The sequence below is a fragment of the Canis lupus genome, chromosome 20 (assembly GCF_011100685.1).
Source record: "Canis lupus familiaris isolate Mischka breed German Shepherd chromosome 20, alternate assembly UU_Cfam_GSD_1.0, whole genome shotgun sequence".
Taxonomy (NCBI): domain Eukaryota; kingdom Metazoa; phylum Chordata; class Mammalia; order Carnivora; family Canidae; genus Canis; species Canis lupus.
Window position 1 is genome coordinate 14,172,692 of NC_049241.1, and position 288,358 is coordinate 14,461,049.

Below are 288,358 nucleotides of genomic sequence, written 5' to 3' on the forward strand. Positions count from 1 at the left end.
CCAGAGAAGCTTGCCTTAAGAAAAGATAAGGAATTCTGGTGACTATAGGACTACATGCTTTGTGATTTTCTTCCTTCCAAATGTGCCTGCTATTCATGAGTCCTCTTGTCTCATGCCAGTTTGTGCATACTGTTGTCAATGCTGCCAGGCTGATTTCCCTGTATCTATGCACAAATGACTGTTCAGGATAGTTAATGGGAGTTCCATGTGTTCACTGATTGGAGAAGCACTGAGGGAGGAATTAAAGGGATTATCCTAAATGCATCCATTAAGAGGATTTGAACAGAGTCAAAAGTCTTATGTGATTCAAACAGGAGCCAACATTTTTATTTATTCCCGAAGTTGACTAGCAATGCATTATGAAACATTTCATTGATAATCTACTAACTAATCTAGGTAGGTATTGTCAACTTCTTGGGTTACTATTATGTCTTACAGTAGCTTCTTCCAGTAGTCCAGCCCTTATTAGGCTTCCTAAATTAGTTGGATTTCTGAATGTGAAGGAGTTTTGAAGCTCATGAAGCCCAGCTCTTGGCTAGGTATGAATTCAATCTATCATAGCTCCCTAAGTGAACATCCAATCCATTCTAGAAACTTGATATGACCATCTCTATTTGAGGTCTTATTACGGGGTAAATGCCTCTAGTCTGAGATTTGTGTTGATTACATTTGTTCTCTTGTCTTTTCTCTTAGCTCTTCTCAGTCAACAGCTACACCTTGGGATCCTTACTTAAGCATTTCCATTGCCGTGTTCCACATCACCAAACTCTGAGCTCACTCCAGTTCCAACCCTAGCACAAGCATCTCACACCTCTTGGAATGACTTCTGGATGCTATCCATTCCTGCCTTGGTTCCTTGGTACCCTGCTCAAACTACTTTCTACCCTCCAAATCCACTTATGTGAAGGAATTAATAGAGCTGATTATATTGTGTCTGCTCTGTCTCATCTTAGGAGGACCAGCGATGTCATACCCCACAAATCAGCTGGTGAATCTCACCATGGTGGGGACACCCAATTACTTCTTCAAACCCCTGATTATTAAATATCCTTCCTAACACTGAGCTAACAGCTGCACCTCTGTGTTGCCATGATAGTATAGTGATTAAGGGTGCAGATGTTGCACTGACCAGATAACCTCCACCACTTCCTTGACTGGGCCTTTACCAAATTGCTCAATATATCCCAATGTCACTTTTCTAGTCTTCAAAATAGAAATAAAAGCAGTAAGCACTTTGAAGGGATGTTGTGCACATAAATGAGGATTTTAGTAAAGCACTTATCACAGTGACTGGCACACATAAGTTCTTAACTTATTATTGTTGTAGTTGTTATTCTGCTTGTTCATCCTAATTTTTATCACTGGAATTAAATGTAATGAGTTAAAATCCTCTAAATAACATTCCCTCATTTGTTGAAAGATCTCTTTCATATACTCTCAAAGGATTTTTTACAGAATAAAGATATTTACTATTTTAACCATTTATTTTGTTAAATAGATTTGAATCCACCCCTATAGTGTAGAGGGCATATGAATTAGACTCAGAGAAGGTGGGTTAACTGTAATCTCTCTTATAAAATTCAGAAATTTAGGAAAATCACATGACTTCTTGCTTCATAAAGGCAGTCTGATATTGACTTGTGATTTGGGGGGAAGTTACATCATAATGTTTGTCACATCAAAGTTCCAGGTCTTTTCTATATATGCGATACATTTTTGTAGTTGGTGTTTATTTCAAGGGACTGGAAAGGTGAAATGAGAGTGTCAGATAGGAGAGGTAATCTTAGCCTGGGGTCCCATAAAAAGAGTAGGAGTGAGAAACCAAGAGAGTAGGTGGCAAAATAGTCAGGAAGACAATGTACTCTCCTCTTGTCCTCTGTAGAATACCAAGCACAGTGATGGATTGATAGATCCCGCAGGTCTGTTAGCTTCTGAGAGGCTTTGTAATCAACTGTTTCTCAAGATCATGAAGAAAGGTGGAGATGTGTTGGTCTATTCATGTTAATTCCACTTTCAAGGGCTTGCTCCATGGGACAATCATTTTCCTGTACTTCCAAGTTGCACATGCAGGGTCACTGTGCAGATCCTTAGATGTCTCACTTAGAGGTGTAGAAGGCAGGTATTAGGTAAGATGTAATCAGTCATGCCCTTCCAAAGCTGGTCACCAGAGCAGTAGCTGGGGCCTGAAAAAATGGTCAAGACCCTGGAGACCACTGAGGTCAAGAGGCCCTAGAATGTATCACTATGTAAAATCGGTGTGTGACATTTAGGCAATTTTAACCTAATGTTTTAAACCTACAGCAGACTCTGTATATGTGTCCCTTATGTGTCCTCTTGTTAATTGGTCCCTTCTCCCAACTGCATGATGTTCTGTTGCTTCTCTGTCATTTACCATGGTCACTATGGCTAACATTTTCATTGTCATGCATAATTCCTTTGATCAGTGTTCCATCTGGGATATCAAGATATTGGGGGAAAAAAGAAAGGTTGAATGAGAAAAGTCCCCGTCAGTCATTTCACCCCCTTGTTTTACATCAGGTTTTCCTGCATTAGTGGAAATCTCCTCCTTTGAAATTGGTCCTAAACAGCATCACCAAAAATCATTACTCTTCCCTGTTAATGGCCTGCATACACAGTACCAGCTTTAACAGAAAGAAATGTCCATTAAGCTACCGGAGTATAAATATCTCCAAATTGATTTATCTATTGTCCCAATCATCTACCGTTGGATTTTAGTCCCATGGATTAACTAAAGTTTAAGTTGCTTAAAGTAGTTCCATGTAAATATGGCAGCAAACTGAGTAGACAGTAATTTCTCCTTCATATGCTACAGATCCTTTGTGTTTGATTTAATCCCTTACTTGAAGCTTCAGCAGAAACAGACTAAGGTGCATACAAGGCTAAGTGCATTGAAAGACATTTAAATATAAAAATCACCCATGACATTTTATATTTATACATATTTCCATTTAAGTTATGTTGATATGTTTAAATAAATGTTTTCATTTGCTAATGCTCTAATTTGTCATTTTAAATAAAAAAATATAAAAGCCTGAAATATCATTGGAGAGTACATTTACTGAGATTATATAGTCAGGCAACCCTACAATAGAATCAATGATAATACAAATAATGTTATTTGCTGCATATCATAAACATATTGACTAATTTGACTTGATTGTTTATGTTACTTTTTTTTTTCTCCTCATGGCTTAACTCAGCTTGAATTAAAATACTGAGAGAAGCATCTTCTGCAGAAAACATTGTTTAAAAGCTAAAGGCAAAAATATGATACCACAAAATAGAATTCCATCTTTAAAAGTTGATGAAAAGTCAGATTCCTTTCCAGGGAGGAGGAAGTGTTAAGGTGAGAAAGGCAATGAAATCAAGTAATAAGAAGGCATTTTTTTTACATTCCCCTTGCACATGATAAATGTAAGGCGGCATGGAGTCCTTCTAGATTAATTTCCATAATGTGTCATCATATTATGCAACTCCAGAAAAGTGAGACCATCTCAACCTGATTGACTCTGAATGATACCTATCCATCCAGAAAAATGCATTGACAAATCTTTTGGACATCACAGTCCATGTAGAGATTACTGCTTGCCATTTTAGTTTAAATCTGTAAATATTTGTTGTTTTTGTTTTCAATTGTCAAAGCACTTTCATGTGCATTATTTCCTTTGATCTTCACAATTATCTGGTGATGTAGACAAGGAAAATATAATCTTTATTTTACAGATGGAGAATCTGAGGTTAGAAGAGGTTGTTGTATTCAGTGGGTTGTTGACTATTTAAATGAGAGTATTTGGGGTATTGTGAATACAGATAATTTCAGAAAAGATTTATAAGGGTATTCTGAGATTTAAGACTGTGAGATTATGTAATTTTGTATTTGTAGAATATGCTAGACAATAGAAGTAAAATACTTAACATTTTCGGTGTGTAATAGCTGTCAACACAGAGGGAACCATATAAATGGGACTGTATATACACTAGTCATTTAAAAATAGCATTGGTTAATAGAACATAACCAAGAAAATCCGGCATTAAATAAAAAATATTTCTGGCACTTAAGACAGATTTTAAGGTATGTTGAAGGAGGAAAAAAAATAATGTATAAACATGGCCTCTCCCCTCAACTCTTAGACTTAATGGAGAACTATGAATGTTTGACAGCTAGCTCTCAGGTAGAGGGGAAAGGGAAAGCCCTGACTTGAGCATTTGTTAATCTCCATGATGGAAATGTTCCCACCATTGCTGATTCTAAGCTATCAGTAGTTTAATAAGTGGTTTATAAAATTCCTGAAAATTATATAATTGGTTCTCACAGCTGGTGCAAGCTGGCTACAGCACCACTGAGTATAGTTGTATAACTCAACTATTCAGCATCTCCACTCACTAATCTCATAATTGCCTCAAATCTTGTATGCCCAGAGCCGTACTCAGGATCTCGCCCTGCCTTCCAGCCCCCACACATACATACCTCTTCCTCCTGTGGTCTCTCCTGTCTCAGTTAGTGACAACTCCATACTTCCCATTTTGGGGGCCACAATTCTTGGTGTCATCTCTCTTTTTCTCTCATGGTTTTTCAAGTCTTCCAGAAAATCTAGTGAGTACTACCTTCAAAATACATCTAGGTTCCAGTAGCTTTTCACAACCTCCACTACTCACCCCCAGATCCAAGTCATATGATCTCATCTGGTTTATTGGATAAGGCTCCTGTATTTGTGAGAATGAATCCCTCTAGATACTGTAGAAAACATTCCCAACTCTCACTGACCTAGCATAGTAAAAGTTATTTTCTCATTCACCTCATTGTTTGATTCAGGCTTAAGAATATCCTTGGGTAGCTCCCCACTAAGTAATGACTTGAGGAGTTACAGTGCTGCTATCACATATCTACTATTTGAGAATTCTTACCTTCCATCCCTATAGATAGAAGAGAGACAGAGCATATAAAAGCCTATGAAATAAATAAATAAATAAATAAATAAATAAATAAATCCTACGACCTTATAGGACCTAGACATGGAAATAACATGTATTTCTTCCACTCACATTCCATCAACCAGAATTAGGCATATGGCTTTGCCTGGTACAAAGAGACTGAAAAATGTGGTCTTCCATTGTGCACCTTGGAGGAAACAAAGCTGTTTTGGCCAACATGTAGCATTACCTGTGTCATACTTCCAAAATGGTGTCTCTGCTCTCATTCTTAACCCCTGTAGTCTATTCTCACCATAGCAGCACTTATACTATCTGTTTCACAACCAGTTGAACTATAAGTCATATTATGTACACCTCTGCTTAAAACCACCCCACAGCTCCATTACTTGTGAAATGTGAAAACCTAAGGTCCTCACAATAGTTTATAAGGCACTCCAAGTCCTGGCTCCTGTTTCCTCTATGATCTCATGGCCTACTTCTCTCTTGCACACTCATTCATTTCTAACCACAGTAGATTCCTTGTTTTTACACTGACATGCCAGGCATATTACTGCCTCTGGGCCTTTGCACTTATTCTTTTCTCTTTGCTTAGACACTCTTTACCCCAGTATCTACCTGGCTAATTCACTCCTCTTCTTAAAATATTCCTTACATGTCATCTTCCTTGGCCACTTTATCTAAAATGTCAATAATCTTGCTCATTTCTTTTCATTCCTACCATATTCCTTATTTCTTTCTCAGCTTTACTTTGCTCCATAGCACTTAACACCTTCTAACACATACATTATTTATTTATTCATTTATTATGGTTTCTCTAGCCCTAGTAGAATTTAAGGGAGTTCAGTGTAATTTGTTACCTATATATCCCAACACAAAGAATAATGTCTAGCAGATAGTAGGTATTCAATTAATATTTGGTTAATGAATAAATAAATGATCAATGAAATTAAAATCTGTTTTAAATACTTAAAGATGGATTATATAATTCAAATCTTTAATAACAATATAATAGCAGGTGTTATGCAAATTAGTCTCATTGGGTTCTATTATTTAATCTGTACAAAATCACAACAAGATAAATACTGTTTTTCCCATTTTATAGTTGAGGACTAAGGTATTGAAAAGATAAGTCATTTGCCTTGTCTTATGGAATGCCTAGTAAGTGGCAACATGAGGATTGGAATCCAACGTGACCCCAAGGAAACTAGATTTCAAGGGTGAAACATTTCTAGTCTGTGTTAAGGGGGAAAAGATTTACTGTCAAGTGACTGAGTTCTGCCACAGACTAGCTGTGAGACTCTGCCCAGACCTGAGCTTCTTTGGATGTTAGTGTTTTCATCTGTAGAAATCATTGTAAAAGTGTCTTCTGGCTTGATGAATCCATAACTTGTGTGGGGCCACATAAGCAATAATTAGAAGAACCATCACTGAAAGCCTATCTTTTGAGTTCTCTCAGAGAAGGGTTTTTTTCTACTCATGATGTCTGCAGCAGAAACATCTCAGATAGGCAGGGCCACTGAAACTCCCTATTTGTATAAATATAAACTAAATCATGGCATAAGAGAAGTTCAAACAGTGGATGCCATAAATGGCTTAGATCTCAAGGGTACTTCCTTGCTGTGACTAGCAAATTAACAAATGTTGGAGCAGGAGGGACTCTGAATCACTTTATCATGATTTAAATGCTCACATGTATAAGTTCATTTAATATTTAGAACTACTATGGATCTTATACTTTCATCAACTCCACTTTATAACTAAGGAAACTAAGGCACAACAAAAACATTAAGAATTTTACCTACAGTTATCAGGTGAAGCAAACATTGAATCCAGGTCAGTCTGAATATCCAACTGGATGCCAACCTCTTAGCCATTCCCCCTACTAATACTCAATACAAATATATAGCTGTGCATTTGTGAGAAAATGGAAACAAAACAGTGAAGGACAACTACATTGCTGAATATGACCAGACCCATTTAAAAATGGATACATGTCCAAAGACATAACAACTTAGTGGAAAACAAAACAACAAAAACTAGTTTTATGATGTTTTTCAAACAGAGCCCATGATAATTGTTTACTTATTTGGGGGAGGGGGTGGATCCTGCAATAACTACATCTTCCTGAAACTTATAACCTGATTTCAGAAAACTAAGGAAAAAGGAAATGTGGATACTAGAGCCCAGACAAAAAATGGTATTGCAGTTGGAACTCTTTTGACTCAAATTGAGTTCCACTTGTGTTTTCCTGGTATTCTATTTCTGGAAAATCTAAATGATAAACCAGACTTTGAATATTATGTGTAATTGAGATCCAAAGGTGGAAAAAATGTCATTAAGCCTGATATCCTCAATAACTATTCTTAGCACTAACTATTAGCAGAGCTTCCTAATTATTAAATGGGTGAGTAGTGGATGGATGGATGGATGGATGGATGGATGGATGGATGGATGGACAAATGGATCAAAAAGATCATATATGGGTAGATGGAAGCACATATATAATGAACATTGGATAGTGGTCAGGAAACGTGTTCTAACCTAAAACTTTGGTTAACTTGCCTACGTTATTGGATAAAAACTCTCCACATTTCTAGTCTTCAGTTTCCTCTACTGTGAAATACCTGTGATTCCATGAGATTCAAAACATGACTATATATGACTCAGTTCCCCACAAGGTGGCTTTTAAACATGCTCCTAGCTGGGAAAAGTAATAATAATTTTCCCATATTCTGTCTCTATCTCTTCCACTTTAGTAAGACCAATCAAAGCAAATAAGTCCAAGCCTATAAGATAACATTGACTACAATTGTTAACCATGAGGCCTAACAGTTAATTGCAGGAATTCCCTGCTGTCAAGCTTTTTATTTGCTTCCTGCTGATGAAATACTTGGTCATTTGCTTGGAAGTTCTAGATTCACTTTTAAGGAGTAGGAAGAGAGTAAAACAAGAAGAGGGCACACGTGGCTGTAAGAGCTGTGAGTTTTGGATAATCCTCCTCCTTGTCATTGTCAGTGGGAGACAGTTCAGTGTGGTTGTGAAGTGTATGAGTCCCATTCTGAATTTTTAAAAAATTAAACCCTGCCTCAGGCACTTGCTATGGTTCCTTGGGTGTCTGTATAGAATGAAGATAATAATAAACATACCTCCCAGGATTGTGGTGAGGAGTAGGTGAAACAGTCCATACAAAGGACTTAGTGTAGTGCTTGACTCATAGTCAGTATCTGGTAAAAGTAAGCTGTCAGCATTGCTGTCATCAGTTATCATTATGTTAGGATGGGCATATATTGGTTTCCTAGCACTGCCATAACAGATTACTACAGAGTGGCTTAAAACAACAGAAGTTTATAATCTCACCAAATTTATTGTAGAGGCCAGAAGTCTGAAATCAAGGTGTCAGCAGGGCCATGCTTCCTCAAAAGGCTCTAGGGGAGGATCCTTTCTTGTCTCTTCCATCTGCTGGAAGGTTGGTGGTTGGTAGAAATCCTTGGCTTCTTTGGCTTATAGCTGAATTATTCCAATATCTACCTCCATCCTCACATGGTGTCCTCCTCCCTGTGTGTATCTGTGTCCCCCGCATGGCTTTCTTTTTAATAACAGCAGTTACTGGATTTAGGACCCATTCTAATCCAGTATGACTTTGTCTTAACTAATTACACCTGAAAAGATCTATTTCAAAATAAGGAAAAGAGTCACATTCTGACAATTTGACATCAAATTTGGGAGAACACTATTCAATCCAGTAGGGGCAATTCATATTCTTGTCCTAACCTCTTCTTTTCCTCGCCCCAACCAAGTCTCTGTTCATGTCTTATGTCTCTGCTAGGATGTTCTATCATCTAGGAAACTTCAAGTCCTACTAAAAGTTGAGGCAGAAAGCATGGCATCAGTCTCTAAACTTGAAGTTTTCTTCACCTTTAGAAAGAAGAGTTGGAACTATAACCGGAGATCCCCTCCAACTAGCCAAGTATAAAATGATATTTTCTTCAAATATTTGTAAGTGTTCAGAGGGACACTAATTTGAGTAGTGTTGATCACATGTGAAAGGAGCAAGATTGCAAATACGAAGTAAGCATTTTCAATATGTTGATAAATGTGTGAAACTCCTATGGCAGGTGCGAGAGAAAGTGCCAATTAAAAATTAGCTGCCATACACATTTATAGATGGTGTTGTTGACTCCAGCATTTTGCTGTTGCCTATTAAAGTAGGAGTTGACAGGTAAATTTCCTCTGCTGAATTCTTCTTTAGGTCAGGAAACAATCTTGTACAGCTTTTGGAACCCATCCAAACTCTTTAATGAGTCCTTCCTTGGCTGTAGATGCTGTAATTCAACCCTTTTGCTTTGTTAAAAAAAACAAAAAAACTGTTGCTCAAAGTATAAATATGACTTTAGATGGTGTTCAAGAATCATAGAAATATAGGCTTTTTACTAAAAGAGATGGTAAAGGTCACCTGGTCACTCTAATCACATTTAAAGCTTGTGTCCCTGCTATATCCCTGTCACTGTGTCACCCGTCCTGCTACAAGAAGCTCATTTCTCTAGGAATGGCTCTGCCTTTCATAAATTTCTTTCTGTTAATTGTTAGAATAAATAAAAAATGTGTGATTTGGTCATGTAGACATTAGAATAATTTTTAGGCATTCAAGCACCATCTTAATCCTGAAGTCCTTCATGATCCACATCTAAGATAGTTGGCACATTACTTCTTGCTAAGATGTGTTGTGATTTCAGCTGAGAGAGGGATTTTACCTGCAGTCTAGCCTCATTGTTTGCCTTCATAAGATTCTCATCAGCCTTTTAATACAATACATACCTTCTAGCAAAGGGTGACCTCAGATCTTCCAAGTGAGAAGCAACTTCTCACCAAAAGGCTACAATCATTTAGAACAGTGATTCTCAAACTTGAAAGTGTATATTAATTACCTCATATCTTGTTAAATTGCAAATTCTGACTCCAGAATTGGCCTGAGTTGAGCATTTCTAACAAGCACTTATGCAGCAATAATATGTAGTAATAAGAATTCATAGACTGCATTAGTTTCCAATCTGAATAAAACCAAAATTCTATGTTTGTATCAGGTTTCTGTAGCTATTTTAACAGATTACAACACATTTGGTGGCTTCAGAGTTCAGAAATTTATACTCTTACAGTTCTGGAGGCCAGAAGTCTAAAATTGGTTTCAGTGGAATAAAATCTGAGTGTCAGCAGGGCAATGCTCCCTCCAGAGGCTCTGGAAAAGGATTTGATCTTGCTTCTTCTGTTTTCTTGTGGCTGCCAGCATTCCTTGGCTTATGGGCACATGGTATACCTTCACAGTGCCACTTGCCTCCATTGCTTCTCTAAAATCTCCCTCTGCCTCACTCTTAGGATATTTAAGATTGCATTTAGGACCTACATAGACTATCCAGGATAATCTTTCCATCTTAAGATCCTTAACTTAATCACATCTCCAAAGATTGTTTTGTATCTGAGGTAATATTTAGAAGTTGCAGGAATTAGGACCTGATATTTGGGTGACCATTATTTAGCCTATCTCAAATTTCCTCTTGCAAAATGCAAACCCCCTGGGTGGGTCTTAGGTAATAGTGGTAAAACCTTCAGATATAGGTAGGTTTAAGTGATACCTAGAATCCTGCTTCACTGCAGGAAATGGAGGACGTTTTCCCTTCTTATAATTTTTTTGTGTGTATTCAATGCTTTAATGCACCTTTCTTGCAAGTTTTCATTTTTCTTTAAAGGGTGTACTTAGAAACCAACATCTCAAAATGTGGTTTGTTTCATTTTAATCCACATTAAGGGATTAAAAAGGCAACACCAATAAAGTTAAGTCTGACATGAAGCCTAGGGGTTGCACGTTCCACACATATTTTAAGTTCTCAGGAGCCAGCCCCATATCTGAGTATTGTTGAGAAGAAAATTTCAAGGAGGAAAAGACCTATTTTTCCTTGAACTCTAGAGACAGAACTCTTCAGATATTAATTCAATGGAATAATAATTCTTAGTAGCACACTTAGTTTAGTAGCACACTTAAATTTACATTGTTATATGATACTCATGTATTCACTTATCTAATCATTCAAGTATCATTAAATCAGTCATGTTTATACTAGATACTGTGATACGGCAGTAGAAACTGGAGATATGTCAAGATTCAGTGTCTGCCCTCAGAACACACATGTAATATATAATGAAACTGAAGAAAGACAAAAGAAGAACAAAGCCATGTAAAGATGATGGGATTTTAAAATTTTTACTTTAAAATGTTACATTAATATCGCACTACAATTGCTGCCAACTTCGGTAAGTTTGGAAAACCATACTGAACTCTTCAAAAAAAAAATAAAAAGAGGGATACAAAAAGAAAAGGGATACATCAATTCAAAACAAACATTCAAAAGTCCTACCACATGGCACTAATATCAAAATTCTACCTAGTTTCTGTAGTTCAAATCTGCAATTTTCAAAAGGCATAGATTTTGGATTGACCAGTTATTTGGAATAGTAGAAAGTATAGTCTAGTAAAATACATCCTTGGAAAGCAGGAATGAAAAAAACATATAAGTAAAATGTATCCTTGGAAAGCATATATCCCTTCTATCTTGTAAAGCAGAAATGAAAGAATTTCAAACGATTTCTGAATTTATGCTCACATAAGTGTGTATGTGTGTGTTTTTATTAAACTCCTATGACATCCTCCCTGCCCTCTAGTTTGATGCAGATAATTATTTGAGGTCTGGTAAACTTCAGTTCATCTTGAAAACATGGAGAGTGAAATCTAATCACCATTTAACAGCAATTAGCAATCCATCCTTTCAGGGATTCACAGCCCAAATCCACTCAATGGATAATTGCAACAATTAACTCCTTGTACCTTTCTGTGTTTTGGACAAGACAGTCTTGCTTTCATTAGCATAAAACCTAGGCTTGATGGAGACCTCCTAGTGCTGAAAGCTGAAGCAGAGATTTAAAAATATAATAAGCAACTATTTCGAATAGCTAGCATCCATAAGATATGACGTGACTAACTGATGATATTACTTATGTTGTATAAGTAATCTGTGGGAAGTATGGTGGCTCAGAACTCAGTGTTACCACTGAAAGAACCATCCAGGGATAGATACGCTAACATGCATGCATGTAATACAAGGGCAATTACATGATGAGAAACCAAAAATATGAAAAATCTCTCTGACAACCTATATTGTTTATTCTCCTTTTTAGCAGAATAAAGCAATGTTAAAGGTCTCAGCAAGTAGCCAAAGACAGAAAAACAGTTTTAAAATTATCAGTTGAATTATCTCTGATATAAATTCATACATTCAAAAGATATAAAATGTAATGATGATGATTGATAGAAGGATGATCGGTAGATGAGAGTTGATAGATAATAAATGAATGATAGATGACATATATATATGATAGAGATAGATAATGGATAGATAGCTAGATGATAGATGGATAAATAGATAGTTGATAGAGATGATAGAGATTAATAGATATGATAGATGATAGATGGATGATAGATGATTGATATATAGACAGAATTGATATAGATAGATAATAGGTGATGATAGAATAATGATGGTAGAAATAGATAAATGATGGATGGATGATAGATGATTGATAGATAGTTGTCTGGGTACTGGGCACTGTGCTAAGCACTTTGTGTGTGCTATTCTCATTTTATACTTAAAATATTTTGAAGCAGGTTATTTGCATTTTACTGATTAAAAAGAACAACAAAGCTTAGCAAGTTAATTGCCCAAGAAAGGTTAGGAAGTGGGGTTTGGGGATTTAAATATGGGCAGTGTGACTCAGGAAACCAAGTTCTTACTTGTTCATTCAACTAATATTTATTGAGCACCTAGTATATGTCAGTTACTGTGCAGACTGTGAAGATAAAAAGCTAGTGAAGATAAAAAGCTAGTCTGTAAATATGGAAGAAATTACAAATCATGATAGTATTAGGAAGGGAAAAGGCAATTACTGAGATTCAGAATGGAGATGGGGGGCTGTGCTGTTGAAGTGGACAGAGAAAGCCAGTCTGAGGAAATGGCACTACAGCTAAAACCTAAAAAAAAAAAAAAAAAAAAAAAAGAGAGAAAGGATTAGCCACAAAGGAGAACATTCCTGGCAGTTAAAACAGTTAATACAGAAATTATAGATCTAAGGAAGCCAGAAGAAGGAGAAACAAGAAGAAGAAAGAGAAACAAGGAGGAGAAACAAGAAGGAGAAGAAAAAGAAGGCAGCACAATATCAATACAAGCCTGAGAACACCTGTTTTTGTAGTTTGCAGCTAAGAATGGTTTTTAATGCCCAGAAAAAAAAAAATCAAAAGAAGAATAACAATTTACAGCACATGAAAATGATATGAAATTCAAACTTTAGTGTTAATTAAGTTTTATAGACGCACTGCCACACCCTTGGCTGTTTTTGACCTACAATGGCAGAATTGAGTAGTTGTGACAGAGACCTAATGTGGCCACATGGCTGGAAATATTTAGTAGAAAATGTTATCTGACCCCTGGTTTAGGTATTCGGAAGGGCCATGAGAGTATCACAGAGGGTCATGTAACTCAGATTTAAAAATTAGGGAGGTCTTCCTGAAGCTAAATTTGGTTCTGGCTCTTCAATGATAAAAAGTGAGCCAGATAGAAAAGCATTCCAGGGAAAAGAGTAAATTAGTTTTCTTGTTTGTGATACCAAGATAGTGGCACTTAAAAAGGAAACAGTTTCCTAACCCAGGGGGATAAAGATAAGCAGAGATAAATATAGGGGCATTCAGTATGTAGCAGTGTTCCAACACCCACCCATTTCACCCAGTAGGCATACACAAAATGTTTGTGACATCACATTGCCAGGCTCAGATTATTAGTCAATAAATGAGACGAGGAATGTGGGCTATAAATTCAGATTTCAGTCCTGGAGGTTGGGAAATCTGAGAAGGCTCCATGGGGAAGAGGAGAGATTGGTTGAGAATTTGAAAAATCTAAACAGTTAGGAGAGTCTCTCAGATCATCAGAGCTACCTGAACAAAGACTTATCCTCCAAGTAACCAGGTTATTCTAATTGCCTGGAGGCTTTCTCCTCAAGCACACAATCTAATTGAAGAGGATTTCGAAGGATTTAAGACACTCTTAATGTTCTCCAGTTTGCACTGAAATTATGCTTCTCTGTGTTGTGAAGTTGGGGTGGAGGCAGGCTTCAAGTAAATTAAACCCAGTCTTGGCATTTTCTCATTAAATACTGGAATAGCTCAATCCCACAGGTCCACATAAGGACCACAGTAGACAGAGCACGTGATTCGGAGTCTTAGAACCATCAAGAAGGTGCCCACAGTACTGACTTTTAATTAATAACCATTCTGCATCTAGACATTTGTCTCGTGCCTCTTGGGGGAAGTTGGAAGTATTTCACTAGATGAACTCCAAAGTTCCTTCCAGCCTAATACTGCAGGCACATTTTAGTGGGGTGGGGAGAGCATGAGGCTTGCAGTCAGATAGAAGTTAGTTTTCATTCAGACATCATCTTTGTGACCCTAGGGAGTCACTGACTGGTGGATAAGAGGCCTGGGCAAGTTACCTTGCCTCTTCTGGTTGCCTCATTTCTAAAATTGGAATGATAATAGTACTAACCTCAAAGGGCCACTGTGAGTATTTAGAGAAAATTCCACAAAGTACTTTATCTACTCTAGATGATCAGTATTAGCTCCTTGCCCTTTCCCAGTGATTGGTAAGGGAGCAGATCCACAAAGAATATGAGAGAAATTTCCATAAGGCCCAATCAGTAATCATTGCATGGAGGGTGGAAAAGGGAGCAGTTGTGGGCATGTTTCAAAGCAAGACAAGAGACACAGGACTTCAAAATATCTTCTAGTTCTTTAAATGTCCTCTGCTTTTTTACCTGAGGGACACGGTTGGCAGTCTTCTAGTTCCTTAGCAATCAGAAATTGGTTTGACCAGAAAGGGCTTCCATCCATGAGCATTGATGAGACACTTAATATTTTGTTCTTTTTTTTTTTTTTTTTTAATTGAGCACATGATGACTCACAATGGTGTAAATTTAAATATAGAGATCCCAGACAAGTTCAGGGGCTTGGGTGTCTAGATCAGAAAACTTAAGATCTTTTCTCTGCCCTCAAGAATTTCAGGGTCTGGGTTCACAGAAGCTAGGCCTCCAACATATGGGGGAAACCAGGATTTGGGGCAAACAGCCCAGAGAATGTTAAAGTCTCTGTTGACAAATGAGCATAGTCTCCAAAGAGAAGAGGCTCAGTGGACATTGTGCCCAGGCAAAACCTAAATGATTATCAGAGGAATAATGGCCTGTCTCATTCATGAGTCCTGCTGCTATAGTTAGTAGCTGCCACCAAGGGACGGACTGAGAACTCTTTCAAAGTCAGTAAAATAAAGAAATAGAAAAGATGAGCAAAATTAAAAGCTTTTCTTGGAAAAGACTAATGGAGGTAAACAAAGAAACAGGATGCAACCCAGAAGAGGCAAATCTATAAAGGCAGAAAGTAGATTTGTGGATATCTGGAGCTGAGAACAGGGAATAACTGACACCTGCCCCAAAAGGTGGGATTTTGTGGAGGTAATGGAAATGTTTTAACACTGGACTGTGATGATAGTTGCACAACTCTGTAAATTTACTAAAAAATTATTGAATTTACACTTAAAATGAGTATAAACAAGTGAATTTTATGCAATATAAATTATATCAAGAAAGCAATTTAGAAATTCACAATTCCAAAGAAAAAACCACAGATACAAGAGATATTTATAAAAATACAAAGGGCTATCAGCAACTGTATACTGTTGATTTTGTAAATATAACAAAAATGGATAAATCCCTAGAAAATTAGAATAAGAAGAAACAGATGTCTTGAATTGTCCAATAGCTATTTTCATGTGGTAGTCAACGATTAAGCTCTGAAACAATCTTAGGTCTAGATGTTTTTACAAGTAGTCCTATCAAACTTTCAAGGAACAACTGATTCCTCACTATGTTAAGTTGTTTAAGAAAATTTTAAAAAGAAAAAGCTACCCAGCTTGTTTTTTTTTAACTCCAAATATAGATAAAGACAGGGGCAGGGAAAAATAATAGAAATTATAAGCATATTTCATTTGTGAGCAGAGGGATAAAAATACATTAGCTAACTGAATTCAGAAATGTATGAAAATATATCCTAATCGAGAGCAGTATTGTTAAATATTGTTAAATAGTAGGAAACTCATAGGATTATGGCCACTGATTCCGAAATGTTTTTCAAAATAATTCACCCATCTTCAGGATGAATCTAGAACCCATCTGGAATGCATCCCAGGAAACTCTGACCCGGGATCCCAGATAATGGGGCACATGTGAGCAATTTCCTTCCCAGGATATTTGGATTAGTGATGAATCAAAGGCAACCTGGGTATGCATTTCTAGAATAGTGGTGGGTAGATAAGGTGGGCACACATCCAGGAGGGTTATGCTTCCTCTGAAGCAATAGAACACAGATCTTTAAAAAGTAGTTTAAAAAGAGGAGGAATGGGACCCTGAGTGGCTCAGCAGTTGAGAGTCTGCCTTCAGTTCAGGGTGTGATCCTGGAGTCCCAGGATCAAGTCCCATATCAGTCTTCTTGCGTGGAGCCTACTTCTCCTGTCTCTGCCTCTCTCTGTGTCTCTCATGAATAAATAAATAAAATCTTAAAAAAAAAAAAAAAACAGGTAGAAACAGGATAGGACATGTAACACTGCCATGTACATGAATTAAAAATGCACATAGAGGGGATCCCTGGGTGGCTCAGCGGTTTAGCGCCTGCCTTCAGCCCAGGGCGTGATCCTGGAGTCCCGGGATCGAGTCCCACATCGGGCTCCCTGCATGGAGCCTGTTTCTCCCTCTGCCTGTGCCTCTGCTTCTCTCTCTCTGTGTCTCTCATGAATAAATAAATAAAATATTTTAAAAAATAAATAAAAATTAAAATGCACATAGAACAACATACATTCTGCAATAATATAGCAAATAGAATACACATTTAACACATTAAAATGTTGAGGGAGAGAGACATGGGAATAGGTAGACTTAGTGAATCTATAAATCAAGCAAGTGGCCCAGACAATCAACGATCATTTAGCTTGAGCTAAAGAATGTAATTAACTCAACCCCTGCACTTGATCTTACAGAAATGGGACCTCTTTCTGAAGTTCTTTCTGGGGCTGAGGTAATTCTTTCATAAGCTCTACTTGGTTTGTTTAATATTTGGCAACTCATTTTACACATGAACTGTGTTGTTCATTGTTCAAAATAGTGGTTACCAGACTTTTGATTTCACTGACCAGAAGCACTTTTTAAAAATATGGTACCAACAGAGTTATCTAATGCTTAATTTGTTAAGAAAAATCTCAAAATAAAGCCCTATTAGTTCCCCATATGAGTGAAACCATATAATGATTGTCCTTCTCCAATTGACTCCTATCTCTGGGTAACGAACAAGTGGAAGAGGTAGGGGAGGTGGGCTGGGGGATGGGATGACTGGGTGACGGGCACTGATGAGGGCACTTGACAGGATGAGCACTGGGTGTTATATTATATGTTGGCAAATTGAACTTAAATAAAAAATATATTTAAAAATCCTATTAGTAAAACTGCAGGTACTATATATCTTATCTATACTATACAGACTTATATGCATACATAAACGATAACATACACCACCCATTTTTCTTTTAGCTGGGAAAAATATCCTCATAAACTAGTGTTCTTTAACTTTGTTTTTATTTTATATTGTTTTTAGACATTTTTTTCCTCACACACTGCTATGAAATTTTAATACCACGAAAATACTGTGTATGTATTGTAGCCCTTTGGAGGGTCATAAACCATTGTAATATTTAAGAATTTTTTCGACCACCAAGAACCAATTTTCCCCTCTTTGGAATGATAACATCCCCACTGAGAATGTATGCCATACACCAATGCCAGCCTGAGAACGAGTACTTGAGACCACTCTCTAAAACAGTAAGATTCAAAGTTTTTCTCTCTTTTTATCTGAAACCCTCCTTCAGCAATTTGTTTCTTTGTGTTCAGCATTTTCTATTCTCATCCCATCTCTCTTGTAAGTAGCAAACATTTCTGAGACACAACACATTAAGAATATAAAACAATATTTTTAAAATTAAAATGTGTAGAACACCTGCTGAGAGCAATATGCTTTGCAAGCAGTAGGAAGGATTAAAAGTTGACTCAGCAGCAAGCTCGTCCCTCAGAGGAGTTCTGAACTGGTGGGGTAGAGAAATGGGTATAAGAATGTGAATGTAGGTGTGAAGGGGAGGGGGTCTGTGTAGGGTGGAGGTAGCAAGCCCCAGGTTCAGAATGAAAACCTGGAACACTATTACCATCAAATGATTAGGTTTATTCGGTCTTGTTTCTGGCAAGTAGAAAGGAGAAAGTAAGGGGCTAATAAACTTGGGTAGGAGAAATGTTCTTCCATCTGTCCATCCATCCATCCGTCCATCCATCCACTCATCCATTCAACAAGCACGTGATGTGCCAAGTACTGTGTTAGGGGCTGATGCAGAGACCTAGTATCCACCCTCAAACCAATCCTTCTCCCAGGGATGATGGTCAGACTGGGGAAGAGCTAACATCTTAACATTAGTGAAAGCTCCTCTAGTTTGTCAGTCACTGCCGCACTGGCCCCTGCAAGTCTACTCCTGAAACAAGTGTTTGCTTTCTCAGCCTGTGGGCTGTCAGCAACACAGTAATGAGACAGGCACATTGTATAGCAACCCATTCTCCCCTGCGACTGTCTGACAGTGCTTAGAACCATTTGTCACAGAGCTAAACAATGAGCTCGAAGCCTGAGCAAGGTGGCAATTAAGAAAATTCAAGCATATCTTCATTTACCCCAGTGGAGTTCTTCATTCTTGACAGTTTGTGAAATTACAGTGTTAAGTAAAGACATCACCAGAATGTTCTTAGCTTATTTGAAAACTCGTTAACTAGAAAATAATGAGGTAAATTTATACACCTAAATGATGTTTACAATTCTGTGCGATGTCTGAGGGGTGGTTTTTTTCTTTTTCCTTCCTTTCTGTCTTTCTGTCATTCTGTCTTTTTTTTTTTTTTTTATGTCCTCTGAATTTCAGGAGTTTTTGTTGTGTTTGGGGTCTATTTTTTATTTTAAATAACATATTATGTTTGCTACTATGTAAGATGAGATTTACCTTCTGCAGAGTCTGAAATAGAGTTTTGGCAAGTGTAAACTTTCCTTGCTGAGGAAGCTGCCCTTAATTATTCCCACAGATGCAACTGATCCATGCTGTGGGTAATCCCCAAAACCTTTCTAATTTGCTTTGGGAAACAAACTAACTAAAAATATCAAAAACCATGGTCTTTCTGCTCAAATGTTGGATGTTATTCTTTTTGTAGCTCATTATAGCTGAAATATGTTTTGTTCACTGGGGTGCATTGAAAAAAAGTTGGTGCTGGAATGGGGACTAACCAGCTCTGTTATTCACTTGCTTAGTGACTACATCAGTCAGTATAGGCTATATAATCCTACAGTAACAGATGACCTCATGTGGCAGCTTACAATAACGTAGGTTTCTTTCTCATCTCCATTGCTCCAAGTTGACTATGGCTCTGCCTTGATACATCCCTGATCTGGAACCCAGGCTGAAGGAACAGTCCCTATCAAAGACATTATTTTTTTGCATAGAAAGAAGTAAAGAACATAACAGAATCACACAATAGCTCTTAAAATCCCTGCTTGAAAGTAGCCTAAAGTTCTCACATTTCTTTGGCCAATGCAGATAAGGTGGCCAAATCTGATGGCAAGGGGGTGAAAAAAATAAAATCGTTCCACAAAAAGGAGCAGCAAATATCTCGAAGAGTAACTATCCACAAAATAACAGTGGGCAAGACTTTGACCATTAGTTTCCTTCTCTGTAAAATGCAAGGGAAGAACTAGGCATCTCTGAAAATTCTGTGCTGCTTGTAAAAAGAGTATAATATTTGAGAAGGTGGGAAGGAGCATGTTGAGGAGTCCAGGCTGAGATTAAATAACGTCTCTGGAAAAAATGTATGGAAATGAAGAAACTTCCTTGACAATACAATACAATGTCTGTATCTGTGGAGGTGAAGGAGTTGCAATAGTTGCTTGATTTTGGAAGGTTTCACATAGTAGTTACATAAGCCATCCATATGGCATAACTGGAGACACACTCAGCTAACATCTCCTCTGAGAAAACTGCCATGGGGCCAGAGATCCCCACAATTGAAGACACACTTTTCTGTTTCACCAGAAAATTCCTCTGATGTCAGATAGGGCACTGGCTAATGCTTGATGCCACCTCAGCAAAGAAAAGATCCATTGTTACTCAATGTGAGAGGAGAATAGACAGGTCTCCGACTTTATAGGGAGATTCACCCTGAGTCTCAGCATTCTGGGACCCAGATGCCTGCATCGTCGGAGATTGGAAAGCCAATAGGAACAACTTGGCTTGTGGGCAAAGAAGAAAAGGTATCCACATTACAGATTAAGCTTCATTTACTTTTTGATTATTCCTAATATCACTTATTTGGACAAGTATTTCACCCCAATTTGACTTTTATTGTTTTATTTGTATAAAGCAAAAATAGTTTTCTAGCACTGTGACATGGAAGCATGTTTAACAGAAGGAAGGTAGCAAGGGAAAAGCCATCTTCAAGATCTTGCTGACCTAATGGTGGCTTTGGTAGAAGTTTGCTGTATTCTTTTGGTTACACTGCAAAGTAGTCACTGTCAGCTTTGCACAGTGTAAGGCAATTTGTAGGTAGGATCACTTGAGGCATAAACGTGCAATATTTGGGCATGTGATGCAGGCATGCTTCACCTATCTGTTCAACCATCTCATTCCTTCATATATGCGTTTTGCCACTTGGAAGCTGGCTCAGTAAATATTTTGAATAGTAAAGGTCAAAGCACTTCCAAAAGACCAAGGGCTGGAGACTCAGAAAAAGAGCCAGCTTAAATTTTCTCATTGAGCATCCTGTTAGCCAGCTGTGTCTAGTGGGGCCCTTCTCCTGATGCATTGAGCTGTCTGACCCCACAGCAGTGTCTTATATAGCCAGCAGCCAGGTGGCTGTGATATATGCCCCTGCACTGGAGAGCAGATAGAGCTAGAAGAAAAACGAAGGGATTTACCAAGGCTTTTGTGCAGAATAGAGACCTCAACCAAAGGAATCAAGAGAGAAGCCATTTTTCTTGGACCTATTATCACGGCTCCTTTTTTGGGTGCTCTCATGACCTGCCTTGTGAGCTCTGTCTCAGGGCAGTTGATGACTCTGAGGCAGGGCCTAGGCCTAGATTTCTTAGCCTTGACACTGTTCATGTTGGGAGTGGGTAATTCTGCATCCTGGGGGCTCTCCTATACATTGTAGAATTATAGAATATGGCATCATCTCTGGTTTCTACCCTCTGGATACCAATAGCACCCATGTCCCAAATTGGAACAACTAGAAATGCCCCACTGTCATTGCCATATGCCCCACTGCGAACAGAGTCACCTCCAGTTGATAACCAGTGATCTGGAGTATGTGAGTTTTGAGCCACCTGAGCCAGTTGATTGTTGACCACAGCAAACCGGCATGTGCCTTGCTGTGATGGGTTTCTGTGTACTTCATGTTAAAAGCGTTAAAGAATGATCAAGAGTCTGGCTCTCCCAGGTTAGTAATTACATCTGTTGTTATTAATTTTCTAAAGCAACCCAGGCAAATGAGTCATTATTATCTCAATCCCTCCGCCATGGCTGATTGATTTTGCTCCCCTATTGTTTCTAATTTCATGTAATGTCTGATTACAATAGAAAACTATTCAATATAATTCTCATGTAAGAGTCATTACAAATAGGCTTATTCGTCAGCTCTAAGTAGGAATGGACAAAGGGTTTTATATCACTTCATTGAAATAAATGTCTTACTAGAAGTAAAATGCTTGAACACTTCACAAATTGATAATGTAGTATAAAAAGCCAAAATAAGTCAATACAAGGACCTAATCATTTTTAAATATGGTAAGCATTCATATTTATGATTTGCTTTCACTTATGTTGTGCAAATTAGAGCCATCAATTCAATGAAAAGCACCCTTCAGTGATATCTACCACTTTTCTCTCTGGAATTCTTGGATGTGTCTCTTAGATTTGTAGGGTATTTGCTCCTATTTGAAAATGTATCAGAAGCTCTCTACTGATCTTGGGAACAAATCTGGACAGATATAAAATAGTGCAAAAGGAATGGGCTTTTAGCCTCACCAGTCCCTGGCAATAAATTAGGCTTGTGGGTGGCATTTCCATTTACTCAGCTCCATGGGGCCCTACCACTTATTATGTTACCAGGAAAGCACCTGGCCAAAGCAAGAGTCTGAGCAGATGTTGGAATGGTACACTGTGATGCTGCCTGTTTGTCCTGTTTTAGAACCATAAAATGACTATGAAAAGACAGTCAGAGAAGGGCATTTATGGCACTCAAAGGAGTTTGGAGGGGGGTGGGTAGAAGGGTATAGGACGTTGAGGAACCAGTCAGCTGCAGAAAGCTAATAGATGGTGTCCAGACTTCAGGGAGGGATATCTGGAGCTCTCTTCAAGATTAGAGCTAATTTTTCCCAAGGACTGTGCCGCCTTTGGTTTGAAGAGCTGAGCCAACAGTTAAACTCCATGTTAAAAGAGCCATGATAAGGTGTTTTTCTCCCTCAGTGTGTGGCCATAGACTGTGCCTGGCATAGTTCCATGGTAGTGAAGAACACAGCTTCTAAAGCCAGACTGCTTGGATTTAAATCCTGCCTCTGCCCATTATTGGCTTATCCACTTGGGCAAGTTATTTAATCTCTCTGGACCTCAGTTTCTTCCTCTGGGGAAAAAGAGGATAAAGCAGTGATGTTGCCCTCACAGGTTTTTTTATAAGGATTAAATGAGTCAAAAAATGTGCCCAGTGCTCACAATAAGACTGGGCACCTAATAGTTGCTATATGCTATTGACAGACATATCTTTAACACTTGCTAATCTCTCTTTAAAAAAGAAAATGCAGACTTTGACTAAAATCCTTCTATATAGAGTTTCCACATTTAGTCAACTAAAATAGAGGATGCCCTGTTAAATTTTAATTCCAGAGAAACAAATTTTTTTTTCTTTTACTCTAAGTATGTCCCATGTAATATTTGGGGCATTTGGGCATACTTTCTTTCACTAAAGACAAAAAAAACTGCTACTGCCATTGTTGTTAGACATCACTTCTTAAAAGAGATGTCCTATTCATTTCACTGATATTTTAGATAGTGTAAAATGAAATACTCTTCAATCATGTCACATGATACTGTTTTCTGGTCCTCTTTTATAAACCGTCTGCCTCTGCCACTCACAAAAAGCAGGCATCTCTTCAAATATTCCTAAATACATAACTACTCCCTACCTTTTAGAAAATCTCATGGTAAAGCTCACTTCTTCCTGATTTTTTTTTTCATTAATTCCATCTAGCTCTCTCTTTGCAATTTTTATTCTATTGATTATATCAATTATCAAATAGTTAAATATTTTCTTGGAATGTTTTCCTGGTGTCTTCCACGGACTCAAATGAGCTTCATTATTACTTGAAGCAATAACTATGTCTGTTTTATATTTTCCAGTAAGAAAACATATTAATCAACTTTGCACAGAGCAAATGTTCAAAAATGGCTAAATAATGACACAAATTATCTGTCCAGTGGCAGTTTATTTGCTCATGTTTGAGTTACGTTGACTCAAATGGCTTTGAATAAGGTGGCATAATACAGATTATCAGTTGAATTATACAACCCATTAAGAAAGAATGATTTAGATGTATTTTTTCACAAGTGTGGATCATATAAACTCATCTTTCTCAGAGTCAGATTTGCTTTGGGAAACTGAGAAGACATCTGTAATTCATAGCTGAACTCTTGGGCATATTATGCTAGCTAATGCCCCAAGGTTTATGGTAAAATGACAATGTTATTTCCCTATAGATGTTGGCAGTAAAATACAGCAAGTGGATCTCTTGAAACTGCTTCAGTCCATTTTCTCCTTTTAGATAAGAGATCAGTTAGCATGAGAGTATTTTTTCAATGCTTCTGAATGGCATTGAAAGATTCTGATGTGACCTAGTACGTGTTTTCTGAGAACTTATTTGCAGACAATAGTATTCAATACCAATATTTTATTTTGCAAGATCCTGCAGTCACGACATTAATTGTTTAACATTGTATCACAGTCTCAACAAATGTCAAATCTAAAACATCCTGCCTTACCTCCTTACCCCTGCTTTTAACACTTTAGAAAACTGACATTTCCAAAGGTGACATAACTGTCCAGGGTCACACAAGTAGGGAGTATTTGTTTTTCTTCCTCCATTACAAAAACAAGGTGAAGAGAAAAGAAATATATACTAGATTCTTTGAACTCTTTGGAAGAAAACTACATAGAAATGGAGGAAGTGTTATTAATAACATTTTCTGCAATGATGTGTGGGCTTTAGATTCACAGTAGCTTGAGTGCAGTGTCGTGGGTGGTTCCAACTGCCTTTGAACTAGGTGTTGACAGAAAAATAACACAGCGCAGCAGGACTATTCAAGGAGGAGTCTCATAAGGACATGTCGGATATGCTAGATCCCTTGGCACCCTTTCAGTGGTAAGTGACATAATGTATCTCAAATGTGCTTAAGTACAAATGTAAAATAATGTGTTTACCTAAGTAAGAAAATCAAGAGTTAGATTCAGGCACACCTATATCCAGAAACTAAACCACTGTGGTCCAGACTCTCTGCCTCTATATCTAGATTATGTTTTACTCCCAGATAGGTTCTCTCCATGCACTGACATGATGGTTGCCAAAATCTCCAATCATTTCTCATAATTGCAGAGAGAGTATATTTCCTGGCAGTCCATCAGAGATGGACTCATTGGCCTAACAAGATGCAGTTGTGCATGCCTTGACCAATCACTAGTGAGAGAAATGGAGTAATGTGATTGGCCAGGCCTGGGGCACATGCCCAGCCTTTGAGCTGGAGATAAAGGAAATCTCTACCAGGTATTCATATATTGAGGAGAAAAGATTGGGACTTTCCCTAAAAGAAAGGAAGTTAGACCACAGATGTTTTGCCTATATACTTATTTACACATACACCTCTATGGCCACTGCACCTGTTCCTGAGTGTAGGCTAGTCTAATCCCTGGAGTCAGAGTAGAATCTAAAGGTATTTACAGTAGTGCTTAGAGTCACTTTCCCATCTCTTTCAAGATTGCCTAGCTCCTTAAGGATTTCGTTTCCTGCTTTAGTCAAATAGTGGGGAAAATCTGTTCTGTAGCTCCACTTGTCACTATATTTATGACCTACACTTTGTTTCACATTAGCACAGCCACAAGGTACCCTTTGTCTCATAAAGTTTCCATTTCTCTAAAAGCAAGTCAAATTGTAGTGTTAGTGGAGCTGACCATTCATCCTCAGAGATTCACAAGGTATGAGGCCTGAGATCTCAATGAGGTTACTAACCTATGGGATTTTGTGGGGTTTAAGAGAGTTTTGGAGGCTCCTTCATTCATTTATCAAGTATCTACTGAGTAGCACTATACACTAGACATGTTTTTAGGCAGAGTTCAGAGTGGTAAATAAGGCAGTCAATAGCTCAGTTTTTTTTATGGAGCTTGTATTCTGTGGTAGGAAAAGAAAATGATGAAGTAAAACCAATAGGAAAATAAGATTGAGACAATAGGATTCGTCACTGAGAGGGCAACTCTTAACAAGTCAGGGAAAGACTATGCAGATACTCATCTTGAGCTGACACTTAAATGACAAGAAGGAGCCATAACAACCAGAGATTTTGGATGGAATATTCCTTTCTTTAGTCTCTGAGGTGGGAAGAAGTTTGCTATCAAACTGAGATGAGAAGAAATGCATATTCTCAGGTCTCATCAAGACCAACTAAATCAGAAACTTTGGGATGGGACCCAGCATTCTGTAATAATCCCTCCAAGTGATTCTGATGCACATTCCATTGAGAATTGCTAATATTAAGGCAAGAGTGATAGGAGGAAGACCCTTTAAGAAAATGGAAAGATTAAAAGAAACCAGATGACACAACCATGTGTTGGCTCTGCACTTTGTTGTCCTATTTCCTTAGTAAAGTCACTTTTCTTACTGAGCCTTAGTTGTCTCATCGGTAAAATGAGATTATTGGTAATATACCTCAAAAAATTGACATTAGAATTAAGCATTGACTTTGTGAATAATTACCATATAATAGAAATTGTTGACATGAACATCGTCCATGCTGGAAGATGGGAGAGGTTGACCGTTAATGGGCAGAAACATGGATCCACATACCATTTTGTGGAACTCCACCAAACAACTCCCCTTCAGTGCTATCTTTGAATCCTACTAGCTGAAATACAGCATAGTGATAGCTATAGTTCTAGCAAAACCACCTATTTACCTTGAGGGGTGATGTGATTTATTTCTCTATTTATAAAATGTTCTTCCACACACACAAAAAAAGTATCCCTTTTTAGGACCCCATGCTAAAGATTATATAGACTACAAAGATGAGTAAAATCTACTTGCTGCTCTTGAAGAGTTTACATTCTGACCAAAGGTAAAATGTATACAAAATATTAGAAAGTACATTCTATAGAAGTTCAGAAAGGATAATGATTTCCAGACCTCTCCATCTCCTTAAAAATGGCTTATAACTTCTATACCAACTTTCTGGAACTCCCAGTTGTGTTGCACATGAGAAGTTCCATTTGAGAAAAAGAATCTGAAATACCACAAGGCTCAAAAAAGAATAAACAATGTGGAAACTGTCCAGAAGCCTAAAGATTATAGCAAATCTATTTGTGAATTTTAAAGGAGAAAAGTGGATTCTGTGTACGTACCACTGACGGGTATTAATTATAATCTTGGGCAATTTTTCTGAACTATTGTATCAAAAGAAAACTAAAGTAGGTCTGAAACTTGGCTGTGCAGAAGAAGACTATGCCTGAGAAATTTATCGTGGATTCATCCAAGCCTGGCAGTAAGCACTCAAGAATGTGCTAGGGATATTTTCTACTAATTAATTGCACCTGGTGAGTAGGTGGCTCACAGCCAAAATCTTAAGGGTAGTTGGAAGGCAAGAAGCATATAAAGACCTTTGAGAATAATATAGTACAGATTTTTTGCTTATGGACACTCCAACACTGCATGAAGGAAATACCAGCAATTGGTTTCCATGGGGAATTTTGGGACATGTAAGCCAAAAGATGCTAATTACCTCCTGCTTTGAGTAGTCACTTCTAAACAGACAATGTCTGTTTAGAATGTCCTTGGCAGTTAGGAAAAGTGTCTGAATCTGTTGCTGTCTTTTCGTGAAGCATATACATTGCAACAAGCATTGAGATGGTTCTGGAGCTGTTGTAAAGGGAAGGAGTAATCACCTTAGGAACCAACCACTATGCCAGACCAAACTCATTTTCCTTTTTGAAAAGTTTCTAGAAGAGACGAAAAATAAATGTAAGAGAAATAGTGTATTGAAGTTCCAGAAAGGCATCAACAGGTTCTTTCATGATAACATTATAGACCAATACAGCAAAGTGGGAACTGAAGGACAGTAACCATTGAGAGGGTTCATAAAGTGGTCAAAAAGCAATACCTAAGGGTGAAGAGGAATTGATTTTCAATGCTTTTTAAGCCCATGTCTGTGACTTGGTCCAGGGTGATCAGTGTCAGAGGAGAGGATGGAGAGAGTCTCTAGGGAAATGCCAACTCTGTGCCAGGTAAGCACAGAAGAGTTCTGTTTGTATTAGGGGATGGTGCAGCATCTTGCAGAGAGAGATGGGCAAGAGAGGGACCAAACAGGATGTTTTATAATGAGGCACTTAAAGCTCATAACTGAATGAGCCCCCAAATCTGAAGCCAAGGCCACAGAATTAAAGACACCAGTTATCAGAAAGAAAGAAAGCTTTGAGCAAAGAAGAGGTCACACAATATCCCCTGAAACATTCCTAAGCATTTTAAGGGGACTCTCACATGTGGCAGGTCTTTTCAGGGATATCTTAAAGGTACTTTAATTGGGGCAGAAAAATCCTAGAGAGAGCAACCCATACAGCGGGAGTAGAGTGGCAAGTCATCCCAGTTGCCTGTCACTGAAAGACTCCAAGGATGTGTGTACTTTCACTTTTAAGACCAGGACAAGTTGGTTACTCTAATAGTGAGGGCATACAAAACCATGTCGCATGAGGACATATTGAAAACACAACCATAATGGTAGCACTCGCCATTTGGCAAACTCTCTTTCAAGCACTTGAATGCATAGCTTCATTTCATCTTCATGGCCATCTTCATGAGGCCAAAACTGAGGCTTATGAGAGCTGAATAATTGTCCAGGGACACTTCTAATAAGTGTCAGAATCCCAAATTGAACTTGAGCCACTGGATTTCAGAGCCTGCAGCCTTAAACCCTTCAGAAGATATAAAGGACCTCAATCAATAGTTACATCATTGTTTGAGGAGCTGTCATGGGAGAAAGATGGCACTTATTTCACCAAACTGTGGTGTTCAGTGAGTATACGAAGTCATGGAGAGACAGGGTTCCAAATTTTTCAACTTTTCAGGGTGGAATAGGCTGCTCCAAAAAGCCAATGCCCAGAGCTTGGTAGGAATGCTTGGCAAATATGCAAACATTGCGTAATTGACCAATCTTTAAAATTACTCCTAACAAGGAGATGCTATTTTTTTAATTTACTTTTCTGGCAAGGTCAAAATTAAGAAAAGACTCCCCCTACACTCACAAAATTGACTTTAAAAGCACAATAGAAAAGCAACTTAATTTATTTTACGGCAAAACTTGTGATTCATCATAAATCCCCATGCTTTTTTAATAAATGCTGATGTACCATATGCCCCCTTCAGTTTAAGTTTGAGTGTAAATCATAAAATGTCCATAATCCAAAACGCTTTATGTGTTTTTATGATCACAGAAGGCTGCCTTGCCTTCCATTCATGATTAATTTTTTTTGATGGCTCCCTCTAGATCTCAGAAAATAATTAAAACTAATGAACAATCCGCAATGGCAGTAAAGCAATGAGCATATTGTTTCCTGTCTGGGCTCAAAGCTTGATCAAAGGGAAGACTTACTGAGACACAACAGCTTCTGTGTCTTTCTTCACTTCCGGACCACCCACTGAGATGGAATGACAGCTTCAGGGAAAATCATGAATTAGAATTTTTTTTTTTTTTTTAGCACTTCATAGAATAGTTAGAGTTTGCAAAAATACAATAAGTCACTGTAACTGCTGATTCTCCAACAGAGAAGGATTCTGAGATATGCACTCTTCGTTTTCTCTTACCGCTTTCCTGTATCGGTGGACCCATGTTTTCATTAAACTAGATCTGCTACTCACAAATATCATATCTCGACAGTAGCAAGCAAGCAAGAAAGGAAAGGGAAAGAAAAGGAAAGAGAAAGAAATGAAAAGAAAAAGAAGCATTCACAAATTACCATTTTATCTTATTTTTCTAAGTTCAATGATACATTTTTGACAGATAATATATAGAGAGTATTTTATTCAGGGGTTTACCCAGTCAAAGAAGAAAAGGAAAGCTTCAGGTTAAATCAATCCTTTTGAGGATGGGAAGTTGAATTGTGAGATGCTTTTTCAGAAGGAAAGAGGGGAATGGAAATTTTGGGGGAGGATTGATTACTCCCGTCCAGTTGCTGTCATATATTCTGTGGCTCCATCTATGGGAAAGTGCTTGACTTTCTTGGATGACTTGACACTTAACTCAATTTAATTTGACCAGTCAAGCAATTAACAAATCATAGTCAATCAAAATAGAAGCTTTGTCTTCTTTTGCTTTTCTTCTGCAAATGACTTTTTTTTAAATAAGTCCCATGCATTAAAGATAGAGCCAAAGTGAATTAGCTTTTATCATCAACCTCAAAGGGGATTTAGATGATAATAAAAATATAGTCAATTCTTAATTGCTCTGAAGCTGATTACATTTGGGGCCTTCTGGAGAGTTTCTTCCTTCTTTCATTTCCTGTCTTTCTGTTTATTGGCTCCAAATGGGGAGGAAGAAACCACAGATGGTACAGAAGCACTTGTTAAAGGACTTTATATGAAAGAGTTGTCGGGAGTTGGTTAGATTTCCATCATCCAGGCTTTCTCCATTGTTTTATTGGCACAGAATGTTGAAAGTTGGCAATATTGTTCCAGAACTAAATGAGGAAGCTTCTGTGGACTTGCCACCATCATTGGCCCAGAGCAAAATCTCCCAAATGCCCTCAGGTGACCCCACCTTCTTCTGTCTTTGTCATGCAGTCATTAAACCTCAAGAATGGAAAAGCTTAGCTGTTCCCTTCTGAGCCCCTTGGGTCAAACCTTACTCTCTGAAAAGGATGTCATACCTACAGAATTTCAGATGGGTTTTTAAATCTATATTTATTGTAGAATAAAAGAGATTAGGGGTTGAAAGGGCAGCAGGCATCTGAGTTGGTAGAAGAAAAATTCTAGCAAATAGGGGACAGAGTTAAGCCACCTCAACTGCTAAAGTCATATTTTATATACTACACACTCATTTAGCATGTATCTGAGATCATCTGCCCATACATAAGCAAGAGCAGAGTTCTTAACCAGGGTCACTTGACAAAGGTCTAGTTCAGGGCTCAGCAATCTACATCCCACAAATCAAATCAAGCCCACGACCTGTTATCGTATGGCCTATGAGCTGAGAATGTTTTTCACATTTTGAAATGGGTGAAAAAAATTAAGATTTCATGACACATGGAAATGGTATGAATCCAAATTTTGGTGTCCACTAAAACTGTTTTTTTGTAACATAGCCATGCACACTTATTTACGTGTTGCTTGTGGATTCTTTCACACTACGGCGGCAGCGTTAGCTATTGGTGAAAGCCCATGGTAACTAAAACATTGTCCTTTTGGAAAAAAATTTGCCAAGCTTCAGTCTGGGTCAGTGTTTTAAAACTATTTCCTAAGGATCCTCAAAAGAGCTCACCTCAGACTGGAGAATGGGAAGGAAATGCTCCAGAAAGAGGCCATATAGAAGATGTCTCATTCTGCCACAGTTGTTCTGCTTTTACCTCTTACACTTCAGATATCATGATTGAGCAGAGGTTTCTTTGGAAGAAAGCTAGAACTGGGAACTGGAAACCTCTCCCTTTGCCACTCATCTCAGCTCTTAGTGTCTTCACTTCTTTTTTCGATCTGTTATGTTCTCATCCTGTCTCTCCCTAATTTCTTCAACTTCTGTATGCTTCCTTATTCCTTTTTAAACATGCTTTCTTAGATTCCTTCTTATATGTGCGTATGGTTTACCATGGCATCCTTATAACTTCTGCTCCACAATTAGTTTGAAAATTCCTTCTGTTTCTCTCCCAGAGGGAAAAATTTAGTGGTTAAGAGCATGAGTTTTAGAGCCAGACTGTCCAGTTTTGAATCCTGGTCCTTCTACTTACCTTACCAGCTGTCAAGTTACTTTGCCTTACTGGGCTTCAGTTTCCTCATGATTAAAATGGGGCTAATAATTGTATTTATCTCATAAGGCTGTGGTGAGAAATGAGTAATATGTGTAAGGTAGTTAGAACTATGCCTGGAGTCTAGTAAGCATGAAATAGGTGTTTACTATTACCAGCATCTGATTGGCCCAATCAGATGTGAATGGGTCTCTCATCACCTTAAAAGATTTTTTAATACCGATCTTTTTGTCAGCTACCAACCCTAGAGATTTAATCAACAAAGGTTGGGTGATAGAGTTTGATAGATTGCATTAAAGGCCCCAATTTTTTACCCCTCCTTATATCTAATCCCTGTAATGTTGCAGTACATTTACTTCTCCTGCCTTGACTTGTCTGCCAATCAGATGTGAATGGGTCTCTCATCACCTTAAAAGATTTTTTAATACCGATCTTTTTGTCAGCTACCAACCCTAGAGATTTAATCAACAAAGGTTGGGTGATAGAGTTTGATAGATTGCATTAAAGGCCCCAATTTTTTACCCCTCCTTATATCTAATCCCTGTAATGTTGCAGTACATTTACTTCTCCTGCCTTGACTCTAGGCTTTGTGTGTAATTTGCTTTGGCCAGTGGAAAGTTGGCAGACATAATACAAGCAGAGGCTTGAAAAGCACTTGCACCATTGGGTTCATGCTCTCTGCCATTGTCCTGAGAAGGGCATGCCCAAATTGATCCACTAATTATAAGAGGAGAATGAAAAATTTGTGAAGCAGAGCCATCCCTGGCCCAACCAGCCCAGATGAGCCAGCCCCTAGTCAACCTGCAGCCTAATGAGAAATAAGACACGATTTTATGCCTTCAGGTTTTCTCTGCTATCATGTTTTAGGTGATTTGTTACAGAGCATAAACCATACTAGGAAGAAAAATATCTGGTTAAATCCAGTAACTTACTAATTTATGAAATAAATAATCACACTCAAGCATATGCATAAAATATTTTTGACTGAATTCATCAAGATTTTTTTCTTTCGAACTATGTAATTCACAGTTCCTTACCAGAGTTCCTAATTCAGAATTCCAAATGTTTTCTTTCCTTCCATTGACTCACCTGACTAAATTTCTTAAGCCATTTTTCTCAAATACTCCACAGGTTATCTCTAAAAGGTTGAAACAAGTCATTTTGCCTTGCCAGTGCAAATCCTCTTTGGGATCCTCTTAAAACTCATCTGCTGTCAAAGGGCACTGTAGGTGGTTTGCATAGCCATGAAGGGTGAAATTGATTTCCAGATGTCCAACTCAGTGGGGTTTCCTGTGGGGTTTGAGGAGAAACAAAGTAGAGTTAATGGGAGTGGATGACCAGGCAGACTTCTACATATTTCTAAAATAGAGATATTTTCTTTCAAGGGAAAAATAGAATAAGACCAATATAGACAAACATGTATTAACAAAGGTTGACCTCAAACCTAATTTTTATTTTAGAAATCCATCTAGTGAAGCTGAGACTAGAGATACAGGGCCAAAATGGTGAATATAAATTGAAAGCCAAGATTTTTATTTAGCCTTTGGTATCAGATGTCTAAATAGTATCTGATATCTATCAGATTGTCTAAATAGGCCAGGCAGTCTGGGATCAGGATACAATTTATAATCAAAAGAAGAGAATTGAAGAAATGCCTCCCAGTAAATGATACTGAACATTGTCCCTTCTCATGCCTTGCCTTCTAGGGTGGCCGTTTAGGTTTTATTTCCCCATATGTGTGAAGCAGCAGTATTGAGCAATGAATGGTTCACTGCACTAATTTTAGAGCCTGACTGCCTAGGTTCAAATACTGATTCTACTACGTTTTAGCCATGTAAACTTGGACAAGTCACTTAACCTTGCTGTCCTCTTGTAAGGCTGTTATGAGGATTAAATTACTTTTAAATACCCCAAAGAGTGCTGGACACATACTAAGACTATAAATGTCTCTAGTTAATGTTCTTGTTGTTACAGCTATTACTACTATTTTGGTGAAAAATCCTATGTGTGTTCTGCAGAACCACTTCTTCTTTTACTTTAAAAGACAGTCTACAAATATTGACTCTCTTCTCCATCATCCTGCCTGGCCGATAGAATCATCACCTGGTACAGTGATAGACTGAGGTTTGAGCATGTGACTCAATCTAACCAATGAGCTATATAAAACCTTTACATTTGACAGAAGTGTGAGAGACATGCATGCTTTCTTTCACTAGACATAAATTAATAAAAAAGTGGGCTGAGAATAAAGCCCATTACAAAAAGTAAAACCAAGACCAGATCAAGGGCAGGTCCTAGCACATTCAAACTCCTAGATTGATCCCTCCTGATTTTTTTTTTATGTGAGGCTATAAATTTCCTTTTTTGCTTAAATGAGGTCAAGTGGGTTTAAGAGAAAGAGATCTGATATCCCTTATAATCATTTTTATAGAAAGTTTTATGGAAACTTTGACTCGTTTTTTGAAGTTTTTTATGGAGATCAGGCCATTTCAGCTTAAACTTGAATGAGCAAACATTAATTAATTGGGAAAAATAGCAATCTCATTCAGATTGAACTGCCAAAAATTGTAATTTTAGGGGATTTTTACTTTTATGTGAGGGGAATGGGAGCACAGAAGGTTACAGTGGAAATGACCACCTTGTGCTTTTGTCCTGAGTCATAGATTAAACCACTGTCAAATCTAAGAATTCATGGAATATAAAAATGGCAAATAGAAGAAAGCAGCTTTGATCTTGCCCTATCATGAGATTTACTCTCACAGTTTACAACTGGATGAAATACATAATGGAAGTATTGACAAAATATCTCAGTTTAAATGCATGGTCAGATTAATAGACTCAGTTATCTGCTTCATCAAGAACTATGAGTCAAGATTTGACATCATCACTTCTCATATGTATCCAAAAGAATGAAAAAGAGCTTCTAAGCAGATGAGATTTTAAAATGGGTAAATTTTGCCTTCAATGAACTCTTCCCTGCTTCCCCTTCCTTTGCATGGGTTATTTGTCTTTTTCCTTCCTATTGTCCCTTTTGTGAAATGATTGTCTTTATGCATAGGAGGACTCTCCACTATCTTTTCTGGTAATGGTCCCATCTTTGTGGCCCTGAAGGCATGCACATAGTTCAGGCCAAACCAGTCATAACCCTATCCCTCTACAGTACAGCGATTAGGCTAGGCTGTGGGCACATGAAACAAGTGGCCCTATTACAATCCTTCAACAACTTTTTTTTTTTCAATTTGAAGCTAAAGAGGAAGATTCTTTGCTTGTGTGTTAACAGCTGTTGGGGTATGAGTGCAAAGGTACCTACAGCCATGGAGAAAACAGGTCAACAATCAGCAATAGTAGAGTGATGCTATAATAGAGACATTAAAATGTACAGAATAAATCTTGGCAATATTCAAGACCTTAGTCCCTGGTGGTTCCTGAAACCAATTCTGCCTCTGCCCATCCTATGAATTTGTTTTATAGTAAATAAATATGTCCTCACTTCTTGGGAAATAAACTCTGGTATCAGCTCTGACATGTAAGGAGCTTGGGAGACATATTCCCATCATTACAAGAAAAAGCTGGGGAAACTGATAATCAGTTATTTTCTTGAAAATCCTGAGGGCCACAGACTTTGGGATACCCACATTTCCATGAGGGTTACTTCCAAGAACACCACTAGATGCTCACGATGCAGATGTAGATCACCAAAAGATCTACTCATGGCTCTGGCAGGGGTAGGGGAAAAGTAGTCATTATAAAATTCACCCAGAGCCTTCCCCACAACAAAGATCTACTCTCACAGAAAAAAAGACTTTGCTAGAGGTTTATCTGAGTAAGGGAAAGGGCATTCTTCTAGTTATGGTCCCTCAAGTCTTCTTGTCTTACTTGGGGGTGGAGGGAAATATACTCAGCAGGGGTCAGACTTTCAAGGAAATAGATTGAAAATGCTATAGGCAGGGAAAGGAAAAAGAGGTGTGTGGGAGGGGGTGGGGAGTTATACTACTGTAGAAACACTGGTGAAGGTCAAAACCTCAAGATTCAGGCCCACTAAAACACCAAGATTTTTTTTTTTTTTTTAAGATTCATTTATTCATTCATGAGAGATGCAGAGAGAGAGAGGTAGAGCCACAGGCAGAGGGAGAAGCAGGCTCCCCACAGGAGCCCAATGCAGGACTCAGTCCCGGGTCCCAGGATCATGACCTGAGCCAAAGGCAACCACCCAACCACTGAGCCACCTAAGTGTCCCAAACACCAAGATTTAATCAGATTATAATCCTTCCTTTTCTCTACCCCTAGCATTATACCTTCAAGGCCTCCATATAACCACAAAGGGTTATGGCAGAAAGAACTACAAGATACAGACTATGTAAGGAAGTATACTTGAGAAAACCCAAAATCTAGAGGGGAGACAAAAACAAGAATACTAGAGGAATTTGAAGCTTCTGCCACCCATAGCTACAACAAACATTCAACATAGTCCCAGCCAAATTACCATAAATCCTTATTGATAAAGTCCTCTTTATCTCAATTCCATTATGTGATAAAACAAATGCTTGCTTTCAACAAAAAAATTACAAGGCACACCAAAGGCAACAAAAAAGATAGTCTGAAGAGACAAAGCAGTTGTTAGAAATAGGCTCAGATATGACAGAGATGTAGGAATTGGTAGAGGGGATATTTAAAGTAACTATGATTGGGCAGCTTGGGTGGCTCAGTGGCTTAGCACCATCTTTGGCACAGGGTATGATCCTGGAGACCCAGGATGGAGTCCCACGTTGGGTTCCCTGCATGGGGCCTGCTTCTCCCTCTGCCTGTGTCTCTGCCTCTGTGAGTGTGTGTGTCTCTGTGTGTGTCTCTCATGAATAAATAAATAAAATCTTTAAAAATAATAATAATAAAGTAACTATGATTAATATAATATGACCTTTCATGGAAATTATAGAAAATGTGCAAGAAGTGGGTAGCATAGATTGAAACTCTAAGAGATCAATAGAAAATGCTAGAAATAAAAAACAATCAGAAATGAAGAATGTCTTCAGTGGGTTCATTAGTAGATGACCCATTTGAGGTTATAATTCATGAATTTTAAGCTAAGTCAACAGAAACCAAATTGAAAGGAATAGAGAAAAAATAACAGAAAAACAAAAAGAATAGAACGTCCAAGAACTTTGGGCAATTTCAGAAAGCATAAAAAACATGTAATTGGGATATCACAAGAAGAATAAGAGAGGGAGTAGAAGAAATATTTGAATATAATGGCTGAGAAATGTTCAAAATTAACAACAAACACCAGACCACGTATCTCAGAAGTTAAGAAAACACCAAAGAGGAAAATGCCAAAAAACCACACCTAGGTATATCATATTTGAACTGCAGAAAACAGAAAAGAGAAAATCTTGAAAGAAGCCAGGGGAACAAAACATCTTACTTGTAAAAGAATAAAGGTAAGAATTAAAACATACTCCTTGTTAGGAATCATTTAGGAATGTGAAGTGGAATATTAACTGTAAAAGAGGCCCTTTGACCAACAACTGACAGTTTTATACCCAACAAAATTAATCCTTCAAAAATAAAGACGATAGAGACTTTCTTAGACAAACAAAAATTGAGGGTATTTATCACCAGCAGACCTGCCCTGAAAGAAATATTTTTTTTAAATTCAGATAAAAAGAAACTAAGTGTCAAAAACTTGGATCTCTATAAAGAAAGGAAGAACTTATGGAATACTAAAACTAAAGCAAAATCTTGTATTTTTCTTACTCTTATCTAAAAGATTACTGTTTAAAGAAAGAATGGTACCATTGTTTTAGTGAGTATAGCCTTTGGTTCAATGAAATGAATGACAACAATGTCACTCAGGACAAGAGGGTTTGTTTGGGAATACCATGTGATAAGATATCTGAACTGCAAAAAAAAAAAAAAAAGTATTATTTGAAAGTGAACTTAGATTAATTTAAATATATAAATATAATTTATATATTTTAATGGATACAGAGCTTCAGTTTGGGAACATGCAAAAGTTCTGGAGATAGTTGGTGATGGTGGTTACTCTGCATTGTGGATATACTTAATATCCCACTGAACTTTACACCTAAAATAATTAAAATGGTAAATTTTGTTATGTATGATTTATGAAAATTAAAAAGTATAAAATGTAGATTTTAAACTCTAGGCCATCACTAAAAATGCTTTTTTAAAAATATAATTGACCTTCTAAATGATTAATAAAATGGAATCATAAAATGCTCAGTTAAAACTAGGGAAGGTAGAAAAACAGGAGAGAAAGTATCAAAGAACAAATACAATGAATAAACAATAGTTACATACAGAGTAGAAATTATATCAATGATCATTTTAAATGTGAATGGTCTAAATACACCAATTAAAAGACAGAGACTGTTAGAGTGGATTAAAATAAACAAACAAAAAAACCAGATCCAACTGTATGTTGTCTACAAGAAATCCATTTATGCTATAAAGACTTAAATAGGTTAAAGGTAAAGGAATATACCATGCTAATAGTAATTTTTTAAAAGCTTAAATTGCTATATTAATTTTGAGCAAAGCAGATTTTGGAACAAGAAAGATTATCAGGAACAAAGAGGGGTGTTATATAAGATGAAGGATTCAGTTCTCCAAGCAAACATAACAATTCTCACTGTGTATGTATGTAACCAGAGTGTCAAAATACATGAAGCAAAAACAGATAGAACTGAAAGGAGAAATAGACAATTCCATTATCATAGTGGAGACTTCAACATTCTTCTGTCAGAAATTGATAGGTCAAGCAGGCTGAAAATCAGTAAGGATATAGATGACCTGAATAGCACTATCAGTCAACTTGATCTAATTGACATATATAGAATGCTCCATTCAACAACAGCAGTATTCACATTCTATCCAGACTTACATGGAACTTTCATTAAGAAAAACCACACTCTGGACTGTAATATACACCTGAACAAATTTACACAAATTATATAAAGTATGTTCTCAGACCACAGTGGAAATAAACTACAGGGGATCCCTGGGTGGCTCAGTGGTTTAGCACCTTCCTTCGGCCCAGGGCATGATCCTGGGGTCCCCGGATCGAGTCTTGCATCGGGCTCCCTGCATGGAGCCTGCTTCTCCCTCTGCCTGTGTCTCTGCCTCTCTCTCTCTCTCTGAAAACAAAAGAAAAAAGAAAAAAAAGAAATAAACTACAAATCCAATAATAGAAGCTTAACTGGGGAATTCCAAAGGGTCTTAAAATTAAACAACACACTTCAAAAATAACATGCACCTCAAAGAAAAAGTATCAAGAAAAATGTAAAAATATTTTGAACTAGATGAAAATGAAAATACAACCTGCCAAATTATAGATGCAGCATAGCAGAAGTTTAAGAGAAAGCTACAGCATAAAATACATATATTAGAAAAAAGAAAGATCTATAATGAATAATCAATCTATAATCAATAATAAATCCATATATGTAATCAATATATATATTATAACAGAAGAAAGCTCATAATCAATAATCAATAATAAGCTTCCACCTTAGGGAATTGAGAAAGAAGAATAATTATTCCTAAACAAGCAGAAGAAAAGAAATAATAAAAATTAGAGGAAAAATCTATACATTGAAAATAATAGAGAAAATTAACAAAAGCCAAAGCTGGTTCTTTGAAAAGATAGTATCTTAAGATCAGATTATTTTATGTTACTTGCAATCAAAAGCTCTCATTAACCTATATCACAGTTATCTCTAGCTTATAAATGTTTATCAGTTTTTCCCTTTCCACCCGCTGCTCTCTGCCCTTTGCAGAGGACGTTTTTCTAATAAACAGATTTACACTAAGGCATTCATGAAATAATATGTTAATCATCCTAGGACTACCGTCCATTGTTGTATTAGCAGCACCTGGTATGATGAAGGTGCTCAATAAATACTGGTTTCGAGGATAGGTAAATTACAGACATTTTAAACAGGAACTACCAGAAGTGATACGATCATCTTTAAGGCTAGGAATTTGGAAACTGCAGAGTCTATATTGGGGAAGCTGCATGTGACAAATGTCCTTCAACACAGATTACATATATTGGGTCACCTCCTGAGACCAGCTCTCCAAAATTAGATTTGCAGGCTCATCTTTGTGATTAATATTTGCTCTTTCATTCTAGTTCCAGGCTGGAGATGACATTTAATATCATCTGTGGTAAGCAAATGGATAATACACTTGCCAACTAAGTCTGTTCAAGCCAGGATCGTATGTATGAGAACAAGAAGGACATAGTTAGCCTTTACTCATCTAGTACACCACTGCAAACAGGAAAAAAAAAAAAAAAAGTCTACTGGCCAGGGAGAGTGCTGCTGCTATTTTAAGTAGAGATGGTCAGCTTTAATTAGTGTTAGAGGCCCATCGAAATTATGAAATTTAGCTCAGAAAGCCCCAGTGGTCTATTCCTTTATTCTGTCTAATGGTGTGACCTTATTACTGGTCTTAGATGCTTTTTTGTCATTGTTTGTTTAATTGGATATATAAATGGTAAATCTGTTCTATTATAGAAATGGTTCACAATAAGTTCTCTTTATAGGTAGATCAACTTAGAAAATTGGCTATCAAACCCAGGGCCCATCTGTGTTCTTTAAATGGTAATCATAGAGTATCTGGTGGTATTAATTAATGAAGATGGCATTAACATAGGAGAGCAACAAATATTTCCCTTAAAATGGTATCCTTCCTGAGCTTTTGTTCTCCCTGTTACCAAATAATTTCAGAGTCTTTGAAAAGTTCTTTGTCTTTAACTATTAACAGTAGAGGGTGAAATATAAGAAATAATTCCCTACTATATGAACTGCTAATTGCTACAATTAAAGTTTACAAAGGTTTTAAAAATGTGAAATGCTATATTGTCAAAATTGCATTTATAATCAAAAATCCACACTGCTGTTTTATCATGCCTTTGGTAAAATATTTAAAATTGCAAGAAATCTCATTTTTATTTTTATTTTTTTAGTTATTCATGAGAGACACACAGAGAGGCAGAGACATAGGTAGAGGGAGAAGCAGGCTCCCTGTGAGGAGCCTGATGTGGGGATTTGATCCCAGGACTCTGGGATCATGACCTGAGCCAAAGGCAGTGCTCAAACATTGAGCCACCCAGGTGCCCTGAAATCTCATTTTTAGTTTAGAAAATAGATAGCTGACATTTATTAATTAACTCCTATGTGCAAAGTACTCAGAGTACTCTTAATTTTCATGACAGTGCTATAAGGTAAGTACTATTGCCTCAATTTAACATATGTGTTCATCTATTTTAAGCATTAAGTTCCTTGTCTAAGGTAGCAAGCCGAGATCAAATCTAGGTGTACTAAAAGTCATTCCATTTCAAATACAGTGCTTCTACAGAACTTCAGTTTCAGTGAACGTATGTTTATTAAGCCGTTACTATGTGCTAGGCCCCAATTTCAATACTGTGGTTACAGCAATTAATAGCACAGAGACCTTGCACCAGTGCTTATATTCTTTTTTTCCTAATGTTTTATCTAAATTCCATTAATTAACATATACTATATCATTAATTTCAGAGGTAGAATTCAGTGATTCATCAGTTGCACACAACACCGATTCTCATTACTTCAAGTGCCCTTCCTAATGCCCTTCCTAATGCCCTACTTCAAGTGCCCTTCCTAATGCCCTTCCTAATGCCCCTGTTACCCGACTCCCCTTCCTCCCTCCCCTCCAGCAACCCTCGGTTTGTTTTCTTATGGTTTGCCTCCCTCCCTCCCTGTTTCCATCTTATTTTATTTTCCTTCCTTTCCCCTATGTTCATTTGTTGTTTCTTAAATTCCACATATGAATGAAATCATATGATATTTGTCTTTCTCTGACTGATTTATTTTGCCTGGCGTAATAGCCTCTAGTTTCATCCACATTGTTGCAATGGCAAGATTTCCTTCTTTTTGATGGCTGAGTAATAATCCTGTGTGTGTGTGTCTGTGTGTGCATAATGTTATTTAGCCATCAAAAAGAATGTTCTGGGGCACCTGGGTGGCTCAATCAGTTAAGTACATGCCTCTGGCTCAGGCTCAGGTCATGATCCCAGGGTCCTGGGATCAAGCGCCATGTTAGGCTCTCTGCTAAACAGGGAGCCTGCTTCACCCTCTCCTACCCACCCCCCGCCCCACTCATGCTCTCCCTCTCTCTCAAATAAATAAATGAAATCTTAAAAAAAAAAGAATATTCTATTGTTTATATATATAAAAGAATATTCCATTGTGTATGTACATATATATATATATGTATATATATCACTATGTATATATATCACATCTTCTGTATCCATTCATCTGTCGATGGACATCTGGGCTCTTTCCATATTTTGGCTACTGTGGACATTCTTACAGTGTTGGTGAGAATGCAAACTGGCACAGCCACTCTGGAAAACAGTATGGAGTTTCCTCAAAATGTTAAAAATAGAGCTATCCTACCACCCAGCAATCACACTACTAGGTATTTATCCAAAGGATAGAAACAGTTATTAGAAGGGGTACATAGCAGCAATGCCCACAGTAGCCCAGTGCTTATATTCTAATGGAGATTTTTTTAATTACCCGATGAGCAATTCAGGAGACCAGAGGAGCAAGAAGCTCTGAGAGTTAAGTACATAAAGGAGAGACTATTTACATTGCATTGTTCTTCTCTCTTCCCCAGAGAACTGTTCTTTTTTCATGTGGCACAAAATTTAGGGAAGTTACATATAAGAAAAGGCAAAGGAGTTAAAAAGTCCATTTCCATTTAGTAACCAGAAATGAGGAGTATAAGCAGCTAAATGGTTTCCCTTAGCTGGTCTCATCCCACTGCCAGTGTGAATTTGAACTCTTTCATTAATGTCGTATCTGTTAATAGATAAGTCTTGGTTTTTGTGGTATAGAAAAATTTGTAGTGTGAAATTTTGAGAAATAGTTTGGAGATTCTCTGTCTCTGCAAAACGGATATGTTCCATCACTAAATTGGAATAATTGCTGGGTTTTTGCAATTTCCAGAAAATATAACTTAATGGATAAAATTTTCTCAATTTTAAGCTTTTCTTTGCCAAAATTTTTCTGCTTTTCTGCACCTGCTACTGCTCATCTGCTGGTGAGTGGTAGCTGATAACAAATCAAATGAATAAGTAGCAAGCAAAAGTTAATGCAAACAGCCAATCACTCTTAATTCAACAGCATGTTTTTTATGGATGTGTGTTTGTGGTTATGATTTTATATTGTGACATACAATAGAGCCATATTTTCTGCCTGAAATTGTTCCTAGAATTAAATGTATCAATATTTCGTAGTGTTCTATGAAGCATATAATAACTTTCAAGCGTTCTGTCATTATGAACTTTTTTAAAAAGATCATGAAAGTATTGTTTTTGTGGATCGTAAGACAGATATGAAAATCACACCCTCTGGCATATATACCCTAATAACTCCCAACCTCAGCTTAGTCAAACTGCCAGGAGAAGGAGGGGCAGAGTTGGGCCTCTCATCTTACATTCCTAGCACTATCTATATGGTGAAATCATGACAGAGTACTGAGCCCTCCCAAAAGAGGAGAAATGGTTCCAGTAGGGTGCTCATTGGGCCATATTTTCCTAGTGAGCAGGTTCCTAGCTTGGACTATTAAATAAATGCTATAGACTTTAAGCTAAAAACAGACTTAATACTGAAGGCTGAGAAGTCCAAGATCAAGGTGCCAGCTGATTCAGTCCCTGGCGAGGCCCTGCTTCCTGGCTTGTAGACAGCTGTCTCTTCTTGTTATGCCCTCAAGTTGCAGACAGATAGAAAGTTCACTACTCTCTTCTTATAAAGACATAAATTCAATCATGATGACCTTACTTTTGTGACCTCATCTAACCCTAATTATCTCCCAAAGGACCCATCCCTAAATGCCATCATGTTGGGGTTAGGGCTTCAACAAATGAATCTGAGGCCATATGCATTTTAAACCATAGCAGCACAATACCTGTACCTTGTCAGGAATGCAATGATGCCCCACTTTACTCTTCAATTTCTGTCCCCATTCTGTAAGGGCACTCTTCCCACCCCCTTTTTAACTTCTTCCTTATGATAAAGATCAGAAGCTTAAATCCAAGGGTTAGGACAGATGCTCATGTTCCAATTTAGTTGTACCAAAAAGGTCACCCATTGGAATTTAGTGTTGCCACATGACTGCTAAGCTCTTACCTTATTCCCCATTCTATGAATTATTCTTCCTCAGATACACGCTTCTTGCATTGACAGCCTAAAAAGAAAGAGGTAGCAAGGCAAGACACAGCTCCCATTCACTTTCTTCCCTACCAGAGTATATTACATAATTATGCACCAAGCTGTGACCTCTGACCTCAATACAGCTGTTTCTGTGTTCTATCTAGTAAACATACATACTAATTATTCAGTTCAGTAGGCTCCTTGGTCCCCTATATTATTTGAACTTTCTAGGTCATTTAGTATGATGGGCCACTCCCTCTGTTAAACATTTGCTCCTTTTTAAATTTCCAACACAACCTTATCCCTAGCATCTTCCTAGTTTTATGACAACTAGCATTTGTTTCCTGATTCCTCTTTATATTCCCTTTTAAGGCATTGCCCATAACTCCTATCTCTGCTCACACCTTGTACTCATCCTCTGTGCTCTTATCCAGCCCCATGCATTCATCTGTTACCTGTACACTAGTGATTCCCAACCACTTAAACAGCCCAGGTCCTTCCTTGGAGCTACAGGGCACTTTTCCCATTTACCCACTAGTTGTCCCTAACTAGATGTCCCACAGATACTCTAAAGTGAACTCTCCCCAAATGGAACCTTTCGATAATTTACTTAACTTCCCCTAGATTCCTTCTCCTACACTCTCAATTATGATGATGATGATTTTAATGAAGATAAAGGAAGAGAAGAAGAAAGCAAATTAATATAAATACTGTCCTCTAGTGAAGTTCTAAGTGCTTTTTGTATGTTAAATCAGTGAGTCCTTGCATCAGTTCTAAAGCGTAAATGATATTACTACATTCATTTTGAAGATAAAGAAATGGAGACAGAGAGAAACTTGTCCAAATTTACTTAGTCAGTACTGGCAGTGTCAGGATTCAAACCCAGGGAGAGTGGCTCTCAATACTACCTTGAATACTATTTCTCCCTATCTCAAGATACAATACTACCACCCATCTAGTCACCTGAGGATGAACATGATACCTCTCTCTTCCTTAAAATACCATCAGCCACCCCCAGGCATCTTAATTACATGCTTAGCAGAGAGGGTAGTGGAGAAAAGGAGAGAAAAGCCTTTCCATTGTGCTGGAGTTCTACATTGGTAAATCTATGAACGAGCATTAAAAATCGCTCATAATTTTTTAAAAAGCTCGTATCCTGGTCTGGGATTTCATGTCCTATTTCTGAATATTGTTCAAACATTTATTCTACACAGCATGACTGATATAGGAAATGACATTAAAATAATGCTTCGGTTAACAGAGTAGAATACAGAATGTGTGCTTAGGTAAAATGAGTTGAATTATTCTCCTTCCAAGGAGCATTTTTCCTTAGCACAGAACACAGAAAAAAGGATGGGGTCCTTTGGCAGGATCTTCAAATTCCATCACAGGTAGGCTCAGTACAGTAGGATTATAACATAAATAATTTTTAAAAAGGGTAACATGAATAATATTGCCTTATTAATAATGTTTTTTGGTCCATGGATAATGGATTTTAGGAGGAGCTTATTTTGAACTAAAATGTCCTCTTCATGAAGAGTGTTCAGTATACACCATAGTTTTCAAGCCTGAATATTGAGAGCATGTTATAGATGTTGATTCTGCTAAGTAAATGTTATAGATAGGGAGGCAGGATTTTAATAGAGACTATTTCATAAAGTTTTCCCCCAATATTTGAGGAACATAAACTAACATAACTGTTCTCTCTTATAACTTGAGCTGGTTCCATCCAAGAAATATTTGTTAAACAAAGATGCTCTATCAGGTACCAAGGTACCAGGTACAAACACAGCAGTAGTGGGACAGACATGAACTTTGCCCTCAAAACGCTGGAAGACAGAGTTAAAAGGGATAAAAAGGGAAGCAGAAAAATCAAATAATTGTAAGTCATGAAAGGATATATGAGGGAAACAAAAAGCAAGCCTTATATATAACATAATTCACAGGATCTCTCTAAGAGCAATCAAGGAAGGCTTCTCTGAGGAGACAATAGACAAACTGGATCCTGAAGGTTGAAGAGATATGTTAACATTCATCCCCCCACATCCATCCACCGTACCTCCTGCCCTGGGAGGGGGATGAAATACTTCTCTTCTCTTTGCTCTATTCCCTTCCATGTTTATCTTCCTGATTCCATTTGTTGTACATAATACATTTCCTAGCAATAGATAAAGTAATTCCAAAACCTTAAGCCAAGCTCTGTTCACCAAAGTGCTCTTGCCACTGCTCTCAAAGTGCTAGGTCCCAATTAAAAAAAAAAATGGATAAAAATCTCAATAGACATTTCTCCAAAGAAGATATAAAAATGGCCACCGGGCACATGAAAGGATATTTTGCCTCATTAACTATCAGGGAAGGGCAAATCAAAAGCACAATGAAATACCACTTCACACCCACTAGTATGGCTTTAATCAAAAAGACATGTATTTTTTCTCCATGACATTCCTTTACCTTTAAAGACAACTCTTTCTGTCTTTGTTCAGGAGGAAATCACTGTACAAAACTGGGTCTCTTAATGGCAGTGTTGGCAAAATCCTAGCTCTAACATTTAAACACAGTCTCTTTCCACATCTGGAAAAAATAAATAGCCCTTTCACTGACTTTACCCTAAAGTGATTTTTATCTTTCTCCCTCTCTCTCTTTCTCTCCCCCTCTCCCACCCTCTCACATACACAAACACATACACACAAGTGCTACAGGTAATCATTTCATGTACTTTAGAACACAAATCCAGCGTGAGTAGTGCCCATGATAGAATGAGCTATGGAAAAGTTTAAGTGATCTCTTCATTTACATAGCATTCTTAAACAACTGTATCAGTCAGAACTCTGTTATTTCAAGTGACAGAAAACCAACTCAAACCAGGTGTGTGAAGAAATAGAAAAAGTGAAACATATTAGCCTATCTATCTGGGGCATCCAAGGGTGGCTTTCACTCCTGGCTTCAGGGACTCAGAGTATGAGTACTCTCCAACACACTCTCCATGTGGTATGTGGCCCTGTTTTTCTCTGGACACTCACTATGGGCTCTCCTGCCTTAGGCAGGCTCTTAATACTTGATGAGAAAGGTGAGTTCGGGTAACCCTGGCCTGCATGTTCACAAATTATGGCCAAAAACCAAGAACAAGGTGTCTCTCTGACTAATTTAGTGAAGTCTGGACATAGAATCTGATTGGTCTGGCTTTTGGTCACATGCTTGTTCCTGAGCCAGTCACCATTTCAAAAGGAGAAGTACACCAACTAGCCTAGCCTGGTCCATGTGTCCACTACAGTCACAGTTTAGGGGTTGAAGTGAGGAACTATGGATGACAGCCCCACGAAACCCACATGTGCTGGTGGAGGAGTTTCACAAAGGAAAAGAGATTCTGTAAGTAGAAGAGAAATCTAAATACCTGCTGAACAGACAAAACCCAATCCCAGTGCAGTGCCCATCAGGTGCAGAATGTTCTACCCCTGAGTTCTGGAGCAGAACCAGGGATACCCACCCTCTGAGAGGGCTGACCAACCTGGACTCCAGTGCCATCTACCTGGGACCACCACCCTGAAGGTGCCCCCATTGCTCTTTTTCAGTCTCTACTACATTTTATCATGTATTCTCTCTTTCCCTTCTGGAATCATTTCTCATCACAGGAGAATGGCAGACGCTTGATGAACTGCAATGCAAATGGGAAGCATCAGCCATGCTGCCATTTAAGAACAACTAAATTAGATATCACAATACACTCCATCAAACATTTTAAGTGGTGCAATGAAATGAGAGGTTTATGGTTCCAAAAGCACTGATGATACATCTATACTTGTTTCAAATTGTTGTTTTATGCAAAGAGTTTGTAATACCAGCTGCCATGTTGTATGAACTGCTCCCTTTTTATCTTTGACCCAAGTAGCTCGATCAAAGTTTCATTCTAATATGAACAATGACTTGCTGCCTGCCAAGTTAGTTGGGTAAGCTTTGAAAAGTACAGGTTTCTTTGGGTCCAAAAAATGCTTTGTCAGTCTAGTTGAAGAGACAAGGTCTTTAAATTATCCCTAAGGTCTAGATGCATAGGAAAATGTCAACTGTTTCTTCAAGTCAGACTTAAATATCTAAATCTTACTAGTTAAGTGCAGAGGTATTTTTGGTTTTTAAAAATGAGCTCAGTTGGGGAAGCCCTGGTGGCTCAGTGGTTTAAGCACCACCTCCATCCTGGAGACCTGGGATCGAGTCCTACATCAGGCTCCCTGCATGGAGCCTGCTTCTCCCTCTGCCTGTGTCTCTGCCTCTCTCTCTCTCTCTCTCTCTCTCTCTCTCTCTCTCTCTCTCTCCCCCTCTCTGTGGCTCTCATGAATAAATAAATAAAGTCTTAAAAAAATGAGCTCAGTGTCTTGATTAACTATAAGCTGTAGTACAGTGAGCCTGGCTGGTATCAGGAGTCAAGGAAAACAACCGTGCTAAGATGTATGTGATAGTAGGAGCCACATAGCAAATGTTTATTGAGGGCCTGGTGTTTCCATTGTGCTCACAAAGAGGCATTTTACAAGTAAATTTGGTAAAGGAAGGGCCATTCTGAATTGTCTATCTACAGGCCTGAGTGCTGTTGGAAGAAATGAGGAAACAGGAAAACCAGTCTCCATCATGGAGAACTTTTTACTGCTATTAGTAGCCAAAAGACTGAGACATAAGAATAGTTTGAAGAAGCTACAAATGCAAGGCCTCAGGGGCTGTGCCAGAAGATACTGGCCATACTGAACCACTTTCAGCCAATCCCTACTCATTATCACCTCCAGGACTTTGCATGTATTGTTCCCTCTGCTTGAAATGCTTACCTTCTCTTACTTCTTACCGCCTCCAGCCCCCGTGTCCTTCCAAGGCCCTTCATCTTGGTATCTACTCATCATTTAGGTATTGCTTATATTTTTCCCCACTTTATATGTCTTCCTTAATTTTCCTCAACTCTCCTCTCCTAGCATCCCATTGCTAACATTTGTGACACTACATCTTATAACACAATTTTATAACACTACATTCTGTTGAATTTGCCTTTTGTATTCAGCAAGTGAGCCTTAGTTTCCATAACATACAAACACAAAAATTTTAATGATTATAAGAGTACAAGTTTTCTTTCTGTATTAAACAACAGTCCATTGAACCTTAACAGTGCAGGAGTAGCTTAAGGCTAGTTATTAAACTAGTCAGCTCAAAAGTGACACACATTACATCTTTTGCATTGTATTGGCAAGAACTTGTTCTGTGGCTCAATTTGGACACAGAGAGGGGTGTGAAATATCCCTGACTAGACAACTGCTTACTGGCAACAGTGCTACTCCATAGAAGAGGGACATATATCTTTCGTTAACTGACCATCTCGGCCACCCCTATGTTCTTTGTCTTCCCCCTGAAAGTAGGGGCTATGTCTCTATCTCTATCTCCTAGACATGTTCATGAAATTAATGATTAGGCAATTATCTATCTACCTATATCCATATATGTATATATAGATATATTTATCAATATAGATCAGTAAATTTAATATTTGTAGATCAGAGACAACACTGAGAATATGTCATATAAATGTATAAATTTTCTCCAGAAAAAATGCAAATTCATGAAATTTTATCTGTAATTTCATATCTTACATGTCATAATATCACCTGTCCTCATTCAGATTGAAGCAAGACCCAGATGACAATCAAGCTTACTCATTAAAATCTCTATGGGGAAAAAAAAAATAAAATAAAATAAAATAAAATCTCTATGGGGACCTTGGGCTCCATGTTAAGAATTATGGTGTAGGATACATAGTATATCTGAACAAATTCTTTGCACCTTTGGTTGGTTGGTTGGACACTTACTTGCTTGGTTCGATCATAGGTTTTTAACCCTGGGAAATCCCACACAATTAAGCATTCCCTCCTCTATGTTCCCACAGCATTTCCTACATTCCGCTATCAGTACCTGATATATTTAGAAGGTGATCTCCCACTTAAGTTGATTAACTCATGTTCAGCACCTCAAAGTACCTATATAGTACACTGCACCGAATATATCTTGAAAGGAATGAACTGGATCAGTTGAGTGTCATCACTCTACAACATATGTTTTAAGGTAAATAAGCTGAACATCTGCCCTAAAGGGAAAACCTAGCGTAGCCCAGGAGTGACTGAAGGGACAGTTACATACCAGAGTGACTAATGCCCAGCTACAGGGGGAAGGCGGGCTCCATCTGGAAAACAGATGGAATGTTCCCTTTTAGTTCTAAACATAAATTAAATTTCACTATCTGCCAAAATGGAAAGTTAACAATGATTTTGAGCATTTTTTTCCTCCTTAAAGAAGAAAAAAAAAAAAAAGCCATTTGTTTATGAACTAAAACTTTGTGACAAATTTTGCTCCATATTGTGATTATAACACCTAATTTCCTAATTAAACATGCTAATTGTGAGTTACCTCACATGACTACAAAGCACAGAAGTATAATTATCTAATAAAAAAGCTTTTATGAAACTTTTGTGGGAAAGAGGGCTGGCTGAGGAGACAGCTGCTTAGTAAGAACAGGAGCAGTGCCACCTAGGGGCCCGCTATGTCTGAACTGCCAGTGGGTAACAATTACAATTTGGCTCCGAAAAATCCTTTCTGTAACTAGGGGCATGGTAGCAAAGCCACTGCATGGTGGAAAAGGAAGAACTTCTTGTGGACAAACAGGATTCTGCTCACTTCCAGGGTGAGACTGGAGCAGGTGAAAATCTTCTATGTGGTGTTCATTCTCATGGGATTGTTTCCAATACCACCCCCTAGTCCACATTCACAACTCCTCCTATCATGACCCGTCTCAGGAGGGTCTTAATGACTCCACTTTCCTGGGCTTTTATGAAGCAGAATCACAAGCGGAAGCACATGAGAGGCGAGTGACAAGTGGTGGAGTGGATCTCCAGAATAAACAACTGAGAGAAAAGGTGTAAGTAAGAATAGTGGATGTAGAGCCATTCAGCTCAGATTTAAGAGGGTTTGCTGACTTGGTGTAGGAATGAGTTGGACAATGCAGGAAGGAACTTGGGAGGAGCTTTGCTGATCTGTGTGAATGGGATTCCTTTAAAGTTTTTCAGAAGGCACAAGTAAGGATTGTGATTTAAAAAAAAAAAAAAACCCTTCAATGGCAGTTCTATGCTTTTTAGATAGTATGCATGTGTGTGTGTCTGTGTGTGTCTGTGTGTCTGTATAAATTCCAGCTGTTCTTTTCATAAATCATCATTATTACCACAATTAATACAACCACAATTATTTCCATGTCCTGGATGACCTCAGATTCAAGCATCGCTTTCTGTTGTCTTAGCTCTTTTGGTTTGTCTTTTTTTTCCCCTCAACTCACCACCATCAAATCAATCAAGTGGGCCTTTGTCTTTCTACTCAGTAATCTAAAGTTCAAGGCAAGTAAACACTTAAAGCATACAAAAGAAATTGATAGAAAGATTGAACTATGTCATATCAACGGACTGAGCTAAAGCCACTCTAATGTCCCATAATTATGTTCCTGTTACTCCCTGCAAGATGCTGTGTAATCCTCTCATCAAACAATGCATTAAAAATATTATCTATGAGCAAAACTATTGGGTTTGATTGGTTTTCCCATTGATGTTATATATATATAAATAAATGAAGCTGTAACTCTTTAGCCATAAATTAAGTTGTACCATGTTGAAGTGACAGTAGATTTCATGGCGAGGTATGGAAAAGACACTTTGATGGTTCCTTGTCAAGATTTGGCTCCTGGTTCTTCTCTCCTTGAGGCAAGAGACCAGTTAGGCTTGATGTTTCCCAAAGTAGACTGGAGTGATAGCATGGTCTCATTTACTTACTGTGAGAATTGATAGAGAAGAGTATTTATTTTTCCAGAGTGGAATACAGCAAAAATTTCCCAAACTCTCACATAACCAGCAGCAATGAAGGTAACACAAGAGAACAAATAAAATCAACAGCTACGTAGGGCATTTTTTGGTGGCAAAACCTGACCAGAAACAATTTCTTCAGAGAGAATAGATAGGCCTATGTCCGGAAAAATCCATTTCATAGATCAGAAAGAAAGGTTTTGAAGTGAAGGCTATACAATATAGAAGTATACAATATATTCGTGATAGCATAGTACCTAGCTCACAGTAGACAATCCATGAAGATTTGTTGAATGAAATTTTCTTTTACGTAAACAGAAGTCCCTATTGGTGGTAGTTGGGTTAGATTTTTTCCAAGCTCTGTGCTTATTTTGATGAATTCCATTTATAATTCCCAAGTTTCATGGAAGAGGGGGAAGTGTTTCCTTAGATGCCATGATGTGGAAAGCATTCCTGGGTTTTGATTTTTACATTCATTTTCAAAAGATTTTTATTTCAGGATAATTTTAGTCTTAGAAAAAAAGTTGAAAAAGTAGTATGGAGAGTTTCCACATACCCTTTACTTAAAATAAGGCTTCCCCTTATTTTAACCTCTTTAAAAAAAAATAGAAAAATGATGAAAGCTAGGAAATTATCCTTCTCTACTGTTAGCTAAACTGCAGAACTTATTCACATTTCATCAGTTTTCCACAAACAATTTTTTTCTGTTTCAACCTCCGGTCTACAATCCCAAATCACTTAGTTGTCATGTTCCCTTAGTCTTCTCTGATCTATGACAATTTATGTCTTTCTTTGCATTGACACTTTTGAAGAGTACCAGTCAGCTGTTTTGTAGAAAATCCCTTTATTTGTGTTTGTCTAATGTTTTGTCATTATTAAATTGGGGATAGGCATTATTGGAAAAGATACCATAGAAGTGATATGCCTTTCTCTGTGTCAAATCAGGGGGTCTGATATTATATCCACATGATGCCATATGATATTGATAGGTATTACAGGTGATGTTAACTTCAGTCACTTGTCTAAGATTATCTTCCCAAATTCTCTACTGTAAAGTTACTTTTTTCCCTTTGTACTTAATAAATATTTGGGGGAAATTCTTTAAGACCACGCAAATACTCTCTTTCTGCTTAAACTTTTGCCCACCAATTTTGACATCCCTCAGTGGATCTTGCCAGAGGCAATTATTATTGTCATGTTCGAAAGATGATTTTCTTTTTTTTTTTTTTTTTAATTTTTTTTTTTTTATTTATGATAGTCACACAGAGAGAGGGAGAGAGAGGCAGAGACACAGGCAGAGGGAGAAGCAGGCTCCACGCAGGGAGCTCGACGTGGGATTCGATCCTGAGTCTCCAGGATCGTGCCCTGGGCCAAAGGCAGGCGCCAAACCACTGCGCCACCCAGGGATCCCGAAAGATGATTTTCTATTTAATTTCATTTGCATTTATTAATTGAAACTTTTCTGGAAAGAAGAGTTGTCATTTTCCCTTCATTTATGTATATGAGTATGAGCTCATGGATATTTATTTTATTCTTTGGGTTGTCATCCAATAGTGTCATTTATATATCCCCATTCTTCTTATTCTGCTTTGGTTTTTGAGCACTTCTTCACTCTCTGGCACTCCAAGATGCTCCAGGATCATCATGTATTTTCCTTGCCCCTGCCTTGAAGTCAACAAAATCACCAAAGAGCCCTTGGTTGGCATTATCAGAGGCTGATGTTCAGAATGATGCTACTGAAGTGTCACAAATTCTTTGTTTTTAACATTGTCCTTGCCGGATCAGAATTTAAGGAAGTCTCTAACCCTAATGTTTATTACCATCACATTAGGTGATGTGATGGTAATAAAAGGTGGTGTCTTGGAGATACTTAGGTCATGAGAGGGGAGCCCCTATGGATGGGATTAGTGCTCTTATAAAAGGGAGGATCCTAGAGAGTTCCCTCATTTCTTCTGCCATGTAAAGAAAGACACAGCTAGAAAGCAGCAGCTATGAACTAGGAAGTGAGACCTCACCAGACACCACATCTGCTAGCATCTTGATCTTGAGCTTCCCAGACTTGAGAGCTACAAGAACTAAATGTTTATTGTTTAAACCCCCCAGGCTATAATATGTTGGCTAGCAGCCCAAACCAACCGAGATAGTCTCCCATTCCAGCCACTCCCATCCACCCAAAAGACAAAAACACCAACTCTCAGCCCTAAACACACACAAAAAATTGACACATAGTCCTGTTTTTCTTTAAGAGTGGTAATTTTTTTAAATTCGTAATCATTATCACATAAGCAATAACCAGGAAGATTAGTTGCCAGCCTTAATCCTGGGACAGAGCCCTGGAAAATAGTCACTAACAACCCTTTGCTGCTAGGTCTTGAGAAGATACTGGGAATGTGGCAGGTGTAAGGGTAGCCATGGGAATGGCCACAGCAGCTTGAAGCCCAGGGTCAAGAACTCAGGACAAAAACAATATCTAACCAGCAGGACTGTTTCTGTATTTTAAGCACTGGTAGAGCCATTGTGATAATGCGCTTTATAATAAAAAATATATATCTGGTCTTTGTCCCCATTTCTGACTAAGTTCATGAAACCATTTGAATTTCCAAAGTGATGAAAACAGTGAGGATGTACTGAGGTGGCTTTGGGAAAGAACCTAAAAATGGAGGTTAGTTTCCAGTGCAATCAACATTGTTGTTGGAGGGCTGGAACTTTCATTGCCACCCTCAACCTCCAGGGAGGAGACAGGGCTGGAGTTTGAATCAGTTACCAATAGCCAAGGATTTAATCAATTATGACTATGTTATGAAGCCTCCATAAAAACCCAAAGAACATAGTTCCATGAGCTTCTAGGTTGAGGAACATGTGGAGCTTTGGGAAGAGGGCATGCTCAAGGAGGGCATGGAAGCTCCGTGCCCTTTCCCCTTACCTCATCCTGTGCATCTTCCATTTGGCTGTTCAGAATAATATCCTTTTATAAAAACAAGCAAACTAGTAAGTAAAATGTTTCTCTGAGTTCTGTGAGCCACTCTAGCAAATTAATCAAACATAAGGAGGGAGTCATAGGAACCTGCAGTCTATAGCCAGTCAATCAGAAGACCAGGTAACAACCTGGACTTGAGATTGGTGTATCAGGTGTATTTGTGTATGTGTCTGTATCTGTGTCGGTTTGTTGTGAGGGAGGGTGGACTTGCTTGTAGGACTGAGCCCTTAACCTGTCAAATCTGACTTTCTTTCTAGGCAGATAGTGTCAGAATTAAGTTGAATAGTAGGACACCCAACTGGTGTCAGAGAATCAACTGGATGTACAGGAAAACCCTCTCTCCCACTGGAATAGGATAACCAAATTATCAGCCATACATGTACATAGCAGCTGAATATCATCCTTCTTTTTTAGTACCTTGTAGAGCCAGTTCTCTAACAACTGGATGCTAATCCAGTTGATCAGTGATACTATGTATGAATCACTGTAACCTTTTAGCTGAGAGCCAGGACTCTGAAGTCAGCTTGACCTGCATTTGAATCCCATTTCTGCTGCACACCATCTGGTAATCCTAGTCAAGTTATTTGACCTCTCTGAGCCTCTGTTCACTCAGTAGTAAAGGATAATGAGAGCACCTACCTCATAGCATTGTGTGCATGATAGAATCCATATGAAATATTCATCATGGTGCCTGGCACAGAGCATGTTCAGCAAATGTTAACACTGTTACTGCCACTGCTATTATTATAGGTAATAATGATAGTAATAATGATAACATGATGTTATCCATCGTTTGGTCTATCATCAAGTTTTTGTTTTTTTCTATCCTCCACAGAATAAGCAAACATTTAGAGAATTGTGTATATTCCCAGCAAAAGTGGATAGACTCAGCTTTTGTCAAAGTAATGCTGCAGCGATGAGATGGAGAATTCTACTTCCAGTTATTAATTACCCCACATATTCCACAGAACTGATAAAGTTTTCACGGAATGGTAAGCTAATGACATTTTGCTTTACTTTGTCTTTATGAAGCCAGAAACAGTAATTGCACAGGAGAAATTCGATTTCTGTTGGCATGATTAGGTAGCTTATTAATTAGTTCTAATGCTATAAATACCTTGGGCACCATTTTAATGTTTGCGCCACCTGTAATTTTATGCATAGAATACTAGAGGCAAAATAATCTTAATGATAATTTAGTTCCATAGACTTGCTTTGCACAAAAGAAAATTGAAACTCAGAAAAGTAAAGTGACTTTCCCAAGGTCACACAGCTAGACAGTATGTCTAACTCAGGATCTCAGTGCCTTCTGTCAGACACAAAATACCATTCTGCAGATAATTAATTATATTTGGGTCATAAAAGTGAAAATTTTGTCCTAATGACTAATCTCTAGCTAGTTTTTGTTGTATCCCATGATTTTAAGCTGGAAGCATCTTAAGAGGTAAGCAGAGAAAGATTCATAACAGTGGTAACACTATTCTTTCAGTTCCCCTCCCCCAAGTTAACTCATTGTATCATCAACAAAGTCCTGTGGTCACTGGACTTAAGTTTCTGGATCTAGATTTGGAATGATGAACTCTTCTTATGACAATCAAGGAGGACTTTAGAGAAAACATGGTATGTTAGCTCAGGCTGCTATAACAGAATGTCATAGACTATGGGGCTTCAGCAGTAAGCGTTTATCTTGCATAGCTCTGGAGGCTGGAAATCCAAAATCAAGGTGCCAGAATGCTCGGTTCTGGGTGAAGGCCTTCTTCCTGGTTTACAAATGCCTATCTTCTTCCCATTGTATTCTTATATGGTAGAAAGCAGAAGGAGAGGAAGCGAGCAAGCTCTTTTCTCTTCTTATTAAGGATACTGATCCCAATCATGAGGGCTTCACCCTCATGACCTAATGACCTCCCCAAAGGCCCAACCTCCTAATAGTATTGTATTGGGAGTTAAAATTTTTTAAAAGATGTATTTATTTATTTTAGAGAAAGAGAGATCCTGAGGGAGGGAGAGCCCAAGGAAAGAGCAAATCTCAAGCTGACTCCTTGATAAACATGGAGCCAGACACTGGGCTCGATCCCATAACCCTTGATCCCACAACCCTGAGATCATGACCTTAACAGAAACCAAGAGTCAGACGCTTAACCAACTGAGCCACCCATGTGCCCTAGGAGTTAGAATTTTAACACATGTATTTAGGGGAGACACAAACATTCAGTCCATAACATGTGGCAGCTAAGCTGGGACTTGAAGGATAAGTTGAATATTACCCATTGGACTAGAGAAAAAGAGGAAGACATTCTAGGTAAAGGAAATAGCATGAACAAAGACAAGTGACATATCAGGGTATTAATTAACAAGCTTCCTCTTGTGCCTTGTTTTTTAATATATTAAATACTGCATGGGAGGGAAAGAATGATAAAGGTATTCTTATTGGTTGTGGAATTTCAAGGGCTTATCAAACAGTTAATGAGCAAAGATTGTGTACATTTTGTGGTTACAACTTTAACTAATAGGCAGAAGGGGAATTTGGATTTATCTTCTAGTGTCCATAAAACAGTATTGTAGTACTGTAATTATTAACATAATCATTAAAAAACAGCTTAGTTAAATTTAAGAAAACTTAGACATAGGAAGACAGTGTCTTCATTGAAGTAACTCAAGTCCCGATAAAGCAAGCTTTCTAAATTGACTTTGATGCTTTGAAATAAAATTCTTAGAGCACCAATTACAGGGGTGTCTGGAAAGCAATTATTATCAGCCATCACTGGTTTCCACGAATTCTAATTTAATTACATCTTCTCTGTTTAAAATATAGTGCTATACTGTAAGTTACAGCGATGGAAAACGAGCTGAGGTTACTGACAAAAAAAAATTTATACTGAAGGTAATTAGTCTTGATCATAACTGCTTCCAAAAGAGACATAGTATTATGAACTCATTAATTTCAAGTGGTCACTGCTGCAAAGGAATTTTAATTTTCAGAATTGGGAGAATCATAATCCCTGAGTGAAATGGATCTAGAATTTAAGGGACAGAGATTGAGCATCTCTTTGCCCTCCTGGTCTGCTCATTGCCTTCCAGGGATCTTTTTAGTCAGGATCCCTTATTTCAAGCAAAATTAAATTGACAGAGTTGTTTCATTGATTGTGAATATTTAACAATTGCATTTGGCAAAAATTGTGAATTCACTTTTCACATTTATAATGCTGGGGAACAAAAGTGGATATGTACTTCCCTGGCAGAGAACCAAGCCATATTGACTTTTTTCAGAAAAGGCTTTACCCATCATTCTCCAGCTCATTGCCTATCTGTGGCACTAAAATTTCTCCTGTTTCTATATCCACCATCTCCCTGGATGGTTATAAAGAATCCTTGCATTTTCTGTGTGGAAAGAGTCCTTTTGATCACAAGCCCTCTAATCTGTTTTATAGCTGGGGATATTGAGAGGTATGGTCATTAAATGGACTTCTCAAGGTTACCAACATGCCATGCAGAGCAAAGACCAGCTTCCAGTTTACCTGCCTTGCAGTTCCACTGAGGCAGAAAATATTCTGTGGGAATGAAATCTGCATTTTTTTCCTTCACCTGTAAAGTGGAATTAATCTCCACCTGTTCCCCACCATTTTTAAAAAACTTTGGTTAGTCAAAGTTTCTGAGTCCCCATAAAAGTGTTTCATATCTTTGACGTAAATATTCCTTTAAGAAAAAAAATTTAAGCGCACACATATGGACCCAATCGATGCCAGACCTCCCAGGTCAGAATGTATCACACTGAAGTTTTAAAATATTGCTCTTCATCAGTGGTTCTCAGGTAGAATAAATGGGTGTTTTGTGCTTTGTTGCTTCTTATACTGAAAGGCACAGACATAACAGAATGATTAAAAACAAGAAAGTAAAATCAATGTAATAAAGATGTCTTAGCAGAGGAAAGACTGTACAGGACACTGAGGTTAATGAAACTTGCAAAGACAGAGGACATGGCAAATTCTGAGCTTCCTGGTAGCCACTGCAAAAAGGGAAATGCAGTGTGCTACGGTGCTCTCATAACCTGACAGCAGTACAAAGGAGTACTGGCTTTTTCTTAAGCATGAAGTTCTATGAGAATGTAATGAGGTAACATTAAATTCACTTACAACTTTTAAAAGATGGAGAAAGATTGTTTGCATGGTTATTCTAGCACTTGTCAAGTGTGTAGGCTAAAGCAGTAGGACTCTGGCCCCTACATAACTCTTGGTCTCATCTCATTGTACATCATAGGGAAAAAAAGCAGTAGAGGCAGAAAAGGACAATTTTGGAGGAGTAACACAGCATACCTGGATTTGCCTGCATCCGGTAGATAAAGATTTCCATGTAAAGCAGTTGCCCAGCACAAGGAGTTTGGCAGCTGCCACACCAGCCTCAAAGCTAATGATTCCTATAGGGACTCAGTTAGGGCATCTTTGCATTGGATGCACTGCAATTCACCAATGTCACAACGCTGAGAACACAATCTTAAAGAGACCCAACCAATCATATGCTTTGGAGAATTCTAGGAGAATTTGAGTTTTAGGTCACTGCAGGAGTTTACTGCAGCACCCCTTAAATTACCAATTTCAAATGTGTCAGCATAAAAATTGAGCTGCTGCTCCCTTTGGCTAAAAATTGTATGAGTTGAGTGGTGTTCTGTCAAAATATTTCTTAGAACATTTCTTGAGGCTATAAAACAAAACAAAACAAAATCACTTATCTCCAGGTCAGTAACTCTCCAGAGAGCCATAAAAATATTTTTTTTTGTTTATGTAAAGGGTAAAAAATTGTTAAAAAAAAAAAACACACAAAACCTGGCCTACAGATTTTATCTGACTCCTTTTGAGTGGTGTAATGGAACTCTAAAATATAGAAAGATTGCTCTCCTAAGGAAAAGGCTATCAAAAGCAATGCAAATAATCTAATTTAGAAATATTTTGTTGAATGAGAGGATTAAGACTTATTTCACTCTTTAATAGTGAGTAGCTATATGTTTTCCAATCTTGTTTGTAAACCCTGAATCTATCACACCACAGATGTTATTGGACATATCAGGCATAACATCTCCCAGGAGGAGACAGCCTCAGAGGCAGCAGGCAGTTCTTTTTGAGCTGCCAAGTGCTCTGGAAAAAAGAAATGTTGCCTCTTTACCAAGGAGATTTCACTATGGCCATGACTCATATTGCTAATTGCTCAAGTGCCCAATTAGTAGGTCATACTTGAAATCACCCAATTCAAAGGGGAATTCCTAAGAGATTATTTCTCTTTTGCAAATTTGACGCTCAAATTAAAGAAGAGAAATTACAAGTCTCCGTGCCTCTCCTTTCTTTACTGATCTTTAGAAGGACTTTACTCCTCTGTTTTTCCATCTCAGCTGGAGAAGAGTAATGTCAGTCTTAACTTGAAGAACTAAAGATTTCTTCACTGGAAATTGATATATGAAATCTAGGACTAAATTCTGCTACTTCACTCAGAGTTGGACTGAACAAAGGATTGGATGGTTAAATTCTGACAGCTCTCAGAACCTTTGGGAGTCAAGTAGAAAGAAAGTGGTGTCCATATACCAAGGAAGAATGGAGCTTAAGACCTAGACTCCCCCTCCCACCCTTACCTCATAAATCACCTGCTACCCCACATGTTGTCCCAGACATGAGCTTTGTGCTCTTAGACAGCTCCCATCACTTCTCTATTAGAGATCCTTCTGTCATTCTCTGACTCTTATAAAACAGTGTAAAGTTATGTAAGGGGTGTAAAATGTATTCCCAAGTCACACAGGAAAGTGCAGATTCTCAAGGAGATAACATTATCTTCTTTATCAAGAGAGTCCTGACACCATTCTCATGTGTTGATTTCTGGACACTAAAAAAATGTATCCCACCAACCCACTGTTACTTGAAAACATTAAACTTATGGTAGGATAGAAGGAAAATGAAATGCATAGAGGTCAGAAGAATGGAAAGAGAAGTTAAGGCACACAGAAAATAAGAAAAAAATAGCATAAATGCTATGACCTCTTTGTACCTTCAAACTCAAGTTTCCTACACTATTTGTTGGACACCAGTTTCTTTATTACAGGACTTTCTGGAGTTGTTAACATATATAACATATCTCTTAAAGATAGGTAGTAGGCCTAGCATGCCACCAAACATTTTTACAGTTTCTGCAGGTCATTTCCTTGCTACTTTTCCTATCAGAAATCTGAGATCTGTAGCTCTTCAGATAGTTAATAAAGTATCTCAGAGGACTAACCTTGAGACATTACATCCTTGATGTTCTCTGCTCTGAAGGACTGTGGATAAGTGAAACCTGTAACTAAGGGAGAAAAAAAGAGCAGCCAGTCACAGCTCCATTGACTAAATCAATGTTCATATCCATCACCCAAATGAAACTTCAATCTGATTTGAGAACTTTGTGATTTCTTCCTTTTTTTTTTTTTTGAGATTTATTTGAGAGAGAGAGAGAGAGAGAACACAGCATGGGGAGAGGCAGAGTGGGAGGCAGAGAGAGAATCCTCAAGCAGTCTCCCTGCTGAGTGCAAAGCCCCATGCAGGGCTCTATTCCAGGACCCTGAGATCATGACCTGAGCCAAAATCAAAATTGAGTCACCCAGGCACCCCCAGATTTATGATTTCATATTTAAAACAAATAATCTGTATTATAATCAGTCAATGATATTTGGTTCTGAGCCAATCATCATTGGTTCCTTAATCATAAAAGGCTATTTCAAATGATTTCCAAATCAGTAGGCATTTGAAATCTTTCCTCCATCCACTCTGCATTGATAGAGCACAATGCTTAAACTCAATAATTATGAAAAGTAAATGTCATAAGTTTATTATATGCACACAGATGTGATTTCAAGGATATCTGCTCCATGGGCCTCCCATGCTTTTATTCTTGACATAAGTAACTTCCCCAAAGCTCTGTTCTCAAGAGCAATTATGGGACTCTAAGGCTCTTGTGCCAGTGAAGATGACAGGAGGTCAAAGTGGTCAGACCACGTGGAAAAGGGGAGTTTAAGAGTTCATCATACTTTCTAAGTGAGATTGAGTGATGGTCATCAATACAGTGTTATTGAGAAAAACTGTATCAGGCAGACCAAATGGAACAATCCTTTAAACAAGAAGAAATTGTTTGCAGGTACAAAGAAGCATGAAATAGAATTCTGCTAATGAGTATCCATTACAAGCTAAATACATAATCAAATTATTTAGGTCCTACTGATGACAGTGAGAAATCAATTATTCACCATAAATCTGGGGATGCATATTGACCAACTTAGTATGTGTCTAACTTGGTCTATAATAAATGGATGTTTCAGTTTCAAGAGTGTGTTATCATTAGCACATAGATAATAAAAAATCAAAAACAACTGAAAAGTTTTGAAGTAATAAAAAAATCAATGTTGAAAAGCTTTCCTTCAATATTCTTTAAGTAAAAGAAACATATGAAGGTGAAAATTAGATTTCTTCTTTTTAAGAAATCGTACTGGAACAACTGGGCATCCTGTTCAAAACAATAAATCTGAACCAATACTTTTTAAAATTTCAATACAAAATGGATCATTGATCCAAATGTAAAACCTAAAGCTACAAAATTTCTAGAAGAAAACTTAGAAGAAAATGTTTGTGACCTTGGGTAAGATAAAGATTTCTTAGGAAAAAAAAAAAAAAAAGCATGCTTCATTAAAGAAAAAGGGTGATTTATTACATGTCATTAAAATAAAATCTCTTTTAAAAACACTGCTAAAGAAAATGAAAAGAAAAGCCATACACTGGGAAAAGATATTTGCCAAATGCCTATCTGATAAAAGGCTACAATCAATAATATATAAAGAATTCTCAAATTCTATAATAGGAAAACAATGACCCAAGTTTTTAAGTGGGCAGAAGATTTGAACAAACACTTCACCACAGAAGACATATGATGGCAAAAAAAAAAATGCATGAAAAGATGTTCAACATTATTTGTCATTAGGAAAATACAATTTAAAAATCACAATTAAAAAAATAAAAATAAAAAATAAAAATAAAAATCACAATTAGCTTCTATATAGCCACTAAAATAACTTGGTTTTTTAAAAGTAATTTACAATATTATATGCTTGAAAGGTTGCAGACTGGTAGGCAGAAACATGCTGAGACCTCTCTCCCACCCCACCAAAAGATGGCCATTCTAATGTCCGCTACCTGTGAATATTTTATGTCCCAAAGCAAGGGGGAGCTAAAGATGCAAATGGAAATCGATTTACTAATCAACTGACTTTAACATTATTTTGAACTATCCAAGTATTCATTTTAGCCACAAGGATCCTTGAAATGTGGAAAGGGGAGGCAGAAGAGAGCATCAGAGTGATTCTATAGAAGAAAACTGTGTGACCAGCCACTGCTGGCTTTGAGATAGGAGAGGGTCAAAGGCTAAGGAATGTGGGCAGCCAATCAAAGTTGGTTAAGTCGAGGAAACAGATTCTCCCCTACAGCCTCCATAAAGGAACACAGCCTGTCAACACCTTGGTTTTAGCTCAGTGAGATCCATTTTAATATCTGACCTCCGGAGCTATCAGATAATAAATCTGTGTCATTTAAAGCCACCAAGTTTGTGGTACTTTGTTGTAACAGCCATAGAAAACTAATAAAGGAACTCTCTGGAACTCTCCTAAATTTCTGATAACTATAAGATAGTCCAGCTACTTTGGAAAACTAAATTTGCTAGTATCTAATAAAATTTAAAATGCATCTAACATAAATCTCATTCCAAGATGCTTAAACCTATATCTACTCTGGAGTTTATTGTGATTTTTTTCATCATTTATCACCAGTTAATAGATAAACAAGTTGTGGTGTAGCTATACAATGGGACACTACTCAAAAATAAGAAGGAGTGAAGCACTAGAACATGCAAAACCATGGAAGACTCTTGAATGTAATGAAGTAAAAGAAACCAGACTCAAAAGGCTGTATACTGTGTCATTTGTATGACTGTCTAGAAAAGGCAAAACTACAGAGACCAAAAACAGATCAGTGGTTTCCAGGAGCTAGATGAGGTGAGAAAACTGATTATAAGGAGGCACCAGGATACTTTTGGGGGTGATAGAACTGTATCTTGATTGCAGTGGTAGCTATGTGATTGTATGTGTTTGTCAAAATTCATAGAATTGTACACCAAAAAGGGGTAAACTTTAATATATATAAATTTATCTCAATAAGCTTGAATATATGTATATAATCTCCATGTATGACAAGCTACATTTGAAGATGTGCAATCTGAGAAATCCCCTCTACTGATGGCTCCTTCCTGCTATCTCACAAGGTTACTTTTTTAGAAGAAGCAATTTTAGAACTGGAAGGCATTTTAATCTTTATTTATTTATTTTTAATTTATTTATTCATAGAGACACAGCTAGAGAGAGAGGCAGAGACACAGGCAGAGGAAGAAGCAGGCACCATGCAGGGAGCCCGATGTGGGACTTGATCCCGGGTCTCCAGGATCACGCCCTTGGCTGCAGGCGGCGCTAAACCACTGCACCACCGGGGCTGTGGAAGGTATTTTAAAGATCATTTAGTCCATTGAATTTTAAAATAATTCTTAGGCTTCAGAATTCTTTCCCCACATGTAATAATAATAAGTAGACTTTGTGTGCCAGCTACGATGGCAAGCACTTTGTATTACGTCTAACACCTAAGACATCCCTATAAGGTGAATATTGTTAAAATAATACATATATTCTTAAAATAATACATAAAATAATACATGTTAAAACAATACATAAATAATACATAATACAAATAATAATGGGATCCCTGGGTGGCGCAGCGGTTTGGCGCCTGCCTTTGGCCTAGGGCGCGATCCTGGAGACCTAGGATCGATTCCCATGTCGGGCTCCTGGTGCATGGAGCCTGCTTGTCTCTGCCTCTCTTTCTCTCTCTGTGACTATCATAAATAAATAAAAATTAAAAAAATAAATAAATAAATAAATAAATAAATAAATAAATATACTGTTAAAATACATAAAATAATGTTAAAATAATGTATAATAACATATTAATAAATATAAGTAATAATAAAAATGTACTACTAATAATAATATTTACTATACAGATGTGGAAATGAGGCTTATATAACTTCACACAGCTGGCCAGTGGTGGAATGGACATTCAAATTTTGCCAATCTGATTCCAAGCCCTTCCTTTAACCATTGCATTGTATAGTTTCTTTTCATTGAAGTCCCTACATTAAATCTCTTAAAAAAACTAATACATGTAGAGTTCCTCTGGTTGCTGAATTCGTGTGCTTGTGTGTATATAGTGGGAATGAGATTCTGGATCCTTTTGGGAGCTTCACAGTAATATGGTTCAGTGATATGATTATATAAGGAGGAATTTGAAGCCCAGGGAGGTCAAGTAACTTGCTTTCAGTCACACAGCTGGCTATGTCTGAGACAAGTCTCCTGACTACTAGTCAAGTGGTGAAGCCCATCTTTAATACAAATATCTTTCCTCTTAACTTATTCAAGGCAAAGTCTGCTAGAAAATTTAACCCATTAAGTGTGATTCCCCCTCTTTGTACCATATTTTTCCATTTTAAAAATAAATATTATTATATTCAAAGGAGAAATAATGATCCCAAAGAGATGAGTTGTAGAAGGGTAAATAAAGACCCAGTTCTTTCCAAAATCTGGGATTGTGCCATCCCACATTCTTTGACTCTCTTTCTGAATAGTGTTTGGTACATGTTTTATAAGCCCAATAACCTAAATTGATAGTATAGGAAAGAAAGAAATTTAATTTGTATTCCATACATAATACTTGCATTCCTGGGATGCCTGGGTGGCTCAGTGATTGAGCATCTGCCTTTGTCTCAGAGCATGATCCCAGAGTCCGGGATCGAGTCCCATATCGGGCTCCCTGCATGGGGCCTGCTTCTCCCTCTGCCTATGTCTCTGCCTCTCTCTCTCTCTCTCCATCTCTCATGAATGAATAAGTAAAATTTTAAAAAAATACTTGTATTCCTCATTCTGATCTCAAATGCACATTCTCTTTTTGTTTCCTTGAAGTCTGTGCTGTCTTGGAGCCCCCTGAGTATGCCATTTCCACTGAGAACTGCACAACAGCTAGAAACAGAGACCTAGCTGATCTTTCTCCAACTAAATCCCAGAAAAATAGTACAACAATTGATAAAGCAGTACAGATCAAATAAAGCTCAATGTACTAAGGTGCTAAAAACTGAAGTATGTGAATTTCACTATACATATTCTGACTTTAGATGAGACCAAATGGATTCCTACATTACCTCATTACAGAGAATAAGAATAAGGATTGGTGGCTTTATGTAGCTTTCAATAGAAGATAGGCAAAATATGGTCTTAGCTCAATAATGATTCTGATACCGTTCGTCCCATTCACCTCCAATAGATACTTTGCAATCTAATTCAGAATATCTAGTTGGCTTGCCTTTTATTAAGCAGTGACTGTATAATGGCCATGTACTTGATTCGTTCATTTACTAAATAATTTATTGAATCCCTACCATTTGCCAAGACTGTGCTCAGCTGTTTTAGATCCTAACATTCCTGGGTGGCATCATTGTGTTCTTTTATCTTTTTATTTTGATTCATTAGTCTGATTTTAAAGATGCTAAGGAGATTAATTACACAAGCTCACATGTCTATTAAGTAGTAGAATCAGAGCTGTCTGTTTCTACATTTTAGGCTTCTTTCCATAGATTACATTATCTTCAGAGGAGGAAGTAATGGCAGCATAGCACAAACTAATGTAACCAAGAATATCACCTTGGTCACCCAAACCTGAACCTGTATAATCCTCAGAGACTAGTCTGTGTATTTTGGCTAGGCTAAGACATTACAGATACAATGTCATCCACAGAACACTAGAATCAGAAATTGAGAAGCCATCCCGTCTAACTTTCTAATTTTACATTTTCATTCATTTTTTCAACACATGTTGAGTGAGAACCTCTTGTATGTTGCACAATGCTGAGGGTATCCAAGTTCCCATGCTCTTAAGGAGATGACAGTAGTGGCAGTGAATGACAAGAATATAGGTCATTGGAGTCCTGGCAATGTGAGGACTAGGTTGTAGGGGGCTTAACGGAAAACAATGAATAAGCACCCCATCTAGATTGGGGGCATCTAGGAACAGGTGATAACTTTGTATCCTGAGTAAGATACAAAAGAAATGGAGGACAGCAACTCAAAAAGATCGTAATTTTGACTTCAAGGAAAAGAGGCTTGAATTAAATAACTAGAAACTATACTGTTCAAGTTTAAGCTCTCCCTCTTTCCAGTTCCATGGAGGAGGAATGAGGATGGTGGCATTACATCTGTACAGCCAGGGTTCAGGCCGTACTGTTAGAATCAGTTTACCTAGTCCCAAGGACAGAGTGAGAAGGGTAAACATATATAAGCAACATTTGGTGGGTGCTGCTGTGGAATGTTTAGTGCAGTCTCTCATTGCCACAGAAATTCAAGACAATAAACAGACAAATGTCATTGACTGTGGTGACTATTATTTTGGGCTATCCAAAATATTTATCCTTCATCAAACTTCTTGTGACAACAGAACCTACTTTCTTGACATGAGGATGTAGCTTGTAAGACTCACATCCCTGTCATTCTCCCAGTTTTCTGAGTGTTCCTCCTAGCTGGTGAGCTAGTTTATCCCCTTTTTGTTGTTTGATTTGTTTTAGCCCAATTTGAGATGGGGAATTGGTCATTGCAAAAGCATACTTCCAAACAGAAAAACAAAATCACAAAGGAGCAAATCCAAATGTCAAAACATGCATACACAGTTCTTTACCATCTTAGAGGTGCCTGGAGGGCTCAGTTGGTTGGGCTTCTGACTCTTGATTTTGGTTCAGATCATGATCTCAGGGTGATGGGATCAAGCCCCACATGGGCTCTACGCTCAGTGCAGAGTCTGCTTGAGAATCTCTTTCTCCCTCTCCCTCTGCCCCTCCCTGCCTCCCATTCCCTAAAGAAAAAAAAAATGTGATTATCTCACAGGAACTCAGGAGATTGAAGGAAGTTTTACTTCTAACATTTTCTATTACTCAAAATATAAAAGTATGTTGCCATATTCTTTTGAAAGAAAGAATATAAAAGAAGGATTAGACCAGTAGCCTTGGGAACCATCATGTCATAGAAGAAGATGGGACTAGTCAGGCTTGAGTTAAGCCTTCCTTGAATGAAGGATAGCGACAGATTGATGAACAACAGATGGAAGGAGCATGTGAAATTTTTATATATCCCAAAAACTAGAAGCTAACCTAATGCTAATGTCATTTTTGATTTATGAAATTGAGTAACATGATTCCATCCTTGGGATTTCCAGAATGCTATCAGTATTTACTGGGCCAGCAGAGAAGTTTTCATTTTCCCCACTTTTTAGGTGGAACTATTTGAAATTGTGACTACCAAACCATATTGACTTATTTTTTTAAAGTAAATTTATATGATTTGTCATAACACACTCCCTCTGGTACAGAAATACATACTTTATATGATCTATATGAAATGGTGTCTTCAGCAATCCATAACTACTGATCAAGGAGTATCTCCATCTGAGTGGATATTTGTCCTCCCAAGTCTGGATGATGTAAAAAGCTGTGACTGCACAATTTGAACTACATACGTTTGATAGCATGATTTCAAAACTGTTGGTAGAAATTCAGTTGAAAACCCTGCCCATCACCCCCTGTCCCATGTGCATTTCTATCCCAGCCCTCTTCCTTCACATTTGCCAGAAGAAGCTTTTAGCGTTATCGTGTTGTTTTTACTTCACAGAACTACAAAGCATGGAGGCAAAGCATGAAAATCAGACCGTGGAAGTTCTCTGAACCTAAAGTGTGCTCTGTCAAAGAAATGAGAGCAAAGCTACATGAAGTAATAACTTGTACTTTTTTAGGTGGCCCAAGTTATGAATTGCAAAGCAGCAGAGGTAATTAAGAATAATGTATAAAAAGGTAGAATCAACATAACTCATATAAAAAGGTTAATAAGGTTTATCACCTAGACCAATCTTGAGGCAGGTTTGAAATTGTGTGTGTTTGGAAGGCACCAAAGCAGGTGATTAGATACAATATTTAGCTTGATGTGCAGGGAAAGCAACTGGGATAAAGCAAATCAGTTTCCTGGACTCTAATGCAGGGAACGTGGAGGGTTTTATTAAATATAATGTTAAATTTAGATTTATGGCTCCTGTTGATCCACTAGAATAAACTGACATTGTCCTATCATTATTTTTTAATTTCTTGCATTAGACGGTTTATTAAACAAACAAAAAATAGACTGGAAGAAGAAATCAGCACCAGCTTCAGAATAATTTTTGCCTTTCTCATAATTATTTCAATCTATACCCATTTATTCCCTGCATTGGTGTCACAGACAGAGTGCACTGCCAGGGCAAACATTATGTTACAGTGTAGATGAGACACAGAGGGAAAGACATTTTCTAATATTGACCTTTTTATATAAATGAACCAAGTTATTAACATTTTAAAAAACCTTTCCATGACCGATGATGCTAGAAGCAATAGAATTTGTTCAGAGAAAGTGCCTCTGGGTTGTCTGTTTCTCAGGAGGTGGTTTCCAGGAATAGTAAGATGCATCGAGGCATGATGGACAAGCAGAGAGGATAGATGTGGGGGTTCTCTGAGAGAGGATGTCATTCCCAATTACCCATCCCCAATTACTCAGCTACTTCTGAGTCCTGAGTCCTGAGTGTGACCGGTAGACTGTCCATTTTTCTGCTACTTTGCTGGGGAAACCCAGCACAGAGCACAGCTGAAGCCAGTGTAAGGCAGAACCATGGAGAGAGATGAAGAAGAGGGTATTACCAAAGGAAACACAAAAATAAAAAACTACAACAGCTAGAAAGAACCTAAAATGTGAGTAGGTCATGAATGTGGAGCTGTCTGAAGAAACTGGGGGAAAAGAAGTGATAAAGCCCAATCTGGAATAAGCCAGATGCTGAGGATCCATGAATGATGAGTGTCTTTCCCAGAGTTATCTACCAGGACCCCCTCCATAGCTCAGAGTCGTCAGGAGTCCCAGACGTTTCCTTCCCACTTCATATGGAGGCATGTCCACCTGTCCCCTCTGGCTGATTCCTAAACCCTCAATTCCCAGATGTGAATATAAAATGAGGAAGGACCCCAGTGGTGCTGCTCTGATGGTCTTTTTCAGATTTCCTGTACAGCCTGGTTGTGCGCACTTGCCTGCCCCACTCCGCCATGACTGAACAGTGAAGGCTTCATGCTCAGCTCCCTGGCCTGGAGTATCACAGATTCCTTCTGGTTAGCCAATTTCTAGGCTTTGCCATCTCAAGGCTACCTTATTCTTCTGCCACTTAGACACTATTGAGGAAATAACTCCACCCTCCCCTCCTTTGGGGGATTAGAAGAGAGACTCTTTTTCCCCTGGACAGGTGGAATATGAGGAGTCAAGACAGATGGGTAGAGACTGGGGTTCTAACTTGACCATTTGTTAATTTTGTTAGCACTAAGTAGAAAAGAAGTTTCTAATCTCTTGCTTTGGCCCCAGCTCCGGGGACCTTCATATGCCCCAGTGAGTCCCAAGCCCTAAATCCCATGTCCACAGTGGCAGTGTCTGCTTCCCATAGTGTATGTGTAATACATAGTGATAGGTTGACTGCTAAAGATACCCAGGATAGTTTTTGACAGTATAAATATGTCCATGATGACTTTGGGTAACAGAATTGTCACAGTATCACATTACATCAAACTCATAAATTTATGGATTGTATTACCATGAAGCTAAGATAGAAGTGGTGGGTTTATTTAAAGAACAGTGGTACAGGAGGTACAGAGATCTAGAAAAATGATGATGGATCACTTATACAAGTGATTGTGGGGTTAAGAAATCTCAAAGTAGAGGATTAATAAGCAGAGAGAAAACATGTAGCAGCTGGTCTGAATAGTTTTATCAGGAACCTTGTGCCCATCCAGGTCCTCCTTTTCATATGAATTATGTTGATCCTATCTTTTTATACATTATTCTTAATTATCATTTCTGCTTTGCAATTCATAACTTGAGCCACCTGGGAAAGAACAAGTTATTATTTCATGTAGCTTTGCTCTCACATCACAGAAACATCTAGGGTAATTTTTTTTTCCCTAGGGTAATTTTTGACACAGAATTTGGGCTCCATGGTCCAACCTAGTTGATACATACAAATTAACTATCACATAGGGACTCAGACATATCTTTAAGAGCCCTGATCAGCTTACCATAGTATATGAATCTTAGACACTGTTCTCAGCTTTTATATGTATTGACTTAATATTCACAACTTTGGGGGTAGAATTCACTTTGCAAATGAAGAAGCTGAAACAGAGAAGATATGGGACTTGATTAAAATCACATAACTGGGGATGCCTGGGTGGCTCAGCTGGTTACGTGCCTGCCTTTGGCCCAGGTCATGATCCTGGAATATGGAGATCCAGCCCTGCATCACATCAGGCTCCCTGCTCAGCAAGGAGTCTGCTTCTCCTTCTCCCTCAGGCCTCCCCACCCCTGCTCATTCTCTCTCCCTCTCTTTCTCTCTCTCTCGTTTTCTCTCTTTCTGTCAAACAAATAAATCTTTTTTTAAAAAAGTCACATAACTGGTAAGTGATGGAGCATGGATTGGGACCCAGGCAGTCTAGCTTCATCCAATTAAGTTTGCATTAAAGGGTCATACTTCTAGTAAAACTCCATCTTTATTGTGTCATGGGCCTTTAAATTACATTCAACCTTTGATATCTCTGCCTGAATAATTTTTACAGGCTGATTCATTATATTAAAACAGTCAATGCTAAGGGTGGGGTAGTTTCTGTAGTAATTTCTTCTTTCTCCTCCTCCTACTGCAGTGACTAGCTTCCACATCTGTTTAGACTTTATCCACATACCTCAAATAGTAGCCTCTATCTCTGTTTGACATTGAATAAACACTTACCTGGTCCTGGCTCAAGCCAAATCCTAGTCCAGCTTCTGGGGGTCCAGTGAAGGTCTGCACTCCTTTTCAGTGCTAGCAACTTCTTCCTGACCCCACATGTGATGCTGTTGTTTTTCTCTGATAGGATGCTAGAAATTGGCTCAGAGGAGCTAAGAGAAAACTCTGTTTCAGTTCCAACCTGAAGAGCTTGGCAAGATACTTTAATTATCTAATATCTTGGGAGACATAACAAGGGTGTTAAAGCACATGTAGTCATCCAGGCCTTCTCTTATCTCAAAACCTGAATATACCAATAAGTCTAGCACACCATGAGAAGAAGCCAGACAGATGTGCTCAGGCTACAAGTCAAGCAGCTTTATGTTGCTTCTTCCTCTCAGGCTGTCAGCTAAACAAAGAAAATCTCCATCTTCTTAAACTGCAATTTCACAAAACAAAGGCGTTTTCAATGTCTGTTTGCCTTTTCCTGAACGCTTCACAATGCCATCTAGAAAGATGGAGATTTTAATAGCTGAGTATTTGTGTATTTTCTGTTATGATTAAAGTTTAATAGTAATCCTTTTTTATCTCAGTAGGGCTTCTGTTTTCTAAGCACTTCCATGCATGTGACCTGATTCAGGCTCACAGTGACCCTGCTGGCTAGATGGGACAGGAAGATGCTTCATTTTATGGATAAACTCAGACTAGGAGGAGCTAAGGCCCCCCAGATACATACATAGTGAGTTGACCTATTCTGTTCACCTTAGTTTTTAGACATTCCTGAGTGAAATTAGCAGAGTACAGATCAGGAAGAAATATAAAATGCATTGTATGTATGTTCTACCTTCTTCTGAACAGTAATAGCAGAAACTATTTTAAAAAGGTAAAAACTATTGTAGTCCCTTTGAATATGTCCATAATCTAACTGATTTTCAAGCTGCGTGAGTTCTAACAGTTCCTTGAATAAAGTCAGTTTTCTGAAAATGACCTAATAAGTTATAGGTAAAAATTTAAGTACCATGTGTATTTTCAGCCCACTATAACCTATTATAATACACTAAGGGAATCTTACATTAATTTTTACTGCACTTATTTTACATACTGCTGTTCTGACAGTAGAAACTGAGCTATTGGATAAAAGTGCTCCAACCTGACCTGATTTATTGGTCGATCTTTAAGTCATAGCCACAAATGAATATAAAATGCACCTTTTGCCTGAGAAAGTGCGAATATATATTTTAAATGAGGTGCTTATAAATGGTATTTTGAATCTTTTTTTATTTATACTAAAAGTTGTCTATTTTTTTAATTAAAAGTTTTCTAAGTCAAATTTAACCAGAGCTTCTAGAGTATATATGTACTCCACACATGGAGATGCCTACGTATATATATGTTGTATGCAGTTTAAAGCACGCGCTATGGTGTCAGACCACTTTATATATCACTAATAAGCTATGTGACCTTAGACAAATGACTTAATTTCCCTAAGAATTGTCTTCATTTTCCAGAGATAGGAACTTAACGATCTGACTTGTCCCATGGGCTTGTGTAATAGATTACATGATATAACAATTGGAAAATGATACAGCTATAACAATAGCCCTACCCATAGTTAACACTCCGGACATATTATCTATTGTTATGATTCACAGGACAGTCTCATTACCCAAAGTGGCTTAGATGACAACACACAAGAGAATATAAAAAGAGAACCAGGGGAAAAAAAATCAGAAGGCCAATGTATTACTGTCCATCTACTGCTATAACAAATTACCACAAATCTAGTAGTACAAAATAATATGAATTTATTATCTTGCAGGGCTGGAGGTCAGAAATCTGAAGTCAGTTCCACTAAAACCGAGGTGTAAGCAGGCCTGTGTTCCTTCTGTAGGCTCTAATAGAAAATCTGTTCCTTGTGTCTTCCAACTTCTAGACTGATCTCTTCTTTCATCTTCAAAGCCAACAATGGCTGGTCAGATCTTACACTGACATTCCTCTTCTGTTGTCAAATATCCCTCTGCCTCCCTCTTATAAGGACTCTTGTGATTACATTGGTTTCTTCCAGATAATCCAAGATAATCTTAAGATTCTTACTCCCATTTACAAAGTCCCTTTTGCCATGTAAGGCAACATGTTTATAGGTTTGGATGGGGACATCTTGGTGGATGGGGACATCTTGGTGGAGGGCACATTATTTAGCCTACTAAAACTTATGCCAAATATATGCCATTATAACCGTATGTTAAAGTTCATGGACTCCATTTACTGCAGAGTTCCAACTCAGAGACTTCTTTCTCTTACCCGTTGGTGCTATTCCAATAAACTTGGTTCTCTAATTCTTAGTAGCCCAGTGCCAATTAGAAATAGTCAGTCATTGTGTGCCTGGGACCTCACTTTGGCTCACATTCTGTTGGCCAGAACATGGTTACATGCCTGCCCATTCCTCAGCTCAAAGAATCTGGGAAATAGTTGCTGATGCCCACAAGAAAAAAGAGAGGTTCATAAATCCATAGCAGTGTCTGTCATTCTGAGGCTCTTGTAATGACACAAGTTAGAAATGAGGGCAGAGGAGAATCCAAGAGGGAAAAAAAAAAAATCACTGAAAAGGAATAGAAAGAGAGCTAAGATAAGCTTCCACTTCATAGTTTGCCAAAGACCCATAGGGAAGAGAGTAAGGAAGACTCAAGCATCTAAAATCAATGATATAGTCCGACATGCCTTCAGAGCCTTGGCTCCTGAGCCAAAGTGTCTCCTGGAAGAATTTAGAATTACTGCACCATGTCCCAGGCCAGGTTACAGAGTGCATTGAATACAAATAAAACTATCTCCTTGGTGCACTGAAAACAATCTAACATCTAGGATACCAAATCTATGCCTTCAAAAAGTAAAAGGAATACCTAGCAGTACTTTCTAAGTGGAGGAAAATAGCTTTCCTTTTTGCTTTTTGTAGTTAATTTCTAAATATCGAAAGCAGTAAGATAGGAGAGAACTGAAAAGTGGCCTCAAAGAAGAGAGTCCAGCAGGCTCAGGGAGACTGACTCAGTCAAGATGAATTTTCCAACACCTCCTCCCTTAGGGTACAAAACTTCCCTGTCACTCCTAGAGGCAATACTCTTCCTCCCATTTAGATAGGATTTGGAATATAAGGTTACCTTTTCTCTGGGTTAAGGAATAGAAAAATGAAACCTGAATGCCAAGTCATCACCAAGTTACTGAGTGTCCTGGTAAAAGAAAACAATTGGTGAGGAGAGAAATAAACCTGGCTCTTCCAAAGAAAATAAAACATCAGGCTACGATTATGGATTTTCAAGACTCATGTCATCTTTTCAGCAAGTCTGAAAAATTTGGGTCAGAATTTGAGAGACCATGATATTCTATAGTTTTAAAATAACCATACAAATGTATATGAGCCCACAAGGCCAGTGCTAGGAGAAACTGAGGTACCAGATTGATATGATAGAGTAGGCTTGATGAAATTTATGCACCTGGAAATATCTAACACCCTTTGCTTCCCTGTTCTGAAATTTTTTATTCAACTTTCATGGAGTTTTGAGACTGGAAAAGTCTAGACCTGTCTCAGCTCAAGAATAAATCAGTACTAAATGGCATAGCTGGTCATACAAATAAAACCTCTTCCAGTCCTGGCACTGCAGCTTCTAGTGTGAAGTGACCTGAGGAGATGCATTTGCATTACAATGCCCTATGGCCAAAGTGAAGTTCACTAGATGAGATGAGTATCTGTGAAACTCTAGATAAGCCACTCTCTGGAATCAAAAAGTTGCCTTTTTACAAACTGGAGGTTGGTGAAGTACAAGTGAAATTAGATAATGAAGAAATGAGATATGAAGTTATTTCCAATGAGCTAAAATATTACATAAATGCAGACTGTTAATATTTTCAGTGAACTTGTTCATATCCTGCAGAGGTGTGTTTGCTACAGATGAGGAACAACATGCACATTGGAATCAGATCTGGGTTCACATCTATCATTTAGTAAACATGAAATCCTGGGAAAATCAGTAAGCCTTGATTTTTTTCATCTTTTATTGGAAATAATAGGAATTGCCTAGAATTTTAGAAGATTAAGCAAACAGGATGTGGCACACTGCCCAGTTTAGAGCAGCACCTCTAGTCAGTGTTAGTTTCACTCCTCCCACAGCACAAGAGCTGATAGATGCCATCTAGAAAGGTGGATGACCTTGATGTAGGATTTTGTGTGTGACTGCCAAAAATCTGAACCAACACTTGAATAGAAGTCACTGTGTGATCTGTTTCTTTGGCTAGCCCAAATAGAAATCTCAATATTCCTCCAAGCAAATCAAAGGTAAGGTCACGGGCAGCCCAGGTGGCTCACGGGTTTAGCGCTGATTTCGTCCCAGGGCGTAATCCTAGAGACCCAGGATTGAGTCCCACACTGGGCTCCCTGCATGGAGCCTGCTTCTCCCTCTGCCTCTGTCTCTGCCTCTCTGTCTCTCTCATCTCTGTGTGTCTCTCATGAATAAATAAAGTCTTAAAAAAAAAAAAAAGGTAAGGTCACCTCTCTGGAACTGCCAACTTTGATCAGAGACAGTGAATCTTATCAAATGGAATGTCCACCCACCTATCAGATAAGCCCTTCTAGCTAAACTTCACAAACCTCTTGAGTCTAAGAAATGAAATTAGAAACATCAAGGGAAGGGATTCTTGTGAGTTTTATATACAATAAATCATTTAGAATCATATACCGCATTATCGGGATCTCACTTTCATGGAAGATGACTTACTGACCCAGAGACTTAGCATCAAAGAAAGATAGGCTTTGTTTTTGAGAATGGACACTTTAAAAAAAAACAAAAGCATTTTCAAAAGTTTGTGCCAACTATGTTCCAAGTATGCTGACTACTTCATTTATCTCATGTAATCGTTAAGTGACAGCTTTCTGAGGGGGTGAGAAGATTACCACAGTTATTAGTTCACATAACAAGGTGATCCAGTCCTAATCTCCTTTGCATGACACCTAACTCTCGCCACACAGACGAGATTAATCCATAGATAGCTGGAAGAGTATCCCCCAGAGTGTGGGATTGTACCCCTCCCCTGGTTGTTTGAAGATAATTTTAAGTTATAGATGACATTAAGTAACATTAATTAACCTAGTGGAAAAAATTACTTCTCTACCTTTTTTATAACCCAAAGAGAACATCTCAGCTTGGTGCTCACATGTCTTTAACTCCTCTAACACTTTTTAATCTCCTGGAGAGCAAATCTCAGGCCCTGATGGGATTTCTGTAGCCAATACCACATAGCTAGAACTTAATAACTGTCTTTCAGTATATGTTTTTAATTGCTTACTAGTTACTGCTGTACTTCCATTTTTGGAAACAGAATACAGGTTTCCTTTTAAAATGTATTTCCACTTATTATAACTTTATTTCCATTAAAAATAGCTTTAAGGCATACACCTAAGACTAATACAGTGTTATGTCAGTTATATCTCAATCAATCAATCAATTAGAAGAAGGGGAAATAAGAGAGGAAATAAGGAATATTTTCTTATCAGGAAAATAAGAAGTAGACAGAATGTTACTCAGCAAATCTACATGTGAGCCTCCCTCCTCATGAAGGCAGGGTGAAAAATAGGGTTCAGAGAACAACCACATGGAGAAGTAAGGGGGATGGGCTGTCTCACGTAGTTGCCAGGTTTCAGGTTAGATGCAACCTTTCTCAACCTGGATCCTGGACAAATCAAGCTGTGATGAACAGAGATATCTGCTGTATAAGTATAAATGGTGAAAAATGATCTAAGTTCTTCGGAGTGGTACACAGTGACGAGTAGATACACAAATGTGGCACCAGAATGATCAAGATTGTAAGACATTCTCCATTGAAATACAATACAGGAGCCCTTAAAGGAGCACCATAAAAGGGAAAATGCTGCCCACAAGTAGGGGCCACCATCCCAGCCTTGACCAGGGGGGTAATTTTGCTGGCCTGGGGACAGCTGGCAATGTCTGGACACATCTCGGATGTCACATTTTGAGGGGCAGTTGTGGGCATAATGTTACTGGCATCTAATGCATTGATAGAGACCAGGGGAAGTTGTAAAACAATAAGTCCACAACAAGGAGTTGACCCCATCCTGTCAATGGTGCCAGGGTGGAGAAACTCAGCTTTATCCTGACTGTAAGTGCTGGAGGTAATTTGGCAAGTGCTGCCTCTTGTCTTATCTGAAGGCCAAGTCCCTATTTGATAAAGTTCACATGTCACATTATAGTTGGCAATTCTCAGGTGTCTTGACCTTTGGATGAACTTTTCTGCTTGTTCTAGACAAATTATTTAATTATAAAGTATCTTCTATTTTAACTTTTAATTCAGAGAGTATACCAGCAGTGAGCTACATTCTTGCCCCTGGTCCTGTTATAACTAGGTACCCAGACTTTTTACTACCTGTTTTTTAATTGTTTCAGTTTTAAAAATGAACCTCATGTGGGTGATTCTGATCAAAGGAGTATGATAGTTTTTATGTCAGCTCTTTGGTCCATTTCATCACAGATCGTCCAATAGTTTTTATCCTTTAGCCCTTTATACTTTTTTATTTATAAATCTATACTTTTAAAAATATTTCTATAATGACATGTATTTTACCAGATGCAATTAAACAAGTGTGATAACAGCATTTTGAGCTTCCATTCCTATTATTAAAGAATATATATGGGGCTTGGTCTGAAATTATACCAACCTGTGTCCATACCTAAAAATTGGGTTTTCAGACTAATTATGAGTTTGTTTTCTTGTCTTTCTTCTAAGTAAAAACTTTAGAAAGTAAACATGAGTTCACTGAAGATTTTTATCACTGGGGAGATGGAAAGGCAAAAGTTTTGCTGTAGTGAGATTGACCTGTGTTAGGTAAAAAACACTAGTATCACTCACTAAAATGGAGAAAAATCATGTAGGCTATAAATTTGTTTTTATAAAGGAATGAAAGAATATGTAATTGTTTGGGACTTATCCTAGAATTACTACTTAAAGGCATGGTATCTTGGAAGAATAAAAATATTTACTAATAATTAGCCCCTCTCCACAGACTCAGAAGCTATTACCTATGTTGGGTGGTACCTCATTGATTGAATATTTGTCAATTCTGTCCTTCACCAGCATAAAACAAATGCAAAATTAAACTGCAAATCCAACAAATCTTGCCCATGAAATGAAGGATATCAGAAACTCTCCAGGAGAGAAGGAGCACAAAGCCATTGACACGTGAGGATCCAGTAGAGAAACAATTAAAAATGACAAGAATGTTTATAAAATAAATGCTTTAGAAGAAGAAAATTTAAATATTAAAGATAAAGACAGGCTCTTGGGAAAACTAATGAAGCCTTCAAACACTCTTGCAGAAGTGACCCTTTTGATTATCATACTGTGAAACTCAAACATGCAAGAAAGGACAATGTACCACTCTACTGTCCAAATTAGGAAAAAAAGAAGTATTCTTGACCCTTAATAATCAATGCTTGATTTAAGCTGTGCTCATTCTGACATCCTATACAAATTTGCTCAAAACTTAAATATTTTTAACTTTGGAATAAAATTGTGCAATTTTATTTTTCATTTTTCAAGATAATATTCCAATCAAACATTTCACTGCATACAATGAATTTTTGGTTCCCATTTTAATTGCATTCATTTTAAATGATCCTTTTTTAGGACCAGTTATCCTTGGACAGCTATCACTTCTTGTTAAAGAATCTCATAAAATAGTAGAATTGAAAAGAACAATTTTCAGAAGCCATCAAGTTCACCACCTTTTCCCAAATAAAGAAATGAAGACTGACGAGATTGTCACCTGTCTTAAGGTTCCAAATTACACAAAACATTTTAATGGAATCTAAAATTATGATAAGCCAGTAAAATAATTTCCAGAAAAGAAAGGTAACCCTTTTGAAGACCTTTTGATGGTACTTCTGAATTTGAAATCATTTGTTCATAGAAGAACAATAAATATCATGCCTAGGTAGCTCAGTGATTAAGTATCTGCCTTTGGCTCAGGTCGTGATCCCGGGGTTCTGGGATTGAGCCCAGAATTGGGCTCCCCACTCAGTGGGAAGTCTGTGTACTCCTCTCCCTCTGCCCCTCTGCTCATGCTGTCTCTCTCTCTCTCTCTCAAATAAATAAATAAAAATTTTTTTGAAAAAAACAGCAATAAATAGAACTCTTTTTGCCCAGATATATGTATCAATTTCCTTCATGTTTTTGGTAAACGGTGAGAGAATGGGAATTAGGAACCCCATGTCTACCACTTCTGCATTAGTCATTCCCTGCTCCTCCTAAAAATCTGTTCAGTGTTTATTTTTGTGTTCTCCTTCACTTAGTATAATCTGTGATAGATCATTGTGCAATTAATTCAAATCACCAACATATCATTATGATAATCTTTGTAAACTACCTTGAAATGAATATGGTCCTGATTTGACAGGTTTTCACTGTCTAGTATAGGAAACCATATGATCTGCTTTCCTCATGCTCTGAGGATGAGTTTATCATGTTCTTGCTGTGTTTTTCTCTTACTTCCACCCTTCTCAGCCTCCTACATCCCCATTAACCAGAGTCTTCTCAAACTCATGACTCAAGAGCCAGAAATGGCTTACAAACATGTTTGTCCCCACACCTACGAGATTTTTTAAAATTTGTATTAGTGGCTGGGTTCAAATATTGGATTGTTTACATAAACTCAAATTTCTAGCTGTCATAAAAAAAAAAAAAAAAGCCAAATAGAACTTGCAGAATCTCTTTGCCATCTGCGCCAGTCAGCTAAAACTTGGTAACATTTGGCCTCTTTTTACACACACCCACCTTACACTGTGCCTCAATTCTATCAGGTTCTATTGTCCCTATGAAGACAAAATATCAGTTACAATTTTATATCTGTGTTAGTCTTTTTCTTACAGTGGAGTTAAGGTGAAGTATTTCATGTATCCATGTCCCTAGAAAAATGGGAAAATGAAAAAGACAGAGAAGGCTGTGTGTTTCACAGAAAATGGGAGGGAGCTTTTTCATATTCTCTTGTTTTCCCCAAGACTCATACAGGGACTTGAGTTGGCAATCCTGGATTTAGCCCATTGTTCCCCATTATTTAGTGTTTGTAATAGTTAAGGTTCTCAAAAAAAACCCAAAATCATTAGAACATATATTTCTAGAAAGGGATTTATTGGGGCACCTAGGTTGCTCAGGGGGTTGAGCATCAGACACTTGATTTCAACTCAGGTGATGATCTCAGGATTGTGAGACCAAGTTGCATGTCAGATTCCATGCTGGGCATGGAGCCTGCTTAAGATTCTCTTTCTCTCTCTCTCCCTCTCCCTCTGCCTCTACTCATGTTTCTCTCTCTCTCTCTCTCTCAAAAAAGAAAAAAAAAAAGAAGGGAAGGACTTAATATAAGGTATTGGCTCATGCAATTATGGAAGCTGAGAAGTCCCATGATCTGCCATCTGTAAACTGGAGACCCAGAAAGGCTGATGGTGTATTTCCAAGGCCTGAGAGATGTGGAGCCAGTTGTATACATTCCAGTCCAGGCTCTAAGTCCCAAGAACAAGGCAGCATTAAGGGCAGGAGATCAATGTTACAGCTCAAGCTGTCTGGCAGAGTTAATTCAACCTTCTTTCACCTTTTTGTTCTATTCAGGCCCTGGACAGATTGGATGATGCCCTCCCATACTGGGGAGGGCCATCTGGTTTACTCAGTACATGGATTCAAATGCTAATCTCATATGTAAACATCCTCACGGACACACCCCAAGTTTTGTTTTAACAGCTATCTGGGCATCCTGTGACACAGTCACATTGACAAAATAAACCTTCTCAATGTTCTTGTGGGGATGAAAAGTATGAATCAATACATTAATTAATGCAGATGGAAAGTATATATATGCTTCATAGACCAAGACAGGCTATTGTGAAGATATTTCATCAATGTTTGGAAGTGCATGCCACAAATCTTAAAACCAACAAATTTTCCTACTGGAGTAGTGGCCATATATATATGATTATCAGATTTTTTTTATTCCTAGTTCTTTGCCTTTTCCAGAGAAGTTTGAGTTCTGCCAGAAATTTACATGAAAAGAGAACGAGACAGCACAAGTATTTTTCTTTTTTTTTTTTTCTTTTTTTTCTTTTTTTTTTTAGTGCTCAAGGCTTTACTGGGGATTAGCAGGGCTGGGCAGGGACCACCCCGGGGGAGCAACACGGCACACCAGGTCACACCGGGCTTCAGGGCAGTGCTCCAGAGCTCAGGGGCAGGCTCTGCAGGCCTGAAGTCCAGGCCAGTTCCTGCAAGTGGCACAACCACCGAGGGAAGAATGATCTGGTTGGCTTTAGCGCAGGAGGGGTAACACTGGGGGAGGAGGAAAATTGCTGAAGTGGAGAGCTGACATCAAAGGCCATTGATGAAAATAGGGTTGGGAAGGAGAAAAAGGAGTCAATAGGTATTTCATGGGGACAAAAAAAAAAATGTAACAAAGGGGAAAAAGCAGGACACCTGTTCTGGTACATGGAGCAAGCACAGCTCCAGCTCCTTGCTGGCATCTCCTCCTATGCCCCCCCCCCCACTTGTTGCCCCACATGGCAATCTTTAGAAACAGAGGGCCTGGGACTAAGCGGCTAGACTTCATGTAGGCAGATATGTTCTTCAAGCCCTCAAAGCGAGCCATGAACTCCTTCAGGTTTGGGAACACGTCCAGGGAAGTGGGCTCAAATATGCGGTGCGGGTCAAGGATGTCGTAAACCAGGAAATCCACGTAGGTGAGCTTCTCCCCTGCAAACCAAGGCCTCTTCCCCAGAGACTGTGAGTAGAGCTTCATCTTGTCAGGGATTGCCTTCACGTACTCAGGCTTCAGTTTCTCAAAATCAGGGCTGTAGCAGATCCTGGCAAAGTATATGCGGGTGTCCATAACCTCATTCTCCAAAATGTCCACACGAATCTTCTCCTCTTCCATCTCCCCACAGAGGTTGTGTTTGCGAGCAATGTAGCGAAGGATGGCATTGCTCTGGGTGATCTTGTGAGCCCCATCAATTAAGTAGGGCAGATTGGGGAAGTCCAGACCCAGCTTGAATTTTTCATTCAGCCACTGGCTTCTGTCATAGTCGGAAGCGTCCCCCATCGTGTACTTCTTCTCCTCGTAGTGCGAGTCCGTGTACTCCAGGAGCAGGCGGACGGCGTGCGCCAGCCTGCGAAGATCATGACCATGGTGCCGGATTTTTGCGCTGAGTGGAGGGCAAGTATTTTTCTTGTATCTACTACCTTAGACTCATCCTGGATTTATTTATTCATTTTTTACTTCCTACCTTCCTCCTTCTATATGCTCATCATAAGGAGGTCTCATTCTATCTCAAACTGATTTAAGCTTAAATGGAAACATTTGCCTACTTGTCTTGATAAGAACAGACTAATGCCTTTTTTCCTCTTCCCAAGTAAAGAAATCTCTAGAATGTGTGAAACTGTTATAGCTGGTCCCAATTCCCAACAGAAAGACTGGTCGTTTACTTAACATTCTGCCTTGGGGGCTACATTGAGGAGCTCAAAGGTCAAGTCCCTAATCAACAAAACTCTAGCGAAATATTTTAAAATATAGCCGGTAACCAACCAGATAATGGCCATACAAGAGAGTTAAAAGCTCTTTGGCATGTTTATATCTGATCTTCCTCTATTAACCTCAAGGAAAGGTAATGAAACTTACACTCAAGAGAGATGATATTATCTACTTCAGGATAAATCTATTTAATGAATAAGTAATAAGAAAATTTTTAAAGAATATGAAATTCCTGGGGACTCTTTGGAAAAAAATTAAAATCACAATTTGGGAGTGTGTTTACCATATAATTATGTAAATGATAATTAGCCCACAATTTCTGAGCCTGAAAGTTTCTTCATTACTAAATAATGCACTAGAAAGAAAACAAACCACTACCACAAAATCTGCAATAGCCGACATCAATTAAATATGAATTTCTAGAACCTTATTTTAGCTATACTAAAATGCCTTTGTAACAATATCAAACAATAACAAAGACACTTGGAAGAAAGATTGGAATAGAAAGAAATGAAGCAGCTTTGATTAAAAAAAAATACCTTTAACTTGAATGATGTGTGGATTTCTGAAAGAGAGGGGACATAAGTGTGGTAAGGGAGATTAATTTGTGTTTGTTTGCCTGTTTACACTGGGGTAAGACAAAGATTAAATGAGAGAGCTTATTAATGCTTTGTTCAGCACTTTGAAGACCCACCTCCACCGCCAACCATTACTTACCAAGGAAATTTAAAATTCCTTATTGTATACTAGACCCCTCACCATCTGGCCTTTGCTTCTAAGTTTTAAACAGAGTTCCTACTACTCCCTCAGAAAATAGTTAAGCCTAGGGTATGGATTTAATTTCTAATTCTACCATTAACTGTCTTGTGGCTTTGAATAAGGTTATTCAATTTCTCTTAGCATCCATCCCTATCTGTAAAAGGGGTCATTCATCATTAAATGAGGATTAAATGAGATAATCTATGTCATGGACTTAGCCCCATGGTGGGCATGAAGTAGGCATACCAGAAATGTGAGCTGTTACAAGGATAAATTCAACTTCTCTCTCCTCCCTGGCAGTGGACCACCTTCGGGCTTCTTCCCATCCCATCTCCTCAAGGCCATGTCCACCCTTGAGGTCCCTCTCCATAAAGCTTCCTGGTTCCCCACCTTTACTGAATGTCACATTTACCTTTCCAGGTTCTTGTTCTTATCCCTGAAAGGCACATACTCAGCAATAGACCATAAGCTCCATGGGGACAGGAAGCATGTCCAACCATGTTTGTTATACTTCAGTGTCCAGTGGATATTGAGCACTGTATACGTACTAGGTGATGAGGAAGGCAGAGAGAAGAAAATGTAAAACGAGAGGAGAAGAATGGGAGCCAGAGGAAGAAAAGGCAAATGGAAGGTGAAAACACAAATACCCCCATAAGAAGAAGCCCCCCAGAGAAGGCCCAGGAAGGAAGGACTGAGTGGGAGAAAATGGAAAGCAGAACAGGGATATGTGGCTCTGTTTTCCCATCTGCAGTTGCTGCTGCCAGCCACTAAATGGCTCCTATAGCTCTTCAGTGGGATCTCTGCTAGAATAAAGCAGCTCTGTGTAAACAATATCCCTGTGTGGTCATCAAAGAACACGTAATAAGCTCTCTGTGTGAGGAATATATAATAGACTCTCTGATGAGGTTGCCACTTGGTCCGTCCCCTTGCTATTTCTGTATACTGCTCTGATGAAATCTCAGAATGTGTTAAAACTAGGACCACTGAAATTACAGCATTAAAGGGGGTCGGGGAGAGGATAAGTCTTTCTGAGGCACAAGGATTCTAAACTGATGACCCTCTCCACCATCACCCCTGGCCTGCACAGCCCCAGAGTCGGTGGAAATAATTCTCGCTGTAATAGTTGCCCACAGTTCTCATTCTTCCCATACCCAGGCTCTCTAGCTGCTGCTGCCTGTTTTCTCTAAAAGGTAGATTTTGGAGGGTTTCTATCCATTTTCTTCCAACTTGTTAAAATTTAATAATCCCTCTCTAAGGATGTGTCTGCCTGAGTTCTTCATGACTTGATGTCTAAACCAGTAGCTGGAGAGGTTCTGATAAGGTAGGTTAAAGCTGGGCATTGCTGGGGACAAGAGAGTGTCACATCTGGATTCTTCTCCTTAGAACCCTGCCCGTCTGAAGTTCAGAGTTGACCTTACAGATTACAGAGACAGCTGTTCATGACATGTGGCTTCAGGAATGGAGGAAGGGCCCTTACTCTTAAATTTTCCCATATCAACATCTGTTATTTGAAGAATCATGGACAAAGATAAGACTCAGTATACCTTGAGATAATTGATACAGTTCTGTCTTCCATGTGCCTGGCCTTACTCTACACATTTTATAGACATTTTGTGCTTTATGTTAATCCCAATACCAATTGTATTGATTCACATATTCATGTACACAATAGACATTTACTAAGCATCTACAATGTTTGAAAAAATGGAGTAAAGCAATTAATTAAACACTCTCTGCTCTTCTAAAGCTTATCAAAATAAACTAAATATATAACATGTCAGGTGATTGCCAGTGTTCTGATGAAAATAAGCAAAGTATAGTCAGTGAATAAAGAATGTGACTGAGAAAGGGGAGGACTATTATTTACATAAAGGAGTCAGGGAAGGCCTCTCTGCTAAGATCACTCTTGAGCAAAGATTGAAAGGAAAGGAGAAGGAATTGCTCTGGCAAGAGTGGTATAAGCAGAGGGGCCATAAGTGCAAAAGCCCTGAGGCAAGAGTGTGCTGGCTATTTCTCAGAAGTGACATGAAGTTAGATAGGGCAATAAAGTGAAAAAGAAAAAGAAGGCAAAGTGGTACAGTGAGGTCAGGGAGGAGGAGATTAGCCTGGTCATGCATAATTAGGTTTAGAATTTCAGTGTTCCTCACTGAGATGGGGAGCTTTGAGCAGGGAAATGCCATGGTGTGAGTTGTTTCCCGGGGATCATTCCTACTGTTGTATGACAAACCACAGGAAGGAGGCAAGAGTAAGCAAGAGATAATGGCATGGACTTTGGTGTTAAAAGTGGTAAGAAGTCATGGAATTCTCAGTATAGTTGCCAATGGATTGAATGTGGAGTATACGTCAGAGAAAGAAAAAAGACACACATACTTCTAGGGACTTCGTCCTGAGCAACTGGACAAATGGAGCTGCTGTCTTCTGACATGGGAAAAGCTAAGAAAGAAGTAGATTAACATATCTATGAGGTATTACTGCCCCCTTTTACAGATAGGGAAACTGAGACATGGAATTTATTTAAGTTGCCCAAGGTCACATAACTAGAAAAAAAAAATTAGTGAATTTGACTCTAACACTATTTGATTCTATCAACCTAGCTGATTTTGTAAGGCAAATGTCAATTATAAAATATATATTGCATGACAATCTGTATTATATAGTAAATTATATTAGGATTCTCCCTAGGATTTTCTCTAGAAAGTCTAGAGCTAACTAAGGCAAAAATGTAGAAAATAAAAGGAAAACTAAGAAGAGAATAGTCTACCCTGTTGGCTTATCTACTGGAAAGGATACTGGGGCAGGTAACTCCTAGAACCAAGGAACGAGCTGTGGGAACCAGAGTCAGAAATGAGGCTCCAAGTCAGTAAAATTCCCAATCTCTCTCTCTCAACCTGAAATTCTGTTTCTGTCTTTTTCTCTTGAGCACTGGACCTAATGTCTCCAACATTTAGGCAGACAGACCACTTTCACAGGATGGCAAACATGATTAGCAGCCACAATTATTAATACCAGACAAAACAGTTTCGCTCCCCCTACAGTTAAACCATTCCAAGGTATAAATTATTATTCAAAATAACCCCCCCTTCATCATAAAAAGACGGTACCTCCCTACCCATAGTCACGTGACTTGCCAAGTCTCTTATGAGATAAGTGTACATCTACTTCGTTGACTTTCGTTCTGGCTGTGTGACATGCTTTGGTCAATGGAAGGAAAGTGAACACAGTGTGCCATATTTGAATGTAAAGTTTAAGAGGAATCACAGTTTTCCATCGGCCTTTGCTTTTCTCCTCTTTCACAAGGCTAGGTATGCTCCTTATGCTCCATTGCCTGGATCCCAGAATAAAAAGGTACATAGAGGCACAAACTCAACATAAAGCTCCTAACATGTAACATGAATGAAAAGTAAATGTTTGCTGTTTTGAGCCACCACTGAGATACTGGGAATGTTTGTTGTTGCAGCAAAGCTGCCTTTAGGCCACAGAAAGACTATATTTGGCTATCTTTGTATCATGTGCCCTCCTTGGACCAGTTGCCATGTCCAGAAACATTACTAAAAGTAGTGCAGGTTAGAGTGTGCTAAAATCTCCCAAATCTTTGTGATTTAGCATATCAAACTTTATTTCTTTTTTTTTTTAATTTATTTATGATAGGCACACAGTGAGAGAGAGAGAGGCAGAGACACAGGCAGAGGGAGAAGCAGGCTCCATGCACCGGGAGCCCGATGTGGGATTCGATCCCAGGTCTCCAGTATCGCGCCCTGGGCCAAAGGCAGGTGCCAAACTGCTGCGCCACCCAGGGATCCCTCAAACTTTATTTCTAATCATACAAATGCCAGTATGTTACCAACAAGGTCTCTCCTCCATCAGATAACTTAAGGGTCTAGGCTCCTTTCTTCTGACACATGATCTAAATATGTGGCCTCCAAGGTCCCAAGATGTGCAAAGGAAGCTACAAGTTTATAAAGAACGTTTTCATACTTGCAAATGTTTTTATGCTTGGGCCATACTTTCTCACCATGTAAAATGGCCCCACCTAACAGCAGAGCAGGCTGGAAAATAATGAAACTTTCCTGTGTGCCTAAGAAGAAAATGAAGTTGAATTTGGTTACTCCCATGGTGCAGTCTCTGCTTTAAGAACTATGTTTGACCTAGCCTAAGCTATATGCCCACCTCTGTGATCTTAGTTACAAAAGGAGACTAGGAACAATAAATTATCCTGAGCAATAGTAACTGTTATTCACACTGTGTGTTAGGCTGCAGTGAGTCATTAAGTGCATCGGCTGAGAAACCAAGAACCTTGAGCACTGGCCCTAAATCTGTAACTTATCGGGGATCTACCCCCCTTATGTAGTAAATGTCAAAACTAACTTTAAAAGTAATTATTTTGAAAAAAAAAAGTTATTATTTTGGGGACCATGCACTTTTTAAAAAGTCTTGTAGAAGCTATGGACCCAAAAAATGCATATACAGAAGTAAGTTTTGGGGGTTCAACATCCTTCAAAGCTCATGTATTTCAGGTCATAATCTTAGAAAATGATATATCGAGCCCCTTCCAACTTTGACATTTTATGATTCACCTGGATGGATCTGAGGAGAAAAAAGGGGTAGGGGGGAGGGGAGGCATTTGGCAGTGGAGAGGAGACATAATCTATGGCCTATGTGCTCTGCAAATCTGCCCCACAGGCTGTCATCCTCTGCTTTTCATCAGCAATAAAATTTACCTAGAGACATTTTTATCATGTCCCGCTGGAACAGATCAAAAATATATATATCAAGTGGATTTATTTTCACACATTTTCAATGAGTTGACAATCTCTTATTCTTAACTGAAATATGGCTTGAGCGATATCATCTCATTTGCAATACAACCTACTTTGTACGTGTGAATGATAAATGGTTGATCTACAGGTTGGTAAATAAGGAACAGCCATCAGCTGTGCCATGTTCTCAATAGTTAACGTGAACTGGCTTTACACGATGCATCGTATATCTTAAAGCAGAGAAAAGAGCACCATTGGAATGCAGAGATTAAAGTCCACCTTGATTAGACCACCAACTTCTCTAGGTATCTTGCCACTTACCTTGTTTGTTCCTGGCTTATCTATCAAGAAAATGAGTCTCGATGCCTTTCACTAGAACATTATTCTCAAGGGACACCGGGGTGGTTCATTGGTTGAGTGCCTGCCTTTGGCTCAGGGCATGATCCTGGCATCCCAGGATCGAGTCCCACATTGGGCTCCCTGCATGGAGCCTGCTTCTCCCTCTACCTGTGTCTCTGCCTCTCTCTCTCTCTCTCTCTGTGTCTCTCATGAATAAATAAATAAAATATTTATAAATAATTTTAAAAAATTACTCTTGGGAAAAAAGACAACTGGTTGTACCTCCAGGTTGCAGTGGGTAAAGAGGAGAGAGGCTAGCCTCACCCTATTCTGTAGCCATAGCTTAGATCCTTGCCTTATACTTACCACTTTGTAAATGTCCCAGGGAGATCTCATGAAAGAGAATGGATGAAGCAGTTTCAAGATATTGTTACTCCTGGAATTAAAAAAGAAAAAGTTTAAAGGGCATATCTTTATTGTTTGTGAGTGGCTTGTAATAATAGAAAACTCAGAAACAGTCCAGTAGTCCTTTTCTTTCATGGTAAGTGTCCTCAATGCAACATCTAGCCTTCTCAGCTCCTTCCTAGATTTCCAGGGTCAGGATGTCCCCACTGTGGCATTATTAGATGATTCTAATTGTTTAAAAGTCCTAGAACTATTAGCTTCCTCCTATCTGGTTTATGTGTTGCAGCTAGGGACTCCTGCATACACATACGCACCAACCTGCCCACTGCCATTTTCTTATAGTCTTTTCTGGACCTAAGGTTACTTAAAAATGAGGTAGAAACTATACAGAAGGATCTTGAAAAACATTACTAACACATAGTATTCCCATGCAGTAGAAACCTTGCCAAGTTCAAATCTAAACCCAGCTAGGGAGGAAAAAACTTTCACAAATACTTTTAAGCTGTAATTTTATATTTGCATACACTTCCCCCAGTCACTATAGCAATCCACATAGCAAAAGGACCCTGAAGGTAAAGTCTGGTAGAGGCTCTATCTTGTGCTTTGGTTTTCCTAGATGTGTAATAACAGATTGATTCTGCTTGCTGTGATTTTTACAATCCAAATTTTGCTGATCATTGGATAAGCTGAAGATAGAAGAGAGATAATGTAGAAAATACAGAGATATTTTAAAACATTTAGTTGAAGCAACAGGAAGGAGTGGGGAGGGAGTCACAAAAAGCATTATGTGAACCTACATCAATTCTGAAAATCCGTTTAAGGTCCTTTTGCCTTGAGAAACAGCACAGGTGCTTGGCAGACAATAGAGAAAAGGCAAAGAATGGGAAAAAAAATTTAAGACTTTATTTATTCATGAGAGACACAGGTAGAGGGAGAAGCAGGCCCCATGCAGGGAGCTCAATGTGGGGACTCCATCCTGAGACTCCAGGATCACACCCAGGGCTGAAGGCAGACACTTAACCTCTGAGCCATCCAGGCGTCTCAACAAGTGGAAAATTTTAGGCTAGTCTGAGTTCACTTCTAACATCGGCCATCATGATTAAAAGCATAATAATATTCTACAGTATCACATGGCAATAATCTGCAAATACCAACCCAATTTCTTTCCCCAGGAGAGAGAAGGTCGAGTTTTTTTTCCCCCCTACATTGTGGCCATCTCTCACTTTTCCTATAAGCCCTTTCTTCTGGGATCTACACAGTCTCAATTCTTCCCAGCAACTAGCTACTTGTGGATTCAAAAATGATCAAAACCCAACTTCTGCTTTCGAGAGTTTTGTCTCCAAATTGTTGGGGTTTCCAGACACTTTCCCCCCACCCTCCTGTAAGCCTTTTCTACATACTCTGATTTATCACTATTCATATGAAAATAAGGCATTCAAGATCAAAACCATTAATTAGTGTTTGTCCAAACGGACCAGTGTAGAAGGCCAGTTTTTGTGGGACAGAAATCTCACAGTGTTTTATGAAACACTGTGCTTTTACTGAAAATAACCTAAGAACCTGCCCACTCACAATAAGCATATGGATAAGTCAAATTCCATGGCCCCCATATCCATGCATTAGTGACTCCTTTGAACTTATGAAAACACTATATATGCATTCCCATCAAATTTTATCTTAATAGTCTAGACTATTTTTAGTTTATTAGTATCAAAATCCATTTTATTTTTTTTTAAGATTTTATTTATTTATTCATAAGAGACAGAGAGAGAAGCAGAGACACAGGCAGAGGGAGAAACAGGCTCCCTGTGGGAGCCTGATGCTGGACTCAATCCCAGGATCCCGGGATCACACCCTAAGCCAAAAATAGACGCTCAACCGCTGAGCCATCCAGGTGCCCCCAAAATCCATTTTTTTTTTTTTAGATGCTAGATCCAAGTCTCTTGCTAAGCAGAGAGTAATCCTTTGGTGTGCCAAAGGTGAACGAATGCACTGTAAGAAGTTATGTGCTATCACCCCCACATCCCTCACCACTGAATGCTTTAGGAAGAGGAATGAGAACAGTTGAGGTTCAATAAGGAAAAGACTACCCGCAGCTATCTCTGCCTTTGTATGAAAAAAAAAGTGGCACTCTGTATGAAGAATGTGAATGTTCCTATTCTGACTGTTTTAAAGATATAAATCTAAATTTATCTGTATAACCCTGAATGGTTTGCTTAATATCTGGCACATTTGGCTCAAAGGCTAACTCCCCCATCCTGCATGCTGGTGTCACATCATCTGGAAGGAAATGGCATTTCCATGAGCTCTTTGAAGGAATTTTTAGTGCTCCAGAAGGAGCTGTATTTTTCAGGGGCTCCCAAATTCACCCCTGAGGAACCATAAAGGATTAAGCTTGCCTCATTCATGGGAAATAGATTTTTTTAAATCCTGATTTATTTCAAATTTGTGTAATAAAGCTTTCTGATCGGCCCCACGTGGATAAGAGAAACAAAGAGGATGGAAATCATGACACAGAAAATATTTTCCTGAAATTGTTTCCTTCTCCCATCAAGAGACATTTCAACAATATGCAAATTGGGTGGTGCCATTCTACGATAATTATGTTTTCTTAATGTTTCCACAACAGCTCTGCTTTTGCCAGACTTCACTATTTTAGCAACATAATGGTCACTTTGGAAGGGATGAACATCCATTATACCTAGAAAAGGAAGACCTTGGAAAATCAAATTCAGATAATACAGAGAATATACTTTCTATTGCTAATTTGTTGTGTAGTTATCTTAGCAAGGGAGAAAAATAGAGTGCTCTCTGCAGAAAAAAAAAATGGATAAAGTGAAATGGATTAATTAGAAACATCCTGAAATGCAAATCCCTCAAATTCTAATTATATACTTAAAATCCTTCACAGGACCATTGAATACACAGGTTGGGTGGGTCCCAATGTAATTGTGACTCACCAAAACGTGTGCCACAAGATGCAAGTCTGAGCACTAAGAAACACATTTGTCAAGTACATTTACAGAATGTACCCGATTAAACAAAGTTAACCAAGTTTTATTCCTGTAGGAACTCTCTTAAAAAAAAACAAAAAAAAAACAGATTTTATTTATTTATTCATGAGAGACCCAGAGACGCAGAGACATAGGCAGAGGGAGAAGCAGGCTCCCCTTGAAGAGCCTGATGCTGGACTCGATCCCAGGACCCCAGGATCATGACCTGAGCAAAAGGCAGACACTCAAGTCACTGAGCCACCCAGGCCCCCAGGAACTCTCTTAAATGTGAGAGTATTCCAGAGTTGTCTTCCAAAGCCAAATGAAATATGCAATGTTCCCAAACTCTTTCACAGAGACTCAGGATTGGTATGGCCAAGAAATGCTCTTTGAGGAACATTAGCTACACCAGTCCCCAATGTTATCATAATAAAACTGCAGTCTAGGAAATGAGAGTTTCTTCTGAGGTCACCAGGATGACTTGAGGCTAAACTAGAAATGCAATTTCAGCCTCCCGGATCCTCAGAACAGCTCTCTGCCCCGCCCTGCACATTCACTCTCTCCTCATTTGGTAGAAGCTCATCTGATATTGACACATTTATAAATTCCACTTTTTAGAAGCTTCCAGAATTTTTCCATAGGCAACAAAAAATCTATAATATCCTTGTTTATGTTTTCCATATCCTAAGTGAATTTTATAGTTTAAAAAAATGCATATCTACTCCTAGGTAACAGTTTAAATAGATGCAATCCTTTACAACAAGGGTCTCAGGCCTCATTGCTTCCAGAACCAGGAAAGTAATACAAATGGAATAACTCAGCTTTAGCCAACTGCTGCTTTGGGGAATTCTGAGCCCTTTGTTACTACTTCTGATTATTTTAAAGGGAAAAGTAAGGATTAAAGTCTTTACATGAAGCATAACTTTAAATTTTAGTGAGTAGTTCAAATTCAAAAATAAAATAAATTGCTGGCCAAGAAAATATATCTGCAGGCAGGATTTGGCCTATAGGCTGCCAGTTTTTAGTCTCTGCTTTACCATTTATAAGTAGTTCATTTTCTCTCATGGTTTTCCAGGGGCACAGTGGTAGGAAAGAGATTCTGGATATCCACAGGACAAAGTCAGGCATTCACCAGGCCACAGTATAGGCCAGCTTCCATTTTCCATCACGGTGATGCAAAAGAGGAGAGCAAGTCAGAAAGTCAGAGATAAGATAAAGGGAGGGAGAAAGATCAGTGAAGATTCTGGGTGCCTCCCTCTCCACTTCTCTTTTTAATTTTTTAATTTATTTTTAATAGATTTTATTCTTTAAAGCAATTTTAGGTTCACAGCAAAATCCTTTACAACAAGAATTCCCATAGCTCCCCTGTCTTCACACAGCCTCACCCACTATCGGTGTTCCGAAACAGAGTGGCACACCTGTTGCAATCAGTGAATCTATGCTCATTAATCCGTAATTTACAATATGGTTCACTCTTAGTGATATACATTCAATGATTTAGAGAAATGTATAATAACATGTATCCAACCTTGTAATACCATGGAGAGTTTTTTCATTGCTCTAAAAAATCCTCTGTGTTCAGGGCCCTTGGGTGACTCAGTTGGTTAAGCATCCAATTCCTGGTTTCAGGTCAAGTTATGATCTCGAGGTCCTGGGGATCAAGTCCTGCATCCGACTCTGTGCTCAGCATGGAGTCTGCTTGTCCCTCTCCCTCTGCTCCTCCCCCTGTTCACACTCTTTCTCTCACTCTGTCTCTGCCTCTCTCTCAAATTAACAAATAAATAAAAATCTTAAAAAAAAATAATCCTCTCTGCCTACCTATCCATCCCTCCGTCCCTGCTAACTCCTGGCAACTACTGATCTTTTTACCATCTCCATAGTCTTGCCTTTTCCAGAATATCATACGATTGGAATCATACAGTATATTGCCTTTTCAGACTAGCTTCTTTTGCTTAGTAATGGGTATTTAAGGTTCCTTCATGTCTTCTCATGGCTTGGTTATTTCTTTTTAGCCATGAATAACATTCCAGCGTGTGGAAGTACCAGAATTTATTTATCCATTCACCTACTAGGGATATCTTGGTTCCTTCTAAATTATGGCGATTATAAATAAAGCTACAATGAACATCTGGCACAGGTTTTTGTATAGACATAAGCTTTCAACCCCCTCAGGTAAATAACAAGGAGTAAGATTGCTGGATCCTGAGTATGTCTGGCTTTGTAAAAAACTCCAAATCATCCTCCAAAGGGGCTATCCCATTTTGTATTCCCATGAGAAATGAGAGTTCCTGTTGCTCCATATCGCTTATCTCAAAATTTTAATGCCTGATATAACTTGCTTGTAATTAGGTGACTGATGGAAATGCACTAAGTGACTTGGAACATGAAGTTTCTTTTTCAGGGGACTGAGCCTCAGATTACCTGAAAGAAGGAGAGCTCTTCTTCTATTTCTTGTATATTTGGCTAATTTTCAGAGTTGGACATGGCCTGGTGAAGCAGCTTCTCATGAGGGTCTGGCCAGAGACACAGGTCCTCTTGAGTTCACTCCCTGCATTTTCATTGAGAGAAATTCCCTTCCCCACTACTATTCCTAGAAGAAGTTGAACAGGATCATTGTTAAAGATTTACTTCTCTTTCAAAATAGTCCAACCTCACAGCCCAGGTGGTTCAGCTGTTTAGCGCCACCTTCAGCCCAGGGCGTGATCCTGGAGACCCAGGATTGAGTCCCACGTTGGGCTCCCTGCATGGAGCCTGCTTCTCCCTCTGCCCGTGTCTCTGCCTGCCTTTCTCTCTCTCTCTCTCTCTTGAATAAATAAATAAAATCTTAAAAAAAAAAAAATGGCCCAACCTCTAGTCTGAGAGCTAAGTTGAGATCTGGATAAGGTTTCGTTTCCTGAAACCTGGATGGTAATCCACTTTACTTCTGTGACTCTTGCTCATGCAGCGGAGATCAGTAACCGACAGAGGACAACTTTACTGCCCTCCATTATATGTTTGAAATTACCACCTAGGTGAATTCTTGGTCAGGGATCATGCTCAGATAATTACAAAATTTCCCCATCACCTTCCATTCCTCAATCTCAAATCAAGGAATTAAAGTCCCCATTCCAGTGCAAAAATCAAGACTCTAAATTCTTACCTGATAGTAGTTTCTCAGCCCCCAGCCTCAAACTGCTTTGAGACTTTCAGTTTTGCTGAATCTCATGAAGAGGGAAGGGAGCCCTATTGACTGCTTCTTGGTTTACCTGTCCTCATTAGTTGATTTATCCCTCTAGGCCCACCCAGGAGCAGCAGGTGTCAGGCAGGTGAAAAAACACACAGTCTCATGTGGCCAGTGCTGCCATAATTTGGCATCAGGACCCTGTGCACTTGGAAGTTGTTCAAAACTGTCTATTTCTCTTGAAGGCTTTTCTTTTTTTCTAGTGGGGTGCTTTTATCTGTTTCTCAGAAATTCCCCTCTAGTAATTTCCAATTGCCCTGTGGAGATATTTCTCTTCACCCAGTCTCATAGGATTTCCTCCCTCATGCTCTGGAGTCAGAACATATGAGTTGGAGCCATTAATTTTGAGTAAATTACTCAAACCTCCATGCTTCAGTTTTTCCACCCTCAAAGCAGGATGGTACTAGATTTTTTTTTAAGATTTTATTTATTTATTCATGAGAGACAGAGAGAGAGAGAGAGGAAGGGAGAGAGGAAGAGGCAGAAGGAGAGGCAGAGGGAGAAGCCGACTCCCCTTGAAGCAGGGAGCCCAATTCGCAACTCTATCCCAGAACCCGGGGATCATGACCTGAGGTGAAGGCAGACACTTAACTGACTGAGCCACCCAGGCTCCCAGGATGATAATAGAATTGACCTCACGAGGCTCTGAGAAGAATTTAATAGAATTATCAATGTATAATTGATATACATTGTGAAGAGCTCAGTATACAGTAAGACTTAGTTATAAATGTTATTATTAGTATAGTACCAGTAGTTTGAAGACAGTTTCTAAAATATAATTACCAAAGACACAAATTCAACATCAAAGAAGGTAGTAAAGAGGGGCTATTTCTAGAGAAATAAGATGTTCGGGTTTTTAAGTTTTATTTATTTATTTATTTATTTATTTATTTATTTATTTATTTGAGAGAGAAAGCAAGAACACATGCATGAGCAGATGGAGAGGGTGAGGGAGAGAATCTGAAGCAGACTCTGAAGCAGGGCTGGATCTCACAACCCTGAGACCACTAACCAAGCCAAAATCAAGAGTAGGACACTAAACTGCCTGAGCCACCTAGGCGTCCCAAGAAATATGTTCTAAAGTTATACATGATGTCAAGCTGAAGTAGAAAAACCCTGGGTTCACTTTCAGGAGCCCTGGGTTCTAGTTCTGGATCTGCTATGCACTGCTGTGTTCTTGAAAATGTAACAGAACCTCTCTGTTCTGCACTTCAGCTTCTTTGCTAAATTTAGATTAAGAAACATGGTCTTAAATTTATCTCTCAATTTTGCTAGTTTGATATTGGCCAAATTGTATAATCCTCAGTCTCTTCATCTTTAAAATGAATTTATCAGCCCAGCCCACCAGAATTTTGGTAAAGATTAACTGAGATACTATGTAAGTGAACCCACCATAAACTCTGATTCATTCATTCACCCAGCAAACATTTACTAACCAACACAGTCCCAGAAGGCATGAAACTGTCAACTATTGCTAACATCACCATGAAGGAATTCGATACATTTCAGTGTTTCTTCTAGTCCTAAAATTCTTGGAATCAAATGTAAAAGAAAGGAAGGCAGGCAAGAAGGAGAAAAGGAAAGAAAATAAAGGAAAAGAAAGAAAAAAGAAATTCCCCCATTGTCCATGGCTGCTTTGCACCTGCTAGCATAGAGAAACAGTGCAGGCAACTCTGTCCAATAGAACTTACTGTGGTGGTGAAAACATTGTCTTCACTAACCATCATGGCAGCCACTAGCCACATATGACTGTTGAACACTTCAAATGCAGCCAGTGCTACTGAGGGACTGAATGTTTCATTGTACTTTATTTTAAATAACTTATATTTAAGTAGCCACTCTTGGCTAGTGGCTACCATATTGGTGGTGCAAGAAGAAAAGAGAAATGCAGGCCATAGAGTCTAATTTGGAAAATATATTTGCCACTTGGCAGGAGAATATCTTTGACTGCAGATACTTAGTTTTATAGTTTTTTTAATAATTCACTGGAACTTGGATAAACATGATGTGTCTGGATGAGACTCCAGCTTGCATAGCAAAGACTTGCCACTGCCTTGCCCTGAAAACGGAGTGGGTAAATCCTCAAGCTCTCTGTTGTTATGGAGTATAATTATGTGTGCTTCATGAACTATGATGCATAATTCTGTAAATTCTGTAAATCAGACATTGTTGAATGGTGTTGGGGGCAGGCAGGCTTCCCCATTCACACAAGGAGCAGAAGGTTGGCATGTCTTTATGAAAACATATACTCTGAAATACCTGGTGTGATGAAAGGAATGATAGACTCCAAGTTCATTCTCATGCCAGGCCTGGGTTTTTCCCACTTCCACAAAATGGATAAATTTCCCATCTATTAAAATGAGATAGTCATATAGGAGAGACAGTGTATATAAACAAAAACCTCTTGTATTTATTCTCCACTATTCACATGAAAACTTCTGTGACCCTAAGTGTCAGTTTTTCCCCATACTAACCAATTCTCTGACACCAGCTAGGTGTCCTACAATTCAGTTCTAATACTATCTACCTAAAGCTAGGAAGACCCAAGATGTCAAGACTCAGTCCTACAAGGCTGCCACCACTTCAGATGTTACTCACTAAGTCACAGGTTGTCACCTGTACCTCTAACCAACCAGCTACAAATTGAAGTCCCTACAACCCCCTCCTTGGGCTAGATAATTTACTAGAATGGCTCACAGAACTCAGGTGAACACTTATTTGTCCTGGCTTATTATAAAGGGCATAATAAAGGCCAGAGATGAACCTCCAGATAAAGAGATACATACATCTTAAAAAGTCTGAGTGCAAGAGCACCCCTGAAGGAGGGGTGTACCACCTTGCCAACATATGGATGTGTTTACTAATCCAGAAGGTCTCCAAATTCCATATTTTGGGGACTTATGAGGCTTCAACACATGGGCATAATCAATTTAAAAACTCAGTTTCCAGACCTTCTCCCTTCTTCAGAGAATGGAGATGGGGACTGAAGATTCCAAGCTTCTGTTTATGGGCTGATCTTTCTGGTGACCAGCCCACATCTAGGAGCCCACCAGGAATCAGCTGATTAGAAGAAAAGATACTCTGATCACTCAGGAAATTGCAAGGGTTTTAGGAGCTGTGCACAAGAACTGAGGACAGAGACCAATATATGTTTCTTGCTAATTCATTGTGTAACAGAGTACTTGAGATCTGCTTGGATATGAAACCTGCTCCAATCAGTTATTGGCTGTGTGACTTTGAGAAAATTCCTTTAAAAAGTACTTCTGTGTGCTTCAATCTGTTCTCTAAAGTAAGGACAATAGTGCCTAGTTCTCAGGGTTATTGCAAGAATTTAAATAGTTAATACACATAAAGCATTCAGATCAGTGCCTGGTTCAAAATGAGTCAAGGAATGTTGACTAATTCATTGTGATTAGGAAATTTTCAAGGCCAAAAGTAATAATAAAAGAAAATATACACAGCTAAATATGGAGGTATAGATCATATGTACTCCATCAGTTTAGAATGATAGAAAAACAGCATGGGCAGAACCATAGGATTAGGGTTTCTGTTCCATTCTGGAAATTGATCTCAGAGCTGTGTACTTTGTACAGCTTCACATGTTCTCCAGCACATCCTAAAAGGAGAACCTACCAACATGTGGATAGATGGTAAACAGGGTCTACAGCAGGACAATCTGACTCAATCTCCCCACATTCCAGAATGAACAAAGAAAAAACAAAATGAATATGATAAAACCAAAAAAGATACATTCTGTTGAATACAAGCATACTTCAGAACATGATCAATTCTATGACACAGAAGAAAACACTTGGCATCTTTGAAAGGATGCAAGAAGAGTTTCCATGATATGAGAAGTCTTGTGAAAAATATAGACTGACATAAAAAAAATATAGACTGACATAAAAAAAGGACATATGCAAAGTTAGCAAGCTGGCAGTAGAAAGGAGACTGGGCCTGTAATGGAAGCACATGGTGAAACTGACATTGTATAGATCAATCTAAGAACCTTTCCAGTACATAGGAGGATACAAAAATGATGAGAGGCCATCTGTAGGCTGGACATGGAGGACAAGGGGAGAACATTTCAACTAGTTATTCCTGGAGAGAGAAGCAGGACAAGTAGAAGTAAGCAATAAAGACTTAAGTGGAAAAAACAAATGCTCCTGAAAAGGAACCAGGGATGGGAGATGTTACTAAGTCTGTAGTTGGAGAGGCTTTACCATGTTGCAGACAAAATCAATAGAAAAACCCTCCCTGTGAGGAGCCTCCCTCTGCCTGTGTCTCTGCCTCTCTTTGTGTATATCTCATGAATAAATAAATAAAATCTAAAAAAAAAAAAAAGAAAGAAAGAAAATCACCAACACAGGAAGTCTATTAGACTTCTACAGCACTTGATTCCAAAAGACTGTAGAGAAATATCTACTGAGTTTTTTGGATGTATGTATTGCTAATAACGGGAAACTTGATGTTACTATATTATGATATTATTCATTCTGCAGACGAATTAAGAATTGGATTAGATGATTTCCAATTCCCATACAGCTCTAATATTTTTAAGCCTTTGAGTCCCTTCATCCATTTCTCCCACCCATCCCCATTCCACTCCTCTGGCAACCAATGATCTGTTCTCTGTATCTATGAGCTTGACTGGGTTTTTTGTTTTTCTTTTTGTTTTAGATTCCACATATAAAAAAGATCATATGGCATTTGTCTTTCTCTGTCTGACTTACTTTCCTTAGAGTAATGCCCTTAAGATCCATCCATGTGGTCACAAATGGAAAGATTTCATTCTTCTCTATGGCTGAATAACATTCCATTGTGTATGTACACTACATTTTAATTATCTACCCATCAGTGGATTGTTAGGTTGTTTCTATTTCTTAGTTAATATAAACAATGCTGCTATGAACATGGTAGTACACATATCATTTTGAGTTGGTGGTGGTTGGGGATAAATATCCAGAAGTAGAATTGGTAGATCAAAATATAGTTCTATTTTTAATTTTTTGAGGAAATTCCATACTGTTTTCCACAATGGCTGCACCAACTTATATTCCCACCAAAAGTGGACTGGGATTGTCTTTTCTCCACATCCTCACACTTGTTATTTCTTGCCTTTTTGATAATTGCCATTCTAACAGGTGTGAGGTGATATCTCATTATAGTTTCAGTTTGCCTTTCTCTGGTGAGTACTGATGTGCAATGTCTTTTCATACCTGTTGGCCACCTGTATGTCTGCTTTGAGAAAATGCCTGTTTTGTTCTTTCAGTTTTTTTTTTAAGTTGGATTGCTTTTTTATTATTATTATTGAGTTGTATAAGTTTTATATATATTTTGAATAATAACCCTTTATAAGATATGTGATTTGCAAATATTTTCTCCCATCCAGTAGGTTGCCTTTTATTTTTTGATGGTTTCTTTCACTGTGCAACTTTTTATTTGAGGAAGCCCCACTTGTTTATGTTTGTTTTGTTGCTGTTACTCTTGGTGTCAGATTCAAAAACATCATCGTTAAGATGAATGTCAGGAGTTCCTATGTTTGCTCCTAGGACTTTTATTGTTTCAGGTCTTGTATTCAAGTCTTTAATCTATTTTGAGTTCATTTTTGTGTATGATGCAAAATACTAGTTTAATTTCATTCTTTTGCATGTGGCTGTCCAATTTGTTGAAGAAACTGTCCTTTCCCTGTTGTACATCCTTGGCTCCTTTGACATAAATTAATGGCCATAAATGCATGATTTTGTTTCTGGACGGCCTATTCCATTGATCTATGTGTCAATGATATAGACAAAAATACAGTATTTTATGCCAATACCATAATGTTTTGATTACTATAGTTTTGTAAAGGAGTTTGAAATCAGGGAGTGTGATGCCTCCAACTTGGTTCTTTTCTCTCAAAATTGCTTTCGTTATTCAACACTGTGTGTGTGTGTGTGTGTGTGTGTGTAGTTTCATAAAAATTTTAGAATTCTGTTTCTATGAAAAAGCCATTGGAATTTTGATGAGGATTGAATGTATACATTGCTTTGGGTAGAATGGAAACTTTAACAATATTAATTCTTCCAACCCATGAGCAAGGAATATCTTTCCATTTATTTCTGTTTTATTCAGTTTCTTTCTTAATGTCATAGTTTTTATATAAAGTTCTTTCACCTCTTGATTAAATTTTTTTTCTAAATATTTTATTCTTTTTCATGTAGTTGCAGTGGGGTTGTTTTCTTAATTTCTCTTTCGATAGTTCATTATTAGTGTATGGAAATAAAACAGATTTTTGAGTTTTGATTTTGTATCCTGCAAAATTACTGAATTCATTTATTAATTCTAACAGTTTTTTGATGAAGTCTTTAGGGTTTTCTGTATATTATATCATGTCATCAAATAGTGACTTCTTCTTCCTTTCTATTTTGGTTGCCTTTATTTCCTTTTTCTTGCCTAATTACTCCAGCTAGGACTTCAATAAAAAATTAAATAAAAGTAGCCAAAGTGGACAACCTTGTCTTGTTCCTGCTTTTAGAGGAAAAGCTTTCAATTTTTCATCTTTGAACAGTTAGACCACCTGCTGTGCATGGGGCAGAGGTTCTCCGAGTGTGCTTCCTGGAGTAACACTGGGGAACTTTCTTAAGCTTCCCCTCAGACCTGCAGAATCAGACATTCTTGAGAGGTGGGGCTTGGCAGTCAGTGGTTTAGTGAACCCTCAAGATGATATTGATGGACTGCTGAAGTTTGAGAATGAGTAGCCTAGGGAATGCTATGGAGAATCAGGAATGATATCTTGTTTATGCTTTTAGGAGTAGCTGCTGTTTATGTTTTGTCAAGGAGAAATTCCTATAAGTTCTTTGAAGATTAAATTCCTGTTAAGTTTGATTATCATTTTGTGTTTATCATATTTGTTCCCTGCATTGCTCCAAATAGAATTTAAGATGACTTGCAAAAGGCAGTCAGTCATCTTCGGCGGGTAAGGTTTTAGTTCTATTTCTGTTATACCAAGTATATTTTTGCTGGAGAGATATGATTTGGAGAAGAGACAGTGGAGGGCCCTACCCCCCCTCTCATCTGTTCCTCCTACCCTTCTTTTTAACACTCCTGTGCCCCAACCTCCCCAAATCCTGCCAGGTCAGCCTTGCTTGTATTAATTAAGAGCAAACAAACACCATGTTAGAGAAACTTGGGTAAAGTACAAAGCCACTGATTTGCAGAATTTAAAAATGTTAAAGTAGATAAGGTCTCTGAGAGCATGTTTCCAAGACCTTTATTTTATAGAGGACTCTAAGGTCCAAAGAGGTCATGCACAAGGTCATACGGTTTAAGTGTAGTAGCAGTCAGAACTAGCTGCCCAGATTTCTGATCTTAGACTAGTCAAGAAGATTCCAACAAGCCAAATAAAAAATATGAGCTATTTTCACCCAAAATAAAGAAACTTGACTAAAACTAGGTGATTCTTATCTGCTCTCATTTTTATTTAGGTTCCACACTATGAGGAAAATCAGTTAACAAAATGTGAGGATCAGGTTACTGGCTTTAATGCCAGGACAGAATGAAACTGAAATTTATCTGAGGTGTGTCCTGAGCAACAATAAGCATGAGAAATCTTTGCAGTTCTGTAGAAATGAGAATCTATTGAAGGCAAAGGTGAGAATTTTAGAAAATAAGATAATTGGGATAGATGAATTTTACAAAGCCAGTTACTGGGGTGGGGGTGGGTCTGGGGGATGAGGAGGAGTTGTACATATAAAGGGAAGGAGGACTATGGGAAAGGGGCAATTTGAAGAAAAATGTGAAAATCCAAATGCTAAATTAGAAAGCTAATCCAAAAAAAAAAAAAAAAAAAGAAAAGAAAAAGAAAAAGAAAGCTAATCCAAGAAGTTCTTGAAATTTATTTACAAAATAAAAGTAGATAAGAAAAGGGTTCACCATGGCAAAGGGAACAAGCTGGAGAATGGAGAACAGCGATTTCCCTTTCTTTAACCCAGAAGATGAAAATGATGATGATTTAAATAGGAAAGTCTACAGAGATACCGTGCAGACAGGGCAAGGAGGTGGCTGGTGATCCTGATCCAGTGAAGAAGTAGAAAATGTAGAAATTTGTAACCATGGTCTGACATGTAAAAAGTGTGCACACCGAAGAAGTGGGATTTTTAAAATAACCAAGATGGTATTTTCTCTTGCTTGCTTGCTTGTTTTTCTCTTTCTTTCTTTGTCTTGATGAGAGGGAATGAGGTTATCCTAGTAGTAAATATATTTTAGGAATTGATGGATTCAAATAATTGGCCTCCGTATGTAGAGTCAGACCACCTCAGAGGGCAACAAACCCAGTCAACTTTAGTTTTCACAGACAAGGTTAAGGGGAATTTTTTTCATTTTTAAAAACTTGGTTGAGTATTTTTAAAAAATATCTTTCTCTTGTCATCTGTTTTCATTTCCTTGTTCTTTAAGTAGAGAGAATGTGTGTGTGTCTACGTGTGTGAGTCTGTGTGTGAGCAGTTCTCCAAGGTCGAATTCCCTCCGGCCCAAGGTGCTCTCTGTGAATATCAACCACGCCATCTTGTGGCAAATCGACATCTGTGCATCGGGTTTACAGTTCACTCTGAAAAATGAACATCACTTTTGAAAAAAAGCAATATCATGATTTCTCATTACCTTCAGTCATTAAATAAAATATCAATTCTGAGGCCATGAGTATAAACTAGAATGTAAAGTATTTATATGCTTGTTACAAAATATTTGCTGTGCTGCGGACAGTTAAAAATCTAATAGATACAAAACCCTTTACCAGAATTTTCCACGTAAAGCTTGAGAATCAGATCAGTGATTATAGTTGTAAAGACTTTACTTTTTCACTGAAACTACAGTAGGTCCTCCTCATCCTTCTCTACTTCAGCCCCTTATTATTTCCTTCAGATTATTTATTACATCTTCCTGTTATTTTATTTGCTTTTTTCCTCCAAAATTGCTCTTAGAATGTAGTAAATTTCATGAGATTAGGGATTGCTTCAGTGTTTTTCAGCTTTGTATGCCTAATGCTTAGTATTATTCCTGGCACATAATAGGTACTCAATAAATATTCATCAAGTGAGTTTCATTGAATTAAAAATACCTCATAAATAAACTCAAATAAAAAAGTTATATGAACACATACAAATTAGAAAAATCCCTCTGATTAAAGTGAACTAACATTGTTCAGGAAATTATGTCAAACTGGTTCTGATATATGTCTCTGGTACTTGCAAAAGCTCCAGTGTTTAGGGATATGCTGCCACAGTAAAACTGCTAGAATGCATCCATTCTTCAGTGATAGGTCATTAGTAATGAAAAGTCCTCTTATTTAGACTAGGATCTTAGCAGTAAACTGTTGCCTTTCAGAATCAACAATCAACTCAAAGAACAGCTGGGAAATTCACATCTTGATGTCTTCCAGATTTCACTGAAGTGTCATATAAATAATTGATTTAAGCCCCAACATTGGTAGCATCATAACTTTCTAAGTTATGGTATAGTGGATGTCAGTGCACTGGAAGCAACATGCTAGGGATCTGCTCTCTTGGATATAAACTTTGTCATGTCACATCAAATATTCATTTTAAGTCCTAATACCACATCTGTACTTTGACTTCTGACAAATGCCAACTGTTTCCCAACACATATTCTTGTCACAGGTAAAAGCTATTCAAACACCAGAAGAAGAAATGATGGAAAGGTAGAAAGCTGAACTGCACATGATTTTAAATTTGACACTGTGTAGATTTTGTGTTCACTTGTCTTCATTCAGTTTAGAGAGCAATCTTACAGGTTCCCAAAAGTTCATCAAGAGGCATTATTCACTTCATTGCAAGTTTGTGAACCTCCCATAAGAAAACAGGGTGTGGATGAATTAATGATCACAATAAATCAAAGTCCTCATCAAATTTGAGGGAGAGGATGTGTTCTGGTTGGCTCTTCCTCCTTCCCCCACCCCCTCAACCCTCACCAGAGATCCCAGTAAATCATGGAGAGAGTATGGAAGTGGGGCTCTACTAGCTGAATTGTTTTTATTTACAGCAGTAGGAATCAAAATTTAATGTGTATTGAAATCATCTGCAAAACTTACTACAATGCAGAGTCCTATGCCCAGCCCCTTCTTCCTCTATGGATATGTAGAAGCCAGGAATCTGGTTATGTATGAGTCAAGGCATAGAACACACTTTGGGACACTTCAAAGTACTACTTTCTGCCCTGTAAATGTGGGGACTCTTCTTCACCACTGTATTTCAAGTGGCCCTGGTACATGGCTGGTATGTAATAAGTAACTTGTAGGGTGGGACAGTGGGTGGGTGGAATGATGGATGGAATGATGAATATGTAGATCTTAGGGATTCAGAGTAATCAAGAGTAAAATTTCCAAGGTCCCAAGATTCCTTGAATGTATCCTTAAAATTCTGATACATCGAATGTTGCGTTTGCTCCTGATTTCATGTGACCTTTATTTAAATACCATCTCCCTTTGGCAACAGAATAATTTTGTCACTTGGGATTAAAAGTGATATTTTTTGCAAAATGGCAAACCATCTTGACATTTCATTACAAATCTTTTAACAAATTTCTGTTCTCATACAAAACTGTTCTTCCAAGTGGAAAAGAGACCACCACCCCCATCAGTGGTTTTATAAAAACAAAATGCTTCTTTGCAATGAGAATACAGAGGGGCCCTAGGGAGTGGCTGTGAGTGAGGACAGCTGGATTCCACATGTATCTCCTCTACCAATCCAACCTGTGACCTTGAAATGCCTAAACCCCAGTTTCCTCATCTGTAAAATGAGATATTTCACCAGATGGTCTCTAATGCCCTTTGGGCTATACATATTACTTCAAAGCTTTGTAGGTTTGAAATGCCTAACATCCTTGGGTGCAAAAAAAAAAAAAAAAAAAAAAAAATAGACTTTCCTAAAGGCCTCCATTAGTTATATTAGGAGAAGCAGAATAATGGCTCCTTCAAAGATGTTCATGTTTTTATCCTCATACCTGTGAATATGCTATTTTACATGGAAAGGGGGACTTTGCAAATGAGATTAGGTTATGGGCCTTGAGATAGGGAGATTATCCTGCTCATCCAGGTGCACGCAATCTAATCATAAATCCAGAAGCTAAGAACCTTTCCTGGCTGTGATTAGAGAGAGACATGTGACTGCAGAAAGGTGAAGTCAGAGAGCACATTGGTGGCTTTAAAAATGGAGGAAGGGAGCATAAACCAAGGAATGTGTACAGCCTCTGAAAGCTGGAAAAGACGAGGTAACAGATTCTTCTCCAGAGTTTCTGGAAAGGAATGCAGCCATACCAATGCCTTCTTTTCAGCCCAGTCAGACCTGAGTCAGGCTCCCAACTCGAACTGTAAGATAATTAATTTGTATTGTTTAAACTGCCTAGTTTGTGGTAAATTATTATGGCAGCAGTAGAAACCAAATATGCCCTAATAATACAAGGAATATTCAGAAGTCTGAATAGGCAAACCAGGGCCTCCTATAAGCATATCCTTGAGGGTCATTTAGCCCGGGGCATAATTTGATATCCTTAACAATTCCAATTTAAGAATCCTCAAATTTAGACTTTTTGACACTGATCTCCAAAAAACCCCTTTGAAAAGTAAAAAAGTAAAAATAAAATATATATATATACAATGTGTGTGTATAAATGTGTGTATAAATATACTCAGTCAGGTATATTCAGTCAGGTTAATTTTTCCACACCCCTAGGAAAACCACTGGATTTTATACTGAATGACCAATATAAAAACTAGATTGATAATTTGTAACAAATGCCACTCAGGTTAAGCCAGTTGCAGTGGGCATACCCAGTGAAAATAATAAAAGGACATTCTGAGGCAGGTAGCCTCTGTTGTGCAGCACTGAATCAGAGGGGTAGGTGATCTAGGTCTGAGAAACTTGAAGGCTATAAGCAGCATTTGGATATATGTAAGAGTCTAGAATAAAAGGAGACCTTGGAGGTTTCCCAGACCTCCTCTTACATTTCACAGATAACCAAACCAAGACTGAAAGATCAGGAACTGTCCCAAAACTGAAGTAGAATACTCCTGAAGTATTCTTATTTCTGTAGTAGAAGGCCTTATGATCGAAAGGAAAACAGGATTGCAAAGTAAACTTAGATCACAGTGTCCTAGAATCTGCATTGCATAAACTTACCTGGCAAGTCACCTGTCACATCACATTTTGAGGTCTTGCTACTCAAACCAAGAAGTTGATCATGATTTTTGGAGGCAGCAGGTGAAGGAGACAGCTGAGAAATAAAAACTGACATGTAAGCTATCAACTAATGGAGCTACAAAATAAGCACACACATCTCAAAATAAGTAGAATCTCTAAATGGTCTGCAATCTACCTTGACCTAAATTATCTGGATAATTTGCATATTATCACTGGTTTGATTCCATAACAAACATTAATGGTCACCATCTAGAGGTGGAAGAAAACTTAGGAGCATCTAATCTATCCCCAGAATTGTATAAATGGAAACAGGCCCAAGAGGTTGAGGGATGCATCCCAGTGGCAGAGCCAGGATTTCAGCCCCATTTGTCAACTCCCAGGCTCGTGCTTATGCCCTCTGCTTGGTGAAACTTAGATGATGCTTTACTGTGAAGACCCTCAAAGCTTCATGAAATGTATGTTCAGTTGCAGCCCCACCTGCTACCATTTGCCTGTCAGTCTGAAAATTGTACCTCCTGAGTTCAGAATTCTTATGCTCTGACAGAGAAAGAAAAAATGGGCTTGTAATCCCAACTTTTTGGTGAATAAATAAGACAGTGTAGTAGGCCGAGGACAAAACTTCCTTAAGGAGATTTAGATAGAAACACTAATTAGTCACCAGATATCTGATCCCCTAATGGCCAAAATGTTTGGGAAAACCGGACTTCACTTTCTCTTCCTCCACCAAATAACACTGTGTTAACAGGCTGTCAGTGATTACCCTGACATTCAGCTTAATATATTTAACGAGAGATAAAGACGTCCATCCAGAGCCATTAGATAAACTCAACTTTGGTAGTAAACCTAATTTGACAATATTATTCCAGTACTTCAAATCTTAGTCTTTGCTAGGGCAACTACTCACATCTTTACTCCTGATTTCTCTAATTCACTCTCTGAATGAATAGGCACAGAGAATGCTTACCCACCAAGTGCTACTGTTCTAGGAAAATTCATTTCACTGTTAATGCTGAAGGGACAGGAGGATTTCAGATTGGGGGTATTTGTATTCTGTGGTGTCCCTGTGCTCTTTTCAAATCTCATCCTAGAAATGAAATGCATAGGTAGGAAGAGTTGTAGTAAATGAGCACTACCCGTGGATTATTCATTTGCAAAGATTGATAATGCAATAAAATACTCCTAACTTTGAAACTATGAGTAATACAATATAATCTTTTTTTGATATTTCTGAGTGCACTTTAAAATTATGCAGTGCCTTGGAGTCATTGAAAAGAATATTACTTTTTATAGATCATAGGACCATAGTACTTCAGAATTCAAAGAGACTTGTGTCATCTGGTTGAGAATTCACAACAAGGGTTTGTATACTTGCCAATTACAGTTGATTGGTATGGGTCCAGTATGCCATGCTGATGCTGGGTATGGGGCTAAGTAGACAAATATAATGTGATTGATTAGCAATGTCTGCCATGGGTAGAAGTAAAGAATAATCACTAGTAGGATACATATTTGCTATCCTTAACAATTCCAACATTTTCATTTTAAACATGAGAAGCCAAAAAGCTAAGCATAGTTCAAAAATTTACCTGAATGAACCAGCAGGTCTATGGTTGAGCAAGACTAGCCACCACTATTTCTATCATAGCATGCTAGCTCTGGAATATCAACTCACGATTTCTACAAAATAGAAAATCAAATAAGAGTTTCTTGAGTATCTAAAAACTTTGGCAGAAAAAGAAAAACAAGGCAGAAAATATCTTTGGATGGTGACATACATTTCCTAGGAAACTGGTGACAATTCGCTGAATAACTCAGAAGAATTTGAAGTTAATTTTCCAGTGAGGCACTATGTACTTTAAACTATAATCATGCTTTCAGAATTCATTTTTATACAGTCAATAAATATGTTTTAGTGTCTTCTCTCTGCAAGATACTGTATTAGAATTGTGAGAATAGAAATGAAACATTCTATGCAAAGATCCCCTAGCGTTCATTCAGCAGACATTTACTGAGCAGTTGCTCATGTCAGACAACTCCATCCCGGAGATTCAAAACCAAGCAAAATTCTGCCCTAAATGAGTTGTTTTCCTAGTAGGCAGTATCTGACACCATACTCAGTGGTGTCAACCAAACACAAACCAACTTTTTTGGTGTTTAGATCCACAGGAAATTCCCAAGAAACCAAAGATAGAGACAATGCTATGAAGAAAAAGGTAAAGTAAGGGAGATGCTGGCTATTTTTCAAAATAAATGCTTAGGCTTTAAATATTTTAAGTCTTTTTTATTGAAGTATGGCACATGTATATCAATCACAATGCACAGTTCAGTGAATCAACACACAGTGGATGGAATAATTACATCCATGAAAACCATCACCCAGGTCAAGAAATAAAACATTACCAGCACAGAAACCCCCATGTCCTCCCCAATCAGTACCCCTGATATCAGCCCCCAAGGATGAAAATTATCCTGACTTCCCACACCGGCCTCATTTGTCAATTCCTCAAGTTTATATAGATAAAATCATGTTATATTTATTGTTTAATGTCTGGCTTCTTTTGCTCAACAATATTTTTGTAGTTATTATCCACATTCTGGAGTAGCTAGAACTTGTTCATTTTTGTATCTGTAAATATCCTTTAGTTTCTTTATCCATTCTATCTATAAATCCACCCTGTAGGATATCTGTTTTGCTTACAGACTGGAATTATTAGGTAAAATGCTTCTATGGACATTCCTGCATGCATTTCTCCTGGAAATATACCTAGAATTGTAATTGCTGAGTCATATGGTACATTTATGGTGACCTTTATTGTAGTACTTCCAAACAGCTTTCCAAAGTGGTTACTAATCAACTTAAACTCATGCCTGTAGTACTAAAGTGTTCCCAATGCTACATATTCTCATCAACGTTTGGTATTTTCAGTATATTTAATATAATCAGTCTTGTAGCTATTTCATTAGAGTTTTAATTTGCATTTCCCTAGATTACTAAGGAAGCCTACTACTTTCTTATGTTTATTGGGCATTCAGATATCTTTTGGGAATTACCTGTTCAAACCTCTTGCTCATTTTTCATTTGGATTGCCTTTTTTTCTTTTATTTGTACAAGTTTTTGATAAGGTGGATTATATTTAAAGTAAGAACTTGTGTTCATCAAAAGACACAAGAGTGTTTCTGTCAGCGTTGAATCAAGATATATGTGACCCATTTCAGTTATTTGGAAAGAGAAGGTTTAATGATATAGAATTATTAACTAGATACAAAACCAGTTAACTGGATAACTAAAAAGGCAAAAAGAAAATACTAAGGCATCATGAAGGCAGCAAGTGCAGGAAATGGCTAACTCCCAGGAACTGGAGCAACAATTGGAAAGGATAACAACATTAAACTCAGAGCCTGGTGAAGTCAGCTGGTACTAGAGTCTCTAAGAGGGAGACCTTCAGGCTCTTGTGTAAATGCTGGGAAAGTTACAAACTGAATTTGATTGCCCCAGCAGAAACAATCTGATGCTGCTGCAATGAAGCATGAGTAGCTAGCTTGGAGTTAGGATCATGGAGACCACAGAAAGAGGAAAAAGTCCCTTCCTCCCGCCTTGCGGTATCCCTGGAGCACACCCTACTGGCAACTGATAAAGCAGAGCCTGGGGTTGGAGCTCAGAGGCTATAGCTTGATACCTAGCAAGAGAACAGAAGAACAAACAAAAGAGCAAGAGGGAGGGAAAATGCATATCCGACAGTGTGTTTGGGTGTAGGTTTGAGTGATGCCTAGAAGTTAATAAGAGCTAACCTTTGAGGAGGTGCCTACCACATTCTGGCCTGTTTTAAAGCTTCACCACGTTATCATAGCTCCTCTCGAAATGGCCTTTACCTGAGAACTCTCACTATTCCCACTTGAAAGATGAAATAAAGGCAAGAGAGTTTACATAACCTGCCAAGGGCACACTGCCGGGAGGTGCCAGATAGGGTAGGTAACAATTCAGATCAATCTAATTCATTTTTATCTTCATACTCAAATTCAAAAATAAAGAGGATTTACTGTAAAAAAGCTATAAAAGATTATGGTAAATGAGACATGAAAATTAATAGCAGGTCTCCTGGGTGAAGGGAACTTTTACAGTAATCAATATTTTCCGGTCATATTAGCTCATAAAAATATGGCAGATGGCATCAATACCTTTCTTTCTTTACCTTCTACTATCTTTATTTTCCTCTAGTTGGTCTTTTAGGAATCCTTGTCCTTGTGGTGAAAAACCACAGATTCTACTGATGGATTTGTTTAAAATTACATTACTGACAGTTGCTTGGATTTCTGTACTTTGTTCTAACAGACAGTAATTGTGTTTGGGTGAGGACAGTCCTTCTTTCTCTTCTCTACAATCAAAACTCAAGACCAGGCTGCTCTTAAAGCTGTAACCAACAGGAAAACTCTCTCATGTTGGCTGCATACAATTGTTTGTATGAATTTGAGCCACCTACATATGGAGCACAGCAATTTTGCTTTCCTCACTCACAGACACAGCCTCAGTGTGCTGATCTGCCAGAAATTTGGAGAAAAATAAGAGAACTCATTTATTCATTTATTCTCAAGTTGAAGTGTAGAGTCAGCTGCAAATCTGACTTTCGGTATAAGACAGACCAGCATGGCAGTACTGTGAAATTAAAAGTGGAAGCTAACATTTATTGGGCACCCTCTGGATCTCAGGCAGGATGGTAGGTACTGCCACTGCCTCCTACCCAGTGTGTGCTCGTCCATCCCCCCAGCTCAGCTGAATCTCCACCCTGCAGCCAAATGCCAAACCTGATCACATGACTCATTGTGATGGGGAAGATTAAAATTCTTAACTCTGTGTACCAGGCACTGCTTTCCCTATAGCCTGACTTCAGCCAATTACACCTTCACCCCCTGACCTCTATCCTACTAGGTTCCTTCTGACTCAGGGCTCTTGCACATGCTCTTTCTGCTTTTCTCTCCTGTTCCCCACATACACCTCTTTCCCCTAGTTGACTCTTATCTTCAGATATCATTTCCTGAGGGAAACTTCTTTGATTTCCCTTTCCAAACAGGTGAGGTCCTCTAGTTAGAGGCTCATAGCTACCTGGATTTTCTCTTTATGTCATCCGTCATTTATGATATAATACTCTCATGTCTATTTAAGCTTTGTCTATTTTTCCCACTAGACTGTAGGTTCTAGGAGACGATAGGCATGCCTGTATCCCTTACCATCATGTGTCCACAGCACCTAACAATGTACTGGAACATGGTCATCATTTGAGAAGGATGTCATGAAGGAGTCATTAACATCCATGATCACAGCTGGTAGGGTACATCAAGCAACCTGTTTATTCTACATCTGGTTTGAATTTTTCCCCCCACAAAGGCCAGGGCACATTCATATTCTCATGTCAGCTGCTTTCACTTCTTTATCTATTTGAGTAGGGTATACTTGATTGTCACTCTTCTGATGACAGTACACATGAAGCCATGAGGGTGACTGCATGAGCAGTTGCACGGTGAAGTTCTATGGTGGGGCCTGAGGATATTCATTTTAGCAAGTTCTCCAGGTGTCCTGAGCCCACCTTGAATGGCACTGCCTTGGCCCCACACCCTATTCCATTTTCACCCCTTAAACCTACCTGCTTTCAGAAATCTCCCCTCCACTCCAAGACCTTTGCATCTTCACATTGGGCCCTGCATTAGTTTCCTTTCCCCACTATGCCAAATTCCCACAAGCTCCATGGCTTAAAATGAAACAAGTATAACTATCTTACAGTTTTAGAAGTCAGAAGTCCAGAATGTCTCTAAGCTGAAATCAAAGTTTTAGAAGGACTGTATTCCTTCTAGAGGTTCAAGGGGAGAATTTGTTTCCTTGCCTTCCCCAGCTTTTGCCAGCCATTGCATGCATGGGCTACCACCTCACTGGTTCTCTGCTTCTGTTGTCATGCCTCCTTCACTGACTCTGACCTCATGCATCCTTCTTATAAAGACCATAGGTGATTATACTGAGCCATCCAGGTAGTCAGGATAATTTTCCATCTCAAGATCCTTAATTGAACACATCTGCAAAGTCCCGTTTTCCATTTATATATTCACAGGTTCTAGGAGAAGGATGTGGACATCTTTAGAGGTTTATTACACAGCCTAGCATATGCTCCAATCCCCACATCATAATTCTTCCTTTCCTACCATTTCTAGGGAAGAAATGCCCCTTATATTTGCCAAAGTTTACACCGTAACTTTTCCCTACACCTGCTCTTCACATCCTCCCACATTGCCTGCCCCTCCTGTTGTCAAATATTACATACCATTGTCTTCAGCAGTAGTGAGTGAATTCTTTTTGGAGACAGACTGGCCTGGGTTTGAATTCCCCGCTCTGTTACTTCCATGCTGTGTGGACTTAGACATAGAACTTCAACTCTAGCTCCCTTCTAGTAGATTTACGAATGTCTCCCTTCAGGGCTGTTGGGAGGATTAATGGAAATAATGGATGGGAAGTCTCTCTCCCACAGCCTGTCAGATGGAAAGCACTCAGATAAAGAAAATTTTGCCATTATTATCTTCATTGTTTCCCCTTCTATTCTAATTTGTTTTTATTTTCTTTTTTTATTTTTATTATTATTTTTTAATAAATTAATTTTTTATTGGTGTTCAATTTGCCAACATACAGAATAACACCCAGTGCTCATCCTGTCAAGTGCCCCCCCCAATGCCCGTCACCCATTCACCCCCACCCCCCGCCCTCCTCCCCTTCCACCACCCCTAGTTCGTTTCCCAGAGTTAGGAGTCTTTATGTTCTGTCTCCCTTTCTGATATTTCTTACCCCTTTCTTCTCCCTTCCCTTATATTCCCTTTCACTATTATTTATATTCCCCAAATGAATGAGAACATACACTGTTTGTCCTTCTCCGATTGACTTCCTTCACTCAGCATAATACCCTCCAGTTCCATCCACGTTGAAGCAAATGGTGGGTATTTGTCATTTCTAATGGCTGGTAGTATTCCACTGTATACATAAACCACATCTTCTTTATCCACTCATCTTTCGATGGACACCGAGGCTCCTTCCACAGTTTGGCTATTGTGGACATTGCTGCTAGAAACATCGGGGTGCAGGTGTCCCAGCGTTTCATTGCATCTGTATCTTTGGGGTAAATCCCCAACAGTGCAATTGCTGGGTCGTAGGGCAGGTCTATTTTTAACTGTTTGAGGAACCTCCACACAGTTTTCCAGAGTGGCTGCACCAGTTCACATTCCCACCAACAGTGTAAGAGGGTTCCCTTTTCTCCGCGTCCTCTCCAACATTTGTGGTTTCCTGCCTTGTTAATTTTCCCCATTCTCACTGGTGTGAGGTGGTATCTCATTGTGGTTTTGATTTGTATTTCCCTGATGGCAAGTGATGCAGAGCATTTTCTCATGTGCATGTTGGCCATGTCTATGTCTTCCTCTGTGAGATTTCTGTTCATGTCTTTTGCCCATTTCATGATTGGATTGTTTGTTTCTTTGGTGTTGAGTTTAATAAGTTCTTTATAGATCTTGGAAACTAGCCCTTTATCTGATATGTCATTTGCAAATATCTTCTCCCATTCTGTAGGTTGTCTTTGAGTTTTGTTGACTGTATCCTTTGCTGTGCAAAAGCTTCTTATCTTGATGAAGTCCCAATAGTTCATCTATTCTAATTTGGACTCTGGAGGTCTATACCACTTTTAAATATGGTTGGGTTCTCTCTGTAAGCCACCACTCCAATAGCATATGCCATGACTGGGTAGACATAGGCTGGCCTTTTCTATCTGCCACATTGTTTTCTAAGTTGAATTCAGTCCAACAGTTTTTTATTAACTCCCCTCCTCCCCCTGGGTTGTTTGCTGAGCATACGCAGGTGCGTAAGACATTCCTCAGGGTTGGGCAATGGAATACGTAAAAATAAAATTTCAAAGTAAAGTGACAAGTGCCATAGTTGCTTGGAGACATCAGAAAAGATTTCTAGATAAAGAGATACTTGAGCTGAGTGAAGTAGGAAATACTTTTTGCAGGAAAGGGGTTATTGCTCTTTGTATTCTTCAATTATATCACTGCCCAAGGCACTGGGCCAAACTCTATCATCAGCAAGATTTACGCTTGAGTGTTTCAGAATAATAAGAGCTTCACCATTCTGTTCTTTCAAGCCCAAGCCTGGCACAGACAGAGCTTGTGGTGCAGGCCTGGTTAATCCCAGGATACCCTACTTTTCTAGGGACAGGCATGATATAAATTTAAAGCAGCACCATCAGTTTTCTTGATTAGAATATGGTGACTACCCAAGCATCTTCAGCCAGCACTGAGAGACTCCTGCCAACAGGAAGACGGCCGTGTGATAAAATATAAAGAAGATCAGGCTGAGCTATAAATCAGTGGCTGTCTGACTTTTTAGATCTTGACTCATTAGAGCAGAGTGAAAAACCTACCTCCACACATCCTGTGCATGCCAGCTTTCTAAAGCAAAAGAATTCTGTGATGGCTAAGTATTGGAGTGAGCTCATAACAATAAAATCTCTGAAAATGCATGTCAGCCAACACAGTGATCAACAAAAGCAAATCCCAACATAATTTCTCAACTAAATTAATGCAATAAAAAGAGCAACAACCCAAAACCAATCCAATTGAAAGCAGCACTGATGCTATACATCTAACACAGCATCCTTCCAGAAGGTCGTGGGAGTCCCTTCGCTTCTCGTGCTTATGTGTTCTCAGTAAAAGCTTTGCAATATTGCCAAAGCACTGGGTGGCTGCCAGACTTATTGACAGAATATAAAATGGAGGTTTTAGCAAACTCTACTAATGCCTTAATTTTAATTTATGAGAACCAAGTTTTAGTTACCTGTATGTTTTAATGTTATTAATAAATAGTCCTTAGTTGTGTATCAATGTGAAAATCTATGGGCTTGTGTCTACTATCTGCAAACAAACAATAAAAAGACTTACATTCTCAGATCCATTTATAATCTATGCAGGAAAAGCCTTGCAACCTACAGTGGACTCAAGCTCTACTCAAAGATACTACGCTCCAAGTGAAACCAGCATGCATTCTTCATCTCCTAGTCCCCTTGATGTGGTTCTCTTTTCATCTTTCTTGGAGGAAGCCAAGGAGTGTCACACAGCACTGCAAGAATCAAGAATAACACTAAAAATGTATGTCAGAGCATGAATCTGGAGGTAGATCCAGACACTAGAAATCCAGGGACGAAGAGGGTAGGACAAAGTTTAAGGAGCACACAATGAGCTAAGGTTTATGGTTACCTGAATTTACAGATTTCTAGAAAATGAAAGCTAGTTGTGACATAGAAAAGCATTCATCTTGAACCTTTCATAGGGAAAAAAAGTGAGTTATCACAAAAAAATAGAAATGATAGCATGTACCTCTCAATATTGCTGTAAATTCAATGAAAGGACACATGCAAAGCACGTGGATTGATTTTGGATGAGAGTAAATGTTTAACAAATGTTTGCCCATTGCTGAGTGACAGGACCAGGATAAGTCTTCTCATTTAGAGGAAGTGTTTTGTCAGGCTGCCAACAATCCCTACCATATAGGAAATTCATATTAAAACAGTTGTAATCTCAAGAGCATGAAACTGACTCCAAGCTCTGGTACACTCTGAGTGAGTTCATATGCTTCTGTCCAGATAGGCATGAATCTCAGGCTCAGTTTAGAATTCTATCTATTAAGGTAATTCTTTATATGCTACCCTCCCATGGCAGGAAGTTCTACAGAGCTTTTGCCACACCATGGCTTATGCATCTCATCTCAGATACTCCTATGACTTCTCTGAAAAAAAAAAATATGCTCTTAATTTTTTTAATTAAAGTTATTATTAGGGACTCCTGGGTGGCTCAGCGGTTGAGTGTCTGCCTTCAGCTCGGGGCATGATCCTGGGGTCCTGGGATCGAGTCCCATGTCGGGTTCCCTGCAAGGAGCCTGCTTCTCCCTCTGCCTGTGTCTCTGCCTCTGTGTATGTGTGTCTCTAATGAATAAATAAATAAATCTGTAAAAAAAAGTTATTAAAGTAATTACCTATATTTTAATTTACTGATAAGTTACTTAGAATTATGACCTATTGAAAAAATAGAAACGTCTTAGAAGCCAGGAAGGGAAAAAAATCCCAGTATCCAAAGGTAACCACCCTTTCAGAATATTTCATTATTTAGGCTGCACATTGTTTTGTTTGTGCCTTTCTTTCTGTACACCTGTCAGAAACTGACTCTGGCTCACTTAAGCAGAAAATATTTTAATGGGAAAATAGCTGATCACTCACAAAATATTGGACATTTTGTTTGTCTCAACCTTCCATATCTTAAATAATGCCAACAAAAATACTTTGTGCATTGGGACACCTAGGTCGCTCAGCGGTTGAGCCCCTGCCTTCGCCTCAGGGCATGATCCCGGAATCCTGGGATCGAGTCCCACGCTGGGATCCCTGCATAGAGCCTGCTTCTCCCTCTGCCTGTGTCTCTGCCTCTCTCTCTCTGTGTCTCTCATGAATAAATAAAATCTTAAAAAAAAAAAAAAAAGAATACCTTGTGCACAAATTTTTATCTGTTCATTGAATTATTTCCATGGGTTTGAATTCTAGGAGTAAGGACTAGGGTTGAATCCTTTTAGGTCATGAGATCCTTATTTTGGGGTCTTGAATTTTGATTAAGTTCTTGGATAGCTACTATAAATCTGTAAGTAATTCTTATGAAGGAAAATGAGTGATAAACCTCCTCCGTGTGTTTCATGTCTAAGATGCATATAATATAAGGCTTACCAACTGCTCTTTGTCCACATTGTGGCTATTGCTGCAGCCAGATGAAGAGCTCTGATGTCATTGTTGAAACTTGGGCAGTTGGAAGAGGGGACTCCATGTGTTGCTGCTGCCCCACTAACTAGCCCTGTGTCAGTGCTGGATGCAACCATTGAGACAAAGTGGCCGAGACTCAGTCCTTTGCCTCTAAGAAGGTCCCTATGCTTTTTTTAAAAAAGATTATTTATTTATCATGAGAGACACATAGAGGCAGAGACACAGGCAGAGAAAGAAACACGCTCGCTATGGGGAGCCTACTGCAGGACTCAATTCCAGGATCCCAGGATCACGCCCTGAGCTGAAGGCAGATGCTCAACCACTGAGCCACCCAGGTGTCCCAGTCCCTTCACTTCTTAGAAATGTGTCCCCTTCTTCTCCGGGAACCATCATGGTTCACCTGTCATAAAAAACAAAATGAAACAAAGCATATAATGTGGCCCACTGCCCTGGATACCCTGCTATGTTGTTTATAGGCCCACTTCCCTAGCCGCCACCTTCACACTATAACCCAGCCAAGGAGAGAGATTCTATTTTAGTCATCTTTTTTCTCTGCTAGCTCATTACTCTCTTTCTCCCAGTGGAATGTAAACTCTGTAAGGACAGGCACTTCTGGGGTTTTTCTTTTTCCTGGCAGTTTCCTCAGTTCTTTTTTACTTTTTTTTAAAGAGTTTATTTATTTATTCATAAGAGACACACAGAGAGAGGCAGAGACATGGGCGGAGGGAGGAGAAGCAGGCTCCATGCAGGGAGCCCGATGTGGGACTCAATCCCGGGACCCGATCAGGCCCTGAGCCCAAGGCAGATGCTCAATCACTGAGCCCCCCAGGTGTCCCTCCTCAGTTCTTATAACAACATTTGGCCCATGAAACACACACAGTGAGTACAATGGTTAACTTAAGTTGAAGAACAGCCAGGCAGTATAGAGTCTAGAGTCTTCATGTGATTGTTCTCTCTAAACACATCTGGATTCATTTCTCGGCTCTGGCACTGGCTTTCAAAGCACCTGAGCCTTTTTTTTTGTCTTCCTGGCCCTCCAGTTAGCTCCTCTACTGAGCACATTATGAGACTCTCTTTTATCCATCTTTCTATTTTTAATTAATTGAAAGTCACATTACTCAGATATCTATTAATAACTTAATGTGAGGTATTTTCCCAATGAACACCTAGGTTATAAATTTTCCTACTGTCTCATAATATAAATGATAAACTGATGTCAGTTGCAGCTAAGGATACAAGTCCTAGCATTGGGGAACCCCAACTGAATTCATGCATTTTGAATTATATTTATTCAAACCCTAATTTAATTGGCTTTCTGCCTCTCTTCTAATTTCTCTCGTAAGTTGCTGGACTTTCTCCCATACAGATATGATGAGATACATTATTCTAGTTACAGCTGAACTTGGTCATTGTGCTGGTCTCTTATTTTCAAGCCAGTGGCATATGAAATTATTCAGTTCCAGGCCATTGGACGGCATCACAGCATTTTAGAACATCCAGGGATCATGGAACTTTGTTCCCCTGCAAGTGTAGAAAGATGAGGATAGTTAAAAGCATCAACCTCAACCGTTCCAGTTTCCTTCATTATAGTTGTTTATGCATCCGTGTGAAACTCTGTTTGAGTGAAACATTTTGAAACATGTATATTTATGAACACACATGTGAACATGTGTATACAAATAGACGTATTCATATATACATCCAAGTGCACACAGAGAAGACCTCTGATAGAGTTCCACCCTGTGGTAGAAGTTACTAATGGAACCAAAATACAGAATAAATAATATTCTTTCCTGACTCCTTGAAGTCAGGCTCGGCCCTCGGATGCACGTTGGCCATTAAAATAAGAGGGAGGTGGTGTGTGTCACTCGCAGGCCGAAGCAGTCCTCCAGAAGGAGGTGCTGATATGGGAGTGCCCTAGATTGAAGCAGCCTGCACTGGGGTTCTGTCTCCAGGGTTACCACACCCAGTGCAGACTTGATTTGAGCAAAAAAATACCCTTGTTGTGTTAAGGCGCTGAGAGTTTTTTACTGTGGTAAAACCTCCCACTTCCTGGCCATTGTAAACCCTTGGCCAAGAGAGAAGACACTGAAACGACCTAGCTGTGAGCCCAGGTCACCATGGGAAACAAGGCAAGGGTGGAATCTGGGACTCCTTCCCCCTCTCCTTGTGTTCTTCTCCTTGTACTCTACTCCTTTGCTTCCTCGCTACGGTGCAAACACCCTGTGGAATCAGGAAAAGCTAGAAAGCAAATCATGAAATGGTTTTGTACACAAGTTTAAAAACATAAATTGTTCACCATTTTACTATCTTGCAAAATCTTCCCTACTTTCCCTGTCAAATAAGAGATGGATGTGATTGCAAGAAGTCTCAGTAAATTGCCACATTAAGTATCGTCACAAATAATCATTCTTGCAAATAACCCAACATGCCTGAGACTTGAATAGGCTCTGGTGTACCTGAAAATATTATGAAAGCAGTGAAAGACGTATATAAAGGCATTTTTTTTCAAATCCCAAATTATTCACCAATATTACTGAAATATGAAAGTGAGTAGTTAATAAAATTGTCAACATTTTGAAAGGGCTATGAAATATCCTCACCACATCTAGTTTTTATGCTTGCTCACAGAGCAGGTTTCCCTGTTCTCTCCCCTGCAGGTCTGCATAAAGCAGACAAGATCCATCTTTCATTCCCTTAGAACCCTGGGATTTACAGGATCACAGACACCGAGACACTCATTCTGAGGCAGTGGCTGCCAGACCCAGCACTTGAAGGTGAGAAGCAGACTGAAGAAAGGATGTCTTGCTGGATATATTGTGTTTTTTCCTGATAGATAGGTTGCCAAAAAATTTTAAAAGATTCTCCATTTGGACAAGTTTAGGAGAGTATTTGCGGTTTCTGGAGACTAGAAATAAGAGAATTACCATGACTTTATTCTAAAGATTTTAAAGGTAATGACAGCACCATGAGAACAGCTCAAAGAACTACGTGAAAATGATCCCCTTTGTGAATGAATCACAGAACTACAAAGGATTGAAAGATCCCTAACTCTGATCCTTTATGGTCAAGGGAAGCCTAAGTGAACATGAAGCCTTGAGGGTAGAACCCCTCACTGCCTGGCACAGTGCTCGGAGCATCTTTGTGAGGCATATAATTCATGGACAGTGGATAGGAGAGCAGAAGGTGCTCTGGTAATAAGTACTGTAATAACACCAGACACGTGCCTGGGCTGCCCGGGCACACCAGGATGTGGTGCCATGTGGTGTCATTCTGTCTACACATACAAGAGGTTGCAAACACAGTGCTAGCCAGATCTGGGGAGGTAACACACTGGCTGTTTGGGGTCTCTGACCAACAGGGGCTGCCCATCTAAATGGGCAGCTGCCACTTCCTACAAGACAACTATTCCCATACCTGAATCCCACCAACAGCTGCCAAACCTTCCTGTTTTTTGAATAGAAATCAATACTCACATGTGTACTTTTCAATTTCCAAATGTCACCAACGAATTCAAAAACTCAAACTATCACAAAAGACAAAACAGATCCTCCTAACTCTAGCTGGGTGGTCACTAGTATTTTACTTCTTACCAGTGGAGGAGCAAGCTGCCATATATATGGAAGTGGGAAAAGACTCTTGGAACAAGGTAAATCTGTTACTTGCATGTGCTTCTATGCCAAAGAGTAAAGAACTGGAAGGTGTATGCAGTTCCAATATTAATGGATTAATCGCTTAATTAAAAATGGTGATGGATGAAATAGCACCCTTTTATTGCCGGCTCACAGGGCAGCAGAGAGGCTCCCCCAGGTCAGGTTTCACCTGCTTCACCGCCCTGGTGGCTGGCCCTCTTGCTGGGAGACTAAAGTGTATGTAAGCTGTGACCCCTGCCCAATACCCACCCTGCTCCATGCAAGACTGGCTCTTGAAAATGGCACACACAGCAGGAGGGAGGAAGGGCAGCCAGGATGGGCAGTTGGGAGGGAGGAAATCTCTTGAGCACAGCCCAGTAGCAGGGAGGCAGCCCATTCTGCCAGCCCAACGCCAGGTCTCCAGCCTGCTGGGTGCCCAAAGAGAAAGGTGGAAGGAGGGGACACAAACCTGCCACTGTCACTTGGGTGACCCAGGCCTCACCTTCCAGCCAGTGGGCCAAGTTCTTGGGCTGGGACTCTGGCCTTCCCACTGCCCTGTTCAAGCACCTGGGGCCAGCAGACTCTAGGGCTGGCGCCCCTTGGCTGACAGCTGCTGCTAAATCTGCAAGGCAATGTCCAAACTGGCCTTCCACAGTTGGAGACTCAAGGGCACATGAAGGCAGGGAAGGGAAGGTGAGGTTGAGGAACCTCCCTGCTGCACTGTGAGCCAACAGAAAAAGGGTGCTGTTCCATCTGTTACCATTTTTAATTAAGCGATGATTAAAGGCTGACCTTCAGAAGAACCTGGGTGGGCCAGAGGGCCTGGAGCTGAGAAGTAGGATATGTGTACCCCCGCCCCTCTTTCCCAAATGGGCACCCCAGCTTCGAGTCCCCAGTCACTCCCCTGTGTCCACTGATGATGAGAGAAGGCCCTGAACCAGTGCTTTAAAACACCGTGAAAGAGGGATCCCTGGGTGGCGCAGCGGTTTGGCGCCTGCCTTTGACCCAGGGCGCGATCCTGGAGACCCGGGATCGAATCCCACGTCGGGCTCCCGGTGCATGGAGCCTGCTTCTCCCTCTGCCTATGTCTCTGCTTCTCTCTCTCTCTCTCTCTCTCTCTGTGACTATCATAAATAAATAAAAATTTAAAAAAAAAAAAGTTTAAAAAAAAATAAATAAAAAAAAATAAAACACCGTGAAAGAACCAAACTTAAAAATCTCAGGAAACCACAGGTAGGGCCTGCTCATGTAGCTTGTGTGAGGAGAATGAACAGAAAGTTCTACCACCATTCCTGTTCCTCTGGGCTTGTCACCAGCATCTTGTACACGGTCCCTTCCACAGCTGCCTTGCAAAGGGGTAGGGGCAGAGAAGTGGGAGCAGGGGGTGGGAGGGTAGGTGGGGGAAGACCAGCACAGCAGAAGTGCAAATACAAAAATCTTAATTTACTGGGGCACCTGGGTGGCGCAGTGATTGAACATCTGCCTTCAGCTCAGGTCGTGACCCCAGGGTCCTGGGATCAAGTCCCACATGGGGCTCCCTGCAAGGAGCCTTCTTTTCCCTCTGCCTGTGTCTCTGCATCTCTCAAGAATAAGTTAATTAAAAATCTTTTTTAAAAATCTTAATTTACTGCGCACTATTTTCTCGTGTTGTAACTCGTGTTCTGAACATCAATAAATAGACATTTATTTTAAAAAATGATAACAGAATATATCTACAAGTCAATCTAGTTTGACTTTTTCTAAAATCTGTGATTTCTTTTCAAGACTCTTTTGACTGTTTGACTGGTTTTATCCATCAGACCAATTAGAGCTTAGTCTTCATCCCAGCAGGAGTGAGCAGGAATGAAATATTTTCCTTTAATCATGAGAGAAAATCTTGTCTGGAGTTGTCCTTCCCTTCTCAATATTCTCCGTGGCTGCCCAGCAGACTTTGTCTACATCACATCAGCCAGAGTTGTGCCACATGGCCACCCCTAGCTGCAGAGGATTATGAGGAAGAGCAGGGGGCTATAGTGGGCTTGGTGCAAACACAACCCCACAGGGCTGCGCACACTGTGGCCTCAAACAAAATGAAGGTTGTCATCAAGGAAGAAGACAGGAATTGATGTTAGGTCAGTCAACAATGTCTGCCATGACAGTGCACTTTGCTCATTCATTTATTCATTCATGAATAAGTATTTTTTGAGCACTGATTAAGTTCCGGGCCCTGTGCTAGGCCTTTGGAACACATGAGTAAACAAAAGAGGGAGAGACTTCTGACCTCCCAAGGAGTTTCTTGGAGGGGTGAGGGCAATTTTTAAAATGGAGCTTTATAGTAATTTTAGAAGTTGACAAATGCTTTTGAGGGAAGATACAGCAGAGAAGGAGGATAGAGAAGGATAGGGACTGGGGGTCAGGTTGCAATTAGATACTAGGCAGTCCTGGAATCATTCAGGCTGCTTTGTTACGAATGAACTGTTGGGGACGAGGGTGGCAGTCCAGAGACCGATATTGAGGCTACTGCAATAATCTAGACAAGAGGTAACTAACTGACTGCTTAGACGAAGGCAGCAACATTCTTCACCACATTAAACAACAGGAGAAAGATAACACAAAAAAAAAAAAAAAAGAAGAAGGAAGCCAGAAATTTCTCTTCCCTGTGTGTGCATTCCTGTATTCCTTGCTGCTAATAAAGTGCAGAAGCCAGAAATTGAAAGAGCAGTGGGCTTTTTCATTCTCATTTTCTACCAGCCTTAATTACATCCTATTAAAGTCAGTTCTTAAGCGACAAAGCAACCATCTATGAACTTATGGATTTCCTTCCCCTCCGGTTTGCCGAGCTCCTTATCAATGAACACCTTTCACCCAAACAAGAAGACATGTGAGGAACTCAGTATGATACTTTGTTTCAGGATAAAGTTACTGAATTAAAAATAAATGGTGAATGATCATGTTTTCCTTTTTGGTTTTAATAACCGAGGCTAATCCAAGAGACCTGCTTGCTTAGATGTTTTTGTTCAGTGATCATTTGTTATTATCCCTATTGAAAGATGGAACTTTGGATGACTGGGTAGACTCTGGAGAGATGAAATAAAGGAGGGAGCAGATGGTGAATAGGAATGGTCGGTAGAAAAAGGAGAATGGGAAGTAAAAGATACGCAGATGGTAGTAGCATCAGTGACCCTGAAGCAGTGGACAAAAGAAAGAATGAGCTAATGCTTTCCCAGCTACACCTGCTGACCCCACCAGACTTACAGCTGTCCTTTCTTGTCCATTGGGTTTTTCAATGACCCAGGGTACAGATCACAACTCTGGATACCTCTGGAGAGGTATCTGGGGAGGACCATGGGCAGGTCAGAGCTTCCGCATTTAGAGGCCAGATGCTGATGTGAAAAGAAACCTCTCTGCAGGTATGCACAGTTTATTGAAATTCCATAAAGTATAGTGAAGTTGCTGATGCCACAGCATCAGTCATGTCTATCTGTACACTTGCTTTCGTCCTCTCCCCCCAGCTTCACTCTCTCTGACACCCCACACCCCACCCATTGCCTCATCATTCTATCCTGCATTTTCTTTTGTCACTCAGGCATAGACTCACCCTTCAATTGACTAGAGTGACCATCCTAACTTCACTAACCATCACAGTGATGTATTGTATGTAATTGTCATCAACCCAAATGTAAAAGGTGATACTGTCATTAGTATTGCAGATATTTTTACCTAGAACAAATCCGGGGCGGTATATGGTCCATTCTCATTTTTGCAGATGGGTACACAGAGGCCTGAGGCCATAAATGGCTCTACCAAGGCCACAAAGTGATTTGGGAACAAAGGCAGGATGACGCAGAGTGGATTCTTGAGTCTCACTCATTAGGAGGCTCTTAGCTTTTAAACTTTTCAGTGAGGCACATTTTCTGTTTAAATCTCAGATTTATCACTGTTTTCTCCAGAACAATGCTGCTGGTTCCTCTCCACACCTCCCCTTCCCACCATGCTGAGATACCCTCTTTCCTTTGAAGATTCTTCAGCTTTCACCCTTGATAGGAGTAGTGGTGGTGAAAAGAAACTACGACTGTTTCTTTTGCTGTGCAGAAGCTTTTTATCTTGATGAAGTCCCAATAATTCATTTTTGCTTTTGTTTCTCTTGCCTTCATGTTCAAAAGCTTCTGCACAGCAAAAGAAACAGTCAACAAAACTGAGAGACCACCTACAGAATGGGAGAAGATATTGGCAAATGACCTATCAGATAAAGGGCTAGTATCCACGGTCTCTAAAGAACGTATTAAACTCAACAGCAAAGACACAAACAATCCAATCATGAAATGGGCAGAAGACATGAACAGAAATCTCACAGAGGAAGACATAGACATGGCCAAGATGCATATGAGAAAATGCTCCGCATCACTTGCCATCAGGGAAATACAAATCAAAACCACAATGAGGTACCACCTCACACCAGTGAGAATGGGGAACATTAACAAGGCAGGAAACAACAAATGTTGGAGAGGATGCGGAGAAAAGGGAACCCTCTTACACTGTTGGTGGGAATGTGAACTGGCGCAGCCACTCTGAAAACTGTGTGGAGGTTCCTCAAAGAGTTAAAAATAGACCTGCCCTACGACCCAGCAATTGCACTGCTGGGGATTTACCCCAAAGATACAGATGCAGTGAAACGCCGGGACACCTGCACCCCGATGTTTATAGCAGCAATGGCCACGATAGCCAAACTGTGGAAGGAGCCTCGGTGTCCATCGAAAGATGAATGGGTAAAGAAGATGTGGTTTATGTATACAATGGAATATTCCTCAGCCATGAGAAACGACAAATACCCACCATTTGCTTCAACGTGGATGGAACTGGAGGGTATTATGCTGAGTGAAGTAAGTCAGTCGGAGAAGGACAAACATTATATGGTCTCATTCATTTGGGGAATATAAAAAGTAGTGAAAGGGAATAAAGGGAAAAGAGAGAAAATGAGTGAAAATATCAGTGAGGGTGACACAACATTAGAGACTCCTAACTCTGGGAAACAAACAAGGGGTGGTAGAAAGGGAGGTGGGTGGGGGGTTGGGGTGACTGGGTGACGGGCACTGAGGAGGGCACTTAGGATGAGCACTGGGTGCTATGCTATATGTTGGCAAATTAAACTCCAATAAAAAAATTAAAAGAAAATAAGACACCACGAAAATTTGTGTCCAATCGTCCAAACCAGAAACAACCCCTCTACTAGAAAAGAATTATGCTTGGTGTGGCAGGCCTTAGTTTTTCTTTTGTCCTTTAATAACTCATCCTTAGTTGAAGTCATAATGAGTCGGCTTTTTTTTTTATAGCCAGACAATCTCACCTGCCAGTCAATCCTAGGCCTTTGTCTCTTCTGGGTGGGTCATCATCGTCTCAAGCATTTGCTTCTGATTAATGCGTGTGGGTTGTGGCACACACCTGGAAACTCCTGGAAACTGCAGAAAAGAGCATCTATCAGCTAGAAGCCGGCTCCCCTCGTTGTGACCGATGCGTCTTCCCAGTCTTCACACGTAGGCTTTGCAAGAGTCGGAGTTAGGCTGGGAAAGGAACTAGGGGTGGGGGAAGGGGAGGAGGGCGGGGGGTGGGGGTGACTGGGGGACGGGCACTGGGGGGATGGGATGAGCACTGGGTGTTACTCTGTATGTTGGGAAATTGAACACCAATAGAAAATAAATTTATAAATAAAAGAGAGTCGGAGTTAGGGCTGCATGAGCAGGGTTCTCTTTGCTCCCCGCCCCCCGTCGTTAAGGGCGAGGTGGAAACGAGGACGCCGCGGAGCGGTCCTGCAGGGCGGGAACCAGGCGCGGGCTCTGCAGGAGGCCCCGAGGGGCGGGGACGGTGAGCGCGGGAGCCGCCAGGGGGCGCTGTGGCCCCGGTGCGCGGGGCGGCGGCGAGGGGTGGACTCTCCCCGAGCTGCCCGGGCGCCGCCCTGTCCCAGCCTGCTCTGCGGGTAAACAGACATGGACGGCGAGAGAGACCCGCAGGACGCTGCGCACAACATGGGCAACCACCTGCCGCTCCTCCCTGGTAACCTCCCGGGGCCGGTCCCCGGCGGCGGCGGGACGGGGCGAGGCTCGAGCGCCGAGCGGCGCGGCAGGGCTGGGGAGCGGGGCGGGGGGCGCCGAGGCCCGCTGGGGCGCCCCGGGAGGCGGCCGCATCGCAGGCCTCCGGCCACGACCGGGTCCCGCTCACCCGTCGCCGGCCGGGCCGCCCCAGGCTAGGAGCGAGGGTTTGGGGGTCGCGGAGGGGTCTGCTCCCAAGGCCAGGGACCTTCCCTCTCCGTCCGCCGTGTGTCCAGAACTTGGCTCCAGGGAAACGGCCTAGAACTGAGGGGGAAGGAAGGAGGGCAGATGGAGGATGCGGCGAGGTTAGCAGCCGTTACTTTTCCGGGACGTCTTCCGCCCGGGTAAGGGGGACCGCGGGCAGGGACCAAGCGCGCCCCACGTCAGGGGCCCGGCAGTGAGCGCCTGGCACGCGTCTCTCCGTTCCATCCTCCCCACATAACTTTTCGGATCCCGATTTGGTAGGAGAGACCTAAGTTAGCAGATGAGTGCAGTGACTTGCCCAAGGTGACACAGTCGCAGAGCCGGGACTGCAGGTCTGCCCGCAGGACCCTTCTGTCCGTATCGCCAGGGCCGCCTCACCGCTTCACTGCCAGACAGTGTTGGTGTAGGTTGTTCCCGAGCACGTAGCTCAAGCAAGTAGTAGGATATGCGTGATGAGAGAGACCTGGGAGTGTGATGTTAAATCCAGTGGTTTGGTGGTGGTGGTGGTGGTTGTTGTTGTTGTTTTTTACCTTTGTTCCTCAAAAATTTAGAGCATGGTTTTATATTAGAATCCGGGGCAGAAAGAAAAAAAAAAAAAACTAAATGCATGAAATAATCCGTATGGATTTGTCACGGGAGGCTGTAGAAGTGAAGCTTTTCAAGGTTATCGGACAGACTGGGGCCTTTAGCTGGGTTCCTTCACTGCGTGCCGTTTAGGTGTTAACGGGCATGAAAAGAGGTATGATGACACCGCCTGGTACTTGAGGAAGTGTATAATCCATATGAAGCCAAAGATAGTTGATTTAGGACCGGATAAGTTAATGCTATTGTCCTGAAGAGGGATTGAGGTAAAGCATTGTGAAATGGTTCTGGAGACATCCAAAAGCATATACTTAGGGCGGGGCTGTGGAAGAGGAGGCCTAGGAGGTGGGCCAAGTCTGTTGTTGGGGAGCTTGCATCTCTTGCCAGTGGGTTGGGGCTCTTTCCCATGGGTTGCCCAGAAACAGCTGTGGGTTACAGGGAGTTGCCCAAGGGAAGCTTTTCTTGGAGGATGAGTTTGTCCCCTGGGAGTTGTGGGGCACCAAAGAGGAGAAGACTGAATGCATGCCCACCATACAGAAGGGAACTTTTATGTAGAAATAAACCCAGAGTCAGAGTCGGTGGTTGTTCCTGAGGCCAACCTAGCTGAACTGACATAAAGGTAAGTGTGTCAGCCTTTGACTGAAGAGCTGAGCTGTTTATTTCAGAGACATCAGCTCCACTCTGAACGTGCCAAATCCAGTGTTTCGGGGAGGTTACTGATGTTCTGTTGGCATTCATGTGGTGCTCCTGCATGAGATGAGTCATCAGACTTCACCCTGGTAGTTCTGAACAGTGTGTGTTTTGTTGAAAAGAATCAGGAGTGAGGGAGTGCCTGGGTGGCTCAGTTGGTTAAGCAGCTGACTCTTGATTTCAGCTCGGGTGATGATATCAGGGTCCTGGGATCAAGCCCCACATCAGCTGCCCACTCAGCGAGAAGGCAGCTTGAAAATTCTCTCCCTCTTCCCCTGCCATGCTTGCATGCTCGCTCGCACGCGCGCGCTTTCTCTCCCCTAAATAAATAAATAAATAAATAAATAAACAAACAAACAAATAAATGAGAATCAGGAGTTAGAAGGCCCAGAGAGGTGTGGATATAATAATAAAGCTTTTCTTTTTTTTTTTTTTTTTTTGGTGTTCAATTTGCCAACACATAGAATAACACCCAGTGCTCATCCCATCAAGTGCCCCCCCTCAGTGCCCGTCCCACAGTCACCCCCACCCCCCGCCCACCTCCCCTTCCACCACACCTAGTTCGTTTCCCAGAGTTAGGAGTCTCTCCTGTTCTGTCTCCCTTTCTGGTATTTCCCACTCATTTTTTTTCCTTTTCCCTTTATTCCCTTTCACTATTTTTTATATTCCCCAAATGAATGAGACCATATAATGTTTGTTCTCCAATTGACTTGCTTCACTCAGCATAATACCCTCCAGTTCCAACCACGTCGAAGCAAATGGTGGGTATTTGTCGTTTCTAATGGCTGAGTAATATTCCATTGTATACATATACCGCATCTTCTTTTCTAAATCATATGAGTTTTATCTGTAAAGAAACATAGGATCATCCATAAAGCCATGTGGTATGAATTGTTTTAAAGAGCAGTACTCTTTAAGTGCTGAGGAAGTAGTTTAATATTTAAGATGCCCAGAATCTGTCTTGGCCAAAAGGAAACATTAATAAATAAACAACTGAGTAGGGGGAAGTCGGTTTTGGCCATATTTATGAGAAGGACTACTGTATATAAGGAAATTGAGATTTTTGTTGTTGTTATCTTTTGGTTAAACACCTGTGTTCTTAGCAAAAATATTTATGAAGCGGTAGACCACTGACCATTTAAATGTAACTTGAAATAATTATGTTACTCTCCTTGACCTATCCTTATATCCAGGAATTCCAGAGAATTAAAAGAAAGTCCTAGGCAGTTACTGTATTGAAAAACATTTGTTGGGATGCCTGGGTGGCTCAGATGGTTAATGTCTGCCTTCAGCTTGGGTCATGATCCCACGGTCCTGGGATGGGTCCCAAGTTGGGCTCCCTGCCACTGTTCCCCCTGCTTGTGGGCTCTCTCACTCTCTCTTTGCTTTCTCTCTCTCTCTCTCTCTCTCTCTCTCTCTCTCTCTGATAAATAAGTAAAATCTTTAAAGAAAGAAAAAAGCATTTGTTTTTTCTAGTCAGGAACCAAGTTGGAGGTAATTGGACTTAGATAATGATATACACAAAAGAAAATGACAATTTTGTAATGACGTTTTATCTGTTTAGAAGTGTATTTGGGGCATTTAAAAATACATGAAATATGAGGTCAGAAATGAGATTCAGTTTGTCTAGGCCAGGATTTCTTAACCTCAGCACTTTTGATTTTGGGGACTGGAAAATTCTTTGTTGTGGAGAACTGTCCTGCAGGATGCATCCTTGTAGGATGTTTAGCAGCATCTCTGGCCTCTGCCCACTAGATGCCAGTAGGGCTCTCCTGGTTGTGACAACCAAATATATTTCCAGACATTTCCAAATATCCCTTTAGGGGCAAGATCATCCCTAGGTGAGAACTGCTGATCCAGAGTAGGAATTTTACCCACTGCTGTCGTTAACAGGACAAACTCCCATTTAGTAGAATAGCACCTATTTGGTGCTATTTCTAACTTTCTATTATTAGTGACATCAACTTTTTAAAGTAGATCAGCTTAGTTTTCATAATCTAAAAATTTTGTTTGGGGAAAGTTTTCTAAGACATTTCCTTTAAAATCTATTTTATGTTTCATGTGAACTTTATTTTTACATTTAAAATTCCAAAGCAAAATTGGAATGAAAGTGATTACAAACATTTCACTTTTTAATAGTATAGTGACAGCCAAGGATGTGCTGTCCCTGCTATGAAAATGTTTTTGCTGGGTAATAATGTTATCTTTTTCTATTTTAATTAAAGGGTCTTCCTTCCTTCTTTCCCGTCTTTTATAAAAACTTTAAAGAGTTTTAAAGAAACTTAGTGATTGTCTTGTTCCTGCCTGTCATTTTTCAGATACGGAAACTAAGGCATAATCAGGTGAAATGAGCTGTGGAAGGTCTCTAAATTAGTTACTGGCAAGGGAGAAGAAACAAGTTTCTCACACTAAAGAATTTAAATAATTTATGTAGATACTTCCTCTTCAAGTAGAAGGGAGCATAATCCCCAACTTCTTAAGTATCAGTTGTGCTGCATAATTGGCTTCCAGAGAGTACAATGTAGAAAGGAGGAAAGAGTAACTTTACAGTAGAGAAACCTGACAAAGAAATCTCAGGTGGGTGATTATGATCAACATCAGTAATCAGTCATATTTGATAGTATGCACCCTAGATAGGATGTGATGAACACAGCCCTTAGTCTCTTGTGGTGTTATCCCCAAAGTACATAACCTCAATGTAGGCATGAGAAATACATCAAACAAATTCTAATTAAGGGACATTCTATAAAATGCCTGCCTTTCTCCTCACAACTGTCAAGGCCATCAAAAACAAGGAAAGTTTGAGATACCAGCCCTGAGGAGACTAAGGAGACATGATGACTAAATGTCATGTGCTAGTTTGTATGGGATCTTGAAACAGAAAATGGATGGTAGGTAAAAATAAGGAAATCCAAATAAAATGTGGAGTTTAGCTAATAGTAATGTGCTACCACGGATTGCTTAGACAGATGTACCATACTGGTAGAAATGTTAGCTATGGGGGCAAATGGAGAGAAGATCTCTAAAAAAAGGAGATTTCAGTATATCTTTGCATTCTTTATGTAAATCTTAAACTAATCTGCAAAAAAAAAAAAAAAAATAGTAGTTAGTGGCAGACCCCTGCATAGGCCCCAGCCCTCTGGCTACCTCTTCACAGGATATAGAGATTACCACATGTGAGTGGTGTTAGAAGAAACCCTCTTCTCACGGGCTCAGAATCCTCATGAAAGAATTACGTATTTGAAGGGGAACAGCGCTTTGACATTTTCTTGCATCCATTTTGTTTTCTCATAATCTTCTACTTTTATAGCAGAGAGTGAGGAAGAAGATGAAATTGAAATGGAAGTTGAAGACCAGGATAGCAAAGAAGCCAAAAAACCAAATGTCATAAATTTTGACACCAGTCTGCCAACATCACATACAGTACGTAATGTAGTTACAGATCTTATACCGCAGGTACATCCCTGTAACGGTAGATGGAGGTTCCTACCAAGTGAATGAGGGTAGCCTTATTGGATATTACCTCACAGTAGAAAATTGTGGATGAGGATGTGGGCTCTTTGCCAGTAGATACACATACTTGACTCTACTTTTCAAGCATTTTGATACTATTTCCTGGAATAATTTTTTGAAGAATTGTCACCCTCCATATGTTTCCACTAGTAATGGAGCTACTAAAGTACTTCTTACTCTCTGTACTACTTGCTACCAGGGTGTTGGTTAACATGCTAACGTTTTATAGTTGTCATTTGTGATATTTAGACCTAGAAATGTTTCTTAGAGGAAAGATTTTGAACTAAAAAGTGCTCCTGAATTTATTTGTGAGGCATTTTTCACGAGATAATAGAACTTCTACTATAAGAATCAGAATTAGAGGGACGCCTGGGTGGCTCAGCAGTTTGAGCATCTGCCTTTGGCTCAGGGCATGATCCCAGATCTGGGGATCAAGTTCTGTATTGGGCTCCCTCTTGGGAACCTGCTTCTCCCTCTGTGTCTCTGTGTCTCTCATTGAATAAATAAATAAAATCTTAAAGAAAAATAAAAGAATCAATTAGATTTTCATGTGGGAGACTGAGACACCAACTTATTAGATAAATATTTGTACGATCTTCATATTTCTTTTATACTCTGATTTGCTCTTATGTCTTTTGAGCTTGTATTTCTATTACATATCTAAAATGACAGTGTATCTATGTGTTCTTGTATAGTATCTGGGCGCTGATATGGAAGAATTTCATGGCAGGACTTTGCATGACGATGACAGCTGTCAGGTTATTCCAGTCCTGCCACAGGTGATGATGATCCTGATTCCTGGGCAGACCTTACCTCTTCAGCTCTTTCGTCCTCAAGAAGTCAGTATGGTGCGGAATTTAATTCAGAAAGACAGAACCTTTGCAGTTCTTGCATACAGGTAAATTATTAGAGTGAATTTGCTTAACATATTCTCTCTCACGTAGAGTCACAGCAGAGGTCAGTGTTAAAGCCAAACCCGACTATTACTTTGCATGCACAGGAGACTGGATAAAGATGTAAGGTAAGAAATGTTGATGAAGAGATTGAAAGTGCAAGTTGGAGTATTTATATTGTTCTCATTACCATCCAGATCAGACACTTACTGTCACACACAATTAAACTTTCTGGTTTTTGAAATTTTTAAACCATTAATGTCTAATAAAAATTTCTGGAACCTTCTTTTCAAACACTGTCATTATTTGAAGAGAAAGAGGGCTTCTACATTTTAACGTAAAGGATTACTTTTACAAAGAAGTAGTTTGTTCTTTTCTCTCTCTCAAAATTCATAAGTTGTCCCCCTATAGCCCAGTGTCAAACTGGTATTTCAGATATCCTGTGGCAGCTGGAGGAAATCATTGGTAGAGGCCGGAAATGTACATGGGGATTTCCCACCCCAGTATAATGCTGCTAATATTAAGCAGTAGATATGATGGTCTATTGAAGTAAAAGAATGTCTGGTTTGGGAAACGAGGGTTTAAAATCCCTATCAGTTGTAGATCATTTTCAGTGACTAGGGATCTATTATTTTGCTGAAGTGCTCTAGTTGTAATTCTTTTTTTGTTTCTTTTTTTGTTCTAATTGTAATTCTGAAGCCTTCTATATCTGCATTTCCCTGTGCAATCTCAAAATAAAATAATAGCTTTGCAATAAGGGCTAACTGCTGTATTTTTTTTTTATCATGTGTTGCTTTTGCCACTTTGCATATTTAAAAATTAAATGTTCAAAATTATTTCCTTTTAAAATTTATCTTGGAAGTAATCTACAGGAGAGGGAAGCACAGTTTGGAACAACTGCAGAGATATATGCCTATCGAGAAGAACAAGATTTCGGAATTGAAATAGTGAAAGTGAAAGCAATTGGAAGACAAAGGTTCAAAGTCCTTGAACTAAGAACACAGTCAGATGGGTAAGAAATACCATAGATCTTAAAGCTGTGTGTACATCATTAAATGAGGTGGTTTTCTTACATTTTGTAACTTTTAATTAGTTGTTCTCTTTCCCCTGGAAGATATAACCTAGTGGTTTCCAACTTAGCTATGCATCAGAACCATGTCGATGGTTTTTAAAACTATAGAAGCTTAAGGTTCATCCTCATCTCCCATTCCTAGAGAGTGCTTTAATCTTGGATGAGGCTGCAGCATCTTTTTCCATGAATTCTGGATGATTCTCATGTCCCTCTAGTTTTGAGAATAGTAATATAAACCCAAAGTGCAGTGTCTTTGGGGACAGGCTTCTTTGGGATTGAAAGCCTCTCTTCAAAGTGAAAAAGGGTGGAGAGGCCACAAGCTCCTGAGCTCTCTGAGCTCTCTGTCTGTGCACCGGGACAGCTGTCATGTTTGCAGCATTCCTGTGATACTTGAAAACCACACTGCTTACACCTGCCAGCTGTTCCACCTAAGCTGTAGAAACCATTTGCAGTTAGGACCCATCTCTGGTGTGAATTTTACATCACCCACAAATGTATAAACTCTATAATAAGTGATCACTGAATGCTTGTTGTCTCTATACCTTCTAAAGTTTGGAAGTTCTCTGAGTATATTGTTTTAACAGTTATTTTGACATGGCTTTCTTGGCTCAAGCTTTTTAGGTACTACTAACCTCATCCCAAAAAAAAAAAAAGAAAGAAAATTCAGTTTACCTTACTTTACCCTTTTAAAAACAAAGCTAAACAAAATAAACATTTGTCTTGATGATTGCATGCTACGTCTTAAGGGAATGGTTCTCAACTCTGGCACATAAGACTCAAAGTCTTTCTTATGTTACAAAGGTACAGATTCCTGGATTCACCTAGTCTTAGTGAATTTGTCTTTTATAGCCAGAGCTGAAAATTTTATCTGACCTCTGTGTTGAAAAGATAATATCTGCTGAACACTTGGAACTTCAGAGGTTTTGTCTTGTTTTATTCACATGGTGGACATTCACAAATATGACTGAATTATGGAAGTCTAATGGATGAGTGAGGCAACCCTTTGGCGCTAGAGAAAGCATAGAAAAATGAGGGATGATGTCCCAGAGCCCTCAATGGCACCCCCTCCCCCCAGAACATTCATGGTGCAGACTCCTGTGGTATTAGCACACTGTACTGTCATTACAGGATTGTATATCTGTCTCCCTCAATAGATGAGCTGCCTGAGGACAATGACTAACATTTCTATATATTCTGTACTTAGGATCATAAATGCTACATGAATGAATGAAACAGTGTCCTGAGGGCTCTGTACTGTGATAATTAGCAAGCTGTTTAGTTACTGCAGATTTTACTAACAGTTCCATACTTAAAGTACTTCCTATCCCCCTGCTAATAACATTTTGATTATTTGTGAGTACTATATTATGGGAACCATAAAAGAAAATTGACTTGGGGAAAAAAATAAGTTTCTGAGGCTTTCTTGACTTTTGATTGTGAAAAAACTATTTTGAACACAAGATGGCAGTAGACCATTAACTCTGAAAACAGGTCAAAGACTATCTGTTTGACTAGTTAAAGATAAACATGAAACGGATAGGGTTAGACAAGACTTGGCAAGGGCACATTCTTTCTATTATCCCATAGACCCTATGCTAACAGGTGAGTCTTTCTTAATATAAAACGCTTCCATGGAGTGAGATTCCTCTAGTTCTCCTGCCCCTCTGGCCTCTAACTCCTTTCAGTAGAAATGGTGAAATGGAGATAATCTAGTGCAATTTCCTCTTTTTCCTCAACTAAATACTAGAGAGATAAAATGATTTGTCTAAAGTGATGCAGCTAGGAAGCAACAGTTGGTTGGTTTTAGGTCCCCTGACTTCCAAACTAGTGCTTCTTCCACTCTACTAGAACTCCTTCAAGCACCTTGAAACTCCAGCCAGTTTCCTGTTCTCCAGGCAAATAGTGTTAGATAAATAGTCATCTGTCTTTTACATAATGACCCTTCATATAAAAATCATAGCACTGCCATCTATCCTTTTCTAAGTTAAGAGTATTGATTTCTTTGGCATTTTCTGAACACATGAAGGGTTTTTTTGTTTGTTTGTTTTGTATTTTTGAAAAGTTAATTAAAAAGTAGAATTGTGTCACTGAATCACTATAGAACCCTTCAGAAGTTCCTGAGGGGAAACAAGCATTCCAGAGGCGGGGCAGGATGGCGGAAGAGTGGTGTCCTCAACTCACCTGGTCCCACCAACTTACCTAGATAACTTTCAAAACATCCTGAACACCTATGAATTGGACCTGAGATTTAAAGAGCTGGAATGCTACAGGGAGAAAAGTTTTCACTTCTAACAAGGTAGGAAGGCAGAAAAAAATAAAAAAAGAATAAAGTAGGGGAGGGGATCTGTGACTAGCAGGGCTAAAGTGGACGATGAAAGCCTCCCGGACAGGAAAGCCCAGCCCTGGAAAAGCGGGAACTTTAAAAATCTGCGCTGGATTTTTCCTGATGGAAAAGTGCTTGCAGGGAAATCGGGCAGAATTGCAGGAGGGCCAGTGAAGCCTCAAGATTCCTGGTGTCACTATAAGACGAGGGGCACCCGGGGGAAAACACCACAAACTGCAGGCCGGTATATATATCGGTAAAGGGTGGAGCACCGTAGCCCTCGGGGCATTTGGAAGAGGCCAGTCGGTTAGACAGGCCGGCTCTGGATGGAGGTGGCTGTGCCCCTTTCCCTTCAGGAGCGGTGGCCCCCAGGAGCACAGTTCCAGCAAAACAAGGCACCCAAGTGGACAAAGCCAGCGATCCTGCGTTCCCCCTGGGACAGGCGGGACCGGGGAGGGCACAGGACAGTGAGAACTCTTCTGCCGCTGGGCACCCCGCAAGCTATGCAGATCAGCACACAGGCACCAGCCCCCAGGAGCATCTAAGCCAGTGTGGACAGGGAGACAGCGTTAGTTACAGGTGGGGAGCTGACTCTAGAGCTGAAGATCTGGCCACCACCATTGTTGTTTTTCATCCTTGTTTCACCTTGTGCCTTGGAGAGGTGGATTCCAACAAAGGAAACACAGGATAAACAGCTCACACTGAGCCCGGCACCAAGCCAGGGGAGGGACATCTCCACCCAGGCACAGACACCTGAGAATCACCACAGCAGATCCCTCCCCCAGAAGACCAGCTGGAAGAACAAGGGAAGAGCAACTTCTTGACCAAGCAGCGCTGGAAAGCTCCAGGCCCCAGAGAAAATAGAGGGAATATAGTATATAGAACTAGAGGGTCCTCCCCCCCCCCCCCCGCTTTTTTTTTCTTTATTCCATTACACTTTTTTTTTTTATCTCAGACTAAAAATCTCCAATATTTTTTCTCTTTTCCCACCTTAACTACAATATTTTACCAGCTCTTCAGTTTTAAGCTTTTTCCTTTTGACTTTCATATTTCTACAACTACATGTCCTAGATATATTTTTCACTTCTGGATTCCCTTCAGCATATTCAATTTAATTATGGGAGATATACAAGATACGGGTTTTTGTTTTGTGTTTTTTGCTTTCTCTGCCATGTTTTGTTTTACAATGGCGGAAGTTAATACCTCCAAAAACATGACCAGAATACACTCAGAACCAAGTGGAATACCATGCTGGTTCATTCTGTTAGATTATATTCTGTCTTCATTCCCTTTCTGCCCCCCACTTCTGTCTTATTTATGTTTTGGTGGTCAGTGTTGGGGCTTTCTATAAGTATAGCTGGTTTATATAAGTTGGGAATTGAGCATCTTCTAACATACAGAACAAAATACACTCAGAACCAAGAGGATCACCCTCTAGGATCCCTCAGGTAGACTGCATTCTTTCTCCACTACCACTTCTTCACCACCACAGTCCCCTCCCCTTTTTATCTTTTATCTTTTTCCTTTTTACTTTTTCTTTCATTTTTCTTTTTTCTTTTTTCTTCTTCTTTGGGGTTTTTGGCCTTTTTATTACTACATTGTTTTAAAATTTGTTTTTCTCGTTAGTGGTCCTTTTATTCTGTTCTGATCTTTTTCATTTTCTGGTCTCTGACCTCGTCAGAATCATGTGGGGTGGGATTTACTTAGGTCATGGTTGATATTTTTGACTCAGCCCACTCATACAGCTACTCTGCACTGAACAAAATGACTAGAAGGAATAATTTATCACAAAAGGAAGAATCAAACGGTACTCTCTGCCACAGAGTTACAGAATATGGATTTCAATTTGATGTCAGAAATCCACTTCAGAAGCACAATTACAAAGCTACAGGTGGCTCTGGAAAAAAGCATAAAGGACTCTAGTGACTTTGTTACTGCAGAATTGAGATCTAATCAGGCCGAAATTAGAATATTAAATGAGATGCAATCCAAACTGGATATCCTAACTGCTGGGGTTAATGAGGTGGAAGAAAGGGTGAGTGACATAGAAGACAGGTTGATGGTAAGGAAGCTAAGGAAAAAAAGAAAAAAAACAGCCCATGAGTAAAGGCTAAGGGAAATAAATGATAGCCTGAGAAGGAAGAATCTACATATAATTGGGGGTCCAGAAGATGCCAAGAGAGAGGGCCACAAAGTATGTTTGAACAGATCATAGCTGGGAACTTCCCTAATCTGGGGAAGGAAACGGGCATTCAGATCCAGGACATAGAGAGATTCCCCCAAAAAATATCAATAAAAACCATTCAAAACCTCCACATTTAATAGTGAAACTTACAAATTCCAAAGATAAAGAGAAAATCCTTAAAGCAGCAAGAGACAAGAGAGTGTTAACTTATATGGAGAGAGATATCAGATTAGCAGCAGACCTCTCCACAGAGACCTGGCAGGCCAGAAAGGGCTGGCAGGATATATTCAGGGTCCTAAATGAGAACATGCAGCCAAGAATACTTTATCCAGCAAGGCTGTCATTCAGAATAGAAGGAGAGATAAAGAGCTTCCAAGATAAGCAGTAACTGAAAGAATACGTGACCACCAAACCAGCTCTGCAAGAAATATTAAGGGGGACTCTGTAAAAGAAAGAGGAAGCCCAAAGAAATAATCCACAGAATGGGGACTGAAAACATAACGATGACACTGAATTCATATCTTTCAATACTTACTCTGAACATGAATGGGCTTAAATGATCCTATCAAAAGATGCAGGGTTTCAGACTGGGTAAAAAAGCAAGACCCATCTATTTGCAGTCTATAAGAGACTCATTTTAGACCTAAGGACACCTCCAGCCTGAAAATGAAAGGTGGAAAATCATTTACCATTCAAATGGTCCTCAAAAGAAAGCTGGGATAGCAATCATCATACCAAATAAAGTTTATACCAAAGACTATATAGTAAGAGATGAAGAGGAACACTATATCATACTTAAAGGGTCTATTCGACAAGACCTAACAATCATGAATATTTATGTTCCTAATGTGGGAGCTGCCAAGTATATCAACAATTAATAACCAAAGTAAAGAGATACTTAGATAATAATACAACTAATAGTAGGAGACTTCAACACGGCACTTTCTGCAAATGACAGCTATTCTAAGCAGACCATCACCAAAGAAAAAAGGGCCTTAAAGGATACACCGGACCAAATAGATTTCACAGATATTTACAGAACTTGCCATCTGAACGCAACTGAATACACATTCTTCTCAAGTGCACATGGAACTTCCTCCAGAATAGATCACATACTGGGTCACAAATCAGGTCTCAATTGATACCAAAGGATTGGGATTGTCCCCTGCATATTTTCAGATTACAATGCTAGAACTCAACCAGAAGAAGAAATTTGGAAGAAACTCAAAGACATGGAGGTTAAAGAGCATCCTACTAAAAGATGAATGGGTCAACCAGGAAATTAAAGAAGAATTAAAAAGATTCATGGAAACTAATGAAAATGAAGATACAACTGTTCAAAATCTTTGGAATACAGCAAAAGCGATTCTAAGAGGGGAAATACATCACAATACAAGCCTCCCTCAAAAAATTGGAAAAAACTCAAATACACACGCTAACCTTGCACCTAAAGGAATTGGAGAAAGAACAGCAAGTAAAACCTACACCGGGTAGAAGGGAGATAATAAAGATTTGAGCAGAACTCAATGAAATAGAGACCAGAAGAACTGTAGAACACAGGACGCCTGGGTGGCTCAGTGGTTTAGCACTTGCCTTCTGCCCAGGGGGTGATCCTGGAGTCCCGGGATCAAGTCCCACATCAGGCTCCCTGCATGGAGCCTGCTTCTCCCTCTGCCTCTCTCTCTCTCTGTGTCTCTCATGAGTAAATAAATAAAACCTTAAAAAAAAAAAAAAACTGTAGAACAGATCAACAAAACCAGGAATTGGTTCTTTGAAAGAATTAATAAGATAGATAAACCCCTAGCCAGCTTTATTAAAAACAAAAAAGACTCAATAAAATCATGACTGAAAGAGATCACAACCAATACCAAAGAAATACAAATGATTTTAAAAACAGTGTGAGCAGCTATTTGCCCACATATTAGGCAACCTAGAAGAAACTGATGCATGTCTGGAAAACCACACATTACCAAAACTGGAACAGGAAGAAATAGAAACCTGAACAAGCCAATAACCAGCAAGGAAATTGAAGCAGTCATCAAAAACCTCCCAAGACACAAAAGTCCAGGGCCAGATGGCTTCTCAGGGAAATTCTATCAAGCGTTTAAAGAAGAAATAATACCTATTCAACTAAAGCTGTTCTGAAAGATCGAAAGGAACTGAATACTTCCAAACTCGTTTTATGAGACCAGCATCACCTTGATTCCAAAACCAAAGACCCCACCAAAAAAGAGAATTATAGACCAGTATCCCTGATGAACACGGATGCAAAAATTCTCATAAGATACTAGCCAATAGGATCCAACAGTACATTAAGAAGATTATTCACCATGACCAAGTGGGATTTATCCCTGGGATGCAAGGGTGGTTCAACACTCGTAAAACAATAAATGTGATAGATCACATCAACAAGAAAAAAGAACCATATGATCCTTTCAATAGATGCAGAGAAAGAGACACTTGGGTGGCTCAGCGGTTAAGCGTCTGCCTTTGGCTCTGGGCATGATCCTGGAGTGCCAGGATCGAGTCCCACATTGGGCTTCCTGCATGGAGCCTGCTTCTCCCTCTGCCTATGTCTCTGTGCATCTCTCTCTCTCTCTCTCTCTCTCTCTCTAAATGAGTGAATGAATGAATGAATAAATAAATCTTTTTTTTTTTAAGATAAATGCAGAGAAAGCATTTGACAAAATACAGCATCTGTTCCTGATCAAAACTCTTTTAGAGTGAAGGGATGGATAGAGGGAACATTCCTCAGTGTCTTAAGAGCCATCTATGAAAAGCCCACAGCAAATATCATTCTTAATGTGGAAAAGCTGAGAGCCTTTCCCCTAAGATTATGAATGTAACACTCTCATCACATTCAGCATAGTCCTAGAAGTCCTAGCCTCAGCAATCAGACAACAAAAAGAAATAAAAAGCATTCAAATTGTCATCGAGGAAGTCAAACTCTTCCCTCTTCACAGATGACATGATAGTGTACATAGAAAACCCAAAAGACTACACCCCAAGATTTCTAGAACTTATACAGCAATTTGGCAGTGTGGCAGTATACAAAATCAATGCCCAGAAATCAGTGGCATTTCTATACACTAACAGACTGAAGAAAGAGAAATTAAGGAATCAATCTCATTTACAGTTGCACTCAAAAGCATAAGATACCGGGAATCCCTGGGTGGCTCAGCGGTTTGGCGCCTGCCTTTGGCCCAGGGCGCGATCCTGGAGTCCCGGGATTGAGTCCCGCGTTGGGCTTCCGGCCTGGAGCCTGCTTCTCCCTCTGCCTGTGTCTCTGCCTCTCTCTCTCTCTGTCTATCATAAATAAATAAATAAATCTTTAAAAAAAAAAAAAAAAGCATAAGATACCTAGGAATAAACCTAACCAAAGAGGCAAAGGATCTATACCCTAAAAACTACAGAACACTTCTGAAAGACATTGACGGAGACACAAACAGATGGGAAAATATTCCATGCTCATGGATTGGAAGAATTAATATTGTGAAAATGTCTATGCTACAGGGCAATTTACACGTTCAGTGTAATCCCTATCAAAATACCATGGACTTTCTTCACAGTGTTGGAACAAATAATCTTAAAATTTGTGTGAAATCAGAAAAGACCCTGAATAGCCAGGGGAATATTGAAAAAGAAAACCAAAGCAGGGGGCATCACAATGCCGGATTTCAAGCTGTATTACAAAGCTGTGATCATCAAGACAGTGTGGTACTGGCACAAAAACAGACACATAGATCAATGGAACAGAATAGAGAATCCAGAAATGGGCCCTCAACTCTATGGCCAACTAATATTCGCCAAAGCAGGAAAGACTATCCACTGGAAAATGACAGTCTCTTAAATAAATCATTCTGGGAAAACTGGACAGCCACATGCAGAAGAATGAAACTAGACCATTCTCTTACATCACACACAAAGATAAACTCAAAATGGATGAAAGATCTAAATGTGAGACAAGAATCCATCAAAATCCTAGAGGAGAACACAGGCAACACCCTTTTTGAACTTGGCCACAGTAACTTCTTGCAAGATACATTTGAAGGCAAGGGAAACAAAAGCAAAAATGAACTACTGGGACTTAATCAGGATAAAAAGCTTCTGCACAGCAAAAGAAACAGTCAACAAAACTGAAAGATAACCTACAGAATGGGAGAAGATAATTGCAAATGACATGTCAGATAAAGGGCTAGTATCTGAGATCTATAAAGAATTTATTAAAGTCAACACCCAAGAAACAATCCAATCATGTAATGGGCAAAAACATGAATAGAAATTTCATCAAGACACACACACACATGGCCAACGAGCACATTCCGCACTTGTCATCAGGGAAATACAAATCAAAACTACAATGAGATACCACCTCACACCAGTGAGAATGGCAAAAATTAACAAGACAGGAAACAAATGTTGGAGAGGATGTGGAGAAGGGGGAACCCTCTTGCGCTGTTGGTAGGAATGTGAACTGGTACAGCCACTCTGGAAAACTGTGTTGAGGTTCCTCAAGGAGTTACAAATAGAGCTACCCTACGGCCTGGCAACTGTACTACAGGGTATTTACCCCAAAGATAGAGATACAGTGAAATGCCGGGACACTTGCACCCCAATGTTTATAGCAGCAATGTCCATAGTAGCCAAACTGTGGAAGAAGCCTCGATGTCCTTCAACAGATGAATGAATAAAGATGTGGTATATATCTACAATGGGATGAATCCCCACCATTTACTTTGACATGATTGGAACAGGAGGGTATTATGCTGAGTGAAGTAAGTCAATTGGAGGACAGTCATCCTATGGTTTCACTCATACGGGGAATATAAGATATAGTGAAAGGGATTATAAGGGAAAGGAGGAAAAATGGGAAAAATTAGAGGGAGATAGAACATGAGAGCTTCCTGACTCTGGGAAATGAACAAAGGGTAGTGGAAAGGGAGGTGGATGGGGGGGATGGGGTAACATCCTGGGTGACAGGCACTGAGGATGGCACTTGACGGGATGAGCACTGGGTGTTACACTATATGTTGGCAAACTTCAATAAAAGAAAAAAGAAAAAAAAATTCCTGAGGATTCCTTGTCATGTAGAGAGGAAGAGGAGATTCATGCCCTATTTGGAATTCTAGGACAAGTTCTCTTACCTGTCATAACTGAAACCAGTAATCATCTGAATTATTAGAATGGTCTCAACCTAATTTGAAAGTTTTTATTGCTCAACTTTATCATTAAAACCATTTTATAAGTTACATTTCATTGGTTTTTATAATAGTTATATAAATTATGTAACTCTAATCACAAAACAACTACTATAAGCACGTTGGGAAGAAACAAAGTACTTTTGTTAAAAACAAAACCCATCTGGTGGGAGAAGAACTAGCCCTGTGTGTATAGCAGACCCCCGAGCATGTCTAAGAAAAGGAGCAGAGAGTGTTGCTGAGTCCTGCAAGGCAATTCAGACAGCTGGTACCACAGACTGATTATTAAAAGGATCAATAAGCTAGTTTTTCAGTATCATTAATGTTTTTATCGTAATGCAATAAAATCTTACAGAATAGTTGAGTTAAACATCATTCTTAATTTAGTTGCTGATGACCTTGAAGAAGAATCAGATTTCTAAACATTTCTGTAGAATGGTGTACACTTTTGTTTTAAAAATATGATTCTAAGTATTTGTGTTCATGTGACAGGTGAAGAAAATAGAGGTTTTATTTGTTTTTATTGAGCTTTAGTAATAGAAGAATATTTGAATATAGTTTGAACATGTTTGTTTTTTTTTTTTAACATTTTCAGAAGTCATGCAGACATAAATTTGAGCTTGCAGGAAGAAATGAAGTTAGTGAAATGAGTCTAACCGAGTTAGCCATTTTCATTTAATAAATTAGTAGAAGTATCAAAATTTCATTCCTAACTTTTTGTGGGTTAAGGCAGTAATTAATATGAAAAACCACTTGAGATTTTCTAAACATAATAATAAAGCAGAGACTTTAATATACTGAACTTTGTGTGACAGTGATTTCTTCCAACATTTGAATGTGCTAATACATTCAACATTGTAAGAGCTATATACTCTAGGAGATATGCTTCAAAAGAAAGTAGCTCATAGGTACAATGTTCCTGTTGGCATTTGTTCATGATAAATGTTTGCAGTTATGATATTCTCAAGTAGCAGTCTGAAAATGATGAGTTCACTCTCGTGGGAGTTTAATTTTTAGGTTAAAAAAAGTAATATGCATATTTTGATTCTTTGAGTTTTCAAATTAAATGAGAAAGAAAAAATGCACATAGAAATACAGGCTGCGTGAAATTTTATAGTCTTATTTTAACTATCCACATAAATGAGTTCTTGATTTGCTATTGCTTTCTCTACTTACTCCTTCAGTTAGATTAGACTTAGAAGAGGGGACAAGTGTTAAGAGCCAGGAAGCAAATGGGAAACTGGGAGGGGTGAGGTGTGTAAGAATGTCTAAGAAACGAATTTAGAAGTATCAAGCAGTAGTAGATGGTTGTATTTTGATTTTTCAAATTTTGTTTCATTAGTAAACTGTATATTTATCTGAAATATACAAATCTTCCTTTGCATTTCACATGAGATTGAAAACCTATGCTTTAGATTATCTTTGATTTTAACTTTGGTATGATTTCTAAAATACGGTATTTTCTGAAAATTCTTATTACATCTTAAATCGGCATCTAATAAATATGTTTAAAAAAGAAAACTGAAAATCTTAGTATTTAAAATTACCCAAAATGTTTAGAAACTTAATAGTTTGAGTTAGTGTATTTTAAAAATGAACACCATGCTTGGTTCTCTTTATTTTAGAATCCAGCAAGCTAAAGTGCAAATTCTTCCTGAATGTGTGTTGCCTTCAACCATGTCTGCAGTTCAGTTAGAATCCCTCAATAAATGCCAGATATTTCCTTCAAAACCTGTCTCATGGGAAGACCAGTATTCATGTAAATGGTGGCAGAAATACCAGAAGGTGAGAAACTGATTTTTTATGCATCTTCAAAATATGAAGACAGGTTGCTTTTTTTTACTGTATTTAAGAAAGGCATATAAACAACACTCGTGCTTCATTCCCCAGACACCTTCTGTGGTAATACTCTAGCTGCATTTGATCAAAGCTAGAGCTTCTGAAAATTTCATGGGCAGCTACTTATGTAAAACAGTTTGCAGAAATAGTAAAATGTCACAGTCCTTAAGGTGTTCTTGCTATTACGCTTGTCAGTTGTGTATTAGTTAATAGCTTGTGATCTTAGTTCTGGAGGAGTCTCTTAATAAATTTCTTATAATCAGATCAGGTGTTTGGCTCTTGAATCATAAATACATTACCTTAAAGAAGAGTTTCAAGTAGCACATAGTAGTAGTGTGTCTCAGTTCTTCTGGACTTCTGAAAGAAAAGCTTTTTAGCTCTTTATACAATATGGGTTGACACCACAAAAAATGGCTGTTAAAGCACTGCTTGTTTGGACATTAATTCTTACACATATCCTTCTGGTGAGATCACTATTAGAGAAAAATTGATGAAGCCTGTTTCTACTCATTTTTGAGATGTATCAGTTTTGAGTATAAAATAGCTAATATTTATGATTTCTGCCTAAAGTAAATGATTACTAGTTTTTAAATTTAGGAAAAATAGGCTCTTTGAGGTTTATCTTCTTAAAACATGGAGATGATGTCTATTTTAACCTGAAAAATCATCCATTAATCAGCCATATTCTTTGTCAAGTAGTGCAGGTTTTAATTTTGAGTAAATTAGCATAGGATCCTAATTTGATATAAATATGGATAGTTGATACAGGTCTTATACACTAATCAGTGTACTACCACTTTTAATGTTCTTGAGGTAGAATTCATCCAGTTTTCAGAGAGGACTTTGTGAGGATGGTTGCTTGGGGGGCAGTAGGCTCATAACCAGGTGTCTATAGGTTTCTTGCTTTTGTTAATATGTATCTCAGGTGGACAATTTGAGGCATGCTTTTGTGTGTTTTAACAAGTGTTTCTAAGAAGAATCTAATAAAGTTAGATTGCTTAAGGATTCCCATGCAACCTTGACTCTAATATTTTTGAAGGTTTTACAGATAATGCCATAAGTTTGCAGGCAACTTTTGTATAGCTAGGCAGTCCTTCTTTTTTCAACCCTGATACAAACACTTTAAATATATTTTTACCCTTATCTTAGTTTAGTGGTAGAACAGTGGAAGATTTTGTTGTCTTGGTCATTTTAAATCTCAGTATTGAAATAAGTATGTCAGAGTCAGCTCTGGGGTACGTGGGCTCCAAGGGAGTGGCTTTGGAGTTACTAAGTCATATAATGCCTAATAGTATATACGTTCAGCACCAGTTGGTACCAGGATGTTATGGGGCAAGGAAACTGCATCAAGATACTACCTGTTTATCGTCCCAGTATTTAGACCATTGTGTATTTCAACTATGCAGGTTTTTTTTAGGGGATACTAAGTATTTTGGTTTATATCATTCTTCTGCACTAAAATTGGTTGTTAAAAATCAACCATTAAAAAATCCTAATTTAAAAAAAAAATCCTAATTTAACTCTGCTTCATAAAGTGGTAAGCATAGGGTGAGAGTGACTGTAGTTCGTTCCTGCCTTAAATACTGTGTTGGTGGTGGGTCCTGTCTTTGGGATCTTGCTCTCTCAAACCTGGACATGATGAGTTACACAAATAAGACTGCTTTTTTTTTTTTTTCCACTCTAATTTTTGTGTGAATTACCGATTGAGTTCTTCCTGTTCTGTGGCTGAAGCACCTTAGCTTGTTCACAGCAAATTCCGACTTAGGCATTTGCAACAGGGCTGTTGCTGGCTTACCACAAGCAAGGAGAGCCAGACATGCAAAGACCAAGGAAGCACGTTTTCTTGGAACCAGGTCCTTTCCCCTGCTGTCCTACTTCCCCGTAGTCGTAGAAGTAAATTCTAAACTCTAAAACAGTAGCACTGAGTTACTTCCGTATTCACAGTCACCAAGGACTAAACAGAAGGTGCTAAGGAAGAAGCATAAAAGGTTTTAGGAAATACAATCCTTTTATCCCATGTATTTTTCAGATTGTTAAATGCATTCCCTTGCTTAAAATTTGAGTAAAGTTTGTTAGGTCCTGAGATTTGGGTTTAGATTACTAGGCCAAGAAAAACTGCTAGCTGATCTATTTTGGACTGCAGATGACCTACAAACTCTGTTCTACTTTAGAAAGAGGGCTCTGAGCCATGCACAAAGTGAAGGGAAAGGGGACAGTTGATGGCCGTCCCTGGTGGGGGCTCCCTGTGCATTAGAACTGTTTCAGTGGTTTGGCTTTCTGTGCCTCTTACCATAGGACTGGGTTATATAACCCGCTTGTCTTTAGATGGACCTAAGGCTCAGTTCACTCCATTTGTAGAGTTCATTCACATCTGCCTCGTACTTCCCGCCAGGATCTGAAGCAGCGCATCTGTTCGTCTCTAGGTCTGAGAGAGGTAGTTAGATAGTCAGAATTGGGAGATGCTTCCATGATTCTAAGCCAACCCAAGTGTATCAGGTTACCCCACACTTTTTCAGCATAAATGATTCTTAAGGGGATCCCCAGGTGGCTCAGCGGTTTAGCGCCTGCCTTTGGCCCAGGGCACGATCCTGGAGTCCCGGGATCGAGTTCCACGTCGGGCTCCCAGTGTGGAGCCTCTCTCTCTCTCTCTCTCTATGTCTATCATGAATAAATAAATAAATCTTTTAAAAAAATGATTCTTAAGGCATCCAGGCATGTAGCCTTCCTGAGGTGTATTCAGTTAACCTTGAAACTGCACACACTTCTCTCTTCACATTTCCCATTGAGAACTGCATATTCCAAATGACATAAAATGAGGCTTCCACAAGTATTCCTGTGTCATCTTCCATTTTGACAGGGATGCATCAGAGATGTCCCTAATCACTAAGGAGTTAGGCCAGTATAATCAGGAAACTCTTCCAGGGATCCCTGGGTGGCGCAGCGGTTTAGCGCCTGCCTTTGGCCCAGGGCGCGATCCTGGAGACCCGGGATCAAATCCCACGTCGGGCTCCCGGTGCATGGAGCCTGCTTCTCCCTCTGCCTATGTCTCTGCCTCTCTCTCTCTCTGTGACTATCATAAATAAATAAAAATAAAAAAAAAAAAAAAAGGAAACTCTTCCAAAACTCACTTCCATCTGGAAATGTTCCTTACTTTGTGATTCCATCTTTGAAACTAGTATTTACTTCTTTCCTTTCCTATCACCGTGTCTTTCACTCCTCACTGGGTTTACTGTAGTGGGGTTCTCACAGTGAGGAAACTTTTCTTTAACCTATTTGGGAGTATGACAAACATTTTTAAATGCACTCCCTCCTTACCCAGGGTATCTCTTCATTCCTTTATACAGCCCTACTGTGTTCATCAGAAAAGAGTTGAATATGAAATCTAAAAAAAAAAAAAAAAAAAAAGACATGTGAAAACAAATTAAGGAAGTGATTGATGCTTATCTTTATCTTTACAGTCTCACTAAATTTATAAGCCACGCTCCTACAGAGCAGGGAAGAACTGAACACTGATTCTCCAGTGTGGGCTCACGTGCTAGTTTGTAAGTCTGCCAGAGTTTCTAAGTCTGCCAGTTTCTCTATGAAGATGCAAATGCTCCCATTTCATTCAGTTTTCTTATGTAAAAGGATACATACTATCCTGGACCTTATTCTCTCTTATAGGAGATTCTTCTGTATCGGCTTTTGGAGCACTGCTTCCTTGTTGATAAAGCAGCACGGTGTTCTCTTGTATGGCTGCACTATAATTTATATAACCAACTCCTTGTGGATGATAGTATACAAAAGACCTTTCTTCAGTGTATATGATAAATTTTGATGAGTGGGATTATTGGATTAGAGGAAAACTGCGTTTGTAATTTGGACAGATATTTTCAGAGTGCCTCCCTCATGAGGTTGTTCCTGTATATACCCTGATATGAGCTTCACAGACAATGTAGTGTCCAACTTAATTTTTGCTGATCTGATACGTAAAGTATAGAATCTTTTTGGAGGTTTAATTTTAATTTCTTTGGATATGAATGAAGGGTAACATTTTGTGTTGAGTAGCAATTTGTATTTCCTTTATTAGGAAGTATGTGTTCATAGTACTTGCCCTTTGTAGAATTTTAGAAGTTCTTCATACATTAGGAAACTTACCCCTTTATCTGTAATTATTAGGTTCCAAACATTCTTCCTGGTTTGTGATTTGTCTTTTGACCTTTGGCGTCCTGTGGAAAGGGTTTATTTTCCCCTAAGTAGTTGAATGTACCCTTTTTTGTTAATGCTTCTCTATCTGAATTATAGCCAGAAGGGACTTCTCTGTGCAGAGGAATCTTTATTTAAAAAAAAAATTAAAAATGTAATATTTTATTTTTGATTGTTGAAACAAAATAAAAACTTTGAAGGTTTTTATCCACATATGGTTTATTCCAGTATGAATTTAACTCTTTTTTTCCCAGATGGCTCCCCAATGTCCTGTTAGCATTTTCTGCAATGCACGTATTTCCTTTCACTGATACAACCAGATATCCTATAGACCAAATTCATGATTTTTTCTTCTGCTTTGTTGTCAGTCTATTTGTGTGCCTTCACAATACTGTTAGGACTGTAGACAATTTATAATTTTTGTGACTAAAAATATGACCGGTAACCCCCTTACTAGTGTTCTCTTTTTTCAAGGTTTTTGTGGCTACTCTTGTTTTACCTTTCCATAGGAATTTCAAAATCTGTTTTTGTCTTGTCCCGGAATATTATTAATAGGAGCACTAAAACATTAACATTTGTTGCCTATTTTTATATTAAAGGAGAAAAAAGTCTTGAAGCTTAGGCCATGTGTAGTCAGGGACTTCCGCAGACAGAATTGTGATTTCCCAGGCATACATTTTATCCTTGTAGTTATATGTATCTGCCATGAGAGTGCAGAGTGTCATTCCATTCCACTTTTTTATAAGCAAGTAGTAATGTGGTAAATGAAGGAATGAAACAAAAACTAGTAGCTTTTGAATTACTTAAATTATTATTATTTACATTGCTGATTGTGATGGGATTTAATACAATAAATGACCACCTTTGGTTACCATGTTTATCAGTGGTGATGATTTACTATTCAAGTTTAGCCTTTTGCATTACTCTTCCAATTTCATTGCACTTCAAAGAGCCATTTAAGTAGAGTTTCACATTTTTTTTTTTTTTTTACATTCCACATTGTTGGAAGGCAAAGCTGGAGCTATAGTTATGAAGCTTAAAAATGGAAGAATGTGATGGATTACCCTTCAGGTAACAGAAATTTCATTTTAAGGACCTTTCTGCCTGCTTTCAATAGTAAATCCTCTTCCCAGAGTGAATATTTCTTCACTAGAGAATCATTCATTGGTCACTTTTAAGCACTTAACTTTTGGGCTAGTATTAAAAATTTTTTGGAGGTAGAGCCCTTTTATGAAGTAAGTTGTGGACTGATATATGTGAAGAATGCCCATAAGATGCTAGAACAACATACACTATTACCCAGATAGAAGACAGGAGCCTCTGCTATTGTGCCAAAAATGTAAATTGGACTTTTAAATTTGAGATATCGAAACACTTAATTTTGGGCATTTGCCCTGTAAAAGCTAGCTAGTCAATTTTTTCAGTTTGTATAATTGACTGTATAAAGCACATTACAAATATTAAGGATAAATATACTTAATGATTTGTAAATAGAACTTTAGAATCTGTCAAGATAATCCTGATAAAGACTTGTTATTGGCCTTCTCACTTTAAAAAGTTTCAGAACTGAGACACTGGAGTTTCAGCATAGTCACATTCACAATGCATGTGTGGGCAGCAGGGCACACGGTTAACCATCCTGGCCATCCTGACACTCTGCACTGCTCTTAGTATACTAGTGTGTCACATTCTGTTCTCTTTATGTTATGGGGAGGAATGTTTATATTTGAATAAATTGGTGTAGTTTCTCTTTATCTCGACCTGCGTGCCAAATAAAATTATATGCTTTTATATTACAAAAATGATCATTCTCCCATCATTCTAAGTGTATATTAATAACTGAATTGGGAGTGTGTAGTGTTTGTCAGCCAAACTGAAGCTTCTTTGTATTTTTGTCATTTTGTAAATCTCAGTATATACCACTAGAAGTAAGCTTCTCTGCACTAGAGTGTATGCTCCACAGGACAATGATTTTAGTCTTTGTTTTAATCACTGGTATGCCCCAAATGCATAAAGGTAATGCCTGACACATACTGGTTGCTCAAAATATTTTTTTGAATATTCAAATAACGGTTAGAGTCAGACTCTGCATGCACAGCCTAGCAGCTTCCCACTTGCGAACTGTGACCTTAGGCAAGTTTTACCATCCTTCTGTGCCTGTTTCCTGATCTTTAGAACAGGATGATAATGCTACCAAACAATTTTTGTAAGATAGGTACAGTGGTCTCCATTGCTATTACTGAGTAGTCAGGGTTACCTGATAGATTGCTTTAGCATTTTTTTTTATTCTGTGTGTTTATTCTGTAGCATTTATTTGAACTGTGATGAAAATCCTTAAACTTAAGTTTTTGTCTTAAATGTAAATACTGGAGAGTAACTTAAGTGTCTTATGTTCTGGCTCCTCTGGCTTAAATCACTTTTCGAACATTTACGTGGAGGCCGTCCCAGACTCATCTTTTGATAGCTTCAAATATAAGGATTATATCTAACCAAAAATTCTTCTCACCAAAGAATCCATTCATTGGTTTGAGCTTCCATTCATGAGCCTTGAAAAACAAATCGATCTTCATCCATGTAGTAGCTCCCTAAAATATTTAAAAATAATTACCATGACCCCTTGAGAGGCAGCTCCAAACCAAACATCCCTAAAGCAAACTCTTGATCTCCTCTTAGCACCCTGGCCCCTGACAATCGAAGTTCCCATTTCTGTCACAGATGGAGAACATCATTGTCCCATCTTAGATTCTGGAGGTCTTCAAGCATTAAGATTGCAGGAAGAGTAGGATGTGAGCTCTGCAGGACATTGGTTAGACTGTAACTGTCAACCAAGTCCCCCAAATCTTTCCTACATGTGTCTTGTATTCATGTTTCCCCATCTCATACCTATCCACTTGGTCTTGTATGTGCAAGCATAGGATTTCCCTTTCATTTTGTTAAATCTTATAGCTTACTTAAGAGTTCTACACTGGGACAGTCCATTTTGAGCCACCTTTCCCCCTTTCCCACCCACTTTTCATGTGTCATGTCCGATGTCAAGTAACAGTTTACAAAATTATGAGTGTCTGTATAGATGTAGGTTTTTCTTTATTGGGAAAGATGTAATCACATTCTTTATAGGTTTGATATGCCTTGTTTGCTCAGTTGGAGCATATCCTCTCCTATATACATACACAACAATGTATTGTTCCTTGACATTTAGGTTGTTTCCATTTTGTTGCTGTGAACAGCATTACTGCAATATATTCTCTCAATCATATTTTTGTGTCCTATAGAGAACACTTCTCTTTCCAAACTTTCTTGGTAGTTTTTATACATTTATTTTTCTAGGTGAACTTTAACTTCTACTTCTAAATTCCAATCTCATTGGTATTACATTGAATATTACATTGAATATATACTTGAGGACTGATGACATCTTAATAATTACTGAGTCTTTCCATCAAATATAGAAATTCTAGTGGAATTTAAGTATAATTCACATTTTTCTTTGGATTTAGACATACTTTCATTTAGATTCCAAAATACATCTGGAAGACATACCCAGTGGTTTTCCCCCTTTTCCTGAGTTCTATGAAGTCAGGACTTAAAATCATGTTGCGTCTCAACTGTATGATCATTATTTCCTTGGAATTGCCTCACCTATGTTTGCCTCTGCTGTAATTCAGTTGAATGCTATTTAAAGTTTTACACAAAGACCACCTGGATGATTTTTGGGTTTTCACTGTATGTACTGAACAAGTAATAGTATAAAAGCAGATGATGTAGTCAACAGAAATCTGCTTAGCCACTCTTTAAGTTCATCTTAATTTTACAAAGTTTGCTTGGCATTGAAATTTTAAACTTGGGACCCCCGGGTGGCTCAGTGGTTGAGGGTCTGCCTTCAGCTCAGGGCGTGATCCCAGAGTCCAAGAATCGAGTCCTGCCATCAGGATCCCTGCAGGGAGCCTGCTTCTCCCTCTGCCTATGTCTCTCATGAATAAATAAATAAAATCTTTTACATTTAAACTTTGCCAGTTAAGAACAATTCTAGTTGCAATATAAATTGAAAGATACAAAAACATGATTATCAAATTTTTAATAGAAAATCATCTGTTACAGGTTTATCTACAAAATGCTCCATATTTTTGAAATTAGAAAATCTTTTCCAGGGCCAGAATTGTCTTCAAATATTTTTCTACCATAAGAATCCTTAGAGTTTTTTTAAATGGCTTTTTTTGTTTGTTTGTTTCAGAGAAAGTTTCATTGTGCAAATTTGACTTCATGGCCTCGCTGGCTGTATTCCTTATATGATGCTGTAAGTATTACCTTGTACATTTTGTTTCTATGGTTCTACCATGATTAAGGGTCAATAGAACAAAACCTAGGCTTTCATACTTCATGGTATCTCATTTTCAGAGCAAATGCCATCCTTTACATTTAGGTAGAACATGAAGGAATCAGATACTACTGGATTTCCTTTGCCTTTAATCTATAGAATTTTTCACTTTCCCAGTTTCTAGTGGCTTATAAACTCAGGACAAGATGAGGCGTTTTAGGGTCTATTAAGGATGTGAAGTGTGGTAAGTGGTAGGTAAATTTAGAAAATTAAAGAATCCCGTAACAATGTTTTGTTTTTCTTCCCTAAACGAATATATGAACTTTATCTCCTGATCCTGTTAGTCTACTACATCTGCAAGTGTTTTTGCTCCTCAAATTGTAATACTTAGGCATCACGACACCTTGCAAAAGTTAGACTGGAATTGTTCAAAGAATATGGGTTTTAGACACAAGGCCTGTGTTCAGCGCTTGATTTCTATAATTTTCTATGTGGTTTGGGACCAATTATCTAAATAAATTGAATTTAGAAATGGGGATAATGGTAGTTATTTTGTGTTAGTCATTTCCCTTAGTGAATTGCCTCACCCACAGATGTGGAATCTTGCTTGGGAAGACTAAACACTGAAGGTTGAGCATTTATTATACACACAACACTAAAGGAAACTACAGTTCACTCCACCCTGCAGCAGCTTTGGGCCATTAACAAATACACAACAGACAAGTATTGTTTGCGGACATTTGTGAAAAGATCGTACGCACTCTTGTGTACTGTAGGTGCCAAGTAGGTATGTAGCTAGGTATGTAGCAAGTGCTCATGAAGTGTATAGGAACCACGCTCTACAGAGTCAGAAACCTATCCTGGAAAGGGAGAAGAGAGGCAAATTCCACATAGTTGGTAAAAGAACACCTAGAAGGCAGTGAGTCAGGATCATGTGCCACTGGGAAAGAGACAGTTGAGGAGTGAGGCCTGGACATGTGCTCAGCAGCACATGAGCTGGGCTTTAATCATTTAAAGCATAAGAATACAGACACTTTTAAACAGGGACTCAGATTTTAGTACACAGAGTGGGGACTAAAAATGCTACCATATTGGTTTTATTAAAGAACTGAAAATCTGACAGTAAATTGTAAAAAGTCTGTGAACATTATTTTGGCTTTTACTTTAAACAAGGAAACTTTAATGGATAGAATCAAGAAACAGCTACGTGAATGGGACGAAAATCTAAAAGATGAGTCTCTTCCTTCAAATCCAATAGGTATGAGAAGTCAGCTTTCTTCCTATGGCCTTTGATGTTTTACTACATTATTTTTCTGTTTACTACATTATTTTTCTGTTTAATGAAATAAAAAATTTTAGTTTAATATTTTTATTTGCTCTGAAAAGCATACATATTTGTTTTGAGCATTTTATAAAATGAGTAACAAAGTTATTAAATTTTGTGAGCCCTTTAAACTTAAGCAGTTTTCTTATCAAGTTCAAATTGCAGTAAATGGTGCACATCCAAAAACTTGAGTATCAGGACTCTCCTGTTCTTTGAGATGGCTTTAAAAAGGACCCTCGTTCTAAGACTTAAGTACATATAACCTCTTGTTTATTAGGTACAGTTACTGTAGCCATTTTTCTAGTCTTTTAGCAAACTGATTTCTTCTAACCTGTGTTTGATTTCATGTTTAAAAGACAAAAACAAAAACCTGTCGATAAAAGAGAAACTCAAACCTCAGGGCACAGCAACAGCTCTCTCTGGAGCTCGCCTGCTTTCACATTTTTTGCTTCAATAAACTTTCCCTCCTGTACTGCTAAAAAATAATAAGAAAGAGGTTTCTAAATCCAATTATGGGAAAAGAATATATACTCGATAGCTAGTGTATTTTAATTTTGATTATAATTATGTCAAATACATTCTTTGGGATCCCTATAGCGAGGCTTTATTTCAAAAAGACATCATTATCTGATTCATAGGTCATCTGATACTTACCTGCTTCAGAAATTTAAAACTTGAAAAACCACTATGTCTTTAAGATTTTTCTTACAGAGTAGCTGCTTGTCTTCCTATTGATGATGTATTAAGGATTCAGCTCCTTAAAATTGGTAGTGCCATCCAACGACTTCGCTGTGAACTAGATATTATGAATAAAGTGAGTAAAGTGACCATGTTCATGACACCCGTATTTTAGGCATGATTATCTATGGAATCCAGTTATGTAGTCATGTAATTAGAAAACTGGTTGTTTTGCTAGTTTCACATGATTCAAAGGATAATTAAGACATTTCATTTGGGATCATACACTCAGATTGTTTTTACAGCCTTCAGACATTTAGAGTTTGTGAAAATACTTGATTTCCACTTGGAGCATCTGTGGTTATATGTATCTGTCACTTTTTTTCGTACAGTCATTAGTTTTGTGAGTGAATATGTGTCACTTCAGAGTTTTTCTTGGTCCTGCTTTAAAATTCTTTTTTTGGATGATTGGAAGGAAAACATATTTAGAGAGATCAATACTTCAAAGAAATTTCTTGATGAGTTGTATAATTATACAACGTGAATTTTCCCCACTAATTTTCTCTAAATTTCCACTAAATTTTTTAGTGTACGTCTCTTTGCTGTAAACAATGTCAAGAAACAGAAATAACAACCAAAAATGAAATATTCAGGTGAGAGCTTTACTACATTTTTAGTATACTTCTGAGTACATTTTCCCAACTGCTGTAACAGAGTCATAGTCAAGACTATATTTCCATTCTCCATATATTTCCGTCCATTAAGTAACAGTCATTCAGCAAATGCAATGTGGGAAGTTAAGACACCCTTCCTGACTGGGTACTCAGCAGCAATGGTTATGTAAGATATTATTCACAAGTAATGAAGCATGGTAAAGTCAAACAAGGGGCAGTCCTTCTTTCCGTATTCCTGCTTGGTCATCTGTGTAAGTTCTTAGTAATTAAGGACCTAACACGAATGCCTCAAGTAGTATCTTCCAGGCAAACATAAAGTAGGACACGCTTCTGAAAATGTACTGATGCTGTGTGACCTAAGTGTTTGAAAATTATTTTAGTACAAACAAATCATAAATCAGGACATAAGGAAACTGTTTCCTATAAAGTAATCAGTCGCCCAAAGATAATTTGGACCTTTTCATTGTACTTCCACTCTCAGAGACTCCTTTAGATGAAGTTGAGCTCCCTGTTGTACAAACAAGTACAGTGAATAAAACTGGGCTGACTGCCAACCTCCTGTTTTCATACTGAGGTTCTGATATTACTCTTATAACCTCACTAGACATTTTTCTCCTTCCATTTTGACTTACCCTCTGTGCTGATTCTCTTATAGTTTATCCTTATGTGGACCGATGGCAGCTTATGTGAATCCTCATGGATACGTGCATGAGACACTTACCGTGTATAAAGCCTGCAACTTGAATCTGATAGGCCGGCCTTCTACAGAGCACAGCTGGTTTCCTGGGTAATGTGGTAGTTTCTCTGAGGGGTAGAGTGCCTTAACTGGACAGAGTCCTAAGCAGAGTTGTTAGAAATGTAATCAAAAATAGACGAGATGAATAATTCTGTTTAAATGCTCTTCATTTTTTGTGAATGGTAACAGCTAAGTTTGGCATAGACTTACTATATATAGTTAAAAGGTTGGCAACCACAGTCATCCTTATATTAACTATACACTTAATCTAGACTTTTCATTTTCCTTTTAGCTCCTTCTGAAAATCAGCTGGCATATAACCTTGTAACTGTATTTGAACCATATCCTATAGTATATCAAACCAGAGAATATTTCAAGCAGTGACAGACAAAATCCCTGGAAAAGCCACTGAATCCCAGTTTTCTTCAATTTTTTTCTTTAGCCCAGTGGCTTTCAAACTATGAGCCTGGCACCAGTAGCACCACCTGGGAACTAGTTAGCGTTCTTGAAAATAAGGCTGTGGGAATGTATTAATAGTCTTTTCTTCCAAATTATGGGTCAGTCTTTTATTTTAAAAGAGGCAAGCAGAGTGTGGATTAGTGATTATAATAATCATTTTGGGGGCGCCTGAGTGGCAGTTGGTTATAAGCATCTGACTTTTCAGGTCCTGATCTCAAGGTAGCTGAGATCAACTCCTGCCTCGGGCTCTGCACTCCCTGTGGAGTCTACTTAAGACTCTCTCTAAAGTAAATTAATTAAAGATAATAACTGCCATTTTGTATCTAAGACCATATTACTTGGATTGTTCAATCTTATTTAACACCCTTGCTAAGGACTAAAACTAGGATTAACTTGCTAATAGACATGTGGGATGTACCTAGGGAAGTTAAGAAATGGTTTCAGTCATATGGTTTGGTTTCTAGTTATAGTTTGATTTTCTGGGTGAAGTATCTGACAAGATCATTCTTACTTCAGAGAAGTTCTTAGATTTTAGGTGAGAAGCACATGTATCGCTTCATCCCACCTCTCATTTTAAGTCACACACAAAAGTATCTCTGGACTTGGATAGTGTTTTGTAACACGACTGCAATACGAAAGACCCCTGTGAATTAATCCATATTAAGTTTTTTCTCCAATGCCAAGAAAAAAATAAACACAGTTTAAGAGCACAATCAAGTTTGTTTCAGGAAACCATATAGAATTTGGCTCTGTCTTGAAACAGCTTTATACAGTAACAGGCTTGGGGTACAGAAATGGTTTCCTTAGCTGATACCTTTCTTTAATTTTGTAGGTATGCTTGGACTATCGCCCAGTGTAAGATCTGTGCAAGCCATATTGGATGGAAATTTACAGCCACCAAAAAAGACATGTCACCTCAAAAATTTTGGGGTTTGACTCGATCTGCTCTGTTGCCCACAATCCCAGACACTGAAGATGAGATAAGCCCTGACAAAGTAATACTTTGCTTATAAACAAATATGATAGAGATAAAGTTATTTATCACGTTGGTCTTGTAAAATCAGATCTGCTTCGGAAATTATTGCTTTTGATGCATACCTAAGTAAAAAGCAACATTACATGGCAGGTTACAGTTTCTTAGTCAAATGGAATTTGAAGATTTAAACTAAAATATACTATTGAAAAGGATGAAAAGCAGTCTAGAAAATTGGGTTTTTAGGAATATCTACCCTTAGCACCTTGGTACCATTATACTCTGGCTTGCTAGAATGACACTGGTAGGGCAGGAAGACCTCTCTGAGATGGAGGAGATAGTTTCCTGCACAAAACATATTTGTAATTCCTCTAATGCAAGATTAATCATTTGCTCCTGATACATAGAACCAACCTCTAAAGGGCACAAGTTCCCAAAGCTAGGATGCCAAGTACATGTTCCTCTTGAAAGAGGCAAAGAAAGGGTTTAATTTTCTTGAGTTTCTCTTACTGATTTGTAAATTTTCAAAATATTAAAGAGTTAAAATATGCAGATTGAGCCCCAAAATAGTGTTTATTTCCTTATGCATTTGTTAGTGAAAAACAATAACTTATGTATTTGCTCAGTGTTTGTTTGAACACCTTGGTTATTCTGTTCCAAATTTCAATTTGAACCTAAACTACAATGGAGCGGAGATACTAAAACATACCCCCACCCCCCTTCAATCAATCAGGCTACAAGTGACTATTTTGTAAGTACCTTTGTTCCATGTAAATTAAAAATCTGTAAGTAAAGCTTAAGAGCAAACAATATTACACATCTTCTTTATTTAAATAATGTAAAATATTTACTCACAAGCCGATAATTTAAGCATTAAGATGAAGTTCTAGGTAGACGATTTGCCACCTACCTCTTTCTTATATGTTCAAGTGTTGATTGGATCCTTTCACATTTGTGAAATAAACTTAGGTTTTGATATTCCTTCACTGCTTTACATAATTGGGAAAAGTTCAACTAATGGGGAAAAAATGTATGAGGCCAAAAACAGACTGTTAAATCTCTTATGTTTTATTTTCTTTTAGCAAACGTGCAATGGTTGTGATTGCCTAGGCTAAAACAATCCAAATGAAGTTCTCCATTGCATATTTTTGTACAGAAAGGAGTAGATGAAAAGCAACTCAAGAATGCTGTCTGTTCTTTAGCACATGCCTCTGCCTTCTTTGACTTGCATTACTAATGAGAACCTTGGGCTTATAGGGCTGTCCGAGTTGTCCACACATAGTCTTACACTAAACAGATCCTAGGCAGTTCTTTCCAGTGGCACAGTACATCTCTCTACAGTCAGAGAAGGCACACTGCTTTTACTATTGCCACCTGAAGGGTGTAATCTGAGAGTATTCTATTTTGTTTACTGACACTTGCAAATAAAAGTTTCTGCTATGGAAAAGAAATGCATATAACACTATTTTAAAATGGTTTTATACATAACAAGATCTCTAAAATAGCTATAGCTCTGTATGAAATTTTTTAGCATAGTAAAGATTCTATGAATTTAAGAGGACTTAAATTACTGACCCGTCCCCACAAGGGACAAAGATGCTGTGACTGGCTACACAAAAAGGAAAATCAGTTTTAAAATGTCAGAATGTAACACGTGTAAATACTTTACACCCATTTATCTACCAAAAGCATTTAGGGCTCAAGCCTTTAAAGAACATTCATATACGCCTGGCCATGGGTATTTTAATATAGGCCTTTTTAATTCATGAAAAAAATTAACAATGACTAAGGGTGTGGGAGTATTACTAAGGGTATGGGAATATCGTCGCCATATATAAAACCTGAAGTATACTGTCACATACCACATAAACACACTTGTCTTCCAATTCCAAAGGGAATATTTATTAAAATAAAAGGCTCAGGAGTTAACTCTCAAGCCAGTCTTCCTAAGGCTTAGCATGCAAAGTTAAAGAAATCATTATGTCAAAGGAAAGTATCAACTACATACTAAAATTCAGAGCTTGCTAAAGCCAGTTTCGGGTGTATGAATGCCAGCTACCTGGGACATACCTGGTCTTCATAATTTTATACAGGATATTCTGTCAACTAATTTCAACACAAGTTTACTCTAGAATTCAAGTAAGAACTGACAATGATAAAATAATGCAGTTATTTCAACTGCAAACATTAAGAAACACTTTTTTTCTTCAAGATAGTTACCACTTTTAAGATCAATCAGTAATGCACATACTGGGGGAAAAAACATTTAAAAGTCTAGACAGATGAAGACAGGGGAAGCCAACTATACTATTTGCAGCAGGAACTATCCCAAAAGAACCACAAGGTTCAAGGATGTAAATGAGATTAAGAGGAGGTAGACTTGAGTTTACTGCCTGAAGTGTAATTGTGTTTCACAACTGAAGACCACTGTTGATCTAAGGAGGTGCACTAAGCTGGCTTTCATTCTGCTCTACATTCAAGTCTCTTGAATCTCATTGAGAGAGAGAGAAAACCTATCCTTATCCCAAATTTTCTGCCATTAATTTTCACTCTTCTTGATGTAACTGAGGAGTTCATCTTTCTCCATTTGGTAGCCGCTTTTTTTCCACTGTTCTCGCAACTGCTGTAACAGAGCCCCAATTTCTTTTCCTGAAGAAATGCCCACTTTTCTGATGTCATGGCCACTTACAGGAAATGGAGGAATGCACCACTGCTGCATTTGTTCTAGAAGACCATGTTCTCCTTGGTACTTCAGGAGTTCACACACACGAGTCGTTGCATCAGATTCCCTAGACTAAGGGCCAAAATCAAACATTTAGTTCATCACACATTAGAATGCTTGCTAATAATCCTATCCTAAAAGGTAAATAAATAACTGATGTGAAATTTCTAACTTAAAATACTCAGAACACTCTATGGGACTTAGATCTGACCAACCTGTATATACTTACATCTATAATAAAGTCTTGATAGGGTTTCAGTGGCTCTGAACTATCTGTTGCTTTAACTAAATCTTTCCTGTTTTTAACAATGAATATACCAAGGTTCTTCTCTTCTTTTGAAATCTTCAACCTCAAATCCAATTTTGTGACGTCATCCTGTACTTTGAACAATGAGGCCAAGAGAGTCATTGGCTTTGGTGAAAAACCATCAACGTTTTTACTAACTTTGTTAAATTCTTCTAAACTTGAATTAGTAGGTAAGCCTGTAGGGACAAAAACATTTCTCACCAATTTTTATTTTTTACAGTAGATAAATTTAGTAAAACACACTCATACCCTCAACCAACCCTGGTTGTAGTATACAAAATGCCCCATCACTAGAACTGCCTGGTTCAACCTAATGCTCCATCTTACAGGTTAACTACTGATAACACTGTTGCTATTCCCTCCCATAACCCCCGCCCCCAAAACCTAGGGGAGTCCTAAAACATGAGTTTCCATTAGCGAGAGACCAGGAGGTCCAGAGGCAGTGGTGGTCAGACTCACAAGGGATACTTAATTATGACTTCCACTGACCTACTGTCATAGAATATCCGCCCCTACGCCCCCACCACCGTTCAAAAACTATACTTGACATATCCCCAAGTTTCCTGAAGTGTGCTCCAGCATATACCACCATTCTTTCCGAATATTATAACATTTATTGAGTAATTTCTATGTATGTTACCCTTTAAGCACTTTATTTATTTTTTTTTAAATTTTATTTATTTATTTATGATAGTCACAGAGAGAGAGAGAGAGGCAGAGACACAGGCAGAGGGAGAAGCAGGCTCCATGCACCGGGAGCCCGACGTGGGATTCGATCCCGGGTCTCCAGGATCGCGCCCTGGGCCAAAGGCAGGCGCCAAACCGCTGCGCCACCCAGGGATCCCCTTTAAGCACTTTACATGTGTTAACTCACTGAAATTTTCAGCCCTTCCATTAGACAGATGCTGTTATCTTCACACCCCTTTTTTAGATTCAGCAACTAATGATCAACTAACCCAAATCACAAAGGTGATATGTGGAAAAGCATCATTCAAACCCAAGTGTGACCCAAAGGCCACTGTGTCCCTAACCCTGACTTCACAAAGTTTATCTTTATTTTAAAATACTGCATTTCTCCTTTTGCAATTAGTCAAATATTTTTCCCTATGAAATTTTAAACCAGATGTTTCATTGTGAAAAACTCAAATATTTTATAACTTGCTCTCACCTATGTAAGGAGCCACATCAAGATCATAAATGAGGTGAATCAAATGATTTACATGGTTACCAACAAGAATTTTTTTCAGTTCCACCCAAATCCTCTCTCCTGATATTCCAGCCAAGCCTTTTGCGTTTTCTGCAATTGCTTCCAAAGTCTCAGGATCATGGTCACCAGGTTTGTCTATAATTTTCCCATAAAACCTACAAAACAAAATTCTCAGAGCATGTTACCTCTATGTTGGCATATCACTAGAAAAATCTTGCTTTTCATTTTACTGGTACTATTCCATACATCTAATATGAAACAACGTAGATTTAGGTTTAAGAGGGACCTTAGAGGGACACGTGGGTGGCTCAGCAGTTGAGCATCTGCCTTTGGCTCAGGGCATAATCCCAGAATCCTGAGACTGAGTCCCACATCAGGCTCCCTGCAGGGAGCTTGCTTCTCCCTCTGCCTATGTCTCTGCCTCTCTCATGAATAAATAAATAAAATCATAAATAAATACATACACATACAAAAATAAATAAATACCAAAAAAGTGGGGGGAACCTTAGAAATCATCTGGTCAATTCCTTACCTTCTTTTTGTTCCCAGATGACAAAACCTGAAGTCAATAAAATATAAATCACCTTCTTAAATTAACAAGAACTAGAACTCTCCGCTCTCTTTCCAAATCAGTAACTGAGACACTGAATCTATACTGGATGAGTAACACAGAACATTTTTTTTTTTTTAACACAGAACATTCTTGTAAAGAATGCCATCAAAAGAATAGCGTACGAAGCTTGCCTGTCTGTACCCACTTTTTTTTTATTTAAAGATTTTATTTATTCATGAGAGAGAGAGAGGCAGAGACACAGGCAGAGGGAGAAGCAGGCTCCATGCAGGGAGCCCAACGTGGGAATCGATCCCGAGACTCCAGGATCAGGCCCTGGGCCGAAGGCAGCGGCGCTAAACCGCCGAGCCACCTGGGCTGCCCACCACCAATACTTTTAATGAAAAGTTTCAAATAAGACTCGTCTAGTTGCAGACAGTGGAATATATTTCTAGCAATCTCAGAATTGGAAGCCTTAAAGCACACCCATACTAACAAATCTTTAAAATTCAGTTAATAATGTAGATTAAATGACAGTAACTATAGATGTCAGTCTGTGTTCTATTTGCAAAGAGAGACTTCTGCAAATACTCAAATTTAAAGGAAGAGCATCTATTGACAGAATATGTGGATCACATTTAGAATATTTTAGAATATTCTAAATGTAATCCCCCAACCAGTAAAATATATTAGACATAAACTAGCCAGTTAGAATCATTTTTAAAAAGGGTTATATAGCTCAAAGTTTAAAAACCACTGCTACCCACAAAACCAAATTCATTCCATCCTTACTTAGCAAGTTCATCTAAGTGTTTCCCATGACCACCTAAAACTGTAAGCCACACAGGCAAAGACACTCATTCCTCCGTATTCAAAGCACCCAGCAAGTGTCTGGCCTGTGGCAAGCACTCACTTATCTATGTAATGAATGATCAGCGCAGGAAATAAGAAAAATGGACCTTTAAAAAATGATTTAAAGCTGAATTATATAAAAGACCATCACAGAATAGAGTAAATATGTATGTTTTGGGGAAAAAAATATATCTCACGGTTAAGTCACATTTTACTGAGTCTATCGGAGACAGATATTTGGGATGTCACTATGTTGTACACTGACCTGTGCATTTCACATCTCACACAGAGCTCTGGGATATATTAAAATCTATATCATTACTTTTTAAAAATTCTTACCGGAAATATCTTAAAATTCGAAGATAATCTTCTTGTATCCTTTGTTTAGCATTTCCAACAAACCTAACTTTCTTATTTTTTAAATCTTCATAACCATTGAAGTAATCAAATAAGGTACCATCAAAACCTATTCATTAAAAAACAGGAGGGGGAGAGATAGCTGTTAGCAAATAAGAACTGGGAAACAAATTTTGCTAAGAACTATTACAAACTAAGTGAAGGAGTTATGAAGTTAAAATATAGACAGGGACAGCATTCACACATACACCCACTATCAAACAGAAGACGTAATGGAATAAAAGGGTGAATTTACAACAGCAGCTGAAAAGATAATGCCCCAAAATGAACTAAACAAGAAATATGTCTCAAGTATGAATTGGGGTGGAGATAAGATACCAAACAAGCTGATTTCAAGTTAGTATGGGAAAACAAACAAGAATAGCCAAAATAATCTGGGGGAAAAAAATAAACAGCAAAAAGAAATCTGGAGAAACAAAACAATAAACCATAGGGAAAAGTATTTCTGATCCTGGAATGGGGAAAAAATCTTTCAAAATTTAAATCCTTGAACATAAGGTTTGAACTCTGTGGGTCCACTTATGGGTGGATTTTTTTTATTATTTATTGGAAAGAGCAAGAAAAAGCACAATGGGGGGGGGGGGGGCAGGAAGGCATAGAGGGCGAGGGAGAAGCAGGCTCCCCACTGAGCAGGGAGCCCGAGTCAGGGCTCAATCCCAGAACCCTGGGATCACGACCTGACAGACATTTAACCAACTGAGCCCCAAGGCACCTCTCCTTTTATATAATACTATAGCTGTTTTTTCTCTTATATAAGATTTCCTTAACATTTTTTCTTTAGCTTGCTTTATTATAAGAACGCAGTGTATGATACACAGAACATACAAAGTTTGTGTTAATCAATAGTTTCTGTTATCAGCAAAGCTTCCTACCAATAGTAGGCTATTAGTAATTAAGTATGGGGGAGGTAGTCAAAAATTAATATGCAGATTTTAGACTATGTGGGGGTTTACCAAGAAAACAAAACTAAACACACATACACACAGCACGAGAGCCGTCAAATTCAACTACCTAAAAATCAAATATGCCTGCATGACAAGAACCACCATGACAAACATAACATACTGAGAAAAATATATATATGTCAAAATAGACCCAAATACTTCATTTCCATAATATACAAAAATATCTTGTAAATAAAAATACCATATATAAGTAGAAGAATTAGCTAAAAATATACTAAGGAAATATAAAAAACCTTTAAGATTTTTCAGAGCATCTGGATGGCTCAGTTGGTTAAGCAGCCAACTCTTGATTTCAGCTCAGGTCATTATCTCAAGGTTGTGAAATCAAGCCCCGACTCTGGCTCTGCACTAAGCTCAGAGTCTGCTTAAGATTCTCTCCCTCTCCCTCCCCCTTGCCCCTCTCCTGGCGTGCATGCTCGCTCTTGCTCTCTCTAAAACAAATAAATATTTAAAGAATTTAAAAGAAAATTTTTTTTTAATTTTTTTATTATTTATTTATAATAGGCACACAGTGAGAGAGAGAGGCAGAGACACAGGCAGAGGGAGAAGCAGGCTCCATGCACCAGGAGCCCGACGTGGGATTCGATCCTGGGTCTCCAGGATCGCGCCCTGGGCCAAAGGCAGGCGCTAAACCGCTGCGCCACCCAGGGATCCCAAAAGAAAATTTTTCATCCTTAGTCATAAAAAAATGCAAATTTATGAGATAGTGTTTTTCACATTTCTGTAGATCCAAATTTGATTACATTGTGAGCAAGGCTACGGTGAATCAGATTATGAGATCACTATGCAGCCTCTTAAGCTATATGAATTTGAGTCCTTAAAACTAATACCCATTCAAAAAAATGTAAACAAGAAACATTCCCACTATAGTATGTTTGTTCTCTCATATGTTAACAAAAAAAAAATTATTTTAATATAAGGCACACCAAAGCTCATGTATTAGTAGAGCAATCAATTCATCTGTTATCCCAGAACTTTTTTGGTTTTAAAAACCAAAAATCTCATGTCCCAGGGAATAGCTCAATCCCAGGCAAACAGAGAGCTGGTCACCCTAGGGACTCAAAAAAACAGCACAAAGACATACCTTCAACCATTCAAATGGGAAGATGGGTGATCCTCGGAGACACTTTACCTTGAAGAAGAGAAGCACTGCCTCTACTTCTGAAAAGCAACTACTTCCCAATTTAGTTCTGTTTGAACTTTAATGCTCTTTAATTATCCCAAATGCACAAATATCAGTAAGCTCAAGCTTAACACTTCCCAAATTGCTTTGATTTATATGGCATTTTGACACGTATAGCAATTTTTAAAGGCTCTAAATTCAAAGAAATGAAAGTGGGGAAAAAAGTAAACAGGCAAAAATATTATTACAAAGTAGCAAATCCATGTGGTATATCTGTCTCTTAATAAAGAGACTGGACTCTCCCTGCTGAGCATGGAAGTACTAAAGTCCTTTTCAGTAAAGGAAATATCAAAATTTGGAGGAAAGCGAAAAACAAAAAAAGTAGGATATGACAAGAACAAAGTTTGAGAGAAGCAAAGTAATCAGAAATACCAGAACTACGAACGCTTCATCCAGTAAGGCCTATAAACAGCCTGGGCAGAAAAATGGGCTGAAAGTAAAAATTAGTGAGTAGTGAGAATAGTAATGAGTAGTGAGAATATCCTATCAGCGTGCACTTTGTTTTTTGCTCTGATTAGCACTTTCAAAATATGGTGCATAAAAATAAGAAATAAAGTTAAGCTGCTAAGAATAATGTAGTGGTTAAGAATGTGACCTCCAGAGCCAGGATGCTGAAGTTGGAATCCTAATTCTGCAATTTACCAGCTGCACAACTTTAAGCAAATTACTGTGGGTTAAACAGAAGTATCTGCGTCATAGAGATGCCGGAAAAATTAAATTTCTGTGATGTGCTTACAACAGTGCCTGGCACATTATAAGGGCTCAGCAAATGTTAGAAAACAGTAGTATCAGTAAGAATAGCTTTTATTTCTATAAAATAGTATATTAAAAAGGAATATTAGCTTCTCTATTATAGGTAGGTATGCTCAGGAAAAGCCAGTTAAAAATTTTATACATTGCACTAGGCAGGGCAGTTTACCCTAAGTCAGAATGAGCAAAGATAAACAGATAAGGGAGACAAAAATATGCCCCTAATGGGGCTTCTCTCTGGTCACAAATCACCTGGGCTTTGGAAACCTGGGCTCTAATCATGGTAGTCTATGACTTAAGTAAGCCCTTTACCATCTCAGTCTACTTCCTCATCAAATGGATTTAATATTTAATGCAGGTTTTAGGACAGTTAAATGCAATAAAGTATATCAAATAACCTAGAACCTAGTGGGTGCTTCAAAAATATCTTTAATGGAGCTGGCAAGAATCCCACGTTGGCACACAACCCCCTTCTCCAGCCCATAAAGCAAATCCTGTTACAGGTCCCCCCACTGTCTCCAAGTTCGCTTTAGGCCCTATCACCTTTACAAAAGACCTACTTTGGTACCTGTTTGCACTAAGTGAAACAAATCTCAAGGATTTTCATTCTGAGGAAACAATACTTGCTTCCACACCTTATACCACTTCAACTTGAAAAAGGTTACAGAGGATACTTTTTGGGTAGCAAGGAATCTGTACTTTAATCCTTTCACTATTATTGCTGCCACAACTAGGTTATGAATAGCGGTTGCTTCAGCTCTCTTTTTCCAATCCAAAGTCCTAAACATATAAAGGACTTAACTACAATTTAAAGGACAAAAAAGAACACTCCAATGAAGCATTAAACTTAATTCATCTACTATGAGTCTCACTAGTTTCATTAACAAAAACATCAAGGTGAGATGATAAATAGGTTTTCTCTTGCATGTCAACTCTGATTACAGGTGATTCCTAAAATGCAATGCTATGAAAGAATTTGACCTTGTGTCTAGGCATAGCAACAGAAAAGGTGCTGAGGTTATTCATGAATGTATGCCATGGGCACCAGAAAAGAAAGCCTAGGGTAGGCATGCACAAAACAACGCAGTGGAGAGTGACTTGGGGAATGTATGTGGGTGTGCTTTTCTTACCTGAAATGTTAACCATTTTTAAATGCAATTAATAAATGAGCACTGAATGTGTACATGTGCCAGGCAGGCACTGTTCTAAGGATGTAAAGGATGTAAAAGGATGTAAAGATGTAAAATTATTATCTCCTTTAATCACGACAACTTGCAAAGGAGACTGATATTAGCATCCTCATTTTACAGCTAGTGAATCATAGTCAGAATCTGAACCCAGGACTTTTGGCTCCAGAGATTTTTTTTTTCTCTTTTCTAAAGATTTTATTTGAGAGAGCACATGAACACAAGAGCGCAAATGGGGGAGAGGGGCAGAGAGAGAATCAGATTCCCCACTGAGCAGGGAGCCAGACACAGGGCTCAATCCCAGGACCCTGAGATCATGACCTAAGCAGAAGGCAGCTGCTTAACTGACTGAGCCACCCAGGTGCCCCTCAGGGTCATCTTTTAACCCACATGCTACGCTCTCTCTCAGATGAAACTAATTAATGCAACCTCTCAACTTAGAGAACATTCCCAGACTGCAGATTCACTTGAAAAGGCAGCTCTCAGGAGTGCTTGGGTGGCACAGCTGGTTAAGCATCCAACTCTTGGTTTCAGCTCAGGTCATGATCTCGGGGTTGTGGAATAGCACCCCAAGTCAGGTTCTGGGCTCAGTACAGGGTCTGCTTAAGATTCTCTCTCCCTCTTACCCTCACCTTGCTCTAATAAAGAAATCTTTAAAAAAAAAAAAAAAAAAAAAAAGACAGCTTTCAGAAAGACTGGAGTAAAACATTATCTCTAGATATTACCTAAAAACATAGAATTTATAGTGAGATCTCTGCGTTCAGCATCTTTTTGCCAATCAGTTGTGAATTCTACCTCAGCATGTCTTCCATCAGTGACAACATCAATCCGCAGTGTAGTAATTTCAAAATTTTCTTCATGAAGCTGTAATGAAACGGGTTTTTGATTAGTTTTTAGTATCACTGTATGAATTGAAAAAAATTAGTGAGTCCTGACACGTATCATCTTTCTTCTCAAAGTGACCTAGTGTACATGTATCTTGAAATGGAAAATTTACCACTATATTCAAGATAGAGCCAAAGAATATTGAAAAAAATAATAAAACAATCTTCATTAAAAAGGATGAGTCTGACATAAAAAAAAAAGACAACTCTAACATATATTGTGGCAGAGAACAGAGGAGGCCTTCAAAATGGTGGATTCCAGTTCTTCAATTCCAGATCAGGCTACTCTGAAATATTCAGGCTACTACTGAAATATTCCAGTTTGCAAAGAACTGAATATCAATTTATATTGATATTTATTGGTATTTATATATACCACTGAGAAAAGGACTAATAGAGGAAGAAATACAAACCATTAATACATTCTGCAACTCTTGTACTGGTAACCATCAATGAAGTTGAAACAAAGTACTATATATATTGTGGGAAGAGAGATTAGCTCCAACTAGGAAAAGCAGAGTAGCTTCAGGATAGATTACCTGTGAGCTGAGCCCTGAAAACTAAGTAGGATCAATACTTGGGACATGGGGGAAGAGCATTTCAATGAAGAGAAAAGATGACCAAAGGCACAGAGAAAGAGGGATATATGCACAAGAAGATACTGCTACAAATACCATGCTAGCATTTAGGGGAAGACAGTAAAGGGTTTTACATGCCAATAAGAAATTCGGAATCTCTTAAGAATTGAAAGCTTCTAATCATCACTCTAAGTCTGTTCTAGAATTCCTCCCAATCTCATTTCTTTTCTTGAAACAAGTTAGTTCTCACTATAGAATTCTAGAACTCAAGAATTTGAGGCACAAGTTTTCTTTAAAGACAGTAAGAAAAGGGTGTGAAATATGGAAGACTGAAAATCACTGTAAGGAACAGATCCCTGGAATGTCTCCCTTACCCAGGCAAAGAACCAGAGATTAACTCACAAGAAAGGCTGACCTAAAAATAGTCACAGTTTGGGACACCAGATACAGATGATGAGGAGAATGAAGCACCACAATTAAAACAAGGTTAAGTGAAAAAAAATCCATACCACCCTCATTCTCCTTCCCCACTTGGTTTTCAAAATGCTGATAACCAGCCTTATTCTAAGCTGAATGACACTAAAGAATTCCTGATTTCCCCTTTTCCACTGATATTGACACTGGTGATCCCACAAGTAACCAGCTGACAATTCCTACAAAGTGAAGTTCTCAAGTCACTTTACAAACACCAGAGGATCATCCACACTTAAGAACCAAACCCACATTTAAGGAAAGCCAACGGAAAGACAGAAAAAGCTCAGAGAGACATTGTCAAAAAACCTACAATCGGTATCTTAAAGGAAGTAAGACAGTCCATCTGAAACAAGAGGAAGTTTTCAAAAGAAATATTCTAAGAAACATCTCTTTAAAAAACCTAAAAATAGCAAGAGTTGCAAATGTAACAAAGACTGGATGATCAGGCTAAAGCAGTCCCATGGAAAGTAAAATAAAGGTATGAGAATATAAAATAGGAGAGGCGCCTGGATGGCTCAGTTGGTTAAGCGACTTTGGCTCAGGTTATGATCTCAGGGTCCTGGGATGCAGCCCCATGTAAAGCTCCGAGTACAGTGGGGAATCCGCTTCTCCCTCTCTCTGCTCCTTCTCCCTCTTGTGCTCACTCTCAAATGAATTTTTTTTTAATCTTAAATAAATATAAAATAGGAGACAAAAGATAAAACTAGATCAGTCTTCATGGTCCAACATCTAATATCACAGTAGCTTCCAAAGGTGAAGACACTGAACAAAAGGGATGGCATTATGAGAGGAATACAAGAGGGCCCACTAAGTCTCCCTACACAATTAATGAAAAAACACATCCAAACCAAAGCACAGCATCTTGAAATTAAAAACACCAGATAAAAAGATCAGAAAAGCTTTGGGGGTGGGGGAGATGCGGAATGGTCTCCAACGAGAAATCTGAATGAGCTCAGACTTCCCAGTGGCAGCACTGGCAGGCAGCAAACAAAGGCTCTCTATTTCTGAGTGAAAATGATTGCCAGCCTGGAATTCTACAGCCAATCAAACTATCAGACCAGTGTGAAGGTAAAATAAAAATATGTGCAGACTTGTAAGGCTTTTTCAGCTTTCAGACTATTAAAATAAGAGCCCCCTCCCCCCCCAAAAAAAAAACCAGTAACAAGAAAGACTATCACACAGGACTCAAGGACCAGGCAGTCTAATAAGGAAGAAGCTAAGAAATTCCAAGGATCTGGTGCAGAGAAATCTTAGGATGAGAAATGAGGAGCCAGCTCACAACGTACGGCTGTGAGAAGACAGCATGCACCAGGTGAGGTGACTCAAAACAAGGGAACTGAAACTTGACAAGTTTAGTCTACTAAATGAGCTTATGGAGTACAGGAACAGATGACTGGCAAACAGAAAGCCAAATAAAGGAAAAATGCTGTCAACTGCGGGGGAAAAACCACAACCACCCAAGAAAGAGCTGCAGTCACACTATACTTCACAGTTCAGCTGTAAACCATACAGTCCTAAATGAAAACACTGACTGTGAATTCAACCAAACATGATGGTCACAGTCAGAGTGCGAAGATGAGGTAGGACACCAGGCTGCCCCTTTCCCCTGCAGGAAGTCAACAGAAACATCCCACAACTGGGAAACTGGAAACCAGAACACTGCAGCACAGAAAGGTCTTTTTTAGAAATGTGAGGCTAATAGGTAAGTACCATAAAAACTCATTGAAAGTGGCTGCAGCAAAGGAGGATGCACGACTTAAGAGGGAGACTGACGTATTTTTATTAGTTTTTTGTCACCTGCTTCTTAAAATTAGAAAAAACACAGAACAATTTTAAAAATTACAAAAAAAGGGGGGGAGGGGAAAAAAAAAAAAAAAAAAAAATTACAAAAAAGGCAATGCAATTGCCGTCAAACCTTTCACTCACCCTGGCAGTAATTGTTCCATGCTTTTCTCCTTTGTTGTTTATCATACGAATACCAGCCGACTGAAACATGTCTTTCATTTGAGCAGGAGTAGCAGTCGTAGCAAAATCCACATCTTGAGGCTTTACTCCATTTAATAAATCCCTCACTGCTCCCCCTGCTATTCTTAATTCATGATTTTCTTTGACAAACAATTCTGAAAGAAGAAAGAATATTTTTTACTTCAATTTATTTAACTACAAAAGTACATGGTTTTTCCAATCTATTAGGGACAGCAGAGATTACTGAACTGCACCTCTTCAAATAAAAATTACAAGGCCCATAGAAACAAGATGACTTACTTGGAGTAGAATGCCTCTCACAACTGTGAGAGCAGGGAATCCGCAGATTTTTTTCTTGGTGGACTCGAAATTCAGGATTCCATAATCCTCCAAGGTCACCAATATAAATTTGAATTATAACCGAAAAGTAAAGTGAACAATTGTTTTTTTCTCCAAGTTGTTGTGCATACTTCAGAAATGTGAGGTGTTCTTAGACATATTTCTCTTTATGTACTGATAGGCTCTATGTTCATGCATGAAACTATGAAACTTCAAACAACATTAGTCTATCACACCAGCTAGGATGTCACAGCTAAGAATCTGTCGAGAAATGACCTGCATACAATGCTGATTTCTGTTCCTGCCTAAGCTCTAGAAAAGCCATAGAAAGCCATAGAATGCTCAAACTACTCTGAGGGCCTCAGTACAGGAAACCGAGAGCTAACTCCTCTCTAGGTACAAGACAAAGTCCATTGTAATTACTCATGACCAAAGGACATCATATGGTACCTAGGGAGAATGACATCCAGGAACTGGCCTTATACGACCACCTAAGTCTTGGTATTGCCACAAGCTGGCCTGGCACCCACAATTAGACCCTGGTGTTCTCTTGTTGAGCATAAACAATATCAGAGAACATCCACATCAGCAAGTCCATTCAGTGACCATGACGGATCAGTTAAGACAACTAGTAATCATATCTGAACATGGAAGACATGAACACCGTCAAAGACACCAACTTACCAACTTATGGCAGTTAATACATGTGACTGCTCCTTATTTACCTACCAGTTAACAGAGCACAGAGCTGTGTTCTCATCTTCTAAGTAAGAATTAAGATGCCCATCACAGATTTATCCTTGCTTCCTGATATCACCTTAACCCACAGGTAAATTCCACTTCTTATTCCCGCCTCAAAACATGATACAAGCACAAATCCTACAAGAAGTCCTTTCTAAAAACCTTTTGCTGAGATACTCCACAGCTCTCCATGGTCCATGTTCTCCCTCACTGCAAGGAGTAACAACTTACCTGGTCTCTGGCTGGAGGGCAACGACCTGAACATTGAGCTAACTGCATCAGAGTTCTGGCATCCCTCATGACCAGCCAGTATCTGAACCTCCACCCCTACCCTAAATCTGTGCTCATCCTCTTCCTCTACATATTCTTCCTTAACCCTCCAGCCCCACCCTCTGGAGACTACCTAAAATGATCTGCTATGAAGTAACAAATGTTCCCTCCACCTTCTGACCTCAAATTTTTAGATCTCCCAGACCACCCTAAGTCCTTTCCAAGAATATGTGTTCATCTTCCCTTCACTCCACATTTCTAATCAAGTCCTACTGACTCTATGTCCTATTAAGGGTTCCTTCATATGGGGTTCAAGGTCCCTTAAAATAAAGTGTAAAAACCATGTATGGTAGTAAAAAAAAAAAAAAAAAAAAGGAATACGTTAGTCCAGTTTTCATGAGATTTAGAGGCCCTTTACCCAAAAAGTTACGGAATGTCAAACTATTTCTGGACTCTGTCCATTCTCCCTAATTCAGGACCTCTTCCTCTCCTTCCCTACCAAGAGTGCTACATCAGCCCCCTTAAGCCCAGCTTCCACCATCTAAACAGGGGGTTCTAAATCACTCACTTGATTAGGCTATGCCATTATCCCTCTGACTACTCCCAGCACAATATCCACATTTCTGTGGTACATCATACAAGGGCCTCCTGACCCATTTCTGTCTCCTATCTCTGCATATGCTTTACATTCACCAAAATCTCCCTGTAGTTCCCTCTGTAACTTCACTTGCATGAGTCACTTCACCCAAAAATCTTTCCTGCTCACCTAGCTGAGCAGCTGGCCATGAAACATCTTGGTGCACAACCCACACCAAGACATTTTACATGTCAATCATGTCAGATGAAGTTTCAAAAAATATTGTTACTTCATACCACACAACCTCATCTGTTCTATCCTCTTTTCCTCTGTTTTTTTTTGTTTGTTTGTTTGTTTTGTTTTTTTAACACCGGTCATGACCACTACATTCACTTTATGGTTCACTAATGGGTTACTACCCAAAATGGGAGAAACACTGATCTAGTTCATCCTTATTCATCTTTTGTAATTCAGTTTAGGAATCTCTCTTTGATGGCGGAGTTAAACGAATTTTTTCCAAGCTACTAGAGTAGCCTATTTTTTATCATACTAATTATATTAACATTACCTGTTCATTCTCAGGGTAGAATGCCTATCCTACTCATCTTTTACACCAACCTGGCTCACAACAGAACCTGTGATGTCCCAGCTTCAAAAAAATTTAAAAAATAAACCAGAGTGACCTCATTGGAAAGTATTTTTTAAAGATTTTCTTCGAATTAATACAGTTAGAACCTATTCTGAAATGCAAAAAATGAGTAAGTTTTACTTTCACTTGAACCTACTTTAACAGGATGAAGAAGGTCAAGACTGAACACAAGATAACCTCTGTTTTAAGATTCTCACGCTGGCTCGACTAAGATAAATTTTTAAGTTCAAAGTCACCTAATAAATTAACTGTATTACAGAAAGAGGTCCAGAATTCAAAGTAATCTATTCCATCATTTTGATTAGCCATATGGAAATGGATAACTATTTCCAAAAAACGCAGAATTCTAACATAATCCAAGTGAGAAAGGCATATAAAGGCATATGTATGTGCCTGCATGGAACAGTCATAATAACTAAGAGTAGGGATTATCAAGCGGAGACACTCCTTTTTTCCTCTGTTATTATATCTCCAATCTTACAGGGATCCACACTGCGACAAATTTTGTAAACTACATACTCAGAAAAATACGTAATGCAACTAAATTTAATTGTCAATTTAAGCCTAAGACTTAAGAAATGTATAATCTCATCATCCCAAACCTATTAATCTGCTTCAACTGCCACATCTGACAGTAAGCTATTTTTAATTATTGTTAGCAATCCAAAAGACCATGACATTATATGTCAGAAACTTTTATCATTGTCTACTTTTTAATTTTTTTTCAATCAAATTTTCATTAACTTGTTCCCTTTACAATTTTGAATTTTAAGTTTTGGAGGCTAAGGATACAGAAAGTGAGTGGAAGGACAGTGGCAAGACCATTTTATGTCATGACTATACTATCAAAAAGTACACGATCTGTTCTTCAGTGTCCAGGTGCTCCTACTGTCCCAAATGTTATTAACTATGACGGCTTTATGACATCACATACCTAACCAGTGAAAATCTAACCACTGAGTGTTAATGCCCAGCATTTTGTATAGATTACAGCCAAGCGTCCAAAGATACCCTGACATGTTCATTAACCATGTAACTTAGGAAAAAAGTCAATGTCTAGAACCTCAGTCTCATGTATAAAACAGGGGAAAAAGATCTCACATGACCCTAGCATGCCTCTACAATGTTGTCCTCAAGCAAAAGGAATAAATTACATGAGATAAACTGGCAGATCATAAAATCCTACACAGCATATAATCTCTGGATTATGTCTAAAATCATCCACTATCCTAGCTTCCCAAAGTCTTGCATACTGAACTAATTTTGCATGTGGCAAATCAGCTATTAAGACTTGAGAAGTGGTACAGTATTCAATTGTACAGTATCACCATACAGCAGACATCATTTGTGTATTGGTGCAATTTTCATGCAAAACATCGTATTTTCCCAGAACACTCAAGTCTTTAAAGTGGCAAAAACCAAATAAAACCAATTATTTGATTTTCTAACTGACGAGCTTTGCACTATAGGATTCCATTCTTGCCACTTCCAACATAGCCTAAAAAAGTCAATTTCTGGGGTAGCCCAGGTGGCTCAGCAGTTTAGCGCCGCCTTCAGCCCGGGGCCTGATCCTGGAAACCTGGGATCAAGTCCCTCATCAGGCTCCCTGCATGAAGCCTGCTTGTCCTTCTGCCTGTGTCTCTGCCTCTCTCTCTGTTTCTCTCATGAATAAATAAAATCTTAAAAAAAAAATTTAAATTAAAAAGTAAATTTAAAAAGTCAACTTCAGAATATGTCCATGCCACCATTTGCCAGGCTTTCAAGGACAAGACCCTGGGGGTAAATATGACCTATATCTTCCCACCCTATTGAGTTTCTATTTCCTTAGGATTTCAGCTCTCAAGGTGAAGACAGTTCAACTCTTGAGGTAAGGGTTAGTAAACCAAATGAAATTGTTAAAAGACACTGAAGAACCTATAGCAATCAATATCCAGACCCTGGTTTCCAAAAGAAAAATGCAGGACCCAAAACAGGCCACCAAGAGTTAATTACCTACATCCAAGCATTTGGCACCTTTAATCCAAGAGGCCTCTTGCAACTGAAGATGGGAAGATTAGGAGCTGGGAAAGGCATATAAAGAAAGAACAAGCTTGAATTCAACTCAGATTTGGAATTTCTAAACTTGTACCAAACAGTAGGCTCATGTGGTTACTGAACTAGCACTTGAAATGTAGTGAGTCTGAATTAAGATGGTCAGGAGGTGCCAACCACCAGATTTCAAGGACTTACAAGTAAGGATGTGAAATACCTCGTTAATAATTTTTACACAAATTTTATATTAAAATGATGGTATCTTAAATACAGTAGATAAAATGAAATGCTATCCTAAAGTAATTATTGGGAAATCTGGGTGGTTCAGTGGTTAAGCATCTGCCTTCGTCTCAGGGAATGAGCCCAAGGTCCTGGGATCGAGTCCCACATCAGAAGCCTGCTTCTCCCTCTGCCTATGTCTCTGCCTCTCTCTGTGTGTCTCTAATGAATAAATAAAATCTTAAAAAAAAAAAAAAAAAAAAAGAACTCGGGGAGCAGCCCAGGTGGCTCAGCAGTTTAGCGCCTTCAGCCCAGAGTGTGATCCTGGAGTTCCGGGATCAAGACCCACATCGGGTCCCTACATGGAGCCTGCTTCTCCCTCTGCCTGTCTCTGCCTCTCTCTGTCTCTCACGAATAAATAAAATCTTTAAAAGGAAGAAAAGAAAGAAAAAAAAGAAAAGAAAAGAAAAGAAAAGAAGAGAAGAGAAAAAAGAGAAAAGAAAAGAAAAGAAAAGAAAAGAAAAAAGAAAAGAAAAGAAAAGAAAAGAAAAGAAAAGAAAAGAAAAGAAAAGAAAAGAAAAGAAAGAAAAGAAAAGAAAGAAAAGAAAAAAGGAGTACTGGGGATCCCTGGGTAGCTCAGCGGTTTAGTGCCGCCTTTAGCCCAAGGCCTGATCTTAGAGACCTGGGATCAAGTCCCCCATCAGGCCCCCTGCATGGAGCCTGCTTCTCCCTCTGCCTGTGTCTCTGCCTCTCTGTGTCTGTCATTAATAAATAAAATATTTAATAAATCAATAAATTTTAATTTCACCCATTTCTTTTTACCTTTAATGTGGTTACTAGGAAAGTATACATTGTACATGTGACTGATATTTCTAGTGGACTGGAGTTTCTAGCATTTTTCACTCTAATTATAACTCAGAGTGAAGTATTGGCTTCAGGCCCTCCACTTCAAGAACACATGAAGAATCTATATGAATCCACAAGTTCTGGACCACTGACCCAGAGGTATCTAAAAAATCATCTAATTTCAAGAATAGAAAAGTAGCTCTGGGAATAAACTAATACAAATAAAGTCATTTTAATGCCATGGTTCCTCCATCTTTTGCACATCAGAATTAATGGACTAGAGTTCTTATAAAAATTTATAGATGCCCATCCTCCCCAGAGATTCCAGTTCGGTAGGTCAGGGTGGGACCCCAGCATTTGTATAGTTTAAAAGCTCCCCCGGTGAATCTAATGAACCAGCCAGGGTTGCATAACACTGTATAGGTCACCTTTCTACAGACACATGCCTTTATGTATTTCTGAAGGGTCACTAAAATACCACAGGCTTTGTAATGCAGCTACATGGCTGCTTTAGCAACAGCACAGCTGGTAACTAAGGACAAATGTAAGGAATGATAGGACTGTGGCAAGCAACATGAAGCTGCAGTCATCAAGGACTTAGCTGAAGTCATTTCCTGTGCTCCTTACAGGTAAGTTTTACATGTGCACGGAAAGGACTCCTATCTCCTTTTGCCTTTAGTTGGCTCAGAAAGCACTTATATCTAGGGAGAAAATATAGCATGGTGGTTACAAACTAAGTACTAAAAGCAGGTTGCACAAGTTCAAAATTTAGCTCTCTAGTTATTATGAAAACGTTGCCATTCTTAAGCCTCGTTCCTTGACCATGAGAAAGTATATCCACTTGTTACGTTTGTAGGCCCAATCCTGGAATAGACCTATAAGGTAGTTAGCAAAGCATACGGAAAAACCATGCTTTTTAATTGAAGTCACTGCCTGACTCTTATGTTTGGCTATGTTTTGGATAACCCATAGTCAACCTTTTCTTTCTGGTTAGCTCAACAGTGAGAACAAAAAACAGAACAACACCGACCAAAAAAAAAAAAAAAAACCCACACACCAGAAAACCAAATCAAACCCTGAATGTTGGCTAAGAAACATTTCTTAGCCTCCATTTCTCCACTTACAAGGGCTTTCAAAGCAAGAAGCATCCTAACCTCTCACCTGTCAGGCTCTTCAATCCTTCTGTGAACAGTGACTGGAATTCTGGGGACTGCAACTTCATCGTAAATAGATACTGCTTGAAAAGGCACAGCTTCCTCCGACTAGAGCTCAGGAAGGGCCCGCGCCAGGGATTCAGGCACCTCAGCATCTGGGGGCGGGCGCCAACCACACATCTGCAAGACAAACACGCACGTAGGACAATGAAATTTGACAGTGAAGGAAAATAAAGGGCTATCTACTGCAATTGTATTTAACGTCTGAGAGACATTCATCTCCTGTTCAGGTATTTAAAAAAAAAAAAAAAACTGCAATTAGTGACCATCTGGGGGACAGTCCCGTCTGCCTAGATGCAGGCTTCTGGCTAGGCAGCTCTGCACTCCTGAGCCACTGTCCCAACGCTCTCTGGAGACACGGGTTTCAGTTAAAGCTGCCAAGAACAGCGGCTGCAGGAAAGGGAACGCCAACGCTCCACGACGGCCTGGCCCCCTCCGAACCACGGCGCCTCCCCCCCTGCACCTGAGACTCGGGGCCCAGGGGCAGTTCCTAGGCCCAGACCCGGCTTTCCCCACTCAGAATCCCTTCCCGTCGGGCCGGCCCCTGAACCCCACCCACCACCCTGCTCCCCACATCAAGCGGGCTCCCCCGGAGGGGCCAGCGGGATTCCAAGGGCCCCCGACGGAAACCACGAACTAGGAGATCGTTCCTTTCCTCGGGAAGCGGGCTTCCCGCCAGGGGGCGAAGCGAGTTCTCCTCTCGCAGACCACGTGGGGAGGAAACGCGGGCTCCTTCCAACTCCGCCTCACTCACCAGAACCTGCTGAGGACCCGGGCTGGGAAGCGGCGCGTCCCGCCCCCGTGCCGGGTGCCCGATCGCCAACGCCTAGCGAGACCCTCGGGGGCCCGGCCGCGAGGAAGGGAAAGTGCCCGGGGAAGCCCGGGGAAGCCCGACGATTCGGCCTGCGGCCACCGGAACGTGGCGGCGACGCGACGAGGTCCGAGCCGCCGGGCAGAGAAAGCCTCCCACGGCCACAGGCCCGCACACCGCCCCGCGCGACCCACGGCGGGGGAAAGCCGGCCGCCCCCGCCGCCCCTCCGCGCGCCCCCCGTCGCCCCACCGCCCCGCCGCCCCCCCGCGCGCGCGCCCGCTCACCAGCCCCGCCGTCGCCGTCGCCGCCGTCGCCAGGGCACTTCCGGGCGGCGGACGCCGTGACGTCAGCACCGCGCGCCTGTGGGCGGCGGGTGGGCAAAGCGCCTCGGGGCGTGGGCGGGACCAAGCGGGCTCCGTCGGCCCCTCCCTCCTCCCTGACACGGCGGGGCCGCGGAGGGGACGCCCCTGGGGAGCCGGAGGGCCCGGGGCCTTTTAATTCTTTTATTTTTCAGACTTTATTTATTTATTCACGAGACACAGAGAGAGAGAGAGAGGCAGAGCCACAGGCCGAGGGAGAAGCAGGCTCCGTGCGGGGAGCCCGACGCGGGACTCGATCCGGGAGCCCGGGGTCACGCCCTGGGCCGAAGGCGGCGCTGAACCGCTGGGCCACCCGGGGATCCCCCTTTTAGATCTCTGAATCACACCTGCCCGGAGGTGGCCAGGGGCCCATCTGCGCCGCCAGGCTGGCGGCCCCGGACGAGCGTCGCCGTTTTCCTTCGTGCCCGTCACACCTGTCTCCGAGGTTGCCGCTGCGGCGCCGGGCTAGGGGCCGGCAAGTGCCTGCTCGGGCCCCCGCGCCCACAGCCGCGCCGGCGGCTTCCCACGCACGCGCAGTCCGCTTCAGCCCTCTGGCTCCTTGACGTCATGGGACGGACTTTGTTTTCCCGCCCGGGGGTTTGAAGCCTGAAGGCTACCGCAGCCGCCGAGTGAAGAACTTGGATTGGATTCCGTTCCTTCGTATTCTCCAAGGCTGAAAACAGTAAAAAAAAAAAAAAAAAAAAAAAAAAGTGGCAGAGGAGTAGGAGTAAAGCCCTAAATCCTTCAAAAGAGACATTTCCAAGAAATCTGCCAATTATCTCTTATTAAAAAAAAAAGTCATCAGGGCAGCCCCGGTGGCTCAGCGGTTTAGCGCCGCCTGCAGCCCGGGGCGTGACCCTGGGCTCCCGGATCGAGGCCCACGTCCGGCTCCCTGCATGGAGCCTGCTTCTCCCTCTGCCTGTGTCTCTGCCTCTCTCTCTCTCTGTCTCTTTCATGAATAAATAAATAAAATCTTACAAAAAAAAATCTGGGTGGCTCAATCCACTATTTGCCTGCCTTTGGCTTAGGTGGTGCTCCCGGGCCTGGGATGGGCCCCCAAGGGGCTCCCTGTCCAGCGAGGAGTCCGCTGGTGCCTCTGTGGCCCCCCCTCCACCGTGTGCACTCTCTCACGGCCTCTAAAATAAAATCTTTAAAAAATAAATAAAATCTGCATCATGGTTTCGTAAAGGTAGTCTTTTTAATAACACTTTAATTTCCCTAAAATGTTCCTAGAAAAATTTATGTGCCGTAGAGTTTCTGTGGTTTCCAATGATCAGACCTCTTATCTTCAGGGGTGTTAGGTATCCCATTTTGAGAAGCACAGGACTAGGTTTCCTAGTTGCCATTCAGAGGCAAAGTACTGATTTATGCTCTTCCACATGGCAAGGAATACATCCGTATATTCTTACGAGGCTGCAAGAAAAAAATACAGAGACTTCACTGAGAAAGAGCATAGCACTATAGACATAGACATTAACACGATAATAGACAACATTATGGGCAATTTTATGCCAACGAATTTGACACTGAGGATGAGATGGACAAATTCTTTGAAATACACATCAAAACTGAAACAGGATGAAACTTTACTAATAAAGAAATGGGAGTTTGTTCAACAAACTTCCCACAGAGATAATTCCAGGCCCAGATGGTTTTAGCGGTCGAATTTATCAACCGCTTAAAGAAGAAATAACACCAATCTTGCACAATTTTTGTTCAGAAAATAGAAAGGGAAACATTTACCCTCTTATTTGGGACTAGCATGACACTGATAACAAACCTGAAATAGATACTACCAAAAAAGAATTTATACATCATTATCCACATGAACCTAGAAACACATATGTTTAATGAAACATCAGCAAACCAAATCCAGTAAATTAGGTTTTGATCAAGTTTGGTTTATTCTAGGAATGCAATATAGATTTAACATTTGAAAAGCAATTACTGTTATCCACCATATTAAAAAACTAAAAAAACCTTTGTGATAATCCCAGTAGATGCAGAAAAAGCACTTAAATTCCACATGTATTAATGACAAGAACTCTCAGAAAATTAAGACTAGGAGACTTCCTTAATCTAGTAAAGGGCATCTATGAAAATGTACAGCTACTATCATACTCAATGATAAAATATTGGCTACTTTTCCTCTAATATCAGAAACAAAGATGCCCAGTCTCATGACTTCTTTTCAATATTTTACTGTAGTTCATAGCCATTAACATGAGAAAAAGAAATAAAAGATGTAATAATCAGGAAAGGCATAACAGTCTTTTCAGGTGACACAATGGTTTGCATAGGAATCCACAAAACTACTAGAGTAAGTGGATCTAGCAAGGTCTTAGGATTCAAGGTGGCAGAGAAGTAGGAGTAAAGCCCACTATTTGCCTGCCTTTGGCTTAGGTCATGATCCCAGGGTCCTGGGAGCCAGCCAGGCACCCTGAAGCCCACTCCTCTGCCACACAATAATTTTAAAATAAATGTATTTTTATTCAGTGGTAGCAGATACTAGTTTTAATTTTAATAATAGCTTAAAGGTATAGAGACATATAGGCTAGAATATAATAACTTATCATATTTGTAATAATTGTAACAGAAGAAGTTATATGGTTAGCAAACAATCATGTCAAGACACTCACATCATCAGTTACTAGGGAAATACAAATTGAAACCACAGCGAGATGCCGTCACATACTAATTAGAATGCTTCAATCAAAGCCTGGTAGTATCAAGTGCTGCTGACAATGTGGATCAATTGGAACTCATACACTGTTGGTAAGAATACAAACTGCTACAACCACTCCAGAAAAGTTTGGCAGTTTCTGATAAAGTTGTGTCTCCTCTTAATATACGACCCACCAATCCTACTCCTTGAGATTTACCTGAGAAAAATGAAAACCTATGCTCACATTTAAAAATGTGTGGGGCCACCTGGGGGGCTTGGTCAGTTAAGATCTGACTCTTGATCTCAACTCTTGATCTCAGGGTTGTGAGTTCAAGTCCCATGTTGGGCTGCATGCTGGACATGGAGCCTACTTTAAAAAAAAAATATATATATATATATATATATATATTTATATATACATACATTTATATATGTATATATAAATGGCTCTAGTAGCCTTACTGATAATCATCCAAACTTGGAAATAAGCCAAATTTCCACCAACAGATAAATGGATAAGTAAACTGTGGTATATCCATACAAAGAAATATCACTTACCAATATAAAAGAGTTAACTCCTGATATATATATATATATCTAAATCTAAAATAAAGAAAGCCAGACTCAGGAGGCTACATAATGATTCTCTTTATAGGACATTCTGGAAAAGACAAAATTATAGAGACAGAAAGTAGCCCAGTTGCTGCAAGGACTGCAGATGGAGGCTCACTACAAAGTGACATAAGTGAACTTTGGGGGGGGATGGAATGGTTCTACAATATCTTGCTGGTGGTTGAGTGCATGCCTGTGTTGTCAGTCAAAACACACGATCAATATATTAAAAAGAATAAACTTTCCTGTATGTAAATTATACCTGAAAAAAACCTGACAAAACTATTTTCTTTCCATATATTAGCCAAAATTAGAACATGAAAGTTAAAAATATGTATTTTAAAAGGCTCTTAATAAATGCTTATTCAAATAAATTCAACTACAAAAGTCCTTCAATATGAAGGTAGAATAAAGAACTTTGAGGCCATCAAACTAAAGTGGAAAAGAACTAGCAAACAGAATGCCCCTCAACCTCCCACCCTAGGACGATGGTGAGGACAACCAAAGCAATCCACAAGTCCTGGCTGCTGCACACAAGAAGTTTACTATTATCTCTTAGTATAGACCCATCCTGAGGAAAATACAATTTTACCAGCAAAGGAACTGACATTTATCACTTGGAACTCCTAAAAGAAATATTCTTACTGTGTATTATCTATCCCCAAGTAAATACATACAGAGGAGACTGTTAGGGTAGGGCAAGTTTCCATTATGCTATAGGAACACCACAGCCATGAGTATTCCTCTGTAGTTAGAAGGCAACATATTATTAAAAAGTAAAGAAAATGAAATAAAAACCATTAAGAATTATTTATTGTTCAACCCTCAGTTCTTGGTTATCAATGCTGGTTTGAAAAGCCCATTAATGTTGGTTGGTATACATTTCAGTGCTGGTTAAAGATTCCCTCAGGAGTGGATGGCTTTCAGCTTTCTTCATAGTGAATCAGATTTTTTATTCCTGTTTATACGTCCAGTAGCCAAAATGTGGCTCTCAAATGTTCAGCTGTCTCTGTTCACCTAAGTTTTCATTGTGTTCTTTTAAAACTGCATCAGAGAGAAGTAACAGAGTATGTGAAATGGTTGTGAATGCAATGCTGTTTCCATTCATTCATCCATCCATCCAATGTTTGTTTAGTGTCTACTATGTGCCAATGACATGCGTGAACGCTCATCTGTAATAAGGTTGCATAGTAATTTATACTATGTTTAGAACCGTGCCAAGTATTGTATTCTTATTGATCATCAGCAACATGCAATGCAGTATTTTCCAACGAGAAAACATAGGCACAGAGAGGTGAATCTGTCTAAGGTCACAGAGGAAGTGAGGAGCACAAATAGAATTCAACTCAGCCATTCTGACTTGGAATCACTAGTGTACTCTGATGAAGCTGAAGAAGCAGCCAGGACCAGATCATGCAGGGCTGGGCACTTCACATAGGGATATTTGAACTTCATTTTAATGGTAATAGGAAGACTTTAAAAGTTTTTTAAGCTGGTCAGAAATCTACTGTAATTTTCATGTGACTAGTCTGGTTGCAGCATAGAAAACAGGTTGGAAGGGCCTGGTACAAAAACCTATGGTCTCCCAGCTCTGGAGGTCATAAATCTAAAATGAGTCCACAGGGCTGCATTCCTTCTGGAGGCACTTGGGAAGAATCTGTGTTTGTTTTGTTTTGGGTCCTTTCCAGTTTCTAGAGTTTCCTTCTCTGCATCTTCAAAGCCAGCAACAAAACCTCTTTCTTCTCTGACCTCCCCACTACCTCCTTATATGGATCTTTGTGATTACATTGAGCATGCTGGATAATCCAGGTAACCATTGAAAGATCCTCACCTTAATCACATCTCCAATGGAAGGTGATTCGTATGCAAGCTCTGGGAATTAGGAGACGGACATCTTTGGGGGGCCATTATTCAGCCTACTGCAACCTTCAAGTGTGTGCTTTCGTGGTTCAGGGGATGGGAAGACATGAGAACACTAAGGATCATCATGTGACAAAACAGCTGGTCGGTCAACTTAATACATTAATTGTATCAACCTTAATGCTGAATATTTTCTGCATTTGTTCCTGTTTCTGGTTTTAGGCAGAGGATTTGATTTCAGGGAAAAACAGGTGGCTCAACAGAGATAAAAACCATTAAATAACAGATGATAACCCTCAGATCAGAGCTCCCCATCCCACCTGCCAGCACCCAGCTCCTATGGCATCAGTGTCCTTAATACATCACTGCTCCAAAGAGCATCTGCATTTTGAAATATGACAGAGAAGGGAAAATAATGCTTCGCATAAAGATAAGAGTTTATAATAACAGTTTAGGCTCCTTGAGGAAGATATTTGAAGCAATATTAAGACAAGCCATATAAAAACATAATTTTGACCTAATTCTAATATTCTGCAATTTGGGAGTGAGGCTGGTTAAACCTCAAACTCCTCCCCTATCCTCACCCTCTTTTTTTTGGGGGGGGGGTAGGCATAAGGAACACTGAGTCATTTGTTTAAAAGACATGTTCTGTTTCAAGAATGTGTTCTTTCTTCGAAACAACAAAAAGTACCTCTTTAAAGGAAAAGTCATTCACTCATTTTGTTCTCATAAAAGTTTAATAGAAGCCAACTAAAGTTTAAGATCTCCCAGAGGACAAATAAAGAGATTTCTCAGAAAATGTAGAATCGCAATTTTCATTGGTGCTAGGGGATTTTACACACAAATGCAATTTTATTTTACATTTAAAGGAGGTAAGTAAATAGACAAATCAATTTTAGCTGTTCTGAAATTTCATACTGGGTCATTAATTTTAAAAGATGGGACTTCAATAATAGTAAAAGAACAGAGGCCCAAGGGTAAAAACTGAGAATAACCACCTTCAAAATTCTGACTTATCAGCAGCCTCAGATCAAAACCAAGTGTCTAAACCAGCTTCCTTGTGATGTTCTCGGTTGCTTTCCTGCTTTCAAATAGAGAATCATATGGAATTCCCTATTGTAACAACACAAACTCCCTCTTCTTTCCTTAAAACTGGATACTCTGACGGATTCTGACAAAACCAAGCTGGATCAAATTAAGACCAAATTAAGACCTGCCCTCGCATCTAATGGTGGAGACAGAGATATAAACATAATATTCAGTATGGTATAAAAACAATCTCCGCTGTAGAATGAACACTCCCCTCGGGAGAAAGAGTAGTCAGAGAGGTCTTCCCACAGGAAATGATGTTCAGACTTAACCTGAAATAATTGGAAGTTTCTCAAGAGGAATCTCTTCCCCGCCCCCCTTACCCCCCCACCACCACATAGGAGATTTATTCCTTGTTATGTACTTTGTTACACTGTTTCTCTCAAAATAATTATGACGATTACACAACTAAAGTGTTGCCATGGTCAGCAACGTGACTGGAGAGCATCACAACCAAGCTAGGGTGAATTCTCTGAGTTTCAGTTTATTCATCTGCAAAATAGGTTTATAGGCCTGTGATATGATAATGTGTATGTAGCAATTGACAGCTCCAGGCATGAGGTAAGTTATTTCCTGATTGAAATAGAATACTAATTTATATGAATAAAGTAAGCTTAATTGCATAGTTCATTTGTTTCCATATTCTGGTTGATTTTTTGTATCTGGCTTTGCAAGCAAAGAGTTGGTCCTTGCAAAATTATTTTGTAATATGTACTTACAACAAACCATAATGTTATACATCAACTTATATCACATTATATGTCGGTTATATCTCAATACAAGTAAAAAAATAATAAAAGCAATAGTAAAAAAAAATGATTACTAACACAAGATTCCTAAGCTACTGAGATTCTTTATTGAATAAAGATATGCTTTTAATTTTAGCTATGCATGGTAAACCTACACATTGATTTTATGCTGGAATTGTTCTAATAACTACCTAGGATTCTATTTAAATCCTGTTAGGACATCTTTTTTTTTGTAATTAACAGTTTTATTGAGATGTATTATCATAAACTTCTCCTATATCAAGTGGTTTTAAGCTTAGTCACCGAGTTGGCAATCATCACCACAATCCAGACATTTTAATTACCCCCTAAGAAACCCCACCACCATTGGCAGTCACTTCTCACTTTGCCCACACTCCCCCTTCCCAACCCTAAGCAATCACTAATATACTTTCTATCCCTATGAATTTGCTTATTCTAGACCTTTCATATAAGTAGAATCATAAAATATGTGGTCTTCTGTGAACCGACTTCTTTCACTTAGCTTCAGGTTTTCAAGGATCATTCATGTCTAGCATGTATCAGTAGTTTGTTTCTTTTTTACCGCTTAATAACATTCCATTGAATGGATATTTATTAATTTTATTTTTATTTTTGAGAGAGAGAGAGCGAGCCAGGGAGAGGGGTGGGAGAGAGAGAATCTCCAGCAGACTCTCGGCTAAGCATGGAACTTGACCTCACAACCCTGAGATCATGACCTGGGCTGAAACCCAGAGTCCATTGCTTAATGACTGAGCTGCCCAGGTGCCCCTCCATTGCATGGATATACCACATATTCTTTATCATTGGTTGATAGACATTTGTGTTATTTCCATTTTTGGGCTGTTACTAATAATGCTGCTATGAACATTCACATACAAATTTTTATATAGATACAGGTCTTCAATTCTTTTGGGTATTTGCCTAGGAATGCAATTGCTGAGTCATATAGTAATTCTATATTTAACTTTCTAAGAAACTGCCAGACTGTCTTCCAAAGCATCTGTACCATTTTACATTCCCAGCAACAGTCTATGAGAGTTCTAATTCTCCACATTCTCAACAACACTGTTAGTTGTCTTTTTGTTTTAACCATCCTAGTGGATGGGAAGAGGTATCTCCTTGTGGTTTTGATTTGCATTTTTCCAATGGATGATGTTGAGTACCTTTTCATGTATACCCTGGCTATTGGTGCATCTACTTTGGAGACATGTCCATTCAAATCGTGAGTCCATTTTTCCTCAGGGTATTTGTCTTTTCATTGGTGAGTTCTAAGATTTCCTCATTTTTTCCTGGTTGCAAGTCCTGTACCAGATATGTAATTTGTAAATATTTTCCTCCATTCAGTGGGTTGTCTTCACTTTCTTTCTTTGCAGCACAAAAGCTCTTAATTCTACTGAAGTCCAACGTATCTACATTTTCTTTGTTCTGGAATCATGTTTAAGGAACCACTGCCTAATGTGAGGTCACTAAGATTTATGTCTATATTTTCTTCTAAAGAGTTTTATAGTTTTTAGTTCTCACTTTTAAGTATTTCACTTCCTTGGAGTTAATTTTGGGGTATGGTATGAGGTAGGAGTTGAACACCATTCTCTTGGATATTCACATGTTATTTGCTAAAAAGACTGTTTCCTTCTCCACCGAATTGTCTTGGCATTCTTGTCAAGAATCCATCAACTGTAAATGTGAGAGCTCATTTCTGGACTCTCAGTTCTATTCCACTAATCTGTAGGCCTCTAATACTTTATTTTTTATCTAAATTTATACAGAATAAAATATTTGCATATATAGGAGCATAAGAAGAAAATGAAGGGATATGTTAATCCCACTGCAGTAGATAAGCCATTGGTTCCAATTCATCACTGCCCTCTAGCAACTGTACACATCCACACCCTTATCATGGCCTTATCATGTGGGTGGAGTAGACTGTGGGCCGGATCCATTTGACTCTGGGTGTGGCCATGTAATCTGTTTTGATTCCTGGAATGTCAGTGAATGTGACTTAATTCTTGAAATAGACTTGCACAGTTTGTCCTGCTTTCTTGCACTTTTGCTATCACCATAAAAAGAATCCTCCTTGGGTAGCCGTTGGTTTCCAAGTGAATGGCAGATGCTTAGAATATGCATGGCCCCACTCTGTGACCTGGAGTCCAGCCAAATTTAGCCAGAGTCTAGTCAAAACTCAGACAGTTGGGAAAGAAATAAATGCTTATCAATGTTTACCACTGTGGTGTTTGTGGGTGGTTGTTCTGTAGCAATAGCTAACTAATAACCTACTACTTAGAGATAACCACTCCTATCAGTTTGGTCTTTTGATCAAAAATGAAATTATGAAAAAAATCTATATCTATCTATCATCTATTCTCCTATTGTTTTTACTTAACATTTTACCATAATATCCTGTTATGAAAAGTTCTCAATAAACACTCCTTTTATTAACTACATATTTCAACCTTTGAAAGTTATTTTTCTGTCAACCATCCCCATATTAGTTTAACATTAAAAGTAAAGGTAAAATGAATTTCACTCTTTTTCTCTCATATGAGTCTTGGTCTCCATTTCACATTTCTATGGAATGGATTTCTAGAAATAGACACCTTTAGTAAGCTTCTATAACCAGAGTCCAAGGTGGAGCCACTGAATCCTGAGATCCTTCCTGTTGTCCTATTCATATTTTCACCTATACTATTTGGCTGAACCCAGATTCCTTTTCTTCTACAAGAATACAGGCAAATTTGATTTTACTTAAAAAAAATATTGTGAAGGATTCTTTCAGCATGTTCCATTATACTATCTTTAGACGCTTACAGTTTATTCTAAAGAAGAAATCTGTTGCCACAAAAAGTAAATGATACAGAGCCCTCATTATCCTTCAGGCTACAGTGGAAATAGGACATGGAGACAAAAATGTGAGCATAGTTTTTAAATTATTATTGATAGAGTTGATAAAGGATCATATAATCCAAGAAGATGGTATCCAGGGTAGGAACCAGCTCTAACTTTCTTTATGTTCTTAATGGTGCCCAGCACTGTGCATAGCTGCATTCAGTAAATATTTCTTGAGTAAATGAATATAAGAAATATAGAGAACGTGAAAGTACACTTTCAAGCCAGAAATTATGGCCCTTGCAATGGTTAATAACTATTTTTAGGGCTTCTATAGTGACAAGTATGCTACACCTAAAATTAGATATGTAGGATGCCAAAGAGTAGGTCCGAGGCAGATACTCTATCTCAATTTTTCTGGGTGCCTTCTGAGCAAAAAAAATGGATCTCTCTCTCTCTCTCTCTCTCTCTCTCTCTGTTCCCTCTGCCACTTTCCCCTTCCCCAGGGAAAATCACAATTTTTCAAGTCATCCAAAAGGATTAATCTTATTTCATTTTGGCAACTGCTCCAGCAGATACTTTAAGAACCCCACTCACTGTCCTTACACATTATCTACACGGAGCCTCCTGGGAAATATTATTCAGGGTACTTGGGATTCCTGTCTTGCAAACAGAACTGATCTCACCTGGCAGCTGCTTCCTGGCCCCCCGCTCCCCTTCCTCCTGCGTTGGCTTCTCACAAGCCATTGTCGCTCAGCTCCTCGGGCTAAGAGAGGAGGTCCTCTTACAAAGGCAATGACTCATACCTGGCTCAGACACTTTACAATAAGTGCTATTCTTACCCATGGACACTCCAGGTCACATTTTTTTTTCCTTTAGCTTTGCTAGTCTATCACCTCAAAATTCCTGGACAAAAATGGAGCAATAAAGGAAAAAGCTACTACTTAAATTAATGCATACTGAGGTGTCAGTGGAAGTGCTCTGCAGAGAACTGGGAGATGACAGGAGGGAGGAGGTCCTGGGCAGTGCCACAGCCCCAACCGCCACTATCTGTCACAATTTGTATAGGACAAGCCAGGCTACAGCTGCCAGCAATTTATTACACTAAGAAACTCTCCCTACCCTGGTACACACAACTATTTGTGAATGCAGGACCTGCTAGCAAAGAAGAGAAAGACTAAGGCATTCTCTTCAGATTGGGAAGTGTGGCTAAAGCTCAGCATGCAGAGAAACCTAATAATTCCACATGCCCCATTCTTCGTGTTGTATCACCTGCCTGGCACTGTGTGGGTGACAGAGGTGCAATACGTACCTTAGCTGAATGAGGCCTCTAAAGAACTTAGAAATGCCATGCTTGAGAGTCCCTGCAGAAAACTTGATGACCTTGTCACCCGGAATAAATGTTACTCTCAGCTCCTGAACAGAGCCAATCATCTTGAAAGAGAATGAACATGCAGACGAGACCGTTATCAGATAGTGGCTATCTGGACAAGAGAGATCCTTTCATTTCATTCATTTGGGAGTTGCTGCAGAGACTTATCCATAATTGCTCTGGCAAATGCTCCTGGACATTTAGAGAAACTCTGTTGCCATCCCACGATAAAGCAAACTGCCTGTGAGTTTGTAACCATTACAGCTGTGATGATGAAACAGTAAAGAAGAACCGCCTCTAAGTCAAAAAGTGCACCCAGAGATAAGATTCATTTTCAATGCCCTTGCAGCTGCTTCTGATGGCATGGCCAGCGCACTTCTCACGCAGTGGGGATCCAAGGCTGATTCATCGCAAAGTGAGCAAATGCCTTTTTTTCTCTAAGATCACCCCATGCTCCACCTCCTAATAATTTCATTACGTGGGGAATTGAAGGGAGGAGGACAGGAAAAGTGAGAAATAATGATTTATAAATACATGGCAAACTTTTAAATAAAAAGGGGAAACAAAACCACTTATAACTATTATTAGCAGGGGCAGAACTAATAATGGTGCTATAAAACATCTATCAGGCAGGTCATATCGATTCTGGGCATAGTGTTCTATTCTTGTGTCCTTATAACTCAGCTAAGTAACTGAGGAGGGCAAATCCACGGCAAGGTGAGTCATACTAACAAAACATCTATGGTTTTTGTTGACCTTTATACAGGGGGGCTTGTATTGCTATTGCTGCAGATACTTTGAGGATTAAAATGAAAATATATACTCTGCCAAGATCTATTTAAAAACACCGGAGTTTAGAAAACAAGGTGTAGGAGTTAATGAAACATCTTGGTGAGGATGTTTCAGAGTTAATTTAAAAAGCTACAAATTAAGAAACAACAGCAAAAAGGAGATGATTGCATTGCTTCTAACTGAAGGCATTCCACTTTTTTGTTTCTCCTGGGGGTTCTGGGATTTTCAAGATTATTTGACCTGACATGAGACGTACAATAATTTGAAGTATCTAAAATATAAATAGCTAAAATATCTCACTTGATTTTGTTAATTATTTTCCCAAAGCAACATAAATTTCTTTTTACATACATAGGAGAAATGGATGAAAAATTTTAAAAAGCGGAAGAAAAACAAAAATCCCTCAATCCCCCACGAGCCTAACATTCATAAACACATGAAAAGTGACCACTTTTATGGCCATATTGATTAATATATTTGATACTCAATTTAACGGATTATCATGCCAAAAATTTCATTGCCTGGTACAATTTTTATTTTGTATGAAAGGTTATGTGCTCTTTTGTAGTTATTGAAAAATATATTAATGTATGTAGCTATTTGTTCATTTAAAGTTTGCACTTCAAAACACAATAAAGATTTGGAAATCAAATCACCTCATTTGTTTTCATTACTTGAACTGCTACTTGGGGAAATTTTTAGGCAAGGTACCAAATGTATCACACGTCCCACCAAACGGACCAGGCTTGTTAATATGCTCCCAGCCTGCTGTGCTCTGGCCTCTTCGTCCCCATGCTAGGTTTTACCCTACCGAGCTGGACTTGGTATGCTAGTGTATTAATTTGCTTCTCTTCTTTCCAGGGCCAGGCACATTTAGCATCTGCCCTGTGCCTGACACAGTGCTAGGTGTTGGGGCTGCAGCCAAACGCACAGACAGGATGAATCTGGTCCTGGCCCTCTGCTATTGAGCATGGTCATCGGAAACAAGAGGATCACCAGATCCAGGTATGCCCAGGAATGGGGGATCACACAGGGGATAGCAAGTCTCATCATATGGGATTAGCTGGGAGACATTTTAACCACCGTTGGGAGATTAGCAGCCAAGTCCTTCTTCCTGCATCTTCCAAATGTTCAGGTTGATGGCACCATTTCTACCTTGGCTGAAGATAATTTTATGTCTGTATAGGGCAACAATTTGAATCCATGTGTTACATTTTATGACTATTTCAGAAAATTAACCGAAATCCAGGAATAGTAAGAAAAAAATTGCATGCATTCTATGTGGTCCTTATAACTCATTTATGCTTTTAGGAAGCCTGCACAGTTTTTCATTTGGGGGTTAATGCAACATACCTAAGTGCTAAAGGTGTCATTTGCATTTTACACCTTGGTGTATTTATTTATTTTTCATCCCTCAAGAGATGAGTTTTATTGCTGATTACAGGGAAAAAAAAAAAGAGGAAGTAAAAAAGTAAACTCTTTACTTTTAAGAGCCTAACAGAGCATGAATCCTCTCAGTTGCTTTTCAATTTCTATGCACTGAGGTTGAGTCTGGAATTAGGTGTCACCACAAGTGACTCAAAAACGCTCTAAAAACAGGGTTGCATACACAACTTTGGTTATAAAACAAATGCCCCCCAGCAAGAAAAAAAAAGTTGAAAAGAAAAAAAGAGGGGAAAATATTCTTAAGTCTGAACTTCAGTAGAATTTAACAAATTCTTAGGAACACTGGGGAAATCCATTGCCAATTGCCAAAACTTTACCCAACTTTCTAGATACATCTATGGTACAAGAGGTTGTGCTCCTGTTTTTTCCCAAATTTCCAACATAACACTGGAAGTCAGATTCTTAAAGAGCACTCGAGGAACTTTAGGTAGCCTCAATGAAATGTCACATGAACAAGAAGCCTATGATATCTCTAAGACTTGAGTTTGTATTTGTGATGATTGTAAGTAGGCCCATATTTGCTTCATTCTGCTCAATTTGAATACTATTTTAACAACTTGATAGCTTTCTGGTAAATTTTAATTGGCAGCCATGAGAGGTAGTTCATCACATTGTCATTTTGATATATTTTTTTAAGCTAGAGAGGTAGTGAAAGGTTGCCCAGCTGACATCTTTTTAACAATATATCTTTGGGTTAAAAACATGACCCAAAGAGATTTGGGTCGTTTTTCCAGCAATGGTAATTGCTATGCCTGGGACCAGATATATAAGGGGCCATGGACAAAGGCTGGAGGAGCTTTCAGGGAACAGACCAGAGAATGAACAGGATTACAGAAAATACGAGTCAACTGCCAAAGCTCCAGCCTTGGGGGTAGTTTATCTGGCTTGGGGGGAGTTTATCTGGCTCACAAAAAACTGTAATCCGCACTAATATTTTGACTTCTATTTGAGTATCTTGTGTTGTCTACAGGACACATGGTTTGTTGTATCACCTTTTTGAATGGAAAATATCACAATGAGATGTGAAAAAAAGCATATGACTGTTTTACAGCAAAAAAAAATAATCATTGAAAAAGTTTTGAGTGATTGAATATGAAAAATAATTCTATTTCCTGTAGCTGTAGCATCAGAATACATAACAAATTCTAGGGGAGGGTGCTTGGTTATGTAAAATATTCAATTATCTCCCCACTTAGATATTCAACAGTTTTATCTCTTCAATTACTTAACTGTGAAGGACAAATAGGTATTTGGTCATAACATATTAATTACTTTGTCAGTCAGTACAAGTCACTAGGAAATAACAATCTTGCATTTTTTTTTCTGACCTAGAATCCCTCTTAATGACAATTAGTGCAAAGTTAGAGCATATATAACATCATTTCAGGAAATGCTGACATTTCAAAGACATGACCTTCTTGCAGAGGAAACTGTCTTTGTTGTCATTTGTTAAGGGTTTTTTTGGTTTTATTTTTGTATCTTTGCTTCTCAGGCTCAGCAAATTACTAATTTAACTCGTTAACATTCTTCCTTGTTGAAAAATTTTAAAGTATTAAAATACCTGCTTTTATTGTCCTTGTCATTTTTAAAATTGCTTCTTCATTTTGTGGGATGAGAGTAAGATAAAATTATTTTTATCAAAAGTAGCACAATTCTGATTAGCAATACCTAAGCTTATTTGAAAAAGAAGTTGGAATGATTTGTATGTTTCTATCTTCTATGCCGTGATATTTTACTGATTTCATTATGCAAAGTGAGTTAATAAGTTGGTTAAATAGTAAGCTAAAAAATAATAATTAAGAATTTCTTTTCTTGACACTAAGCCAAAAGCCCAATTTCTGTAGTTCTATCAACATTATATTTACCAAATACCAACCCATTTAACTAAATTTTTAAAAGATATTTTGTTTTTAAATAATCGCTTTACCCAATGTGGGGCTCAAACTCACAGCCCTGAGATCAAGAGCCACATGCTCTTCCAACTGAGCCAGCCAGTCACCGCCTTTCAAATAAATTCTTTAAACTGAAAACTAGAAGTCATTTAAATTAGCACAGAACAACAACAACAACAAAAATTAGCACAGAACATATACTGTTGAAAAATCCAAGATTGGGTCTAAATTCCATTATTTATTGTTTGATCTTGGCAATTGTTGTTTGATCTTTTTTTTTTTTTTTTTTAAAGCTAATGTAACCTTGTGGATCATCTTGACCCAAATTTATTTATTTTTTTTTTTTAATTTTTATTTATTTATGATAGTTACAGAGAGAGAGGGAGGGAGGCAGAGACACAGGCAGAGGGAGAAGCAGGCTCCATGCACCAGGAGCCCGATGTGGAATTCGATCCTGGGTCTCCGGGATCACGCCCTAGGCCAAAGGCAGGCGCCAAACCGCTGCGCCACCCAGGGATCCCTGTTGTTTGATCTTTGGCAAATTATTTAACCTTTTAGACTCCTTTTCTTCATTGTAAATTGGCTAATTACCATTTGGGTCCCCCACTAAATCACAGGAGGTGCATAGAGACTAAGGAGGAACTGCTTGGTAAAAGCCACAGTGGCACACAAAAATTCCTTAAAATCCAGTTCATATGAAAATGCCTTTCAATATCTTCAGAAAACACTCAAGATTTCTAATCTATAATTCCTAACAAAGGATCAGCTCCCTTCAATGATGTGTCAAACAAGATGCTGACATTAACACACACTCTTTCCAGGAGCCAAGCTAAGTCATTATAACATTATTACTCTAGATTCAGTTTCATTGTTCAGTTGTCCCAAGTAGGTAGAAAGACTGCTTTTATTTTCTTCAGATCTGCAACTATGGTTTCAATTCCTTGTACGGCTTGTGCCTATTTGGATTCATCAAAATATTCAACCTCTCCTCCTAAACTCAAAGTGTCATACATTTATTCCAGGTTTGTGATACAAAGTTTTTTCCCACATTAAAATTGTTTTAATTTAAACTTCTTGTCATGTTGGTCCGCATTTAAGTACTTTTTAATGAAAATTGTAATGGTGCTTATTTTCAATCTGATTAGCAGTGACGCGAATTTTTACTGTTCAAAGATCTCTGGTCTTCCGCTCAATACCTGACCTCTCCAACTTAAGTTTTGCTCTTCTGGCTTTGCCCTCACTGGGTATTCCACTTTGTGTGGGTCAAGAACTCTAGTTAAGGGGCGCCTGGATGGCTCAGTTGACCAACTCTTGGTTTCTCTCAGGTTGTGATCTCAGGGTCATGAAATGGAGCCCCGCATTGGGCTCTGTGCTTAGTGCCAAGTCAGCTGGGGACTCTCCCTCTCCTTCTGCCCCTCCCCACTGCTTGAGTGCATGTGCTCACTCTCTCTCTTTCTCTCTCTCTCCCCCTCTGAAATAAATAAATCTTAAAGAACAACAAAAAGAATTCTGGTTAATTCTTCAGGAGTCAATTCAGAAGTCTCTTGGCTCCTAATGTACCCCATTCACACCTTTATTACAACTATGTTTAACTGGACCACAATTATTCATTTACATTCCATCCTGCCCCTCAGACTATGAAACCACATATTAAAACCCAAGATTTGTTCATATTTGTATTTCTAGCACATAATAGTTCATAACTGTTAAATGGGAAAATGACTACATTTTACATTAAAAGGTAGTTTCCGAGCAGCCTGGGTGGCTCAGCGGTTTAGCACCTCCTTCAGCCCAGGGCCTGATCCTGGAGACCGGGGATCGAGTCCCATGTCGGGCTCCCTGCGTGGAGCCTGCTTCTCCCTCTGCCTGTGTCTCTGCCTCTCTCTGTGTGTGTCTCTCTCATGAATAAATAAATAAAATCTTTAAATAAATAAATAAATAAATAAATAAATAAATAAATAAATAAATAAATAAATAGTAGCTTCCAATTCTTCTTAAAAATTGTACCTGGTGTTTATTTGGATCTACATCCTTTTGTTTTTTGTAGGATGTGATTATCATGGCACCTGCATTACTGATTCTATTGTGGGCTACAGTGATACTGAAAGCAGACTTACTTCCTGATAAAAAATGTAGGTACCATCTATTAAATTCAGTAGTATTTCTTTTTTTTAAAAAGTACATTACAGGGCAGGCCCAGTGGCTCATCAATTTAGCACTGCCTTCAACCCAGGCCCTGATCCTGGAGACCCAGGATTGAGTCCCACGTCGGGCTCCCCGCATGGAGCCTGCTTCTCCCTCTGTCTGTGTCTCTGCCTCTCTCTCTCTCTCCCTGTGTCTCTCATGAATAAATAAATAAAATCTTAAAAAAAAATAAAGTACATTACAAAAATATAGCATTATTTTTTCCTAAATAATCCTTCAATTAGGAAATTATGTATGGGTTTTTTAAAAGAAGAATATTTATTCTTATCACAATACAAACTCTTTGAATATGCTGTACTTTAAGAAAGCAAAGTTGGCTAGAATGCAAGTTTTATACTACAATGGGGAATCATATTCCAAGTGTGGGTATACGGGCACTATAGAATAAAGCTGAAGCTGATGACCACATGTGGAATGCCCTTCCATGCAAGGACTTAATTACAAGTCCTCACAACCAAAGAATAAAAACCTTACACTATGATCAACGGATTTCATGTAAGGACAGAGCCTAAGAAAATTGTCACATGGTCTATATGTAGTGTTGTCTGAGAGAACTTTCTATGATAAGGACACTGTTCTATATCCTCATTGTACAATGTAATAGGTACTACACATAAGTCAATACAGAGTAGTTGGAATATGGCTCATGCAACCAAGGTAATGAACATTTGGTTTAACTCACATTTAAATAGTCCATATATGGCCAGTGGCTACCATAATGGACAGAGCAGTATAGACGGAGCACTACCAGTCCTGTATGTGGCAAGTATAGACACAGAGTTGTAGGAGGTATTAAAAATTAAAGATCAATGGAAATATCCTAACCATGTAGTAAATAAGTAAAATTCGGTTTCATAATGATCTGTACAATATTACCCTAGTTTTAGGAAAAAATTTAACAAGTTATAGCAACATAAACCATGGACAAAAAATAATGAATATATCACATTTTAACACTATTCTCAGTTGCAGGATTACAGGTAATTTTTCTTTCTTTTTTCTTTCTTTCCTCACCTGTGCTTTCCAAAATTTCTAAAATGAACAGGCATTGATTTTATAATTTAGAGGAAAGCTTTTATTTTGAAAACAAAGTGGTTCATTAAAGAAAAAACCCTCTTTTCTATTAATGCCTAAGTAGTTTTGCTCACAAATTGTTTCATAACGAGAAACAAATTAATTTTATATCATGAACCAATGCATATACAAATATTTAAGTATATTCATGTAGTGGAAATAAGAGGTTCAGGAAATAATTGTATTTTCTTCCATGTCATTAAAAACAATTCTAGCCACAAACCAGTAAGTTTTTGCAGTCAATTTTATAGATAGTGGACCTCAGTTTGAAAACTATAGTTATAATGAATGATAAATGAAAATATTCATTGTTTCAGTCTAAAAAAATAAAACCCTATATATGCTATAGGTAAATGTCTGGGCAAGGTTAGAAAGATAATGAGTTAAAAGCAGTTTTAAGTCAACTTTTTCTGAAATCATTTTATTATACCTTCTAATAATCATAACATCCTACAACAGACAATAATCATACTGTAAAAATTTACGAGTGCTGCCTCCGTAAAATTGAACATCACGTTGCTTCTTTTCATCATCAGCTTTACTTCTCCCACCTACCAACTTCACCATTACAGTTATTGGTTTAGCCCAAGTCCTTTTACATTGGGAACCAAATCCTGATCAAGAACCAAATAACGTGGAACTAGGCTATCACGTGAGAATAAATGCTCCACAAGAAGAAGATGTAAGTATTTATTCTGACAATTGTCCTTATTTAGAGTCAATTTTAACTGCATTTTCCCTATCAAATGAAAATTTAAGTCACACACACACACACACACACACACTAAATTGACTCAAGAGTTTTCTGTTCAGCTCCAAGGAAGAGTAGGGTGTGTCTGTTGAAATGACCATGAGCTAGTGCCATGCATGTTGCTTAGCATTGATAGCAGCACAGAACATTTTAACTTTGCCATGATTCTTTGACTACGAAAAGAAAGTTAAAAAAAAAAAAAAATTTAAAAAAAAATTAAAAAAAAAATTTAAAAAAAAAAAAAGTTAAGTGGCTTTGAGGGTAAATTGGATCTAATACTTTAAAACAGGCAAAGAGAAAAAGAGAAGAGAGCAGTAGAGTACAATGGGAGGCAGTGGAAGGCCTAACCAGAGAGAGGCCAATTTCAACCACTTTCTGATTTGGCAACCTTGGGCCAGTCACTCTGTGTGTGTGTGTGTGTGTGTGTGTGTGTGTATCTTACCGCAGGGATTATCTTAAAGCATTTAATATCTAGGAGATGTGCAGTAAAATGAAATAAAGGGAAAAGCAATTAGTATTAGCTATGTTTTCAGTCAATACAGAATTCTCGAGAATTTCCCCTATCTTTATACGGTAACTTTTTACCTCTGGGGAGGAGACTGGGACTACAGATGATGGTTGAAGTGACTGTGAGCCTTAATCATAGTATTTTGTTTGTTTTTATAGGAATGTGTTCATGTATCATTGAGGAATTAATTATTACATTATTATTATACTGTATTTTCTTTTAATGCCCAAATGCTAGAATTCGGTAATTTATTTTTGCTCATTTTTTAAACTCATCTTTGTTGAGGTATGAGTGGCGTGTAAAACGCTGTACATATTTACATAACTCGATGAGTTTGAGGATAAGCATATATGTACCCATGAAATCATGTGCTTATTTTTTTCCTAGCCAAACTAGTTCATTGCATTTTATTTATGTGCCATTTAAAAAGTGGAAGAAAATGCCTATTGGATTAAAATAACTCTCTTGATGCTCTTTCCCTTTTCTGTATCATGACTTGTGGGGTTTATTTTTAGTATGAAACCAGAAACACTGAAAGCAAACTCGTAACCGTTCTTCATCAAGGCTTTTCAGCAAGTGTGCAGACCATCCTATGGGATGGCCACTCCCTCCTGCCAAGCGACTGGGTTTCTGCGGAGCTTAAAGCCCCACCAGGTAAGGCAGGCTCCTCATCGGCTTATATTTTATTCCTGACCTTGCAGGTGAGGCAAAGTTGGAAAATCAAGTGGCTTTTCCTTTCCATAGTCAGTCAGCAGCTCCTGCCAAGTGTTTTTCCTCCTCATCGACATCCTGACTGAGGCTGTGATCACTTAGGGCCCTAACCCACCCACCCTATTGCAGCTGGAGCATCTCTGCAGATGTGGCTTACACTGCTCATTCCCTGGCTCCCAAGTCAGAGGGTCAGCAGCAAAATCAAGGCCAATCAGGTCTTTCGTAATTGCTAAGACCTTTTCCAACCATACCCTACATGATTCCTCTGCTTTTGTCAGATTGCTAAACATTGACACCCCCTCCCTCCCACCCCATACACACACACAGCAGCCCATTCTTGCCTTAGAGGTTTTGCTTTCTTGGATTCATCTCTCACTGCTTTTCTGAATCCTTCCCATACTTCAAAGCCCAAAGCAAGTTGTACCACCTCTACAAAGGCCTTTGACTTTTCATCGTATACACTGAAGGATACTCTTCTTCCTCAAAATCCATTCATGGGCTGGGTGACTCATTGGGCACATATGACATTATCTTTCACAGATAAATAGATTTATACGCTGCCACCTCTGAAAAGAAACCTGGTGGGGGCAGGGACAGGGTCTCACGCTTCACTGAGCCAGGAGAGTGAACACTGCATGCTTTAGAAGGAGGGTTCCCTGCTGTCCTGTTTGTGGAGTTCTGCATTCTATGACTTTTCATACCAGACTGAAGAGAGCTGCTGATGGTTCACAGAAGCCACAACACCAAACCACCTACCGTGAAAGGGGACAGATAGCACCCACGGTCTATACTGTCCTTTGCTGAAAATTAGACTTTCTAAGACGTAGAATTGGTGATACTTGTGATTAAACCCTTGAACTCTCTCTCTCTCTCTCTCTCTCTCACACACACACACACACACACACACACACACACACACACACACCAGGGAAAGAGAGGAGAGAAGGATCACCAAGTCCCAGGTCATGTGAGTGTACCTGGTAACAATTGTCTTGGCCAGTTTGACCCATGGGTAATCATCCAACCGGTGCCTTGTCATATCACTGGGTGAAAAGGCTACACACCCCCTGAACTGTGTCGATGGGTGAGAGCAACACCGTGAGGATCTTCCCGTTCAGTCATCATTATAACATGCTGCCCAGACCACATAGCAGCCAATTCACAATGACCTTGATTCCGAGTTCAGAGACTAATCCAAGTTAAAAGACAAGATTACAAATACAGACCTTTGTGTGGCTTACCTTAAACTCTTTTACCACGTCTCAAGTAATAACAGGACTACACCTGTAATGGCATCTTTCAGAATTACGTTTCTGCAATTCTAATTATTCTCTGACCATGCCAATACACACTGACACAAATGAAAAATTAATTCTCCCTTGAATCAGACTGAATTCATACCAAATAATTCCTTGGAAGAGACATGGGAGACAAACATTACAGGAGCCTCCAAACCATACCTGGGCATGGAACGTCTGGTCATGTAGTGTATGGACACTACATTGAGTACAAGGCATACACATAGATCTATATATGTTTGTTGTATATGAATATATAGAAACAAACTGTCTGATAGTACATGGTAATCGTACAAAGTAGCCAGTGTCCCTTTTGTGGAACTGCTCTGCAGACAAAAGGTGTTTGTCTTCTCCTCCTTGAACTACACTGGCTGACAGTGATAAATGTGATCATAGGATTGACTTAAACGAAGCTAAGACCACTTCTTTCCTTCAATATTTAATCTAAAGGCTCCCACTTTGATGAGGTCCTCCCTGCTCCTCAGCCCAAAGTTTTTTCCCCTTCCCTAGCAAGCACAAGGCCCGTCACCGCATGTGTTTCGAAGCCTCAGCATCCATGGTGACAATGTGGTCTGTAATGAAAGCAAGGCTTTCCAGTCAAATAATCTTCAGAAATCCTGAGTGCAATGAACATAATGCGTTTGGTGGAAAATCATAATATTCTCTTGACATCTTTGCACATTAAGGAGGACTTCAACATGCTACTATGCACAGAGTCTCCAAAGAAGTGTTATTATTTTGCAGCGTTGCCAGACCCACTTCCTCCAGAGTGGCAATCTATGTTATTCATGATGTACTGGGGTGCGACCTAATGAATCACACAATTCTAGGCTGGAAAGCAGCAGACCTTCCTCTCCCAACTCTCCCATTTCTGGTTGGAAAAACTGAGGCCCAGAAGTGTCACAGCTCGTTATTGAAACATGTGGCATTAGAATACCAAGGTTGCTGGGCCCCAAGCTCTGAATGACAATCTCTTGTATTGCTCTTAAATGTTCATACAAATATGCCACACACACACACACACACACACACACACACACCTGTAGCCCAAAGTAACTGGAAAACTTTTTAATGCCAGAAACTCAGGCTTCGTAATCCTAGCTTCATCCCCCAGTAAACCAGCCCTCTGCAAATAGGTTTCTATACATTTGTGATAACAGTTACTTTGTCATGGTCAGATGTTCCCCCTCAGTACAGTTTCAGAGGAAGTACAAATTTAAAAGCTCTCATGGCAATATTTTGTTCTTATTTTTGACCATCTTATTGACTATCCAGGGTCTCCTGGAACCTCGATTGTGAATTTAACGTGTACCACAAACACAGTATTCAATAACTCTAATCCGTTAAGACCCTACCAAGTCTCTCTGCACTGTACCTGGCTGGTTGGCAAGGATGCCCCGGAGGATACACAATATTTCCTCTACTACAGGTGAGTACCTATTTTTGCTCATGCAAATGCATCATTTCCTCTAGTCTTAAAAACTTATGAGTGCTTCAATTTAGGTACGGCTCCATGACCGAAGAATGCCAAGAGTACAGGAAAGACACCCTGAAGAGAAATATTGCATGCTGGTTTCCGAGGACTTTTATCAGTAGCAGAGGGAGTGACTCACTGGCAGTGCAAGTAAAGGGCTCGAGCAAGCATACTATAATCAAGCCCTTTGATCAGCTATTTGCTCTTCATGAAATTGGTAAGGTACACGTAACTCAAAGCTGAAATCACCAAATTGCAGAATCCCAGCATTGGAAGGGTTTATAAGGATCCCCTAGTTTGACTAATTTTCCGATGCTAAGTGAACATCTGTCCCCCTGCCTGACAACCCGGGGGCCAGCTCTCTCAACCCCAGCACCACTATTTATGGTTGGATACATGGTCTTGCAGGAGCTGTCCTGTGCCTTGCAGGATTTTTAGCAGCATCCTTGGTCTCTACCTACTAGACCAGTAGCATCCTCCTCCCACCAGCTATGACAACAAAATGTCTCCCAAGATTTCTAAATGTCCCATGGGGGACAGAATGTCTACCACGTGAGAATCACTGAACCAGGGAGTATGAACTCACTGCTGAAGGGAGCAGCCCTTTCTCAGCTCTGACTCATTTCATGAACTTTCTGCCCATTGGGCCTGTGATGGACTGGTAACACCTCCAAATAATTCTCATCCCTTTCCCTACAAGATGGTCTCAGAGCTAGCCAAAGACAGCCAGCTTTCTCATCCTAAGATTTTTCTTCTCCAACCTTCCCATCTTCAATTCCTCATGCTTTCCTCTTAGGATCTTCTGCCATTCTGGTCTGTCTCTTTTGAGTTATCCTAAAATGTATCTCTCAGCATATGATCCTCAGATCTAAACATATTATTTAAGGTTTCATTTGCTCAGTTCTCAAAATAGAAATAATCTCCTTCATCCTAGATACTTGTATTAATAAAACTCATCAGGAGCCTTTCACATCACATTCTTGTTACAACTGCTCAAGATTTCAATCATGGCATATTTATTAGCATGGGCTGTGGAGTCAGGCTGCCTGGGCTGGGACTAGCTGACTAGCTCAGTGACTGTAGACAAGCTGGTCATTCCTCTCTACCTCAGTCTTCTCATCAGAAAGAAATGGGGAGAAAGTCACACTTCCTACAAGGTTTTTGTGAGAATTAAGTGAGTTAATAACCATACAGTGCTCACAACAGTGGCTGGTAATTATACATAATTATAAATATACAAAATGTTACTTAAAGGGACATGACTTATCTATATCTCTACCAAATAAAGTATAACTTTGTTTAAAGAACCATCTCACTAAAGATGTTTTGTGACTCTATTCAATAGTCTATTTCTCAGATAATCTAAAAATGTCACTTTCCTGAAAATTGGAAATAAAAAATGCTGAGGACAACCTAGGAAACATTATTGATATGAAAATGGACACAATCTGGTATAGACCACAGGAATTCATTCTCCTGTGTGATTTTCATTTCTTTGAGATCAATTCCTCATATTACTAAAAGAAATACATGCTTGGTTAAATATTTTCTGCTTAGGGAACGGCAGGCTCTGGAACCAATAGGTCTCATTCTTAGTTTGTCCCTAAGATTCATGAATTGTGAGATCTAAGTCACATAACCTAAGACAAGAACGCTCACTTAGAAATAATTTCCACCCATATCACAAGGCTATAAGACAATCCAGTGATAAGTCAGGGAAAAGAATTTGAGTTCTAAGTTAAGGCAAATGTGCCCCAGCGACCCCTGGGTGGCTCAGCAGTTGAGCATCTGCTTTCAGTTCAGGACATGCGTGATCCTGGGGTCCTGGGATGCAGTTCCACATTGGGTTCCTCGCAGGGAGCCTGCTTCTCCCTCTGCCTAGGTCTCTGCCTCTGTGTCTCTCTCATGAGTAAATAAATAAAATCTTAAAAAAAAAAAAAAAAAGACAAATGTGGCCCAATCCATTCTTTCTATGCAAGAGAAAATTGAGGCTTCCCACTCCATCCCCCAAACAAACCTGAAAGGCAGCAAACAAAACAACATGAAACAAAACTGAAGCTCCAAATGAGGAAATTATTACCCAGAGCCACACACCTGCTAGGTAGAGGCAGGGCTGGGTGGAAGCTCCAGGGCAATTTCTCTCCAGGAGGAGGTTTACTTAGTTTGGTCCTGCTTGAGAAACAGGGATAGTGAGGTGGGTCTTGCAATGAGCTAAAGGGGAAGGGGACTCAACCATTTGATGCCATTTAGAATAGGAATCCTTTAAAATTACAGGAGAGATTTCTTCAGTGCTGCAATGTAGGAGTCATCTGCAGCCACTGGGGTCTTGTGGCTTGAAGATCAGTTAGTTAAATCCTGAGCGTAGATACTTGAGAAGATTGTATCTTAGAAATGCCTTGAGGAGTGTGAGTGGATTGGATTTATCAGCCCAGACCACTGACCTTTCATTCTCTAACCTAGATCGAATTAATCCTCCAGAGAATGTCACAGCAGTGATTGAAGGAAGCGGTCTTTCTATTCAGTGGAAGAAACCTGTTTCTGCCTTTCCAATTCACTGCTTTGAATATGAAGTGAAAATTTATAACACAAGGAAAAATTATTTCCAGGTAATTCTTCAGATCATTCCAATATTTGATGATAGCATTCTCTTTGAAATATTTTTAAAATGATATTCAGTGACAGCTGTGGTTATAGCTTGGAACTAACAAGGTCAAAGATAACTTATATTTACCCAAGTTTTATAAAAAATAAACGAAATGTTACTGGCTTTTTGTGTTGAAAGGACATACTTTTGGTTCAAAATAACACAAAGGATCAGATAAAAACTCATCAGCACTACTGTTGGTGCAAATATAAAATGTTGCAGTCACTATGGAAAACAGTATGGTAGTTTCTCAAAAAAATCATAAATAGTATTATCATGTGATCCAACAATTCCACTTTCTGGCATACAACGAAAAGAATCGTCAACAGGGTCTCAAGGAGAAATTTGCACTCTCACGTTCATAGCAGCATTATTCACAACAGCCAAAAGGAAGAAACAACTTGAGTGCCCTCCAACAGATGATGAATGGATAAACAAAATGTGGTATATCCATACAATGCACTATTATTCAACCTTAAGAAGGAAGGGAATTCTGACACAGACTACAACCTGGATGAGCCTTCGAGGACACCATATTAAGTGAAATAAACCAGTCACAAGAAGACAAATATTGTAGGATTGCACGTATATGAGATACCAAGAGTAGTCAAACTCAGAGACAGAAAGTACAATGGTGGTTTCCAGGAGCTGGGGGAGGGGGCGTGGGGAGCTGTTGTTTAATGAGTAGAGTTTCGGTATCACGGGCCATATGAGTGCTGGAGCTGGTTGCAAAACAATGTGAATGAATGTTCTCACCACAGTGGAGCTGTACACTTAAAAATAGTTAAGATGGTAGATTTTATGTTTTTTTTTCACCACAACTGAAAATATGCTCCTCAGCTCTAGAGAACACAAAGTTCAAGGGACAAGGAACTGAGAAGCCAGCCTGTGCTTATTAAGCCTCAGCTACCTGTCAAGCTTTATTTATTATGCTCATTTATTCCATCCTCCCAGTAACTCCATTAAGTAACTATCATTCCCATTACACAGGTAAGTGAGGCAGAGAGATTAAGCCACTTGCCCAAAGTCATAAAGCTGGCCAAGCGTAGGGAAGTTAGGATCACAATTCGCCTCTTACGGATAGTAGGGAAAGCAAATTCCATTCCATCCAAGTTGGTTCAACCAACATTGACAAATTGGTTTGTGCGTGGGAAGTATGAAGAGAAGTACAACAGTGTCTCTGCCATCAAGGGGCCTCATCTAGTGGACCCACTCAGCACCTCACAGTAAGGGCCCCAGAGGTCTAGGGTCTAGGTCTAGGGTGTAGGGCTCCCACTGAGAGGAATGGAGCAAAATCATTAAGTAGAGAGTAGAAGCCTGCCTGTTGAGAGGAGACCAACCTCTGTAGCCAGTGCTTCTCCAAAATAGCTATGCTGGAAGTCTGGCTTTTAAAAAAAATTTTAATTTTTAATTAGATTTCTAATTTCATTTCTAATTCTTCTTTTGTAAGATACAGTTAAAATAAAGGCTAGAAAAATCAAATATACCCAGAGAGAAGCCCGGTCATCATGGGATTGGATGTCGCGGCAATGTCAAATTGCTACAAAAGCTCCAAACCTGTTTTCTCGATTTCTGTGTTTACCTCATTGTGATCAGTAGTAAACCGTTCCTGCCCCACACTGGTCTGCCAACCACACTTTCATGACAGGGGGTCGAGGCAGAGCTCAAAGGCTTAAGAGAGCATGGCTCCTTCAGCCAAGTGGCAATAAGTGAGTTGGCCTAGATATAAAGCCAACATTAGAATAATAAGTCTAGATCCTACAATGATACTTCTCCAAGAATGGAAATTTTTGCTTAAAAAAAAAAAAGAGGAGTGATTTCTCTTTTTAAAACCATTGCCAGAGGCACTGAAAGCCACTGAAGAGTTTTTATTCAATACAGAACTGTGACTGCATCTGCAAAATCAGAGAATAATTTTGGTGGCAGCATGAAAGCTGGACTCGTGTGGAGGGGCCAGTGGACACAGGCATCTGGGGTTAATGGCTATGGCAACTGGCCAAACAAAAGATAACAAGAGAAATCAGGCTGTGGTCGTGGGGTAGGGTGAGTAAAGGAGAAACACACCCAGAAGAATGTAAGAGAAAGTGTCAGGGACACATCTCTGGTTTGGGGCGTAAAGGATTAGCTGAATGGTGTGGACACTGAGCAGTAGAGTGAGTTAACAGAGAAAGGCTCATTTGTGAGAAAACAGCCTCACTCTAACACTGCACAATGCTAGCCTAAATTGCCTGTGACAGACTGGCATTTATTAAGAGCCTATTATTGTATTGCACTAACCAACATTGCTGGTTTTGTTCATCAAAGATGGGCTGAATATTGGCAGTTTTCACAGGATTCAAACCAATACATTCTTAAACTTGGAATTACAAAGAAAATTCGGTTTAATTCAATCATCGTGCTTAGGTGTCGTTATTCCCATCTTACAGGTGAGAAAACAGAGGCTCAGAGAGGTCAAGGAATTTGCCTTGCAGGTAGTTTGGAGTATAGGATTCAAACCCAGCTCTTCCTAGATTCAAGGACTCCACTCTTTTCTCTGTGCATGGTGCCCCCTGGCTCCAGTTGTTTGAGACATTCTTGTACATCAGGAATCAGCAAACTGTTTTTTTCTTTCTTTTTTTTGTAATGAGCAGATATTTTAGGCTTAGCAGGTCATATGGTTTCTATCACAATTACTCAGCTCTATCATTGTGGAACAGAAGCAGCCATAGAGAATATGTAAACAAATAGGCATGGGTGTGTTCCAGTAAAACTTTACTTGTGGATACTGAAATTTCAGTTTCACGTGTCATGAAATACTCTTTTGATACTTTTCAATCATTGAGAGATACATAAACCATTTGTGGCTTGCAGGCCCTACAAAAAGAGGCTGCGGGCCAGACTGGCCCACACATTGTAGTTTGCTGATGCCTACTAAATAGGTTGGAAACCAAGTGACATCATTTAGTAATTGACTTCAGAATATGGAGGGACGAGATGAGGAGGATTATGCATTCTACTATGGGCCATTCTAGTCTTTCCATCTGAAAACAGAACTGGACCCAGATAAATCATCTAGATGTTACCATTGACTTTTTATTTATTTTGGTTACAAGATCACTTTCCCCAAAGGGTAGCTGCCAACACACCCTTACTGAAGCTGTCTAGAATAAACTAATCAACGTATGCCCTATTGATTTTAAACAAGTCCGGTAACAGTGGATCACTTTACTTAGATATGACCTTCTCTTCTAATAACTGACATTACTTAAATTATATGTCTGGAAATTCTTATAATGCTAATTTCCCCCCCATTTAGACGGAAAAAATAACAACGAATGCATTCATCTCGATAATTGATGATATTTCTAAGTATTCCATTCAAGTGAGGGCAGCAGTGAGCTCTGTGTGCAGACAGACGGGGTTTTGGAGTGAGTGGAGTCAACCTCTACATGTGGGTAAGTATCTTCTGTTTATTTTAAAGTAAGCGACTACGCTTGTGGTTAAAACAGATAATCCTGAAAAGTGTACACATTCACTCATGAATCAAAATGCCTCATCTTCTGTCCATTTACTGCCTTCTTGACCAGAGATAGGTTTACCATTAAGCCAATGAAACTTACATCTTCAAGCCTCTCACTAGCACAAGCCTTGCTAAAGCCCAGTACCTAATTTCTTTCTTTTTTTTTTAGATTATCTGATTCTGTTATCCATCTTTTTAATAATGAAGGTTTCTGGAATAATTGTAGACTCACATGCAGTTGGAAGATATAATACAGAGAGAGCCCACGTATCTTTCATCCAGCTTCCCCCAAGGTTGCAAAACTATAGTACAGTATCACAACCAGAAAATTATCATGGATACAATGCACTGACCTTATGTGGATTTCATCAATTTTATATGTGCTCATTTGTGCATTGAGCTCTATGTAATTCCATCCCATTTGCAGGTTTAGGTATCCATCACAAGGATGCCTCCTGTTGCCCTTTTATGCGTCTCTATTCCTAAACCCTGCCAACTACTAATCCGCTCTCCATCTCTGTCATTTTACCACACCTAACTTTGAATTCCTATTTTTGTTCCTTTCCTTAAAGCAGGTTCCAAAATTGAATTAGCTCAGGGCCCATGAAATCTGGATCCTCCCTTGGGCTTTCAGCCTAACAGACACAGGGCGGCAGTTAAAGCAGTTAGGCAGAGCCTGGGCTTCTCTGTTCTGTGGTTCGTTCTGTTTGTCTAAAATCATTAGTCTACTTGGCAAGAAGATCATGGACCCGGTCAGTGAGGGGGCCTGTGAAGGGTAATGAAGTAGGCAGGGAAGGCTCTGGAAGCGAGGACACATGGCCACGCTCACTTGGCTTCAGTTAGCGATCCCATAAGCCGGAGGTGTGGCCTTGTACCTTGAAGGTAGAAAATTCACACCCTGTGCTTGTCATCCCCTGGGGGTACTGGGCATCCGTAGACATGTTATGACAGAAGTAGACAGTTAAAAAACAGCTAACATATCTCTCGTGCATGCTGCAACCATGCGGCCTGAGGATGTGGACATATGTGGTTAGTGTTGCACGAGATCCACGAGAACACGGAACAGTGGAAGGAACACCGGAATCTTACCTAGACAGCACAGATTTAACACCCAGCTTTGGTACGTAGTGACTTATACCTTGCAAAAATCCCTTCTCTCTGACTTTGCTTGGGCTCCGGGGACACAGGCAAGACTGTCCCCCTCCCCTGTCTCGCAGGGTACTGTGAAATAAAAACCAGGGACAGTAGGTAACGTTTATTGATGGCTGTTTGCTAAGCACTGCTAAATGCTTGACGTGCATTGCCCTTGTTCATCTTACCAACAAACCTATTTTGCAAATGAGCAAATAGCTTCGGAAAGTTTAGGCAATTCGCTTAACTCTTCACGCCCAGCAAGTGGCAGATACGGGAATCAAACCAAGTTTAACAGAATCCAGCTCTAGTGCTCTTAGCAGGAGGCCATGGTGGACTCACCCCGGTGGGACAGGATTCTGCAAGCTGCAAAGGGCCGAACAAATCAAACAGTTGTGAGATCCTGGGAGCTAACGATGTGGTTATGGGGTGTGGTTATGGCTGGTCAAGCATGGGAATGTCCTCTCACTCATCCTGTGGGGGATTCACTGATCCTTTGAAGAGCATATGTAAGGAGAGCGCCTTTCAGGCCCGTTGTAAAATTTTCTATTTGAGTCATTCACTTAGGCTAATGAGTGGATCTTCTGGAAATTCGTGGGCAGTGACCCATTAGACCATGTGGATGTGAGTCAGACTAGACACGTATCAGGTAGATTTCCACGGAAGGATGGGAGAGATGAGGAAAGGCCCCAGAGAATCAGGGTGATTCAGGGTCTGCAAGGGGGCTGGCCATGCCGAGCTGCAGAGTTTGCAAAGGGGAATGGCACCCCCTAGGGTTGTGTAACACACAGCACAGCCTTATGGGATGGTCCCCAATCCCCCCACTGGTGCTCAGAGGAGCAGCCTGAGCCTTCCTGGGAAGAGGGGTGTGAAAGGAGGATACAAGGAACCAAGGTTGGGCCAACTGCACCGACTTCCCAATTCTGCCGAGGCCAATCCTCCATCCCTCCCATCCTCCCTAGGCTGGTACCGCAACAGGGCTCAGCAGACCCTGCGCTCGGAGGACCCCCCCCCCCCCCCCCCCCACACACACACAGCACTGCTCCTTCTGCACAAAGTAAATTCACTTTGCTCACCAAAGAGCAAAACAAACACACATATAAGTCCCAGGAAGTTTTTAATAAGATTATTCATGTTATCAAATGCTTGTGAAAGAAGCTTAATTTTCATTACTTGCATTTGGTAAAAATTTTTTTAATGGTTTATGTTATTCCCCAAAGGCACAAAACTCATTGCCTCTGAATTATTATTTCTGAGCGTCTTTCAAACATTACTACATTTAGAACTTCAGAGATTTTTTTAAATGCTGTCCAAGGACTTAACCAACAAGGTGGAAACTGAGATGAGAAACCTGGCTCAGAAGCCTTTTCTGCTTTCTGAGTGTTTCGGTTGTGAAGCTCAGGTCAGTGTTGACTGCGGACGGTTTAGAACTTACAGAGCAGAAGAGACAGATCAGGAAATCTAGGTTTTAGCCATGGCTCTGTCACTGTCTAGCTCTCTGACCCAAGCGTGAGATGGCAAAAGATAGCACGTCAGGAGGCGAGTAATCAGAGCCGGCTTCGAGCGCCGTATTGAGGAGGATTCTCAAACGACACGGAGGCCTCTCAGGAGTGCCCATCTCCTGTCACCACAGAGTGGTGACGAGTGTGCCAGGGGTTGCCACCCTGACTAGGGACTGAAGCCTAACCTCTCTGGGTTCCAGTTCCCCCACCTGCAAAATGTGGAAGCTGCACCCTAAGGTTCTTCTACACTCCCTCAGCCCCCCACAAAAGTGCTGAGAGTGAAATTGTGATCCATAATGAGAGTTTATTTTAAGCTTGTTTTTAATTTATTATTCACTCTCCACTTTAGAGCTCTCCTCCCATTATTATTTCCTAAATAACAGCTTCCTAGTTTGGAACTAGGCTCATTATAATTCCCCCCCCAGGTATAGCTCACCGCCGTTATCTATGGCAAATCCCATTTCATTAACTGCCACCCTTTTCATAAGATGAGCTGATTAATATTACCACTCACCTTACAAATCCATCGTTTCTGGAATTTACTCCCCTGCTCAGTTTAGGATCATTAGTGAATTTAATCAATGCAGACTTTCCATTTTCATCAAGATGATTAATAAACATAATAGGAAGTCCAGGCCCCTCTGGGACATGTTGCATGGCTCTTCTTACCCCTTGAGGATGCAACCATAATTATGCTCAGCTTGCAGTCTATCGGGCAATTTTGTCGCTACATTCATTTCCTTTAGACAACCTCCCCGCTCTCCCACCTTGTATATATGGTGCCCTGGAGCCCTCCCCTTCCATTTTCACCCACAGCCCCATTCAAATAATACCTCGTTCTCACGTATTATTAGGTCCATCTCCTTTACTAAAAGGAAATGGAGATCCAGAGATATTAAATAAATCAGTAGCTATCAAGGGGCCCAGAAGTGGCTATTAATAGCTCATTTTCTCAAACAGATGACACATTCATCAATCGGTGAAGTGAAATAGGTTCAAATCACTCGTTAACCAATGATAGTCCAAGGTTACTAAATAGTGAGACCCAAGGAAGAGTAAGTTTTGACGGATGAAGGGGAGGGGAGAGGAGACACGGGACCGCTGGTCTCGCTTGGGTCGCAAGGCCCCTGGGTGGCCACCAGCACGAGGGACAGCAGTGAGAGGGCGGCCGCCAGGTGCCCCAGACCTCGGCCCGGGCCGGGCTGTCCGGGGCTGGGATTTCCAGCCCATGAAATACGTTGTTTTCAGGTGGCGAGAGCGGCTTCACTCTATCAGGGCTGTTATCAACGGCCCTTCCTCAACTGGCCTCCACATCTTATCTTAAGAGCTAACTTCCCACTTTTCACAAGTCTTTCTCCTTTTTAGAAGTTTCTTAACTTCCGGATTCTTCTGTTCCTTCATTATCTCTGCCGTCCCCTGTTTACCTAAACCTCTCCTGACCCTAGTCCTCCCCGGAGCCCTCCACTTCCTCCAGTTCATCCTCTCCCCTCCTCGCTCTGTGCTCCCGGAAGCTCACGCACCGCGTGTGAGGAAAGCGGTTACGGGACGAAACGCCCCACAGCTGTCGCCTGCCCCGTGGAAAAGAGCGTGTGTGTCGTGTGGCGTAAGTCCGCCCTGCCTTTCTTTCCAGTTATGTCACTGGGCAGGCCCAGGCCTCCGGAGATGCGCTTATCGGAGATGGGTCTCGACCGCAATCACGGGCTCGGCCCTTCAAGCCAACGATTGCGTGTTTGCCCTGACTTCAGCGAAGGCCAGGAGCTGTGCCATGACAATACCAGGTGCCAACTAAGAGGGTTTTTGTTTTTTTTTTCCTCTCTTTTTTTATGTAAAGATTTCTTTAGGCCTTGGGCATCCATACCTCTGGGAGTAGAGCAAAGTTGCCCCCGGTCATCTGTCGCCCACAGGGGCATTTCTCTCCACAAGACGAGTCAGAGGAAGTCCGGGCATTAGCTTTCCTGTCACGGTTTGGGGCATTGGGGGGGGGGGGGTTCTTCGAGCCACACGACCCAGCCTGGAGCCCCTCCAGACTGAGGGAAGGTAGGTGCAGGCAGGACACCAGCGATGCATTTCAGAATCTGGGTTGAGCCGGAAGGAAGGTCCGCACAGGCCGCTCTTGTTGCCTTTGTCCCCTGACGGCACTTCTCAGCCTGTGGAGACCGAGGACACGGCCCGTGGGCTCGGGCCCCCCGGACCCAGAAGCCGATTGAGGTCGGCAGCCCCCCTCGGCCCTGGGCCCCCCGTGTGCTCGCCTCCTTTGCTTTCTGTTTTGTCACCACACACGGTCTTTTTAAAATCTCGTACCGTGGTTAAAACACAGAGAAAACCGGCAAAGGGAAACGGGGACGGGAAGCATAGCAGAGGTCCCCGGTGAGGTTTGCCCAGGTCTTTGAAAAGGGTTTTGCAAATGCTAAAGATTTCACGAGGTAGGAGACGAACACTGACGAGACTGGTGGAACCAGAGAGTGGACCTCATAACCTGAAAAACCCCCTTGGGCCTACCTGAGGCCTGGAGAACTTGTGGGAAGTCTGGGTTTTCTCCGTGTGGGGGATTTCAGGCTGGTGAACACGGGAGTGGGTTCAGCCCCAGCCCCAGCCCCGGTGGTTCCGAAGGCCCGGTCGTGCCCGGCCGCCCCTCCAGCGGCTCTCGGCAGCGGGGGCAGCACCAACCCCCTCGGGGGGCCCCCAGAACCCCAAGGAGGGCTGGGGGGCGGCTTTGGGATTCTGCGGCCTCCTGCTGGGGTCTCAGGCACGGCCGCCTCGGAGCGTCTGGGCCGCGGGTCCAGCGGAGGGGACGCCCCGGTCGGAGGCCTCTACTGTCGGGCCAGGCGCCCTGCCGGGCACGGTCACCTACGCCTCTCTGGCATCTCCACAAACACATTTTTAAGATTCTGTGGATCTATAGGTCATGTGAAAAAATTGCAGGGAAGTTAAGGAAATGCCCAAAGTGACAAAGCAAGCCAGGAGGCTGGTTCCCTGCTCTGTCCTTTCCATTGCTCTTTGACATCCCAGGGGTCACACGCCGGCCAGGGGACAGGCAGGAAGATGGGCAGGGGGGCCCGGGCTCGTGAGAGGGTGACGCTCCGCTGGCTTGTGACAAGTTGTCGGCAATCTCATTTCAATGCAGACCCTCGCGGGTCAGGACGCTACATGCCTTGTGTCCCCGCTTCCCTGGTGTCTGGTGTGTGGCCTTCCTCTCCCCTCCAGGCCTGAGCTCATTGCTCTGCACCCTGAGGATTCTGACAGCACTTGAGTTTTAGTCTTGCTTTGACGACTTACGGAAATCTCGGTTGTTCCGTTCGGACCTATTCTATTTAATTATAATAACTATTATTTTTGGAGCACCTCCTGCATGCTAGCCCCGGCCTGACCACTTCACCAACTCATTCAGTCCTCGTCCCCCTTTCACAAAGCAGGCAAAGGAAGCGGGAGAGGACACCCCGCTCAAGTTCACCCGGGGGGCCAGTAATAGGACCAGGCTGACTGACGCCTCTTTGCCCCCTCGTTCCTTATTTTGACGCGACGACTGCAGCGGCCTTCGGTGGCGCTGGCTGGAGGTTAACAGGACGGGACAGATTCTGGGCCTGCGGGGAGTGCAGGGTAGGAAAGCCTGCAGAGCAGAGAGCAGCAGAGACAGTCCCTCTCCTCCACTTCATCACACCTAGTCCTGTGGCAGGTAAGGCCCAGGCCCCCATCGATCTCTCGGAAGAATCCTGGATGCACCAGTGCCCTCCATTTCCTCTCCGCATTTAGGTCTAGTTGGGCCCTGTTTCCACAGGTGAACACAGCGCACATTTTGTGTGTCATGCTCTGGGCCCTGGACCACCCTACATTCTGTCCACTGAGACTGCATTTACTGCCCTCTTTCTCCTCCCTAAACCAGGTAAAAGCCCACGTGACAGCTGCCTCGGAGAGCTCACCCACCTCAAAGAGTTGCTCCTGGCTTTTGCTGGCATTGGGGAGCTGGGACCCAGCTTGGGGTGCCCCTTGTGAACGATGCCACAACCTCTCCTTACAAGGAGAAGAGAGCCACGTGCAGCTTCGGAGGCTGCGCATGCCCATCCTCTCAGTTACCTGGCACACGCTGGTACTGCTTGCCTCCTCCTAGTACCTCCTGGTTCTGTGAACACAGAGCGGGGTGGCTTCATTAGGAGAGTCCCATCAATTTACTAATTAGCTCTTTTCCCTTGAAACCTATTGTGAAGTCTGAAGTCAGGCTCAAAATCAATATGGAAGCCCTGAAAGTCACACTTGTATGGACAATATAAGGTGGAACAAGCCTCCAAATCAGATTGACCCTCCTAGGAGTTATTGGCCTAGACCCCATAGCTGCCAGGGCTCTGCACCGAGGGGGGCTGCAGGAGGGAGGCGACATGACGAAGCTCCCAAAACAACCAGATGTAGAAGAAGGGACTAAGTTAGGTTTCTCTTCCCTCCCTGGTTGCCACCATCCCATCCCATCCCAACCCTTCCCATGCAGCCTCCCACGTCACAGAACAATGGGATTTTCAGAAGCTGGCTTGTTCTCAACGTAAAATGGTTGAGATGTCAAAAACGATAGCCAAGGTCACCAGAAACAAGACAGCCAAATTCCCAAATGCTCTAAGTTGCCAATGTCAGAAGGGCATCCAGGCACGAGGTGGAGGGTCTGGAGGCTTCTCCTCCTTAGAGGGATAGGCTGTGTGACTTCCTCTTTCTAAAACCTCTCTGCATAACTAAATAGCAGTGCTCTTCAATTTCTTGAAAAGAAACATCTGTGGCTTCCGTTTTTGGGTAGGAAAGGCATTCTCCTTGAATCAAAGATTCAAGTTATCTGGAAATCCTTTTTCTTCAGAAAATCTCCAAGCCCAGAGAGCCCAGAATTCAAATTAATGATACATTCAGGGACCTCCCAACTTTTCAGTATTGAAATTTTTATCATTTTGACTCAAATGACATATATACTATCATTGGGCCCTGTCTATCCCCACCCCCGCCACTTTTTTTTTTTTTACCTTCAGTGAAATCAGAATATATGCTAACTTTAATTCACTCATTTATATAACTGACGCAAAACTTTTGCGTTAATAAATAGTAGATAATCCACAAGTAATTTCCATTTGGCAGTGAGTATGTGAAAGCTTTTCCTTGTACTACTTTTACCTGCCTGTTTAGGTTTTCTTCATGGTAAAGCTGACCTTGGCTCTGTTCTCCGGGGGTTAGTTTTGTTCTCAGCCGGTGGTAGGGTAGTAGTTCTAAAGCACATTGGGACTCTGCAGAAGCCAGACCAGGGAAAAGACTAATTTGCCAACTCCCTCCAGGCAGCGACCATGACTTTGCTTCCCACATAGCACCTTGCATGCATCAATAACCATTTTTGATTGAATGAAATAAAATCAGTTGCCTTTGTATTTTGCTAATTTAGTGAAAAGCTTTATTTCTCAAAGGGAGAGCCAAAGTGAACAGCTAGAGAGTGGTTTAACTGAAGAGATTTTTGTAATCATGGTCAGAAGTGAACAGTACTATTATCAGCGCTCGACATATCAGGCTACAAGATATTTCACAATTTGAGACACAAAATGGGACCAAGTGTGTAACCTTGATAATATTTACAACATTGCTCTTTCTTTCTCAGGACCCAAACTTTATCTGGTCTGTTAAACCTAGTTACAAACAAGGTAACTTTTTTCTGCTGTCTACCCCTTGCTAAATTTATATTCCATACATGGAATAGGAGTCTGGAGTTTCTGAATGTACTTGTTAAGGTACTTGAATAATGGTTAAGAGCATGCAATGGTGGGTTTCAGAAATGGGGAAATGAAGCAGGAAAATCCCTTATTCAGGACATCAGACTGGGAAATAAAGCTAGATGGCATCTGACTTGATGGCATTAGTTCATCCCAGTTGCTCTTTACACTAGCTATGAGCCAGTGCAATAAAAACTAGGTTTAACAGGAACCTCAGTCACAATCCAGACAACTGAGTATTAGTCCTAGAACCTTTCAGTATCTATGGCATTTGGGAAAAAAAAAAGTTTCACCTCCTTGAGTATCTCGTTTTTGTCATTTTACAAAATGTGACTAAAGCCTCTTTGTAAAGTAATAGATATAAATGCCTAAAACTTCGGGCTCCTGGGTGGCTCAGTTGGTTAAGCATCTGACTCTTGATTTTGGCTCAGGTCATGATCTCAGGGTCGTGAGATCGAGCCTCATGTCGGACTCTGTGTTGGGTGTGGAGTCTACTTAAGACTCTTTCTCCCTCTCCCCTTCCCACCCTGTTCTTGTGCATTTTCTTTAAAAAAATAAAAAAGAGGGGTGCCTGAGTGGCTCAGTGGGTTGAGCATCTGCCTGAGCAGCTGCCCAGGGTCCTGGGATCCAGCCCCACATTCAGCTCCTTGCTTGATGGGGAGCCTGCTTCTCCCTCTCCTTCTGCCTGCCATTCCCTCTGCCAAATAAAATCTTTAAAAAAAAAATTAAAAAACAAAAACATGACCTAAAACTTATTAAAAAATACTGTGGTCATAGGTTTTTAATAAAATGACCCAGTTCCAAGCGCAGCCTAGAGAACATCAGGATGATAGTTTGCAGTGCAGCCCGCCACCGCAGCTGCACCCAACAGTGGGGACACCACCGTGAGACGGTGCTTCCTGTAGGAAGTGGCAATCAACTGGGAAGAGGCTCCTCTGGGAAGTGCCCGAGGATAGAGAAAGGCTTAGCTGCCTGAAGGGGAGCTCTTGCCTGGGCAGTTTGGCCTTAGTTTGGGGATGATGGGGCATGGAATGGGGCCACTGCATCGTGTTCAGAGCATTACTTCTCAGCCAGTCCCAGGTGCAGATCCCAGCTGCACCTGCCGGCTGTGCCCTCAGGGAAGGAGTCAGCCCTCCTTTGCTGCAGCTCCTCCATGTGCCGAGCAAGGGTAGAGGTGCCCACCTCGACACAGCGTTATGAGAACTACACGAGAACACATATTAAGCACCTTGCACCGTGTCTGGTATGTACGAACACTCAGGAAAAAAAATGAAAAAAAAATGTATACAGAAAATAAGCTGTTACTTCTGATTACTATTTTTTATACCTTCTGACAATTTTCCCAACTTCAGCAACACAAACGACTGCTTTTTGAGGATCAGTTTTATTAAGGGTAAGTTCATAGGAAATGACAATGGCCTGCATGGAGTAGCATTAGGAAAGCATCCTCAGTAGCATTAGGAAAGGTGCTGACGTGGCAGAGATCTTAAGGACGGGATGTTTCAACTTGTGTTTTTGTAGATGAGGGAACTGAGGCCCAGAAGGGCGACCTCCGCTGCAAGCTGAGCATAGACTCCAGATTTCCACACTAGGGAGGAGGCACGCATGAGACAAAGGCAGGCCTCTCTTACCTTTGTGAGCGGGTATGAATGTGATGATGCCAACTGAGTCAGGGGGGAAAGGAGGCAGGCAGGGCTGTAGAGAATGGGAAGAACCAGAGTGACTTCCAGGAATCCCAATATGGAAACTTGGAAAAGTGGGGACGATCATGGGGCAGTCAGTGAGAGAAGTTGTTCTGATGCATTGGTTTAGTTTTCAAGGTTGACATCTTGGAGGAACATCTAAGTGGGTGTCACCCATGGGCAGTTTCAGATCTAGAAGTGGAGCTGTGTTGTCAGGGCTGGGCCAGGAATAAAGACCAGGGAGAAAAATGTGTGGAATTAAAAGATGCAGCTGCGTTCAACAAGCTTTCCAGTGTTCAAACAACAGACAGTGGTGGAAGAGACCCAAGGGTCCAGAGCTGAGCTGAGAGGGTCAGTTAAAATTGAAAAGGGAAGAAGGAAACAACTCTGAAGAAGGGGAATGTTGGGCAAAAGAGCCAACAATTTGGTTTCAAGGTGGGCGCAACTGTCAGGTGTGAAATTCAGGAAGGAGGCCGGGCAAAATAAAGCTGGAAAAAGAAATCATGTGTCCTTTGGATTCAACTAGGAAGCAGCCGCCAACAAGTAAAAAAGCAGTTTCTGAGGTGGGAAATGAAGCAGCCTGAATCCCCTATTCAAAAAATTAGGCTGGGAAATAAAGTAGGAAGGTATTTGACGATAGTTGGGAGAGATGACGGAGCAAAGTAATGGCTTATTCAAGGTAAAGGACTCTGTGAATATCCGAAAGCAGAGGGAAGAGATGAAGGTGGAGAGATTAAAGCTTTGGGGAAGTAGGAGATAAACCCGAGTAAGAGTTCTCAGGAGACAAAAGAGCAGGAGATCAAGGCAAAGTTGGACTCACTAGCATTAAATCCTCAAGACCTCTCTCCATCTCCATACATTGAATGTTTTGAGTTTGAAGTATGTTGGGGGAAAAAAAATAAAAGTAGTAGTAGTATGTTGGAACTTTCGGAAATCTTAGGATATTTACGAGGACCTGAAAGTTCCACTTACACACTTTTCATTTTATAAAAGAAACAATTAACTGAGGTTTGGGACTGGTTTCCTCTGGTGCAGTGTGAACATCCCCGCCCCCACCCAGCGCAGCTGGCATCAAGTCATTACCTGTGTCATTATTTGCTTAGAGCCTTTCTTGTTTGATGGATCTAAATGGCACACGGGGCAAACCCACATGTGTGCTTTGAACCCAGCTCCCAGAAACCTGTGCAGTGCCAAACATATAAGGGGAGTCTGAGAAATATTCGTTAAACTGGTGAATGAAGAATTAGTGTATGGCCTCTCCCACAGAAAGCACACTTGTATCCAGGGCGAGAAGGCAGGATTTGCCTTATTCTCTGGAAGTTAATTAGGCAGCTTAACAAGTGCATTACCTCTTTAAAAACCATGTGGTTAAGGAACTCTGGCTTTTCCTGAAAGCATTTCCAGTAACTTAAAAAAAAAAAAAAAAAAATCACACATCCCAAGATATCATCAATACTAATAGAGGAATTTGTCCTTGGATGCAGATGAAAAGCAGATTTAACCAGAGAGTAAGACGGTATGCAACATATTATTATTTTCTGTGCTGACTCAATGCAATTTGTTTCTACTTTCCTATCTGTGAAATGGGAATAATGCTAAGGGGTATTGAACATAATTAAGATTGCAAAGTCCCTCTAGCAGAGTCTGATGCCTTTAGGGTTAACTCTGAGTATTATTTCATAATTTGCTTCCTCTAAAAGTCTCCAACTTTGTACATTATTTTGATTCTAATGCAATTAGGTAACAAAGATGGTTTACCCTTTTATAGCTTTTCCATCTAAAAACCTTACTAGTCACCCAAAGCTGGTAATTGCCAAGATTCAGGAGGCATTATTACATCAAGTGCAATCCATAAATATCTGCTGACTAAATAATGATTTAACATGAACAGTAGCTTCATTTCATCCTCATGAGAAATCTCAGGCTCAGGAAGGCTGAGCTCCTTGCCCAGCCTCACTCAGCATCTGCAACTCAAATCCAAGCTTTCTGATGCCTGCCTCTAGTTAATTCGCATATCTGCAGCTTATTCCAGCTCTGATTTCTTTTTCCATCAGGAAATGATGATCAGAAGCCCTTCACCGAATGGTTTCTTATCGTGCTTATGGCAACCATCTGCTTCATTTTGTTAATTTTCTCCCTCATCTGTAAAATGTAGGTATTTTTTTTTTAATTTGGGGGTTTCCAAGGACATCTGAGTGTTTTTACACTTTTGCTGTCTATCCACTAGGGTTCTTCTTATCAGATAGAATTTACAGTGCTTTGGTGTCTTTTGGATAGCCTTTCCAAGATGAGCATGGACCAAATTAAAAAGTGAGAAATATCCTTAGGCAATTACTGGAAACCAGACAGAGCAAAATATAGCCCCTCAGTCATTACCACCCGTCTTGAATTTGTTGACAGTGTATTTATTTTCTGTATTTATTTTACCTTCATGTTCTTTTGATTCCTCTACTGCCTTCCCACCCAGTCTTTGGTTGTTTTAGGTGAGCCACTAGCAGGCTGCTTTTTCAGCTTGGGTAAAGGAAGGCAGTGCCCCAGCGACTGAAATCACCCCAGGGCCTCCCACGGTAGGGTCTCCAATCATGAGGGGCCAGCTCTTACCCTCACCCTTTGGTCACCTGGTCCCTGACTGGCTGATTATCCTTTGGTCAAATGCAGATTGTGGAAAGGTCATGCAGACCTGGTGACTAATCCTGAGCCTACAAAGGGCCCCATAAGAACTCCTCACCCACTTTGGCATTCAGTGAGGCAAATTGCCAATTAAGAGGCTTACAAACATGTTCTGTCTCCATCCTTTCATAGTTTAGACAATTACTTGGGTTTTAAAGAGGTTCATTATTATGAACATTAGGTTCTGTGGAGAGTGGCAGTTCAAAGGAAAGGAACAAGACCGTCAACTCTGTGAGCCAGCATAGTTGGGTAAGGGACCGTAGCCGGTTTTGTAGTTAGTGGTGGGATACCAAGCACTTCCAGATAACCCATTTTCACAGATGAGGCCTGAAAACACAGAGCAATGTGAAACAATTACCATTGTGTCTTTCTTGGGTGATTCAGAAGCCACATCATACCCCAAACTAGTATTACAATATAGATATTTATAACTCTTGGTCAATAAAGTTTCTGAATTTATAGAACAGCAGGTCCCGAGATCAACTAGGTCAACTTGTAGAGTAGATCCTGACAGACAACGAAGGATGTTCTTGCTCACCTGATTCTTTGCTTTCCTCTATTTTCAGAGGTCACTTATGGAACAGGTTGTTTCCACCGGTTCCGGCACCAAAAAGCAGTATTAAAGATTTCTTTGTAATCGTCAACTCTGAGGTAATATTGAAGGTTCTTATGATGGGTCCTATCTGCTGAGGGTTGAGTCTTCAGGGATCAGTCAAGTTACTGGTTTTCCATATTCCTAGGCGGAGTGTCTCTCCAGGGGGGCCAGTGACTTTATGCTGCTTAGTCATTCTGCTCTTTGGCTCGTGTTATGTTATACATGTTCATTACTGCCTTGGAATATTGGAAAGGTCCTGCTCATTTATAAGGGTCTTTGCCAGTCAGACTGGAATTTTTTCCATCAGCCATCTACCCATATAACTGATGGGTAAAGGAAAACAGCCCATGAGCCCTGACTTCTTTTTCTAGCAAAGGGGCATAGACGAGATGGACCAATGTTCTGTTTAGCTCTGATGTTTTTTAAGAACCCATGTTTCTGCACATAGGCTTCACTCAATGCTCACTTACCTATATATGGCTGCCCAATTGGTCTGGCATCATTTTGTGGAAAAAAAAAAATCATCCTTTCCCCAGTGAATGGTCTTGGCATCTTTGTTGAAAATCAGTTATCTATATATGTGTCGGTCTACTTCTGGACTATTATTTGCTTTCATTGATCTGTTTGTCTATCTTTATGCTAATGTGGCCTTGATTACTATAGCTTTACTGCAAACCTGGAGATCAAGTAGTGTAAAGCTTCCAAACATGATTAAAAAAAAAAGATTTATTTATTTTAGAGAGAAAGAGCATGAGGAGGAGGTGGAGAGGGAGAGAGAGAATCTCAAGCTCACTCTACTCTGATTGCAGAGCCCTATACAGAGCTCAGTCCTAGGACCTTGAGATCACAGCCTGAGCCAAAACCAAGAATCAGAAGCTTAACTCACTGTGCCACCCAGGTGCCCTCAAGTGTGATTTTTTTCCCCCAAAGTTGTTTTGGTTATTCTCAGTGTTATATTCTGCATTCCCATATAAATTTTAGATCAACTTTATTTCTACCAAAAAAACTGCTGAGATTTTGGTTAGGATTGTGTTGTATTATAGGTTAATTTGGGGAGCGACATCTTAAAAATGAATCTTCCAATCTGTAAACCTGACATATTATTATACTAAACAAGCAAAAAATATCATATTTAGGTTTTAATTTTCTCAGCAATATTTTATGATTCTCAATGTACAGTTATTCTATACTTAGTCAAATCTGTCCTTAAATTGTTTATTTAGATTAGGGGTCAGCAAACTTTCTCTATGAAGAACCAAACAGTAAATACCTAACTGCCAAATGGTTTATCTCAACTATTCAATGCTGTCGTTGTTGTGTGAAGGTAGCCATAGTCAGTATACAAATGAAAAAGCTTGGTTCCAAAATAAAACTTTATTTACAAAAACAGGCAATAAGTCAGATACCACCTACAGGCTGTAGTTTGCAGATCCCTGATGTAGATCAAGCAATTTAGTTTGCTAATAAAGTGATTCAGGGGATCCCTGGGTGGCGCAGCGGTTTGGCGCCTGCCTTTGGCCCAGGCCTGCGATCCTGGAGACCCGGGATCGAATCCCACATCGGGCTCCCGGTGCATGGAGCCTGCTTCTCCCTCTGCCTGTGTCTCTGCCTCTCTCTCTCTCTCTCTCTCTGTAACTATCATAAAAAAAAAAAAAATTTAAAGTGATTCAGGAATGGATGAATAAACTGGTGATTATTTGTGGGGCAGTTAAGGGTCAAACACTCACTGAAATGGATCATTTCAATAAGCTGTGACATTTAGAGTTTTCAGTTTGGGTGTTCGGAATAATTATAGACCATAGTAGTTAGGACACTTGTCAAGCAAAGAATTGAGTCAGACAGAGGAACTACTCCGTCCTTGCCTCCATCCTGTGTTCTCCTTCATCAGGGAATAGGGGGCTTTGCTTTTAACCCACAGCTTTTCTGGAAGAAGAGTGGCCCCCAGTGTGAAACCTTGTTTTGTTTCACGTGAATTTGTGCTGTCTCTCCCTCCTTGCTCCAGAATACTCATCCCTGATAAACTGCATTTGATTTAAGCAGCACCCTGAAGTCATTTGTCTTACCTCTTAATGGAACATCTTAATGCTGGTATCTCATTTCCCTATAGAGCCTCCAAAGATTTTCTTTAATATTCTGAGGTTGGTGAAAGAAACTGGCTTAAGAGCTTATTGTATAAACTTGTGGTTTGTTGTTAATTAAAATCAAGTCATGTGTGCAAAATAACAACGTGGGGTAGACAAGCTGGTTTCAAAATAAGCAAAGGATTAATGTCAGAGCTCAGCGCTGCCAGGCTCCTCTTAGACAACTTACTTGCTTTTCACATTGTTGAGTTTCATGCAAAAAAAAGACAACAGACAGAGAGCGACAGAGATAGCAAGCAGAACTCAGAAAATGAAGTGTTGCCCGATACTGTCTGCCTCGTGGCCTAAATGCTCCACCTGGGAGAATGTGCAAGTGCAGAGCTGAGCACAGTCTGGGACACATGTAGCAGTGCCCCCAGCCCATACCTCTAAAGGGGAAGCCCTTCCAACGCACCCTTGAGGTCTCTGCTAGAAGGATGCCGGGGAGACCCATTATATTACTGGCAATGACGGGTTGGCACCACACTAGAAAGTGGGGTGAGCAGGAAAAGAAACTTTTGACTTTTTTACAACCTGCAGCTCTGAGCTTGGTGTGGGCACCCAGAGTCCTGGGATTTGGAGTCTATCTACCATCCCCGAGTTCTCATTAAGCAAGTGTTTGCTTGTGCAGACCCAAGTTAGAAATTGTTCTGTAACATTCAAGAAACATTACTGGCAGGGAGAGATGGGAGGGAAGGCGGATGGGGATTATCAATTAGGCCTTTATCAATTAAAAAAAGGATTTTTGTTTAAAAAGAAAAAGTATCCTGTGTTTTAAATTTGTTAGAGACCACTTTCCAGCTGCTCCTTATTTCTACAATGTAGCCAGAGAGGATTCCTTCCAAAATTAAGTATAAACCATTTAAGTTCTAGTACGTAAGGCAGAGGGCATGTCTGCTGTCACCACATGCTCCATGCACAGCAGTGTCCAGGCAATAGTGGGTATTATAGGTATTAAAAATGTGTTGAATGAGGGGCACCTGGGTGGCTCAGTGGGTTAAATATCCACCTTCAGCTCAGGACATGATCTCAGGGTCCTGGGATCGAGCCCCGAGCAGGGAGCCCGCTTCTCCCTCTCCCTCTGCCCCTCCTCCAGCTCATGCATGCTTGTGTGTGCCCTCAAATAAATAACACCTTTTAAAAAGTGTTGAATGAGTCAACAAGGTACAGAAAGTTTCTAATTAATAGCTTTATAATAGCCCAAATTAGACAAACACATCTAGATTTTTTTTTTTTTTAATTTATGATAGTCACAGAGAGAGGGAGAGAGAGGCAGAGACACAGGCAGAGGGAGAAGCAGGCTCCATGCACCGGAACCTGACATGGGATTCGATCCCGGGTCTCCAGGATTGAGCCCTGGGCCAAAGGCAGGCGCCAAACCGCTGTGCCACCCAGGGATCCCCAACACATCTAGATTTGAGGGGAAATTATCATAAGCTCTGAATGGAAAATGGTGGAGCTATTCAATGGCGCAGCCCAAGAATATATAGAGTATTACACGATGTTACACAGAAAGCAACTTATGAAGCTGACTATCCATTTGCCTTCATTTAACTGAAAAGATAGCTTTGTACCTAGGAAACAAGGCTAGAGAGAAACAATGGGTTGTGTTTAGGAGATAAGATTTTGTTTTCTTCCTATTTCCCATATTTTCTTAGTGAACATTTACTATTTTTATAAGGAAAATGCCCTAAAAAATTGTAAAGAAATCCAAAGCACAAAAAGTGTGCTAAAAGACATCTAAGGGAGGATGTTTTGTTTTACAGAAAACTGTTTCCAGTGAAACAGAAATTGAAGTCATAAGTTATGTGGAAGAGCCTGGATTTGAGACCCTGGAAGATTCTGTGTTTTGATTGGCACTGTAACATTCTCAGAAATGAACTCACACTCACATGCCTCAGTGATAAGAAGAACGGGAACTGTTGTTTCTTGGCCAAGAAGAGTTCTGGATTTACTGAACACTCGGTTTAGCTGCAAGGCAATACTCCCAGACAAATCTCTTAAAAGCATGGATGCCTCATCAAAGACTCTGTACTCATTCAGGGTGATTGATCAATCTGACCATTCTGCTAGGTCTTTTCTCCCCACTCTGCAGGGCACCAACTTCTCACCTGCCAGTCGTGGTGATTTACATTACGTACCTCAAACTTTTGTGCAAGAGACAGTTTTTAAGGCTGATGTCAACTGGCAGAGCTGGTTTTACAGCTGAAGCTGCCAATGGTAATACTTAACTGAAATATCAGGAAGAAAGCATTTTGTACCAGCCTGGAGTTAATTACGAACTTAGATTCAAGGCTGTCTTTCCTAGAGCAAGTGGGAGCTTTTTTCTTTTTCTTTCTTTTCTTTTCTTTTTTTTTAGTATTCTAGAATACTTTTTCAAGAAGTGTATGGAGGCAGAAGGTGGAAGAGAGAGAGAAGGCTTATCTTCAGCTCTATAGGTAGGATTTAGGAAGCACAATTTGAGGCAAACTCGTTAAAAATATTCAGAGCTGATATGTCACTCCAGACCAAAGCAGAGAATAGGATTTTGTTTGAGATTATATTCTTGAAGGCAGCCTTGATATTTGGGAATATACTGAAGAAGGCGTTAGGTAGAATTGGGTTGGAAAGGGGATTGCTCAATCAAGAATGAACTTTCTGGAGAGATGTTTGCTTACAAATATTTTAGAAGCAACTTCTCAGGTGCTGTTCAAGTAGCTCTGGGTCAATCCTAGCCTTTTAGGTTTGGAAGGCATCCTACAAACATCCCAATCTAAACATCCTCCCATATGAGTCTGCATTGAGATTGGAGGCTTCTGTGATGGGGAATGGGCTACTGGTAGAAACAAGTACATACAGGTATGTCCAGGGCAGAGCAGAGGTAGGAAGGAACAATTAGTACTTGAAAGGACCCCGGCAGTGCTGCTGGTACCTGTCCTGGAGTAGGATGCTTAGGACAGGGAGAGGTCGTAGTGTTCAGACCCCCCATATGATAGCACATACCGGATGCTTTTCAGAGTTGTTTTAGTTAACGGGATTCAATAATGGGACATACTGACTACCAAATACTTCCAGAGGGTGTTCTTTTGGTAACCATCCATTGAGACTAGCAGGGAGTTGGACCCAGAACAATAGAGACAGCAGTATGACACCTACCAGTTATTGCCTGTTTCCAAGTATTATGGGCTGAATGTTTGTGCCCGTCCCCCTCCAATTCATGTTGAAGCTCTACACCCCAATGTGATGGTCTTAGGATGGTGGGAGGGGGCTTTGAGAGGTGATTAGGTCATGAAGGTGGAGACCTCATGAATGGAATTAGTGCTCTTTTAAAGGGCCCCCACAGAGTGTTCTTTCCCCCATGTAAGGATATGAGAAGTTGGCATTCTGCAACCAGGAAGAGGGCTCTCCCAAGAACCCTGCCATGTGGGCTCCTTGAACTAGGAATAGCAGCCTCCAGAAATGAGAAATATATTCCTGTTGTTTCTAAGTCACCCAGAGTATGGTTCTTTGTTATAGCAGCCTGAGCAAAGATGCCAAAGGATAGGATCGATACCATATACTCCACACACATCCACCTCTAATCCTGAGAGACCCACATCATTTCTAGTACTGCCCCATTTTACAGATGCAGTCACCAAGAAAACTGCATACTGAAGGTTCAAAGCCCACGCAATCCCAGTGACGTAAAGAGGACTGCTGGAAAAAAGCCGTAGCCTGCTTAGAGGTGGGACCAGGAGAGCATGGCCCATGGAGGTGCTGCATTCACTGGCCAAATGTTTGATTATCTGACTGATCCAGAATCTCTGTGAATGTGCTCAAGAACCTGTATTTTTAGCGAACATTCTTAGACATTCTGAAACTTGCCAGTGCATTAGAATCACCTGGAGGCATCATTAAAACAGATTGTTGGGCCCCAACCTCAGTTTCAGATTGAGTAGATCTGGGGTGGGGTCTGAGATGCTGCATTTCTAGTAAGTTTCCAGGTGATGCTGATGCTTGTTTCCCAGCCATACTTCACCAACAGTAGCCCTGGGTGTTTCTGATGAAGACCAAAATTTGAAAACCAGCCGTTGAAGGAATAAGTGATGGAAAAATTCTGCCCCAAATTGCCCTCTTTTGGGCTTACTGCTCCCTGTCTGATCTCTTTCGCCAGAACCTGGAAACCTAGGGTCCTGGTCACTGCCTCTGTGAGGAGGCTAGAGGAGAAAGAGGAAAGCTGCTGGCAGTTTGGCTGGTTCTTCATTGTTGGGTGTGGTGCTCAACATCAGCGATGTCTCCCTCAACCTCAGCGACCAGCCATCACCTACGTACTGAACCAGTACCACCATCTGGATCTTGGTACAAGTGGTTCATGTGGTTCAGGAGCAACATTGCATAGACCATGTGGTCTCCTCAGTGCATTAGGATCTTCCTTTTCCTCACTGCTCAGCTTGCGAACTTTTGCCCATTTTTTGAAAACCATATCCCACAACACTTTCTCTGTGAAGCCTTCAAAAATGGAGTCTGGTTGATCCTGCCTGTGGGTTTTCATTCTGGACCTTCCGCCCCTCTCTCAGAGCTACTGTATTATAGGATACACCATTCACAGTTTGGATGTCTCCCCAAAGTGTATGCCCCAGGAGGATGACCCTCATGTGAAATTCATCTTTTTATCTGCAGTGTCTAGGACCAATGGACGCTCTCAAGCCTCTCTCGACACTGGCACTGTTCCCAGCATGCTGTTGGAACTGAGTGATATTTGGCAGCGATCACCAAGGCCTATAATAATATCATGGAAAGGAAGACGGGTGTCTAATGAGAATATGATTGGAAATAACCAGGACACACATGTGTGCCCGACCATCTGGCTCGTGTGCCCTAGGTCTCTTTTTGCTGATGATATGGCTAAGTTGTGGCGTACAAATGCTGGATGAAAGGAGTTAGGCTTTGGATGTGGCATGTTTTGAGCGGTCTGTACAGTTTTTACTAGCCTTGTCATGACAAATCAAGAGTGTGAACATTCTCCTAACAGTAAATACCCTCGGCAACAAGTTGATGAGACTTTGGCACCCACCTCTTCCTGTCTCCCACCAGGACAGGATAGAGGGCCAGCTGTCTCCTAAAAAGCCATCAGTCGCATGCTCAGAACAAACAGTGCTTCTCTAGATATCCTTTCCAATAAGGATTTTAGTCCAACGTCTTTCTTTGGCAGTTGCAATTCTCCAAGTGCAGCATAGGGAAAGTGCTGGGGAGACTGGAAGGAGAAGTTCAGTGTGCCAACAGCACAACCATCTGAGCCTTATTGAAATGCCTGAAGGCCTCAAGCTATTTATGCAGGCTGGGCAAGACTTCCACATGGGCAAAGAACATCCTGATTAAAAATCCAAACGTTTTCATAGTGAGACTTGTATGTGTCGGGACCATCTGTTGGTGGAATTAATAAACCTTAGGTGCTAATTTGTTAAAGAAAAAGTAGGTGTCTAGAAGCGAGAACGGAAAACTGAAAACAATCCTTGGTGGCACGAGGCAAGGTGCAAAACCTAATTAGAAAAGGACTTGGTGTTAGCCCAAGGATCTTTGTGACAATGACCGTGCAGCTATTCCTGCTTCCACACCCTGCAAATCAAGTTCCAGGATACAAACTTTTGGAAAGCCATTTTTTTAAGACTATTATGTTGAACAGAAGATAATCTTTTGTGCCAGCATCCCCTCTGTTTTAGGTAATACATGTGAGTGTAAATTCACTTCAAAATGAGAACTGTTTAGCACAGATGACAGTGAATTGTCTAAGTACACAAATCGAACGGGAGTACATTCCCCCCCCCCCCCCAAATATTCTCATTCTTTGTCCTCGACATTGCCTTTATCATCTCTCAGCTAGGATCATTATTACTCAACTAAAAGCCTGGCCTTCACTATTGCTTTTCTTGGAAGGATCTATATAAAAGCCATATCTGTTTATATCGCCCCCATCCAAGGCCCTCAGGTAACTATCACCTTCATGTTGAAGCTCCTCTCAGGGGCACCTGGGTGGCTCAGTGGTTGAGCCTCTGCCTTCAGCTCAGGGCATGATCCTGGAGTCCTGGGATCAATTCCCACATCGGGCTCCCTGAATGGAGCCTGCTTCTCCCTCTATGTCTCTCTCTCTCTCTCTGTCTCTCATGAATAAATAAATAAAATCTTTAAAAAACCCCCCAAAACCCAGAAAAAACTCCTTTCAACACTAAGTCCCCTGGGATGCAGCTCCTGGGCCACCTCCCCCAGGAGTGCCCCTGCATGATGAACACCATGCTCTCTCATCCCTCCATGCCTCTGCATAAGCTTCCTCCTGTGGAAACAGCCTTTTTTATCTTTTTCTTCATCAGTTGACAGTTACCTTCTAAATTTCAATCCTTTGCCGCCAGGAAATCTGTGTTCCCGAGGTGACTTCTGTTTGATTCTATGTTATCACTTACTATATTATTTAAAATTTTTATTTTTTAAAGCTTTATTTATTTATTCATTAAGAGAGAGCGAGGGAAAGGCAGAGACACAGGCAGAGGGAGAAGCAGGCTCCATGCAGGAATCCTAACGTGGGACTCGATCCCAGGTCCCTAGGATCACACCCCGGGCTGCAGGCAGCGCTAAACCACTGTGCCACCGGGGCTGCCCTAAAATTTTTAAGTATCATTTAAAGTGGAGACAAGCTGAGGTCAAGAACAATATCCTGGCTGTAGACTTAACCAGTGAGTTGGAGCTGGCTAAATTCAGCTGGACAATGAAAAACAAAGTGAAATTTCTCAAAAGTGTACCAGAATAGAAAACTGTATACTCAGGTTAGTTCTAAAGAACTCCAACGGGTACACTCATTTATTGATGCTGTACAGCGACAGCCAGAAATGACACCATCACCAAAGCTTAATAATGAACAAGAACTCACAGTTGGCGTGGCTTATTCCAGAAACGCCTCTCTGTACCTCACCAGCCAGCCATCGGTCTCTGTGGAGCTCCTGCTGAACCCCCGTGAGCCGGTACTACCCATCTGGCTCTCGATAAATGGGCGGCAGGTGGAACAAAATTAGCCCACGTGGCCCATGTGTGTTTTTTTAAAGTTCTAGTGGGCTCTTTTCACCAAGACGGTGTGTTACCTACCAGATTAGTTTCAATCATTAAAACTAAAAGCAAAGCTCTGTCCCTGCCAGGTGATAAAATGAAAGAAGAGGTAAACCTGGGAAGGGAAGTGGGGAATCGCAGGAAAGAAATCAACAATAAAGTTTTAGTGTTATAGGTCAAAAGTCAGCAAGTTTCTTCTTAGATATGTAGATAGTAAATATTTTCAGCTGGGAGAGCCATCTGTTCTCTGCAGCAACCACTCAGCTCTGCCGTTATAGCACAAAAGCAGCCACAGACAGTATATAAATGAGAGTGGCTGTGTTCCAATAAATCTTTATTTACAAAAACCAGGCAATGAGCCAGGTTTGGACTGTGGGCCAATATTTATCTGTACATAGCTTAATGGATCCAAAATGTTACATTTGAGTGTGCTGTTTCCTTTTTTCCTCTTCTTCTTTTTAAGCAAAGCAACCAATTAGAGAAATATGTTTAATCAATTAAAACCATTTTTTGGGGGGTACCTGGATGGTGCAGTCGGTTGAGTGTTCAACTCTTGGTTTTGGCTCAGGTCATGATCTCAGGATTGTAAGATCAAGCCTTGTGTTGGGACTCTGTGCTCAGCATGGAGTCGGCTTTAGATTCTCTATCCCTCTCTCTCTGCCCCTCCCTGCCACTTTCTCTCTCAAATCTTTTTTTTTTTTTTTTTTTTTTAATCATTCTATGGGGCAGGAAGGTGGTGGTAAAAAAATTTGTTGTGTTTGACTGAACTTAACCTTGTTACAAGTTGGTTTTGAAAAAAAAAAAATGCGTCCAGAATACTGTTCACACTTAAATGTTCACACATTTTATACCAGTTTCAAATGAATGTGTGTTTCTGTCACCTTCAGTGAACCCTGAAGAGGGAAGCCTTAATCTGATGTCTGTTTTTTCAGTGCCTAGCACAGTGTTCAACACATAGAAAGTGGTCGACATCTTAATTGTTGACAAATAAAAGATGAATGACTGGGCCAATTCAACCTCTCAGTTATTTGGTCTCAGATGTTTGGTTCTAAAGAGTGATAAATGGTACATCAAACACATACATTTTTTTCAACTAGTTCTGTTATAGTTATGTTCTGGGCGACAAGCCCATATTTATAACCCTTCAAAACACTTCTGGAATCCCGCTCCACACCTCAGAGCCATGGATTTTTAGAGATTTGATAACGCATCAGCAAAATCCTGGAATATTGCATGACAAAATAATTATCTCAATGAGGATGAATCCTCCCTGCATAAGGTTGCCAGACTTAGCAAATAAAAATAGATGAAGCCCTGTTAAATCTGAATTTCAGATAAATTTTGCATGGGACATAACTTACACTACAAATTTACTGATTTTCAATCTGAAATCCAAGTTTAACTTGGACTTCCGTATTTTATCTGGTGACTCGGATCTTGCAGGATAGCCTGTGTTGAAAAACAACTCTGGGGCAGCCCCGGTGGCTCAGCAGCTTAGCGCCGCCTTCAGCCTGGGGCGTGATCCTGGACACCTGGGATGGAGTCCCATGTTGGGCTCCCTGCATGGAGCCTGCTTGTGTCTCTGCTTGTGTCTCTCGTGAATAAATAAATAAAATCTTAAAAAAAAGAAAAACAGCTCTGAGAATGTTTGGAGTCCAGTATAAGAATCAAAAAACACTGCTTGCATTAAAAAAAAAAAAAAAAAAAAAGCCAAGCTGGCTGCTTTGGAGCAGAGAAATCACCACACTTGAGCTTGCATATGATGATTCTCTGCAGGAATCCCATACCTGGGATCTTGGCTTAAACTCCCAGTCGCTTTCTAACAGCCGTTGTACAACTTCCCGGAAAGCTTGCCACCTTACTCCCTTCTTGTTGCTTATGGGAACCAAGGTCTGTCTATGCTCCCACCTTCCTATCTATCTACTTATCTACCTAACTAGATAGCTAACATTTGGAACTGGACTTGCCAGAGTCAACCTAACAGCATCTCATTGCTGTTATCCCTTGTCAGCTGTGTGACCTGGGACACACCTCTCAACCTCTAAGTCTTGGTTCCTCTTGTGTCCAGTATGAATAATCAATAGTAATGAAACCACCAGGTTCATTTGCAGAGAGACAGGCATGTACCAGAAGCACAATCAATGTCAGCTATTATCCTCATTGTATTTTTCCATAGTGACAAAGTGCCAGTACTGGTCCCTTGGCTTCCCTACCCACTGTCGGACTCCAAGTCAGGTGACTTCACACTGGCCTGGGGGGGTGGGGTTCATCTCCTTCATTCTGTGGCCCTCGTGGGGTGGCTCTGACTGCCACCATACTCCCCTGTGCTAAAACAGTGCCTGGTGTGCAGAGGGGGGCCACGAGTCCCTTCCTCAATGACCGGCCAGAACCCACTTCAGGGACCTGCTCCCCCTCCAAATGGCTGTGCCCTGATCATCATTCACAACTTTGTCACTTCCCATATCTCAGCCTCACCATTCCCCTCCTACTCACTCAGCATGCTGCTTTCCAGTTATACTTAAGATACTCTCTCCTTACTCCAGCTTGTTCTTTCTCTCCATAAAAACTTATTTCTAGGTGTTGAAATGCACTGAATTAAGAGTTCTAAATTGTAGTCCTGACTTTCTAATCACTTTCTATGATTGATTGGGGCTTGCAGTACCATCTCCTTACCTCTACTTCCTAAATGAAAAAGAAAGAAACCCGGCATCTCCTTCACATCTTAGTGTGAAGAGCACTTTGAAGATTATAAAAACAATTTAAGCTATTACTCTTTGTTAGTTAAAATCCTAAGATACATATTTCATGCTATAATTTGTGCAGTTCATAACAATTGGTAAGAAAATGTAGCAAAAGACCCATTTGCAGCTATTGGGACTATCACGTTGTTACCTGAACCTTGCAGATTGCAAACATTCAGATCTAGTATATGGCTGACCTTTTTAAAAAACAAAACAAAACAAAAACAACAACAAAAAACCCCCAACTTTCCCTCAGTGTGGTCTGTGTTACTGACCATAATTGTTGGTGATAAAGGGTAGAGGATGAGTTTGTTTAAATTGTGAGCTCTCTTGAGTATTGCAGTTTACACTTGAGTCGTGGAACTGGAACATTTAATCTGCATGGGCCATTTAGCATGAGGGGCAATGTGCCTCCTTTTGGACTGACATATGATAATCACACCCTGGCAGGAGGGGAGGGGCTGAGCAAATCACATGAAGTGGCGCCAGAGACTCTTATTAGCGTCAGCGATGGGTGGGGATACAGGCCTGGTGCTTGGGAAGTACAGTCAAGAATCACAAGTAGAATCTAACCCTAAGATGAGCTCTGTCTACTGGGAAGAAGGCACGGACACATTTAAATACCAGGTAATGGAATAATAGACACGTGGGAGTATTGATGAGGCACGCTGAAAGTCAGATGAAAGAGAAGTCAGTACCAGATGGGGAAACTGAGGAAGGCCTTGGTAAAAGCTGGCATCTGAGTAAGGACCCCACTGCCTAACTTCTTTTATAAATATATTAGATATTTTTATTTTATTGTGTTACCTAAATATTTATATTAAGACATGAAAATATTTAAAAAGTGATAATGGACACGTGTGTTGAGTTCAACTCATTCTGGCTATGGGAAGCATCCACATTTTTTGTCTTATTTTTGTGACTATCTCAGTCACTTGAGAAAAAGAAAAATAACTGATCTATAAAATAGTTGCTAATGTTTAGAGAGCTGCGCATTTAGAACTTTACAAACTTTATCCTATATAATAAGTAGAAATTGTCAGAATGCATTCCAGGTGGTCAGACTCCAGAATCCATGTTCTTAGACACTGTATTAAGCTGCCTGTGTAAGGTTCAGGGTCTTTCATTTCAGATGGAGTAATTTTGGGTGTGCCTAGAGATGGATTATAAGTTTACCATTGTAAAAGGCTTGATCCTCACTGTGGTTGGCCAGAGGATAGTTAATTGTAACAACAGGAAAATACAGTCAATTCTACCTGTGTTAACAGAGGAGAATAGTGGCATAGATAATCCAGTAGTGTATAAAAATCACCTGATGGTGATTACATCAAATTACTTGAATACATGACATTTAAGTAGGTAATTATGTACTATTTATGTACTTTTTATAATTCAACACTCAACATTCAACGTTCTTTGCACATACTTTGCAGAAGGGTAAGGGTGGCGGGAGAAACTGAGAAAAGGTTAATCAGGATTGAACATTGCTTCCTGGATGTAAATAACCAAAAATGATGGTAGGAATAACTCAGTCACTCTATCTTCAGATAAAAAGCTGATGGCAGTTTCCATCTCAGAAGCTGGAGGAATTCTGAGCTCACCTGAGATGAAATTTATCATTCATGTCTTCTGCCTCCATGCAAAGATGCTGTTTTGTACATAGGGTGTTTGAGCTCTGTAAAAACTCTGAACACTGAGGAAATCCATTATGTTATGTCTGGCAAAACATAATTTCCTTTTAAACAGTTAAATCACAGGTGGACCAGGTGGATTACATACACAAAAAGAAGGTAAGAGTAAATACTTGAAAATGTTATACATCCAAAGCAAATAGGCCCCTTCCTAGTACTCTTGGTTCAGAATCACTGTCCCAAGTAGTAATATATTACATCTGAGTTTATTATTTGGGATAGCTAAGCATAATAAGTGTGTTGCTTAGATCTTCCTAGTATCTATTATCCCATCTCATGGAAACATCATCTCAAGTTTTCTTTAATAAGCTATCTCTTTGCTCTGAGTGCAGGTTTGGCATGATCAAGGATTATGGGGGCAGAGTAGTATCAAAATCATAAACAAAGGTGATTCATTTCCAAAAAAGCACTTGGAATTGAGTTTCCAAAGTTCCTGCAGTCTGGATTCTTAGGGTAGACTGGTTCTTACTCTCACCAAGACTTATCCTTCATCATTTCCTCAGCTCATGTGATCTAATCTGTGTCATTCCTTTTTGTTTGCTAAATTTAGCCAGAGTTGTTTTCTGTTGCTTGCGACCAGTGAACCCAACCAGCAAACCACCACGGAAGCCAACAAATCAGATATGTGGGTGAAGGTACCTAAGGTGCACTTTCTAAAATACCTTCAGCCCAGTTAGACTCAGCTAATCTGGATCCTCACTTATCAGAAGATGAAGCAGAGAGATAAAAGGGAATTTTCAAAGCATAAAGTTTGAAGCTAGCCTTCTAATGCTTTCCACCACCTAAAAAAAGCAGTGACACATACAGTCTTCTCTGGTTGGGTCATCGTGGCACATAGGCGGGCAACTGATGCAAAATGCTACTTCAAAGACCCCTTCGATTAATTAATCAATGATTATTTATTGCAAGGCACTGTGCTAGGCACTATGGAGGGTACATGGAAGATAAGACCAAAGTCCCTGCCCTCAAGGAGCTTACAATCTAGTTGGGAAGACAAGGCATAAGTACAAATAAAATTAAGTAACAATACAGGAGTTAAGTTAAAATGCAAGATAACAGTACAAGAGATTTCCAAAAGTAGTACCTGGTTAATTACTAAATGAATCGTAATGACAGGCTTGCAGCTAATTCAGAGGAAGGACATCCTAAGGGCTGAAGTGTGGGAAGACTTCACAGACAGCTGGCGCTGGAGCTATCCTAGGACAGTCAGGAACTGGGTGACAAAGAAGAGTGGGGGGGCATGGCAGGAAGGGTCAGCCAGACGCTCAAAAGGCACAGAGGTGAGATCAAAAGCAAGCAGTGTTTAGGGGCCAGTCAGGGCTCAGAGTAGCTGGGTACAAAGTTAGGTTGTTATTAGATTAAGAAGGGCCTTAAATGATCAAGTTTAGATTTTATCCTTTTAGCAATGGTGTTGAGGAAATCTTAAAACAACAGATACAGCCTTAGGTTAAACATACAAAAGACTTAGCTAATCAAGAGGAATTATTAAAGGTTTGATCTTCAGGATATTTATTGGTGGATTTTGACCCTCTGTGCTTCCAAAGAGGATTTGAAATGGTGTCTTCAGGGTTGTCAATTCCAAAGGAATAGCTCTGGGTCATCTAGCTTTGGATCATGGCCAGAGACTTTTGAGACCCTCTATCATCTCAAATTATAACGAGCACAAGGGTGAGCTAACAAATCCCCTGATAGGCAGGCAGGAAAAATGCTCCCAAAAGACAAGTATCTTTACAAATGACAGAATATTTATTAACAATACCTTTAAAAAAAGATTACATATGCTAGATCACTGGTAAATATCATTTACACTGGGGTTGGGGACTACCTGGGGTGTCATTTTTTTCCATTCATTTTATTGTTTTGTTGATTTTTTTTGTGTGTGTAATTTTAAGTTCTGTTTTATTTTAACATAGAAGTAACCATATCAAACTAAGAAAGGAACACAGCTTGAAATACTGACAATATTTTTTCTGGTTACCGCCCTAGTTTTTACACAAGTGGAATCCTGATTATGACTTTATTGGATAAATATAGCTAGAAGGTTGAAAAGTTAACTTATATTATTTTTAAGCAAAAATGACAAATTACAGGCAAATTTGAGCTCTCTGAGAAAGAAGAAAAGGTGGCAGAGTGTTACATGTGAAAATTTTTATAGAAAATTTCATTGCCTTTTATATGCACTGTTCCACAAGTGTCAGCTTACAAAACCTCCCCCATTATAACAAATAGTTCTTTTCATAAGAATATGTTTTTCTGATATTGTCATTTTCCAATGTGTCATTTTAAGACTTAGAAGGTAAAGCTTATAAAGCAACTAAGCTACCTACTGTAAAACAGGATAATCATCAAGATAACATACAGTTATACTAAAGAGCTTTTATAGTGTCATGAAAAAATTCTTCACGGCAACTATTTGCTGAAATAGGAGAAATTTGCCAAATTCCATACATGATTTTGAGTCAAAAGAAGGGTTCTATTATTAAAGACATACACATATATAAAGAAATTATGAATCTATCAACAGAGAATTACCTGTTTAAAAATGTACATTCAAGACAGATACACTTAAAGATAGTAAAATTATCTTTTAGCCTTTGAAAGACTCGGTTGACTATAGTCACTTTTGGTCTATGTTACTACTGGATATGTAACTTGAAATTTAATGTCTAAGATAATGCTACTACAAAGACGATGCTAACTTAGTTGAATGAAAAGAAAGTCTTACTGTACAATGCTAATTTCAGGGATGGGAATATTGCACAAGGTACCTCTTGGGCAGTTAGTTTAGGTTTTGAGTTTGCAGCCATTCCTGAAACCATCTTGAGTTGTGTTGAACAACAAAATTCACAACAGGGTGGGAAAATATATTGTACATGTCAAAAGGACTTGATTCAATGCATTAATCATCCAGTGGGTCATTTACATACAGTAGCCTTGAGTTGCAGACCAAATCTTCAGTGGTTCTGCCACTAAATCCTTGTAAAACTGTACAAGTAACTTGTACTTTATTTACCAAGATGAGTTTCAAACTCTTTCTCTAAAGGAAATAGTCTCAAATAATAATTGTATGATTGTGTTGCCCATAGCATTTTACAGCAGAGGAAAAAATTAATATCTACATTTCATGTTAACTTTAAAAAATTCTATAAAACACTAAATATATAATAAAAATATGCATATAAGGACATATGTAAACTGCTTTGGTAACATCATATTACAGATGTCTTCAGTGCATTGCAGAGTTTCCAAAGAAACTTCAGACAAAGCTAGATTTGCTTTGAGGAAGTACTGTATAATGCCATTCCTAAAGAAGCAAAAAACATTTTTTTTCCAGTAATAAGATGTACTTGAACAACAATATTACTTAGTACTGGGTGTCTTCAAAACAACTAGCTAAATGTTGCTTATATTATAAACAGCAAGTCCTTTAGATAACTTTTGTCATAAACTGGACCTGGCTGTGAGGGAAATCATGATCGTGCTGATGGCTGACAGCGTACATGCATTTGAAGTGGAAGGCCCGGCTCCTCTTGCATAGGCATCTGAAAAGAGAGAATAAATTTACTTGGTATTGCTTCACTCTGGCTATGAGAGAGAGCAAGGCCACAGAGTTTCTGGCAACAACCGAACTGGCTAGATTCTACTGGAAAGAACAATTTCCTAGTGACTTTTTATTTTATTTTATTTTTTTCCTAGTGACTTTTTAATATCAGTTCTATGACTACCTAGCTAGGAGCCTAAGAGTAGGTTATGGGACATCTTTGGACCTACCTCCATTGATGCATTTGCAAAATGAGGATGTCTATATCTAATGTGAGAAGAAACTTCAATATTCCTAATAACTTTACTAATAAATAGTATACCAATGATGCAGCAAAATAAAAGTTGCCGCTCCCTTTTTAACTCTACCTTTACTTTGGGCATAGAGCAAAGGGACACGTGATTCTTGGAAAACCCTTAAACACATCTGGTATTTAACAGATTTACACTATTTAACAGATGAGGAAATTAGGGCCCAGAGAAATATGATAACTTGTCTAAAATCAACCAGTTAGTAAGTAGTTGAATTGGGATTCAAATCATGTCTGTCTAAATATATCCTTTTTTTCCCAACAAAATAATCTCAATCCTTGTAAATAAAACCTTTTCTTATAGGTCTTACATTTTTCATAGTAACAGATTACCAACTGTTATTTGAGATTTCTCTAAGATTCTAAGATCTTTGACCAATAAAATGGACAATCTTTTGAGGGAGAGAACATTTTTCTTTTCAGTTACACCCTTAGCATCTAATATCGATTATATCAATAAAATTGCTTAAGATATGCTTTTGTAATGAATCAAACCAAGAACCACCATTCTAAAAAAAAAAAGTCCTTGTAATGATAAGGAAGCATGAAGTCAGATTTAACAGAGTGAGATAAATTAACCCCTAAACAAACCCCAATCTTGTGTTTTTGTGGCTTGGTGATTACTTCTACATCTTTGGTTCCTACACTGTGGTTCCCTTTGACAGAATATAGAGCCCCTGCTTTAGTAAGGTATAGAATCCAGTTCTTCCCAGTTTTTTCAAAAGACAAAAATGCTGGGGTACCTGGGTGGTTCAGTTGGTTAAGTGACTGACTCCTGATTTCAGCTCAGGTCATGATCTTGGGGTTGTGAGATGGAGCCCTGCTTGGAGCTCTGGGGTGGGATGGAGCCTGCTTAACATTTTCTCTTCCTTTCTTCCTCTCCCCCCCCCCCGCCCTGCCCCCAAAGGACAAAAATGCCTTTAGTGTTTGTGTGGGAAAAAAAAGGTGCAGTAAATATAAACTTCATCTGGAAATTGGCAAATCACTACTGAGTTGGGAGCATGGCTTATAGCTTCAGGGTCCCCAAGAGGTCTTGTCTTATTTGTCAGATGTTAGCACATTCTTATTCAGGGAAAGGTAAAATGACCAATGAACATTTTCTTTTTTTTTTCTTTAATTTTTTATTTATTTATTTATTTATTTATTTATTTATTTATTTATTTATCATTTTCTTTTCTGGCTGGAAGCATCCGAATTTTACAGATACAGTTAAAATTGCTTCGTGGATGCTTTATTGTAACGTGGTATCAGCAAGACATGCTAAACCCTTTCCTTATCTGAAAAATAATGGACACCTAGCAGAGTGTCTGAAAATCAGGATGCTTTGGTGAGAATTTTGCCCATGACTTAAAATATCATGTCTCCACTGATGACTTGAAAATGTGTATCTCCAGCTCCTTATCTCCAGACAGTCAAATTCAAAAGCCAATGAAAATCTACACTTAGATATCTAACTGCAATCTTTTTTTTTTTCATTGCGGTAAAATACACATAACATAAAAGTTACCATTTTAGCTATTTTAAAGTGGACAATTTAGTGGCAGGAAGTATACTATGACATTATTCAACCAGCACCACTATCTAGTTCCAGAACCTTTTCATCACCCCGAGTGGAAACCCACTACCCATTCAGCTGCAACTCATACCACTGGTCAGCCACTACGAGTCACTAAACTGGTTTCTGTCTCTATGGATTTGCTTTTCCTATTTTTTTAATAAATAAAATAATAACAGAATAAAAAAGAGTATGCTGCTGAGATATTTGCAAACATAGTATTTCAAAAACAAGATTGAATATATTTGCTCAAAAAAAGAATATTCTCACATACTGTCCAGTCTTTGTAAACAAAGATAAATAAAATAAATAATAAATAAACCCAGATTTTATAAACAAAATCTTAACTATATAGAGACATGTGTATTTATGTACATGTTACATACACATTCAAAATTAATAGTGTCAAGTTCAAAATATTTTCAGCCACAGACACTGAGTTACATTGTTTGGCTAAAGATAAATTGCTACGGCATTTTAAAGAACCCTTTGCTTTTTTCTCCTGAGTCATGTTTTTAACTATCTAAGCTGTAATTCTGCAGTTATGGTAGATGCAAACCACACATGTCCACATGGGAAAACCTGTGTGATGAATTTGGGGCTGCTTTAATCTTATTTTTGATTGGCAACTGATTAAATTAGTCAAAATTAGTCAAATTGTCTTCTTGTGAAACTGCTTGTTGTTAGCAAACATCAGTTGTCTAATGAAAGGGAATAGTACTTCCCATTATGATAGAGGCCTTTCTTTGTGGGCTTCACCTTGTCCAAGCCCAGACTCCTTGGGAAGACTTCAGAGATACATAAGGCAGGGGGAGGGGAAGAAAAAGACGCTCTTACTTGATATCTTTGGAATTCGAATTTGTTCACTGCTGCTGCCATCTCCTCCGTCACTGAATGGCTTTATTTCTATTATATAATCTTCATCAAAAGGCAAAGAAAGCTCCACTGATGTTTTATTTGTCTCAATGACAGATGTGCTGCTTTGTCTGTTCCATCTGTACAAGACCTGGCAATACAGAAAGAACAGGTGTCACCTGCTATCCTTACAAAGGCCCCAAAGATGGAGCACTCATTTTTTTCTCACCTCTGGGCATCAGCAAAATGTGGGAACACTGAGGTTGTCAGGCTGCCCACACATGCTTGGGAGGCTCATTTATAGTAAAGAGCACATCTGCAGTCACCATTTCATTATGAAGAGAGAGTTTGCAGGACCCCGCAGCATGGGGAGAGGGGCAGTATCAGCCGACCAACACACCGTGTGCCTCACATAATCACTAGAAGGCTCAGGTAACACACCTGGAAAATGAACTCCTCTTGGAGGCCATAGAGAGCTCAGTTACACGTGACGGGCTTTGGCATCAGAATCAACTTGACCACTGTGTGGACTATAGTCCTCTTTATAATCTGAGCTTCACTTTCCTCATCTGTGGATGAGGAAACAATGACGCCCACCTTGTTGGGATATTTTCAAGATTACATAAGGATTGAACGTAAGTGAAGGACTTGCCTCAAAGGAAGCATGTAAGACATAGTATTTATGACAGCTTAAATGGGACAAGAGACAAACATACTTGGCAAAGGTGAGAAGCACAAGGCAGGAATCATGTATTATTATTATTATTATTGTGAATACTTTGGAGAAAGCACATTTCAGCACAGGGAGAGGATCTCAGAAAGGCAAGGGCAGTAACTCCCTTGTCCTCCCTAGGAATCCCTTTCTGAGCCCTGTGGAAAACAGGGGATATTACGTGTCGATCCCTGTCACTCCAGAAGTGTCTGCAGCTTCAACAGTGCCTCTCATGTTTCCCTTCTTGGCCTCTCCTGGATGGGAGTCTGGGTAGGTGGCTCATTTGATGAGGTACCCAACTATGTCTCCTGAAAACATATCCACCTGCCTGGAACTGCCTATTCCGATTGCCATCACCATCAACTCCAATCAGAATCAAAATATAAAAGCCTGGACAAGTGCATCTGCCTTTTAGGATGTAATAACTGTGATGATAACTATTATACAAATACTTTCTGATGGTGACTATGATCTAGGCATCTTATCGACATCACCATGTTTATCTCTCACAACAGCTGGACAACACAGGCATTATTATTCCTTGCCACAGATGAGAAAAACAGAGGCTGGATGATGTCATAGAGCTGGTAAGTGTCAAGTTGAGCCTCAACTCCTACTCACAATCATCCAATACTTCCAGTTTCTCCTGGTAGTGAGAAGCATAGAGTTGGGTAAGATCAGTGGTTCTCAGCCCTGGCTGTGTGACAAAATCACTTGGGGGACATGTAAAATACTGATGCTCTAGTCCAGTGGTTCTCAACAGGGTAGGAGTAGTGGAAGGGCAATTTTGCTCCTCTCCCCCAGGGGGCATTTGGCAATGTCAGCTGACATTTTTGGTTGTCACAACACATGCTACTGTTTAATGGGTGGGGGCCGAGGATGCTGCAAAACATCCTACAACACAGAGGATAGTCCCTACACTGAGCATCATCCAGCTCAAAATGGTGAAAGTAAGGAGGCTCAGAAAGCCTGCTATGGCTCCACTCCAGAGTTAGACTCCACAGAGGTGGGGTTGAAGCTGTGGTACTTAAAAAAAGAGTCTGATGCAATGTTAATGTGGCTGGAAATCCTGGATTAGATCAGGGATCTAACCTGAGTGTGCATCAGAATTGCCTGGGGTGGGCTTGTCAAAACACAGATCACTGGACCCCACCCCAGAGTTTCCGATTTGGTAGATCTGAAGTTAGACCTGAAAATCTCCATTTCGAACAAGTTGTCAGATAATGCCACTGCCTCTGGTTCAGAAGCCACACTTTCAGAACCATAAGATTAGAGCACATATCAAAATTCTGATCTGCTGAAGTTAAAGACATAAGGCCACTCTAGTATTGCAATAAAAACCAAACACATACTCAAATTCATAAAATTCCCTTGAAACAGTATGGATCCCATTTGTTCCCTGGCATTTCATCACCTTAATTTATATCTCTCTAATACAAGGTGGAAAACACAATTTCCTTAAGGTGGAAAGATTCATAAACGTCCCCCTTCCTTCTCCGGAGCATCAGTTGTATCAAACTCGGCATCCCCTCGTTAACGATCAAGCTCAAATAAATCCTCAGGCACATTCAGGAGTGTCAAAGCGTCTCATCACAGCCCTTCAGGAACATGGGCTGGCTGATGGGATGCAAGGGCACATCTGGCTTTGAGGAATAAATTGCTTCTTTGATTTACCTCTGGTCCTTGCCAGAGCACAGAGAATTCAACCAGTTTCAAATATAAATCCAAAAGAAACACTTCCAGGAAAAAGCAGCCCTGTTATCAGCACCGCTTATCAGTCTTGTAATATTAGGGACTGCGTTGGTAAAACCTGTATTTATACCAAAAACTCGGTTCATCTGATTGACTTGAAGGCTGTGCTTGCATTTCATATAATCCAGGGTAGAAGACAGGGAGGAAGAGTGGATTCATGGGAATAATGATAACAGTAGCAAACATTTTTTAGTACTTACTCTGTGTTTGAACACGGTGTGTTCTTTTTTATTTTTAATGACAAGTAAGAGAAATTTAATTTTTTGTTCTTATCACATTAGACAGTATCAACAACCTGAAATTATTTCAGTTATAGTCTATTTGTTAATGTCCAGGTGAAACATCAAAGTGGAGATGTGTCCGAAGTTATCAAAGTTGACAAGTTTTGCCTTGGGAATCAGTAAGAGTCACTGAAATGGAGCCACGGGATTTCTGATTTTCTCATCAGATGTAGATCAATATTTGCAGTGTCCAGACCATCAGGACCCAAAAAGATAGTGAAGTCGCTGCCTACCAAAGGTGTGATTTCCCTGAACTTCAGTGACTCTTTGGGGATGGTCCTTAGAAGCACAGTCTGTGCTTCTGTTCTTGTAGCTACAGTCCCTGGATATTTCTAACTCACTGAGACCCTCCCCCTCCCCTGCCATAATCAAGGCTAACAGTAGGACTCTCAGCTACTTTCCCGCAAACTGCATTTTCTCTGCTACTTTGTCCTTCAGGGGACATCCCTGTACACTACAACAAACAAAATTGAGGTGTTTTTATGTTCTATGTCTGTTCCCACTCTTTGGCTACAGCCATCACAGTGGTCTGGCTTTCAAGACCACCACACCACCAGAGAAAGATGAGACAGGGAGTGGTCTCAGGGTACCTAATTCTGTTATTTTGACCTGTGCTTTGATTCAAACACTATCCATGGAACCTGGCAGAGAACCTCTCCCCACTTCACCAACACAGACATATCCTCTGGAGCTGGAGATGTCCTCCTTATAAGCAATGATAGCTCTGTCACCACCTTCTACCAGGTTATGGGATATGTGGACTCTTTGATGCTGGAGAGCCTCACTGTAGTTTTAGAGGAATCTGCCTGACATCTTCAATCAGGCCACCAAACACTATTATGTTTATGTACTAACACCATTACCTCTTGACGTAGGCACTGTTATTATCCTGATTTCAAAAATGAGGGCACTGAGACTTGAAGATGTTAAACAATTTTCCCAGGGTACCATGAATAGAAAAAGGTAGATTTAGCATTCAAACCCAGGCAGTCTGGGTCAACAGGCTATATTCTTAACTCAGCCTGGTTTGTCCATCATCTGTGTGGGAAAACTGTTTCCCCTCTCTGGTCTCTGTCTTTATGCTTGCAAAATAAGGAGGTTAGAGGGTAAAAAAACAATGGCCTGTGGGTCACATCTGGCTTGCATATTTTAACTATTTGGCTCTTGTAGTGCTTATTTTATTTTATTTTATTTTGAGTTAGATGTCAACATTTAAAACCCTCCAAAAAATTATACTTGAAAAAAATATTGGGTTCTACTGAAAAACTGGAAGATATGGCCCCACTGAAGCCATTGCTTCTTTTGGACAATGAGAAAATCTCTAATTCATCACAGTCCAGTCCCTAATGTTTTCTGTTGTATCACATTGGCATGTGCCCACATTAGGACCTTTGCACATCTCGTTCACTGTGCTTGGAACACTCTTTCCCAGAGAGCTGCCTATCTTTCTCCCTTTTTCATGGTTCAACTGAAATATCTGAGCAAAAGTTCAGAGAAATATGAAGATACAAGAAAATTCCTCCTTTAATGCAGTCCTAAGAGGTTAAGTGACTTACTTAGAGTCACATAGTCAATAGAGGACTAAAATGTGGGTGTCCTATCTCTTAATGCTGTATCCTAGAAGATCCTTCCAGAAGAGTTTGCTCTTTAAAAAAAGGCCCAGTAGGGATGCCTGGATGGTTCAGTGGTTGAGTGTCTGCCTTTGGCTCAGGTCCTGATCCTGGGGTTCTGGGATTGTGTCCCGCATCAGGCTCCCTGCATGGAGCCTGCTTCTCCCTCTCCCTGTATCTCTGCCTCTCTCTCTCTCTCTGTCTCTCATGAATGAATAAATAAAATCTTTAAAAAAAATTATAAAGGCCCAGTAAAAGGTCTGCAGATTAGTTTTTGGGGAATGTTTCTCTGTTGCCATGTGAATTAAAGAAAAGAAAAGGAATCCATGACAGAGAGCATTTTCCTGAATCTTTGTCTAATCATAATACCCAAGGTTCTACCACCAACTATGTGAACTCCCAGTTCCAACTCTGGTTTTATCAACTATTTTCCAACAATCCTGTGCTCTTTAACTGATTCCTGACAGCATTGTCCATCTGCTATTCTCAACATCTCTGTGGAAAAATGCCACAAACCATAGCCTGCAGAATGGTTCTGTTTGGCCTACGTTGCACTGCCTCAAATGTTGCTTAAAAGTAAAATAAAACAAGATATTAACAGCTGCTTTTAATTGTGGTACCAAGGTTATACACATTTTCTTTTCTAGCTCTTTAAATTCAGGCTAATTCTCTGGGATCAGGCCAATGAATCTTCTAAAACTTTCTTGCTCCTTTTTCTCTATAAAAATCTCTCTAGCTCTAGAAACATGAACAAAAATAATTAACCATTAGTAATATTGTTGATTAAAAAAAAGACAACCAGCATAAGCACAAAACAAAGCTGACAGGAGAAATGGTAAAAAAAAAAAAATGTGGTTTTGTGAGTTTTTGAAGACACAACCACAGGTTTTCCAACAATTTCTGATTGGCTCTGCCTGATTTCAAAGTTTAGGCAATTTTCTACATCCAGCCTATTACCACAAACTATTTATAAAACTCAGAGCACACTCTCTGGGGACATAGAGGCCTAGAGGGGTTGCAGGACGTCATCAGGGAAAGTGAGAACATAGTTCATATGATTTCCTGAGAAGAGACTGTTCTCACTAACAGCAGGATTAGGGACCTCTGCAAAAAAGAAATTACCCACTTTGTATCCTTTTACTTCCGACTCATTATCTAGGGCCTTCACTTGATCCCAATTCAGGATAATTTTGGAGTCCGATGAATTCCATATGATGTTTCCGGGGGGTTGACTTGGTGCTATAAAAAAATTAAGATATACGAAGTCACAGATTATTAAGTCTCAATGGATTCTGAGGAATATCTCCTTACTAGAATTCAAGAGTGGAGGCAATTTAATGGGCTATTGCACTAATATGTGTCTTCAAGGTCACTAAAATCTGACGAGATACAGCATTGCAAATGGAAAAAGATTCAGTTGGTCGCCTAACATTTATATCTAAAAGAAGTAGCCCTTCCCGGTGAGGAGAAAAACATTTATCTTTCTGTCCTCTGGAGCAATGAATTTTGCATGGTATTCGGAAAGGTTCAGTTAAAATACTAAGGTAAATTTGAATCCACATAATGATACCAATTAGTATGCAAATGATCGCTGGGAGGTGGGGATGAGGAAATGAACCGGGGATATGTCTGATGAATCCCTAAAATATTTCTGAGCAAGGATGTTCTTACGTGGCTTTCTGGTTGTCACATTGACCGTTGCACTGGACGGGCCTGTCCCCGCAGTATTATATGCCTTGACAGCTAAATGATACAGCGCGCTGCCTTTTAAATTGGTGATTTTTGTTGATGTCTGATTTCCAATTGTTCGTATTTTTCTAGCATTTTCTTCCTTGTCATCATGTCTCCAGTATTTAACCTGAGAAAATAAAAAGGAAAACCTTGGAAATTATACCTATTGGGGATATTTCCAATGTCATTAGCTGATTTATTTTAAAAAATGCAGATTTTTTCATGGAATTAATTTTTTATACCCACTCATAAGTGGAGCCAAGGGCTTGGTATGCTCTGAGAACTTATCCACAATATGAAGGAAAAGGATGTTCTTAGCTTCATAGTGAGATGGAAAATTGGCACAACCATTGTTAGCTATTTCTCACTTGTCCCCCACATTTATTTTGAGCCCAAGTGATACTGCGTGTGTCAAAAGTCAAAGCTCCTTTTGCTAACCACTGATAAATGCTCAGACCTGCATATATTTTGAAAAACATTTCTCGAGAGTAACAGAGAAAGGGTGATCTCATAGTGGAATGTTAGTGCTTCAATTAATGTCTACTAGAAGCCATTGTTCTCTGAAAGACATGCCTCTAACTGGGAATCTGAATCTTTTTCTTAATAGAGTGTGCCTTGAAGGTCTCGGTGAGGGGTAGACCTTTCCCAGACCCATTATTGTCCATATCTCTTGTTTACCTCATAGCCTTGTATCCGTCCTCTATTCTTCTCCATGGGGGAGGCCCAGAAAACTTCGATATCTGTGGCAGACAGACTTCTGGCAAAGATGCTGGCTGGTGGTTTGGTGGGTTCTACAGATGAGTATAGAAAAAGTAATTATTCTATCAGGTGCATCAGGATAGGCTTCTAGATACTGGTATTATAAGGAGCAAATAATCCATGGTTATATAACAGCCCTTAGTGATTATGACCCTAACCATCATTTTATAGAGGAGTCATGGTTAATAGCTGGAAGGGAGTGGAGATAGAGAAGTTAAAGACAAAGTGTTTGGCTACTAAATTTGGGGGTAGGTGGAAAGGAAGTAATCCAGGACCGCTTAAATTTAAGCACCAAGTTTTTATAGCTAGCAATTTCATTCGTATGCATCCTTCTTAATTAGCATTTGTCATAGGTGAGAGTCCTAGTTACTGGATTATGGAAATAAGAGCATAAGAGCAAAAGAAAGCTAACTGGCTTGACTAAAAGTCAGGAGAGTCGAGTGACAGTTCAATCTTAAAATCATGAATATCTCCAAACTGAACAAATATCAAATGTATAGGCAGAATAAATCATACCTTCTTCTGCAGAATAGACTACTGTGGTAGGACTGAATGGGCCTTCTCCTTTATTGTTGAAGACGCCCACTTTAACCTCAAAGGGAGAGAAGGGGCGCACGCTCTCATTCCTGAACACATATCTGGAAGCATCAGCTGATGCCAGCACTGTCAGCATCCAGATCATTTTGCCATAGGGCCGGAAGGCCACCACATAGCCAAAGCCTCTGCCATTCTGTAATTCCTCAGGGACCGTCTGGGAAAGAAGGGAGATAGTCTTCAGAAACCACAGCAGTTTGATTCAAATGCTAAAATTGTTTTATTTCACCCTACCACCCAACATTCTTATATGCATTCTTCCCCACCTATCTTACTTTGGGTTTTCTCGAAAGACTAAGGTTTGGGGCTTGCCATCAGTCTACGTTAGCTATGGATGAGGCACTGAAGTAGGGTTAAACAAAGAAAGAAACAAAACCCAATGAAAATCTGCAGTGGAGAGCATGGCTTCTTGATGTGGGAGACCCAGCTCTGAAGTTCTCAAAAATGACTATGAAATTCACTGGATAGCCGATCTAGAAACCAAAAATGCAACACGTACCATCCAATATGAATTTTTCCCTAGTGCCAAACAGACAAAAGATCTCATTGAAGAAGACCATCTTGACTCAGGCAAGATCTTTCCCCTCAGAACTGAGGAGTTAAGCTGGAAGGGGGTAATTTCTCTCACTGCTGGGGCTTTAGTTAAATAAGATTTTAACTTCAAGAACTACTGTCTGAAATCTTTCAAAAGCATTAAGAACCCTTTTTAAAACTCTAATCTCCTCTTTCAAAATCAACTTTTAATAAATTGGTGACTAACCTACCTCTAAGTTTTTTTTTTTTTTAAATACCTCATAGAAGAAGGCTCTAGAAGCAAAGCCAATTGCCAGGAAATTGTGCTGGCACACTGAATCTACTGCTGGCAGAGGTTTTAAATCAATTGGCTATGCATCAATTCAGGAAGAAATGAAAACTGGTTTTCTTTGAACCAGTCTTCATGGATATATGTATATGTATATACATATATATTTATGTTTTCTTGTGTTGTCTTCCATTTCATGATTGTTTTTTCTGTGATGAGTCAAATTAAAACCTAATTCAACAATTGATGGGCAAGCACCATCTTTTCTTGCTACCTATTAACTATGTGACAAGGGAGTATTTGCACTCAAATTTTAGCTCTTAAAAACACAGTAGAAAACTTCTCAGATTTGTTTAACATAGAGGGAAAAAAATAAAATAGCCCAGACTAATATATGTTCCTTTTGTTCCATGATTCATTTACCTCCCAAGTTATAACCAGTTCAGATTTGCTGCCTCCACCACCACTGACGTTAGCTGGGGTCACTTCGGGGACTGTGCAGAAACAAAAAACAAGTCATGTCAGGTGGTAAAAGCAAATGAGGGGCAGGAAGGTTGTCTGGCTAAAGTGACTCACTTTAAACAAATACGCTGATAAACATATCTTGTCTTTTGAGGTCAGAAACAGTGTGGTCATGGGGCCCAAAGAGTCGGCTTACAGAAGTGAAATGTAGCAAGGAAATTGCTATTAGTTACCTGATTCCCATTCAACAAGGTACACAAGGTATGTGACAAGTCTGCCCAATTGTTGAGCTCCATCCCTAGAGGCCGAAGTTCAGTGGTTTGAAAGGACTGAAGTTCTGGTTCTAATGCTTGGATAGGCGTTTATTAACCATGCGGTGGTACACAAAAGACAGGACAATACACACTCTGCCCGTGCAGAGTTTACAATCTTGTTGAAGGCAGAGAGCACATGCAGAACAATTACAGAGGAATGTTGACAATAAACAACAATACGGTGCAGACAGAATGAAGTGCGGTGGCGTTCTGAAGTAGCAGGCTGCTCAGAGTAGGGTTGGGCTAATGGCTTCTCGGAGGAAGGTGAGTTTTGAGCTGGGTGCTGAAGGAAGTGGTGGACATAGGTTGACCCCTGGCTCACTGTGCTTAACCTCTTTGATCCCCAGATTTCTCTGTAAAAGAGGGGAGATTATGCTAGCTTCCTTCTCAGGACTGCTGAGAGGAATCAATTAAATGACAGTTTTGGAGGGGGAAAAGAAAGAATGGGGATTAGCGACGTGATCATCATGTAAATGGAAAACTCCAGACAGAATTTAAAAATTGGTGACTGGGTGTGTTCCCTCGGTTAGAGATAATGAAATCAATCTAGAGGGTTTCTGTCCAAGAGTAGGGTCAGAGTTCCCTTCTGCTTAGGAACCTTCAACAAACATCGGGCCCTATTACAGCTGGGGACTCTACAGAGCCCCACACGTAATGTAGGCCTCCCATTGCACAAGAGAAGGAAATGTACAACTGACATAGGTGCAGGTTTTCTCTCCCTGTGCTCATGCAAGCTGTGAACACAGAGGGTCCTGCTAAATTGCTGACTGGGCTTGTATGAATTAGCAGGATGTTCTGCATTTTAGCTTCTGGGCATGGTTGATACTCTAAGAAAATCTTACTGAACATTTCTGAAGAATTGATTATTTGTGACGAGTGATTTCTGTGTGTTGATTTCATTTGAAATGTGGGTGTGCGTATTAAAAAAATAATTCCTGGTTGGAGAATCTTGGTGACAAATGAACCAACAAAGAAAGTGCTGGTGTTTGAAAGACGAAGCACACGGTGTCTCTCTTTGTACAAGGTGACCCAGGGAAGAGTGAGAACTGAACTAAGCTGAGCATCTACTGGCCTGATTTCTGATCATTATAACTATTCAAGGGGCAGGGGGTGCTGATGCAGAGCTTCATTAGGGCTTAAAGTAGGAAGAATTCAAAGCCTTTTCCTGAGAAATAATAGCCACCAGCACAGACTCTCTGTGTCCTGGCTGCTACTCACGAGCCTCTTCTGTCCTCCTTTTCTCTGAGGGCCGGCTGGGTTCCCCAATCCCAATCACGTTGGCAGCAACTGTGCGAAATTCATACTCAACCCACGGGTTCAAACCCACAACGGTCGCTGTGAATGTCTTCCCATCAATCAGTTCTGGGACTGAAAGACATCAGAAGGTGGGGATGTTTTACAGGATTCCATGTTAAGCAGATAGGAACTTCCATCCATCACCATCACCATTACGGTGTGCAGGGCACTGTAGGTGGCCTGAGAGTAGTTGCACAACAGCTGTTACAGGGAAGCAATCCCAGAACTCCCTTTGCTAAACTAACAAGTTTCTAATCAGGTATGAGACGATGACATTAGGGTCTTCAAGGCCTCAAAGCACTTGACTGTAATCATTACTGCTATCACCTGATACATTTTTCAGCATTTATTGCACAGTGTTGGGCACACTGATTTTTTTTTAAAAGATTTTATTTATTCATGAGAGACACAGGGAGAGAGAGAGGAAGAGACACAGGCAGAGGGAGAAGCAGGCTCCATGCAGGGAGGCCGATGTGGGACTCAATTCTGGGTCTCCAGGATCATGCCCAGGGCTGAAGCCTGCGCTAAATTGCTGAGCCACCCAGGCTGCCCCACACTGATTAATTTTTACAACTATTCTATGAGTAAATTAAAATTACTTTGTTTTTATTGATGAGGAAAATGGGCCTTATAAAGGTTAAGTTACTAACCCAAGATTGCACTGGATCTGCATCTTCGTCAAACTGTGTGGTCCAAGTTCTATAACTCATCATAATGAAGTTAACAATATTACAAAGCTATACTACTACTGACAGTGAACTCTACTAACATATCTCAAGAAAGAATCTGAAAACATAAAAGGAAAGGCCATGGAGAACACAAAAAAGGGAGTCAGAGAAGTAGAATTTGACAGTATCCACCCAGCAGTATTTGGAGAAGGGCTCCTTGCCAAGAGGACATGGCCCACTATTTGGTGCCATAAGCGAAGAAGCTGTGGACATTGCCTCTATGCTCACTGAACAACTTTTTATTTTTTATTTTTATTTTTTTATTTTTTTCTGAACAACTTTTTAAACCAGTTATCATAAAGATTCTCCATGCAATGGGTGCCTACCTCTACCTCAGTCAGTAGAGCATGCAACTGTTGATCTCAGGGTTGTAAGTTCAAGCCCCATATTGGGCTAGAGCTTACTAAAAAAAAAAACAAAACAAAACAATTAAAAATAAAGTAGCCCCATAGTGGGCTGGAGCTTACTAAAAAAAAATAATAACAAATAAAAATAAAGTAAAAATAAATATTTCCTACGTAGCCCAGAACTCTGAAAGGGAGATCAACTTTGACAAAGCTGAGGCCATCATACAGGTGACTAGGGTTCAGTGGCTGCCAGCCTCCCTAGGCCACAACTAACACAGTCCTAACTTCCAAAGGTAAAGAGTGTGGGGCTTTGGAGTCAGACCATCTGTATTCTAAACCCAAATCCATGCTTAGTAGCCCAATGACCTTGGGCACGTTACTTAATCTTTCCATGCCTTGGTTTCCCTACCAAACATTGAGGTTAATAACAATATCTATTCATAGTACTGTTGAGAAAATCCAAAAAAAGGACTTAGCAGAACATATAGCACATATCAAGGGCTCAGCAAATTCTAGTAATTTTTTAAAAAAGATTTTATTTATTCATTCATGAGAGACAGAGAGAGAGAGAGAGGCAGAGATATAGAGGGAGAAGCAGACTTCCTGTGGGGAGCCCGATGTGGGACTCGATCTCAGGACCCTGGGATCACGACCTGAGTCAGAGACAGATGCTCAATCTCTGAGCCACCCAGGTGTCCCTCCTTTCGTTCATTATATTTATGTAGTACTTCCTGTTTTTAAAAAAGTTTCACAATCGTTTCTCTTTGGGTCATAAACAATTCTTATCATGCCCATTTAACAGCCGAGGAAAACGCAACTGTATAGCGATCTACCAAGTAGCAGAGTCAGGACTGCATGATCCCCTAACTTCCAGCTTTTTCCTATCTTTCCTTCCTAAGCACTCTTGTGACTCAGAAGAAAGTCAGAGATTGAACTGGAAACACAGAAACCCATTTCTGAGGTTGGATAAACTGATGTGAAAAACAAACGAGGTTGTTAAAATCAGTATGATTCACCTGAGTTGCGCAGAACTAGGCCTATCGCTCCATGTATTTCTACCTCAAAACATCAAGATATGGCCATCTCACATAGTTTTTAATATAACAAAATCTCATGCCTCTTCATTTCCAAACTCAACCATCTAAAAAAAAAATGGATAGCAAGTCAAGAGGCTCCAGGCAGTCCTTAGTTATTGATTTCTTGAGAGCAGTAAATAAACTTTATAAAGGCTATGTAGACTAGTATAATTCTTTGCTTCTCAAAGTGTATCATCAGTAATACACAGATAATTTTAGGTAATATGCAGATTGATGCATTTTATTTTTACAACTAATGTGTTTTAATATATATGTTAAGAAAAAAATATAACCAACATACAGACCTAGCATTTCATAAGACATTATTGTTTAGGACAAGTTAAAAAACAAACATGTGTTGAGATAAAGAAAACTATTAAAGAAATGATGGTACCGTTGACTGAGGCTTAGGAAATACTGCCATAATGTATCATTCATAGCTGTATCTGATGGGAATCTAGCTGGCCCTTGGTTTCTACCACAGTGCTTTGTCCACTATGCTGACTTTCAGAAGCCCCTGTGAGACACTACCCGCAGGCATCCAGTATGGTACCTGTATTGACTGCTTGCCAGCCCACGGAGAACGGAGTCCTGGCTTGAATAACATACATGGTGATGGGGCTGTGGTTGTCAGGTCCGGGTCTCCAGGAGAGCTGAGCGGTAGTATCTGTAATTTCATCTATGGTCACACCCTCTGGGGGTCCTGGAGGGCCTGTGAATGAGCAAGACCCTCAGAAATGGAGCAGTGTGTTCACATGTCCAAGCAAGTGATTGCTTTATTGAATGCAATGCTGATCCATTCAACCATTTATTCACCCATTCACAGATTCATCATTTGTCAATTCCTTTTTGGATACCTATTGGGTGCCCAGAATTATTCTAGGTTTTGAAACTACAGAGATGAATGAGACATGGACACTTCTTTCTAGGGGCTCTCTATGTAATTAGAAAAAAAATAGGTAAACAAAGCATTAAAATAGAATATTGGTTCCAAATGCTAGGAGAGAATATTGGGGTATCACAAAAGCCCACATTCACCATATTTACAGGTTTCTGGTATAAGTCAGGCAGTGTTATCTATGGATAGAAAAGGGATAAATGGAGATGAAAGCCTTTTAGAAATGGTCATTTCTACCGTTTAGAACGTGGATTTGATCAGAACTGGCATGAGAACATTGGTGGTCACAATGCTGCTCCATACATTCCTGCTACACTGTAACTACCAACCTCATGCCTGCCCCATGTCATAGGCAAACACACACTTGTACACAAGGGAGCTTCTGTGAAAATGGCCAGTGCTCAAGAGTCACAGGATTGTCGCTTCTCCAACTTCAACTTCAGAACTAGGCTAGAGTCTAAAGACCCTCATTTGCAGTTTCTATAAGTCATACCTGTATTTTTCTACTTTCTGATGTTCACTGTTTCTGCCCATGTATTTAAATCATTGAAATAAGAGGAAATCAGTTTTAAATGAAGGTTTGGAAATCATAAATAGAAGATGGAAAGCAGTAGGTTAACAACATAGAAAGACAACCCAAGCAAAGCCCCAAAGCTGTCTTAGATTCCAACAGGAAAAGCTCTTACCAGGCAGTTAAATGCACTTGCAGCAAACCACAACTGACCATTTCAGGAGGGAAGGTGGTTGGTGAAGGAGACATGATGACAAACTTCATGTCCCTGAGACAGGAATAAGGAGATAGTCCTAGGAGGACTTTGCTGAGCCCCACATAGCAGGCAAGTGTACTGCTATGTACTACTGGGCCATGTTGCTGGTCAGGGAAGAAAGAGACATCTAGCAGACTGGTGAAAAGTTAATTGTAATTTCCTAAAGTAAGACTTTGTTCTGAGATTCACTCCTGTACCCTTCATAGGATGCCCTAAATTTCTCTTTCTTTTTTTAAAAAATCATTTTTATATACCCACAGGTGAAACTAAATTTATCTTCTCCCTCCTACTCCTGAATGAAAGGTCTGGAAATCTGTATGCTGAAATTGATTAATTTTCCATGGTGACATTTCAGCATGCCAGTCTAATGCCACCTGGATAGAGCCGAGGCAAACTTTAGTCTTTGCAACCCCGATTAATCAGATAAAGTCTAGAAGACTGCATCATCTTCTTTTTTCTCACTAGCCTTCTCACCCTAGATTCCCACCCCCAACCCTCATATGGATGCTCTTTCAATGGTCAAAGTACAAGTAGAAAAATGTTCCCCTCCAAACTCCTCAATGAATTATATAGATAGGAAGTATCTGAGCCCACTGTTAGCAGCCAAGTAAAGGAAAATGAAGGAGTGGTATGAATTTGGCCACTGGAGGTAAAATGCTACTTTCACAACTTTGTTTGCTCTGTATGCTCCTGCCAGCCACCACACCAGTGTATAGATATGACCTCACAGAATGTTTACCAACTTTGTCTTGGGGAAGTTGGGTCCCTCTTTCAAAATGAGATAATGAGCCAATGTTTGTCCTCTAAACAAAATGTTCACATGGTCAGGGCTCACAGATGTTTTTGTCAAGGCAATAGAAGAGAGAATGTTGGTGTGAGACCAGTGCCTCTGTTTCTCTCCCTGTGAAGAAGGGCCTTTCCATCTGCCATTAGCATGCTATTGACTAAATAAAGTAGAGATCAAGGAAGCTGGAGCCAACACTCAAAGCTTTACCAGTTTCCAATACAAAAATCTCTTACAGGGCAGTGAAATACATTTCTGCGTCCTCTCTGTAATATGCAGAAAAGCTGCAAGGGCAGAGTCAGAGGAAATAAAACGAAAGATTATGGTTTAAAATGGCATATTAATTTATTGGCCTTATTAACTGATTAGACTAGATTTTCTTTTAGACAGAGTTTGTAAATTCCTCTTGGTATTTAATGTTATTTTCTGTGAAATGAAGTATACAATATCATTTAAGAACTTCAAGTATTACTGATTTAAATATTTATTAGTCTAATTTATTGGTGTTTAAACTGCTGATCTGAACATTATCCTAATTAAATAGAGGATAAATTTTCAGCAACAGAATTCTTTTGTCCCCAGGGGGAGAACAGACCAGCTCTCATGTATTTTAAAATGGAAATAAACATGTTTCCTTAAGTTATTCAATGGGTAGCTCAACCCAGGTTGAACGTTTTTTTTTTTCTCTTATCTGGCTCTTATCTGTACTATTACTGAAAGGTTTTTGTAGGCAATTTAAAGGGAAACGAAAGCAGATGGGATGGAAAAACTATTTTTCTTTAACTTCTCTTGACTATGAGTTTAAGTTGCTAACTCCCACACATCTCCTCCTTCAGGTTATGCCTAGAGGGCACAGCAACACTTACGTTGCTTCCAATAATACCTTGTTCTCCCTGAACTCAGATTCACCCTGCCTCCATACCTAATTTCCCTTGGAGTTCTGTATTCTTGCACTCAAGGTTCTGCTGGCTGAAGACTCCTAGACACCAATGGTTAGGGTTCAGATGAAGGAGGTGCTGGCCAAGAGATTATTTTGATGTTCTGATTTGGCTTCACTTTTAACACTCAGAAAAGCCCCAAGCATACATCAGTTTGATTCTGGTACATACACTGGTCCCTGAAGGTTTTAATTTCAATAGAAAAATAGTTTTCAAACTCCATTTACTGTTGCTTTATAAATTGACTTCATGGGGCTCAGCCAGGGCCTCTGTAGCCATTAGGTTGAAGTTAGACCATGTTAGTAGGACTCAAGAAAAATCTCACAAATGTCAGTCTGTACATCAACTGCCAGCTTATTTACTACCTCCTAGGCAGTCAGGAAGTGTTTCCCTCTAAAGCCATATTTTAAGAACTGGACAGAACTATATTAACTTTAGGGAAAAAAGGGAACTGGGAAAAACTGGTGATTTTTCTGAAGCCACCGTTCTATCAGTACCCTAAATCACTAATTTGGCTTAGCCCAGATGAAACATCAAAAGGCACAGTTTGATCCTTCTTTAAACTATTTGCTTTTGTTAATCCAAAATTATTCTAGAAGGTCATATCAACTCCAGTAGCCATAAATCCAGGCACTCGGGGCACTCACAGCACTTACAGGAGTTATTTTCAGTACAGAGTAACCGGATTTGCTCTGCACTTTCTGGTGATCCCCCCTATGAGAAACAGATACACACAGAACTTCTGTAGGCCGCTAACCACTGTTTACAATGTTCAGCTTCTATATGAATTTCTTCCATAATTCTGAACTGGTGACATTTTTAGAAATCTGTGCAGGAGTAGATACCACAAACGTCTTTCAAGAACAGAAACCAAAATTCCCATACCTCTTACAATCAGGTCTGCAGCAGCAGACAGCTTGTCTACACTTGTTTGGACCATGCAGACGTATTTCCCAGCATGCTTCAGTTGGATGTTTCGGATCATCAAATCACCAGCTGAATCCTGCTGATAAAGTAGGGGAAAGTGGCTACAATTACTTTTTAATGAGCTCTAAATATCATTATCACATGAAGGACACTGTGACTAATGGATTTATTTTATACTGGCTGATGAAAACATTAGTGATGCAAGCCATGGCCTATTAAAAATATGTGAGCCTGCTTGTGAGATAAGAACACCAACATTTTCAGAACACACCTTGGACAAGACCTCCGGTGTCTGGCTTCCCTGGGTCTCTGGAGCAGTTTGCCACCCATGTCGGAAGCACTTAAACTTACTCAAGGCGGCTTTTGATCTAGTCCTGTGGGTTTCGTCAGATATGCCCTCGGCTTGCAGCCTTCTCTGGGATTCCAATTCTTTGGAATTCTATATTTGGAAAGGCGGGGAAAGCCTACATTTGGAGGCATCTGCATTTTACTGTGCAACTCTATCTTACAGCAGCATTTTGCTTGCTCCCAGGTTTGAATTAAGAGTATGAGGACCACACTCTCCAAGGAAATCTAGTATCACCTAGTGTGGAATGCTGCTTATTTGTTTTTGAAATGCCAAATGCAAGTTTGATTAGCAGATGAACAGAACTGCTTATATCCCAGTATGGATTTCTATGTGCCCTAGGAATATTTCTATACATTTACCAGTGTGGGACTTTTAGTAAATATGAGAAGATGCCTCCATAGGTTATCACGAAGGTAGCATTTTAACTGAAGAACATGGCTACACCTTGAGTTTGGTTTCATAGCTCTGTTAATCAAAAGCTTGGGGAACAGGTGGCTTGCATATGAGTGCTCCCTAGAGGTCAGATTCAGGAAGCTATGCTTACATCTCACCCCACAATGGATGATAAGACAACATGGGTTATTTTGGCCCTGTTGCTATCCTTCCACAATGTTGGATAATGCTTAATAGTATTTAAATATTGGAGCCATATATTACAGCTAAATACTCACATGTTCTATGAGGTAGGTGTTCTTGTTATCCTTACTTTAGAGGTGAAGAAAACTCAAGCACAAAGAGGTTATGTGACTTGCCTAATAAATGGCACAGTCAGGATGTGAACCGACATGGTCAGGCCATTCTACTATCTGGAAAGACCTTATTCTCAATCTAAATTAATGTGTACTTAATTCCCTTTGTATTAGAGAAACATATCACAAATCTGTTCAGGACAATGGAAAGCCCAGAACTGCCAATAGTTGTAAATAAGTTTAGAAGAGAGGCTCAAGTATTTAGTGAAGGGAGAGCTGATGTGTAGGTACTCTATTGTCTTGATCCCTGCTGTGCGATTTCATGTAAGTCTCTGGGTTTTAGTTTACTGACCTGTGAAAGGATGCATTGCCCACTGGGTGAGGTTGTGAGAATCAAATGAGACTGTTTGTGTATGTGAAATCCTGAAAACTGGGAAGCATGGAGTAAATTTAAATTGGTATTATTGATGACCATAAGCGGACATGTCAAAGATTAAATCTAACTCAAAGAAAGCTATGACTTTTTTTTTTTTTTTTTTTTTTTACCTGAAAGCGGTTTTATTTATAACACTTGGGTTCTTATTCAGATTCTATTTACTAATCAAGTCTTACAATTGCTCGGTAAAATAGGATAATAATTGCTACCCTATTCCTCATGCTTTCTGTGAGGATTAAAGAGCTGATAGACACCAAAGGGTTTGATAAATGATTAGGTGCTTTGCCAATATTAAGGCATCATCATCATCACTAATACTTCTTTACCTAAGACATTTCATGTGGCTAGGACTCCTGAGTATAGATTTAAACAACAACAAAATGCTTCACAAGGGGGTATGTGCAGGGAAGGTGGAAAGCCATATTTGTTTTAAAGAAATGTGTACATTGTGTTAATAATCCACTTTATTCACCAAGGGCTTAAGGTTAGAAGAAACTAGTTGTGGCCTGGAAATTTCGGAATACAGTAACATATTAACAGAATGAGTTGTCTTCATTTACAGATTTTGACCAGAGCTGTGTTTTTTAAAGTAAAACTGAAAATAAAGAATAAAAAAAAAGTCAAGATTAAGAGTCTCACAGAAGGAGACCACAATAACTTTCTCGTTTCCTCTGAAGTCATCCAGATCAAACAGTTTACTGAGATCTACATTTGTGTTCCCACCAAAGCAAATAAAGCAGCACCAGCTTATTTTTCCCTGCTGTGCTTTGTTATGTTCCTGACAGAGAACTGGGAGGCTGTCAGAGGACAATGAAATAACAGCTTTTCCAAAAACTGCAAAAGGTTGACTCTACCAAGCATCACCACCATGCTGACCAGGAAGGAGAAACTGTGAAATGGCTTAGCTTCAGAATTCCTTCCTTACCTCTTCTCCTGTCAAATCCTATCTCCATAGACATTAAAGATCCTTACTTCTCACAATCTGTAGTGCTGTCCTGAATTTTGTACTTCTTAGCAATAATTGATTGGTGTTAGCAAGAGTTTCACAGAAGAGACAAGTTTTTCTCACATGAGAGGCTAATGAGAGTGATTCCACAGATAGAGCTCTCTACAAAAGGTGGTCATTAGTGCTTGACTCCATTAGGGTTGTCTCCACCTGTGCCTTGGCCCTGGCTGGTATGCAGCCAGTCCAGCATAAAGTCCACATCTGTCTGACTGGCAGGGCATCTATTTTGATCGGCCAGGCAGCTGTTCTAATTGGTTGGTACCTGTGCCACTCTGGGAGATAATGTTTTTAATATCTCTCTTGGCCAAGACATTGGTCTTAGCATGAAAACTAATATTCTGCTTAATCTATGAAGGTTTTCTCAATTTATACTTTCCTGTTATTAAAATCAATGTTACTCTTCCTTCAATTAGTCCAACTATTAAAATTTATCAAGTACTTCTTTTGTGGAAGGCATTGGGCTATGCAGTTTTCTAGACCTGAAGGTATTTAATATCTTTAATGCCCTTGTGAAATTAATATCTCTCCCACTTGGTTATTAAGCTGAATCATATCAAAGAAGTCCAGAATGCTTAATACTGCCAATTTCATCCAGCCTTTCTCAACCAGGATTCTAGGAGAAAAATCCCTCATGACCCAAGGCATCTACTGATGTAATAAACTAATCTCTCCTATGTAACTAAAATATTACCAGTTGTATATGATCTTTGGGAAAGCTGAGAAAATGCTCAAATCATTCTTGATGTTCTGTGAGAGACATCATTTGAGAAAGGTAGCAAGAACAGGACTAGTATTATAGTTGAGTGGAAAACAGGTCCTCAACGTATCATATAGCTTATCTTATAAGCTTTAGCCCACATACTCTCAACACCAGGGGGAGGGGAGGCAAAATGAAGTGGGAAAATTAGATTTCTATGGCAGAGGGGTGGGGAGGGCTTTTCAAACCACAGCCTCATTTTTATTTTCTGCTGTTTTTTAGCTGGACCCCTCTGTGAGAATGGTAGCCAGAGTGAATCTTTATTACTAATGGGAATGCACCCATCGGGCACTGAGGTGGGCACTTGATGGGATGAGCACTGGGTCTTATTCTATATGTTGGCAAATTGAACACTAATAAAAAATAAATTTTTAAAAATGAAAAAAAACTAATGGGAATGTAGAACTGTGCTAGTGAAAAATTTTTTTTGAGAACAATTGTGATAGATACAAATTGTTTCCAGATTTAGCTTCATCTTGCTGTGTATTCAATGGTAATATGTATTTTTATGGAAAGGAAGGCATTATGAAACTTCAAACATTTGAATTCAAAATTACCTGGAGATAATAAATACCCTGATCAGACTTTCAGATTCAAGAAAGAGAGCCCTAATGTCACAATGATGAGACTTCTAAGAGAGCCAGGGGAAGTTTAATCAGCAGCTTAAAAAACACATGAGTCAGTTGTCCTTAAGATACTTTCTTAATCAGGTGCTATGAAATATGGTGCTGCATGGGGCACAGAACCTGGGATCTGAGGTTTAAAGCTGGGTTTCACAGTCGAGGGCTATGAGGCCAAGGCAAGCCACACATTTCCCGTTGAACTTCAGTTTCCTCATTCATACATAGTTCGGAATAACTAGTCTATAGTATTGTTGTGAAGATGAAGAGGACCGCCATCTAGGGTTCCTCACTAAGTGGGGCCACACAGATCAGGCAAAAAGGAGCAGGAATTAACCAAGAGTTTCAAAAATAAGGTATCAAAACAAGATTATCAAGAATAACCTTATATTTCTTTTCAAGTTAATCTAAACAAGCTGAGCCACTTTGGAGAAGTCCAGTTGCATACTGAATTTCCTACAGATAGTTTGATGTTGATACTTACCCCTCCGACTCTTTCAAAGTGGTCCCCATCTTTGTCAAAATCTATCAGGTGTCCATTAAATGACCAAGTAAACACGATGTCTAGCGAGTGATCATGTGTTACCTGGCATGGGAGAACAATACTTTCTCCAACAGTGACATCCATGCTGGAAGGGGGTACCATCACCCTTGTTGGATCTGTAGGGTGTAAACAAAGGCAAACCAACAACAAAGCTTGTGAGCTCATCTGGAAATAAAATGTGGACTCCAAGAGCAGGATGAAATACTAAGTAGTTTTGCTTTATTTTTTCTTAGACTGTGACCAGTAAACCTCAGTCATCTGGGAAGCTGAGATTCAGGTCAGGAGGTCATTTTTAATATGAAAAGATGAAAACACTCATTATATGAACCTTCACAGAGCAACAAAACTCAGCTGGGGAGCACTGAGGTTAGATCTCTGAAGACTCTCACAGAAGAACCTACTTCTGGCAGCCTACTCAGAAATTGCCTCTTTAAAAAGGTTTTCGGATCTCCCCAGTGTCACTAGAAAGCAGTAATTCCGTTGAACACAAACTAGAGAAATCCATGTTAATTTGAAGTTTGTTTGGCTGCTCCCTCCCCATTATAAAAGCGATAAATGTTTAGTATGGGAAATTTAGGTAATTCAAGGAAGTTAAGAGACCAAAAAGCCAATACAAAACAAAACAAATCCTACTTACTCCTGTACTGTCCAGATAAAACATCTTTTTTCATTTTGGTATAATTTCCCTCCATCTTTTGGGTTTATAGTCTTTTTTGGTTTTTGTTTTACCTTTTTGTAAACATGACACACATATGATTTTCCTCTTTTCTCTAATTAATACAGTATAAGTTTATATCTTTATATATTTTTATAATCTGCATAATTTACTATTAAGTTTATGGTCTCAACCATCTTGAAACTAAGATATTTTTAGCAAATTATATTATAAAAATTTAATATAAAATGCTGTAATGAATTCATGACAACATTATATATATTTGTATATGTCTATTACATCTTTAAAATAAGTACTGATTCGCTTTAATGTGTCCCTAGAGGAGGAGACTCCTGTTAAACAAGTCAGGAGGCTGGCGTCCCAGAAGCAGACAAGCGTTGCCAAGAAAAAAAGGATGGAAAAAAAAAGAGGAGGCAGTGAGACCTGGGCTTAAAGACAAGAGTCCTATGGAAAAGGCCAAACCCACACTCAAACCTAAAAAGCCAGGATCCAAGAAATGAGGAGTCAGGAATGGCCTGGCTGCAGTGACCAACTGAGGGAGAGCTGGCTAGCTCAGCAGCCAAGAGTGGCCTTCCTTGGCGTGTGCTATGACCCCAGGTCTCCCCCCACCCAGCCTCTCTCCACCTGAGTCTGAATGGGATGGAGCTGCTGAGGGCAACACAAGAGGCCCTCGCCCCAACTCTCAAGTGTTCAGCAGGACCTGGAGCTCCAACCTCAGGGCTATAATAAAGTTTGCTTTGCCAGGAAAAAAAAAAAGTCCACCCTTTACATTATGATTTTAACTGGAAATGAAATGAGCTTGTTTAGCTGAGACAGTATATAAACTCCAATACTCCATTCATATGGCAGTGATCTTTTGTTTGCTGCAACATGATTTCATAAATGTTGTCAGAGTACAATGTTGAAAAGCAATTTGAGTTAAATATAAAGGTCATATAAGTACATAAAGAATGAAATTCTGAATTCAGCCATATTCCAGAAATTTCTTTGCACTACACCAAATCAAACAAAACCAACAAAACAAACCATAACAAAGAAGACAAATCAAAAGCAAATAAAACAATGCAAGAACATTGATTAATACCCTCCTATATTCACAGGATTGTATTTCAGGATGTGAGGTATATAAATATTTATTAAATGTATCTCCTCGATTAAAATCTTAGCTGGAAATTTTGAAATTATGTCTCACAGGACAGGTTTGCTGGGTCTTACTTTCCAAAAAATGCATACAAAAACCTCCTCTTTAAAGAGAGTATTTATAAGAGTTTTTCTGCCCTTTTATCCAACCATGGAAAGCAAACATCTCAAGTCACTGGAAAAGGAAAGTCTGTGTCCATAAACAGATTATTAGGTTGGAGTGAAATACACTTTTGCCATTTTCCAAAAAAGGGAAAATATCATAAATGGATTGGTGTGCTTTCAGTAACTGCCATATGAGTGATATATGTCCATGAAATGGGAAGGTAAAAACAGGTATTGCCAACTAAGAGATAATGGGAGGAAAAATCCTGTATTTTAAAACCTGAGGCTTTTACAAGTCACATCATCACAATTTGCTCTAATGATTAACTGACCTGCAGGTATAAATACAGATTGAGTTTTTTTTTTTTTTAATGAGGGGAAAATAATGAGAGCAAAATACCTTAGAATAATTCTCTTTTATTTATTTTTATTTTTTATATTTATTTATTTATTCACGAGTGACACACAGAGGCAGAGACATAGGCAGACGGAGAAGCAGGCTCCCTGCAGGGAGCCCAATGTGGGACTTGATCCCAGACTCAGGGATCAGGCCCTGAGTGAAAGGCAGATGCTCAATTGCTGAGCCATCCAGGCATCCCTAATTCTCACTTTTAAATTTAAATTTTCCTCATCTATAAAATGAAGACTGGAACAAATAATTCCCGGCCCAAATCATATGTGTATGATTTTTATTTGGCAAGATGTTGTCTAATTCTCCTTTAACTAGCTGTCTACTGATTTTACAATTTAGATTCTTATTGTGGAGAACATTCATTTGTTGATTTATCCACCAAGCATACAGTGTGTATTGTACAGATGACAGTGTCTTGGTACCAAAAGAGATAGAAAAGAGAATGAAGTAATAAAAACATTCATAATAACTAGCTGAGCTCCTTACATTCCAGACCCTGTGTTAAAACTTTACATATATTATTTCATTTATTCTTAACAAATAGATATTATTATCATCTCTACCTAACAGATGAAGGAAATTGAGGCCTTAGAGTGTTTAAAAGGAACTATCTGTGGTGCTGAGCTGCGTCCTTTCATTTGGCTGAAAACAGGATTTCCATTCACAAATCATCCAGAGAACAAATCTAAGGGCATGATATGGCAATTTATACTCTTGCTTATACATATATATGTATATATATAACATAAATGTATATGTGTATATATATATATAGTTAAGATATTTAAGTGCAGAAGAAATTCAGAGAAGGTGGTAGGGTGAAGACAGGTTTCAGAAGGCTTCACTGAAAGTAATGAAGTTACTGCCTTAACAAGGTAAAAAGTAGCAATGACTTTATGCACAAAATGCTGCTCTAGCTATAAGCTGACACATCACACTTCTGAGAGCAGAGTCAAATGTCCAGGTTCAAGTACTTAAAAATGTCTTGGCTTTCTATCTCCTGACAACTTCTGGATGAGCAGCACAGAGTTGGCACATATTCCAAAGCCTAGGGTCATCTGCAAGTCTGGCTCACATTTTTAATTGACATTTGTTTCCTGAAGAAATGTTCATTCCTTTATGCACATATATGGATTGGGGACAGATTTTATTATTAGTGAACTCAGTTGCCTGTTAACCAAGGACCAGAGAAGTTCCTTAAATCAAAGATTATGCTGGTACAGTCTGTGCTGACAGCTGCTAATTCATTAACTTAGCACTTGTCACCGATTCATGTTTTGAGCCCTAAAGTAGCAAGAATCAATGCAAAGTGAGTCATACGGTATACACACACAAGAGATGTCTCCTTGGGACTAGAGAAGATTAAACTAAAGAGGTTGAGACCTCATTATCTACTTGGTTTTCTCAAGTCGGATGTCTGTTCAGTACTCCTGTTTTCTGTGTTGTGAATTCTGATGCTTTTTACTTGATTAATTTCCCTAAATTTGAATACAAACGCGGTACACAAATAAACAGATGGCTTCTTCAAAACAAAACTGTCTCCCCTCCTTGGGTTTTAATTCATCAAGATGAGGAAGAATCTGTATTTACGACTTCTGTTCTGAAGAGTCACTCCAGCTATTGTTCTGTGCACAGAATTCTCAAAGGCAATTAGGACTTGAGATGTGAATTGATGTTTGGATTTGGATGTGATTAGATACCAACCATAAATATGACCAGCAACGCCCCTAAACTTCTCTGCTTGTGGTTGGTTCATCCTGCAGAGAAGGGTAAATTCAGAACTCCAGAGGATTGATGCTTACAATATATATATTTACCAAGTATTTAACCCTCCTAGAACTGAAAAAACAAACAAACAACAACAACCACCAAAAAAACTCATGTTCTACTTTGTTTTCTATATTAAATAGAGGACAGAAAGTACAGCAAGTGCTTCGTTCTCAAGAGCATGGCAACCACGAGAGAGAGACAATTATTAACAACTCTGTTAATGATTAGTTCAACAATTTAATGCATATATTATAATACTTATTATCCAAGTCATATTATATTCTGACTTTCACTATTGGTGGAAAAGCTTTCTGATCAAAGGGCTTTTGTTACCTAAAAACAGGTACTTGTGGGCTCACAGGGCAAGAATTTCATTTTGATTTTGCTTTCCCTATACAATACCAATCCTTCACTTCAGCTGGTAAATACTTTCATTCACAATGCCAAGATATTCACACAGTGACTACCAGGAAAGTACTTAATGTGCGTTTCACTCTTCTTCATTTACAGAAGGTATATATCTCCTTTTGTTAGTGATTTTCCTTACTGCAATGTTTTTGATGATGTTTTTTAGTCAGGTTGTGTCTTCTTTTTTATATTAATTTTTATAGATGGAACTTTAAGAATGGGATTCTTCAAAAAGAGGAGCTACTCAAAGAGCTGAGAGCTCATCGGAAACGACACAAGGGAGAATGGCCAGAGAACTATTTTTAATACTAGTTAAATGCCACAACAAAGATGATGGGTTAATTTTTCACAATAAACCTGTAGGTAGTACCCTAACGGATGAATTTCCACTCTCTAGTAGTTGGTCCCATTCCTTGAATAAAAATAAAACCGTGTTGGATGAACTATATTTATCCATTCTCCATAAAACACACATAAAAGGAATACCCTAAACAGGAGATGAAAATGAAAATTCATAATGATTTCGAGCTGGACCAATTCTTACATTTAGGATGAAATGTAATAGGGATAAAGGCAAAAGGCTACACTTAAAAAAATGAGCTACAAAGGCATAGGCTAGAAGAAGACTGGATTGGTAGCTCACATGGAAAATACTTAGACATTTCAGTGTCAGCAGGGTTTGTGAAGTTGCCCCAAAAAGCTCTTGCAACCTTTAGTTGCACATATAGTATATGGTATTCCATCTTAGTGAGGTAAAAATCCCATTGTATTTTGCATTAATGAGCCCATAGGTTGCTAGAAACATCTTTTGGATTTGCTGGCAGATTAGTGCACCTAGGGTAGTGAAGCACATAATAAATCTATAACAGCTAAAATAACTGAAAATGTTTGACATGAGAAAGAGAAATCACAGGAGACATGAGAGTGGTCCTCAAATATGTGAAGGGTTTATAGGCAGAAGATGAATTAAACTTACTTTGTGTCTCCTAAATGTATAAGGTACGAAGAGGTATATTTTGGCTCTGTATCAGAGAGAACTTCCCAATAATTTGATCCTCTCAATGGGGAAATGGGCTGCCCCAGGAAGACTGTAGATCACAATTTTTAAAAGTATTCAAGCAGAGGTTGGCTCCATTAGAAGAGGTATGTCCGGTCACACGGAAGGCAACCCAGGCTGGATAATGCCTATTTTCCCTCTAGAGAGTGATGATTGCCTGACTGTCCTACTCACCGGTGATCTTTTCCTTTAGCAAAGCTTGTTCTATTCAACATTCAGCTTGAGCATTGTCAAGGACTATCATATTTACATATATCCAGTTTCTCCCCTACAATCAGGTTCCTGGGAATCTGGGACCACATCTTATACTTTTATCATCCCTGGTGCCAGCTCTGTACCTACTCATGAAAGGTGGTTAAGGATAAGCTGTTGACAATCTGTGAATTATGGTATTGGTTAATGATAGAAATAAGCCCTGCACCTTAAAGTGCTTTAGACTTGGAAGGTATTGTGTTGTATTTCTTATTATTTACCCAGTAAAACACAAAAAGGGAGTCACCTGTGGGTTCACTCACTGTTAAACCCTGGCCCTTCTTCTGTGTTCATTACTGACTTTTGCCTCTAGGGCCACATGTAAGATTTTTTCTTGATTTAAAAGAACACTTTATTTTTTCTTAAGATTTTATTTATTTATTCACAAGGGACACACACACACACACACACACACACACACACACACACAGAGGTAGAGACATAGGCAGAGGGAGGAGAAGCAGGCCTCATGCAGGGAGCCCAATGCAGAACTCGATCCTGGGACTCTGGATCACACCCTGAGCTGAAGGCAGACACTCAACCACTGGACATCAACCAGGCATCCCAAGAGCACTTTATTTTAAAAATAAGTTATATTTGGGGATTCCTGGGTGGCTCAGCGGTTTAGTGCCTGCCCTTGGCCCAGGGCGCAATCCTGGAGTCCTGGGATCGAGTCCCGCCCGCGATGGGCTCCCGGCATGGAGTTTGCTTCTCCCTCCTCCTGTGACTCTGCCTCTCTTTCTCTCTATGTGTATAAATAAATAAATAAATCTTTAAAAAAAAGTTATATTTGAATAATTTCAAACTTATAGAAAAGTTGCCAGTAGCATACAAAGAATTCTTTCACCTTCACACAGACCCCTCCATTGTTAATATTTTACTACATTTGCTTATTTCTTTTTCTTTTTTATATATAATGATGATATATAATAAACAAACATGATATTCTCTATATTATATAATATTTACTTATTATAATTAGCCTTTTCCGGTCCTTTTGAGAGCAACTACAGACATGAGGTCTCATCACCCTTAAACATTTCAGCATGTATTTATGCAAAAAAAAGACACATTCCTAATAACTAGAACACAACTCTCCAAGTAAGGAAATCAACCCTAGTACATGATCACTTTGCAATTCAGATCCCATTCAAAATTTGTTAACTTTCTCAGTCTTGTCTTTTTATACTTCAGTCCAGGAACTTACCCAGGAATGTATGCTGAATTATTTGTCATGCTTCTTTAGACTCCATCAAGTTAGAGCATTTCTTTAGTTCTTCCCTACCTTTTAAATCTTTGACAGTTTAAAAGAGAAGAGGCCTTACATTCTATAGGATGACTCTCAACCTGGATTTATCTGATGTTTCCTCATGACCTGATCTAGATTGTGCATTCTCAGCAAGAATAAGAATAAGAATAAGAATAACACTGAAATGTGGTAGCGTATCTTCTAAGTGCATTGGATCAGGAGTTATGTGATGTTATGTGGTGTGAACTCATCTTCACACTGATCATTTTAACCCTGATCACCTGGCCAACTTGGTGTCTGCCTGATTTTTTTACCTTATATTGAATATTTTCTCCCTTATAACTGATTAAAATTTTGTGGGGAGGTATCCTGAAATTATACCAATTTTCTGACACTCATCAAACCTCTATCCACCAGACTTAGGATCCATTAAATACTCTCACCTGAAGCAACCACCTCTATGATGACTGATGAATGAGAAGTCTGTTTCCATCATTCCTTCTACCTGCATTGGATGACATTTTCCTTTAAGGAAAAACATTCCTCTCTCATTCATTCATTCATTCATTCATTCATCTATTTATTCTTGGCTTCCTATTTTGATTCAGGGGTTGTAATACATTACTAGTGTTTATTTATTTTGATGCTCAAATAGTTCCCATTTTGGCCAGAGGGAATCCTTTTAAGCTGGTTCCTATGTCCTTGTGACATTTTGCTCATTTGTTGAATGGTTCCTTATTGTCTGGCCCAGTAAGATGCTCCAGGCTCATCTTAGACTTTGCTGTAGTCCTGTAATCACAATTTCCGCAGGGAAGACTGGTTCTTTTTAGTGGAGGATGGGTTTGAGAAATCAAGATGTGGACACCATGTGGTTATTGATTCTAGGCCCCCTTAGCCAGAGTCAAGTGTGTGCACACACGTATGTGTAATACACATACATCGATAGCTATTTCTAGATCTTATCCTCTAAACATTCACTCATTTCAACTCAATAGCAAAAAACAAATAATCCAATTAAAAAATGGGCAGAAGAGATATACAGACATTTCTTCAAAGAAGACATCTAGATGGCCAATAGGCACATGACAAGATGTTCAACATCACTCATCATCAGGGAAATGGTACTCAAAACCTACAATGAGTTATCACCTCACACCTGTCAGAATGGCTAAAAACAGCAACACAAGAAACAACAAGTATTGGTGAGGATGTGGCGAAAAAGGAACCCTAAAGTGTTGCTGGTAGGAATGCAAACTGGGACAGCTACTATAAAAAAAATGGTATAGAAGTTCCTCAAAAAATTAAAAAGAAAAATAACCTGCAAATGAATGTGAAAAGAAAACCAGGGTAGCAATATTCATATCAAACAGAGACTATAACAAGAGACAAAGAAGGACACTATGTAATCATTAAGGGAATAATCCAACAAGAAGATATAACAATTGTAAATATTATGTACCAACATGGGAAAACCCAAATATAAAGGGAATAAAGGGAATAACTGATTGTAATAAAATAATAGGAGGGGACTTTAATGCCCCATGTGCATCAATGGAGAGTTGATATAAACAGAAAATCAACAAGGAAACAGTGGCTTTGAATGACACATTGTACCAGATGGATTTAACAACTATATTCAGAGCATTCCATCCTAAAACAGCTGAATACACATTTTTTTTCAAGTACACATGGAATATTCTCCAGAATAGATCACATATTAGGCCACAAAACAAGTCTTAATAAATTCAAAAAGATCAAAGTTATTCCACACATCTTTTCTAACCACAATGCTATGAAACTAAAAATCAACCATAAGAAAAAATCTGCAAAGAGTACAAATACCTGGAGGTTAAATAACATGCTACTAAACAATGAATGGGTCACAAGAAATAAAATAATAAATAAAAAATTACAGAGAGACAAAAGAAAATGAAACCACAATGGTCCAAAATCCTTGGGATGTAGTAAAAGCTGTTCTAAGAGGGAAGTTTATAGCAATAGAAGCCTACCTCAAGAACCAAAAAATCTCAAACAACCTAAACTTACACCTGAAGAAACTAGAAAAAGAAAAAGAAAAAGAAAATGAAACCCAAAACCAGTAGAAGGAAGGGAATAAAAAAGATCAGAGCAGAAATAAATGACATAGACACACACACAAAAAGCAACAGAACAGATTAAAGAAACCAGGAGCTGGTACTTTGAAAAGATCAACAAAATTGATAAATCTTTAGCCAGACTCATAAAAAAGAGGGGGAGGAAATCATATAAACAGAATAAGAAGTGAAAGAGCTGAAATAACAGCCAACATCACAGAAACAAAAAGGATTATAAGGGAATGTTATGAGAAATTACATGCCATCAAATTGGAGAACCTAGAAACATAACTTTCCAAAACGGAATCAGAAAGAAATAGAAAATTTGAACGGACCAATTACCAACAATGAAATTGAATCAGTATCAAAAAAAGTTCCAGGGTGCCTGGGTGGCTCAGTCAGTTAAGTGTCTGCCTTTGGCTCAGGTCATGATCTCAGGGGCTTGGGATCAAGCCCCAGCATTGGGCTCCCTGCTGGTGGGGTGCCTGCTTCTGCCTCTGCCCCTCCCTATGCTCTGCTCTCTGTCAAATAAATAAAATCTTAAAAAAATAAATAAAAACTTCCAACAAACAAAAGTTTAGGACCAAATGTCTTCACAGGTGCATTCTACCAAACATTTAAAGAAGAGTTAATATCTATTCTTCTCAAACCATTCCAAAAAGTAGAAATGGAAGAAAAACTTTAAAATTCATTCCACAAGGCCTGTGTTACCCTGATACCAAAACCAGATAAAGACACTACACACACACACACACACACACACACACACACACAAAGAACTACAGGTCAATATCTCTGATGAACATAAATGTGAAAATCCTCAGCAAAACACTAGCAAATTAGATTCAACAATACATTTAAAAAAATCATTCACACAATCGATTGGGATTTATTCAAGGGATGCAAGGGTGCTTTAATATTCACAAGTCAATCAATATGATACATCACATCAATAAGAGAAAGAAGTGGGGCACCTACATAAGTCAGCCAGGTAGCATCTACTTTTGGCTCAGGTCATGATCTCCGGGTCCTGGGATCAAGCCTTCCTGCTCAGTGGGGAGTCTGCTTCTTACTCTCTCTCTTCCCCTCGCCATTACTCATTCTCTATCTCTTTCTCAAATGAACAAATAAAAATCTTAAAAACAAATAAAAGGATGGAAGATAAAGACCATATGATCATTTCAACAGATGCAGAAAAAGCATTTGACATAGCACATAGCACTATATCCATTCATGATAAAAACCCTCAACAAAGTAGGTTTAGAGGGAACATACTCAACATAATAAAGGCTCTATATGAAAAACCCACAGCCAACATCATACTCAATGGTGAAAAACTAAGTGCTTTCCCTCAAGATCAGGAATAAGAAGAATGTTCACTCTCACCACTTTCAACATAGTACTGGAAGTCATAGCCACAGCAATCAGATAATCAAAAGGAATAAAGGGCATCGAACTTTGTAGGGAAAAAAAATAGAACTTTGACTATTTGCAGATGACATGATACTACTATATATCCCAAACCCTTAAGACACCACCAAAAAACTACTGGAACACATAAATAAACTCAGTAAATTTGCAGAATATAAAAATCAATGCACAGAAGTTCATTGCATTTCTATACATTAATAATGAAGCAAGAGAAACTGAAAAAGCAAGCTCATGGACAACTGCACCAAAAATAACAAAATATCTAGGAATAAATCTCACCAAGAAGGTGAATGACCTGTACTCTGAAAACAAGATTAACTACAGAAATTGAAGATGACACAGACAAATGGAAGGATATACCATGCTCATGGACTAGAAGAATAATTATTGTTAAAATGTCCATAGTACCCAAAGTAATTTATAGATTTAATGCAATCCTTATCAAAATACTAACAGTATTTCTCACAGAACTACAAACAATCTTAATTTGTATGGAACTGTCAAAGACTGTGGAGGGCCGAAACAATCTTGAAAAGGAAAAACAAAGCTAGAGGTATCAGTTCCAGATTTGAAGTTATATTACAAAGCTGTAATAATGAAAACAGTATGATACTAGCACAAAAATAGACATATAGATCAACAGAACAGGATAGAAAGCCCAGAAATAAACCCTTGATTATAAGGTCAATTAATCTTTGACAAAAGAGTCAAGAATACATAATGGGGAGCCTCTTTAACAAATGGTGTTGGGAAAACTATACAGCTACATGCAAAAGAAAGAAACTGGACCAGTTTCTTAAACCATATACAAAAATAATTTCCAAGTGAATTAAAGACATAAATATGAGACCTAAAACCATAAAAATCCTAGAAGAGAGCAAAGGCATTCATTTCTTTCACATATGCTGTAACAACATTTTCCTAGATATGTCTCCTGAGGCAAGGGAAATAAAAGCAAAACTAAGCTATGAGGACTACATCAAAATAAAAAAGCTTCTGCACAATGAAGGAAACAACAAAACAAAAAGGCAATCTACTGAATGGGAGAAGATATTTGCAAATGACATATGTGATAAAGGGGTAGTACTCAAAATATAAAAAGAACTTATCAAACTCCACACCCAAAAAAACAAATAACCCAGCTGAACTAAATAGCAGAAGTCATAAATAGACACTTTTCCGAAGAAGACATCCAGACAGCCAACAGACACATGAAAAGATGCTCAACATCACCCATCATCAGGGAAATGCAAATCAAAACTACAAGGAGATATCACCTCACACCTGTCAGAATGGCTAAAATCAACATGAGAAACAACATGTGTTGATGAGAATGTAGAGAAAAAGGAACCCTGGTGCATTGTTCGTGGGGATGCAAACTGGTGCAGCCACCATGGAAAACAGTATGTAGGTTCCTCAAAGAGTTAAAAATTGAAGTACCCTATGATTCAACAATCACACTATTGGGTTTTTACTAAGAAAATACAACAACAGTAATTCAAAGGGATACATGCACCCCTATATTTACTGCAGCATTATTTATTATAGCCAAATTATGGAAGCAGCCCAAGTATCCACCGACAGATAAATGGATAAAGAAAATGCGTGTGTATAATAGATTATTATTTAGCCATAAAAAAGAATGAAAGTTCTCATTTTGCAACAACATGGATGGAGCTAGAGAGACATTTCACTTAATGCTAAATGAAATAAGTCAGAGAAAGACAAATACCATGTGATTTCATTCACATGTGGAATTTAAGAAATGAAACAAATGAACTAAAGAGAAAGAAAAAGAGCAAGAGATGAATCAAGAAACAGACTCATAACTATAAGAACAAACTGATGGAGTTTGTTCCAGAGGGACAGTGCATTGGGGGATGGGTGAAACAGGTAAAGAGGATTAAGAGCACACTTATATTGATGAGCCCTAAGTAATGTACAGGATTGCTGAATCACTATATTGTACTCCTGAAATTAATATAAAATTGTATGTTAACTATACTGGATTTGAAATAAAAAAAAAGACAAAACAAAAATCATTTCCTTATTTACTTCATCAATTTATTTTTTGTTCAGTCTAACCAATACATACCCTTGTCAACTGTCCCCTCTGCCCACCACCTCTGTACCTACACTCAACTATTCCATGTCTGGGATATTGGGCCCATAGACCCATGACTCCATACATTCCTCACTGTCCTGTATCCTCAGCTATTGTGCAGACTCCTCTGTGCTGGGAAGGGAATGAAGGTAAGGGAAGATGGGGCTTAGATTGTTTTAATATTTAAAATGTAAAATTTAAAAATGAATACACTGCAGAAAAATAAAATAAAAAAGATGTCCAAATAAACTCCTAGAGCATATGTTATTTCAAAATTAAGGGTTTATGCTACTACTTAGAAGGTGAATAGAGGGAATGAATGTATCACTTTACAAAAATTGAAACATCGAATTTCTGCATTTCACATCAGGGTGAAACTTTGAGTCAATACATTCATAGAATACCAAATGTCAGGAATACGGCATGACTCAAATTATATTAAGCTTTTAGAGAATAATTTATCATTAAATAGAAGAAAAATTGATTAATATTCTAATTATTCTTTTCTGCTAGGTCATTAGCTTCTGCTTTTTTAAAACAGCTACAAAAGCAAACAAACAACATAGTTTCCATTGTGTCCTTTCCCCCTTGAGTTGTTTTTCAGACATGAATTTTTTTTTTTTTTGTCAGGGAGTTAGGTGGGAAGTGGGGAATAAATGATGGAGTGGATGAGGTTATCTCTGACAGATCTATTTAGCTAAAAGTCCCTTCCAGATTGTTCTATTCTTGCTACTGTTGAGGGTTTGAAATTCTTTGTTGTACTTGCTGATCGTCTTTTATGGTGACACTGTCTTTGTAATTTTGGTTTGGAAATTATTATCTCACAAGGGAGTTTTTTTTCCCTCCTCATGAATATTCTTCCTGGTTGTGTGGTTGTAGAGACTTATATTAAGATATGTGAGGAATTTGGGATTTATATCCCATAGGGTATCAAAATATAGAGCATTCCACCATATGTTGGACAGGCATGCCCTTTATTTCCTTCTTTTATTGTCTTGCTGCCCACTCTGGCCATAGTTAAATTTCTTTTACAGTTCTTGAATCTGGATAGAGGTTGCTCCCCTCCACTTTCTCTCCCCAGTTTCTTGGCAAGGAACTGAGATCCAGGCACTGACTTTAGACATGGATAGCATTACCTGCCCAAATATGCTGATGAAATATAAGCATATATTCAATGTATCATCACCTAGATAACATGAGACATCTACACATTTGGAATTTGTTTCAGAGTTTCCATTTTGATGATAAATGATTAATCTCTTGGAAATCCTTTAGACGTGATTTCTTTTAGACATTTATTTCTCATGAAGATTTATTTTCTAGTGAGCAGCTATGTCTGCAAATTGAAAGTTTAAAAAATCCTAAAACAAATATAGGCTATCTTTCCTCTCTATTTGATAACACAATTAAAATGTGATTTGTTGTATGTACAAGGGAAGGGGAACCAGTTGAAAAAAAAAAAAAGACGACAATGATTTTATCTTGGCTGAAGACAGGAAATCTGCCCTTTTTAGGTAGTGGAAAAAACACAGCAATGGCACAAGGCACTTTCATGAGTCAAGGTTTTTAATCGATTTGTGCCAAGAAGTACTGCTATGTGGTACTGTGACCTGGTTCTTTGAACAAGTTGTGCGACTTGACAAATGACATCAGAAGAAAACACAAAGCAAATTCTGACCCCAGTTGGATTGAGCACAAATGGGAGCCTTCTGTAAAGCAATTTACAAATCACCCCTGAGCAAAATGTTCACCGATCTATTTTGAAGGACTAGGGGAAAAAAACACAAAGCAGAGCTGTTTAATAAGCTTGACTGCCACAAATGCAAACTGCTATGCACAAGCCAAACAAGGGTGGCCAACTATAGGTACTTGGGAGATGAGCAGCCAACTGATAATCAAAGCTATGAGATTTGCTGGTCAAAATGCCCTGTGTAGAACACCTATTTAATTATGAAGATTGCTCTAATGACACTGAATGATCTTGGTTGCCTTTCAGGCCTCCAAATTGGTTATAACTACTACTAAAAAGTTTTTGTTTTGTCTTGTTTTGTTTTTCAATTAGGCAGTTATAATATGTCTTAAAATCATTCATGGTCAACCCATTTGCTCTTATTTTCACTTAACACCAGGGAAAGCAAACCTCTGGGTTTTGGATTTGCTCCATGTTATAGTAGCTGGGTTTCTCAGCTGGGGTGGCTTTCCAAATGGGAAGAATTTCTGTAGTTGTCTAAGCTTCCTCTAGGAATAAGGATACTCCTCGGGCAAAGCCGCAAGCCATAACAAAGGGGGGGATATGAGAAGTTGTTTATCCTGTCACATTTTCTTTGTGAAGCTTTCTTTAGGATTGAATATAAATGATCTAAACAGACTCTTGGAAATGATTTTCTTTAAAAAAATTATCTATTTATTTGGGAGAGAGACAGATATAGTGACAGAGATAGTGAGAGAGAGGAGAGGAAGAAGCAGGCTTTCTGCTGAGCAGGGAGCCTGACACAGGGCTCAATCACAGGACTCTGGGGTCACGACCTGATGAAAGGCAGACTCTTAACAGACTGGGCCACCCAGGCACCCCTGGAAAAGATTTTAATTGACATATAAACTGTATGTTCAATCTAAGGTATAATTAAAATTCCTCTATGCCTTTTTTTTTTTTTTTTTGTAACAGGAGTTAAAAGAAGAATGATCAGTTGGAACCCCAGGTATCTTTTAACCATGGAGAAACATTCTCATCAAATAATAATAATTCTTTCTGTTTGAGAAGGAGGGATTACAGGCCTGTTTCCTTCAGCTATTATACATGAGTAGCTCTCCCTTATGAGTCACTGAGTAAAGGGTCCCAAAGAAATCCCATTAGTGTCAATGAAATAAAGTAAATTGTATCACAGACAATGCGTAAGAATGGCATAATGAGGTCTTTGCTGATTAAAGGAATACATTATTATACCTGATGGACATCTGGCTGTATCTACTGATACAAGGTAAGAGAATATTTATCTAAAGCACAAAAGAAATGAAATGTACACCTTGAGGCAAGGACAATGAATTCCACAGATAGTGCCTTCCATTGTCACCACATACAACCAAGTGCCCATTCATGCAGCTTGCTACTTGGAGAAGGATTAGTATCTGGTCAGTAGGTGGTGCTGAATCCTCAGCAGAAGCAGGAGTCCCTCCCCTCTGTTTATCCTGATCCTGTCAGCAATTTTCTACATGTTTTCAAATTCCTCAGTTTAAGGATTCTGCATCTTGGGAAAGAGGCAATAATTCTCATATTTTAAAGCAGTGTTTCTTTGTTTGCTTATAGATTTGAGAAAAGGTCACGGAGGAGCATATGAAGCTTAAAACAGAGGGTATTACTATCTTTGTAGACATTATTAGCAATCCTCCCTTTATTCGATGCAGGAAGTATTGGTTTATAAAGCTTTCTGTAAAACAAAAGCAAACAACTCCCCCACCCTAGCAGTCTGGGTCACTGACTAGCTTGTTTGGGTGCTTGTCTATAGTTCTAAGTGAAATTGTTCCCGAAACCCTTCAGGATGGATAATTATTAATAGTACTAGGTCTCTTCAATTGTTGAAATGCCCCTTAGATGGACATGGCAGATAACACACTACTCATTTAGCTAACAGAGTCTTTTTCTGTTGCATTGCATGCTTCAGAGTGTAATCTGGATATACATTCAATGAAATTTAAAGAAAAAACAATGAAAGCTGGGAGAATCTTCAAGTAAGATTTTGTTAGTACACTTCCTTTTGAGGAGAAGGAGGCAAATAGCCGGAAAACACACTCTTCTGGGAAGAACTACTTTCTGGGGTAGATCTGAGGGTCACTGCACAATTGGTCCAATCTTCCACACCAGAGATAAGGAAACTTTTCTTTCTATTGAGAGTTGCTGACCCAAAGAGGAAAAAAAAAATCAATTGAGGGTCAGAGAACTTTAAAGCAACTTGTTTTATTTTTAGAGAGATGTTTACAACTTTTCATGCCTTTTAAATTAGGTACAGGGGAACATAAAAATCTAAAAGTGTATTAAGTATTTTAAAACTTAGACCTAATCCATGTAAAAGATAGTGGGGTAGGGGGGGGTGAGGGGAAGATGGGAAAGCAGAAAGGTGGAATAAAGGAGATGAAAATACAGAGAAACAGAGCAAGAAAGACACAGGCAGAGAGCAGTGGAGTCCTATGCTCCACAAACACTGAAGAAGTCACATGCTAAATAAAGGACACTCACACCAAAAAGAAGGAACATAGTCACAAAAGAAGTCTTGGGAGGTGAAAAGGCATCCTTTTGTGGAGCAACAACATTCCCTCTTAGGGTTTTCAGAATGTTGAAACAGAAAACCTTTCCTAGACAAGCTGCATCAGTGTAAATACAGTCATTTACAGGTAAGTTGCATCTTGTTCTACCACCCAACGTGTGCTTGGAATTTAAGTCAGAGTGCTAGCTTGATCCTAAGTTCCCATTTTCTTCATCTTTGCTGACTCTCCTCGACAATGACAGCTGGGCTTTGCTATGGTTAGTGAAGCACTCTAGTGCTAATATTGTCTAAAAATGAGTGGAGATCACCATTAAAAATTGGTGAGATACTTTAGAAAGGGATTTATTAAAGACAAAAAGAGAAACAATTTTCTGGCTAGGTCTTGATTAATTGGAAACAAAACAAAACAAAACTACTTCTTCATTCCAGAAACATGTTACTTGAATTAAAACAAACACACAAACCGCCCTAGGACTGTTTGTGTGTTTGTGTGTGTATGTGTGCTGTATGCATTCAACTGTCTATTCCTCAATCTTTGAAAACCTTACAGGAAATGTACTCACATCCTAGAAAATCCATTAGAATCTAATAGCTCCTGATTGTTAGGGAAAAAAGTGAGACAAGACTCCAGCCTAAGTTATAACAAGTATGTATACATTGCTTGCATGACTCATGCCATGTCCCTAGGGTGTCTCTCTGAACTTTGGTGCAAAGGAGTGAACAGAGCTTTGCAAAATGCTGCAGCATGAAATATAGCAATACTCATGGAGAGATATGTAAGAAAAAAATCAACTCATTTATTTGTACAAGCAGGCTGGATAAACAAGGCACATGGCCATTTGCAATTGTAGATCATTCCTCAGTTTTCGCATCCATTTCTCCAAATCTCTTCTAACTTAAGATCGACCCCAATGGGAGTTGTTTCTGCATTAGTAGGGAGGCAAATAGGCTCAAAGAGATTGTCTTGCATTTGCTACCATATTGGGACCAGCTATTTTGTACAAGCTTAGAGACTACCATTCACACAGTGAACAATGTTCACTTGCACAACATAGCAGCCAGTAGAATACTGCCATTTTTATCCAGGGTGGAGGCTTCTAAACTATGCTGCAGGACTAGAAATAAGCTGGAATTTCAATTCACTAAAGTAAGCCCAGACCCAGAACTCATTTCAAAATGGTGGCTGGGATTTATTTCTGCCAGAGTAAATGGCATTTCTTTTAGTGATGCATTGATGTTGACATAGTTTTGCTAAAAAATGTCAGCACGATGAAATATATAAAACAATCTATGTACTGTCTTAAAAACTGAATTTCCAGGTTTGGCCAAATAGCACCAACTAGGTGGTTGTAACCACTGAGATGTCTGTCATTTGACGTCTCTCAGCTATAGGTTTCTCATCTGTACTTTGGAAGTGATAGTATTTGGCATCCCAGGAAGATTATGAAATTCAAACTGGGTCAATGGATTTTAACATGCTTCATAAACCATGAAGTGCTATCCAAGTGTGAGATGCTATTATTACTGTTACTATTGATGCCAAAGATTTGTTTTGGGAAAAAAGGAAAAGGAGAGACTTATTCTGAGGATAAGAAGAGGGTGACATTCTAAGGGAAAAAAGCTCACTGTAGTAAGTCATAGCTCCAAGACAGCTGTTGGCTGCTTAATAAAACCCAGTGAAGATGACAAAGTAATTTCTGGTTCAAGCATGAATGCTCAAGTACAGGAGTTTATGTTCGATTGCCAGATGCTTCAAGCTAGCAGCTAAATCCAAAGACACCAAAGACACTTCATGCACCAACAATATCCTCCCTTCTCAAGTCAGAGGACTGCATAAATGTGCATTCCAAAAGGAAAGGATGTTACTGGAAAATTACCCAGGAGGAGTAATTGTGAAACTGATCAGAAAGGTGGCAAACACAAAAAGAATCATTAAAGCACTAGCTACAAATGAAGGTAAAACAGGAATACAGAAAATGTAGCCTCCTTAGGGTTGGGTGATAAAAATAGACATCACTGCTATTTGCTAATGATGAAGATGACCATTCCTCTTAGAAGAGGTTTCATTCATTTTTTTTTTAAGATTTTATTTATTTATGAGAGACACACAGAGAGAGTCAGAGACACAGACAGAGGGAGAAGCAAGCTCCATGCAGGCAGAGGGAGAAGCAGGCTCCATGCAGGAAGCCCGACGTGGGACTTGACCCCAGGTCTCCAGGATCACACCCTAGGCTGAAGGCAGCGCTAAACCGCTTAGCCACCAGAGCTGCCTGGTTTCATTCACTTTTGATTTTTGGAAATGTCAATGGAATACTTAATGTAGGTGATTTAGAAGAAATTGTTAAAATGTTTACCTTTATTATGTTAACCAAGGGTTAAGGTTGCAGTGTATTCATCAAGGTGGTTAAGAAATCTGCTTATTAAGCATTTTCCCTTTTGTTTGGTGGTTACCTAGTAGATTATTCACATGAGGAGGAAAAAAACAGAGAACAAGGAGATTTCCTCTGGATGCCTAGGTCCTGTAGATTGTAAGTATCATTTCAAGTACCAAGTTCTTGGTGAAATGGTGCTGCTACCACGATGACCAACTATGACTGAACTCTACCATTATTACCATCAGTGCATCTTACATAGGTTATGTGTTTGCCATGTGCTGGGATATGTGCTAAATACCTGCATTTATGACCTCACAGAAATGTAAATGTTGTCAGGGCAGAGAACATGTCTTTCCTATTCAGCATAGATACCTTATACATAGTGTAGCTACTGATGCAATAGGTGCTCAGTAAATGTCTGTAGGATGGGTAAGTCACCAGCAGTGAAACTTTACTACCCTATGATGTAAGTATCATTATTATCACCATCTAACAAAAGATGAAGCCAAGGCTCCCTTAAGGAGCCTAAATATATTCCCCAAGGTTGCAGACTTCACTGGAGGGAGAAAATAAATATTCAACCCCAAGTCTGATTGACTGTAAAGCCCTATAAGTTACTGATTTCTATTCCAATATGACTGCAGCTCCCTGCTTGCTTCAATTTATTGTCAAAGAGATGTTTGGGTGGCTGCCAATGTTTAGGTATAAATGAGCTTTGCCTAATTTTCTTTTTATTATGATAGAATGGGACATGATGTGTTGGAACCAGAGATCTTGTAGAACTCAAGACTTAGAAGAGGGAGAAAAGAAAATGAGAATCCAATGGAGCCCAGCTTGATAAGGTGAGAAAAGAATTCAAGTGAAAAATGATAAGCAGCTTTGGGAAGGCCAAAAAGGAAGCATCAGACTGTATTATCACAGTCTCCCAAAGGTTGTAATGTTTTGGTTATTTATGGAACACAGCTCCATAAATGAGGCTCAGCCCACCTCGAGAAGAAGCAAAAATACATGGATTTAAAACATTTCCGAGTAAAAGAAATTATTTTTGAAGTATCATATATTGGAAAACTGGACCCCTTGAATAAGAGGTAGTATTGTTTAGGGATTAGCTTTGTGAACAATAGAACCAGACTTCCTGAGTTTTAATTCTAATTCAACCACTTATTGACTGTGTTAATCTGAGGGAAGATACCTCATTTCTCAGTGCCTCAGTTTCCCTAGATTTAGTAGGAATAATAGCCTGTACCTCGTACTTTGAGGATTAAATGAGTAAAATAATAAAGTCTGAAAACAGAGCTTGCCAAATAATAAATATGAGTTGTTACTAAGAATCTAGCAGAAACAAATCTGCCTCCATATTTTATTCGGTGTAAATGTCCAAATCCTTATAGTGGTTGATAATACCCCACCTGAGCTCAGGTGATATTTCTGTTGACAGAAATGCTAAGTAAAAGGAAGCTCTTTCAGGTATAGAGGTAGATACCTGCACCTTGCAGATCAAAACTGAAAACTGCTGTCTAGATTTTAGGTAGAAAACTGCTCTTCTAGACTAAACAACAGATTCTTACAGGTTAAGAAACTGAGCTGTGTTCTGTCTCCCTTTCTGATATTTCCCACACATTTCTTCTCCCTTCCCTTATATTCCCTTTCACTATTATTTATATTCCCCAAATGAATGAGAACATATAATGTTTGTCCTTCTCCGACTGACTTACTTCACTCAGCATAATACCCTCCAGTTCACTGGGGGTTATTCTATATGTTAGTAAATTGAACACCAATAAAAAATAAATTAAAAAAAAAAAAAAAAGAAACTGAGCTGTGGAGTTAGAAATACGGATGCTAATTTTAGCTCTACCACTTACTAGCTGATTGGTTTAACCGGTAGGTCACTTGCAAGTCAGTTACTTTGTTTCTTAACTTGTGATAGTCCTATTTTGCATATTATACTGCTAGAACATTGTGTTTGATACAAGTTATCTATCATCATCATCATCATCTTCATCTTCATTATCACATCATCATAATTGAGCACAATTGTGCCTGGCTTCATGTAGTGTAACTTTAGGAACTTTCAAAGAGAAACAGGTTCCCCAAACATGCAAAGACAAGGGAAGGAACAAAATTTACTAGAGAAAAATGTCCACATAAATCTTCAAAGAAATATTGTGGGTCTCTAAGTAATGACAAATCTGCCTCAACTTTATAAGGAAGCCAAAGAAGAAACAAAATTGACAGCTACTAAAAATGACAGCAGATGCTCAAAACAATTTGTTGCTAGTGAAAGTACCATAAGGAAATTATCATCATACATAGATATTTCTTTGCCAGAACAGTGTACAAATACCCAGATAAATAGCATATGCACTTTCTTGCTCATACACCAGGGCAACACACCAAGTTTGAAGATGATCACCAGAATGACATCAAGTCAAGAGATTATCATGCTTGTTGTATCCACATTCCAGGACCTCCATTAACTCTCTGGACATCATCAGACACTGTGAAAAATGCTGAAGACAGGACAATATGACCCTGAGCTGAGAAGATTAATAACCGGTGAATAACTAAACTAGCTCACTGATAGTTTGCTATGCTGATTTCTACAGCTATCTTAATGGATTATTTGAGTAGTTTATGGGGCATAGCCAAAAATATACTTCATTGAGGGACATGAAAGGTCTGAGCACAGCTTAGGCTAGTGAAATCTTGGCTTTAAAGCATGAAATAATTTTAAACTGTTGTTTTCCCCTATTGCCTTCCATTTTATAATTCTCCAGGGGCCAGAAATCGCACAAGGCTAAGAGCTGCTTTTGGGAGCATCAGCACAAATTCCCACAGACACTGTAGGTACCTCACAGGGTCACCCAGAGGCATACTGCTTAACATTGTACATGTGGGGAGGAGGGGGTACCAAGCTTCTGAGAGGCAGTTGATTCTTCAAAAGAAGTCAGTAGAATTTACCAGCAATTAAGAGATCTGGATTTCAATACAGAAGTGTACTTATATAATGATAACCACAGATCTGGA

At 39.4% G+C, this 288,358-nt stretch overlaps 5 protein-coding genes and 4 long non-coding RNA genes across 42 annotated transcripts in view; 3 read left to right on the forward strand and 6 right to left on the reverse strand.

Moving 5' to 3' along the window:
- Positions 1-81,818: 81,818 nt before the first annotated feature.
- On the reverse strand, positions 81,819-82,691 carry LOC119877301 (glutathione S-transferase Mu 1-like). The gene has a single exon (XM_038565269.1). The coding sequence runs from the start codon at positions 82,617-82,619 to the stop codon at positions 81,834-81,836; it is 786 nt and encodes a 261-aa protein (XP_038421197.1). The 5' UTR covers positions 82,620-82,691; the 3' UTR covers positions 81,819-81,833.
- Positions 82,692-115,268: 32,577 nt separating this feature from the next.
- Positions 115,269-127,711, reverse strand: LOC119864644. Its single transcript, XR_005374684.1, has 3 exons — positions 127,488-127,711; positions 116,674-116,851; positions 115,269-116,040 (listed from the first exon to the last, which is right to left on the reverse strand). It is a non-coding gene; the product is annotated as an uncharacterized LOC119864644 (long non-coding RNA).
- A 340-nt stretch (positions 127,712-128,051) lies between these two features.
- Positions 128,052-161,049, forward strand: CRBN (cereblon). 4 transcript variants are annotated; one of them, XM_038565806.1, is made up of 12 exons: positions 128,076-128,191; positions 132,021-132,279; positions 133,013-133,125; positions 133,911-134,113; positions 134,971-135,120; positions 146,512-146,671; positions 155,142-155,204; positions 156,399-156,483; positions 157,248-157,363; positions 157,816-157,880; positions 158,557-158,688; positions 159,929-161,049. In XM_038565806.1, exons 3-12 carry the CDS (start codon positions 133,042-133,044, stop codon positions 160,107-160,109), a joined length of 1,239 nt encoding a protein of 412 aa, XP_038421734.1. In that variant the 5' UTR covers positions 128,076-128,191; positions 132,021-132,279; positions 133,013-133,041; the 3' UTR covers positions 160,110-161,049. The 4 variants fall into 4 exon arrangements, with proteins under 4 accessions (XP_038421732.1, XP_038421733.1, XP_038421734.1 ...); XM_038565807.1 differs by having other exon boundaries at positions 133,016-133,125; XM_038565804.1 differs by lacking the exon at positions 132,021-132,279 and having other exon boundaries at positions 128,052-128,191.
- On the reverse strand, positions 144,864-160,221 carry LOC111091261. 2 transcript variants are annotated; one of them, XR_005374686.1, is made up of 6 exons: positions 157,204-160,221; positions 153,417-153,495; positions 150,863-151,038; positions 150,041-150,107; positions 148,521-149,150; positions 144,864-147,082 (listed from the first exon to the last, which is right to left on the reverse strand). It is a non-coding gene; the product is annotated as an uncharacterized LOC111091261 (long non-coding RNA). The 2 variants fall into 2 exon arrangements; XR_005374685.1 differs by lacking the exon at positions 144,864-147,082 and having other exon boundaries at positions 148,351-149,150.
- TRNT1 (tRNA nucleotidyl transferase 1) lies at positions 160,878-182,209 on the reverse strand. Of its 3 annotated transcripts, none has more exons than XM_038565808.1 (8): positions 182,093-182,209; positions 180,944-181,116; positions 174,072-174,265; positions 170,935-171,073; positions 166,047-166,173; positions 164,267-164,460; positions 163,021-163,274; positions 160,878-162,863 (listed from the first exon to the last, which is right to left on the reverse strand). In XM_038565808.1, exons 2-8 carry the CDS (start codon positions 181,089-181,091, stop codon positions 162,609-162,611), a joined length of 1,311 nt encoding a protein of 436 aa, XP_038421736.1. In that variant the 5' UTR covers positions 181,092-181,116; positions 182,093-182,209; the 3' UTR covers positions 160,878-162,608. The 3 variants fall into 3 exon arrangements, with proteins under 3 accessions (XP_038421736.1, XP_038421737.1, XP_038421738.1); XM_038565809.1 differs by lacking the exon at positions 182,093-182,209 and adding an exon at positions 181,751-181,953; XM_038565810.1 differs by lacking the exon at positions 182,093-182,209 and adding an exon at positions 181,634-181,656.
- A 1,137-nt stretch (positions 182,210-183,346) lies between these two features.
- LOC119864648 lies at positions 183,347-193,600 on the reverse strand. 2 transcript variants are annotated; one of them, XR_005374707.1, is made up of 2 exons: positions 193,299-193,600; positions 183,347-183,580 (listed from the first exon to the last, which is right to left on the reverse strand). It is a non-coding gene; the product is annotated as an uncharacterized LOC119864648 (long non-coding RNA). The 2 variants fall into 2 exon arrangements; XR_005374706.1 differs by lacking the exon at positions 193,299-193,600 and adding an exon at positions 192,673-192,772.
- Positions 193,601-195,104: 1,504 nt separating this feature from the next.
- IL5RA (interleukin 5 receptor subunit alpha) lies at positions 195,105-230,545 on the forward strand (the record flags this gene model as incomplete). The annotated part of the gene is made up of 11 exons (XM_038565824.1): positions 195,105-195,155; positions 199,536-199,620; positions 201,304-201,449; positions 202,542-202,680; positions 205,311-205,464; positions 205,539-205,726; positions 207,970-208,115; positions 211,449-211,587; positions 223,745-223,841; positions 224,927-225,011; positions 228,842-230,545. Coding segments are annotated over 11 exons (1,317 nt in total), but the record flags the coding sequence as incomplete, so codon positions are not given.
- Positions 230,546-240,280: 9,735 nt separating this feature from the next.
- CNTN4 (contactin 4) overlaps positions 240,281-288,358 on the reverse strand; it is a 916,127-nt gene continuing 868,049 nt past the window's right edge. For 10 of the 13 annotated variants that reach the window (XM_038565816.1, XM_038565811.1, XM_038565815.1 and 7 more), the window contains 11 exons: positions 265,938-266,113; positions 261,555-261,675; positions 257,836-257,994; positions 255,054-255,203; positions 253,483-253,553; positions 252,180-252,414; positions 251,583-251,695; positions 250,845-251,031; positions 250,300-250,412; positions 244,801-244,969; positions 240,281-242,099 (listed from right to left, as the gene is read on the reverse strand). In XM_038565816.1, the coding sequence (XP_038421744.1) occupies positions 241,999-242,099; positions 244,801-244,969; positions 250,300-250,412; positions 250,845-251,031; positions 251,583-251,695; positions 252,180-252,414; positions 253,483-253,553; positions 255,054-255,203; positions 257,836-257,994; positions 261,555-261,675; positions 265,938-266,113 (1,595 nt within the window). In that variant the 3' untranslated portion in view covers positions 240,281-241,998. The remainder of the gene's footprint in view (positions 242,100-244,800; positions 244,970-250,299; positions 250,413-250,844; positions 251,032-251,582; positions 251,696-252,179; positions 252,415-253,482; positions 253,554-255,053; positions 255,204-257,835; positions 257,995-261,554; positions 261,676-265,937; positions 266,114-288,358) is intronic. The other 3 variants (XM_038565823.1, XM_038565822.1, XM_038565821.1) reach the window with 3 other exon arrangements.
- The window catches only part of LOC102153282, a 172,003-nt gene continuing 169,278 nt past the window's right edge, over positions 285,634-288,358 (forward strand). For 11 of the 15 annotated variants that reach the window (XR_005374698.1, XR_005374699.1, XR_005374688.1 and 8 more), the window contains exons 1-3: positions 285,634-285,794; positions 286,072-286,170; positions 287,716-287,887. This is a non-coding gene — a long non-coding RNA (uncharacterized LOC102153282). Of the gene's footprint in view, positions 285,795-286,071; positions 286,171-287,715; positions 288,067-288,108 lie in introns of those variants that run through there. The other 4 variants (XR_005374702.1, XR_005374700.1, XR_005374701.1 and 1 more) reach the window with 3 other exon arrangements.

Bases quoted from the DNA above. Each gene is read 5' to 3' on its own strand.
- LOC119877301 (XM_038565269.1), bottom strand. From the start codon at position 82,619: ATGGGGGACGCTTCCGACTATGACAGAAGCCAGTGGCTGAATGAAAAA.
- TRNT1 (XM_038565808.1), bottom strand. From the start codon at position 181,091: ATGCTGAGGTGCCTGAATCCCTGGCGCGGGCCCTTCCTGAGCTCTAGT. The intron at 164,461-166,046 runs GTAAGAATTTTT...TTTGTTTTGTAG, and splicing joins CGAATTTTAAGATATTTCCG to GTTTTATGGGAAAATTATAG. The intron at 162,864-163,020 runs GTAAGTATATAC...TTTGGCCCTTAG, and splicing joins ATCAAGACTTTATTATAGAT to TCTAGGGAATCTGATGCAAC.
- CRBN (XM_038565804.1), top strand. From the start codon at position 128,125: ATGGACGGCGAGAGAGACCCGCAGGACGCTGCGCACAACATGGGCAAC. The intron at 128,192-133,012 runs GTAACCTCCCGG...CTACTTTTATAG, and splicing joins CCACCTGCCGCTCCTCCCTG to CAGAGAGTGAGGAAGAAGAT. The intron at 135,121-146,511 runs GTAAGAAATACC...TCTTTATTTTAG, and splicing joins CTAAGAACACAGTCAGATGG to AATCCAGCAAGCTAAAGTGC.